General features: G+C 46.9%; 3 protein-coding genes across 6 annotated transcripts; 1 reads left to right on the top strand and 2 right to left on the bottom strand.

The window, feature by feature from the left end:
- Positions 1-5,607: 5,607 nt before the first annotated feature.
- On the bottom strand, positions 5,608-42,014 carry NETO2 (neuropilin and tolloid like 2). The gene is made up of 9 exons (XM_040409900.1): positions 41,683-42,014; positions 19,578-19,634; positions 15,552-15,692; positions 12,361-12,609; positions 11,796-11,840; positions 11,585-11,712; positions 9,301-9,529; positions 8,218-8,331; positions 5,608-6,439 (listed from the first exon to the last, which is right to left on the bottom strand). Exons 1-9 carry the CDS (start codon positions 41,714-41,716, stop codon positions 5,859-5,861), a joined length of 1,578 nt encoding a protein of 525 aa, XP_040265834.1. The 5' UTR covers positions 41,717-42,014; the 3' UTR covers positions 5,608-5,858.
- Positions 42,015-55,490: 13,476 nt separating this feature from the next.
- ITFG1 (integrin alpha FG-GAP repeat containing 1) lies at positions 55,491-155,828 on the bottom strand. The gene is made up of 18 exons (XM_040410499.1): positions 155,585-155,828; positions 152,916-152,991; positions 151,680-151,831; positions 150,823-150,880; positions 150,144-150,218; positions 144,603-144,697; positions 125,585-125,649; positions 121,557-121,641; positions 117,321-117,415; positions 102,744-102,907; positions 91,374-91,515; positions 89,607-89,712; positions 84,192-84,235; positions 80,946-81,024; positions 66,954-67,078; positions 65,263-65,345; positions 60,487-60,604; positions 55,491-57,128 (listed from the first exon to the last, which is right to left on the bottom strand). Exons 1-18 carry the CDS (start codon positions 155,775-155,777, stop codon positions 57,069-57,071), a joined length of 1,815 nt encoding a protein of 604 aa, XP_040266433.1. The 5' UTR covers positions 155,778-155,828; the 3' UTR covers positions 55,491-57,068.
- PHKB (phosphorylase kinase regulatory subunit beta) lies at positions 155,829-286,227 on the top strand. 4 transcript variants are annotated; one of them, XM_040410497.1, is made up of 32 exons: positions 155,842-155,954; positions 158,541-158,697; positions 171,741-171,830; positions 179,396-179,534; positions 187,744-187,843; positions 193,926-194,033; positions 199,312-199,392; positions 216,284-216,399; positions 234,580-234,643; positions 238,744-238,839; positions 240,087-240,284; positions 241,318-241,375; positions 243,709-243,786; positions 245,684-245,842; positions 247,016-247,110; positions 252,130-252,185; positions 254,321-254,414; positions 257,441-257,524; positions 258,073-258,177; positions 262,317-262,399; positions 262,490-262,580; positions 270,835-270,896; positions 271,861-272,020; positions 272,096-272,177; positions 274,026-274,083; positions 276,634-276,724; positions 278,370-278,572; positions 280,801-280,935; positions 281,606-281,735; positions 281,885-281,992; positions 282,176-282,316; positions 285,684-286,226. In XM_040410497.1, the coding sequence occupies exons 2-32, from the start codon at positions 158,643-158,645 to the stop codon at positions 285,819-285,821; spliced, it is 3,258 nt and encodes a 1,085-aa protein (XP_040266431.1). In that variant the 5' UTR covers positions 155,842-155,954; positions 158,541-158,642; the 3' UTR covers positions 285,822-286,226. The 4 variants fall into 4 exon arrangements, with proteins under 4 accessions (XP_040266430.1, XP_040266428.1, XP_040266431.1 ...); XM_040410498.1 differs by lacking the exon at positions 155,842-155,954 and adding an exon at positions 157,126-157,145; XM_040410496.1 differs by lacking the exons at positions 158,541-158,697; positions 276,634-276,724 and adding an exon at positions 275,331-275,421 and having other exon boundaries at positions 155,829-155,954; positions 285,684-286,227.
- The last annotated feature ends 2,131 nt before the right edge of the window (positions 286,228-288,358 follow it).

Below are 288,358 nucleotides of genomic sequence, written 5' to 3'. Positions count from 1 at the left end.
AACTCAATACCGGAAAAGAAAACCGCTAATGTGAAAGTACCCTTAGACTTTATTTAAATATCCCAGGATGATTCTCCCAGCCAAAAATAAGACGGTGGATTACATCTTCACATGTCTCAGCTGGAAAGTAGATGATTTTTTTTGTAAATTACTGCATTCAAAACGGGGGAGCACAGGCCCCGTTCTTATGATCAGCGGGGGCCCTAGTGGTCAGACCCCACCCATCAGACACTTTATTCCCTTTCATTTTGAAACTGCAAATTATACATTTATTTATTTTTAAAGAGGAGCAAGGAATATTTCCAACCCCCTTATATACTCTTCCCAAAACAGAGTTAAATTGCACCATATAAAATACCAGCACCACAGTGCCAAAATAATACCACCATAGTACCAAAACAGTTCCAATCTGTCATACAGTGCGCAAATTGACACACTTTTCTACAGCTGCTCTGGAACCATCACTTGTGGGCACCCGCTGTGTTATAGCTGCCATCCGAGTCTTGCTGCCGGGATAAGAGGTGACTCCAATCTCACCAGTTTAACTCCATGGATGCAATGGTCAGTGCTAAGTGGTTAGGGCGAGAAGGTGTTCTCTCTCATCATCCCCCCTAACTCCTGGTGCAAATGTGGGGTGTCGAGGGGTTCCTATAGCAGACTGGTCCTTACAATGGCCCTTAGGCCTTGCATGTATGAGCCCTCATACGGAGAAACAAAAAAAGTTCTGGCTTTTGATATGAGCAGATGAAAAAAAATAAAATGTCCTACATCCATGTCCCTGCTGACGGCCAATCTTTGTCGGTGACGGGTGACGCTTTCTTTTTTTTAAATATCTGCACCCTGCCTGTAAATAGGGATTCCAAGTCCCGTGTCAAACGAAGCCACATCTTTACCAGGTTAAAGGGTAGTGTCTCTTTAAGGGTAAAATGTAAAAATCTCACATCCTCCTCAGATTTGTCAATGCGCCTTTCAATGAAAAGTTCATTTTCAGAAAATGTTCAGCCATAAAAAAGGCAAAATTGTGCAGAAGAGAAGCTCCTAAATTTTTTGTATTTTTCCCTGGTGCACAGCGGAGGACGGCGGTAATTAAAGGCGAGACGTCTAGCGAATGTTTCAAGTGGGCCAGATGGATCTTGTGTAATGGCGCTTTTAATTGCCACTTACAGCTTTAATGGGAGCAGCGCTGACTTCCACGGTAAGGCACGGCTCTGAGGACGGGGGTAGTGAGTAAACTTCTGTCCACGGCCATCTTGTGTGGGGGGCGCTTTTCCTAATGAAGTACTGGTCCCATTCATGCCATGGACGATTCTTTTAGGAGGTTTAGGGTCTCCCCCCCCCCTCCCAACCCCCAAATCCTTCCACGAGTGTGCAACTAGGGCTGAGGCTGATGGAAGCAAGTACTGATGAATGTCACCTAGATTGTCACCCAGCTGGCCACCTCCCCCAACATTTGTCGACTGGCTGCTAGAGTTCTTCTTTAAACAGCTTTTCCAGTGAATATGTAGATAAAGCTTTAATTATTGGATAGCGAACAATTCTGATATACTTTGCTTACTATATTTAAGATTTCTGCTTGCTGTCAGTGAATGGAAACATTCTCATTTACATCTAGAGGCTGAGACTTCTCTGGTAGTCTGCCACCATTGTGTCCAGTCTAGATATCTCATTATAATCATCTGAAGGGGGGCTTCACTAATTCAAAGCGGAGGATTTTCCCAGCCAGTAGCAGGCCGCGATGGTGGCAAGTCTTCCTAGTGTCAGCCACAATGCTAGGGAGGCTGGTCCCTGTCAGCCTGCTATAGGCTGCTCCCCTGCCCCCAGATGTTTTCATCCACATGGCTGGGAGGTGCAGCGGTGGCTGGGCAGGCATCAGAAGCGACGAGGTAAGCACAATCTATGTGAGGGGGGCATTATAGGGGTTGGATACGGTATGGCCATATGGGATGTATATGTAGGGGTTTATGTGCCGCTAACCTGCAGTACCAGAAAAGTGTATAAAATTTTAAATCTGTGCAAAAAAAATTAATTGCCTGCAGGGAGGATTTTAACCACGTTATGCTGCAGTAAAGTATTAGTATGCGGTGAATAGGGCATTTTCAATAAAAAAAGTTAGGTTTTTATGTAGATTACATTTTTGTCTCTGGTAGCGCTTATGTATCTTTCTGGCCCACCCTCTCCTGCATTCACTGGTGGACGGACATGATTAGTAGCTTCCCTGGTTTCTTCCTCCTTCTCTCAGAGCCGGCATAGTGATCTTGTAGTGAAATGGTCCAGATACCTTTCATTCATTCGTCCCTATAGTTACCGTATTTTTCGCTATATAAGACGCACTCCCCCCCCCCCCCAAAAAAAAAAGTGTAAGCGCTCACTAGTATCCATTAGGTGCGGGCAGCGAAGCGCCACAAGCGCTTTTAATACTCACTCTCCCGATCGTCATTCCTGGGGCCGGCGCTTCACTGTCCTGACCGCGTACAGCGTAAGGACGTAGTGCACGCACTATGACCTGACGCTGCACGCAGTCAGGTGACAGAGCAGGGCAGGCCGGGAAGACGGGGAGAGGATCCGCGGCGCAGGATAGGTAAGAGGAGTTTTTTTTTATTTTAATCTGGTTTGAAGTCTGATGGGGTTCTGACAATGTGGGCTAATCTGAGGTCTGAAGAGGGTCTGGCAAGGTGGGTTAATCTGAGGTCTGAAGGGGGTCTGGCAATGTGGGCTAATCTGAGGTCTGAAGAGGGTCTGGCAATGTGGGCTAATCTGAGGTCTGAAGAGGGTCTGGCAATGTGGGCTAATCTGAGGTCTGAAGGGGGTCTGGCAATGTGGGCTAATCTGAGGTCTGAAGGGGGTCTGGCAATATGGGCTAATCTGAGGTCTGAAGGGGGTCTGGCAATGTGGGCTGATCTGAGGTCTGAAGGGGGTCTGGCAATGTGGGCTGATCTGAGGTCTGAAGGGGGTCTGGCAATGTGGGCTGATCTGAGGTCTGAAGGGGGTATGGCAATGTGGGCTGATCTGAGGTCTGAGGGGGTCTGGCAATGTGGGCTGATCTGAGGTCTGAGGGGGTCTGGCAATGTGGGCTAATCTGAGGTCTGAAGGGGGTCTGGCAATGTGGGCTGATCTGAGGTCTGAAGGGGGTCTGGCAATGTGGGTTAATCTGAGGTCTGAAGGGGGTCTGGCAATGTGGGCTAATCTGAGGTCTGAAGGGGGTCTGGCAATATGGGCTAATCTGAGGTCTGAAGGGGGTCTGGCAATGTGGGCTAATCTGAGGTCTGAAGGGGGTCTGGCAATGTGGGCTGATCTGAGGTCTGAAGGGGGTCTGGCAATGTGGGCTAATCTGAGGTCTGAAGGGGGTCTGGCAATGTGGGCTGATCTGAGGTCTGAGGGGGTCTGGCAATGTGGGCTGATCTGAGGTCTGAGGGGGTCTGGCAATGTGGGCTAATCTGAGGTCTGAAGGGGGTCTGGCAATGTGGGCTAATCTGAGGTCTGAAGGGGGTCTGGCAATGTGGGTTAATCTGAGGTCTGAAGGGGGTCTGGCAATGTGGGTTAATCTGAGGTCTGAAGGGGGTCTGGCAATATGGGCTAATCTGAGGTCTGAAGGGGGTCTGGAAATATGGGCTAATCTGAGGTCTGAAGGGGGTCTGGCAATGTGGGTTAATCTGAGGTCTGAAGGGGGTCTGGCAATATGGGCTAATCTGAGGTCTGAAGGGGGTCTGGCAATATGGGCTAATCTGAGGTCTGAAGGGGGTCTGACAAGGTGGGCTAATCTGAGGTCTGAAGGGGGTCTGGCAATATGGGCTAATCTGAGGTCTGAAGGGGGTCTGACAAGGTGGGCTAATCTGAGGTCTGAAGGGGGTCTGACAAGGTGGACTGATCTGAGGTCTGAAGGGGGTCTGGCAATGTGGGCTAATCTGAGGTCTGAAGGGGGTCTGACAAGGTGGTCTGATCTGAGGTCTGAAGAGGGTCTGACAAGGTGGACTGATCTGAGGTCTGAAGGGGGTCTGACATCTGACATGAAGGGCTGACGTGATGTCCTGATAAGGGTGTCACATGTGATGTCCTGATATGGGAGCCTGATCTGATGTCCTGATATTTATGGGGGTCTGATCTGAGGATTTGATATGAGGTCTGATGAAAAATATTTTTTTCTTATTTTCCACCTCTCAACCCTGCGTCATATTATCGGGTTCGTCTTATAAAGCGAAGAAAAACGGTGGAGAAGGAAATTGCGGGGGCTTTATTTGTGTATCTCTGGGGCTATAGTTGAAGGACTATTTTCTATTTAGGGGAGGATGGGGTTAACAAAAGCTAACTGCAATGCATGCTGGGAGATGCAGGTGCTTGATGAGCTGCTGTCCACCCGCAGAAAGTCCTCTACATAAGTGACTGAAAGTTTTAAATCCATGGGATAGCCTCTTTGAAGGGATTATCCATTAGTATTACATTTATAATATATGGCTAAGGCTACTTTCACATCTGTGTTTTTCTTTTCCGGTATTGAGATCTGGCAGAGGATCTCAATACCAGATAAAAAACGCTTCCATTTTGTCCCCATTCATTGTCAATGGGGACAAAACTGAACTGAAGGGAACAGAGTGCTCCGAAATGCATTCTGTTTCGTTTGGCTGCGTTACCATAGCGGACAGAAAGCCGCTGCTAGCAGTGCGGAGAAAAATGGATCCTGCATGAAACACAATGTAAGTCAGTGGTGCCGGATCCATTTTCTCGGACACAATAAAAAAACGGATCCGACACCCACTGACTTAAAATGGTTTTAATGTCGGATCCGTCATTGCTATTTTTAAAGATAATACAACCGAATCCGTTCATAACGGATGAAGCCGGTTGTATTATCAATAACGGAAGCGTTTTTGCTGATCCCTGACGAATTAGGCAAAAACGCATATGTGAAAGTAGCCTAACAGTGGGTGAAAAATAAAAAAGAAGCCCTACTCATCCTCATCGGTCCCCAGCTGCTGCTTTCCACTTCCTGGTCCCTGCCGGACACACACACCGGAAATGGCGGATACAGTAATGTCTGTTAGGCGGTCCTAGCGGGCAGGGACCAGAGCAGCAGTGTGGAATGGGTGAGGTTGAGATGTCTTTGTTGTTTTTAACTCCCTCTGACCCATATATAAAAAAAATACCGATGAACGGCCACTTTAACTATGAATTTTAGTCCTCCACCTATTATGGCGGTTTTATTTTTGTCAAACAGCTTTACGAAGATAACTTATTGACACAAGATGACAACTTTTTTCCTTTTTTTTTTTTTACTTGAAGGGGGGCAGGGAGCTGCCGTACAAGTCATTTTATTTATGTAGGATGAGCGTTGATTTTCAGAAGTCTTGATTTATTGTCAGCACCTGGAACTTAAAAATGACAAACAATAAAGTTAGAAAACAAGGCAAATGTACTCTCAAGGCTCTTCTCTTTTATTATTTCCAGGTAGCACCATATATGATCCTAGAACATTTGATTCCGAAAGTAACAAATTTCTATTTTGTGTAAAAACGTAAAAGGCAAAAAAACAAACAAAAAAACAGATACAAAGAATCAATTATGACAATACTCATCAGTGTGATCATCCCCTCCCCCACCCATCATGGTGGGTGCAGTTTATGGAAAATCCTATTAACACAGAGAACCGATGCCATGCAAAATGCTCAGTTTTTTTTTTTTCCTTTAAATTCTCGCTCAAAAAATAGAGAGCTTTAATGTACAATTTTGTCTGGATTGTTTGGAGCCTCCTTATTGTTGCCTTTTAGAAAACGCAATGATTATTGCGGATTGTCTCAAAAATATATATATCGCTTTAGTAGAAGGAATCTGAATTTATTATTTTATTTTTTTAATCTGTGAGGCAATTAAAAGTCAATAGACATCGATCCCTGAGCGCAATCTTCTCGGCCACGGACGTAAATTTCGCAAGGGATTTCCTCCATGACGCGGTCTTCTATGCCTTTATCTGCGCAGTCGTGGGACTGCTTGAAAGCATAGGTGCTTTTCTTGAATGTACTGTTAAAGGTTTTCATCGGCTGCGGTTGGGCAAAGTCGTTGCGGAACGGAAGCTCCATAGAGCTTAGGTTGGTCCTGCTCTGTTTGAGGGTGGCAGTTTGGGAGCCACAGTGATGGTCGTGAACACAGCGGGAGGTGGTAGATGAACGCCTCGTCTTTTGGTAGTTTTCCAGTTCTTCTGACAAGTCGGCCAAGTCCGCAGAAATCTCTTTGTCCCTGAGGGAGAAGAGTTCGTAGTGTGGGGGGTCAAACACCTCCTGGAAGCCGGTCTTGTTGAAGGTGGTCTTCCTGGCCATGATTTTCTTTCGAGGCTGCTTAACTTGCACCAGGATGGAAATTATAAGGAGAACCAGGACAATCCCAGAGGTGATGCCAATGATGGTCCCATGGGTCTTGGTGATTTGCTCAAATAGCCCCATTTCTTTCCTTTCTGTAGGAAAACACAATGGAGGACATTTATCAGTCATATTGTAGTAAGCATCAGCTTACAAGATGGCGGTAATGATTGTGTTGTATCTTACAAGAAATAATTGGCATTTGACATACATAATTGAGTACTAATTGGTTATTCCCCTTTAATTTGTCTATTACCTTCTATATTCCTCATAATGTAGCGACTTAGGGATAGTTAGTTAACATATACAAAGCAAATGTTCTGTGTCAGATGACCACCAGACCACATTCCAGAGTGGTTAACTCATAAGACATACGTGCTCCACACTGGATAGTCTTAGATGGAGGGGCTGAAAGGTACAAAGACAAGGAACTTTGCTCCATTGAGAAAATCATCCAGGTAGGATGTTGTAAGTCTCTATCTCTCTCTTGAATTACCATGGAACATCAGACATGTGCTATGTGGTTAGCACAGCGACAGGAGCTCCCCCATTGTGTTGCAGGCTGTGATTATGTAATTTGTCTGTTTTGCCTAATAGAGATTTAATCACACTTAGTAAATATTTTCATCACTTAGCCTGCGTAAGCCTATTTATTCTCAAATCTTTTGAATTCACGTTAAAATAAAGATACACATTGCACCAAATGTTTAGAGGAAAAAGAACACCAGAAATACTGATGACCTGAAACACATTGGCAGAGAGGATCTACAGGTTATTAAATTAAAGGGATTACACAATGTGCTCAATAAAAGACATGGGCAGTACAACTATATGTGTGCTATTAGCTTACATTGTGTCTGTCTGTAATTTTGACTTGGATAACAGTCGGAACACATTGTATCAGTAATCAATACAGAAACCCAGGTCATTCCAAAGGGTTCACTTAATGCAACTGTAACATACATTTTTCTTGTCCCAGAAATGGTGCAATTTATTACATTTTCTAGCATTTTAAAACTCCTCTAGCCCACACCCCTCTTTCTAGACACTTGCAAACTGATGGTGTTGGGCGGGAGTTTGAGCAATTGGTGCCAATATTAAGGCACATTTTGTGCTTTATGTTTCTGCATTTGGTACCTTTGCTCTCAAGGAATGGGAAAACCTGCTTGTTTTTTGTTTTATCTCATGATATAAATATGGCCACTAGGTGGCAGTCGAGAGCTATATATAGATAAGCAAGCCTGCACACAGGGATCATGTATCTTCTGGAGCCTTTCCATGGCGGGCGATATATTTTTCACACTTGTGTATAAAGCTTTAGACAAGGATATTTTTCTTGAGCCTCCTCTGGACATGGCGGGCTCTGACGTACCTTTCGTTTGATCTTTTTAGTAGCATCGAATGTTATTTATGAGCTGAAACATAGAGTGGATGGAAGCCTTAAAGCTGCCCAGAGAGGAGGTAAGGGACGATTGTGCACATTCTTACTAAGATGTTTGCATTAAAGTAGAAAATGGAAATTATAATGGAGAAAAAAACTAATAATTGGACAATTTACTATATGAAGAATGAATATACAGAGTGCTATAAGGCAGGGTCTGCTACTAATGGTTCTGGAACTACAAGTTCCATCATGCCCGAGAGCTGCTGTCTACCTTCTAGACCAGGGGTCAGCAATCTCCGGCACTCCCGCTGTTGGGAAACTACAACTCCAAGCATGATCTATTAATTTCTATGGGAGTGCCCAGAACGGCAAAACAGGTGTGCATGCTGGGGGTTGTAGCTTTACAACAACTGGACTCCTGTTCTAGTGCTGTATCGCAGTCAGTATTATTACATGGATGGACTCCAGTTTGGCGTCAGACACACTTACCTTTGCAGTGATTTTCATCCCAGGGGTAGGCACAGTTCTGAATTCCATTGCAGACTAGGGAGTTATTAATGCACATGTTACTGTGGCAGAAGAACGTGCTGTCCATACAGGGAGCTGTTACAATGAGAAACAGACACGAATTAGATGACTCTTCATCTGGACCACAATTTCTGTCAATGATTTGCATGAAAATGTTCTAAGCAGACGAGTGTAACTATAGGGGGCGCTGTTTTGCTAGTTGCACCAAGTCCCAGAACAGTTTCCTCTGCTGTCTGTGACACTGCAACCAATAGGGGGAACTCACTGATTTATGCCCCTCATCGCTAGATGTATAATCCACATGCAGTGAGCTCCCCCTAGTGGTGGCTACAGGTAACCTAGAATAATTCTTAAAAACAAGGCTGCCAACCTCGCCTTTTATTTTGGACACCTGAGGAAACAATCACACAAGGACCAAACAGTTTTTACAGAGATATGACGTTCCCTTCAAATAAGCCATAGTCCCAAAATGGTCCCCTACATAATTCCACTGAATCACAAATTAGACACATGACCTCATTAGGTCCTCAGGAGCTGGCATCTGACTGCAGCACTATGAGGAAACCTAGAAGCAACAATCCTGTCTTCTCTTAAAGGGGTATTCCCATCCATGTTGAGAACAGCACCCTGTCATGCGGCCAATGTGAGTAGATAGGTGGCTGTGCTCTCTCTATTCACTTCTATGGGAATTCCCCAAAATAGCCGAGTGTACTAGCTTGAGCTCCCATGGTAGTCAATGTAGAGAGCTGCACATGTGCTGCGACCACCTCTCCATTCATGGCGGTCCCAAGATGTGGCCTTGTCCTTGAGATAAGTGATGGTCCCACTTTTGGGCATATCCTGTCGATAGGCTTCTTTGCACTGAACATGGACTGAATACCGCCAACGTATGCACAGTGCAAACCAGTGAAAAACCGGTCCAGAATCACGGATTTCTTTCTGGTGATTGTGTCTGTAAATGTATGGACAGTTGTAGCGATAGATGAATCTGCACAGAATATGGACCTAGAAACAGAATGGTGGGCATCAACTTTAATAACTCACGTTCCACAAAAGACGTAAAGAGCATTCGGAAACGGCTGAGACGACTCCCTTCATCCGCCCACATCCGTACAACCCCGGTCCCGGTTTGCAGCATGACATCGTTGGCCACGGTGCTGCAGAATTTGGCTTTCAAGTTTTCTATGGAGCTGCTTCCATCATACACGGCCACGAAATTCCTCTTGCATTCATTGGAATGTTCCATCTGATAGTCCAGGAACCTGAAGTAAATCTGGATAGAGAGGGTTATATTCAGGGATGATGAGCATTTACAGATCACAGTGGTGCTTCATTCAGGGTTGTGTCTGCCATAGTTTCCCACCAGCCAGGAGCCTCGGGCAATGTAAATGGTAGGCCATAAATATGATTCTCTGTAGGGGAGATTGACATCCCAATATCACAGCAATGCATATCATGTGCAGATGGACACATAGATGGAAATATGTAATAAAATATACAGAATCAGACCACACAGTGCTTTGTTTGTAGTCTGTTACCATGGAGAAATATTGTACATCACCGGAAATATTTGTGAACTGAAACACATTGGTAGGGTGGAATGGTCCAAAATTCCTCCTCAACCTTGTGCTAATGGACACTTACCTACAGCAATGCATATTATGGCTGCAGGAGTCCCTGACAGACCTCTGTCTTAGTCATGTGCAGCTTTTGTGAAGTTGGGTATGCAATGATGGAAGTGCTATATGACTACAGGGCCAGACTACACAATGTTCCATTTGTAGTCTGTTACCATGGAGACATACAGGAGCTGTAGACACAAAATGATGCATATGGGGATCATATGGCTAAATTCACTAGTGCATAATTGTAAATTTTTTTAAATGCTTTACCTAAATATCCGATTGCACCACTGAGTATAATGACTGACCTTTTATCCCTACAAATAAAAACCTATCCCTATACATATACTATATATATATATATACCCCTTTAACTAAGGGCTCATGCACACGGCCATAGTTTTGGTCTACATCCGATACGCATTTTTCTGGGGTTGGATGTGGACCCACTGACTTCAATGGGGCCGCAAAAGATGCGGACAGCACCCAGTGTGCTCTCTGCATCCATAAGGCCTCTTTCACACAAGCGTGTCCGGATAAGGTCCGGATGTGTTGCGGAAAACCCTCGCGAGTAGGTACCCAATTGCAGTCAGTTTTGACTGCGATTGCGTTCCGTTGTTCAGTTTTTATCGCGCGGGTGCAATGTGTTTTGCACGCGCATGATAAAAAACTTACTGTGGTACCCAGACCCGAACTTCTTCACAGAAGTTCAGGTTTGGGTTCAAGGTTGTGTAGATTGTATTATTTCCCCTTATAACATGGTTATAACCTTGGTGATGGATCATGTGATGGACCATGTGATGAGAGTAGTGACATCATCAAAGGTCCCTTTCCTCACAGATGAAGACAGAAGAGATGCGGGCTGCGCGAACAAGTGGATTAAGGCGAGTTAAATTATTATTTATTTATTTTTTAACCCCTCCAGCCCTATTTTACTTAGCATTCTGTATTCAGAATGCTATTATTTTCCTTTATAACCATGTTATAAGGGAAAATAATAAAGATCGGGTCCCCAGCCCGATCGTCTCCTAGCAACCGTGCGTGAAAATCGCACCGCATCCGCACTTGCTTGCGATTTTCACGCAGCCCCATTCACTTCTATGGGGCCTGCGTTGTGCGAAAAAAGCACAAAATAGAGCTTGCTGCGATTTTCACGCAATGCACAAGTGATGCGTGAAAATCACCGCTCATGTGAACAGCCCCATAGAAATGAATGGGTCCGGATTCAGTGCGGGTGCAATGCGTTCACCTCACGCATTGCACCCGCGCGGAAAAATCGCCCATGTGAAAGGGGCCTAAGTCCGTTATGCGACCCGCAAAAAAATAGAACATGTCCTATTCTTGTCTGTCTTGTGGACAAGGATAGGACATTTCTGCAGGAGTAAAAAAAAAATTGGAGGCATGCAATTGTCTGGTATCTGTGTTATGCGGATCCGCGGCCGTTGGCATGAGCCCTAAAGCTGAGAACGTGTCTACTGCAAGTGCCCTGAATGTACACCCTGGAGATTTCAGATTTTTCAGCATCAACTGCCTTCAATGTTTAGCTTGCCCTGCAGGGGGCGCCGTAGAAAACAAAATCACCAAGTATCAGCTAATCAAGGACCCTTGTACCATAAATGTGCAGAAAAGTTGACAAACTTATATTGAGAAGTCCTTGAATTTATGCTTGTGGCTCCTTTACCGTCCTGTACCCCAACGTGACTGACCTTGGCTTTTGGCGTCGCTTTAATGGTCCATATGCAGTCCACAGCCTGACCGGCCTTCAGTTTATCACCTTGTTCTACTTGGCTGGAACGAATTATTCCATCTGGTCCTGACAACTCAAACTGACAATCTGAGAGGACAAAGGAGGGGGCAGTGGTCAACGGGATAGGAGGTGGCTCCAGTAAAAAGAGCGCAGAAGAGGCGACTACTGACCTGGGATTGGATTGAGGATTCCTCCGAGATAGCTGAAGTCTGGATCTGCCGGCAATAGAAATGATGCGTTAATAGTGAACAAAGTTCCTTTAATCCGGAATGACCGGTATATACTCGATAGCATTGCAGATCCTGACTGGCACTTTGCTGGGCACTTAGTGGGTGCATACTCTTCATTAGTTAGGCGGCATGCATGCTTATCAGTACCAGGGATTTGGTGTTTGCTGTCCACAAGTGTTGGATTTAACCTGAAACAAGGCGACCAAGGCTGGCACCCAGATTTCTCCCGCGGACGAAGATAACATTATTGGGTAAGTGCTGCACACAGGCGGACACGAGGCGTTCCTCTTTACCAGTGGTAACCAGGGGCCCCTCATCTGCTCCAGCATAATAGCATTTAAACCTATGAATGTAGGGTCACTTTGCACTGGAATGGATATGAGCTGTGTAACAGCACCCACTAGTGGTGACTTATGGCACCCCGAAAACAGGTACATCTCAAGGTCGCTGCCAAGTGTGCCATGGATCTGCCTTGTTCGCATATTATAAGTCCCCTATTGTATACCTGGTATGAAGGAATACTTTGCTCTGAATCCCAGTCCTTCCAGCTCCTCATCCGAAGTGAATTTAATCCACATGAATCGGCCGGTGGATCGGATTGGTAGCGGACTCCTGATGCCGCAGTATCGGTCGATCAGGGACGAGAAGCCAAACGGACCATCCCTCACCTCTAAGTGATCGAAGCGGCACTCAAAGGACGGCTCTATGTGATAAGGCTCATCGAAGGTCAGCTCGATTCTCTGGCGAGGAGCAGCTGGGGGGGGACACAACGGCACAAGGCTACAATAAGTTATCATATACTTTATAGGCACAAGGGCTGCAGCAGACGTGCCATTATAATGCACCGGACAGCAAGTCTAGTCGTGCAGAAGCAGGGAGTATCCTCACATAACGTGGGGAATTAGTCATTCAGGGGTCTGGGTGATAATTTCTGTTAGAGCTGTACTGACTTAAAGGGGTAGCATATCAGTAGAACAGAGGCCTGACCTCCAGACCTCTACTGATCCGGAGACTGGGGCAGTGCTGGTTTATTGCTTCTTCTCTGCACAGTGGCGCCACCTGCTGTGCAGGGGAACTGCAGCACAGCTTCATTGAAATGGCATTGGCTGCAGGTCCCTGGACAGGTGGTCGGTGCCTCTGAGTAGAAAAAACGTACAAGGGGACCCATCGCAACATCCGCTCTACAGAGCCTTCATTCTCAGTGCCAAGCAGCACCTGAAAGGGGCCTCATTTTTATCTTTTCCATAAACCCCATCCTATCAGAACACAAGTGTCTGATGAGCTGGAGTAGCTAATCCTATCATGTGTGATACTGTCTGCTGAGCTGTGTATCTAATCCTATCATGTGTGATACTGTCTGCTGAGCTGCAGTATCTAATCCTATCATGTGTGATACTGTCTGCTGAGCACTGTATCTAATACTATCATGTGTGATACTGTCTGCTGAGCTGTGTATCTAATCCTATCATGTGTGATACTGTCTGCTGAGCACTGTATCTAATCCTATCATGTGTGATACTGTCTGCTGAGCTGCAGTATCTAATCCTATCGTGTGATACTGTCTGCTGAGCTGCAGTATCTAATCCTATCATGTGTGATACGGTCTGCTGAGCTGCAGTATCTAATCCTATCATGTGTGATACTGTCTGCTGAGCTGCAGTATCTAATCCTATCATGTGTGATACTGTCTGCTGAGCACTGTATCTAATACTATCATGTGTGATACTGTCTGCTGAGCTGCAGTATCTAATCCTATCATGTGTGATACTGTCTGCTGAGCTGCAGTATCTAATCCTATCATGTGTGATACTGTCTGCTGAGCTGCAGTATCTAATCCTATCATGTGTGATACTGTCTGCTGAGCTGCAGTATCTAATCCTATCATGTGTGATACGGTCTGCTGAGCTGCAGTATCTAATCCTATCATGTGTGATACTGTCTGCTGAGCTGCAGTATCTAATCCTATCATGTGTGATACTGTCTGCTGAGCACTGTATCTAATCCTATCATGTGTGATACTGTCTGCTGAGCACTGTATCTAATACTATCATGTGTGATACTGTCTGCTGAGCTGCAGTATCTAATCCTATCATGTGTGATACTGTCTGCTGAGCTGCAGTATCTAATCCTATCATGTGTGATACTGTCTGCTGAGCTGCAGTATCTAATCCTATCATGTGTGATACGGTCTGCTGAGCACTGTATCTAATCCTATCATGTGTGATACTGTCTGCTAAGCACTGTATCTAATCCTATCCTGTGTGATACTGTCTGCTGAGCACTGTATCTAATCCTATCATGTGTGATACTGTCTGCTGAGCACTGTATCTAATACTATCATGTGTGATACTGTCTGCTGAGCTGCAGTATCTAATCCTATCATGTGTGATACTGTCTGCTGAGCTGCAGTATCTAATCCTATCATGTGTGATACTGTCTGCTGAGCTGCAGTATCTAATCCTATCATGTGTGATACTGTCTGCTGAGCTGCAGTATCTAATCCTATCATGTGTGATACTGTCTGCTGAGCACTGTATCTAATCCTATCATGTGTGATACTGTCTGCTGAGCTGCAGTATCTAATCCTATCATGTGTGATACTGTCTGCTGAGCACTGTATCTAATCCTATCATGTGTGATACTGTCTGCTGAGCACTGTATCTAATCCTATCATGTGTGATACTGTCTGCTGAGCTGCAGTATCTAATCCTATCATGTGTGATACTGTCTGCTGAGCACTGTATCTAATCCTATCATGTGTGATACTGTCTGCTGAGCTGCAGTATCTAATCCTATCATGTGTGATACTGTCTGCTGAGCACTGTATCTAATCCTATCATGTGTGATACTGTCTGCTGAGCTGCAGTATCTAATCCTATCATGTGTGATACTGTCTGCTGAGCACTGTATCTAATCCTATCCTGTGTGATACTGTCTGCTGAGCACTGTATCTAATCCTATCATGTGTGATACTGTCTGCTGAGCACTGTATCTAATCATATCCTGTGTGATACTGTCTGCTGAGCTGTGTATCTAATCCTATCATGTGTGATACTGTCTGCTGAGCTGCAGTATCTAATCCTATCATGTGTGATACTGTCTGCTGAGCACTGTATCTAATCCTATCCTGTGTGATACTGTCTGCTGAGCTGTGTATCTAATCCTATCATGTGCGATACTGTCTGCTGAGCTATGTATCTAATCCTATCCTGTGTGATACTGTCTGCTGAGCTGTGTATCTAATCCTATCATGTGCGATACTGTCTGCTGAGCTGCAGTATCTAATCCTATCATGTGTGATACTGTCTGCTGAGCACTGTATCTAATACTATCATGTGTGATACTGTCTGCTGAGCTGCAGTATCTAATCCTATCATGTGTGATACTGTCTGCTGAGCTGCAGTATCTAATCCTATCATGTGTGATACTGTCTGCTCTATCAGAATTTAAACCCACAAAGATTTCCGCATCCCGTCCATTAAATGAGCTGATATTGACTTTACATGTCAGGCAGCATCTGAAAGGGGCCTGATTTTATATTTATCCTTCCTCTACACCATTAGGAGAACACGCTCTTGTCAGGCAGACACACACGGGACCTTTCAGGAGGTTGAAAACTTTGGCATAAATTAGATATTGCAATAAGACATTTGGATCCAGAATGTAACATTCACAGCATCTCTGGGTGGTACAAACCTTCTAAGATGTAGACACATTCCTTGTTAGGAGGGTAGGTGTTTGGAAAATTTGGGGATGCGAAATGCCCACCATTACTGGTTCGTACCCAGGTGCCACACTGGGTCACCGGGATGTGTTTGGCTCCTATGTTTTGTCCATCTGCAATGATTAGAAAAGAAGATCAATATAACACAATTAATACTATACTACTGCGGGGGCAGCCTGCAAGGAAACTCCAGCAAGAGCTGCTACCCGGCGTAGTGAGCAGAAGTCACGCCCGACCCTGGCGCTTATAATGTATTGCAGGGTCGGGATATCTATAATTCAGGGAATTGTTATTTAAGCAATCTCCCAATCTACCAGTGACTATGCAGTATGTGGATCAGCATGGTCTAGATATATACTGTGATACTGTGCTGCATGTGGATCAGCATGGTCTAGATATATACTGTAATACTGTGCTGCTGCATGTGGATCGGCATGTTCTAGGTATATACTGTAATACTGTGCTGCTGCATGTGGATCGGTATGTTCTAGGTATATAAAGTGATACTGTGCTGCATGTGGATCGGTATATACTGTGATACTGTGCTATATGTGGATCGGCATGTTCTAGGCATATACTGTGATACTGTGCTGCTGCATGTGGATCGGTATGTTCTAGGTATATACTGTGATACTGTGCTGCTGCATGTGGATCGGTATATACTGTGATACTGTGCTATATGTGGATCGGCATGTTCTAGGCATATACTGTGATACTGTGCTGCTGCATGTGGATCGGTATGTTCTAGGTATATACTGTGATAATGTGCTGCTGCATGTGGATCGGTATATACTGTGATACTGTGCTATATGTGGATCGGCATGTTCTAGGCATATACTGTGCTCTATGTTGACCAGCATGTTCTAGGTATATACTAGGAAGTATGTGGACTGGCAAAATCTAGGTGTATACTGTGCAGTATGTGGATTGGCATGTTCTAGGTGTATACTGTACAGTATGTGGATCGGTATGTTCTAGGTGTATACTGTGCAGTACATGGATCGGCATTGTCTAGGTCAGGCATGCTCAACCTGCGGCCCTCCAGCTGTTGCAAAACTACAGCTCCCATCATGCCCTGCTGTAGGCTGATAGCTGTAGGCTGTCCGGGAATGCTTGGAGTTGTTTTTCAACAGCTGGAGAGCTGCAGGTTGGGCATCCCTGGTCTAGGTGTATAAAGTGCAGTACAAGGATCGGCATGATCTAGGTGTATACAGTGCAGTACGTGGATCGGCATGGTCTAGGTGTATACTGTGCAGTACGTGGATCGGCATGGTCTAGGTGTATACAGTGCAGTACGTGGATCGGCATGGTCTAGGTGCATACAGTGCAGTACGTGGATCGGCATGGTCTAGGTGTATACTGGGCAGTACGTGGTTCAGCATGGTCTAGGTGTATACAGTGCAGTACGTGGTTCGGCATGGTCTAGGTGTATACAGTGCAGTATGTGGATTGGCATGGTCTAGGTATATACTGTGGAGGGCCGCAGGTTGGGCATCCCTGGTCTAGGTGTATAAAGTGCACTTGGATCGGCATGGTCTAGGTGTATACTGTGCAGTACGTGGATCGACATGGTCTAGGTGTATACTGTGCAGTACGTGGATCGACATGGTCTAGGTGTATACTGTGCAGTACGTGGATCGACATGGTCTAGGTGTATACTGTGCATTACATGGATCGACATGGTCGACTACAGCTCCCATCATGCCCTGCTGTAGGCTGATAGCTGTAGGCTGTCCAGGCATGCTGGGAGTTGTAGTTTTGCAACAGCTGGAGGGCCGCAGGTTGGGCATCCCTGGTCTAGGTGTATAAAGTGCACTTGGATCGGCCTAGTCTAGGTGTATACGGTGCAGTACGTGGATCGGCATGGTCTAGGTGTATACGGTGCAGTACGTGGATTGGCATGGTCTAGGTGTATACTGGGCAGTACGTGGTTCGGCATGGTCTAGGTGTATACAGTGCAGTACGTGGTTCGGCATGGTCTAGGTGTATACAGTGCAGTATGTGGATTGGCATGGTCTAGGTATATACTGTGGAGGGCCGCAGGTTGGGCATCCCTGGTCTAGGTGTATAAAGTGCACTTGGATCGGCATGGTCTAGGTGTATACTGTGCAGTACGTGGATCGACATGGTCTAGGTGTATACTGTGCAGTACGTGGATCGACATGGTCTAGGTGTATACTGTGCAGTACGTGGATCGACATGGTCTAGGTGTATACTGTGCATTACATGGATCGACATGGTCGACTACAGCTCCCATCATGCCCTGCTGTAGGCTGATAGCTGTAGGCTGTCCAGGCATGCTGGGAGTTGTAGTTTTGCAACAGCTGGAGGGCCGCAGGTTGGGCATCCCTGGTCTAGGTGTATAAAGTGCACTTGGATCGGCCTAGTCTAGGTGTATACGGTGCAGTACGTGGATCGGCATGGTCTAGGTGTATACGGTGCAGTACGTGGATTGGCATGGTCTAGCTGTATACTGTGCAGTACGTGGAACAGCATGGTCTAGGTGTATACGGTGCAGTACGTGGATCGTCATGGTCTAGGTGTATACAGTGCAGTACATGGATCGGCATGGTCTAGGTGTATACAGTGCAGTACATGGATCGGCATGGTCTAGGTGTATACAGTGCAGTACGTGGATCGGCATGGTCTAGGTGTATACTGTGCAGTATGTGGATCGGCATGGTCTAGGTGTATACGGTGCAGTATGTGGATCGTCATGGTCTAGGTATATACTGTGCAGTACGTGGATCGGCATGGTCTAGGTGTATACGGTGCAGTACGTGGATCGGCATGGTCTAGGTGTATACGGTGCAGTACGTGGATCGGCATGGTCTAGGTGTATACGGTGTAGTACGTGGATCGGCATGGTCTAGGTGTATACTGTGCAGTATGTGGATCGGCATGGTCTAGGTGTATACTGTGCAGTACATGGATCGGCATGGTCTAGGAGGTGTATACTGTGCAGTACGTGGATCGGCATGGTCTAGGTATATACTGTGCAGTACGTGGATCGGCATGGTCTAGGTGTATACGGTGCAGTACGTGGATCGGCATGGTCTAGGTGTATACGGTGCAGTACGTGGATCGGCATGGTCTAGGTGTATACGGTGCAGTACGTGGATCGGCATGGTCTAGGTGTATACTGTGCAGTACGTGGATCGGCATGGTCTAGGTATATATTGTGCAGTACGTGGATCGGCATGGTCTAGGTATATATTGTGCAGTACGTGGATCGGCATGGTCTAGGTGTATACAGTGCAGTACGTGGATCGGCATGGTCTAGGTATATACTGTGCAGTACGTGGATCGACATGGTCTACCTGGTGTATACGGTGCAGTACGTGGATCGGCATGGTCTAGGTGTATACTGTGCAATACGTGGATCGACATGGTCTAGGTGTATACGGTGCAGTATGTGGATCGTCATGGTCTAGGTGTATACGGTGCAGTATGTGGATCGTCATGGTCTAGGTGTATACAGTGCAGTACATGGATCGGCATGGTCTAGGTGTATACGGTGCAGTACGTGGATCGGCATGGTCTAGGTGTATACGGTGCAGTACGTGGATCGGCATGGTCTAGGTGTATACTGTGCAGTACGTGGATCGGCATGGTCTAGGTGTATACTGTGCAGTACATGGATCGGCATGGTCTAGGTGTATACGGTGCAGTACGCGGATCGGCATGGTCTAGGTGTATACTGTGCAGTACGCGGATCGGCATGGTCTAGGTGTATACTGTGCAGTACGTGGATCGGCATGGTCTAGGTGTATACATATATCTATAATCAGAGGTCATTCACATTCTGCATCGCCCGTCCTCTCGTTCCAGCTCTTTCCGAGTAATCAGGGCTGAACGAGCCCCTATTAGTAAAATCTAATCAGGCCTCACATTGTATGGCACTGGGTGAGTTCACTCGGGAAATGGCGAATCAATTTTGCAAACCAGCGGGCTGTCCAAGAGAGAGCGAGATAGAGAGAGCGGCGCTCCATCCTTACCTTGTGTGCGCTGTGCCACCGCAATCCCCTCCACCACCAGGATGGTAATCAGCAGCACTGTCAGGGGACAAGAGGACGCAGGTAAGTAGTAATCACAGAGGACCTGATGACCCTCCTAACCCATCACTTCAGCAGGAGATGGTCACAGCAATGACACTGTTAAAGGGGCACCCCACAGGGGGGAACAAAAGCTTAACTTGCTGTCAGTGTATAGAAATACTGTATGATAAACCGTCTGGATCGTGTCTGGCTCACGTGGGTGCAGGGCTTGTTACAGTGTATGAGAGCTTTCTTTTATTACAATGTGGATAACACAGGATTATGATTGATTCTCAGTTTTGTTTCCTTTCACTGACAGCAAGCAGGGATGTTGAAGATTTGATACACAACGTCTATTAGCGGGTTGTAGACCTCTTTATAATTTACCACCACATCCTGTAAGTGGATGGCGCGATTATGTCAAATCCATCTGCAAGTGATAGAAATCAGCAAAAAACAAACCAATTACTAATCCCCTGTGATCTGTCCCCCGGGGGGTCCATGAGCATCTACCAGACCCTGATAAATCCCTGTATCTAATTCTATCATATGTGATACTGTCTGCTGGGCCGTGTATCTAATCCTATCATGTGTGATACTGGCTACTGAGTGCTGTATCCAATCCTAACCTGTGATACTGTCTGCTAAGTGTGTATCTAATCCTAACCTGTGATACTGTCTGCTAAGCTGTGTATCTAATCCTATCATGTGTGATACTTCCTGCTGAGCTACTGTATCTAATCCTATCATGTGATACAGGCTGCTGAGTGCTGTATCCAATTCTATCCTGTGTGATACTGTCTGCTGAGCTGTGTATCTAATCCTATCCTGTGTGATACTGTCTGCTGAGCTGTGTATCTAATCCTATCCTGTGTGATACTGTCTGCTGAGCTGTGTATCTAATCCTATCCTGTGTGATACAGTCTGCTGAGCTGTGTATCTAATCCTATCCTGTGTGATACAGTCTGCTGAGCTGTGTATCTAATCCTATCCTGTGTGATACTGTCTGCTGGGCCGTGTATCTAATCCTATCATGTGTGATACTGGCTACTGAGTGCTGTATCCAATCCTATCCTGTGTGATACCAGCTGCTAAACTGCTGTATCTAATCCTATCATGTGCGATACTGTCTGCTGAGCTGTGTATCTAATCCTAACCTGTGATTCTGTCTGCTGAGCCGCTGTATCTAATCCTATCCTGTGTGATACTGCCTGCTGAGCTACTGTATCTAATCCTATCATGTGATACAGGCTGCTGAGCTACTGTATCTAATCCTAACCTGTGATACTGTCTGCTGAGCTGTGTATCTAATCCTAACCTGTGATACTGTCTGCTGAGCTGTGTATCTAATCCTAACCTGTGATACTGTCTGCTGAGCTGTGTATCTAATCCTATCCTGTGTGATACTGTCTGCTGAGCTGTGTATCTAATCCTCTCCTGTGTGATACTGTCTGCTGAGCTGTGTATCTAATCCTCTCCTGTGTGATACTGTCTGCTGAGCTGTATCTAATCCTATCCTGTGTGATACTGTCTGCTGAGCTGTGTATCTAATCCTATCATGTGTGATACTGCCTGCTGAGCTGTGTATCTAATCCTATCCTGTGTGATACTGTCTGCTGAGCTGTGTATCTAATCCTATCCTGTGTGATACTGTCTGCTGAGCTGTGTATCTAATCCTATCCTGTGTGATACAGTCTGCTGAGCTGTGTATCTAATCCTATCCTGTGTGATACAGTCTGCTGAGCTGTGTATCTAATCCTATCCTGTGTGTGACTGTCTGCTGAGCTGTGTATCTAATCCTATCCTGTGTGATACAGTCTGCTGAGCTGTGTATCTAATCCTATCCTGTGTGATACTGCCTGCTGAGCTGTGTATCTAATCCTATCCTGTGTGATACTGTCTGCTGAGCTGTGTATCTAATCCTATCCTGTGTGATACTGTCTGCTGAGCTGTGTATCTAATCCTATCCTGTGTGATACAGTCTGCTGAGCTGTGTATCTAATCCTATCCTGTGTGATACAGTCTGCTGAGCTGTGTATCTAATCCTATCCTGTGTGTGACTGTCTGCTGAGCTGTGTATCTAATCCTATCCTGTGTGATACAGTCTGCTGAGCTGTGTATCTAATCCTATCCTGTGTGATACAGTCTGCTGAGATGTGTATCTAATCCTATCCTGTGTGATACAGTCTGCTGAGCTGTGTATCTAATCCTATCCTGTGTGATACTGTCTGCTGAGCTGTGTATCTAATCCTATCCTGTGTGATACAGTCTGCTGAGCTGTGTATCTAATCCTATTCTGTGTGATACAGTCTGCTGAGCTGTGTATCTAATCCTCTCCTGTGTGATACTGTCTGCTGAGCTGTGTATCTAATCCTATCATGTACAATAGTGCCTGCTGATCTTCGGTATCCAGTGTTATGTGTGATACAGTCTGTTGAGCCCCTGTATCTAATCCTATCCTGTGTGATACTGTCTGCTGAGCTGTGTATCTAATCCTCTCCTGTGTGATACTGTGTGCTGAGCTGTATCTAATCCTATCATGTACAATAGTGCCTGCTGAGCTTTGGTATCCAGTGTTATGTGTGATACAGTCTGCTGATCGTCGGTGTATCTAGTCCTGCCTCGTCATGTTGAGCTGTGGATCTAAGCTTATTGTGCGATACTGTGCCAAGCAGCTGTACCTCATCCTATCATGTGTAATACGGCTGTATCTAAGCCTATCATGTGATACAGTCAGCTGACCTGGAGTATCTAAGCCCTGGAATACTCTTTGATACAATGTATCCCTCTTCTGTATATGGCGCTCCCTTCTCCTATATATTAGAGGCCACGTCCATTCACGATGGGGAGAAATGTTCATTTTACTGATCACTTCTATCAGAATTGAAGCCCACAAAGATTCCCGCGTCCCGTCCATTAAATGAAGTGATATTGACTTGAGATCTTTGCGTCCAGTTGCTTATAGGATTGCAGTAAATTTCCAGGTTTTATGGACTTGATTTCTCCAGGGTCTGAAATAAATCAAGTATAGAGGCTTCAGGCTTGGTCAAGTAAAGATCAGGGAAATTATGGCCAAAGCAATTTCACGCTAAGATCCCGTTCTGGGGGATCGTTAGTTAATTGTAGTGTTTCTTAACTGTTACAGCGTGTCGTTTTAGTGGCGGATGATTTAAACGACGTGGCAGAAAGCAGTGAGCATGTCCCGGACCACCGGCCTCAGGATTCTGTCTTCTAATGTGGTTAATCAGATAGGGCTGGTTTCAGGATTTCGGTATACGTAATAACCGCCCTAGTGTGTAACCTGAAATATTACAAGGAGAGTTTCCCTTTAAAATATGTCCTCCCCCAAAGTGACTGCTTCCCTAAGCCGGCTATACATTATATTAGATAAATGTTGGCTGAATCCGTTGATTTTGGTGGGACCAGTTGACCTTCTCCTGACTGCAGATCTCTGGGGAATTTAAGATCAGCCAGTTGGATTTCAGCATGCCTGATCCTTTTGTTCTCAGGAATCTGGTAGAAACCTTTGTGCCGGATGCATGCATGCTCAGCCGAGCCGAATGTGCATGTTTATAGGAGGTTGGGAGTGATGGCCGTGGGCTGACGGGCATCATGCATATGGAGTCACACCAGCACTGCCAGCTCTTTAAAGGGGTTTCGTCATGAAGAAAACCCCATTCATATGCCTTATCAGTTCAGGTGGTCCCCCATTCAAGACCCCTTCTCCAGAAGTCATAACGGAGAGATGCTCTGTACACGTGGCTTCTCCTGTTCTGGAGGACTCAAGACAACCCCTTTAAATTATCTGTGTTGCTTTGGGCTCCTTCCACGATCTCTTTCAGCCTGTAACACCCACCAGCACATAACTTTGCCTAAAATACTCTGTGCTGCTGGAATAAACCTTGAATAAGGACTACAACAGACTACACAGGGTTGGCTTGTAGTCTGTTGCCACGGAGACACATGACTCTGAATAAGAGCTGTAGATACAAAATATTGTGATACATTTGTTGCCATGGTGAAGAAAGTAGTCAGATCACCGCCATCTATTAAGTCTATCGGTTCAGCACCATCCATCATCTAGATCCATGGTCTCCAACCTGCGGCTGTCCAGCTGCTGTGAAACTACAACTCCCAGCATGCCAGACATCCTTCGCTGTAGCTTCACAACCGCCGGAGAGCCACAGGTTGGAGTCCATTGATTGATATAGAAGGGCGGTGTGTTGCATATTGAAGGCTGAGATTCATGTCGGTCTCCCGCCGGGGGCTGCACAGGGGAGGGTTAATGCTCTGCGCTGAGCTCGTCTCAGACAGGGACTCATTGATTTCTGCCCTGGGTGATTAGGACTTAGTCTTCATTTATTTTATTACACGCCGGGAGCAGGGTAAATGCCAGTCTATTTTTCACAAAAAAAACAAATTTGGAAAGACTATTGTAGAGGCGGTGATGTGCAGGGGAAATGTCACCCGAGTCATTCGGCACTGGATGATGGGAGTGCATTGTGAAATGGATCCGCTGCACAGAGAAGTGATATTATATGGACTGCAGACGCCGTACTGCATCTGTGTACCCAAAAAACACAGGATTTACCCCATACAGAGGAGGCCAAGTCATGGTATGTGTACATGCACTGGTCATGGCAGGGGTAGATGACTGATGGTCACCACATCCCGCTCTGTTTTTATCCCTAAGGGACTGCTGCCAAATACAGCGCTCTCCTATCTCCAGCTGTCCCATAGTGTTTGAATGGAGCAATGGTGTGCATGCCTGAACATCACTCCATTTAAAGGGGCTCATGGGCCCCCTGCTCTCTTGATCAGTCAGGGTACCTTTAGTCAGACCCCCAGTGATTAGTTTTCCCCATCCTGTTGATAGGTGATAGCTTGTTCTAATGGAAATACCTCTTTTAAAAAGAGCAGTCGCCACTAGAGGGAGCTGAGGAGCTAACTGCATATTAACTCACTATGAAATTGGTTGTATCACAGTATGCAGGAAGATCTAGAGCTCCCTCTAGTGGCCACCGTGTTATCTTTTAAATTGCATGGGATTTGGAGCTCTGCTCTAAGAAAGAAGTGCTTTAAATACTATGAAGATATAATGGGAAATTGATCAGTACAGAATCGTGAAACTTTTAGATAAAAAAAATGTTTTCATGGCTAGAGATTCAATTTATGGCTCATCCTGCTTCCGTTTTATGGGGCTTATGGCATGAAATATTACAAGAAGCATGGGCTTATTTTAAATTTCTCCCCCTCCTCTGTATACTGCCCTGATGACTGCTATATCACACAGAATACATATATACCGTTATCTACTCTATAATACAAACCCAAATGCAACCTGCTGTACAGAACTTCTATACAAATGTCATCTACATTCCTAACATCATCTGTGTAATTCTGTAGGGATATAAGAGTGAGGCTGTATCCCTTAACAACCAGACCACTCAGGACCCCCGTACACATGCACTCTGAGCTCAGCCAAGCATGCATGTCTTCTGTATGGGAAGCAAGGCTGCTTATATATCCTGTGCGAATGTTGTAATCCACAGCCTGATCCTTCTTTCCTCTGACATCTGCTGTCGGAAAGGGTTTCTACCTTGTTCCCTTTTGGACCAAAAAAATGGAGGAGCTTCCTGACTGTTTCCAATTGACTAAGATGGAGATGGGGCAATGTCCTGTATGCTATGCTCCCCAGCTGCTGCAGAACATCTGCTGATTGGCTATACAGCTCCATGGCCATCATAATCCTGACCTCAATGATCCCCCCTCGGGTACAGAGCTGACCCCCTCTGTATCTCAACATCTCCCCCTATAAATGAAGCCTCTGTAATTCCACAAGCTGCACAACCTTCCTTCTAATTTGCCACCCGAAGGCTGCGGCATGAGCCGCCCGGGCAGAACTCGCTGCTGCTGGTTATAACTTTTGCATATAATAATTTTAGAAACAATTACTGCAGGTTTAATGGAAATTAATGACACCGCTTTACTTCCAAACGTTTAATTGGATTCAAACTTTCAATCAATGGAAATTAAAAAAGACAATTCAAAGTCCTGATATGAAAAACTGCAATGATAACACCTGACCGAGTAACCAGCGTCAGCTGTACCAACCATATTACTACAGGCTTTTTATGCAGATGGTGAAATACGGTATTAATTATGGTGTCATTTACTCCCGGCTGCCCCTTTTGATGAACCTGCTCTGATTTCACAGTGAATGGTGCCAGGTCTTTACTGATTATGTCTCATGCTCCAATCACACCCAGAGCTGCATTCACAATTCTGCTGGTTCCTATAACCAGAGTGCAGTACATCATCAGCGCCTAGATGGCAATGACACAACATTAAGGCTACTTTCACACTTGTGGCAGAGGAATCCGGCAAAACGCATGCAAACTGATCAGGATACTGATCCGTCTTAAAAATGCATTGCAGGAACGGATCCGTCTGTCCGTTTGTCATACGGAGAAACTGATCCGTTTGGATTTTATTTTTTTTCACATTTTTACCGGTCTGCACATGCGCAGACCGGAAGGACGGATCCGGCACTAATACATTCCTATGGAAAACAATGCCAGATCCGGACTTTCAGGCAAGTCTTCATTTTTTTGGGCCGGAGATAAAACCGTAGCATGCTGCGGTTTTATCTTTTGCCTGATCAGTAAAAAAGACTGAACTGAAGACATCCTGATGCATCCTGACCAGATTTGTTACGACTAGTTGCACAGTAGCATTAGGCCTATTGCACACGACCGTATGGCTTTTCCAGTGTTTTGCGGTTCATTTTTCATGGGTCCGTTGTTCCGTTTTTTGTTTCCGTTTGTGTTCCGTTTTTCCGTTCCGTTTTTCCGTATGGCATATACAGTATACAGTAATTACTTAGATAAAATTGGGCTGGGCATAACATTTTCAATAGATGGTTCAGCAAAAAACGGAACGGAAACGGAAGACATACGGATGCATTTCCGTATGTGTTCCGTTTTTTTTGCGGACCCATTGACTTGAATGGAGTCACGGAACGTGATTTGCGGGCAATAATAGGACATGTTCTATGTTAAAACGGAATGGAAAATGGAAATACGGAAACGGAATGCATACGGAGTACATTCCGTTTTTTTTGCGGAACCATTGAAATGAATGGTTCCGTATACGGACCGTATACGGAACGCAAAAAACGGCCAGTAAACGGGGAAAAAAAACGGCCGTGTGCAGGAGGCCTTACAATCTTCCGGTAGGATGTTCTGGCAGAGGAACAGTCTGCCGGAGTTCAACCTATCCAGCATAGTTGGAAGGGGCCGGAGCACCGCCAGACCCCTTTTGACTATAATGGGACCCAGTAAGGATCTGGCCTGTTTCCGGCATTAGTGCTGGGATTAAGCTGGACAAAAAAAGCTGCTAATGGTGGAAACAGGCCAGATCCCAGCTGGGTCAGATTATAGTCAAGGGGCTACGGTGGGGAAAGGTAGTATCCGGCGGTATGCCTCTGCCGGAAAAGCCTGCCAGAAGATTTTAACGTTAGTGTGAAACTAGCCTTCGCTGCCCATACACATTCAATAGCTATCGAGCTGCTTTTCCTTCCCACCAACCCCTCCACCCCTCCACATGCATACTCAGTCTGGCCAACAGCTATCACACCTAATCCCCCCATAACGCATACATATCGACAGCTGCCCTACCCAATCCCCAATCCACATGCATGCCGACAGTAATCCTCCAAATCTCCAATACACATGAATTCCGACAATTATCCCTCTCAGTTCCCCAAATCGATGTCGCCAGACACATGTATGCCCACAGCTATCCCTCCTAATACCCCCATACACATGCATGCCAATAGCTGTCCATCCTAATCCCCCCATACACCTGCATGCTGACAGCTAATCCTCCTAATGTCCATATACACATGTATGCCCATAGCTATCCTTCCTTATACCCCCATACACATGCATGCTGACAGCTATCATTCCTAATCCCCCCCATACACATTTATTCTGACAGCTATCCCTCCCAATTCCCCCCATACACATGCATGCCAACAGCTATCCTTCCTGATACCCCCATACACATGTATGCCGACAGCTATCCCACCAGATCCCCCCACCATACACATGAATTCTGACAGATATCCTTCTCAGTCCCCCATACACCTGTATGCTGATAGCTATTCCTCCTAATCCCCCATACACATGTATGCCGACAGCTATCCCTCCCAATTCCCTTATACACATGCATGCCAAAAGCTATCCCTCTCAATCCCCCATACACATGCATGCTGACAGCTATCCCCCCTAATCCCCCATATACATGTATACCAACAGCTATCCCTCCTTACACATGCATGCCGATAGCTATCCCTCCTAAACCCCCCCATACACCTGCATGCTGACAGCTATCCCTCCTAATCCCCCCATACACATCTATGCCGACAGCTATCCCTCCCATACACATATATGTCGACAGCTATCCTTCCTGATACCCCCCCATACACATGCATGCCGATAGCTGTCCTTCCTAATCCCCCCCCCATACACCTGAATGCTGACAGCTAATCCTCCCAATGTCCCCATACACATGCATGCCCATAGCTGTCCCTCTTGATCCCCCATACACATGCATGCCGACAGCTATCCCTCCTAATCCCCCCCATACACATGCATGCTGACAGCTATCCCTCCTAATCCCCCCCCATACACATGTATGCCGACAGCTTTGCTTCCCAATCCCCCCCATACACATGCATGCTGACAGCTATCCTTCCTGATACCCCCCATACACATGCATGCTGACAGCTATTCTTCCTGATACCCCCCCCCATACACATGTATGCCGACAGCTATCCTTCCTGATACCCCTATACACATGTATGCCGACAGCTATCCTTCCTGATACCCCCCCATACACATGTATGCTGACAGCTATCCTTCCTGATACCCCCCCCCATACACACGTATGCTGACAGCTATCCTTCCTGATACCCCCCTATACACATGTATGCTGACAGCTATCCTTCCTGATACCCCCCCAAACACACGTATGCTGACAGCTATCCTTCCTGATACCCCCCCCATACACACGTATGCTGACAGCTATCCTTCCTGATACCCCCCTATACACATGTATGCTGACAGCTATCCTTCCTGATACCCCCCCCATACACACGTATGCTGACAGCTATCCTTCCTGATACCCCCCTATACACATGTATGCTGACAGCTATCCTTCCTGATACCCCCCCAAACACACGTATGCTGACAGCTATCCTTCCTGATACCCCCCCCCCCATACACATGTATGCTGACAGCTATCCTTCCTGATACCCCCCCATACACATGTATGCTGACAGCTATCCTTCCTGATACCCCCCCATACACATGTATGCCGACAGCTATCCTTCCTGATACCCCCCCATACACATGTATGCTGACAGCTATCCTTCCTGATACCCCCCCATACACATGCATGCCGATAGCTGTCCTTCCTAATCCCCCCCCCATACACCTGAATGCTGACAGCTAATCCTCCCAATGTCCCCATACACATGCATGCCCATAGCTGTCCCTCTTGATCCCCCATACACATGCATGCCGACAGCTATCCCTCCTAATCCCCCCCATACACATGCATGCTGACAGCTATCCCTCCTAATCCCCCCCCATACACATGTATGCCGACAGCTTTGCTTCCCAATCCCCCCCATACACATGTATGCCGACAGCTATCCTTCCTGATACCCCCCCCCATACACATGTATGCTGACAGCTATCCTTCCTGATACCCCCATACACATGCATGCTGACAGCTATCCTTCCTGATACCCCCATACACATGCATGCTGACAGCTATTCTTCCCAATCCCCCCCATACACATGCATGCTGACAGCTATCCTTCCTGATACCCCCCCCCCATACACATGTATGCCGACAGCTACCCTTCCTGATACCCCCCCATACACACGTATGCTGACAGCTATCCTTCCTGATACCCCTATACACATGTATGCCGACAGCTATCCTTCCTGATACCCCCCCAAACACACGTATGCTGACAGCTATCCTTCCTGATACCCCCCCCATACACATGTATGCTGACAGCTATCCTTCCTGATACCCCCCCATACACATGTATGCTGACAGCTATCCTTCCTGATACCCCCCCATACACATGTATGCCGACAGCTATCCTTCCTGATACCCCCCATACACATGTATGCTGACAGCTATCCTTCCTGATACCCCCCCATACACATGCATGCCGATAGCTGTCCTTCCTAATCCCCCCCCCATACACCTGAATGCTGACAGCTAATCCTCCCAATGTCCCCATACACATGCATGCCCATAGCTGTCCCTCTTGATCCCCCATACACATGCATGCCGACAGCTATCCCTCCTAATCCCCCCCATACACATGCATGCTGACAGCTATCCCTCCTAATCCCCCCCCATACACATGTATGCCGACAGCTTTGCTTCCCAATCCCCCCCATACACATGTATGCCGACAGCTATCCTTCCTGATACCCCCCCCCCATACACATGTATGCTGACAGCTATCCTTCCTGATACCCCCATACACATGCATGCTGACAGCTATCCTTCCTGATACCCCCATACACATGCATGCTGACAGCTATTCTTCCCAATCCCCCCCATACACATGCATGCTGACAGCTATCCTTCCTGATACCCCCCCCCCCCATACACATGTATGCCGACAGCTACCCTTCCTGATACCCCCCCATACACACGTATGCTGACAGCTATCCTTCCTGATACTCTATACACATGTATGCCGACAGCTATCCTTCCTGATACCCCCCCATACACATGTATGCCGACAGCTATCCTTCCTGATACCCCCCCATACACATGTATGCTGACAGCTATCCTTCCTGATACCCCCCCCATACACACGTATGCTGACAGCTATCCTTCCTGATACCCCCCATACACATGCATGCTGACAGCTATCCTTCCTGATACCCCCATACACATGCATGCTGACAGCTATCCTTCCTGATACCCCCATACACATGCATGCTGACAGCTATCCTTCCTGATACCCCCATACACATGCATGCTGACAGCTATTCTTCCCAATCCCCCCCATACACATGCATGCTGACAGCTATCCTTCCTGATACCCCCCCCCATACACATGTATGCCGACAGCTACCCTTCCTGATACCCCCCCATACACACGTATGCCGACAGCTACCCTTCCTGATACCCCCATACACATGTATGCAGACAGCTATCCTTCCTGATACCCCTATACACATGTATGCCGACAGCTATCCTTCCTGATACCCCCCCATACACATGTATGCTGACAGCTATCCTTCCTGATACCCCCCCATACACACGTATGCTGACAGCTATCCTTCCTGATACCCACCTATACACATGTATGCTGACAGCTATCCTTCCTGATACCCCCCCATACACATGTATGCCGACAGCTATCCTTCCTGATACCCCCCATACACATGTATGCTGACAGCTATCCTTCCTGATACCCCCCCATACACATGCATGCCGATAGCTGTCCTTCCTAATCCCCCCCCCATACACCTGAATGCTGACAGCTAATCCTCCCAATGTCCCCATACACATGCATGCCCATAGCTGTCCCTCTTGATCCCCCATACACATGCATGCCGACAGCTATCCCTCCTAATCCCCCCCATACACATGCATGCTGACAGCTATCCCTCCTAATCCCCCCCCATACACATGTATGCCGACAGCTTTGCTTCCCAATCCCCCCCATACACATGTATGCCGACAGCTATCCTTCCTGATACCCCCCCCCCATACACATGTATGCTGACAGCTATCCTTCCTGATACCCCCATACACATGCATGCTGACAGCTATCCTTCCTGATACCCCCATACACATGCATGCTGACAGCTATTCTTCCCAATCCCCCCCATACACATGCATGCTGACAGCTATCCTTCCTGATACCCCCCCCCCCCATACACATGTATGCCGACAGCTACCCTTCCTGATACCCCCCCATACACACGTATGCTGACAGCTATCCTTCCTGATACCCCTATACACATGTATGCCGACAGCTATCCTTCCTGATACCCCCCCATACACATGTATGCCGACAGCTATCCTTCCTGATACCCCCCCATACACATGTATGCTGACAGCTATCCTTCCTGATACCCCCCCCATACACACGTATGCTGACAGCTATCCTTCCTGATACCCCCCATACACATGCATGCTGACAGCTATCCTTCCTGATACCCCCATACACATGCATGCTGACAGCTATCCTTCCTGATACCCCCATACACATGCATGCTGACAGCTATCCTTCCTGATACCCCCATACACATGCATGCTGACAGCTATTCTTCCCAATCCCCCCCATACACATGCATGCTGACAGCTATCCTTCCTGATACCCCCCCCCATACACATGTATGCCGACAGCTACCCTTCCTGATACCCCCCCATACACACGTATGCCGACAGCTACCCTTCCTGATACCCCCATACACATGTATGCTGACAGCTATCCTTCCTGATACCCCTATACACATGTATGCCGACAGCTATCCTTCCTGATACCCCCCCATACACATGTATGCTGACAGCTATCCTTCCTGATACCCCCATACACATGTATGCCGACAGCTATCCTTCCTGATACCCCCATACACACGCATGCTGATAGCTATCCTTCCTGATACCCCCCCATACACACGTATGCTGACAGCTATCCTTCCTGATACCCCCCATACACATGCATGCTGACAGCTATCCTTCCTGATACCCCCCATACACATGCATGCTGACAGCTATCCTTCCTGATACCCCCCCATACACACGTATGCCGACAGCTACCCTTCCTGATACCCCCATACACATGTATGCAGACAGCTATCCTTCCTGATACCCCTATACACATGTATGCCGACAGCTATTCTTCCTGATACCCCCCCATACACATGTATGCTGACAGCTATCCTTCCTGATACCCCCCTATACACATGTATGCTGACAGCTATCCTTCCTGATACCCCCATACACATGTATGCCGACAGCTATCCTTCCTGATACCCCCCTATACACATGTATGCTGACAGCTATCCTTCCTGATACCCCCATACACATGTATGCCGACAGCTATCCTTCCTGATACCCCCATACACATGCATGCTGATAGCTATCCTTCCTGATACCCCCCCATACACACGTATGCTGACAGCTATCCTTCCTGATACCCCCCATACACATGCATGCTGACAGCTATCCTTCCTGATACCCCCCCATACACACGTATGCCGACAGCTACCCTTCCTGATACCCCCATACACATGTATGCAGACAGCTATCCTTCCTGATACCCCTATACACATGTATGCCGACAGCTATCCTTCCTGATACCCCCCCATACACATGTATGCTGACAGCTATCCTTCCTGATACCCCCCTATACACATGTATGCTGACAGCTATCCTTCCTGATACCCCCATACACATGTATGCCGACAGCTATCCTTCCTGATACCCCCATACACATGTATGCCGACAGCTATCCTTCCTGATACCCCCTTACACATGTATGCCGACAGCTATCCTTCCTGATACCCCCATACACATGTATGCAGACAGCTATCCTTCCTGATACCCCCATACACATGTATGCCGACAGCTATCCTTCCTGATACCCCCCCATACACATGTATGCCGACAGCTATCCTTCCTGATACCCCCCCATACACATGTATGCTGACAGCTATCCTTCCTGATACCCCCATACACATGTATGCCGACAGCTATCCTTCCTGATACCCCCATACACACGCATGCTGATAGCTATCCTTCCTGATACCCCCCCATACACACGTATGCTGACAGCTATCCTTCCTGATACCCCCCATACACATGCATGCTGACAGCTATCCTTCCTGATACCCCCCATACACATGCATGCTGACAGCTATCCTTCCTGATACCCCCCCATACACACGTATGCCGACAGCTACCCTTCCTGATACCCCCATACACATGTATGCAGACAGCTATCCTTCCTGATACCCCTATACACATGTATGCCGACAGCTATTCTTCCTGATACCCCCCCATACACATGTATGCTGACAGCTATCCTTCCTGATACCCCCCTATACACATGTATGCTGACAGCTATCCTTCCTGATACCCCCATACACATGTATGCTGACAGCTATCCTTCCTGATACCCCCCTATACACATGTATGCTGACAGCTATCCTTCCTGATACCCCCATACACATGTATGCCGACAGCTATCCTTCCTGATACCCCCCTATACACATGTATGCTGACAGCTATCCTTCCTGATACCCCCCTATACACATGTATGCTGACAGCTATCCTTCCTGATACCCCCATACACATGTATGCTGACAGCTATCCTTCCTGATACCCCCATACACATGTATGCCGACAGCTATCCTTCCTGATACCCCCCTATACACATGTATGCTGACAGCTATCCTTCCTGATACCCCCATACACATGTATGCCGACAGCTATCCTTCCTGATACCCCCATACACATGTATGCCGACAGCTATCCTTCCTGATACCCCCATACACATGTATGCCGACAGCTATCCTTCCTGATACCCCTATACACATGTATGCAGACAGCTATCCTTCCTGATACCCCCATACACATGTATGCCGACAGCTATCCTTCCTGATACCCCCATACACATGTATGCCGACAGCTATCCTTCCTGATACCCCCCTATACACATGTATGCTGACAGCTATCCTTCCTGATACCCCCATACACATGTATGCCGACAGCTATCCTTCCTGATACCCCCATACACATGTATGCCGACAGCTATCCTTCCTGATACCCCCATACACATGTATGCCGACAGCTATCCTTCCTGATACCCCCCTATACACATGTATGCTGACAGCTATCCTTCCTGATACCCCCATACACATGTATGCCGACAGCTATCCTTCCTGATACCCCCATACACATGTATGCCGACAGCTATCCTTCCTGATACCCCCTTACACATGTATGCCGACAGCTATCCTTCCTGATACCCCCATACACATGTATGCCGACAGCTATCCTTCCTGATACCCCCATACACATGTATGCCGACAGCTATCCTTCCTGATACCCCCATACACATGTATGCCGACAGCTATCCTTCCTGATACCCCCTTACACATGTATGCCGACAGCTATCCTTCCTGATACCCCCATACACATGTATGCCGACAGCTATCCTTCCTGATACCCCCATACACATGTATGCAGACCGCTATCCTGTGGTCCTGCTGAAACCGGCTGGTTCAGCTGACCTTAGGGCCCTTTAACACAGGCGAAGAGCAGGTACATTTCTCAGGAACGGACGTGCCTACGATAAAAAAATAATCATAATCTGTCGGCAGCATGTCGTCCTGTGTGAACAGAGGATGTGCTGCTGACAATATGCAGAATGAATGGTGGACTAATGATCGTAAACCAAAAGGAAATGGAGACAGCGCTCCTTCCTCACTGCTAGTTTATGATATTTAATTCGGAGGCATCCGGAAGGAGGGATGCGCCTGCTACACTGTTTTACTAGGAAGTGCAGTGATGTCCATATAAACATTTTTCTGGACTAAAGATCGTAATGGTGATCATTCATCCCCCTTTCACTTAAATGAGCGCCAATCAACCAGTATATCGTTGAAAGGCCCACCAATGGCCTGTACATGGGGACCCTTAGTCTAATGTGGGTGGTCACCTGTTTGACTCTGGAGTGTAATTAAGCAGCGGAATTGTAAGTGCAGCTTTGGATGGGAGTGGAGTATAAAACATGATTATGGGTCGATGTATGTGAGAATTAAACTGTCCTTTATGCAATGTCTTCATCTAATAGTAATAGTGCCATTTTATCGGAATGCTAAGGACGCCTTCACGTGCGGCAGATTTTGTGGCAGAAGATTTTGCAAACCGAAAATCCGTTCCATTCACCTTAATGGGGATTGCAGAAATCCATGTGTTTGCCGCCCCATTCAAATAATTGGAACTGATTTTCAGTCGCAGAATTTTCTGCCTAAACCTGCAGTTTTTTTCTTGCTTTCATTTGCTGTGCAGGTCCCTGTTATCAGCCAGGTGGGAGAGCGGCTGGCGGTAGTAGCAGCTCTGCAGACCGCTCTATGGACCCCCTCTAAGCTGTGCTCACTCCTCTAGTCACTACCACCACCATCAGATTCAGCAGCCGGCCTTATCGCCTGTAACAGGGTACAGATTCGTGAATTCCCTGTGGCTTGCTGAGTGGAGGGGCCTGGATTCACAATGGTTAATTCTGTACCCTGGCATGCCAGGGACAGGAAGTTGGGTCTAGGTGCCCAGACAAAGGCGGCATTCATATCTCTGGATACATTGTAACACTGCATGGGACTGATACACGGACAGGGTTGGGGGTTGGGGGGGGGGGGGGGGCAGACTGTTCATGTACAGGATGTCCATGATGTAAAAGTGGTCATCACTGGGACTTCTGGGCAGTGGCGTACGGAGAGAAGTAAGGGCCCCATAGCAAGGATCAAACCAGGCCCCGCACACAGGACAGAAGGGTTTCTGCCTAAACCCTTTTCAATGACCCTTGGGCCATTTTTCCACTGCATTAATTGCTAAAAGTTGTTCCTTTAAAGAGTAGAGTCCTGACCAAGTTTTCACCCCCAGTAGAAGAGGAGATGGTCCCAACTGGGCTCTCTCTTGCCCTGGGCCCCATAGCAGTCGCATGGTCTGCAGCTACGGTAGTTACGCCCCTGCTTCTGGGCCCTATCTGTCCAACACAGACTTTAGATTGGGGCCCCAACCACTGTTGCATGTATTGCTGATGGCTGCTGCATACATTCTCACCATGGATGTGCATTTTACGAAAACGGGGACCCTTACTAGTCCAGTATTTAGCAGCTACCCCGTATTTAAATGTATGTGAATGGCTGGAATGCCCCCTTAATAAGAGACAGATGTAGGAGAGGAGATCCAAATGGGCTGTTTATGGGTCAGAATATCACCCCCAACATCCCAAGACATGTGCCACTCCCAAGTCCTCTCATTTGTTGGCTAGCTTTGCTGTAATTGCAGCTAATAGGACCCCTATATAGGCTCATTGGGGGCATAGAAAAGGGGATTGGGCTAGCCTGATTTGAGGCCCCTCTTCTAGTGGCCCATCGCCGCTGCCTCTATTATTGGGGAGATGGAGCCATCTATTAGCTTCCATCCCAAACACAGCAAACGAGTTGTAAGCGATGTTCCTAGAAGCCATATACCAGGTAAATCTGATGGCTGCGTGGGCCCCATCACAGAGCTATAGTGCAGCCAGTCCAAGTCCTTCAAGTAGCAGGCATGGTGTGGCAGAAAAGTGTCCGCTCCTCCGCTATATACAGGGGTGTAGGTATAGGGGGTGCCGGGGTTGCAGTCCAGTACTGTAGCTGGCAGACTTTGGATAAGGGCCCTAAGAGCTTCAAGTTCCACCTCTGTCGATCCTCGAGGAGAGATCCTCCCAGTTACAGCTCTGGGGTGCGGGAGGTTATATGTTATATATAGAATTACTGTACATGAAAAGTGTAAAAACACTGCACTACTCATCCTGACTTAGAGCATCCCCTGCTTGTTCAGTGCTTGCTCTTACAATCTGCATTCTGGGAAGTCTTGTTTTTACACCGGCTATTGGGGGATGTCGCTCAGCAAGCTTTCTGACGGTTTCCAATTGCAACCAGCAGAATTTCAATTCAGCTCTGGAGTGAGAAAAACGCGCTATATGCACGTGGACATACAGCCTCAGCCTCATCTACTCCGAAACGCGTTGTCACGTATATGTAAATAAAAAGAATTGTCTCCTACCGCTTGAGGTCGCGTTATTGCGCCGGGAGGTATCAGTGGACCACCAATACTCCACACCCCCCTACTGTCTCTCATCACTCCTCCAGGAGGACTGGCAACTCCACAAGTGAGGAGCGAACGATACCGGCAGCACCGACCATTATTTAAACGGACGCCTACACTAGTGTTGTGCCTATGCTTGTGAGCATAACCATTACCTCTTTCTAAAGCAATTCACTAAGAAACTATTACCCTATGAGCGCCTCTCCCTTTCTTGCCACATATGCTGGAGAGAGGGAAGTTCATACAGCCTGAACTACAGGCTTCCTCATGAAAACACAGGTTAAGGGCTCAAAACACAGATCCGCAAAAAAATGAAAGGGATGACATCCGTGTGACGTCCGTGTTGCACCTGTTTTGTTTGCGAACCATTGTAACAATGCCTGTTCTTGTTCACAAAATGGACAAGAATAGGACCTGTTCTATTTTTTGGTGGAATGGACTTGTCGGCATGCGGATATGGAATGCACACATCATTTCCGTTTTCTTTTTTTGCAGACCCATTGAAATGAACGATTCTGCATACAGGCCGCAAAAAAAAACCCAGAATGGACAAAAAAATCAGTTTGTGTGCATGAGCCCTAAGAAGAAGGAAGAGGAGACGTCTAGGCAGCATCCTGACGGTCTTCCCCTCCACCCAGATCTTTTTGTCTATAGGGAGAGACCTGTCAACCAAGCCGAGCTGGGCAGAAGGAGTTAGTGAGGAGCCGTCTCCATGACTCCTCTCCTACTTACAAAGGGACGTGGTGCTCAGAGATGGACATGCCCTTTAAGACAGCCGCATTAAGAATGGTGTTGCACAGTTTTTATTTGCAAAAATACCATTTTTTTGCAAGCATCTTTTGCAGCTAGTTGCAAGTCAATAAGAAATGATGAAATGCACTACAAACTGCCCATTTTTTTCTGTCATTTTTCTTCACTTGTGTTGTGTTTTTTTGGGCCGTGGCGTATTTTTTTGAAAATGCAGCATGTTCAGTCATTTTATAGGGAAAAATGGCCTAAAAAAAAAAAAAGTGTTATCAAAAAAGCCCTCCTATAAAAGCAAGAATTTCATGGTGTATTTTACAACCCCAAAAACCTGCCAAAAAAAAACAAAAACGTATGAAGGAAGCCTAAAATCTGCAATGATCCGGCTCATTTATCCCAGAGACATAATAAATCCATCCTGGTCTGGCCAGCCAAGAGAATGCTGAAATCTCACGTTTTCGCTGTTGCTCATCCCCTGGATCAAGCAGCGGGGACCATCTGAGAGGGATTACATTTTGGAACTTGAGACTTTCCAGATGCCGCGAAGACGCTCTCGGACTATGCGCATGGGAGCAGATGGACGGCGGAGGAGCGGAGATTTGCACGGCGGCACTTCTCCATTTAGCGCCTAGAGAATTAAAGCTACCTGTGCTTGGATACTGAGGAATTGCATTGCGAGCAACTCCCTAATGCCTTCTAGTCATCCAAATCCTTCCCTTAAAGGGGCATTCCTAGTAACATTCCTTCTCATGGAGGGAAAACCTAACAAACGGGGAGTAAAGAAAAGCATCAACGAGGAATTCAAGTCACCCACATATTTCCCACGATGTTTAAAAGAATAGGGGTGACAGTGACGGCAGCCTGTATTCTGCAAAAGAGGCTGTGAGAGCGAACGGCCATCACAACGGCCGCTCTGCTCTCTCTGTATACAGGCTGCCATAAGCATGAGATCCATTCCCCAGTGCTGCTCTCCAATTTCTTCCTGTAAAGGGATAATTAGGCTTCATGCACACAACCGTATGTACTTTGCAGTCCGCCAAAAAAAACAAAAACGGATGACATCTGTGTGACGTCAGTGTTGCATCCGTTTTTTTTTTTGCGGATCCATTTTAAAAATGTCCCCCAAATGGACAAGAATAGGACATGTTCTATTTTTTGGCGGAACGGACTTGCAGACATACGGATATGGAACGCACATGGAGTCATTTCTATTTTTCTTGCGGCCCCATTGAGATGAATGGTTCCCCATACGGGTTGGAAAGAAAACGGACAAGACAATAGGTTTGTGTGCATGAGCCCTTAGGGTAACAGAAGTACATTCATTGTTCGTCATGAAAACCCCTAATATACAAGAGCAGATCCACCACTGACCAACCTACGGAAGAGCTAGAAAAGTGGCCTCCAACCGGTGCCCCTCCAGAGGTGACAGCTGCTCATGCTGGGAGTTGTAGTATGGAACAGTCCTAGATGACTGGAGTTCTGAGGAATCTATAGGTGGACATATATTTGTGTATAACATGGGGCCAGATGTTCAGCAGATCCTCATAGCTGGAGATTATGAAATGATTCCCCCCTCAGGGGATCTGCAGAGCGTTGTCCTGTACCTGCTGGTTGGGAAAAGACCTACACGAGCCTGCCACTGCCTGAGGCGGAAGCTGACGTGGTCCCTATAGATCCCCATATGTATCTATAGCTGCCTGCGCTCTTCTCTCTCTTGCTCATTGTTGCAAAAGCCATCCAATGACCCACTTATAGACAACCTGTCCAGAATTTGTGCATCTGCTGCCTGGAGGGTGATTTCTGCATCTACAGGTATGGGAATATTTGCATCTCTCATTCTCATCAGCTCCTTCTCAGTGGTTAAGAGAAATCCACTGTCTTTAAGGAGATACTACATCCCCTGTATTCACTGAATTCCTCTTGGAAGCCCCCCAATTTAATGCAAGTTCTCATGTGAGGTGGAAGTCTCCATGTATGATCCTGGTGCACTTATCTGGAAGATGCCCAGACATGATGGTAATTGGATCATCCTAACGACTGGCAGAAGACGAGTTCAGACTGATTGAGTCCAGTTCTAATGGTTGAAGGTTTATAGGAAAGTCATCACGCCTCTCCTCCATGGATTGTATGGTGCAGGTTGGAACCTCAGGGTGCCAGATATATATCCATTGTACCCCCAGTATAGCAGAATCTGTGCAAGCTCCTGCATGGCCTGAATCCTGACTGTGCTTTCTGGAACCTGTAGTTCCACAAAGGTAAAGGGGCATCCGCAGATACAAGAGGGTCACCCCGCAACAATGCCTCTTTATAGAGGGGTGGCATAGTGGTGCACCCTCTTCTTCTTCATTCTCTGTACCTGAAGCAGAGGATGGCTTGCTGGAATAATGTGTGTCTCTTTGATGTCTATAACATGGTGGAGCCACCCCCAAATTCACCGTCCTAGACCTTAAACCACCGAAACATGGAGGATGAATATTTCAGGGGTGACTGGTAACAATGTGTCACAGCTTAGATACTAGAAGTTCTAGGAATATTCCCATAGAATATGGATCTATCAGTACAGAGGACGCTGGGCACAGCCTGGTGTCTCAGAAGACGTCCTTGGATTATAGCTTTAGATCCTCCACAGAGATACCAGCAAAGGTCCACCCAGAGCCAGAAACTCTACACAGCAATGGGCAAAATTACAATTCTGCAAATCTGCTCTCCCAGTTAGAGACTCGAGGATCCTAGCAGAACCCTATCATTTCTATCTGCCACACCATTAGATCTGCAAACCAAGTCCAGCTGGTCAGAAGCCACAATGAGAGTAAGTCACGTCTGAATACTGCCCAATATGACTAATAACTTCTTAAGATGTTGTCAAAAACTGTTGCTTAAGACATGTGCCTTCAGTACCATTCTAGTGACCCGGACATGAGATGCCCACCACCAAGAGGTACCAGAGAAGGTTTCCATGAAATGTATGTAATAAAAATGCAAATATTCTCAGAATAGAATATTGTAATGGATATTATGAGATTAGTATTGGCTATAAAATATAGAAAATATTGAGTCTGATCTACAGCAATTCTAGGCTTCTCCACCAGAGGGCAGTCTAAGACCAAGCAGTCAGCATTGTATTGTAGCTTGTTGACAAGGGGGTAGTAATAGAGGAATATGGAATACACAGGAGTATACAGCAATCCGACCACCCCACCAGGGCATGGGGGTACTGTGTGAGTGCCCAGTGCCAGCCAGTCATGCATCCAGGGCAGAAGTGATGGGCACTGACAAGAACATATCTCTCCAGGGTTAGGTGATACATTGTATACTTATAAAGCATTGTCAGGATCCCCCTCCTTTATTTGGGTGCATTAGAAGGACACCCTGCCCCCCTGCTGGGTCTTACCTTCTAAGATGAAGTAGACTTTTTCCAGGATCATGATGCTGATGAGGATGATGAGGGTTAATCCTGAATACTGATTGAAGCCTGTGAAATGACTGGTCAGAAATCCAGGCTGAGTGATCTTCCCATCACACTCAGGCAGAGGAGAAGGAGGTCAGGGTCTTTATAGGATGGGTGTCAGATGCCAGCCCCCTGGAGTCAGCCTGCTCCCCTGGGCAGGAGGCTGGGGGTCTGCACTGGGCTCCTCTCCCGGAGATCTGCAGCCCTGGCAGCAGCAATACACAAGGCTGCTCAGCAGCTCCCCAATCCATCAGGATCCCCTTCCTTTCCCTTTTCCTTTCCACCCCCCAAAAGTAGCTGTTGTCCAGGGGGTCTCAGCTGTGCCCGGGGGATTGATGCAGGGGCTCCATGCTGCCAGGCAGGAAGGGAGATGGTGGGCAGGAGCTCAGCAGGGTGGGCTCACGGCTCAAATGAAGAGTTGCCAACAATGAGGCTTATTTAGGATGAGGCTGAATGAGGAGCCAGTGCGCATGCGTCCTGCCAACTCGCCATCCCACATAGAGCAGTCCCCTCGCCCTGTGCCTCCTCCAGGGTCCACACCAGAGACCTGCTGCACCTGTGCTGCCTACCTGGCTGCTCTGCCCGGGCCATGGAACATGCATGTGCTATGTAGCAATAGGCTATATCTACAGCAAGGTGCAGCTATAGTGGGGGGCACACAGGAGCTGCAGCCCCCCGAGTACCTGGGAAAGCAGAGCTGTGCAGCTATAGTGGGGGGCACACAGGAGCTGCAGACCCCCGAGTACATGGGGAAGCAGGAGAACTGTGCAGCTATGGGGGGCACACAGGAGCTGCAGACCCCCGAGTACCTGAGAAAGCAGGAGAACTGTGCAGCTATAGTGGGGGGCACACAGGAGCTGCAGACCCCCGAGTACCTGGGGAAGCAGGAGAACTCTGCAGCTATGGGGGGCACACAGGAGCTGCAGACCCCCGAGTACCTGACAAAGCAGGAGAACTGTGCAGCTATAGTGGGGGGCACACAGGAGCTGCAGACCCCCTAGTACCTGAGAAAGCAGGAGAACTCTGCAGCTATGGGGGGCACACAGGAGCTGCAGACCCCCGAGTACCTGACAAAGCAGGAGAACTGTGCAGCTATAGTGGGGGGCACACAGGACTGCAGACCCCTTAGTACCTGGGAAAGCAGGAGAGCTGTGCAGCTGTAGTGGGGGGCACACAGGAGCTGCAGACCCCCGAGTACCTGAGAAAGCAGGAGAACTCTGCAGCTATGGGGGGTACACAGGAGCTGCAGACCCCAGAGTACCTGAGAAAGCAGGAGAACTCTTCAGCTATGGGGGGCACACAGGAGCTGCAGACCCCCGAGTACCTGAGAAAGCAGGAGAACTCTTCAGCTATGGGGGGCACACAGGAGCTGCAGACCCCCGAGTACCTGGGAAAGCAGGAGAACAGTGCAGCTATAGTGGGGGGCACACAGGAGCTGCAGACCCCCGAGTACCTGGGAAAGCAGGAGAACTGTGCAGTTATAGTGGGGGGCACACAGGACTGCAGACCCCTTAGTACCTGGGAAAGCAGGAGAGCTGTGCAGCTATAGTGGGGGGCACACAGGAGCTGCAGACCCCCGAGTACCTGAGAAAGCAGGAGAACTCTGCAGCTATGGGGGGCACACAGGAGCTGCAGACCCCCGAGTACCTGGGAAAGCAGGAGAACTGTGCAGTTATAGTGGGGGGCACACAGGAGCTGCAGACCCCCTAGTACCTGAGAAAGCAGGAGAACTCTGCAGCTATGGGGGGCACACAGGAGCAGCAGACCCCCTAGTACCTGAGAAAGCAGGAGAACTGTGCAGCTATAGTAGGGGGCACACAGGAGCTGCAGACCCCCGAGTACCTGGGAAAGCAGGAGAGCTCTGCAGCTATGGGTGGTACACAGGAGCTGCAGCCCCCCTAGTACCTGAGAAAGCAGGAGAACTGTGCAGCTATAGTGGGGGGCACACAGGAGCTGCAGACCCCCTAGTACCTGAGAAAGCAGGAGAACTCTGCAGCTATAGTGGGGGGCACACAGGAGCTGCAGCCCCCCGAGTACCTGGGAAAGCAGGAGAACTGTGCAGCTATAGTGGGGGGCACACAGGAGCTGCAGACCCCCTAGTACCTGGGAAAGCAGGAGAGCTGTGCAGCTATAGTGGGGGGCACACAGGAGCTGCAGACCCCCTAGTACCTGAGAAAGCAGGAGAACTGTGCAGCTATAGTGGGGGGCACACAGGAGCTGCAGACCCCCTAGTACCTGAGAAAGCAGGAGAACTCTGCAGCTATAGTGGGGGGCACACAGGAGCTGCAGCCCCCCGAGTACCTGGGAAAGCAGGAGAGCTGTGCAGCTTTAGATTAACCCCTTGCTGGCCGCACTGGCTCACTACCTCCGTGGTCGCAGTTCTGCACCCTTCATGGATTTGCTATCCGGGCACACCCGGGGTCCATCAGGAGGGGCCCTGCTCCCATTATCATTGATGGAAGAGGGGAGCAGAGGGCCCCATAGGCGTCCTCCCGAAGACCAGGACGTTAACCCCTTAGTCACCAGGTGAGTGTAGAGCACTGGATGCTGCCGCCTCTCCAGCCCTGCCCATTAACCCCCTCGGCGCTGGGCTACAATACACATTGCATACACCAGGCCACAGAAGATTGCGCCTTCCATCTGGACAGCACAGGATAGGAGGACCATCATGGATGGATGGATATGAGATGGATAGAAATGAAATAGATACGGGATACATAGCAGCCAGAGAGCAAAGCTATCCATCCATCCATCCTTTTCATCCCCTCAGGTTCAGGAGCTGTTCTTTCAGCACTTCCTCCTGTTCACACTGCAGCCTGCCTCTCCCCTGCCTGACATGGCTGATAACAGGGGGCAATAGTCTGCATTACACGGCACAGTGCAGAATCCAGGTAACATGCAGTCTGCCCATGGAGTCCTGTAAACAAGGGGTCCAATTACTGTCCCCTGCTTCTGTTGGAGAGCATCTAAGGAAGTGTACTGCTACTTATAATTACTAGTGGCTTCTGATCCACCATAGACATCGCCATAGAATTATGTTGACAGTCCATGAGGAGCCCCCAGCTAATGACTACTCAGCAGCTACACCGCCAGGGACCCCATTCCTGTCCCTACATAGGGGCCCCTACTGTCTGATCACTGCCGATGCTCACCCTACCATCTACATACATTATATGCCCCCCCATAAAGGGCAAAGTATACAGACATATAGGACATATACATCAGTGTTTGTAGATGGAGCTGTGAAGACACACAATGAAAAGGTGAAGGGAGAATAGGGGGATATGAATGGTGGCCATGTAAATAAGCTACTTCTCATGTGTGAGTTTTCATGTTTCCTTTACAGGGGAAGAAGCCCTCTATTGTGCTGCCCAGTAACAAACCCTAAAGAGGAAGCACTATAATAATGCCCCCTATGTACAATAATAACACTACTATATTACTGCCTCCTATGTACAATAATAACACTACTATAATACTGCTCCTATGTACAAGAATATAACTACTATAATACTGCTCCTATGTACAAGAATATAACTACTATAATACTGCTCCTATGTACAAGAATATAACTACTATAATACTGCTCCTATGTACAAGAATATAACTACTATAATACTGCCTCCTATGTACAAGATTATAACTACTATAATACTGCTCTTATGTACAAGAATATAACCACTATAATACTTCTCCTATGTACAGGAATATAACTACTATAATACTGCTCCTATGTACAAGACTATGACTGATATAATACTGCCCCTATGTACAAGAATATAACTACTATAATACTGCTCCTATATACAAGAATATAACTACTATAATACTGCTCCTATGTACAAGAATATAACTACTATAATACTGCCTCCTATGCACAAGAATATAACTACTATAATACTGCTCCTATGTACAGGAATATAACTACTATAATACTGCTCCTATGTAAAAGAATATAACTACTATAATACTGCCTCCTATGTACAAGAATATAACTACTATAATACTGCTCCTATGTACACGAATATAACTACTATAATACTGCTCCTATGTGCAAGAATATATCTACTATAATACTGCTCCTGTGTAGAAGAATATAACTACTATAATACTGCTCCTATATACAAGAATATAACTACTATAATACTGCCTCCTATGCACAAGAATATAACTACTATAATACTGCATCCTATGTACAAGAATATAACTACTATAATACTGCCTCCTATGTAAAAGAATATAACTACTATAATACTGCCTCCTATGTACAAGAATATAACTACTATAATACTGCCTCCTATGTACAAGAATATAACTACTATAATACTGCTCCTATGTACAAGAATATAACTACTATAATACTGCCTCCTATGTACAAGAATATAACTACTATAATACTGCTCCTATATACAAGAATATAACTACTATAATACTGCCTCCTATGCACAAGAATATAACTACTATAATACTGCATCCTATGTACAAGAATATAACTACTATAATACTGCCTCCTATGTAAAAGAATATAACTACTATAATACTGCCTCCTATGTACAAGAATATAACTACTATAATACTGCCTCCTATGTACAAGAATATAACTACTATAATACTGCTCCTATGTACAAGAATATAACTACTATAATACTGCCTCCTATGTACAAGAATATAACTACTATAATACTGCTCCTATGTACACGAATATAACTACTATAATACTGCCTCCTATGTACAAGAATATAACTACTATAATACTGCCTCCTATGTACAAGAATATAACTACTATAATACTGCCTCCTATGTACAAGAATATAACTACTATAATACTGCTTCTATGTACAAGAATATAACTACTATAATACTGCTCCTATGTACAAGAATATAACTACTATAATACTGCTCCTATGTACAAGAATATAACTACTATAATACTGCTCCTATGTACAAGAATATAACCACTATAATACTGCTCCTATGTACAAGAATATAACTACTATAATACTGCTCCTATGTACAAGAATATAACTACTATAATACTGCCTCCTATGTACAAGAATATAACTACTATAATACTGCCTCCTATGTACAAGAATATAACTACTATAATACTGCTCCTATGTACAAGAATATAACTACTATAATACTGCCTCCTTTATGAATAATTGTCATATAGAGGTTGGAATAGCTGTGAGTAGCTCGGTATGGTCACTTTGTCATGCTGCACGTTGTATTGTGTATGATTTGGGTGATTTCAGGACACTTTGTCTCTTCACATCACATCAATAATGAGACATTTGTATTCCGCACATTATAGGAGTCATGAAGAGTCTGATCTGCGGGAACCTTCCTGGTAAATCCGCTGATGTGTTCACGTATCTGCCCTCTCTCGTTGTCAGTCACACAGCTTAACACCAGTATCTCAGGCTGATCAATTCTAAGCGATCCCTCTAGAATTGTTATTGATGATATGACACCCAATAATCAATAGGCATTCATGTCCGGCCTGACCGCGCTGCCACAAGCGCCCTACATATAAACTGCACCCATCAAACACACGCTTCTCAACAAGAGCCCCCTAGAGGCAGGATCCCTGCAAGACTTTCTCTTTTACTAATATATTGCATCCTAACAATGTTTAATTGTTTTTTCACACAGGACACAGGATCGGTGATAAATGTCTCATTATTGGGATCCCACGATCACTAGATAGGACCCCCCTGACTGCTCCTAGAAGGAGTATTAACGCTGCGGCTGGGTGAAGGATCAACAATCGCTGCACTGAAACTTAAGAACACCTTTAAGGTTTAACTTCAAGTCAAATCAATAATGTTATACATGAGTGCGAGAAAATAATGACTATGTGGCGCTATAATGATCTGTACAGTAAGGTCCTGTAGATAGCGGTCACCAATAGGAATTCTGATGTCATGTACCTGCTGTACATGCTACAAGAGACTGTGGGGCAATGGTGCATTTTGCACTTACTGTACATAGAGGGCAGTATTATAGTAATTATATTCCTGTACATAGGAGCAGTATTATAGTAGTTATATTCTTGTACATAGGAGGCAGTATTATAGTAGTTATATTCTTGTACATAGGAGCAGTATTATAGTAGTTATATTCTTGTACATAGGAGGCAGTATTATAGTAGTTATATTCGTGTACATAGGAGCAGTATTATAGTAGTTATATTCTTGTACATCGGAGGTAGTATTATAGTAGTTATATTCTTGTACATAGGAGCAGTATTATAGTAGTTCTATTCTTGTACATGGGAGCAGTATTATAGTAGTTATATTCTTGTACATAGGAGCAGTATTATAGTAGTTATATTCTTGTACATAGGAGGCAGTATTATAGTAGTTATATTCTTGTACATAGGAGGCAGTATTATAGTAGTTATATTCTTGTACATAGGAGCAGTATTATAGTAGTTATATTCCTGTACATAGGAGCAGTATTATAGTAGTTATATTCTTGTACATAGGAGCAGTATTATAGTAGTTATATTCTTGTACATAGATGCAGTATTATAGTAATTATAGTCTTGTACATAGGAGCAGTAATATAGTAGTTATATTCTTGTACATAGGAGCAGTATTATAATAGTTATATTCTTGTACATAGGAGGCAGTATTATAGTAGTTATATTCTTGTACATAGGAGCAGTATTATAGTAGTTATATTCTTGTACATAGGAGCAGTATTATAGTAGTTATATTCTTGTACATAGGAGCAGTATTATAGTAGTTATATTCTTGCACATAGGAGGCAGTATTATAGTAGTTATATTCTTGCACATAGGAGGCAGTATTATAGTAGTTATATTCTTGCACATAGGAGGTAGTATTGTAGTAGTTATATTATTGTACATAGGAGGCAGCATTATAGTAGTTATATTCATGTACATAGGAGGCAATATTATAGTAGTTATATTCTTGTACATCGGAGGTAGTAGTATAAATATAAGGCTTCATGCATACAACAGTATGTACTTTGCAGTTAACAAAATGTGGATCCACAAAAAACAGATGATGTCCGTATCATTTTTTTTTTTTTGCAGGCCCACCTACCTAAATGGGTCCGTGGACCACAATTTGCAGCCAAGAAGAGGTCATGTGCTATCTTCTGCAAAATGGACACATACACTCACCTAAAGAATTATTAGGAACACCATACTAATACGGTGTTGGACCCCCTTTTGCCTTCAGAACTGCCTTAATTCTACGTGGCATTGATTCCACAAGGTGCTGATAGCATTCTTTAGAAATGTTGGCCCATATTGATAGGATAGCATCTTGCAGTTGATGGAGATTTGAGGGATGCACATCTAGGGCACGAAGCTCGCGTTCCACCACATCCCAAAGATGCTCTATTGGGTTGAGATCTGGTGACTGTGGGGCCATTTTAGTACAGTGAACTCATTGTCATGTTCAAGAAACCAATGTGAAATGATTGGAGCTTTGTGACATGGTGCATTATCCTGCTGGAAGTAGCCATCAGAGGATGGATACATGTTCTCATTCTGTTTACGCCAAATTCGGACTCTACCATTTGAATGTCTCAACAGAAATCGAGACTCATCAGACCAGGCAACATTTTTCCAGTCTTCAACAGTCCAGTTTTGGTGAGCTCGTGCAAATTGTAGCCTCTTTTTCCTATTTGTAGTGGAGGTGAGTGGTACCCGGTGGGGTCTTCTGCTGTTGTAGCCCATCCGCCTCAAGGTTGTGCGTGTTGTGGCTTCACAAATGCTTTGCTGCAGACCTCGGTTGTAACGAGTGGTTATTTCAGTCAACGTTGCTCTTCTATCAGCTTGAATCAGTCGGCCCATTCTCCTCTGACCTCTAGCATCCACAAGGCATTTTTGCCCACAGGACTTCCGCATACTGGATGTTTTTCCCTTTTCACACCATTCTTTGTAAACCCTAGAAATGGTTGTGCGTGAAAATCCCAGTAACTGAGCAGATTGTGAAATACTCAGTCCGGCACGTCTGGCACCAACAACCATGCCACGCTCAAAATTCCTTAAATCACCTTTCTTTCCCATTCTGACATTCAGTTTGGAGTTCAGGAGATTGTCTTGACCAGGAGCACCCCCCTAAATGCATTGAAGGAACTGCCATGTGATTGGTTGACTAGATAATTGCATTAATGAGAAATAGAACAGGTGTTCCTAATAATTCTTTAGGTGAGTGTAGATACGTACAGGACACAGTGTGCTGTCTTCATAGAAATGAATGGGTCCTCATCTGATCTGTAAAAAATTTGTGGACAACAATAAACCCGTGTGCATAAGGCCTAAACTGCCAGCTTCTCTGTGACGCCACCATGTGCTTGGAGGTTAGGGAAGCTCTCATTCAGGAGTATAAGGCTTCTCAGTCTGTGTTTTGCAGAGTCTATCAGGAGATGCCTTAATAATTAACATTCCTGCTCTTCTCAGATGGACCAGTTGAGTTTGATGTGTTTTGGGCAGAGAGATTTAGTGCAGGAGTCCGGGCAGCCAAGACGGCGAGCGCTGAAATGACAACATGGGAGCCGCTTCTCCATGGTTATGAATGAATCCGTATGTCCCAGTTCCGGATGGCTGGGCAGAGCGGCAATGCCAGTGCATTTTTATATCTGATTATTATTTTCTGCTGGATGTGTCCAACTCTCTATGAAATTGACAGAGCTCTTTTATTGTCTGCCAGGATGAGGAATAGCGAGATTGGCAGCGGCCTGTAATTATCTGCAGACCGTTAGTGTGTTCTGGTGATTCTTCTTAGGAACTGATTGCATTGTCGCAGTTCTAAGCCTTGTGGATGCTAATAGGAAATGCCGCCATGGATGTGGAATTTCCCCTACTTTTCCGCAGTACATAAAGGTTTTTGCAAAAATGGAAGTATCCAGCTCAAAGATGGTGAAAAAAATCTTAGCTTTTTTGCGGTATAAAATCTTCGACACACAGGACAAGTTCAGTTACGCGTTTCAGACCATACACAGATACACATGTCATGAGAAAGGACCACTATCTCTGTATGGTTTGAAACGCGTAACTGAACTTGTCCTGTGTGTCGAAGATTTTATACCGCAATAAAGCTACGATTTTTTCACCATCTTTGAGCTGGATACTTCCATTTTTCCAGATTCATTGCAACGCATCCAGGTGCGTCATCTGTGCTCGGTTGGTGGAGGGGAAGGTGAGAGCTGCTGTGTGCTTTAATATGAAGGTTTTTGCAATGGCTTTCTGGTTTGAGGTCTAAATCAAGGATGCTATAACATCGTGGGAACAAAAACAATTTTATAGCGGCTTTATCTGCTGCACACTGACCTTACCCTTAAATACCATTTCGTTTTAGGCCACAGCATGTGTGCATTGTCATGTGCGTGCTGTTATTTACCATCCATATTACTCAATCCCTGACTCACCCAATGGATAAATAATACACATGTAGGTTTTGCGAAAAGGTGACATTGAAAGGGATTGCTGAGAGTTTCTAGATTCTGCGTCTGGTTAAGCACCAGGTTGTGGCCCGCTGCCTGTTTCAGAGTAAAAATATCATTGCTCAGAACGGTCATTGGCAGCCGGTGCCCATTGAAGCGGTGACTGGGTCCAGCGCCTGTGGCTATCGCTTTGGCAGCCGTTTTACGGTATGAAGTCTTCAGATGTCTGTATTTTTCTGGAAGATGGGATTTAGATGGCCGCTGAACCGAGGTTAAGTGTCCATTTTTATTATGTGTTGTTTGCCGATAAATAAACAGCCAGAGCTCACAGGAGAACACGGGTCGCCAGGTCCAGATGCCTCCACCGCGCCATCCTTCACTTCCCTCAGCGCTTTCGTTACCATCAAGCGACTGGTACAGCTCATTCCCTAAGTCCTATATAGATTTCCCTCCCATATTCCTGGGGTGAATTACTGCCCCCGTTTCGAGGTCGTCTTCCGTGCATTGTACTGCGGGCGTTCAGAGATGTAGCGTTTAATTGCCAAAATAAAAGTGACAAATTGTGAAGGGCCATAATGACAACAACCGCTTTCCCTTGACAAGATCGTATTAGAGGAAAATCGCTGTGAATGTGTTCTTTTTTTAAAATTAAAATCGTTCTCATTTTGATCAAGTCGAAAAGGAAGCTGCTGGGACGGAACGTGCGAACTGCGTAGAGACTGACTGACGAAATGTGTGGGTGGGAAAGAGTTCAGGGAGACCTGTAGTGTATGTACAGAACATGCAAGGCATCTACAGCTTGTCTGCGATATATACAGATGTAGCAATCAATCTCCTATTGAACCTTACCTTTTGTATGATATTGAGTAAGGGCACATAACAACTACCAGTAGCCATAATATGGCAGCAGCAGAAATCTGTAGACCCCGATGGTATGCCTTCAGTTTTATATGGAAGACTTTTCTCTTAGATTCATTTGGAATGTACGAAGAAAAAAAAACAATGGTGACATGTTTCACTAGATGGAAAACTACAGAGATTTTCACTAGAAAAATTTAAATGTAGGCATGAAACGCGCTGGTGTGAATGAGGAGTTGGCTGTCCCACAAAATCTGTAAGTAAATTCGTGCATGCAAGCCTCAGCTGAGACAGGTCCTTTATTATAGAAAGTGCAATGTAAAATAATCTGCGATAACTCCCATGGTTTTATTTCCCCTGGAACAGGGTTCTTCTTGGTCCCCAGGTTCCACGCATGGTCTATTGTGGTACAGTCTTTCATCCCACCAGACTGGCTCCTGACTCCTGCCTGGTTGGTATTGAGGATCAGAGCTACTGAATCTGAACTGGCATTCAGCATATACAATTTGGCGGTGTCGGCGGGACTTACCTGAAGGCTGCACAAAAGGCTGCAGTGAATCACATCCTGCTACATCCATTAATCAAGATTTAACCATTTGTAGCTTATTTTCCAGAACATGTTGTACAAGTAAGGCTACTTTCACACTGGCGTTTTGAATTCCGTTTGGGAGATCCGTTTCAGGGATCTCACAACGGGTTCAAAACGGATCAGTTCAGCCCCAATGCATTCTGAATGAATAAGGATCCGTTCAGAATGCATCAGTTTGGCTCCGTTGCGCCTCTATTCCGCGCTGGAGGCGGACACCAAAACGCTGCTTACAGCATTTTGGTGTCCGCCTGACGACGCGGAGCCAAACGGATCCGTCCTGACTTACAATGTAAGTCAATGGGGACGAATCCGTTTTCACTGACACAATATGGTGCAGTTGAAAACTGATCCGTCCCCCATTGACTTTCATTGTAAGTCAGGACGGATCCATTTTGAATAGCCTTAGTTGTGCGCAGCAGCCAATCTGATTGATCCTTTCATTTTCCAAAGGAGCTTTGAATAATGAAATGCGGAATCTGATACAACTAAGCCAGTTTTCCATTGCACTAGTTTTGACAAATCTCTGCCAAAAGCTCTAAAATGATAAGTTTTGTCAGCCTGCAGCCACCACTAGGGGGAGCTTACACTGTGCTAAGGGAAGTAGACACATTGAGCTCATTATTAACATGAAGTTACAGGCAGCCAAAACTTTAACTCCGTCTACGTAGAGGATTTGGAGCTTTGTGGCAGAAAACACAGCGCCATCTGAGATAAAAATATGAAAGGGGTTCTGTAGGACTTTTATATTGATGACCTCAAGTAAATGGGAGCTAAGCTGCATGTAACCAGCCCCGGTCACCCCACAGTGGATGGAGCTGTGTAGTTATGGTGCCATTTTCAACAATATAAAAGTCTCGGAGAACCCCTTAAGCAATCAATCGGCATGGAATGATGTTAAAAGGGTTCTCTGAATCCCCATTGGTTCGAAGGCTCCTTAGAGAATAAGCTGCTCAAATAGGTGCTCCTGCTGGGAACCCGAGCGATCAGCTGTGAATTGTGGGGAAACAAGTGTTCAGGTTCCCTACAGCGCCACCACAGGAAAACCTGAGCATTACACAGTGTCTATTCATATCAATGTGCTGTCTGTGTAATGGGGGACAGGACCTCCAGAGCTAAACGTTTTGTACCAGCTCTCCAGTCTGACCAAGAGATGAGTATCCAAAGCAGAGGACCCCCCCCAGCTGAGCTGCAATGCCACACATAACCCAAGGACAGGTGTGGCGCAGTTTTTGGAAGAAACCTGCTATGTGTTTATAATCCTGGAAAACCCTTTAATGCGAGACATTTGCTGAGGTTCTCTGGTGGTGGTGATGCTGTAGTCTAGCTCTCCACATTCTTGTGCACCCATCAACCTCACATGAACCATTTTAGTACCATGCATGGGCTGTGATCCATACACCTTGTGCGTTACATGTACGGCTGCATGTTCGTCCCTCCTTCCATCATAAACCTTTAGTATTTCCATCACAGCAGGATCAGCCGGAGCATCGTTACTCAGTGATGAGATTTTGGCATACAAGACACAGGAGACCGATTCAGAAACGCCACCTCTTATTTTATTACGGATCAGTCACGTGAACCTGATGTCCAGACGTCATTTTATCAGATTACGGTACAGGAATGTAGTGTGCGGTAGCATCCTCCGTACTGACGGTCTTCTGATCGTTTGTACAGATGACATCATAGGTTTACATACACATTCATTAAAAGAGTTTATCACAATTGCTTCCATGTGCACATCCCCTCTTAGATCAATTCAGATCACTGCCATCCATCAAAATAAGGGCTCCGATACGCAAAAAATGCCATTAACTTTGTGCTGTCTGCATCCGTATGTCCTATTCTTGTCCGTTTTGCAGACAAGTATAGGACAGTTCTACAGAGGGCAGGATGATCCGTTCTGCAAAATGCAGAACGCATTTGTCCGGTATCCGTGTTTTGCAGAGCGCACAAACGGCAACGTGTGCATGAGCCCTAATACTCATATTCCGGGTGGCTCAGAAGTTTACATACATGTGGTTACATTTCCTTTTAATTACCTACCCTGGGTCATACGTTTTGGGTCGCGTTCCACAAGCTGCACAGAACTGGTGTAACTTCTTCAGGTTTGGATCGCACACGCTTCTTCCATTCTGCCCATACATTTTCTATGGGACTGGGGTCAGGGATTTGTGATGACCTCTCCATTACCTTCACGTAGTTGTCCATTTTCACACAACTTTGAAAGTATGCTTGGGGTTGCTGTCCATTTCAAAGACCTATTTTAATTTTCCTCCTGATGTGTTGAGAGGTTGCTTTAAAGGTGATGGACCCCTTCAGGGCTTTTTTATTTTATTTAATTGGTCTTTATTAAAAATGTTAAGCCATTTCTGAGATTCAAGGGTTAAGTCAGTCTGTTTGCTTTGAATCCTGTTATGTGAAGCTCTTATCTTTGATCTCCTGACCTCATAGACATAGTCATTTAATTCATAGTCTTGAGTATTTAGGAGGTCAGGAGATAAGAGCTACACTTGAGCCTTCACAGGATTCAAAGAAAACATGGCGACAGCTTGCAAACAGACTGATCTTTTTAACCCCTAAATCTCAGAAACGGCTGAACATTTTAAATAAAGACCGACTGAAAAAACTAAATTTAGTCCAAAATAAGTAAAATGTAATCATAAAAAAATTGCCCCAAAGGTGTCCACAGCCTTTAATATCTCCACCTAATTGTCCTTCTTCATACTGCCATCTGTGATGTGAATGCAGTCACCCTTCACGGTTGGGAGGATGTTCTTCTCCACCTTCATAATGATGGTCATTATAGCCAAAAAGCTCCATCTTTACTTCATCAGTCCAAAAAGTAAGATCTGTGCCCCGGATTTTTTTCATGGTGGTCCTCCCTTGGTTTCCTCCAGCATCTCCACAAAGTTGTTTGATTTTTTGGAGAAACCTGGCACCTTCAGGAGTGTGGAAATTGTTCCCAAGCATGGACCATACATGTGGAGGTCCACCATTCTTTTATTGAGATCTTGGCTGTTTGCTTGTGATTTGTCAATGAGGTCAAGCAAAGAGGCAAGAAGCCCTTGAAGGTAGGTCTTATAATACTGCCATAGGTGAACCTCCGATTAAGTCACACTAGCCTGTCAGAAGCTTCTACAGCCATGATGTTGTTTTTCTGGAATTTCCCAAGCTATTTGAAGGCACAGTCAACTTGGTGTATGTAAACATCTGAGCCACTGGGAATGTTGCAAAACGGCATGCTGGGAGTTGTAGTTTTGCAATAGCTGGAGAGCTTTAAATAATCACTGACCTACTTGTGGGCTTGTAACAGCAATATAATTAACAGCCGGGAGCGACTTTCCGGAATGTGCAGTATATAGTAATGCAAGACTTGGGTCCTATACAATGGCACGGCGCCCCCCGCCCCCCCATTGCAGTGGGGGGATGGTAGAAGACGTCTGCTCACATATAACATACATAATATTAACATCGATTTGGCAAGTCCTTCATTAAACTAAAGAAAATCAATTAATAATACCCCCGACGCGCCCCCGCATCATCCATGCAATCTGCTATAGTGTATTGGTCAGTAATAGTTATCCAATCAGATTGCAGCAAGGTACCACTTGGAACCTAACCCGAGTTCGGTAAAAGGTTTTTTACAGTAGAAATTAATTTTTGAAGTTATTACACAAAATCTCGTGAGACTTTGCAAAGTAATAACTTCGGCTCATCGGAGCCAATACATTCTAATACTGTACGGAGCTCCCGCTCCGTACAGTATTCCAACAAAGTTTTATGCGAATCGACTTCGGATGTTTCCCAGTGGCAAAAATGACAGCTGAGCTCTGGTTGGTTCCCACTGTTTTGAGGCGCACCGTGCCTCGCGCCTCAGGACTGCTGTCAGTTTCTAGCAAGTTAGTTACATTTGCATGGCTGTGTGTAGGCAACATTCTATAAAATCAAAGCTTTTCTAGCAACTACTAATTATCGTATCCCACATAACACTTTCCCACCTGTTTCCTGCATGAAAAAAAAAAAAAATCCACTTTATTTCCCGTCAATCTTGTGCAACCATCACAGAAAAGTAAGAGGAGTAACCCTCAGAAATAAAGACGCTGGGAGTCGTGCGTAACCGCCAAGCCCGATGCTGCGCCCACGGTAATCCGTCCGGCTCCAGCCCTTATGCAAATGAAGAATAGGAAAGGAAACAAAGTATCTGACCAGTTGCCAGGGGCGACAGCGCCAGTTCTATTAATGAACCCCACCGATCTCGTGATCACAAAATAATCCCCATTCACGTCCAATAAATTATACACCACAGGACATAAGTTTAGCTGGCTTCGGACGCCCCCGCAAATAATCGCACGCTGAAGGCGTGCCAATAAATTAAAACGGAATGCGATATATACAGATATGCCACTTCCACGCCATCCTTCGGGATAAACTGCGGGATCCGAAGAACCGCTGCGAATCACATTGCGTCGAAATGGAAGCGATGAGCCTCTTGTCGCTTCTCCCGGTCGTCCGCTTTCTGAAACACACAGAAGAGGGGGAGGGGCGGTGTTAGACCATAAGATGTCAGAGGTCTCGGAGGAGACCATTAGTGAGTTTCTGCGGAGGCATCATTCTTTATCAGTCGCTAATAGGGTCCAGTGTATGAAGGACATAATTCTGTATTAATGACCCAAAAATGTTCTATTCCTTAAAATCAGACAAGTCATTAACTGCTAACAAGCTCCGGCCATCTAAATATGTAAAATACAAAAAAAAACTCAGCTGCACAGTAGTATCAGGCAGTTCAGATGAATTTAGGGGCATAAAGGGTCATACTCTCCCGTCCAATCAGATCAGGAGGTTCAAGTGCACTGTGGAACTCCAAGTGCAACTGTTCGATATCCCAGGAGCCTAAATAATAAGGGCAATGTGTGATGCCTCAGCGACCAGACTGCTCTGCATGCGCTTGTGTCTCTCCACCCCCGATGTGACCGGACGGAAGAGCAGCCTACAGGGACACTGGTTACAATCAAGTCTGTATTATGTTACATTCCCATGGTGTACACCCTTATACTCCAGAGCTGCATTCATATTAATGCTAGTTGTTATTGGAAACACTGAAAAAAATCTGTCAAAACATAACCTCTACCTCCCAATATTGCTGGAGAGAGCAGGGGATGCTGGGAGATTTCAGCAATGTAATGTATGTACACAGTGACTCCACCAACAGAATAGTGAGTGCAGCTCTGGAGTATTATACAGGATGTAACTCAGGATTAGTACAGGATAAGTAATGTATGTTCACAGTGACTCCACCAGCAGAATAGTGAGTTCAGCTCTGGAGTATAATACAGGATGTAACACAGGATCAGTACAGGATAAGTAATGTTTGTACACTGTGACTGCATCAGCAGAATAGTGAGTGCAGCTCTGGAGTATAATACAGGATGTAACTCAGGATCAGTACAGGATAAGTAATGTTTGTACACAGTGACTGCACCAGCAGAATAGTGAGTGCAGCTCTGGAGTATAATACAGGATAATGTATTACATTTGCTTCAAGGCCTTTACTTCACTTTATATGACAGAAAAAGAACAACTTGCAGAAATCCTCCCTGTGCCCTATTTCCTAGCAGCTTGGTCATATTACTAAAATAGTCTGAGATCAGTCATACCATGTAGGTATTTTGGTCTATGGCCGACCTGCAGTCTCGCTGTTATCTGCCCTACTTTCCGTGATTTACGTGTGGGGCAGCCATAAGATATAGTGACAGAAGCAGAGGACGCAGCGCTATTAGAAGTGTACGAATAGTAAAATAATATAACGCTCTCTACACTTTATGTCAGACTAACAGATTTTCTGCTACAATGGATCGGCGCAGGCTTTCTGTATTACAAATGTTATCAGCAGCTCCTTCCAGGAGCCTCTTCCACCCCTCAGGACCATTATCTGTATTACGGCTTATGAAGGCGGGTAACGCTTGCCACAGCTTCCTATGGACGGCCGACGACCCAGCACGAGGGGGATTTGCAAAAGAAAAATTGCTTTTAGGGCATAAAACTGCAGGAATCCAAAACGTTATTACAAGAGAGACAAGTTATTAACCCTGATGTCACCACATATCTGTATTGTTATTAATGTGGATCGGGACTAGATTCCTTTTATCACATGTACAGACTGGAAGCTGCGGTGCAGACGACTGTCCTTGTGCAGCAGCCCCTTCTCGCTCTGTCACTAATATGTATACACGTCTGTTACTTAAGGAGCTTCTCCGGGTTCTAGGCATCGGTTATGAAGCTAAAAATGTATCTACGGTTCTGTTCACATCTGCGTCATGGTTTCTGTTTATAACAGAAGTGGTGTCAGCTGCATCACATGATGCCAAAGGCCGTCACTGCAGTTTCCATCACGTCCAACACCTCAGCGGACTTCATTACAAGTGAGTGGGGTCCGCCAAGGTGTCTGTGACAGAACCTGCAATAGAGGGCGCTGACAAAGCCTTATCAATGGTGCTAGGCGATCACTGCAGACAGTCATGACCGTGTAGGCAGCGGTTAAGCTGTAACGCGGGTGCATGTGTACCTGTGCCCATGGAGCTGGGGGATACGGCAGGTTTGGATCACACTAACTGCTGTTCATCTACCACTTAACATCCTTGTAAGGCCCTTTAAACAAGCGCAGATCGAATCATTATATTGGTGCTCCTCATGGCCCGTATAGGGGTGTGTAAAAGGACACATACCAGCATTGCGGGGCGTGGAGAAGGACACACACTGCACTGTGGGGGGCGTGGAGAAGGACACACACACGGCACTGTGCGGGGCGTGGAGAAGGACACACACACGGCATTGTGCGGGGCGTGGAGAAGGACACACACACGGCACAATGCAGGGCGTGGAGAAGGACACACACACGGCACAATGCAGGGCGTGGAGAAGGACACACACGCGGCACTGTGCGGGGCGTGGAGAAGGACACACACACGGCACTGTGCGGGGCGTGGAGAAGGACACACACACGGCACTGTGCGGGGCGTGGAGAAGGACACACACACGGCATTGTGCGGGGCGTGGAGAAGGACACACACACGGCACAATGCAGGGCGTGGAGAAGGACACACACACGGCACTGTGCGGGGCGTGGAGAAGGACACACACACGGCACAATGCAGGGCGTGGAGAAGGACACACACGCGGCACTGTGCGGGGCGTGGAGAAGGACACACACACGGCACAATGCAGGGCGTGGAGAAGGACACACACGCGGCATTGTGCGGGGCGTGGAGAAGGACACACACACGGCACTGTGCGGGGCGTGGAGAAGGACACACACACGGCATTGTGCGGGGCGTGGAGAAGGACACACACACGGCACTGTGCGGGGCGTGGAGAAGGACACACACGCGGCACTGTGCGGGGCGTGGAGAAGGACACACACACGGCATTGTGCGGGGCGTGTCTGGGGCTTCAGAGAGTGTAATCTGTGCAGATCTGTTGCCCGTATGTATCATGTTCAAATGTATCATATAAAATGCTTTAGAATGGTTTCCTAAAACAGACATGTTCGGAGAAGTGAGGGGTCCCCTTTAAGAAAAGTAATGTGTGTAAATGATGCTCTGATATGCAGGGACCTCCCAGCACAGGACCGTGGGATCGCATCACAGGATGTGGACAGACCTTGTGATGTTTGCCCAATACTTGTAGGGTGCACTTACATATGTGCTGGGCAGCCTTGTGTGATCTAATAGCACGGGGTGAGCATGGTGCACTACACGTACCCGCATGACTGGGACCTTACAGAAGACATACCTGTATCCATTCACAATACGAAGCATTCACACCCTTCCTAACATGCCATATTTATCATCCCCGTACAATAACCACCAGGGACTTACCTTCTCTTGCCAGTGTAGGATGCCAATTATGGCCAGGATGAAAACGCACACCCCAATGAGGGCGATGGCGGTCAGCAGTACGATGTTACTGGGGGTCAGGTACAGTTTGGCGCTCCAGCTATGGGGGAACAAGACGGAAACAGTAAAGCGTTAAGCACTGGAAACCCTCCTGAGGCGACAGATTGTTACAATGTTACCGTCTCATTGTGCGCGCTGATACATTGTATCTCCTGCAGTGTCACTAAGGACAGGCTCACAAAGCTGCCAGATGTCACACGGCTGGGCACCATGTCGTTTTTGGGGTACACGCTGCACAGCCTGTTGTTCCCTACCTGTCGGGGGTTAATAGCTTTGCCATGCACACAGAATAGACCTATTTTCCAGGATCAGGCTGACATGGTGGAACTACAAGTCTCGTCATACTCTGGAGGCCATTCTATACTTCTGGATAGTCTGAGTAACATGTTCCTTATGTCGGAGATTGTACATCTGGCAGTCAATGCTGGGAGGTGTAGTTCAGAGCGGAGTCCTGTCTCTCCTGAGCTCTTTGTACGATTTAGTCTGCAGACCATATATCTGATCGTCACGCTGTAAATGAAGGGGGAGATAAGGCTCTGTACCTCTCCGCGCTGTGTGATATATCAGGACCCTAAGTGCCTCTCAAGAGCTGCGAGAGCGCAGGAGATGCCGGATCTGATATTAATAGGGAAGATAAATGTCGACTTCCATATCGCACAAAGCGAGAACGGTGACCCCTCCGCTGGCTATGTATATCTCCCTGATCTGTCTTTTGGTTGACGTCAGGATAACGTAGAGATATATATATATATATATGGCTGCACGCACCTTCCGCAGGGATATGTATTTTTGCTGGCTGCGCTGTTTACTTCTACACAGAGAATTAGCATCTCACTCCAGGGACCCCCTCCCCCCATTTAATATCCCAATAAACTCTCCTATTCTGCCCCGGGGCAAAGTAAAATCACATCATTCGAGCGCTGATTGACACCAGCATGGGGCGATTTAATTGACTGCCAAATATCTGGCCTCCAGCAATTAATTTGTGTGGAAACGCCGGCAGGACGACTGACCCACATATCAGCATTCATAGCCGTTGCCGTCACACGTGCCCTGCAGAGACGGAAGCAAAACGGGCTCCTTACTTGGCATTAATTTACCTGTGGGCTGCACGTTAACCCGTTAACGTCTGCAGCTGAATTTCATCTCAGTTGGCACGTGGATGGGTGCACAGGCCAGATGCCCACTAGCGAGAAGGCTATTTATACTCCTCAGATTCAATGAAGAACTCTACTTTTATAGTCTGGGGTCCATCAGGCACATAGTGGTATCATCTACGTCTCGGGGTCTGAAGGGACATCTAGAACCCCTGAAACGCGTTACGTTCCCTGGGGCAGTAATAGAATTGATCATCTCTGACAATAATAAAAGCTTCTGTGCACCCTCGTAGCATGTATGCGGAAATTGGTGCAATGCCCCACAGAGATGCATTACCCTGCCGCCCTATGGCATACATGGGTGCAGTTCAATAATCCGGCCTAATGGTAATAGCAAAACATTGCGGCTAGGAGGGGATTAAGCAGCAGCCATGATCTTGTAGTTTCCATGAGACTTGCTCCGCCATGGTGGAGGACCTCAATAAAAGCCTGTCCATAGCGCAATGAGTCACAGACCGGGAATACTAAACCGGCTGTGATGCACAGTCCAGCAGAGGCAGGGTTAACAGGGCTGCTGTATCTCGCGGCCCGGCAGTTGTTTGACGCATTACTGTAGTCAGAGATTTCACACAACTGCTTATTATCTGGAAGCCGAAAGGTCCGCACAATGACTGGGACCAACCAACATTATTGTGCAGTGATTGCAGAAAAAAGGGGAAGGTGTAATCTTCCGGCCATCTGGTGTTGTGTGTAATCCATATGCGCTCAAGAGACGTCCATGTACAGGGGTGATTTCTACTGTTCTGCTCCAAAGTGGATACTCCAGAGCGTTCACAGCGGCTTGTATGTGAGATTAATCCCCTCCTATGTTATAAACACAGCAAGACCAGCACAGGAGCGAGGCCAGGTGCTGCCATAAGGGTGGCTTCACACTATGTGCAAGAATATGACTAGTATAATACTGCTCCTATGTACAAGACTATAACTACTATAATACTGCCTCCTATGTACAAGAATATAACTACTATATTACTGCTCCTATGTACAAGAATATAACTACTATAATACTGCTCCTATGTACAAGAATATAACTACTATAATACCGCTCCTATGTACAAGAATATAACTACTATAATACTGCCTCCTATGTACAAGAATATAACTACTATAATACCGCTCCTATGTATAAGACTATAACTACTATAATACTGCTCCTATGTACAAGACTATAACTACTATATTACTGCTCCTATGTACAAGAATATAACTACTATAATACTGCCTCCTATGTACAAGAATATAACTACTATAATACTGCCTTCTATGTACAAGAATATAACTACTATAATACTGCTCCTATGTACAGGAATATAACTACTATAATACTGCTCCTATGTACAAGAATATAACTACTATAATACTGCTCCTATGTACAAGAATATAACTACTATAATACTGCCCCTATGTACAAGGATATAACTACTATAATACTGCCTCCTATGTACAAGAATATAACTACTATAATACTGCTGCTATGTACAAGAATATAACTACTATAATACTGCCTCCTATGTACAGGAATATAACTACTATAATACTGCTTCTATGTACAAGAATATAACTACTATAATACTGCTCCTATGTACAAGAATATAACTACTATAATACTGCTCCTATGTACAAGAATATAACTACTATAATACTGCTCCAATGTACAAGAATATAACTACTATAATACTGCTCCTATGTACAAGAATATAACTACTATAATACTGCTGCTATGTACAAGAATATAACTACTATAATACTGCTGCTATGTACAAGAATATAACTACTATAATACTGCTCCTATGTACAAGAATATAACTACTATAATACTGCTCCTATGTACAAGAATATAACTACTATAATACTGCTCCTATGTACAAGAATATAACTACTATAATACTGCTGCTATGTACAAGAATATAACTACTATAATACTGCCCCTATGTACAAGGATATAACTACTATAATACTGCTCCTATGTACAAGAACATAACTACTATAATACTGCTCCTATGTACAAGAATATAACTACTATAATACTGTCTCCTATGTACAAGAATATAACTACTATAATACTGCCTCCCATGTACAAGAATATAACTACTATAATACTGCCTCCTATGTACAAGAATATAAGTACTATAATACTGCTCCTATGTACAAGAATATAACCACTATAATACTGCTCCTATGTACAAGAATATAACTACTATAATACTGCCTCCCATGTACAAGAATATAACTACTATAATACTGCCTCCTATGTACAAGAATATAAGTACTATAATACTGCTCCTATGTACAAGAATATAACCACTATAATACTGCTCCTATGTACAAGAATATAACTACTATAATACTACCTCCTATATACAAGAATATAACTACTATAATACTGCCTCCTATGTACAAGAATATAACTACTATAATACTGCTCCTATGTACAAAAATATAACTACTATAATACTGCTCCTATGTACAAGAATATAACTACTATAATACTGCCTCCTATGTACAAGAATATAACTACTATAATACTGTCTCCCATGTACAAGAATATAACTACTATAATACTGCCTCCCATGTACAAGAATATAACTACTATAATACTGCTCCTATGTACAGGAATATAACTACTATAATACTGCTCCTATGTACAAGAATATAACTACTATAATACTGCCCCCTATGTACAAGAATATAACTACTATAATACTTCTCCTATGTACAAGAATATAACTACTATAATACTGCTCCTATGTACAGGAATATAACTACTATAATACTTCTCCTATGTACAGGAATATAACTACTATAATACTGCTCCTATGTACAAGAATATAACTACTATAATACTGCCTCCTATGTACAAGAATATAACTACTATAATACTTCTCCTATGTACAAGAATATAACTACTATAATACTGCTCCTATGTACAGGAATATAACTACTATAATACTTCTCCTATGTACAGGAATATAACTACTATAATACTGCTCCTATGTACAGGAATATAATCACTATAATACTGCTCCTATGTACAAGATTATAACTACTATGAGTAGAAGAATATATATGCACACAGTGGAGCAGCAGAGAACTATTTGTGCCGTCATACCTGCGGGCAGCTGTATGCATTTCGCCATCTATCTTTATCAGTAATCGCTTATTAATTGCTGTATTAGAAGACGCTGCACATCTGTCTCTTCTCCGATCACACCGCATGCAGAGAGGACGGTTAAATTGTCCTTGGTGTGATAGAGATTTACGGGCTAATTGTAAAAGGTTTGACTTCAGGCTTCCCCTTCTCATTCCCAAAATATCTTGGAGCACACCGGAGAGGAAAATCAATAGATACTTATTAGTGAGACACATTGGGAGAGAGCAGCATCTCCAGGAGGACGGATTAACCCTTCCACAGGGTTCACGCTGCCCCCAAAGTTTCTTCAAGCATAAAACCCAAAACCATCATTGGTGCTGGGAATTCTGGATTATTGGACCTCGGCAGTATACGGTGATTGCTTTATGAATGTAGATGGCCTGGATTTACCTTTTGGGGTTTTCGTGGGGGTACGGGATGACGATGAGCTGGGAGTTGGGGATGATGGCGGTCCACTCCTGCCTCCGCATTTGCTGTAAACAGAAGGAGATGCTGAGTAAGGACACATCAGTATGCACTGACACGAGTGCCAGCCGTTAATAATCTGACGCTCCCGTCCCTCCAAAGAAAAGAAGTTCCTTGATAAATCTTTACTTTAATAGGATTTTTGACTGACTGTTCCAATGATTTATAAGCGGGTGCGCGTCCTGACTAATGGATGACGAGGGGCAGATTTACAGCTCGCGCCAGACGAACAGGAACCGACATGGAACTCAGTCATTCACAAATAGTACATGTCAGGATTTCTCATTCCCCTCTGGTGCCCTGAAAGAGGCCTCAGTAGGATACAGGTGCTGTTATGGCTGCCTGTATAACTGTCACCATATATGGCAGCCCGTATGACTGGTGCTGTTTATGGCAGCCCATATGACTGGTGCTGTTTATGGCAGCCCATATGACTGGTGCTGTTTATGGCAGCCCATATGACTGGTGCTGTTTATGGCAGCCTGTATGGTTGCTGCTGGTTATGGCAGCCCATATGACTGGTGCTGTTTATGGCAGCCCGTATGACTGGTGCTGTTTATGGCAGCCCGAATGACTGGTGCTGGTTATGGCAGCCTGTATGGTTGCTGCTGGTTATGGCAGCCCATATGACTGGTGCTGTTTATGGCAGCCTGTATGGTTGCTGCTGGTTATGGCAGCCTGTATGACTGGTGCTGTTTGTGGCAGCCTGTATGGTTGCTGCTGGTTATGGCAGCCTGTATGACTGGTGCTGTTTGTGGCAGCCTGTATGGTTGCTGCTGGTTATGGCAGCCTGTATGACTGGTGCTGTTTATGGCAGCCTGTATGACTGGTGCTGGTTATGACAGCCTGTATGGTTGCTGCTGGTTATGGCAGCCTGTATGACTGGTGCTGGTTATGGCAGCCTGTATGACTGGTGCGGTTTATGGCAGCCTGTATGACTGGTGCGGTCTATGGCAGCCTGTATGACTGGTGCTGTCTATGGCAGCCTGTATGACTGGTGCTGGTTATGGCAGCCTGTATGGTTGCTGCTGGTTATGGCAGCCTGTATGACTGGTGCTGGTTATGGCAGCCTGTATGACTGGTGCTGGTTATGGCAGCCTGTATGACTGGTGCTGTCTATGGCAGCCTGTATGACTGGTGCTGTCTATGGCAGCCTGTATGACTGGTGCTGTCTATGGCAGCCTGTATGGTTGCTGCTGGTTATGGCAGCCTGCTTTTTTTAATCAACTGCTCAGAGATGCTATCTTGATAGGGGTCCACTGACAGAACACAGGCTGCCAATAACAGTAGACATATGCTGATACCACATGTTACTGCGGTCGCTCGTCCTTATACAGAGCCATCGTTTCTGGGCAGCAGGTCCCTGTTCACACAGCACAGTCTACTGCCCAGAAACGATGATCGAGGTGTCTGCATGAACCATCATTTCCCCCCAAGAATGAGCATTATCCCCATTCATCAGTTGATCGGCAGATAATCAGTTGATTTACATGGGCAGATAATCGGGAACGAGTGTCCGCACTAAATTTAATTCCCGATAATTTTCTAATAGCTCCGTATATCTACAGTGTATATATATGTATACACATACAGTAACATGTATGAGCACCACTGACCTTTTCTCCTGGGGGTCGTGGGATTCCGACGTACAGATGATCCAGGAAGTTGGCGCTGCGCCCTAATCCCAGGACGTTGTACGGCAGCTGAAGTGCCATGTGCGCCGACTGACTCAGCTGCCCGGCTGAAAGACACAATCATCCCCCGTGTTACACATAGATGTATAATAATACAAGCTACACAGTACTCTCCTCACCCTGTATTATACAGCACGGTACACATACACACTGCACAGTACTCTCCTCACCCTGTATTATACAGCACGGTACACATACACACTGCACAGTACAGTCCTCATACCGTATTACACAGCATGGTACACATACACACTGCACAGTACTCTCCTCACCCCATATTACACAGCACGGTACACATACACACTGCACAGTACTCTCCTCACCCCGTATTACACAGCACGGTACACATACACACTGCACAGTACTCTCCTCACCCCATATTACACAGCACGGTACACATACACACTGCACAGTACTCTCCTCACCCCGTATTACACAGCACGGTACACATACACACTGCACAGTACTCTCCTCACCCCGTATTACACAGCACAGTACACATACACACTGCACAGTACTCTCCTCACCCCGTATTACACAGCACAGTACACATACACACTACACTGTACAGTCCTCACCCCGTATTACACAGCACGGTACACATACACACTGCACAGTACTCTCCTCACCCCGTATTACACAGCATGGTACACATACACACTGCACAGTACTCTCCTAACCCCGTATTACACAGCACGGTACACATACTGTACACACTACTCTCCTCACCCCGTATTACACAGCACAGTACACATACACACTACACAGTACTCTCCTCACCCCGTATTACACAGCACGGTACACATACACACTGCACAGTACTCTCCTCACCCGGTCTTACACAGCACAGTACACATACACACTGCACAGTACAGTCCTCATACCGTATTACACAGCACAGTACACATACACACTACACAGTACTCTCCTCACCCCGTATTACACAGCACGGTACACATACACACTGCACAGTACAGTCCTCATACCGTATTACACAGCATGGTACACATACACACTGCACAGTACTCTCCTCACCCCATATTACACAGCACGGTACACATACACACTGCACAGTACTCTCCTCACCCCGTATTACACAGCACAGTACACATACACACTACACTGCACAGTACAGTCCTCACCCCGTATTACACAGCATGGTACACATACACACTGCACAGTACTCTCCTCACCCCGTATTACACAGCATGGTACACATACACACTGCACAGTACTCTCCTCACCCCGTATTACACAGCATGGTACACATACACACTGCACAGTACTCTCCTAACCCCGTATTACACAGCACGGTACACATACACACTGCACAGTACTCTACTCACCCGGTCTTACACAGCACAGTACACATACACACTACACTGCACAGTACAGTCCTCACCCCGTATTACACAGCATGGTACACATACACACTGCACAGTACTCTCCTGACCCCGTATTATACAGCACGGTACACATACACACTGCACAGTACTCTCCTCACCCCGTATTACACAGCACAGTACACATACACACTGCACAGTACAGTCCTCACCCCGTATTACACAGCATGGTACACATACACACTGCACAGTACTCTCCTAACCCCGTATTACACAGCACGGTACACATACACACTGCACAGTACTCTCCTCACCCCGTCTTACACAGCACGGTACACATACACACTGCACAGTACAGTCCTCACCCCGTATTACACAGCACGGTACACATACACACTGCACAGTACTCTCCTCACCCCGTATTACACAGCACAGTACACATACACACTGCACAGTACTCTCCTCACCCCGTATTACACAGCACGGTACACATACACACTGCACAGTACTCTCCTCACCCCGTATTACACAGCACAGTACCATGCTGTGTAATACGGGGTGAGGAGAGTACTGTGCAGTGTGTATGTGTACCATGCTGTGTAATACGGGGTGAGGACTGTACTGTGCAGTGTAGTGTGTATGTGTACTGTGCTGTGTACACAGTACTCTCCTCACCCCGTATTACACAGCATGGTACACATACACACTGCACAGTACTCTCCTCACCCCGTCTTACACAGCACAGTACACATACACACTACACTGCACAGTACAGTACAGTCCTCACCCCGTATTACACAGCACGGTACACATACACACTGCACAGTACTCTCCTCACCCCGTATTATACAGCACGGTACACATACACACTACACAGTACTCTCCTCACCCCGTATTACACAGCACAGTACACATACACACTACTCTCCTCACCCCGTATTACACAGCATGGTACACATACACACTGCACAGTACACTCCTCACCCCATATTACACAGCACAGTACACATACACACTACACAGTACTCTCCTCACCCCGTATTACACAGCACAGTACACATACACACTACACAGTACTCTCCTCACCCCGTATTACACAGCACGGTACACATACACACTGCACAGTACTCTCCTCACCCCGTATTACACAGCACAGTACACATACACACTGCACAGTACTCTCCTCACCCTGTATTATACAGCACGGTACACATACACACTGCACAGTACTGTTCTCACCCCGTATTAAACTGCACAGTACACATACACACTGCACAGTACAGTCCTCATACCGTATTACACAGCATGGTACACATACACACTACACAGTACTCTCCTCACCCCATATTACACAGCATGGTACACATACACACTGCACAGTACTCTCCTCACCCCGTATTACACAGCACAGTACACATACACACTGCACAGTACTCTCCTCACCCCGTATTACACAGCACGGTACACATACACACTGCACAGTACAGTCCTCACCCCGTCTTACACAGCACAGTACACATACACACTACACTGCACAGTACAGTCCTCACCCCGTATTACACAGCATGGTACACATACACACTGCACAGTACAGTCCTCACCCCGTATTACACAGCACGGTACACATACACACTACACTGCACAGTACAGTCCTCACCCCGTATTACACAGCACAGTACTCTCCTGACCCCGTATTATACAGCACGGTACACATACACACTGCACAGTACAGTCCTCACCCCGTATTACACAGCACGGTACACATACACACTGCACAGTACTCTCCTCACCCCGTATTACACAGCACAGTACACATACACACTACACAGTACTCTCCTCACCCCGTATTACACAGCACAGTACACATACACACTACACAGTACTCTCCTCACCCCGTATTACACAGCACGGTACACATACACACTGCACAGTACAGTCCTCACCCCGTATTACACAGCACGGTACACATACACACTGCACAGTACTCTCCTCACCCCATATTACACAGCACAGTACACATACACACTACACAGTACTCTCCTCACCCCGTATTACACAGCACAGTACACATACACACTACACAGTACTCTCCTCACCCCGTATTACACAGCACAGTACACATACACACTGCACAGTACAGTCCTCATACCGTATTACACAGCACAGTACACATACACACTGCACAGTACAGTCCTCATACCGTATTACACAGCACAGTACACATACACACTGCACAGTACTCTCCTCACCCCGTATTACACAGCATGGTAAACATACACACTGCACAGTACTCTCCTCACCCCGTATTACACAGCACGGTACACATACACACTGCACAGTACTCTCCTCACCCCGTATTACACAGCACGGTACACATACACACTACACAGTACTCTCCTCACCCCGTATTACATAGCACGGTACACATACACACTACACAGTACTCTCCTCACCCCGTATTACACAGCACGGTACACATACACACTGCACAGTACTCTCCTCACCCCGTATTACACAGCACGGTACACATACACACTGCACAGTACTCTCCTCACCCCATATTACACAGCATGGTACACATACACACTGCACAGTACTCTCCTCACCCCGTATTACACAGCATGGTACACATACACACTGCACAGTACTGTTCTCACCCCGTATTACACAGCATGGTACACATACACACTGCACAGTACACTCCTCACCCCGTATTACACAGCACGGTACACATACACACTGCACAGTACAGTACAGTCCTCACCCCGTATTACACAGCACAGTACACATACACACTGCACAGTACTCTCCTCACCCCGTATTACACAGCACGGTACACATACACACTGCACAGTACTCTCCTCACCCCATATTACACAGCATGGTACACATACACACTGCACAGTACTCTCCTCACCCCGTATTACACAGCATGGTACACATACACACTGCACAGTACTGTTCTCACCCCGTATTACACAGCATGGTACACATACACACTGCACAGTACTCTCCTCACCCCGTATTACACAGCACAGTACACATACACACTACACAGTACTCTCCTGACCCCGTATTACACAGCACAGTACACATACACACTACACAGTACTCTCCTCACCCCGTATTACACAGCACAGTACACATACACACTACACAGTACTCTCCTCACCCCGTATTACACAGCACAGTACACATACACACTACTCTCCTCACCCCGTATTACACAGCACGGTACACATACACACTGCACAGTACTCTCCTCACCCCGTATTACACAGCACAGTACACATACACACTACACAGTACTCTCCTCACCCCATATTACACAGCACAGTACACATACACACTACTCTCCTCACCCCGTATTACACAGCACGGTACACATACACACTGCACAGTACTCTCCTCACCCCGTATTACACAGCACAGTACACATACACACTACACAGTACTCTCCTCACCCCATATTACACAGCATGGTACACATACACACTGCACAGTACTCTCCTCACCCCGTATTACACAGCACAGTACACATACACACTACACACTACTCTCCTCACCCCGTATTACACAGCACAGTACACATACACACTACACAGTACTCTCCTCACCCCGTATTACACAGCACAGTACACATACACACTACACAGTACTCTCCTCACCCCGTATTACACAGCACAGTACACATACACACTACTCTCCTCACCCCGTATTACACAGCACGGTACACATACACACTGCACAGTACTCTCCTCACCCCGTATTACACAGCACAGTACACATACACACTACACAGTACTCTCCTCACCCCGTATTACACAGCACAGTACACATACACACTACTCTCCTCACCCCGTATTACACAGCACAGTACACATACACACTACACAGTACTCTCCTCACCCCATATTACACAGCACGGTACACATACACACTGCACAGTACTCTCCTCACCCCGTATTACACAGCACGGTACATATACACACTACACAGTACAGTCCTCACCCCGTATTACACAGCACAGTACACATACACACTACACAGTACTCTCCTCACCCCGTATTACACAGCACGGTACACATACACACTACACAGTACTCTCCTCACCCCGTATTACACAGCACAGTACACATACACACTACACAGTACTCTCCTCACCCCGTATTACACAGCACGGTACACATACACACTGCACAGTACACATAGTGGTTGGCAACAATGCTGTAAACACCAGTGTAACACGTGGCTTTTCTTCTCCGTATAACATGGTTATAAGGGAAAATAATAGCATTCTGAATACAGAATGCATAGTACAACAGCGCTGGAGGGGTTAAAAAAAATAAATAAAAAATTTTTAACTCACCTTAATCCACTTGATCGCGCAGCCCGGCTTCCCTTCTGTCTTCTTCTTTGCTGTGTGCAGGAAAAGGACCTGTGGTGACGTCACTCCGGTCATCACATGATCCATCACCATGGTAAAAGATCATGTGATAACCGGAGTGACGTCACCACAGGTCCTTTTCCTGCACACAGCAAAGAAGAAGACAGAAGAGAAGCCGGGCTGCGCGATCAAGTGGATTAAGGTGAGTTAAATTATTTTACTTTTTTTTTTTTTAACCCCTCCAGCGCTATTGTACTATGCATTCTGTATTCAGAATGCTATTATTTTCCCTTATAACCATGTTATAAGGGAAAATAATACAATCTACAGAACACCGATCCCAAGCCCGAACTTCTGTGAAGAAGTTCGGGTTTGGGTACCAAACATGCCGATTTTTCTAACGCTCGTGCAAAACGCATTACAATGTTTTGCACTCGAGCGGAAAAATCGCGCATGTTCCCGCAACGCACCCGCACCTTTTCCCGCAACGCTCGTGTGAAAGCACAGGATCCTAGGAGGCCACCTCTGAAACTTAGATTTCATTCCTTCATCCCCCCCATCATCATCCATAAAATAATTAAAAGGATTGTCCAGAGTTAGAAACAGTGCCACACCTGTCCATCGGTTAGGTCTGGTATTGCAGTGGACAGGTGCGGCACTGTCCTTGAAAGGAAGTAGCCATGCTTTCCTAATCCTGGACAACTCCTTTAACACTTAAAAGGCTGATATCAGAGATCACGCACCCCCCTCTTCCCCCAGTGATCCGGGACATATGTAAAAGGGTAACAAAATCCATCCTATAAAGTGTCAGAAATATGAAACCGCAAGCGTTTTAAGTCCCACATAAGGACGTAGTCCACACACGGGACAGAAAAAATTAAATAAAATCAGCTGCAGGTTTCCCAGCACGTTCCCTGAGAATCTGTGAGTTACACGCTGCGGATTTCATCAGGTGAAAATCTACAGAAGGACCTAACCTGCTGCGGATTTACAGTCCGCCCCGCCATCGGTTGCTGCATCGTGTGATTTGTTACAATTTAATCCACTTTACTGCTATAGATCTGCAGCATTTCTGCTACGGGTGGCCATGGCCTGGCGGGATGTAATCTGCATCCGAAAAAACAGCAGCAAAATTCGCATGTGCACGAGTTATTTGCAGATTTTAATTGCAGAAGGTGATGTCTGCGGTGGAAAAACGGACATGCCGAGGGTGCACAATCCGCACCGTTGGTGCATGAGACCTGCTGAAATCTCCTCCACGTTGCTGGTGCTGTAATGGCCGATAACAGGGACCAGTAGCTCACGTTCAGCTACAGACGCAGGCGGTACCAACGATCACAGGCTATTTAAAGGGGGGAGGGGGCGAGTGGTCTTTTGCAATCACTTTGCAAATGTGCACAGTCTGCACTGGACCTCTAGGATTTCTTCTGCCGGCGTCTGATACGTCAGTCACAGGCTGTACTATATAATGTATCGGATACGGCAGGGCGAGGTGCGAGGCACCGGGAGCCGATCTGCATTTCATTTCTCCACATGTGCAGAGTCAGCGGATTCGTGATTTTCACCCTGGAGAGCAGGAGTTTTACTGGACAAGATGTATGGAGGCGAGGAAGCACTTATTGTTCAGCAGCCGTAAGCGAGAAAGTAACACACAATGAATGAATGTTATAGGGGGCTTTGGGAAGCAATAGAGGGGGGGTCTCCAGACCCAGACCCCCCCCTCCCCACTCTGTCAGGCACAGATTTAAGAGTGACACCGACTCTAAAGCAATGGGACACTGAGTAATACTGCTCCTACAGCCAGTCGTTAGGGGGGCCTAAACTAAACTAGAAGAAGATGATGGCCCCTCCTCAACTAAGGCCTCGTCCACATTTCCGTGAAAAAAAGCGTACGTGTTTAATCCGTTAGGATGTCCATGAAGGATCTGTGGTTGGTCCGTGTGTCCGCTTTTACCACCTGTGTGTCACCCGTAATTCATTAACGTTGCTCAGCTGAAAATGAATTTCCAAAGAATCTCCTATTGGTCTTCAGTGAATAACGGATGCCATCCATGGCGTGCCCGTGAATTTCACTAACCCATTAACTTCTATGGGCGTGCTTGGTCCGCATCACGGATCAAAGTAGTGCGTTTCTCCGTGATTTTTTTCACTGACCCACGGTCAGTAAAAAAAATACTGAAATGTGAACAGACACATTCAAATCAATGGGCACGTGTGCTGTCTGTGGAAAATGCAGACAGCACCCGTCAATGAAAAACGGAAATGTGGATGAGGCCTAAGGAAACTTTACATGAGGCACATGCCTGCACAGCCTTGGCCCAATTTCAAGATAGAGGCCAGAGGGGCAGATGCCAATCCCGTCTATGTAATTATGTTCTTAAAGGAGAACTCCGGAGAAGCTCCATCCACACCAGACCTTGGGGACAACTGGACAATCTGCTTTATCTCCATATGGTTAGCACTGGGCCTATCAGCGTTTGTTAAAACCAGGCATCAACCCAAATAAAGAACCCCTGTGGGTGTTGTGTGGTCGGATCCGGCATGTCCTGGTCGCTGCGGGCACCATCTCCACTCTGCGCTCCATTAGCAGGCGGATCCTGATCCTCTCACATCTTTTAATGGCCGAATTATTAATAAGAGTTAAAAGCCTGCGTTCCCTCCGCATCTTCAGAGGACTACTCAGGACGTGGCGGAGCGCGCCAGCTTTCTCTTTGGAGAGGCACATTTCTGGAAGGCGTCCAGGACTCTCTCTGGTAACGAGGCACTTACAGGATAAAAGATGAAATTAGCCACGCGGGGGGTCCTAACCCTATGTGAGCTCAGCCAGGAGGCAGCCATGTTTAACCATCTGCTTATGATATTAATTTGTCGGGAAGGAGGGGGTAAGGAATGAACGGCCGCAGCGCGTTGGGCTGATCACGCTGCCGGGATACGTGTCAATTAGCGCCTGTTGAAGCAGGGTCTTTGTGACCTTCATCCTAAGCCCAGGGCGCAACGTTAATAACGCAGAGTCTGGCGGCGCTGCGATTCTGTTCTTCTGCACATATGAGATGTCGGTCTGCAGGGAACTTCACAAGTAAAAATGGAAGCCGCCAGCGCCATGTAATTAGTGTCTTCTCCTGCCGAAACCGTTGCGGTGTAAGTGGAGCTCTGGCGTATCGAGATGTAAAATAACGTCTGCCACATCCACATGAGACATTTATAGGCACAGGCTGCAGGCAGCGGGAGCAGAGCCGTCCCTTAGTGCGATATCACTTTATAACACACTGGTCGTCACGTTATTACGCCCTGTCAGATTGGTTTGACTTCTGGGGACGGTATGAATAAGGTTTCTCTGCAAAATCCTGTCTCATCTTGAACGCTATTCACAATTCTGCTGCTCCTGACCTCACACCTCCTGACATTATCCCCCCAGCTGGTTCAGGGTCTGTAAAAAGCATGTTCCTTATGGGTAACTCTCGGCACATCCACCATTATTCCTCCATTCTGGGTCAGAGTCTGTGAAGAGAATGCTCTGCTGTAGTGTACTGCATTAAAAGGAGAGTTACACATGTCCACAATTACCCTGCTGGTTCAGTGTCTGCTATGAGCAGGGGCCTAGCTATAGGGGGTGCAGAGGTAGCAGCCGCTACCGGGCCCAGGAGCCTGAGGGGCCCAAAGACCCTTGCGCCCCATAAGAAGACACCAGTATTATAGAAAGTGCATGCTGGTCAGGTTATAGCTCTGGCTGGAGGGAAGGGCTTTGGTCAAGAATTTGGCATGGGGGGAGGTCTACTGTTTAGCATGAAGGCGATGTGCTTCCCTAGCCACAAAACACTGAGGGAAGGGGGGGGGGGGCCCAAGCTGAACCTTTAGACCAGGGCCCATGAGCCTTTAGCTACACCCCTGGTTTGAGCATGCTCTGCTTTATTGTACGTCGGTAAATGTAGTGTTACAGATGTCCACAATACCCCTGCTGGTTCAGTATCTGGTTTGAGCATGCTCTGCTGTATTGTACGTCTGTAAATGTAGTGTTACAGATGACCACAATACCCCTGCTGGTTCAGTATCTGGTATGAGCATGCTCTGCTTTACTGTACAGCAGTAAATGTAGTATTACAGATGTCCACAATACCCCTGCTGGTTCAGTATCTGGTATGAGCATGCTCTGCTTTACTGTACAGCAGTAAATGTAGTATTACAGATGTCCACAATACCCCTGCTGGTTCAGTATCTGGTATGAGCATGCTCTGCTTTACTGTACAGCAGTAAATGTAGTATTACAGATGTCCACAATACCCCTGCTGGTTCAGTATCTGGTATGAGCATGCTCTGCTTTACTGTACAGCAGTAAATGTAGTATTACAGATGTCCACAATACCCCTGCTGGTTCAGTATCTGGTATGAGCATGCTCTGCTTTACTGTACAGCAGTAAATGTAGTATTACAGATGTCCACAATACCCCTGCTGGTTCAGTATCTGGTTTGAGCATGCTCTGCTTTATTGTACAGCAGTAAATGTACGGTACGGAGATGATCGGCCAGTGCTAGTCTGCAGTGACGGGCAGCCAGTGCCTGTGTGTGGTGAGGAGAGGCCAGCGCCAACGTGCAGGGATGAGCGGAGTGCCAGCGATCGTACGCGGTGATGAGAAGTCACCAGAGCATTGTGTGAGCTCAGGTGACTGTTTTGCTCACGGCAGGTAGGTCCCATGTCTGACAGCAAGTGTGAGAGACAATGTTGTCCGATTCCATGGGCAACCAGCAGAATTTCCAGAGAAGCTCTGGACATGAATGGATTTGATTTGTAAGAAGTCAATAAAAGCGGGGCGCTGCCGGAATATCCTGTATATGACATCACGAGCAGCTGATGTACAGGCCGTGCCATCCTTCAGGGTGCCGCCTCCTCTATGGCACCTAGATATCAGGACTGGAGCGCCAATTACTCCCTACGCCAGCATTCGCCGCTGTAAAGCGCTTACTATTTAATCCTTCTCCGCCTGGAGCAGGACTTCATCTGCAGTAGCTGCAAGATGTCGCTGCCTTTTCCATGCTAATGAGCGCACTGACTGCAGGGCTTCCCTTTACTGCCAGAGAAAAAGCAAAAAGCATCTAAAAATCCCCTTTGAAATAAATAATAAGAGAATAATGGCGGCTTGTATGAGCGGCCGCGACACCGCACTCATCCTACTGGGACAAGTGGCGGCTGCTGTGAAGTTTCCTGCCTTGTTCTGTCAGATCCAGGCCCGACCTGTCAATCTCCATCGTCTTCATCTCCTTCCGCAGAGTCTTGGAGAGCGGAGGAAGATTAAGGCGTGTGCAAGGGGATTAGCTGAAAATTTACAGCAACCGGTGCCTCTAACTCCTTCAATCTCCGGAAACCATGGGGTCAGGCTCCGATCTGTGGGTGACGCCATAACTGCTCTCTGCCAATCTAGAACACAATCTCTTCTGAGAAAGGGGATAAACGTGACGACGGTAAGCTCTGCCACACAACTGGCAAACACGTGACCTCTATGTCCAAGATGCAGCATGCTTTTACAACCTATCATGTTATCCCCTATGCTTTACACTGCAGCACTGTTTGTGGTGTATAAGCACATGCTCAGCAGGAAGGGTGCTGTACCATGTGTCTGGGAAACCGCAGCACTGCAGAACCTTTCTTCTCAGGATTGAGACAAGATAGGAAAACCCCTTTAAGAGCCTCAGCCACCATAGACTGATCTTAATGTTCAGTGTTATGTTAGCACTGTATAGCAGTATCACATATGCTGGCCCCCCATTATTGGCCCAAGGGCCTCCACAAACCTTGTTCTGGCCTTGACATATTATAAAGTGCATTGTGAAAGCAAGTCGGGCACTAAATCGATGTGACTACCACTAAGGCCTCATGCACACGACCGTTGTTGTGTTCCGTTCCGCAAAATGGGGTTCCGTTGTTCCGTGATCCGTTTCCGTGTGTCTGCCTTTATTTTTGGAGGATCACCAGACATAAAGGAAAGTAAAAAAAAAAAAATCGAAGACAGGTTTGCCATGCAAATGATAGGAAAAAAACGGACGCGGACAACAATCTTGTGTGCCTCCGTGTTTTTTAGCGGTCCCATTGACTTGAATGGGTCCGCGAACCGTTTTCAGCGAAAATAATAGGACAGGTTATATTTTTTTGACGGACTGGTGCATTAGCCGAGTTTTCAATGGACCCATTGAAAGTCAATGGATCCGCAGAAAATCACGAAAAACTGAACAACGGACACGGAATAAAACAACGGTCGTGTGCATGAGGCCTAAGGCAGGTGGAGAATGGCTGTACTGCCCCCCTCGCTGTTATAATGGCCGCCTCTTCATGATCAGTTCATCTCGTCCCCATCATTTCGGAAGATGCTTCCAATAATCAATCAGCACAGAGAACATTCTGTATGAAGGGGGGGGGGGGGGGGGGGGGGGGGGGGCTGCGATTACTGTGAGAGACTTCTTATTAGAGAAGACATTTCATCAATTGCTGCATCAAAAATGACAGAAAAGTGGAAGAAACTATTGATATCTGCGGCCCAGTCATTATACCACACTGACAATTATACTCAACCGATACAATGTCACCACCCGGCAACGATTATACTCAACCGATACAATGTCACCACCCGGCAACGATTATACTCAACCGATACAATGTCACCACCCGGCAACAATTATACTCAACCGATACAATGTCACCACCCGGCAATGATTATACTCAACCGATACAATGTCACCACCTGCCAACAATTATACTCAACCGATACAATGTCACCACCCGGCAACAATTATACTCAACCGATACAATGTCACCACCCGGCAACAATTATACTCAACCGATAAAATGTCACCACCCGGTAATGATTATACTCAACCGATACAAAGTCACCACCTGGTAATGATTATACTCAACCGATACAATGTCACCACCCGGTAATGATTATACTCAACCGATACAATGTCACCACCCGGTAATGATTATACTCAACCGATACAAAGTCACCACCTGGTAATGATTATACTCAACCGATACAATGTCACCACCTGCCAACAATTATACTCAACCGATACAATGTCACCACCCGGCAATGATTATACTCAACCGATACAATGTCACCACCTGCCAACAATTATACTCAACCGATACAATGTCACCACCCGGCAAAGATTATACTCAACCGATACAATGTCACCACCCGGCAATGATTATACTCAACCGATACAATGTCACCACCCGGCAATGATTATACTCAACCGATACAATGTCACCACCCGGCAAAAATTGTACTCAACCGATACAATGTCACCACCCGGCAAAGATTATACTCAACCGATACAATGTCATCACGGATTGTATTCAGTCAACTTGAAAAAAAACTATTCCAATGCAAAGGCATTGGGGACATCAGCAATAAAAGAGCAATTTAAAGGGACAGATCCTCCAGAAAGATATGAAGACCTATGGAAATCATTGTTTTTAGCGCAGTTTGGTTAGAGCACAGATATGACTGCATCATCAGAGGCCTAAGCTGCTGGTGCCCCTATACTTTACACTGCAGTTTGGCTCAAGCTATGATCAGCAACCCCAGTTTAGCTGTGTTGAATACAAGGGTCTATTGATGTAGTCTAAACTCCAGCTCTTGTCTCACTAGAGGCTGAGATGATGCTTTACACTGCTGCTTTGCTTGTTCAAGGGGTATTCCGTTTATAGAAAGTTATCCCTTATCCACAGAATAGGGGATAATTATCAGATTGGCGGGGATCCCAGCGCTGAGACCGTCACTGATCACTAGAACGGGGGCCCTGTACCCTACTGAAATGGAAGGAGCGGCTGGTTGGAGAATCAGGTCTATGGCAGCGCCGGAGATAGTGCAGGGGCAGGACAGAACTGCTGGACGTACGGCACACAGGGAGAGACTGTCCAAATGCTGGATTATCAGGCCAGAGGTGGTCTAACAGAACTGTCAGATTATAGCCCTCAGTAATAAATCTGTGACTACCTTCTTGTATCCCTCGGCTCAGTGATGTCAGTTACCTATAATGTGTCTCAGCTCCATCTGCAGGGGGCGCTGTATGAGAGAGGCGCATGACACCTGCCCTGCAATTATAATGTCAGACGGAGGAGGTCGCCTGGAACACAACACCCCCACGTCCCCCAATCTACCCCTGCCACATAAAAGACGAAGCCATGCCTACCTGACGCGTTCTTCAGATATCCATTGGCGTCCACCGTCATGTACATGATGTACGGCCCCGGCTGATTAACCCCAAATGGCTGAAATACAAAGATGAAAATGAATGAGAAAGACTAGCTTCCCACAGCAGCACAGAGAATTTCAGGTGGGGACAGGGGTAATGTCGTGATGTGAAGAGTGGGTAGGTCATAGACTTAGAGTTAGACAGCGGGTCTTCCAGCAGCACAAAGTGTTTCAGGAAAGTTACGTACAGACCTTAATTTGGAAAGGGCTGCATATGACAGCAACAAGGGGGGATGTAGACAAGTGATATAACACAGGCTGAGAGTGACACAGTGAAAGAAGCAGGTCCTCCAACAGCACAGAGTATTTCAGGAAAGCCGTAGAGATGCGGGGCAGAAACCTGTCCACTCGGGTGATGATATTAATCAGGACAGGACGGCATGTGTCAGTGTCATGATGTGAGGAGGACATTGACTTTTAGTTAAATACGGAAGGAGCTGAGTGCTCCAGCAGCACAGAGTATTTCAGGGGAGCAGTAGAGATGTGGAGGCAGTAACCTGTCCACTTGGGTTATGATATTAATCAGGACAGGACGGCAGGGGTCAGTGTCATGATGTGAGGAGGGCATGGAGGCAAAGGGGAAGACATACATTTACAGTTACATCTGGGAAGGAACTGGGTGCTCGAGCAGCACAGAGTATTTCAGGAGAGAAGTATACAGATGGTAATGAGAAAAAAGGCTGCATGTGACAGAGGATGTAGTTGGGGGAACTTGCTTGTGACATAAGACCCTCCCAGCAGCACAGAGTATTTCAAGAGAGGAATGTGTGCACTTTGATCATGGATGCTGAGGCTGCACTACTGAGGCAGTCTAATGGCAACTTCCACTCCTGATATCTGCCAGGTGCAATGAACATCCAAATCACTATCTACATGTAACTTGTATGTACACGTGAGAACACAGCACTGCAGCACATGTTGTCAGAGTCTCTCAGTGGTGCAGCCTCAGGCTTTGGGCCTGTAAAGTCAAGCAATCCCAGCCTAAGGCTCCATTCACACGTCCACAATTCTGTTTCGCAGAACGGAATTGCGGACCCATACATTTCTATGGGGCCGCACGATGTGCTGCCCGGATCCGCAATTCCGTTCCCGAAAAATATAGAACATGTCCTATTCTTGTCCGCAATTGCAGACAAGATTAGGCATTTTCTATCATAGTGCCAGCGCTGTGCGGTCCGCAAAATGCAGAACGCACATTGCCGATGTCCGTGTTTTGCGGATCCGCAAAACACATACAGATGTGTGAATGGACCCTAAGACAAAGACTTTAAAAAGCATTTTTCACATTTATAATACAAGTTGATGTTACGAGCTTGTTCCTTCCAATTGCTCGCCCCAGTGATGAATACAACTCTGCTGCCTGAGAAGCGATGGCGAGAAACACGCTGACAATAGCGGTCCGGACACTCGCATTACTTTTGGTTGTCACCACACAAGCATCAGTCAGTGGTGCAGAAAATGGAGCCGCTGCTCTCCATCCGGGGATGCAGAGGGAGGACGGGATGATGGACAGCAGCCATCTGAAGTGAATTGATCATCTCTGTCGTCAACTTTGCGGCTTTACGCGGATGTAACGCCGTGCCGCTCCAATGCCGGCGTCTGCTCGCCAGCATAACACGCGCTGTGATCGCAGCTCTGTCATTAAAAGGGCGCCGGGAATGTGAGGCGACCTCAGACACCAAAGGTCGCTGCCGCTCCAGACACGACGGCGAAGAATCCAACCACAGTGACTCCCTGGCATGAAGCAGGAATGGCGCTGCCAGCAGGGCAAACCATGGAGCGCAGGATGTAAGGTCAGACATGTGAAAAAGCCAGAGGCACAATACGTGCTAATGCTGCAGTCCCAGGATGACGGCTGTAATCCTTGTATAACGGAGAGCTCAGAGTGAGCGCCCAGCCTCAGCCACAGCAGTCATGACCATGACATTACAGGTCACCCGGATACCCGTCAATAGAGATGAGCAAATTTCCGCTTATGAAATTCGTTCACACTTCGTTTGGTGGTAAAAGGACTCCCCTGCATAATGGGACAGATCCGTTTTGCAGCCCATAGACTTCTATTATGACGGAATGAATAACGGAATGCCTCTAAAGACATTCCGTCATAGAATTGCGTTATGGCCCGTGGTAACGGAATCCATAACGCAATTCACCTTTTACCACCAGACGAAGTGTGAACTAATTTCAACATCTGAAATTCGCTCTTCTCTACCCGTCATGTCTACATGCTCCATCCTTGGGCAGCTGCCTGTGCGACGTATATACATGTGTATACAGTGTCCGTTCCCAGCACAGCTAGATCTGAGAGTGGAAGCTGACATCATCCAAAGAGGCTACCCTGCAGTGAATGGAGTAGAAAGTCCATTCACATGGAGCAGCGTGCGCCCTCTGATATGGTTTTCTTCCAGCAACGCCACTTTTTTTTTTACTCCCTGACAACTGCTACGATGGCGTTTACTCGCAGTTGTCATCCAGCACTGCGGTGCGGTTTCCATAGAAGCAGTGATACAATGTCTGAACTTGCAACATTGTAACAGTCCGGACATCCTGCACCGGCGCCATTATTCTGCATTTTCCAGTGGGAACAGTGGAGGAATTGTTCTTCTCTTTTCGGCTGCAGATAATGAGCGGCGGTCAGGGGGTCATTCTTCTTCCTATTCACTTCTCTGGCATTTATCATGTTGGATTTATCCGTGGAGCATGAAGCCCCCGGTGTCTGAGGAGAAGGGATGGAAACTTCAAAAGAGCGCGGAACGACCTTCCAGAGCGGAGCGGATTAGGGGAGCGGCGCTTTTACGAAAATCAACTGCTCTGAGGCTTTGTAGACAAGACGGCAGTGACATCAGAGCACAATGCCCACACGAGAGCTCGGCAGACAAGGAGCGGTCACCGGGACAGGGTTGCATTTGATGTCTGAGGATGATAGGTAATAGTAGAAGTAGGCTCCCTAGCAGCACAGAGTATTTCAGGAGTGAAATGTCCAGATGTTAGGACAGGGCTGCCAGGGGTTATGTGAGGATGAGAATGGAGATAAAGAAGAGGTCACAGATTACATTGTGAAAGCAGCAGTGTACTGAGCAGCACAGAGTATTTCAGGAGAGGCGTGTGCTGATCTTGCAGGACAGCGTTATGGAATTTCAGCTCTGCATCTTCGGACTTTAGGTTACAATGGCCGGGTCCTTACCTTTACATGTTGTGGGCAGTCATTGGAGCAGATACCACTGAGCACTAAAAGAAGAAGAAGAAGAGAGGGGGTCAGCGTCGCTCACAATGCTGCAGAGCTCTGGTCACATTACTACACACGGCAGGGTCCTGCTTACAGGTGACAGACTGCAGAGCTCAGGTCACATTACTACACACGGCAGGGTCCTGCTTACAGGTGACAGGCTGCAGAGCTCTGGTCACATTACTACACACGGCAGGGTCCTGCTTACAGGTGACAGGCTGCAGAGCTCTGGTCACATTACTACACACGGCAGGGTCCTGCTTACAGGTGACAGACTGCAGAGCTCAGGTCACATTACTACACACGGCAGGGTCCTGCTTACAGGTGACAGGCTGCAGAGCTGTGGTCACATTACTAATCACGGCAGGGTCCTGCTTACAGGTGACAGACAGCAGAGCTCTAGTCACATTACTACACACAGCAGGGTCCTGCTTACAGATGACAGACTGCAGAGCTCAGGTCACATTACTAATCACGGCAGGGTCCTGCTTACAGGTGACAGGCTGCAGAGCTCTGGTCACATTACTACACACGGCAGGGTCCTGCTTACAGGTGACAGACTGCAGAGCTCAGGTCACATTACTACACACGGCAGGGTCCTGCTTACAGGTGACAGGCTGCAGAGCTCTGGTCACATTACTACACACGGCAGGGTCCTGCTTACAGGTGACAGACTGCAGAGCTCAGGTCACATTACTACACACGGCAGGGTCCGAGCTCTGGTCACATTACTACACACGGCAGGGTCCTGCTTACAGGTGACAGACTGCAGAGCTCTGGTCACATTACTACACACGGCAGGGTCCTGCTTACAGGTGACAGACTGCAGAGCTGTGGTCACATTACTACACACAGCAGGGTCCTGCTTACAGGTGACAGGCTGCAGAGCTCTGGTCACATTACTACACACGGCAGGGTCCTGCTTACAAGTGACAGACTGCAGAGCTCTGGTCACATTACTACACACAGCAGGGTCCTGCTTACAGGTGACAGACTGCAGAGCTGTGGTCACATTACTACACACAGCATGGTCCTGCTTACAGGTGACAGGCTGCAGAGCTCTGGTCACATTACTACACACGGCAGGGTCCTGCTTACAGGTGACAGGCTGCAGAGCTCTGGTCACATTACTACACACGGCAGGGTCCTGCTTACAGGTGACAGACAGCAGAGCTCTAGTCACATTACTACACACAGCAGGGTCCTGCTTACAGGTGACAGACAGCAGAGCTCTAGTCACATTACTACACACAGCAGGGTCCTGCTTACAGGTGACAGGCTGCAGAGCTGTGGTCACATTACTACACACAGCAGGGTCCTGCTTACAGGTGACAGGCTGCAGAGCTCTGGTCACATTACTAATCACAGCAGGGTCCTGCTTACAGGTGACAGACTGCAGAGCTCTGGTCACATTACTACACACGGCAGGGTCCTGCTTACAGGTGACAGGCTGCAGAGCTCTGGTCACATTACTACACACGGCAGGGTCCTGCTTATAAGTGACAGGCTGCAGAGCTGTGGTCACATTACTACACACGGCAGGGTCCTGCTTACAGGTGACAGGCTGCAGAGCTGTGGTCACATTACTACACACGGCGGGGTCCTGCTTACAGGTGACAGACTGCAGAGCTCTGGTCACATTACTACACACGGCAGGGTCCTGCTTACAGATGACAGACTGCAGAGCTGTGGTCACATTACTACACACGGCAGGGTCCTGCTTACAGGTGACAGACTGCAGAGCTGTGGTCACATTACTACACACGGCAGGGTCCTGCTTACAGGTGACAGACTGCAGAGCTCTGGTCACATTACTACACACGGCAGGGTCCTGCTTACAGGTGACAGGCTGCAGAGCTCTGGTCACATTACTAATCACGGCAGGGTCCTGCTTACAGGTGACAGACTGCAGAGCTCTGGTCACATTACTACACACAGCAGGGTCCTGCTTACAGGTGACAGGCTGCAGAGCTCTGGTCACATTACTACACACGGCAGGGTCCTGCTTACAGGTGACAGACTGCAGAGCTCTGGTCACATTACTACACACGGCAGGGTCCTGCTTACAGGTGACAGACTGCAGAGCTCAGGTCACATTACTACACACGGCAGGGTCCTGCTTACAGGTGACAGACTGCAGAGCTGTGGTCACATTACTACACACGGCAGGGTCCTGCTTACAGGTGACAGGCTGCAGAGCTCTGGTCACATTACTAATCACGGCAGGGTCCTGCTTACAGGTGACAGGCTGCAGAGCTCTGGTCACATTACTACACACGGCAGGGTCCTGCTTACAAGTGACAGGCTGCAGAGCTCTGGTCACATTACTACACACGGCAGGGTCCTGCTTACAGGTGACAGACTGCAGAGCTCTGGTCACATTACTACACACAGCAGGGTCCTGCTTACAGGTGACAGACTGCAGAGCTCTGGTCACATTACTACACACGGCAGGGTCCTGCTTACAGGTGACAGGCTGCAGAGCTCTAGTCACATTACTACACACGGCAGGGTCCTGCTTACAGGTGACAGACTGCAGAGCTCTGGTCACATTACTACACACAGCAGGGTCCTTGCTTACAGGTGACAGGCTGCAGAGCTCTGGTCACATTACTACACACGGCAGGGTCCTGCTTACAGGTGACAGACTGCAGAGCTCTGGTCACATTACTACACACGGCAGGGTCCTGCTTACAGGTGACAGGCTGCAGAGCTCTGGTCACATTACTACACACGGCAGGGTCCTGCTTACAGGTGACAGACTGCAGAGCTCTGGTCACATTACTACACACGGCAGGGTCCTGCTTACAGGTGACAGACAGCAGAGCTCTAGTCACATTACTACACACAGCAGGGTCCTGCTTACAGGTGACAGGCTGCAGAGCTCTGGTCACATTACTACACACGGCAGGGTCCTGCTTACAAGTGACAGACAGCAGAGCTCTGGTCACATTACTACACACGGCAGGGTCCTGCTTACAGGTGACAGACTGCAGAGCTCTGGTCACATTACTACACACGGCAGGGTCCTGCTTACAGGTGACAGGCTGCAGACTTCTGGTCACATTACTACACACGGCAGGGTCCTGCTTACAGGTGACAGACTGCAGAGCTCTGGTCACATTACTACACACGGCAGGGTCCTGCTTACAGGTGACAGGCTGCAGAGCTGTGGTCACATTACTACACACGGCAGGGTCCTGCTTACAGGTGACAGGCTGCAGAGCTCTGGTCACATTACTACACACGGCAGGGTCCTGCTTACAGGTGACAGACTGCAGAGCTCAGGTCACATTACTACACACGGCAGGGTCCTGCTTACAGGTGACAGGCTGCAGAGCTGTGGTCACATTACTAATCACGGCAGGGTCCTGCTTACAGGTGACAGGCTGCAGAGCTCTGGTCACATTACTACACACAGCAGGGTCCTGCTTACGGATGACAGACTGCAATCGTGCGGACTGTGACACTATACCCCTGGCCAGCTTGTGTCGGCACACCTTTTCTTTGCTGTATCGAATGGCCTGTTCGACTAAGTTATCCTACATCGCATCTCTGCTACCTGTGACTGTCTATAGACCTACTACTTGTCACAGCTGAGGGTTTGATACAATTTTATCAGGGCAGGAGAGAGGTTTGTGCTGCTTGTTAGCTCACAGAAGACTGTGGATACAGCTGTAACAAACCCTCTGCTATGAGAAGCATTAGATCTGTATTGATTTTCAGCCTCCCAACTATTGACAGCAAGCAGAGATCTCGATAACAGCGAGACATAAAGTCTATTATAACACCGCGATGGTTACAGTTATAATCTCCTAAATCCTCCCTTGGGGGTTCCTCTAAAAACTGCACTTTACTTTGGCCGGAGCCATGACCTTCAAAATCCTCCGCACCTCTAATTCCCGATTAATGAGGCGCTGCCATGGTAACGAGCATTAGGAGATAAGAAATATACATTTCCCCTAATTACTGTACAGCGCACCTATTAATGGGTAGGACGCGACGAGCCGCTGAGCGGAGAAATGTTAGAACAATTAGCTAAATTAACACAACGCGGATGTAAGCCCCTCATTCTCACAATGGTCAGTTACATCCCCCTTTTTCTAAAACTGCTCTGTCTGTGTCAGTCGGGCGAGCGGTCGGCCCCGGACCGGGCGAGCATTCTGCTGTATCCATAGGAAATCCCTATACTTAGGGATTTGCAGCCGCTCCCTTGGTAAAACATCCTTCTGAAGTCAGAGCTTTACACGAGCAAACGACCAATTCCATCTCCCTGACCATTTCTCCAAGACCCTTTAATACTCGCAAACATCTGTTCAGGAGCGTATTCATCCTCCTGCCAAGATGAGACGCTGCTGGCACGGGAGGAGAGAGCGCAGCGTGATTAAGAGACGGAGATTCCCCCACAGGACGCAGCACCGCACCCCCCACCCCCATCTACTGTTTAGAAATGTAGAAAAGGATCTTTTGGGTATTTTCTTTTACATTTTTGGTAAACTGAGATGCAAGGAGGAGAGGCAGTCACTGAATCCCGCAATGACTGTAATTAATCCTGTACGCTTTGCTGGACATGCTAAGCTGTCAAGAGAGCGCCTGAGAGATGAGAGAGTGCGACATGCAGGACGCCGAGGAAGAGAGCGCTGGAGGGGGGGAGGAGAAGGGACCCAGGAGCTAATAAAGATGTATGGGAAGAGAGGGGGACGAGTCGTCTATACAGAGGAGGTTATTGCTACTTAATTCCCTGGCGTTTTGTGTTTGTGAGATCCGTTCAGGGATCTCACAAGTGGTCCAGAACGGATCAGTTTTGCCCTAATGCATTCTGAATGGAAAAGGATCCGCTCAGAACGCATCAGTTTGCCTCTGTTCCGCCTCCATTCCGCTCTGGAGGCTGCCTGCAGCGTTTTGGTGTCTGTCTGACGAAACTGAGCCAAACGGATCCGTTCTGACACACAATGTAAGTCAATGGGGACGGATCCGTTTTCTATGACACAATCTGGCACAATAGAAAACGGATCCGTCCTCCATTTGACTTTCAATGGTGTTCAAGACGGATCCGTCTTGGCTATGTTAAAGATAATACAAATGGATCCGTTGTGAACGGATACAGACGTTTGTATTATCTGAACGGATCCATCTGTGCAGATCCGTGACGGATCCGCACCAAACGCGAGTGTGAAAGTATGGCACCAACATATTCTGAAGCGCTGTGTACATTGTAACCACTCACATCGGCCCCTGTCCCCAGGAGCTCACTATCCGACTTGTTCATGAGGCCAATTTCTTTGTAACACAATGACTGGTTGGCATAGAAACAGCTTTTCCCACAATCATCCTCGGCCCCGGAGCAGGGGGTATACGTTACATCACACTCACCTATCACCTTGACAAAATAAGCGTCGGCTTCGAAGTTGTTGATCAGGACGTTGATGGCGCCGTCCTCGGAGGTCCTCCTGCTCAACACAATGATGTCCAGGATGCCCTGAAACGGCACAAGCACTGGTCAACGGGGGAGATCTGCGAGGTACACTGCGCTAGAATAGCGCCTTTTTTGCCGACAGAAAGGAGCACGGTTAGGAAGACTTTAAAGGGGTTGCCTCATCTGAGACAATGGGGGCATATCACTAGGATATACCCCCATTGTCAGATAGGTGCAGGTTCCACCGCTGGGAGCCACACCTATATTGAGAACGGAGCCCGCAAAGTGGTGGCAGGAGGACTCTGGTCCGGCCACCACTAAGCGTGCTCTACATAGGAGTGAATGGAAGCGCATGACCGGCCACCGCTCCCATTCACTTCTATGGTCCTAACGGAGATAGCCGACCCACAGAAAAGAATGTAGGGTGGCTGCACATGCGCAGGGCACCCTCCACAACTTTCGGTGCTCTGTTCTCAATATAGGTATGGGACCCGCAGCTATTAGACAATGGGGGCGTATCCTAGCGATATGCCCCCATTGTCTCAGACACGTGCCATATTAAGGCCGATATTGGTGCATATGTACATGACGATTAGCAACCATCCCACATCATACCCGTCTGGAGGAGAAGTTAGCTACTTCCTGTCTCTACACTTCCCAGAATTCCTGGTCATTTCTCTATACTTCCTGGAATTCCTTGTTGTTTTTGGAGGCATTGTTTAGGGTAAGGAAGGTGTCTACCAATTAGCAACCATCAGAGGGCGAGTACAGGGGTCCAGTGCAAACAAGCGATCACTGCTTCATTCACTTCTATGGGACTGACGGAGCTCTGTGAACTCATGATAGTGGGGGTCCCAGCCAGCGATCGGACCCCCCTGGTGATGAATAACATATTCCTTACCTGTGAGCAGGGGCTAAATGTTCATGAGGCTAACCCTTTAAGGGTCAGGACAACCTGTGACCGAGTGACAGAAGACATCCCCATGAGAGTTAATATGGTGGTCAACAGTTGTAGCCGACCACATGAACCATCTCATGCATTGACATAAAGCAGCCCCTCCCCCCCCCAAATTAATTATAACATATAGAGCAACAATCACCCCGCCAATAAACAGGGCAAACTGTACTTTGGCAGCAGATTAATCTTTGGCTTTTTTTTTTGCTCGTGTTCCCGCATGATCTCCAACATCAAAGTAATGAATCCGCGCAGACGGGCGCGGTAAATAATTTAAAATCGGATTTTATTAAAAGTTACATGGACGGAGCTGGAGGGTCAGAGTCGCCGCTAATAAATTTATGTTATTAATTATTCAGGCGAACCAAGACTTCAAAAATGTATCTACTTAACCCCTTCCGTGCCACCAATTACTTATCCTGGAACTGCGCTGTCTGTCCCGAGCTGTAATGGCGGCCATATTGGATGCCCCCCCCAGCTTTTCTCCGAAAGGATAGGAATAAGTAAAAGCTGTAAAGAATAATCCTATAGAACCCTATAATCCGTAAACCCACCCAAATCTGCCTCTTTTACCCCCGTACATTAGAAGAGTGTAGTGCACCGCGGCAGCGGCTCTACAGATCACGCTTGATGGGGCCCCAGAGTCTCTGCCTAATTTAGTAATTTGCTTTCATTATCTGCTCCGGCTCCTAAAACCTGACACCAGAGGGGAGCCGGCGCGGCGTGCTCAAAGGAAAGTGGCAATCAAAAGAAGTCAAAGCGTTCTCACATCTTCGTAAAAGTCAAAGAAGGTCGCCACCGCCGCGTCCTTTATCTGATTGAGGTCGGGGATCTCCCAGTGGACGTCAAACATCCTGGAGCAGGTGCTGTTCTTACAGGGGACGTTCTCCAGCAGGAAGGCTTGCTGGTTACTAGGAGAGAGAAGAAACCCGTTAGGAGACCATTCACACTGGACAGGCCTCACAGCCTGCCGTAAGCAACTGATCCTGTAGGGGGCGCAGGCAAATGGAAATATAATGAAAAGCTCTGCGACTTCCTAATAGACTTCGTGTTCCAGTTCCTCACCGTTTTCAAGCTCTCCGCTTCCTGTCAGTGAATAAGAACAATCCTGCTGAGGTTGCATAGCTGCACAGACCAAATATCTCTCACTGCTGAGGATTTGCTACAATTGTATCCAATCTGGGAAAACACAGTATCTGACAGCAGCACTCTGGATGGTCTGTTACAATGTATCAGTGCTGGTAAAAAGTATCATGCATGACTATCCAGAATAGACACAACTGTAACAAACCTTCTGCTGTGACAGACAGACCTAATATTTCTCACTGCTGAGGATTTGGTTCAGTTGTATCCGGTCTGGAAAACCCTCTCTCCTGCCCTGTCTTGATAGTTTGTTACAATGTATCAGTGCAGGTAAAATGTGTCATGCGTGTTTTTATCAGAGAGGACTGTCCAGAACAGATCCATCTGTAACAAACCTTCTGCGTTATTGATGATGGATGGAAGTGCTCAAGCTGGGAAAGCTGGGTGACTGCCACATTAACTGCCACCCAGCTTTCTCAAAGACAGATGAGCAGGACTCAAGTTCAAGGGAAAGTCAGTCACATACAAGTGATCCAGGATTATCATTTACATGGATCGGTGGCATTGTGAAGTCGCCATCTTTTGTCGACAATTGTTATGTGTATTTTCTGTAATGGCCACCAGGGGGCACCCTCCTTATACCACAGGTGGATACAGATGACTGCACAAACACAAGATCCTTCCTGTGATTGTGAGACTATTGCCCGACATAAAGCAGTGATACGGCTTGTGTGTGTCTCCATGGTGACAGACTACATACAACCCACATGTAGTCTGATCCTCTTCTACTGTCTGTAGATTAGCAGGAAGACAGTAACAAGTGACTACAGGATCAGACTACATGGGGTACGTATGTAGTCTGTCACCATGGAGACACATAGGTCTGAATTGGAGCTGTAAACAAAACTGTAGGATTTCTTTTTGCAAACCTGCTTACGGTACTTTTTTTACAGCACTGGAGCCATTTCAAAGATGGTTGCCAAAGTCTACACATCCCCTTTAAAATGTTTGCCACCTGCAAGGACACGTTACACATGCGCTTGATGTAAACCACCCCGACGGGACTCATCTGTTACCGTTAATCCGGACAGTGGAGCGGCGCTCTGGCAATTGTCCATCAATCCTCTTCTACTCGGAGGAGTCTCGGGAATTGTTTAAACAAACCGAGCTCCACAAGCGCGGACGCCAATGATATTATGATGGAGTGAACTCGGGGCAACGAGACGGGGAATGAAGAGGATTAACCAGGGCTAAACTGCCAGCGGTGCTCGGCGGGATGAATACGTCGCAATATAACACTCGGGGCACCAGCTGTGATACCGGAGCCGATGTACATTAACTCCATGGGGCACATTCACTAAAGTGTCTGGGCCGTATTCTCTCCTTCATACCCTGGTTCTTTTTGTGTCCACACAATATATTAACATTGTTGTGTTTTGCGAAACCTGCGCCTTTTTCTGATTTTACTACAGATTCTTAAGGAGTAGTGTTGAGCGAACTTGTTTTTTAAGTTCTGCGTCCAAAGTTCGGGTTCTCGAAGAGTCCCGTTAAGGATACGGAATTATGAATCCATAACGGGATTCTTCGAGAACCCGAACTTTGGACGCAGAACTTAAAAAACAGGTTCGCTCAGCAATATTAAGAAGCACTCAGGTACGCCTTTTTTGACGAGAGATTTGACATGTGCGCCGATTTGTCCGTCCTTTTTTGGTGGCTTAAAACTATGATGCTCTGGGGACGGCGCATTTTTTGTCCACATGCATATAATTTTCTGGCGCAATTGAGATTTTTTTTACCGCACTTTTTACAATGCAATCTTTGACCTTTTCCCAACAGCTTTTTGTCCAATAAACGTAAAGTTTTGCTGTCATTTCTTTTGCGGATGGGTAGGGACAGCGACAGGGAACATTTTTCTGATAATATAATTTATTTATTTTTCACAAATTCTGTAGATAACTCAATTACAGATGCCGGAGCGACTGAAGCCACGACCAACGATGTAAAACCAAAATTACATACGTAGCAGAAAAGAGGAAAAATACAGGACGATATATTTCTCCCACACAACCTGGACCACATAGACAGCTGGCAGCGCGCGCCACAATAATAAGATGATGTGCAATAGTCTCACAGCACAATCCCTAAGTACTATCAGGCGTAAAACGCCTGCGCTGTAGACAACGTAGGGCCCATTTACGAACACCTGTGAGCCAAATAATAAATCTAACCCTAAATGCGTGCACATGATGGGGGGGAAAAAAGGGCAGAAAATGACGGAGAAAAAGGCGAGCTTAGTAAATGTGCCCCCATGTCTTATAAGTAAACTTTAGGCTTCTGCTCAGTTTATCCTCCATGCTTTACACTACAACCATACTCTAGGCACAGCTATGACCAGTGACTCCAGCTTAGCGAAGATAGTCTGACATTCACCCTATCAAAGGGGATGTCTGGGAATAATTAAAAATAGCTGTTTTCGTCCATAAACAGTGCCATCCACAGGTTGCGCGTGGTATAGCAGCTCAGGCCCGTTCAATTTAATAGAGCACAGTTGCGATGCCAGACACAACCCGTGGACAGGTTTAGGGTTTTAGGAAGAAAATATTTTTCAAATCCTGAACAATCCCTTCAAAAATGCAGCCCCCCATGCTTTACACTGCACAACTATCTGCCATAAAAGTCAGTGTCTGCAGATGCAATTTCCAGTAAAGCGAGGATGTAATTACTAAAACTAACAAGTGATAAAAAGGAGATTATGCCCCCCCCCCGCAGGGAGGGGCTGTAATAAAAGGGGAGGAGCCTGGGTCTATACCTAAGCAGCACCTGTGATAGACAGCAGTCTGGCAGGCATGAAAGGGTTACTGCTGACGAGTCCTTATTACTTTTATTAAGGTAATATCATTTAATCATGCAGCCAGACACATAAAGCGCCCGTGTTTATTGCAGTCATATCGCAGATTTATCAGCTTCTGAGGGTAATGGATATTACGGCTGGGGAACAAAAGCACTCAGCGCGGCCGAGAAACCCTGCGCCTGCGGGTGCAGATGAGTCAGTGCTTGGCAGTGGAGCACAATGCAGGGAAGATCTATGGGGCGTCCACCCTGCACCCCACCTCGTGGCACCCTACAGCACCTTTAGTTAGCTTCTTTCCCAAAGTTCCCCAGGCAGGGGCTTCATGGACCACAAGAGGCATTAAAGGGGTTGTCCATAGCTGCTGGTTTCCAAAAAAAGATATTACCCCCATCCCCCATGGATGCCCGTATTTCCTACTAGGGCACATAAGTAGGAGCCGTCTTTTATAATTAAGATTTTCACTCTACCAATTTGTTTTCCTTACTCTATAGGAGCCAGTTTTCTTCTAAGCAATGACTTTCAGAGAAAGAACAGTTAATCTGTGCTAGCAGAGCTGCAGTGTAAAGTATGGGGGGGGAAGGCAGCCTTGATGAGACAGGAATCTGAGCCAACCTCAGGCTCTTGGGGTCAGTGATTGCCTCTGAAGACCCCCACATACATTAGACCAGGGACCAGCAACCTCCGGCACTCCTCAAGCTATTGTGAAACTACAATTCCCAGCATGCTCCTTTGCTCAAGAACAGCAAATCAAGCGTGCATGGTGAGAGTTGTAGTTTCTCAACTGCTGGAGGTTGCTGACCCCTGCAATAGACTATGGCTACCCTCTTCGGCAGGGAACTGGCTGACAGTCTAAGGCTACAGGCACACGACCGTATGGATTTTGCGGTCCACAAAAAAAAAAAAAGGATGACATCCGTATGCAATCTGTTTTGTTTTTGCGGATCTATTGTAACAATGCCTAAAACGGACAAGAATAGGACATGTTCTATTTTTTTTGCGAGGCTACGGAACGGACATACTGATGCGGACAGCACGCGGTGTGCTGTCCGCAAAAAATGCGGACCCGCTGAAATGAATGGGTCTGCATCCTATCCGCAAAAAAAACGGAACGGACACGGAAACAAAATGCGTTCGTGTGCATGTAGCCTACTGCGTATGAGGAGCTCCTCTCTGTCTGGCCCCCCATGACGGAGAAGACCCTTGATTGCTCAGCCGCCCATCACAGTGATTAAGAGCGCGCTCTCCCGACCCCCCGCGCACAGCGTGGAACGGAGTCACAAGGATGGGACGACGCTTATCTCCTTAATCAAGAAGATCAATCACTGGAATGAGATCCAGGGATGGAGGAGGAAATGACGAGCCGCTCTGCCTGATCGATCGCCCCGCTCGCTGACAACGACATTTCCCAACTACCTGCTCATAGTGGCTGAATGGAAATGGCGCAGCTTGAAACCACATGGTTTAACCCCATAAGGACAAGGCTACTTTTGGCCTCAATTTTTGAGATTTTATGAAATTATTGGGAATTTTTTACTTTTGTATCAATGCAGCAATGCGCCGGTACGATCAGCGTGGTGTACTAACCTCCTGACAATCTTCTATCAGGGTGAAAAAAGGGTTAAAGATAGGAGCAAACGGGTACAATGTAGAGGGGGGGGGGGGCGCGACGCGGTATAATATTGGACAAATGACACCTGAAAACCTGTACAGACCTAACACTTCTCACAGCTGAGGGGTTGCTACTCTTGATTCCAGTCTAGACAATCCTCCGGACTGATAAGTTTTACCTGCACTGACACATTGTAACAATCTATCAGCACAAGAGAGAGATTTGTGCGGACATGTTTATCTCACAGAGGGTTGTCTAGACTGGATACAACTGTCCAAACCCTCAGCTGTGAGAATAATCAGGGCACCAGGAGCTCTGGGTTGATACATTTTACCTATACTGATACATTGTAGCAAACTATCAGAAAGTATTGTGCTGCTGAAGTGTTTAGCTAATAGAGGACTGTCTATACTGGATACAACTGAAGCAAATCCTCAGCTGTGGGAATAGTCATAGTAATGGGGGGATCTGGGTTAATACATTTTACCTACACTAATAGATTGTAGCAGACTGTCAGGAATGGAGGGATTTATTCTGTTCAGTAGTCTAGACTAAAACATTGTAACAAACCCTCAGCTTTGAAATGAAGATCTCTACCTTGCAGAGCTTTCCCTCACTCATCCTGCAGCACATTGCGCTCTCAGCTCTGCAGACAACAGCCCTTCTGCCTGGATGGACTTGACAAACGGAGGCGTCAGTGATCCCGTAGTGAGGGCAGGGAAGGGTTAATCGAGGGGCGGCGCGGGGCACCTCCGGTGGGAGATAACAAGGAGTAATGACACCGCACTGAGGCATAATTGCATCGTATAAGCAGGTAAATCAATAGAGGAGCCGCAGGGAATTGTGCGCCAAAGCCTCTTCAATTACGCTTACATACTGTCCACCGTATCACCGCATCCCCCTGAGATCAGATACAGTCCTAACTTCTGAGACCACCATGAGCGGTGGGCTCCAGGGGCACAGGACGGGCATCGAGCAGTCTCCTGGCAGGATCCTTAGTTGCATCTGTTCCTAGGAAAGCTGGGTGAAGACCAACATGGCTGCAAATACATTTCCCAGAATTTAGATGGAGACCTGTCCCCGCTCCTGATATTCCTGTTTTAATAGCTTCATGCATTCCCCATGTAATAACGATTCTGGAGCATCTATTCTCATGGCTCTATGTTGTGCCGTTCCTTTATTATTTCTACTAGAAGTTATGAATGAATTGCTAGCAGTCTGCAGTAAGGGTACAGAGGGGGGGTAACCAGTTGGGGGCGTGTCCCTGCACAGTCTGACTCTATCCAATCAGTGCTGCCATTGTCAGACTCTGCAGGGACACCCGCCCCCCTCCCCCACTGGTTACCTCCCCTCTGTACCCTTACTGCAGACTTCTAGCAATTCATTCATAACTTCTAGTAGAAATAATATAGGACTGGCACAACATAGAGCCATGAGAATAGATGCTCCAGAACTGGTATTACATGGGGAATGCATGAAGCTATTAAAACAGGAATATCAGGAGCGGTGAAAGGTCCTCTTTAATTACACCATTGTCATTGTGGAGCCTAGAAAAGCTGGGTGAAGACCAATATGGCCGCCATTACACAAGCAATGCCACCCAGCCTTCCCAGCACTCTGAGTCTCAAGTTACAGGGCTGGTTACTGTCACCAGATCTAGGCAGATTTGTCATTCCGTAGTCCAGGAAAGCTGGGTGACTGCTGTATGGGTGGCCACCCTGCTTTTCCAGGCACAGATGAAACTAAGATAGCTAGGACGGCAGGTAAGTGAAGGATGCCGTCGCTTCTGGAGCGCAATGACGGCATGTTCCGGAGAGTTATGATCTGTCCTTGCTTCTGACCCTGCGGCGCAGCAGGAGGCGCTGAGATTGGCTCCTGCGGAAACGTTTCACCTGAAGCATCCAAAATAAGAGGAGGGGAGCGGGGAAACCGGGGACCGCCGCGACCATGGATTTCCAATTAAAAGCTCTCACTCGGCAGCGCTCACCTCCTCCAGGTTTTCTAATTAAACCAGACAATGAATACTACATCGCCAGAGGTCTGAGCAACGCAGAGTGCGAATCAGCGGTGCCGAACACCGCTGCTCACAGGGGCTCATACAATAAGATGCCTAATACAATAAGAGCCGTCTGTTCTGTTCCTGGGAAAGCTGGGTGACATGGTAAAAAGAAGCCAATGGCTGAAACCAGTAACTGTAGTTATCTGTACAGGTCCATTCAACTACCATTAAAGATCCCACAAGGGCAGTTCTATCTGTCCCTGGGAAAGCCGAGTGCCACCCAGTACCACTGCCATTGCAGCCCTTTCTTTGTACTACCTGCTCCTGGGGAAGGCAGTGGCCCAAGAGAAAATCTAACAACCTGAGAGGGAGGGGGTCCTGCAGGTAGAATGCACACGTGTGTGGCTTCGCTGCACCTCGAATTTTGAGACCCGTGGCGCCATTTGCATACCGCCATAACATTTCACTTCCCGGATGGCGAAGGCTCCTCAATTACAACTTATTAGGCAGCTGCGAGTAATTATGGCGGCACGGTCAGGGAAGTAGGTGCTACTGGAATGTGGCAGTGTTATCTGAGGGTGGGGCGCCAAGACTTCTGCAACATGCCTGTTCTTCCCCGCAGGGTTAGAAAATGATTCTAGTTCATTCTGCCAGAGCCTTGGTAATTGTGAAGTGTTTAATGTGGTTATAGCACCATCTAGTGGTGTTCAGTTGTATTACACTTTGTTTTTCTTGTTACAAAGACTACTGCATTGTGGGTGGTGCACTGCATTGTGGGTGGTGCACTGCATTGTGGGTGGTGCACTGCATTGTGGGCGGTGCACTGCATTGTGGGCGGTGCACTGCATTGTGGGCGGTGCACTGCATTGTGGGCGGTGCACTGCATTGTGGGCGGTGCACTGAATCCTGGGAAAAAGAAGCTTCCAGTCTCCAGGAGACATCAGCAGAGCTGTCCTTTTGCATATCTCCTTCTCAAACTCCACCATCCTTGTAAAAGCACATCTGTTTTACCAATAAACAAGTTAGACTACAGAGACCAGTCCTCTTATATGCTGAATGTCAGACTGCACGGTGTTAACGGGTATGAAGACAGAACAACGCCATCATTCGCTGATTAGAGCACAAAGTAAGAAGCCCCGACACCGGCCTCCTGAGGTCTGCAGCCACTAACTACTGTGGTAGTTGCTCTTCACGGGCTCCTTAGCAGCAGAATACAGACTGGCACCCCGGTGGCATACAGTGATAAGTAAAAATGCCAGCTTGTTGGCCTTCTGCTGAGGAGCAACTGACATTGACTAACATTGGGTGCAACCCACCCGAGACCCCCACATTATAGAGATGAATGATGGGTGCAACCCACCCAAGGGGAAGATTTCACGATACACGGCCACTCGCAAACAAATCCTTCAAGAATGAAAAACACAGATGGGGCTGGAGGAGAAGGTGACGTCTGGTGTCCGGCCAGGAGAAGGCCCCAGGAAGTCACATCCAAAGCTGCACTCAAGGCTCTGCTGGTATCTTGCTGAATGTCATGCTCCATGTCTGGGTCGCCCCCCGTTGACTTAGTGTGTACAGAGCATGACCTACACTACAGTGGTGGGCTGTAAGAAACCTGGGACCCTCAAATTACATACATGGTGGGTACAATCCACCCGGGACCCCCACATTACAGACATGAATGATGGGTACAATCTACCTGGGACCCCCACATTACAGACATGAACGATGGGTACAATCTACCTGGGACCCCCACATTACAGACATGAATGATGGGTACAATCTACCTGGGACCCCCACATTACAGACATGAATGATGGGAACAATCCACCCGGGACCCCCACATTACAGACATGAATGATGGGTACAATCTACCTGGGACCCCCACATTACAGACATGAATGATGGGTACAATCTACCTGGGACCCCCACATTACAGACATGAATGATGGGAACAATCCACCCGGGACCCCCACATTACAGACATGAATGATGGGTATGATCCACTCAGGACCCCCACATTACAGAGATGTACGATGAGTACGGTCCACCCGCCAGCGTCTGTATTCTGCTTTTTGATGCCTCCTATAAACATCAATCAGCCTCTGTGCAGAACGTGACCGCCAAGAAATCTCTGCACGTCCTGAAGGACAGAAACTTCTAAGAACACGAGAAAGCAGCTGAGCGCAGTAAAGCGCCGCTTCTCGCTGCCCGCAATCCTGTTGTAACATTCCCTAAACGCCCTGCTGGCTGCGCAACGGCCCTGGCGTCTGCGATTGGAGATGTGAAGGAGAGAACAGTGGGGACTGGAGATAAAAGCCATAGCCGGGGCTCCTCTTTATAGTCCTAACTAAAGCGCGGCAGCGTCTCCTCGACTGCACGGACGCCGCCTCCTCATATAATGCATTCAGGCCTTGGCTCTGTACAGTACATTGTCTACGTTGCGGCTCCACGGAAGAAAGCTCGCCGGAAATTGGTTATTTGTGTTGATCAGGAGCCCCTGCCCGGCCATGACGCAGGCTACGCGCAAGTGGGTTTTACTTTCCAGCTCCCGCCATCGTAAGTTGCTTACGTGCAGCGGGTAACAATTTTCTCCAAGAGGTTCGGCAAATTTATTTTCCTCGCCGTTGACCGTTCTAGTGCCAAAAACCCACTTGTTCCCGAGCGGTCGCACACAGCCCCCGGAACGCGGTTGGAGGCAACAGGCATAACAAACAATAACTGCTTCATTATATTCCGACACAAATTGTCTGTGACACTTTGATGGAATAATTACGGGGTAGAGACAATGGGCTGGCAGAACCCGATCAGCGGTGCCAGCCAGGAGGAGAGAAGAAATTACAGCTTCTGGGGAAGGCTTTAACATAGACAGCCGCTCACAAACAAATCCTTCAAGAATGAAAAAGACAGATGAGGCTGGGGGAGAAGGGGGCGTCTGGGGTCCAGCCAGGAGAAGGTCCCAGGAAGTGAGATTAGAAGAACAGAACTGGTTTTATGCTCTAGTCACATCCACTGCTGCACTCAAGGCTATGCTGGTATCCTGCTGGCTGTCATGCTCCATGTCTGGGTCGCCCCCACTGGAGCATATAGTATTATGTTGCATTTAGCAGTGGCTACCAGGAAAGGTTTTAGTGCAGCTCTGGATATGACTGGAGCATACGGTCTGATGTTGCATTTAGCAGCGGCAGTCGGGAGAAGTTTTAGTGCAGCTCTGGATGTGACTGGAGCATATGGTATGACGTGGCATTTAGCAGTGGCAGCCAGGAGAAGTTTTAGTGCAGCTATGGATGTGACTGGAGCGTATGGTATGATGCGGCATTTAGCAGTGGCAGCCAGGAGATGTTTAAAGAGCCTCTGTCAGCATGATCAACCCTTTTAAACCTCTGCCTCGTAGGGTTGACCATGCTGATTAAAACAATACCTTTCTTCTGTCTGCATGTTAAACAGCTGCAGAGATAACTGCATTTTTATTTATATGCAGATGAGCAAGTTCAAGCAACAAGGGGCCAGACCGGAGCCCTTGGAGCACCACTTCTGTAACGCCCCTGTGGTCCGCACACTCCCCCCTCACCTTAATTGACAGGGCTGTGTCAAAGCATATCATATACATTGCTTACAGCTTAGCAAGTATGGCATTACTTCCATCTGGCTATTTTGCCATACACATAAGTTTTTCATTTACATCAACTTTTATTACACGTTAAATGAGGGAGAAAATAAATTAAGTGATGAAAAAAATGTACATGTCACTTTTGGTATTTGAACTCGAGACCCTCTATATGGAAGGCAAAACACTTACCTCCAGACTATAGCCCTACCACGTTGAGAAAAGTGGTTTTCTATACTTAGAAAGCTAAAATAGATATTACTGGTTTCTTCACAGGCATATATTGTACACATTGAAACCAAAACCACAGGGGTGTTACAAAAGCAGTGCTCCAAGGACGAAACCATGCCCCCTGGTGCTCGGACTTGCTCATTTGCATATTACTAAAAAGGCAGATATCTTTGTAGCTGTTTAACATACAAGCAAAAGAAAGGTATCATTTTAATAATCATGATCAACCATAGCAGGCAGTATGGGTTAATCATGCTGACACAGGCTTTTTAGGTGCAGCTCTGGACATAACTGGAGTATCAGGCATAATGTAACTATAAATCAATGTCCTAGATGTCTTTTCTTGGTTCTCACATGGACTTCATTCATCATAGACCTATGATCGCTCCCTAGCCACCAGAGTAACTGACTCTACATCCCCCCCCCATCTGCCGTATACTGCTGGTGATCCGGGTTGTTTTCTTGTATGCAGCACCCTTCTGTCCTTTACCCGAAATGTGCAAAACAGAGGTCTTCCAGCACAAAGAGCCAAACTCAAATGCACATTACAAATACACATAGAAACACGTTACAGTAACATCAGAGGAGATATTGATCTGGAGACTGCAGTCCATCCAGCTACCGGTCTCCTGACGACTCATTAGAGGAGCAAACGCTTCCGGCCGTGTCCAAATCCAGACAATCGCCCACAAAGAGAGATCAGCAGGAGGAGGAGGAAGCGGTGCAAGAGAAAGGAAAGCAACAGGGATGCAGTGGCCCTACCTCCCAGATGTATTCCGCAGGATGGCGAGGGCATCTGGGTAACCGTCCATGTTGTAATCCCCGATATGGAGGGTAATGGGCAGAGACGGGAGATGTGTAGAGTCCTGGGGTACAAAAGCCCAACGTGTATTTGCATTGGTAAAATTCAGCAGCACCGGAACCCACTGCAAATGAGAAGAAAACCCAACGTTAGACGGTGATTCTGCAAACAGACTCCATATTGGTTTATGCTCCATGGTAGGCCGACACCTGCAGGATGCCTGAACCTGAGAACATGAACCGCTACATGGGAGACGGAATTTCTAAAATTGTTATTTTTTAATTATGCAATTTTATTCCGATTTTTATTTTAATTTTTTTTAAACCATTTTTATATAATATTAACAAGTTTTTTTAATATTTTTAATTTTATAATTTTATTATACATAGTTATTATTTCATTACTCTTTAGTTTATTTTAGTAATATTTTTTTAATATCTATTATTTTAGATTTTTCTGATTTATTATTATTTTCATAATTTTACCCTAAAATCAGTCAGGCAGCCGTAAATAGAACTCCTCCAGTCACGAGAGCAATTCTATGCTACGGTCTTATGGATGACATTAGTTATACCACTGAAATTTTAGATGTTTTTACATTTTTTTGTCATTTTATATATTTTTTTTGCTGAAACTAAATAATCTCTATCAAAAGGTCAAAAATGCTACTCATCCACAGAGACCACCAGCTGGACTGCCAGGTGTAAATTTACGGTGGGTTATCCTGGGCGGGGTGGGGGTGGGGGGGTCCTTAAATGCCTGTCAATGTAGATTTATGGCATGGGCTTAAAGGGTAAGGCTAGGTCTACACGACGACATTTGTCACGCGACATTTTGTTGCACCAATGTCGTGCGACAATTTTTATAATGGCAGTCTATGGTGTCGCACTGCAACATGCAACATGCTGCGACTGCGACGCAACAGTCACAGAAAAATCCATCTCGAATGGATTTTCTGCGACTGTTGCGTCGCAGTCGCAGCATGTTGCAGTGCGACACCATAGACTGCCATTATAAAAATTGTTGCGCGACATTGGTGCAACAAAATGTCGCGCGACAAATGTGGTCGTGTAGACGTAGCCTTATTCCACAGGAATTCCTTATTTTCAGAAAGGAGGTCTAGTAGCCAGCCTTGTGTAGTGGTCACCATTCGCAACATCCAGGACGGGAGTGAATGGAGGGGTGGGCATGCATGTGCGCAGCTCTCTCCATTCATTTCTATAGGGACGACAAAGGACGCCGAACAAACCTACTTGTTACTCCCATAGAAGTGAATGGAGAGAGCAGCCACCTTACCAGGTGAAATGGGGGGCAGGGCGCCCACGTTCAGGACGGAGGTGAGGGTCGTAGAGGCAAGGTCCACGTCTATCAAACAATTATGGCATAAAATGTAAAAATAAAAATAAATAAAAATTATAATATATATAAATATAGTGTATATAAACCTACAAATTCTCAACCCACGCCCAGAAATTCTGCATATAAGAATGAATATAAATGATCATAGACGGTCATTCATTTAAACAGGACTGAACTGCAATACCAGGCACAGCCACCTGACAAGAGTGGCGCTGTTTCTGGAAAGGGGAGACATCCAGCACCAGTAATTAAAGCAATGGGCTCTTCTATTTAAAAGGTATTTTAGATTCAGCATGATCTCTGCTTGCTGTCATACAAGAGAAACCTTCATTGTGTACTGCCAGGGGACACATATAATAGACATACAAGTGCAGGGCTCGTTACAGTACAGTTATCAGATCTCTGTCATGTGAAGGTCCCCACTGTGTGACAGCAATCAGAGGTCTAGAAAACTAGGACAAAAAGAGCAGACTTAAAAAAAAAAAAATTCTTACTGTTTTCACAAAGAATACGCTTAAGGCCTCATGCACACGACGGTTACGTTTTTTGCAGTCCGTAAATTGCGGATCCGCAAAACACGGAAGACGCCTGTGTGCCTTCCGCAATTTGCGGAACGGAACAGGCGGCCCATTGTAGAAATGCCTATTCTTGTCCGCAAAACGGACAATAATAGGACATGTTATATTTTTTTTGCGGGACCACAGAACGGAGCAACACATCTTTTGCGGCCCTTTTGAAGTGAATGGGTCCAGACACGGCTCGGATGTGGACCAGAACAGCGGTATGGCCTTGTACCATCCCTCTGTTATTCCTTCTGGAAAATATGTGAATAACAGCAGTGGTTGTTACAATTTGCAGGTTGCATTCCTACAGCCGCACTGTCCACTCACTGCTCATTGACGAGGGCAATGGCGACACCCTGTGGTCAATTTATTTGTAAGTTTCTAGGAGGAATACCAGGAGAACACCGCAGCACAGATTGATCAGAAAAGATGCTTGAGAATTGTTATTTCATGGAGAATACAGGTATGTACTATAACTTTAACGTCAGGAGCAGGTGAGGGTCCTCTCCACTGTAGCGCGAATGGACAGGGTGCAGTGCTGACCCCTTCACTGCCATGACCGCTGGGGGTCCTGGAGCTCTGCTGACATCTGTCCACAACAGCTGCAGAATACATTGTCGCTTTATGGGAATAAAGAGATAGAATTGGTGCGTATCTAATGTAAATAACATGACGGAGCCGGCCGTACAACTCTCACTATCCGCACAGAATATAAAACCTGGGGACAAGGACCTGCAGAATGAATACAGGATCAGCTCTATTCAAAGGCAGCGAGACGGCCACTCATCCTCATTGATGATGCCTCCATAACTTTATGCATTATGTGAGCGGTTACACGCCGCGTTCAAGGCCGCAGCTGCTATTGTTATACCCACAGAGTAACAATACACACTTTTGGGGACTACAGTTGTGGTCTAAGGTTACAGGCTGAGCGGCAGCGGCTCGTGTCCCTGAAAGTAATTGTTCCATCAGAAAAAGATGAGACCCGTACACAGAATGACGCCATAATGTTGATAAAGGGAAGACACTTCAGGATAATCCACTTGCAGTGTTCCTATAGTATTGGATGTAGTGGTCATTAGTGTATCACACTTCTGCTCCTTCTCCCTCTCTCACAGCACGCACAGAAAGAGAATAGCTGCACCCGCACCCCCCTCCTCCTTTACTACTGTTTACTGCATTGCTCTAGAAATAATTTTAGGGGTTAAATTCATTTTTCTTCCCTATCTTCCTTGAGCCCTATCTTCCTTGTTCACATAGCTGTATGAGGGCTTATTTTTTGCGGGACAAGTTGTACTTTCTGATGCCACCATTAATTATGGCATAAAATGTAGTGGGAAACGGTGAAAGAATAAAAAAAATAATAATAAATTGGAAAAAACACAATTCCTCCACTGTTTTATGGGTTTTGTTCCCGCAGCGTTCCATTTGCGGCAAAACTGACACATGCCCTTGATTCTCTGGGTCACTACGATTACAACGATATCCCATATGCCTAGGTTTTTTATGTCTAAATAGTGTAAAAATAAATGTAAACTTTGAAAAAAAGGTTTTTTTTTTTACATCACCATTAGGGATGAGCGAATCAACTTCGGATTAAACTTCCGAAGTCGATTCTCATAAAACTTTTTTTCCAATACTGTACGGAGCAGGAGCTCCATACAGTATTAGAATGTATTGGCTCCAATGAGCCGAAGTTATTGCTTCATGAAGTCTCGCGGGTTTGGTTCCAAGGTACTTCATTTTCTTTGCTGAAACTAAATAATCTCTATCAAAAGGTCAAAAATGCTACTCATCCATATAGACCACCATCTGGACTGCCAGGTGTAAATTTACGGTGGGTTATCCTGGGGGGAGTGCCCTTAAATGCCTGTCAATGTAGATTTATGGCATGGGTTTAAAGCAGGCATGCTCAACTTGCGGCCCTCCAGCTGTTGCAAAACTACATCTCCCATCATTCCCTGACAGCCTACAGCCATCATCCTACAGAAGGGTATCGCGGGAGTTGTAGTTTCACAACAGCTGGAGGGCCGCAGGTTGAGCATGCCTGGTTTAAAGGGTTATTCCACAGGATATGGCAGATGTGGGACCTGTGCCTATTTCCAGAAAGGAGGTCTAGTAGCCAGCCTTGTGTAGTGGTCACCATTCTCAACATCCAGGACGGGAGTGAATGGAGGGGTGGGCATGCATGTGCGCAGCTCTCTCCATTCATTTCTATAGGGACGACAAAGGACGCCGAACAAACCTACTTGCTACTCCCATAGAAGTGAATAGAGAGCAGCCACCTTACCAGGTGAAATGGGGGGCAGGGCGCCCACGTTCAGGACGGAGGTGAGGGTCGCAGAGGCGAGGCCCATGTCTATCAAACAATTATGGCATAAAATGTAAAAAAAAAAAATATATATATAAAATGTATATATTTTTTGTAAACTATAAACCTACAAACTCTCAACCCACACCCAGAAATTCTGCAGATAATTAGATTTTTTTTTCTTTTTTGTAATGATTTTAAAGCTTGTATTTGAGCGTACAAAATCCATTTTTTTTAAATTTTATTTTGAACAATCATGGATTTTTAAAATCTATTTATTACTGACTATTGTTCATTTCTTATGTTGGCCTGCCACCTGGGGGTAAAAATAAGAATTGCAGCTTCAATGCCCTCAGCCTCTTCACTGGGGCTGCATTGAAATCAATTACCGGATGCCATTAAGAAGTCCGGAATCAATCACTATAGGTAGAGACATAGATGTATATTAGATGTAGCGCCATGAGAAATGTGGTGTCTAACCTGTGTTTGTCAACCTCCTCCTCCTCCCCTGTGCATGCTGTGAGAGAAGCTGCAGCTGCACCCCCCTCCTCCCTCTCTACTATATACTGCATTACTCTAGAACGCATTTTGGGGCCTCAAGAGATTTATACACTTTTATATAGAATAAGAGGAGAATTAAAGGCTGCTGGAAGAGTAGGAAGACAATGCCAACTAAGAGAGGCTCTTAAAGGGCCTAATAAACCAGGCATGCTGACTGGCAGGGTGGATTAAAACAATACCTTCCTTTTGTCTGTATGTTAAACAGCTGCAGAGATATCTCAGTTTTTTTTTATTCACATGCAAATGAGAGCGTTGGAGCACCGGGTGGCTGGACTCTGTCTATAAAGAACTGCTTTTGTAACGCACAATATATACCTGTGAAGAAATCAGTAATATGTATTAGGCTACTTTCACACTAGTGTTTTAGTTTGCCAATATTGAGATCAGTCATAGGGGCTCAATACCGGAAAAAAACACTTCAGTTTTGTCCCCATTCATTGTTATTGGGGACAAAACTGAACAGAACAGATGTTTAGTTGCGTTCCCAGGCCGGAGAGCAAACCGCAACATGTTGCAGTTTGCTTCCCATCCTGAGATGCAGAGCAAGACGGATACGTCATGACCCCCAATGCAAGTCAATGCGGACGGATCCGTTTTCTCTGTCACAATAGAAAACGGATCCGTCCTACATTGACTTTCAATGGAGTTCATGACGGATCCGTCTTGGCAATGTTAAAGATAATACAACCGGATCCGTTCATAACGGATGCAGACGGTTGTATTATCAGTAACGGAAGCCTTTTTGCTGAACCGTGCCGGATCCAGTAAAAACGCTAGTGTGAAAGTAGCCTTAGCTTTCTAAGTACAGAAAACCACTATTCTCAACATGGTATGGCTATAGTCTGGAGGTAAGTGTTTTGCCTTCTATATAAAGGGTCTCAGGATCAAATCCCAAAAGAGACATGTACATTTTTTTCTTCAGTTAACTTTTTCTCCCTCATTTAAACCATAATAAAATATGAGAAATCATGTGTATGGCAAAATGACCTGATGAAAGTAACGCTATAGTTGCTAGGCTGTAGGAAATGTATATGATATCATGCTATGACAAAGCCCTGTCAATCAATGGTGGGGGGGGGAATGTGCAGAGCACAATGGTGTTAAAAAAGTGGTGCTCAAACGTGCTCATTTGCATATAAATAAAAACACAGATATCTCTGCAACTGTATAACATACATACAAAAGAAACATTGTTTAAATCAGCATGATCAACCCTACCAAGCAGTATGTCTGGTTTAATAGAGTTGATCATGCTGACAGTCTCTTTAACCCCTTTGACGACATCTGCAATACATGTACAGTGGATTTTGGGCCTTCACAGATGGCGACCACTCCATAGCACAGCAAGCGCCATAGCTAGCGGGTGCCTGCTGTTTCATACAGACACCCATGGCTACTGTCCGCTAATGACGATCACTGACATTTAGCCTCTCAGATGCCATGGTCAAATGTGACCAGGGCATCTGAGTAGCCGAAAACCCAGAAGCGCACGTTTCAGGGGCATAAACGCCTCCCCCTGGTGGAGATCGAGGAAGGCATTCCACTGCAGTGATGATCCTGAGCCTGTATTAGCCTTCCAGGCTGAATACTTGTATATTATAATTCAGGCCAGCAGATGGCAGCACTGAAATGTAATATAGCTATTTCTTATAGGATAGTGGAAAAAATTTCAATTCCCTGTACAAATTGCAATCTGATGATTGCATGTTGTGGTGCACTTGGGGACCTAAAAAAAGTTTAAAAAAAAGTTTTACAAATAGAATATCAAAATTCTAATCACAAAATCTAAACAAAAGTACTTACTAGGCCTTTCATCAGTTTTGACATAGGCTAATTATGGTATTACCTTGTAGGGCGGCCCCCACTGATGCCATGGGTGTATTTTTTTTTTTGGTTTGCGCTCACAGCCAGGGAGAAGGAGACGCCCACAGCAGACTGTTACATTGCGAAGTTACAGCTCGTTACAATACAGCGCGCCAAAATATCGGGGGACCACAGCGGACGAACGGTGGGATGGTTTGAAAAAACAAAAAATAAAACACCCATGGCATCAGTGGGGGCCGCCCTACAAGGTAATACCATAATTAGCCTATGTCAAAACTGATGAAAGGTCCTCTTTAAACAATAAAAAAAATAAAAAATAAAAAATCAACATCACGGGCATCACTTCTTGTGAAACTGCCAGTAATACTAAAATATTAAAAAACATCACATATGGTGAATGGCCTAACGGAAGAAAAAATTGTCAATTCGCTGTTTTTTCATCACTTTACCTCCCCAAAAAAATGAATAAAAAGTGATACACACTCCAAAATGGTGTTAACAAAAACTACTGATCGTCCCACATAAATGAGCCCTCACACATCTCCATAAAAAACTATAAAAAAAAGTTATGGGGGTCAGAAAATGACGATGAAAAGAAAAAAAATTATTTTTTCAAAAGCTTTCTTTTTTTTCAGTATTAAAACGCAAGAAAAACTTTTACCGCATAGTGAACGCTATAAAAACAAAACCCATAAAACTATGGCCGAATTGTTTTCCAATTCTATCCCACTTGGATTTTTTTCCCAGCTTCCCACTACAATCTATGCAATATTAAATGGTGTCATAGAAAGTGCAACTTGTCCCACAAAAAAAAAAAAAAAAAGACCTCAAACGGCTATGTGAAATTAAAGATATAAAGTCATGGCTCCGGGAAGGCAGGGAGCGAAAAATGAAAACGCAAAAAAAAAAAACCCAAAGACGCTGCATTGGGAAGGGGTTTAATGGGAATTCCACTTGCGGTATAAACCAATCACTATAGGTAGAGATGTAGATGTGTATTGGATGTAGTGCCATGAGAAATGTAGGGGTCTAACCTGTGTTTATCTCCCTTCCTCTGCCCCTCTCACAGCATTGCACAGAACGAGAGAGAAGCTGCATCCCCCTCCTCCTCCTCTCTCACAGCATGCACAGAATGAGAGAGAAGCTGCATCCCCCTCCTCCTCCTCCCCTCTCACAGCATGCACAGAACGAGAGAGAAGCTGCATCCCCCTCCTCCTCCCCTCTCACAGCATGCACAGAACGAGAGAGAAGCTGCATCCCCCTCCTCCTCCTCCCCTCTCACAGCATGCACAGAACGAGAGAGAAGCTGCATCCCCCTCCTCCCTCACAGCATGCACAGAATGAGAGAGAAGCTGCATCCCCCTCCTCCTCCCCTCTCACAGCATGCACAGAACGAGAGAGAAGCTGCATCCCCCTCCTCCTCCCCTCTCACAGCATTGCACAGAATGAGAGAGAAGCTGCATCCCCCTCCTCCCTCACAGCATGCACAGAATGAGAGAGAAGCTGCATCCCCCTCCTCCTCCTCCCCTCTCACAGCATGCACAGAACGAGAGAGAAGCTGCGTCCCCCTCCTCCTCCTCTCTCACAGCATGCACAGAACGAGAGAGAAGCTGCATCCCCCTCCTCCTCCTCCCCCAGCATGCACAGAATGAGAGAGAAGCTGCATCCCACTCCTCCCCTCTCACAGCATGCACAGAACGAGAGAGAAGCTGCATCCCCCTCCTCCTCCCCTCTCACAGCATGCACAGAACGAGAGAGAAGCTGCGTCCCCCTCCTCCTCCTCTCTCACAGCATGCACAGAACGAGAGAGAAGCTGCATCCCCCTCCTCCTCCTCTCTCACAGCATGCACAGAATGAGAGAGAAGCTGCATCCCCCTCCTCCTCCCCTCTCACAGCATTGCACAGAATGAGAGAGAAGCTGCATCCCCCTCCTCCTCCCCTCTCACAGCATGCACAGAATGAGAGAGAAGCTGCACCCCCCTCCTCCTCCCCTCTCACAGCATGCACAGAATGAGAGAGAAGCTGCATCCCCCTCCTCCTCCCCTCTCACAGCATTGCACAGAACGAGAGAGAAGCTGCATCCCCCTCCTGCTCCCCTCTCACAGCATTGCACAGAATGAGAGAGAAGCTGCATCCCCCTCCTCCTCCCCTCTCACAGCATTGCACAGAATGAGAGAGAAGCTGCATCCCCCTCCTCCTCCCCTCTCACAGCATGCACAGAATGAGAGAGAAGCTGCATCCCCCTCCTCCTCCCCTCTCACAGCATTGCACAGAATGAGAGAAGCTGCATCCCCCTCCTGCTCCCCTCTCACAGCATTGCACAGAACGAGAGAGAAGCTGCATCCCCCTCCTCCTCCCCTCTCACAGCATGCACAGAACGAGAGAGAAGCTGCATCCCCCTCCTCCTCCCCTCTCACAGCATTGCACAGAATGAGAGAGAAGCTGCATCCCCCCCCCCCTCCTCCTCCCCTCTCACAGCATTGCACAGAACTAGAGAGAAGCTGCATCCCCCTCCTGCTCCTCCCCTCTCACAGCATTGCACAGAACTAGAGAGAAGCTGCATCCCCCTCCTGCTCCCCTCTCACAGCATTGCACAGAACGAGAGAGAAGCTGCATCCCCCTCCTCCTCCCCTCTCACAGCATTGCACAGAATGAGAGAGAAGCTGCATCCCCCTCCTCCCAGTCTAATATTTACTGCATTACTCTAGACACAGTTCTGGGAGGATCATGAGGTTTCACAGAAAGCCTGAATGAAGGGAGAGGGGATCTATCGCCTGCTAGAAGATGACAAGATAAGGGTATGTGCTGCAATGCATCATAGTAAAAACAACCAAGTCTGAACCAAAGGTAAGACTAGTAAAAGGTAGAGTTCCCCCTTTAAGGATCCAGTGATGGAGAAGCTAAATATAACCTGGGCTTAAATCTCACATTTTAATAGATGGAAATTCCTTCCTGACCTATTTTATTCCATCTTTAAGTAAGTTTCGATGCAGCAAATACATAGAAGAAGGGCAGCAGGCGCCCGCATCGCCCAACCCGGGCACCGAGCGGATGGAAGGAAGAAAAAAATCCCCAAGAGAATGCAGCGGAGTCCGCCTCTGAAACGGGACTGGAAAGCTGATGGAATTAAGCAGAATCTTAATTGGCAGCATATGTAAATTATCACTCGCTGATCTCGGGCCAAGAAGCTGCAATCATTTCCACACTAATTTCACACTTAAAGTAATGAATATAAAATGAGAAAAGTGGCCCCGGTAATGCTTTCATTTTAAGTAACAGCCGCCGGCCGCCAGCGAGCCGCTTATCAACGCCTCTACTCCCATAGGAGGAGCCTCCATGCAACATCTCAGAGGGATTAGAGAAAGAAAACATTGGCGCCCCTCTGCTGATCCTCCTGGAAACGGATGTATAAGTTGGAAAACGGACACAATCACTGCCCTTGCACAACATCATACTATCAGCACCGATATGAGGAGCGCAGGGACATGACACATTGACAAGTTGTTGATTTAGGGCTTGTGTTTTTTGTCTGCATCCGATCAGCATTTTTTTGCGGGTCGGATGCGTACCCATTGACTTCAATGGGGCCGCAAAAGATGCTGCTGTGTGCATCCGTTCTGTGGCACCTGAAAAAAATGAAACACGTCCTATTCTTGTCCGTTTCATGGACAAGGATAGGACTTTTCTATTATGGGCCGGATGTTCCATTCTGCATTTTCCACCGGTATCCGTGTTTTGCAGACCGCAAAAACGGCTACAGCTGTGTGCATGAACCCGTAGACATACATTTCCAAGGAGAGTAACTGAGGAAAAACACAGCAAAGAATTACTTCGGTTGAATTAAAAAAAAAATCTTAAAGGGGGTCCGACACCCGGGACCCCGCCAATCAGCTGTTTGAAAAGAAGGCCGCGCTCCGTGCATGCGCAGCGTTCCCTTCATTGTTACCTGCTCTCCATCGACATTGCAGCGGTGAGCAGTGTAATTACATTTCAATAGAACGGCTCGTTCCTATACACCTGAATAAAGAATGAAGGGAAGGCTTCTCTCCAACCAGCTAATCGGCAGATTGCTGTCGGACCCCCACAAGATAGGTCATCAATATTAAAATCCTGGAAAACCCCTTTAAAATAGACATGTTAAGTACAGTATATTGGAAGAAGTGCCCTTCCGCAACTACCAGAAAACACTGCAACGAAGAAGCACAAAGATCATTTATATCTGCAGCAGGTAATGAGCGCCGTGTTCTCACCTGTATACGGTACATTTATATCTGCAGCAGGTAATGAGCGCCGTGTTCTCACCTGTATACGGTACATTTATATCTGCAGCAGGTAATGCTTGCTCTGCGTTCTCACCTGTATACGGTACATTTATATCTGCAGCAGGTAATGAGCGCCGTGTTCTCACCTGTATACGGTACATTTATATCTGCAGCAGGTAATGAGCGCCGTGTTCTCACCTGTATACGGTACATTTATATCTGCAGCAGGTAATGAGCGCCGTGTTCTCACCTGTATACGGTACATTTATATCTGCAGCAGGTAATGCTTGCTCTGCGTTCTCACCTGTATACGGTACATTTATATCTGCAGCAGGTAATGAGCGCCGTGTTCTCACCTGTATACGGTACATTTATATCTGCAGCAGGTAATGAGCGCCGTGTTCTCACCTGTATACGGTACATTTATATCTGCAGCAGGTAATGCTTGCTCTGCGTTCTCACCTGTATACGGTACATTTATATCTGCAGCAGGTAATGAGCGCAGTGTTCTCACCTGTATACGGTACACTTATATCTGCAGCAGGTAATGAGCGCAGTGTTCTCACCTGTATACGGTACATTTATATCTGCAGCAGATAATGAGCGCAGTGTTCTCACCTGTATACGGTACATTTATATCTGCAGCAGGTAATGAGCGCCGTGTTCTCACCTGTATACGGTACATTTATATCTGCAGCAGGTAATGAGCGCAGTGTTCTCACCTGTATACGGTACATTTATATCTGCTGCTGGTAATGAGCGCAGTGTTCTCACCTGTATACGGTACATTTATATATGCAGCAGGTAATGAGCGCCATGTTCTCACCTGTATACGGTACATTTATATCTGCAGCAGGTAATGAGCGCCGTGTTCTCACCTGTATACGGTACATTTATATCTGCTGCAGGTAATGAGCACCGTGTTCTCACCTGTATACGGTACATTTATATCTGCAGCAGGTAATGCTTGCTCTGCGTTCTCACCTGTATACGGTACATTTATATCTGCAGCAGGTAATGAGCGCCGTGTTCTCACCTGTATACGGTACATTTATATCTGCAGCAGGTAATGAGCGCCGTGTTCTCACCTGTATACGGTACATTTATATCTGCAGCAGGTAATGAGCGCCGTGTTCTCACCTGTATACGGTACATTTATATATGCAGCAGGTAATGAGCGCCGTGTTCTCACCTGTATACGGTACATTTATATATGCAGCAGGTAATGAGCGCCGTGTTCTCACCTGTATACGGTACATTTATATCTGCAGCAGGTAATGAGCGCCGTGTTCTCACCTGTATACGGTACATTTATATCTGCAGCAGGTAATGAGCGCCGTGTTCTCACCTGTATACGGTACATTTATATCTGCTGCAGGTAATGAGCGCAGTGTTCTCACCTGTATACGGTACATTTATATCTGCAGCAGGTAATGAGCGCCGTGTTCTCACCTGTATACGGTACATTTATATCTGCTGCTGGTAATGAGCGCCGTGTTCTCACCTGTATACGGTACATTTATATCTGCAGCAGGTAATGAGCACTGTGTTCTCACCTGTATACGGTACATTTATATCTGCAGCAGGTAATGAGCACTGTGTTCTCACCTGTATACGGTACATTTATATCTGCAGCAGGTAATGAGCGCAGTGTTCTCACCTGTATACGGTACATTTATATCTGCAGCAGGTAATGAGCGCAGTGTTCTCACCTGTATACGGTACATTTATATCTGCAGCAGGTAATGAGCGCAGTGTTCTCACCTGTATACGGTACACTTATATCTGCAGCAGGTAATGAGCGCAGTGTTCTCACCTGTATACGGTACATTTATATATGCAGCAGGTAATGAGCGCCGTGTTCTCACCTGTATACGGTACATTTATATCTGCTGCATGTAATGAGCGCAGTGTTCTCACCTGTATACGGTACATTTACAGTACAGACCAAAAGTTTGGACACATCTTCTCATTCAAAGAGTTTTCTTTATTTTCATGACTATGAAAATTGTAGATTCACACTGAAGGCATCAAAACTATGAATTAACACATGTGGAATTATATACATAACAAACAAGTGTGAAACAACTGAAAATATGTCATATTCTGGGTTCTTCAAAGTAGCCACCTTTTGCTTTGATTACTGCTTTGCACACTCTTGGCATTCTCTTGATGAGCTTCAAGAGGTAGTGCCCTGAAATGGTTTTCACTTCACAGATGTGCCCTGTCAGGTTTAATAAGTGGGATTTCTTGCCTTATAAATGGGGTTGGGACCATCAGTTGCGTTGAGGAGAAGTCAGATGGATACACAGCTGATAGTCCTACTGAATAGACTGTTAGAATTTGTATTATGGCAAGAAAAAAGCAGCTAAGTAAAGAAAAACGAGTGACCATCATTACTTTAGGAAATGAAGGTCAGTCAGTCAGCCGAAAAATTGGGAAAACTTTGAAAGTAAGGGCTATTTGACCATGAAGGAGAGTGATGGGGTGCTGCGCCAGATGACCTGGCCTCCACAGTCACCGGACCTGAACCCAATCGAGATGGTTTGGGGTGAGCTGGACCGCAGAGTGAAGGCAAAAGGGCCAACAAGTGCTAAGCATCTCTGGGAACTCCATCAAGACTGTTGGAAGACCATTTCAGGGGACTACCTCTTGAAGCTCATCAAGAGAATGCCAAGAGTGTGCAAAGCAGTAATCAAAGCAAAAGGTAGCTACTTTGAAGAACCTAGAATAGGACATATTTTCAGTTGTTTCACACTTGTTTGTTATGTATATAATCCCACATGTGTTAATTCATAGTTTTGATGCCTTCATAGTCATGAAAATAAAGAAAACTCTTTGAATGAGAAGGTGTGTCCAAACTTTTGGTCTGTACTGTATATCTGCTGCAGATAATGAGCGCCGTGTTCTCACCTGTATACGGTACATTTATATCTGCAGCAGGTAATGAGCGCCGTGTTCTCACCTGTATACGGTACATTTATATCTGCTGCAGGTAATGAGCGCCGTGTTCTCACCTGTATACGGTACATTTATATCTGCAGCAGGTAATGCTTGCTCTGCGTTCTCACCTGTATACGGTACATTTATATCTGCAGCAGGTAATGAGCGCCGTGTTCTCACCTGTATACGGTACATTTATATCTGCTGCAGGTAATGAGCGCCGTGTTCTCACCTGTATACGGTACATTTATATATGCAGCAGGTAATGCTTGCTCCGCGTTCTCACCTGTATACGGTACATTTATATCTGCAGCAGGCAATGAGCGCCGTGTTCTCACCTGTATACGGTACATTTATATCTGCAGCAGGTAATGAGCGCCGTGTTCTCACCTGTATACGGTACATTTATATCTGCAGCAGGTAATGCTTGCTCCGCGTTCTCACCTGTATACGGTACATTTATATATGCAGCAGGTAATGCTTGCTCCGCGTTCTCACCTGTATACGGTACATTTATATCTGCAGCAGGTAATGCTTGCTCCGCGTTCTCACCTGTATACGGTACATTTATATCTGCAGCAGGTAATGCTTGCTCCGCGTTCTCACCTGTATACGGTACATTTATATCTGCAGCAGGTAATGCTTGCTCCGCGTTCTCACCTGTATACGGTACATTTATATATGCAGCAGGTAATGCTTGCTCCGCGTTCTCACCTGTGTGGTTCCGTATTTCATGAGATATATGACACTTTCCATGCATTTGTCATCTTCACAGACCGGCAGCAAATGGTCCTGGAGACCGTCTCCATCTACAAGACACAGAGGAGCACTGCCCATTAATACTAGGAGCACAGCGGACAGCTTCTGGTGACATCTCCTCTACATGCAGTAAGACTATGCAGGAGTTATGGCCCCTAAGGACGATCCCTTGAAGGCATGATGTTTGGAGACACTGTCTCTTATACTATGCCATCAGGCACCTTGTATTCCCCACCTTATAATAACCTCTCTCTCTATCCGAGACCTTCCCAAGACGCTTCCTCCCCCTCTATGAAGCCTGCAGACCCCTCATCTCTTGGGCGTCCACCCTGACAGCCCCACACATAATGGTACATAATGATGTCCACTTCATCGTCTCTGAAAGGAGCAGCGACACCGGTGAAAGGAAATCAATGAATAGAGAGGATGAGCAGAGGGACATAAGTGATGGGGCGCCGTATGGAAGAGACGCCACATCACAGAACCATTGAACGCTTCCAGGCTCTACAATGTCAATAATGGAATGCACAGAGTTTCAAGCAGCACAGAGCTTTTCAGCAATGAGCCTCTACAATGCTGCGCCAACACGCCAGGAGACTGAACTGATGAAGCACCCACGTCAGAGAAACCCTCTCCACCACCCTGTGCAAACTGCCCGGCAACACCCAACGTCCACCATTCATCATGATCACGTTCACTGACAGCAAGCAGAGATCCTGAAAACAGCAAAAAATCATCAATGATTGCTTCAGACCTGTAAAAACAATCCCCGCCGTGCAGATGGCGTAAAGAGGGGCACCTACAGTGATATCCAAACCACAGCGCAGGGAATGACATGCATTACCAAGTGCTGTGGCCCCTAATCTTGCACAGCAGGGGCCACGGAGAAAGGCTACGTGTGAATGGCCGATATTAATTTGAGGCTCCGAACTCCTCTATGGGGGTAACCCCCAATGTTCAGAGGAGTTGTACCCACTGAGGGAAGCAATGGTGACATGTCTCCTTTAAAAGCTTCGATCTGAACACAGCCCGAGTCTCATGGAAATAATCGTCTTTTACATGACGCTGTTGCCATAGAAACGGCGTGGCGTGCCGAGTAAGAGTTAACGGCTCAGGCGGCTAAGTGCTGGAAATAAGCCCGGTATCTAGAGGCCCGAACGTCTCCTTTAATCACAGGCGCAGCTATTTACGGCAATTTCATGTCACCGGGTCCAGGGAGGATGAAAGTGGCACGGCTCCCCCGACTCCAAACCGTGGTTCTCTGGTGCCGGTAATGCATCAGTATGTGGAAGAAAACGCACTTCCAGGGAAAAGAGCTTTTCATCAAAGTCGCTGCCAAACAAACATCTGAGGGCGGGGGGGGGGGGGGGGGGGGGGGGGGGGGGGGGGGGTACGGCGAGGAGGAGGCGAGGGACCATCCGGCAATGTTACACACAGAAACGTGATGGTACCAATGTTCCCTAGGTACCAAAAACGTACAGCCGGATCACAGCAGCACAGAGCGTTTCAGGAGCTGTGTGGGAGACAGTAGCGTGTACTAAAGGCAGGCATGTGACGATGACAAGAGAGGTCAAGTACTGAGCCAGATCCAACTTTAGAGTTCACAGCAGCACAGAGTATTTTGGGATATGTACAGAAGCCACGTCTTGAAGGCTGGGCTGCAGGTGAAGAGAGACACGTGGGAGGTCACAGAGGGCTACTTAGTGGCATGAAAAGAGTTTTGCGCAGCACAAAGTATTTCAGGAGAAGTATGTGCTGACTTCGAGGGGGGGGGGGCAGTGACTGGCCACTCTTGTGATGATGTGAAGACAGGGCTGCAAGTGACAGGGGCAATGGAGGCAAGTTCAAGCAGCACAGAGTATTTCAGGACAGGAATGTGTGGCTCAGGTGGGGGCACTGCCCTGTCCTCTCGTGTGACGATATGAGAAACAACATTAAGACAAGTGGGAGGTCGCAGACTGAGAAACACATAGTGTAAGCAGCAGTGTCCTCAGCAGCACAGAGTATTTCAGGAGAAAAGCTTGCCGATCTTGTGAGGGGCTAGTGACACAAGCGCTCATGTGTTGATGTTAGTGAGGACAGGGGAATATGTGACAGGAGAAACTATAGACAGAGTTACACAGTGAGGAGCAGGCTTACCTAGCAGCACAGAGTATTTCAGGAGGGTAGCGTGCAGATCAGCTGTGGGCAGTGACCCGTCCACCCCTGTGATGATGTTACAGAAGCCATGTAACAAGGGCAGTGTCATTATGAAGGGTATGATGGGATAAAGACAGAGAATGGACAAAAATCTGTGGTCTGCGGGGCGCCCGCTCCTGTGGGACTACAACCCCTAGCATGCCCTGCATAGAATATAAACTACAGAACAAAGAGAAATAAACAAACAAACTCAGACAATGGAGTAGAGAAGAAGGCTATCACCCTCTGATACAGTGCAGCTCTGCCCCCCACCTTTTCTCTACAGACCCCCCGATATACATGGGAATCACTGCAGCCAGTGAGTGCAGACAGCAGAGGAGGAGACCGGGGCCACCGCCACTCATTGCACTTTACAGTGACTTTCTGAATGTGCCTGAGTGTGACGAGAAGCAGTGAAATCCGATGACGGCGCCGATATGGCAGACATTGATTTTTTGTTTTCCTCATTCCAGCAGACGGATGGAGAAGGAGTTTATCATCTGCAGCTATAAAGTGCAGGGTGTGCTTAATAACAGCCGCCATCTATCAGCCGGGGCGACCTCCGCTGTGCTCCGCTCACACTTGTCAAGGTTCAGATTAAAATATGAGAAAGTCGCCGTCCGCTCAGGGACTATAAGTTATAAGTCACTGGCTCCATAACAACTGAAGGGCATCAAGATAGAAAGAAGAAAACCCAGGTGTTACAGAGGAGGCGGCAGAGGGCGTAATGATACAGGGCACGATCCCCAATCTACAGCATCTAGCAGTATAAACAAGTACAGACTGTGCAACCCTGTACATACAGTATTATACTCCAGAGCTGCACTCACTATTCTGCTGGTGCAGTCACTGTGTACATACATTACTTATCCTGTACTGATCCTGAGTTACATCCTGTATTATACTCCAGAGCTGCACTCACTATTCTGCTGGTGCAGACACTGTGTACATACATTACATTACTTATCCTGTACTGATCCTGAGTTACATCCTGTATAATACTCCAGAGCTGCACTCACTATTCTGCTGGTGCAGACACTGTGTACATACATTACATTACTTATCCTGTACTGATCCTGAGTTACATCCTGTATTATACTCCAGAGCTGCACTCACTATTCTGCTGGTGCAGTCACTGTGTACATACATTACTTATCCTGTACTGATCCTGAGTTACATCCTGTATTATACTCCAGAGCTGCACTCACTATTCTGCTGGTGGAGTCACTGTGTACATACATTACTTATCCTGTACTAATCCTGAGTTACATCCTGTATTATACTCCAGAGCAGCACTCACTATTCTGCTAGTGCAGTCACTGTGTACATACATTACTTATCCTGTACTGATCCTGAGTTACATCCTGTATTATACTCCAGAGCTGCACTCACTATTCTGCTGGTGCAGTCACTGTGTACATACATTACTTATCCTGTACTGATCCTGAGGTACATCCTGTATCGTCAATCAATCTAAGATGGGCGCGTTTAGGGCCCAATCAGAGTGACTCTTCTACTGCTCCTTCTCTGTGACTCTTGCAAGGTAATTTACATACAGCGCATGCGGCGATTAAACTTATTTTATATACTGCAGCTACTAATATCCCGTGTAAGGAAAGCTGCAGGAAATGCAAGCGGTGGGGGTCAGTCAGAAAGGAAGCACTGAGAGGTTCTCTTTACTGCGGCTCAGGTCTGCAGTGGTAGGCACCGCGCAGGAGCTTTATTTAAGTCATCCCTTTAAGAGGCTGCTTTATATACAAGGAATCCATGTCCGGAATCATTTCTATGGTGAGTGCTAGTTCTTGGGATTGGTGTGGAGGTCACTTACATAGTTCACGTAATGACATGTGAGGGACTGTCCCTTTAAGACCAGGCGATCATACAATGCAGTGACTACCTCCCCCCACAGCTCTCCAGCTCTCCAGCTCTTTGTCCTTCATTTTTAAAATAAACATGAAATAATATATTCTCCAAAACAAACAAACATTCTCAGAACAAACCACCAAGACTCACCAAAATCAGCAAAAACGGACTGTCCGACGATCTTGGCGTTCTTTGGCTTCGAGACGGTGGATGTAGCTCTGGAGAAATTTCCAGCCTTAGGGAAAGACAACAGAAGAAATGAAAGGATCGGAAGATGAGGAACTAAATCACAGACCCCGATCCCTCGATGACCAGAAACCTTGTCTGAATGGTAGCCGAGGTGTGTATTAGGCGGTTCTGCAGCAGCCGAGGTGTGTATTAGGCGGCTCTGCAGCAGCCGAGGTGTGCATTAGGAGGTTCTGCAGCAGCCGAGGTGTGTATTAGGCGGTTATGCAGCAGCCGAGGTGTGTATTAGACGGTTATGCAGCAGCCGAGGTGTGCATTAGGAGGTTCTGCATCAGCCGAGGTGTGCATTAGGAGGTTCTGCAGCAGCCGAGGTGTGCATTAGGAGGTTCTGCAGCAGCCGAGGTGTGCATTAGGAGGTTCTGCAGCAGCCGAGGTGTGCATTAGGAGGTTCTGCAGCAGCCGAGGTGTGCATTAGGAGGTTCTGCAGCAGCCGAGGTGTGCATTAGGAGGTTCTGCAGCAGCCGAGGTGTGCATTAGGAGGTTCTGCAGCAGCCGAGGTGTGCATTAGGAGGTTCTGCAGCAGCCGAGGTGTGCATTAGGAGGTTCTGCAACAGCCGAGGTGTGCATTAGGAGGTTCTGCAGCAGCCGAGGTGTGCATTAGGAGGTTCTGCAGCAGCCGAGGTGTGTATTAGGCGGTTATGCAGCAGCCGAGGTGTGTATTAGACGGTTATGCAGCAGCCGAGGTGTGCATTAGGAGGTTCTGCATCAGCCGAGGTGTGCATTAGGAGGTTCTGCATCAGCCGAGGTGTGCATTAGGAGGTTCTGCAGCAGCCGAGGTGTGCATTAGGAGGTTCTGCAACAGCCGAGGTGTGCATTAGGAGGTTCTGCAGCAGCCGAGGTGTGCATTAGGAGGTTCTGCAGCAGCCGAGGTGTGCATTAGGAGGTTCTGCAGCAGCCGAGGTGTGCATTAGGAGGTTCTGCAGCAGCCGAGGTGTGCATTAGGAGGTTCTGCAGCAGCCGAGGTGTGCATTAGGAGGTTCTGCAGCAGCCGAGGTGTGCATTAGGAGGTTCTGCAGCAGCCGAGGTGTGCATTAGGAGGTTCTGCAGCAGCCGAGGTGTGCATTAGGAGGTTCTGCAACAGCCGAGGTGTGCATTAGGAGGTTCTGCAGCAGCCGAGGTGTGCATTAGGAGGTTCTGCAGCAGCCGAGGTGTGCATTAGGAGGTTCTTCAGCAGCCGAGGTGTGCATTAGGAGGTTCTGCAGAAGCAGAGGTGTGTATTAGGAGGTTCTGCAGAAGCCGAGGTGTGCATTAGGAGGTTCTGCAGCAGCCGAGGTGTGCATTAGGAGGTTCTGCAGCAGCCGAGGTGTGCATTAGGAGGTTCTGCAGCAGCCGAGGTGTGCATTAGGAGGTTCTGCAGCAGCCGAGGTGTGTATTAGGAGGTTCTGCAGCAGCCGAGGTGTGCATTAGGAGGTTCTGCAGCAGCCGAGGTGTGCATTAGGAGGTTCTGCAGCAGCCGAGGTGTGCATTAGGAGGTTCTTCAGCAGCCGAGGTGTGCATTAGGAGGTTCTGCAGCAGCCGAGGTGTGCATTAGGAGGTTCTGCAGCAGCCGAGGTGTGCATTAGGAGGTTCTGCAGCAGCCGAGGTGTGCATTAGGAGGTTCTGCAGAAGCCGAGGTGTGTATTAGGAGGTTCTGCAGCAGCTAAGGTGTATGTTATGAGGTTCTGCAGCAGCTGAGTTTGCATTAGGAGGTTCTGCAGCAGCTGAGCTGTGTATTATGAGGTTCTGCAGCAGCTGAGGTGTGCATTATGAGGTTGTGAAGCAGCTGAGGTGTGTGTATAAGGGAGATTCTACAGAAGCTAAGGTGTATGTTATGAGGTTCTGCAGCAGCTGAGTTTGCAGTAGGAGGTTCTGCAGCAGCTGAGTTTGCAGTAGGAGGTTCTGCAGCAGCTGAGGAGTGCATTATGATATCCTCCAGTAGTTGAGGTGTGTATTATGTTCCGCAGCAGCTGAGGAGTGTATTATGATGTTCTGCAGCAGCTGAGGTGTGTATTATCATGTTCCGCAGCAGCTGAGAATTTCTAATATGACGCGCACACACAGCAGATGTCACCATTAGACATCTCACGCCGTTACAGGGCATCTCCTGTCACTCCCCTCTGGCGCCCTCTAGTGTGCACTGTCATTATAACCTGCTCCGGGCAGCAGGGTGTATACAGTGTATCCTAGGCACTGACACCTGTAGCCCGTCACGCTCTAGACCCCTTTTCAGGTTGTCAGCCGTGCTCTTTGGGTAAGATTAAGGCGTCTTGCAGCAATAAAGCGTTATGTAATCAGGCTCACTCCAGTCTTACACATCTCAATATGTTTCCTTCTACCTCGGCCTGATTAATGCTCTTGCAATCAGGAGAATTCTCCGGGGACGTGGGGAAGATGACTCCGGGGCGATGATTTGTGGGGAACATAAGTGGATCTAAAAGAATAAAATAAAATGGCACCGCAGCTTTAAGAAAAAAAATCCATGTGGTCCTGAGGAAGCGACGCTGGCAGAGGCAGCAGCGGAGCTCCCTGAACAGCTGATGCCGCAGCGGGGCCCCTGTTAACAGGAACATTAGGGCAGACGGATTGCCGTCATTGTCAGTTGCAGAAATCTGCGCGGGTGGAAAGGATGGCGACGATTTACGAATTCTCGTCTAAATCTTAAGAAAAGTGAAAGTGGTAAAAAAATAAAAAAAAAATATATATTTTTATAACACGGAGAAGTGGAACATCGGAACGGAAATTTCCCTGCGTCGCCCTCAGTAGATTATTATATTTTGTAGCAACGGTGAAATAAAATGTCACAGTAAAAAAATTTTATGAGAAATTCAAGTGAGAAGTGAAAACGGTGATAAATTATGTTCTACGGCAGCTGAGGTGAGTAATATGAGGTTCTGCAGCAGCTCAGGTGTGGACTAGGAGGTTCTGCAGCAGCTCAGGTGTGGACTAGAAGGTTCTGCAGCAGCTCAGGTGTGGACTAGAAGGTTCTGCAGCAGCTCAGGTGTGGACTAGGAGGTTCTGCAGCAGCTCAGGTGTGGACTAGGAGGTTCTGCAGCAGCTCAGGTGTGGACTAGGAGGTTCTGCAGCAGCTCAGGTGTGGACTAGGAGGTTCTGCAGCAGCTCAGGTGTGGACTAGGAGGTTCTGCAGCAGCTCAGGTGTGGACTAGGAGGTTCTGCAGCAGCTCAGGTGTGGACTAGAAGGTTCTGCAGGAGCTCAGGTGTGGACTATGAGGATCTGCAGCAGCTCAGGTGTGGACTATGAGGTTCTGCAGCAGCTCAGGTGTGGACTAGAAGGTTCTGCAGGAGCTCAGGTGTGGACTATGAGGATCTGCAGCAGCTCAGGTGTGGACTATGAGGTTCTGCAGCAGCTCAGGTGTGGACTATGAGGTTCTGCAGCAGCTCAGGTGTGGACTATGAGGTTCTGCAGCAGCTCAGGTGTGGACTATGAGGTTCTGCAGCAGCTCAGGTGTGGACTATGAGGTTCTGCAGGAGCTCAGGTGCGGACTAGGAGGTTCTGCAGGAGCTCAGGTGCGCACTATGAGGTTCTGCAGCAGCTCAGGTGCGCACTATGAGGTTCTGCAGCAGCTCAGGTGCGTACTAGGAGGTTCTGCAGCAGCTCAGGTGTGGACTATGAGGTTCTGCAGCAGCTCAGGTGCGCACTATGAGGTTCTGCAGCAGCTCAGGTGAGTAATATGAGGTTCTGCAGCAGCTCAGGTGAGTAATATGAGGTTCTGCAGCAGCTCAGGTGTGGACTATGAGGTTCTGCAGCAGCTCAGGTGTGGACTATGAGGTTCTTCAGCAGCTCAGGTGTGTACTAGGAGGTTCTGCAGCAGCTCAGGTGTGTACTAGGCGGTTCTGCAGCAGCTCAGGTGTGTACTAGGCGGTTCTGCAGCAGCTCAGGTGTGGACTAGGAGGTTCTGCAGCAGCTGAGGTACACATCACTATCCTTTTCTTACCTGATTCTCCCAGGTCTCGAACTGAGCACTTGTTTTGTCGTCTGCCAAAGTTGTAAGGAACAGATCTGGAAGAATAAAGAAAATACAAATTATCTTATCAGTTTTGCATTCTATTTGATCTGCCTGTGTGTCAGTCCTTACTGCAGTCCTGGAATTCTGCTCACGGATTAGGGTAGTCAGGATATTTATACAATGATCATCACTGCACCCGATGCCAGTAACAGGTACTGAAATTTTGCTCTCAGAAGGGCACTCTATATCCGGCTGTATACTTTACAGGGAGATGAGCTGCACTGTACAGCAGAGCTGGGGCTGTGAAGGAGGGGTGGGGTGCTTCGGAGGTCGCTCTTTGGCACAGAACTTAATACATCAATGGGAACATTTTATAAAATCTACAGGAAGAGTTAACTCCGCGTTACCAGCTGACATTTGGAAATGTCAGGCAGAAGCTCACTGGCAGAGTCACGGCGCCTGGACCTGCTCCTGGCGACACAGACAAGAAGCTTCATACCAGGGGCGCAGCAAGATCTGATCACCGGCAGTTCTGCCATTCAGGCGCTTGGGAAAGCTGGATGACAACCCCTCAGATCTGTAATAGTAGGAGCCAAGCAGACAGGGGAGCGCTATAGCGCCTCATATCACCCCCCTCCCCCCAATCAATGGACGGATCATGTTTGGTATCATTGGGGCCCCCCACCCGAAGTAAAAAAAAAACTTCAGTGAAAACACAAGATGTGCCGAGTGACAAACCCAGCTTTACTACATTGTTATGGTGGCAATTAAAACAGGAATGAAATGAACTGGAGGAAGGCGCCCGCTCACTACTGGAGGCACTCTGCACCAGTCAGAACGGACACCTACATATGTAACAGGAATGGGACTCGCCGCAGCGTGAATATTAATGTCGCCTTAATCCTGAGCAATGTTTAATAAGAGGAAGTGAAGATCAGGATTAAGGAAATGGTGTTTGAAGGCGTCAGAAAGCGGAAGATTAATGAGAATCCGGCGTGGAGCGCAGCCGACGAGGCGGAAAACTCCCATCAAAGCGCAAATTATCATATATAATATAAGGGGGGAGAGGTCATCCCAGGATACATCCTGATACATTGTATCATCTTTCTACGTATCAATCTCTTTCTTATATTTGCTCTACTTAAAGGGCAACTCCACCCTTGATGATTAGTTACATGGCTGTGAATCTCACCGGGGGAGGGGAACGATACCACTGAAGCCCAAACCTTGCATACATGGGCAGCAGCAGCAGTGCCCGGGCAGATGCCCCCTGCAGGAGGATTGTTTGCAAGGTTATTGCCCCGGTGATTCCATCTTGATAAAGATGATTCTGTGGGATTTCAGCTCTGGAGTGACAGCTGCAGCAGTGAACGCCCCAATGAAGGGATGCGTGTGTTTAAATTGCTGCTCAGAGCCTCCTACAGGGAGAAGTCAGAAGGTTGGCGGCTGCTTTGCGGAGACGCTTCATACGCAATCCCTCATCCAGCTGCTAAACACGGATACGCCACAGTGTGAGGCCTTATGCGCACGACCGTTGTGTGCATCCGCGTCCGTTCCGTCATTTTTCACAGTTTAGCGGAGGTCCATTCATTTCTATGGAGCTGTGAAAAAAAACTGATAGTCCTCTGTTTTTTCTCTGCGTCCGTGATTCCAGACCGTCCAAAAAATATAACCTGTCCTATTCTTGTCAGTGGAAAACGGAGGACGGAACCATTCAAGTCAATGGGTCCGTCAAAAAAAACGGATGCACAACTGGTAGCCAAATCACTGACAGTGAAAAAACACTGTTGTGTGCATGAGGCCCGAGTCAATCAGCGTCGCTCGTCCGTATAGAGAACCCCCAACCACAGCCAGTTACCAGTCTGAAGCCATCCTCATCTATTCTGCCGGTTTATTACTTATATCTGATTCTGGAAAAGCTGGGTGACAACCAATGCGGATGCCACAAAGGCTGTCACCCAGCTTTCCCACACTCCTATGCAGCGATACTGAAAGAGGATGATGCCCCCGACATGTCCGGTTAAAATAAATACTCAGATTTTCGATGAAATAAGAACTCCAAGGAATCTCTTCTTTGTCGTGCGCCATTCCTCTGTTACTCCTCCTGGAAATGTATTTATAATGTTACAAATGACATTACCAATGCCCAGCAGGATGTGCCCGATTGCAGTCCCATTAACAAGAATGGTAACGCCCATAGATTTACAGAAGGAATAACAGAGGGAAGGTGAAACGCAGAATTCTAGGAAAAGATCCCCCAGAATTTGCATTTTATGGGGAATGCAAATAGTGTAAAGCATTCACGAATTAACCCTTTAATACCTAGTTTTCTGAAATCTCTGAATGGCTAGTTGGGGGGAGGGTGATGCCTTCCGTACAGATTCAAACAATAGCCACCTAGAGGTTTGGGAAAGCTGGGTAGTGTAAGCCCAAGCCTGCAGTAAAGGGTCAGTGGGATCTATACAAGGTGGTAACCAATATGGCTGCCATTACGGCTCTCCTAGTCACCCAGCTTTCCCACCGTCTGATAAGGCCCTGATGACGGGGCAGAGGAGATGTCTGCGCACAACTAGGCTAATCTGTCCTTCAGGAGCCCAGAAAAGCTGTATGACAAATCAACAGGGTGGTGTTACGGTGGTCCTACTGGTAGTCACCCAGCTTTCCCAGTGACAGAGCTGGCGTCTTTAAAGGAGGAATATTTGAAATGAATGGAGACATGTGTCGTCAATTATTCGGACTCCACATCACACGCTAATTTGAGAAGAATAATAGGCGCGTTTGCGGCCCCCTCTAAGCTACGCAAATGCTAACGAGCAGACAGCTGGTGCCGCGCACAAACCGAGCGGCAGTGATTTTATTTTGTTATCGCACTGAATGGAAGAGACATCAAATATGGAAAAGTTCTGATCTGCTCACTTAAATCTGCTGCACCAGCTGGCAAACCACCGCCTGATGACGGAGCCGCCGCCACGTTACAGCCAAGCCGATCGGCCTCCCAGCTGCCTTTCGGCACTTAACAAAATGACAACAAAAATTTGCAGCGGCAGCCACCATGCCGAGGGGTGAGGTGCTAATCCCATCAGCATCAATCAACGTAAAGTGTGAAGTAACCTTGTGTAAATCCATTGCTTCACTTACCCTTTGTCTTAATGGTATACACTCTAGTCACATCCAAAACTGTGAGAGGGAGGAGACTGTGCGCCAGAGAGGGAGGGAGGGAGGAGACTGTGCGCCAGAGAGGGAGGGAGGGAGGAGACTGTGCGCCAGAGAGGGAGGGAGGGAGGAGACTGTGCGCCAGAGAGGGAGGGAGGGAGGAGACTGTGCGCCAGAGAGGGAGGGAGGGAGGAGACTGTGCGCCAGAGAGGGAGGAGACTGTGCGCCAGAGAGGGAGGGAGGGAGGGAGGGAGGAGACTGTGCGCCAGAGAGGGAGGGAGGGAGGGAGGAGACTGTGCGCCAGAGAGGGAGGGAGGGAGGGAGGGAGGAGACTGTGCGCCAGAGAGGGAGGGAGGAGACTGTGCGCCAGAGAGGGAGGGAGGAGACTGTGCGCCAGAGAGGGAGGGAGGAGACTGTGCGCCAGGGAGGGAGGGAGGAGACTGTGCGCCAGGGAGGGAGGGAGGAGACTGTGCGCCAGGGAGGGAGGGAGGAGACTGTGCGCCAGGGAGGGAGGGAGGGAGGGAGGAGACTGTGCGCCAGGGAGGGAGGGAGGAGACTGTGCGCCAGGGAGGGAGGAGACTGTGCGCCAGAGAGGGAGGGAGGGAGGGAGGAGACTGTGCTCCAGAGAGGGAGGGAGGAGACTGTGCTCCAGAGAGTAAGGGAGGGGACTGTGCTCCAGAGAGGGAGGGAGGGAGGAAGGGAGGAGACTGTGCGCCAGAGAGGGAGGGAGGGAGGAGACTGTGCGCCAGGGAGGGAGGAAGGAGACTGTGCTCCAGAGAGGGAGGAAGGAGACTGTGCTCCAGAGAGGGAGGAAGGAGACTGTGCTCCAGAGAGGGAGGAAGGAGACTGTGCTCCAGAGAGGGAGGAAGGAGACTGTGCTCCAGAGAGGGAGGAAGGAGACTGTGCTCCAGAGAGGGAGGAAGGAGACTGTGCTCCAGAGAGGGAGGAAGGAGACTGTGCTCCAGAGAGGGAGGAAGGAGACTGTGCTCCAGAGAGGGAGGAAGGAGACTGTGCTCCTGAGAGGGAGGAAGGAGACTGTGCTCCAGAGAGGGAGGAAGGAGACTGTGCTCCAGAGAGGGAGGAAGGAGACTGTGCTCCAGAGAGGGAGGAAGGAGACTGTGCTCCAGAGAGGGAGGAAGGGAGGGAGGAGACTGTGCTCCAGAGAGGGAGGGAGGGAGGGAGGGAGGGAGGAGACTGTGCTCCAGAGAGGGAGGGAGGGAGGAGACTGTGCTCTAGAGAGGGAGGGAGGAGACTGTGCTCCAGAGAGGGAGGGAGGAGACTGTGCTCCAGAGAGGGAGGGAGGAGACTGTGCTCCAGAGAGGGAGGGAGGAGACTGTGCTCCAGAGAGGGAGGGAGGAGACTGTGCGCCAGAGAGGGAGGGAGGGAGGAGACTGTGATCCAGAGAGGGAGGGAGGGAGGGAGGAGACTGTGATCCAGAGAGGGAGGGAGGGAGGGAGGAGACTGTGATCCAGAGAGGGAGGGAGGGAGGAGACTGTGATCCAGAGAGGGAGGGAGGGAGGAGACTGTGATCCAGAGAGGGAGGGAGGGAGGAGACTGTGCTCCAGAGAGGGAGGGAGGGAGGAGAGAGACTGTGCGCCAGAGAGGGAGGGAGGAAAGAGACTGTGCGCTAGAGAGGGAGGGAGGAAAGAGACTGTGCGCTAGAGAGGGAGGGAGGAAAGAGACTGTGCGCTAGAGAGGGAGGGAGGGAGGAAGGAGACTGTGCGCTAGAGAGGGAGGGAGGGAGGAGACTGCGAGAGCGAGAGAGAAGACTGGACTGTGCGAAATTGTGAGAGAAAGGGAAGAGACCTGTGAGATTGTGAGAGAGGGCAGTAGAGAGAGGGGAGAAGACCGTGTAAGAAAGTGCCTAGGAGCCTATTGATTTGATGCATTTGCACAGTCAAAAAGGAATCATTTCAAGTGTCTGCAAAAAATTTGAAAAATGTTTACTTTCTTCCAAAAACAGCGCCACACCCGTCCACAGGTCATCTGTGGTACTGCACTTCAGACACATGCTGAACTCCAATATCAATTACAGGCCATGGAGAGGCGCTTTTCCTGGAAGATATATTATAAGTACTTTCCTTTTCTGATAAACGTATTTAAATAGGAGGAGTAGATATGCGCCTCTCACGACCATTATAAGTGGAAACCATGATGGCTACTTTGCATACAGATATTGGAGATCCCTCATGGACTACATTGACTTCAAAAGAGTCTAGAGCAGGCATGGGCAACCTGAGGCTCTCCAGCTGTTGCAAAACTACAACTCCCAGCATGCCCAGACTACCTACAGCAGGGCTCGGTGGGAGTTGTAGTTTTACAACAACTGGAGAGCCAGCGGTTGGTTATGCCTGGTCTAGAGGGTTCCTTTTTTTGTTACGGCAGGAACGGCGCTGCTATACTTCCTGCAGAAAAACAGCTGGACTTCCCTCTAAAGCAGTGATGCCCAACCTGCGGCACTTCAGCTGTTGCAAAACTACAACTCCCAGCATCCCTGGACAGCCTACAGCTATTAGGGCATGCTGGGAGTTGTAGTTTTGCAACAGCTGGAGGGATGCAGGTTGAGCATCGCTGCTCTAAAGTCTTGTGTCATTTTCCAATATTCCCACCCATAGGGGGCAGCACTGAGGAACAGCAAGGTAGAAAATGGCTGAATGGGGTTAGAAGGGTTTCTGGAAGGGAAGCAGAATCCCTTTACAAGTTCCACAGACTTTCTAATATACTTTGTGCTACAATTCCTCATCATTTTCTAAAATCTTTGCTTGCTGTCAGTGAATGGGGAGACCCTCATTTCCATTCAGAGGCAGTATCCCTGTACATAGAGAGGCCTGCTCTCTGCTGAAAGGTCGATACAACTGTATCCAGTCTAGAGCTAAACATTCCCCACCCCAGAATGATACATTGCAGCAAATTACCAGAGCGGTGTGTGCTTGCTGGCAGTGAATGGAGAAACCGTTGCTTCCAGAGGCAGTAATCCTGTACACCCAAGTCCTTCTCCCTGCTGAAGACTAGATACAATTGTATCCAGTTTAGACAATGGTCTGTGAGCTCAACATCCCCAACCCCAGAATGATACACTGCAGCAAATTACCAGAGCGGTGTGTGCTTGCTGGCAGTGAATGGAGAAACCATTGCTTCCAGAGGCAGTAATCCTGTACATCCTAGTCCTTCTCCCTGCTGAAGACTAGATACAATTGTATCCAGTTTAGACAATGGTCTGTGAGCTCAACATCCCCCACCCCAGACTGATACATTGTAGCAAACTAGCAGAGAGTGGGGGGGGGGGGGGGCAAGAACTTCACACTGGATACAATTATATTGACTTCATTGTGGAGAGCCATTGAATTTAGGCCATTCATTGACCGCAAGCATGGATCTTGAAATGGGAGAAATCTGTCAAGAAGAGTCAAATAATCTAAAATTATTGCACAAGCAACACAATTTTTTTTTTTTAAAAGGGCAACTTTGTGTTTTTATAGGGCGCACCCAGCACGTATATTTTAAAAGTGGGTGGGGTCTACTGGAATGGGGCGTGGCTCATCAGTGCCTGAAAGATTTACTACACCAGCTTCAGCGCCGTCCTGATGGATTACGTCCCCGCCGCAGCCGATCGCTGGTCACATGTGCATGGTGTGTATGACGGCTGACACCATGTGAAGAGGAACAAGATGTCATCACTTCTGGATGGCAGGGACCGTAATTTGCAGCGACTGGATCAGTGGCACTAAAAAAGGTGAGTGTAGCTTACTTTATATTTCCTGCTCATGCAAAGTAGGTAACTATCCAGCAGGGGGCGACAAGGTGCCCAGGGTCAAGTGACAGCTGTATGCCATCCTGATGCCAGAGGAAAAAAAAATTAAAAGTTTCAAAATAAATTTCATTAAAAGTAGCAAAGAAATGATTCCTGCAGCAGGGATGTCAATGTGAACTTGGGTGGAGTTGCCCTTTAAGTGACATCTACAACAATTAAGTGCCCCAAAAGTCCAGCATGCCGTGCGAGGATATAAGCAGAGGCCGGTCACAGCCGACATAAGCAGGGACAGTACCGGACGGGACAAGATTACCAGATGAGGCAGGTAACATGTAACAGGATTACGAGGACGCAGCGGAGTAATCCCCATTTAACCCCTGCCCCAACGCTTTAATCGATGCTCGACAATTTCTGCTCGACTTCCAGGTTAATTAACCTTTCACAAGTGCATCACGTGCTGCTCCAGTTTTTCGGGAGAATTGCTATTTATAGCGAGCACATTACCCGCTGCTTGCGCTGACTGGTTTGACCTTTCTGGTGAACGTCAAAAGCCCGCGCTGGGAGACGGAGGCCCTGCCGTCCAGCGCTGTGCGCTCCGTCAATAGCTGTTTTGTATGAACAAGCCGCCTTTAGCCCCTGTTACGGATTCCTCGCACATATTCCGGGGAAATCCTCCAGCGAGGCTTCGTGCTCGGGAGCAAATGAAATATAAAAGGCTGATTAACCCATTCAGTGCTGTAGAAAAGGCATCTAGAAGATTTGGTAACACTCTCGAGTACGATGGCGCCGGGATGACAAACTCGATTTTATAGGAAACCATTTACTAGCCGATCGTCAGTGACGCAATGGCTTATGTGCAGCAAGGGCCGGACATTGGGTGGCTACCCCCAACAGGGGGCACTAAAGAGGCAGCTTTCTTCCTTCTAGATGAGAGGCAATTTGTATGCCCTTTTTCCCAGGGCGCATTGCATGGCCTATAAGACTCCATAAAGAATGGCAGTATCCCCCCCTTGACCAGTGGTCTCCAATCTGTGGCTTGGTAGCTGTAGCAAAACTACAACTCCCATTGTGCCCTGGTAGCCGTAGGAATACTGGGATGCAAAAGTGCAGAAGAGCAGCCAGAAGCTCCCAGTCCCCGAGTATCTCATGGTATATTTACAGTTATAAAGGACGCAAAATCCATAAAAGCTTATGTGATGCAAGGGTTGGACAATGGGTAGCTACTGTACCCCCTTGTTTTCCTCAGGGAGCAATGCATGGCCTATAAGACTCGATACTGAAAGACCCCCTAGACCAACCTGTGGCTTTCCAACTATTGGAAAACTACAACACCCATCGTGCATGGATAGCCGCAGGAATAATGGGATGCTACAGTGCAGAGGAGCAGCTAGAAGCTCCCTACCTCAAAGCATGCTATATTTACTACTATAAGTGACATAAATGCCAAAAAAAGGCTTATGTGCTACAAGGGTGGGATGTTTGGTAGGTACTGTACCTCCAAGAGGGGGCAAGCTTTCTTCCTCCTAGATGAGAGCTAATGTCATACCCTTTCTCCCTAGGGAGTAATGCATGGCCAATAAGACTCTAGAAGGAAAGACTGTACAACCCTAGACCAGTGATCTCCAACCTGCGGCTCTCTAGTTGTTGCAAAACTACAACTCCCATCGTGCCCTGATAGCCGACATAATACTGGGATGCTACAGTGCAGAGGAGCAGCCAGAAGCTCCCAACCATCTCATGTGAATGACACAAATGCTTCTGTGCTGCAAGGGTCAGACGTTGGTTAGCTACTCCCAAGAGCGGGCACTAAAGGGGCACCTTTCTTCCTTCTAGATGGGAGGTAATTTTGCATCCTCTTTTTCTTCCCGCTCCTGTCCCCGACCACCTCTGCCCTCGACAACCCTTTAAAATGTCCTTGTGATTGAGAGGCAGTGAAGGAGATGGTGTCGTTTTATAAACATTGCCATCCACATACAAGCGAGGGCACGGCGGGTCCGAACCCTGGCATCCGTCCGCTGGCTCCGCACCACGATAATTGTATTTGTTCCGGGATTAAACCTGTATCATTCCTTCAGAGCAGGCACACAATCTAATCAAACATGGCGATGATGAATTCTCTCCAGGGGGATAATGGTATTACAAGCCCGGGATCAGTCTGTCAAGAGCTCTTCCAGATCTCATATTTATCAGGAGAGACGAGCTGCGGCACAGGATTAAATTCTGCAAGATGATCTGCAAGCCTCCTGCAGTCAGTGACAGGATGGCGGCCGACACCGACTGCGATGCAATGAAAAACGCCCCTGAGAGGCAGGCAAGACAAGAGAAACTATACAGATAACTCAGGATACCTGTGCAAACTAGCCTTATCTGATCGGGTAGTATACTCCAGTCACAGCCAAAGCTACATTCAAAATGGATGCCACTATACTGTTAGAGCTTGCAGAGAATGTACTGTACAGACACTGAACAAGAGGTGGTTTAGGCAAGAACTGTGAGGTCCTGCATCTCCAGCACAACACTAAATGCAGCTTTAGATGTGACTGGAGTAACTGAAGACAACTAAAAGGCAAGTTAAGCAGAGCTACTTAAGATGGTTGCTACCTAGCTTTCCAGAAGGCTGTACTATAATGGGTGAGCTGCGTTCCTTCCTCCATCTGAGCGGGCAGCCATCTTTCCTGTCGGGAGCGGTGAGTCGGCGGGGCATTATTAACATTGCTGAGCGCTCCCCACTACTGCCTCTATCTCCCCCGTTACGCTGCCTGGAGGGGACACCAATGCAGGGGCACCCTGACTAAAGGGCAGGAGAACTTTTGAGAGACAGCGGGCGGCCATCTTGCCCGCAAGTGGCGCTCAACCAGGTGAAAACAGGTAGAGGAGAGCTTTCTGTGAAGCTGTGGAGGAGGTTGGAGACCCCCCTTTCTTGCCCAGGTCCTAATTCAGGTGAAGTGGGGGCCAGAGCCTGGCTGAGTAGCCCTGGTCTCATCTGCTGCTCAGTTACAGCCCCCTCTCCCACTGGGATTTGTCCCGCCATCTTGGGAACCCTGTTTATCCATCATTGCTGGACACTGACCTGTCGGGCTTTATGTCAGGGAAAACCACCGATATAAACCTGAGGCGTCGATTCACCAATCTACAGGTCTCCCATGACAATGCGGGCAGCAGAGCCATTGCCTCACTACATAATGGGAAGGCATTCGAGTGGACTTCATGTGGGAAGTATTAAAGAAAGTGGGGGTCCCCAGGACCTCCTCAAATGGCTACACTTGCTCTATCTGCAGCGGTATTTGTCCAAATCATTCTCATTGGGAAGGGGTACTAGACAGGGGTGCCCACTGTCACCCCTCCTGTTCACTTTGGTAATGGAGCCATTATCTGCGCGTATAGCGGAAAGTGCGAGAATACTTATTGCTGGCCTTTGAGAAAATATCGCTATATGCGGACGACATGTTCATTTACCTGGGAGATGTGGGCCCTTCGCTCGAGGCTCTACTTGATGTGGTCAACGAGTATGGTTCATACTCTGAGCTAAGGGTCAATTGGGGTAAATCGGTACTATACCTGGTGGACGATGTCCATGCACAATCTATGTCCTCCTACTCGTCCCTGCAAATAGTAGATACATTTACATTCCTGGGAGTAGTTCTTCATAAGGATGTCGCCCAGTTCTTTGCACTCAATATGGGTCCAGTGATGATCTATGTCTCACAAAAGCTTAAAGCCTGGGGAAACTTACCCTTGTCCCTCATAGGACGAATCAATGTTTTCAAAATGGTTATCCTCCCTAAGCTCCTCTACCTCTGTAGGGCAGCCCCCGTGGTACTGCCAAAGTCTTATTTTCAAGCACTTGACCACCTTTCTGTGGCGTCGGTCGGTGCCCCGCATTGCAAGGAAGACTCTTCGAGCCCCTTTATGGGATGGGTGGTTTGACTCTCCCCGACATGCATCTATACTATATAGCTACACAATTGAATTACGTGTCCTGGTGGATTAGGGGAGATTCAGACAACCCTGCGGTGGTGCTGGAGGCGGCTCCGATAGGATCATACGAGGCCATGGCGAATTTGGTATATAAAGCAGGCAAATACCCGGTGACACATCTTACTTCCCTTATGGCGGGGGTAATCAACGCATGGAATTATTTGTTGTAGTGATGGGGGATAAGGGACAGAGTGCGATATGGTCACGAGTTTTACCTTTATGGAGAAACCCTAAACTCCCAGAATTATTTTCTTTGCCAGACTTTGAGTTTTGGCTGCAGAGGGGCATTAAATACCTCACCCAATTGTATGAAGAGGGGGCTTTTTAAGACCTTCTCTGCTCTGCAGGCTGAATACAACATACCACGCTCATCCCTCTTTAGGTTTTTCCAATTGAGGCATGCATGTGTATCACAATTGGGGCCAGGCCCTCTGCGGCTAGAATATGGGGACGCGCAGACCCTGGTAAAATGGTTTCCTCCTTCTACGGGACACTAATAACCTACCAATCTTCGCCTATATCCAAGGCTTTTACTAAATGGAAAGGCGATATTATGAGCCTAGACTTGCAACATGGCTTCCTTATGGAGGTCAACAGTTATTTGTGCACGGGACCAGCGGATTCCGGCTAAGTGGAAACACAGAGTATATTTGACTCCTGTACGTCAGGCACGTATGTACCCGGTGTGGTGGAGGCAGAGGGACGTTGATGCACATGATTTGGGAATGTCCGGTTATTGCAGACTTCTGGGGAGAAGTGCACACATATCTTAATTCTAGATTGGGTCTACCTGCAGTTATATCCCCAGAAGTTAGTTTACTGGGCCTTGTCAATGAAATGATTCCTACCAAGTATAATAGAATCCTCTATAGGTTATTACTGTTCTACGCTAGGAAGTCCATCCTGCTAAACTGGAAGCCTGCAAAGTCCTTCCCTACCCCACTGAATTCAACTTATTAATGCAGCATTACCTGTGTACAAATTGACCTTTGACGCCAGGGGTACACCGGATAGGTTTGAAAAGATTTGGGGTCTCTGGTTGAGTGCCAGCTTGGTGTCAGGATAGTCCATAGAAATGACTCAGGTGTCTGTGGGTCGCTGCCCGTGTGAATGTCGGACAGTAGCAGATGAAGACCATTTGTATGCAGGAATGCTAGGGTTATGGGCTGAAATTGGAACTGTATTGATCCAAAATGATATGCCAATGCTACGTAACCCTTTTCTTTGACTGTCGTTTGAAGGTAACTGAATGCAATTGTGTTTTTTTGTTGCGATTTGTATTTTTTTAACCTTGAAAAATAAAGTCTATTGAAACAAAAGATGGTGATCAGGCACAGGTCAGGCAGCAGAGGGTCAGAATCCAGGGCAGAAAACAGATTCAGCATATCTTTGCATGGCACTAGCAATCTAGACACCTTATTGCTCAGGCACCCTCCCAGAGGGGAAGGTGCCTTAAGTTCCCAGTGGCTGGTGTGAATTAGGGTCCACACAAGCTGCTCCTTTAAGAGCTGGCGTGACTGCATGCACACCCTATGGGCAAAGGGGAGATACCTGTGGTGAGAAGCAGGCTGTGGCCAGAAGAGAAGGGAAGCAGTGACTCCGGTGGTTGGGCCTGCTGTTGGGCAGCAGAGGAAGAGCGATGGGTCTGAGCAGCCGGGAAGACAGAAAAAGGGTGAATGGAAATGCGCTTGTGCCCGTTTGGGAGCAACTGCACCAGGAATTCATGTGTTAATGAGCTGGGCTGCAGGGGAAAGGATAATCACAACCGAATCCTGCTCAGATTGAGTAAAGAATTTGCTGAAAGTACCAAATATAGACAGAGTGAAAACAGTCTGTAACCTACTTGATGATGGTTTCCAGGTAACAAGGGTATTATTTTTCTACACTGCAAAGACGAGAAACAAACTAAAAACATGGATTACAGGAGCGACATTGTAAATAATCAGGACTATGTCAGCAAAGTCAATCCAAGGCAGAGCTAAAATTTAAAAGGTGTGTCACGGATCGGCGGGTGTGAACCCACTGTGCCACTGACTGGCTATACTCTGGAGGGGCATGTCTAAGCAACTACCTGGTTCTCACTAGAGCATCAGATGGTGAGGATAGGCTTGAGCCGTTAGGGTAGTTGCCAGGGGCTACTCCAGAGCAATCCTCGAGTCAGTGGCAGCTGGTCCAGGCGGACCAGGAGGTACCAGAGTAGGTACCGGAAGTACAAGCGTAGTCAGGCGGCAGAGACGTTAACAGAAGTAACAGTGCAGGACCTAAGGAAAAGGCAGAGACGTGGTCGCACAGGTACAGGTCAGGCAATCCGGGTCGGCAACAGGAGAGACAAAGCAAGCAGGCAGGGATCAGACGATAAGCAGAGTCCAGGGACGAAGTATAGATCAGGAGCACATGAGAATATCAGGAACCAGCAAACTCAAGGACCTTGACACTGAGGCATCTGGGAAGGGGGCTGTGCCACTCAAATACATGCAGGAGAGCCAGAGTTGGTCAGCGAGTTCACACGACCTAACCCACACAGCCCAGGGAGTGATGCGCTCCTTAGAGCAGTGTAGCACGAAACCAGCCGAACTCATGCTGTGTCCAGTGCTGAGTGGAAACTGTGGAGCGGAATCTTCAAAAGCAATAACACCTACAGAAACAGAGCCCAGGACCGCAGCGGTGAAATGGGAAGCACTGGCCACAGGTCACCGCTGAGCGCGGCACCCGGGACCGCGGCGATAAGCGGGGGAACAGTGCAGCACAGCAGCTGCTGTTACAAGGTGATGAGGATTGGGGTATACGTATAACTTTCCCCTTCCAATTTTTTCAATTAAAAAAGGCAGGCCAATAATTTAAAGGGGCGGTTTTGAGCTGCAAAACACAAACATAATATCTCCAAGAAAGACCTTAGACTTTTACACATACTGTCCACAGCAGCAAGAAAAATGACATTCCAGATGTGGCAGCAAGCCCCCCCGAAAACGTTTCCTAGAAAAAAAGTGTCCTTATAAAACCAATATGGACTGGACAGAGGCTGCCCAACACGAAGAACATGGCACGGGTCCAGTCTTCCAGTCTTCAAATACACTCATGCTTGTCGCATACCACGCAGTATCACAAGCGCCTGCGCCTCATATGGCGTAGGGCCCCCACGCCTGAAAGGGGCCATGGCCACCGCCCCTCAAAGGGGGCAGGGCCACCGCCCCTCAAAGGGGGCAGGGCCACCGCCCCTCAAAGGGGGCAGGGCCACCGCCCCTCAAAGGGGGCAGGGCCACCGCCCCTCAAAGGGGGCAGGGCCACCGCCCCTCAAAGGGGGCAGGGCCACCGCCCCTCAAAGGGGGCAGGGCCACCGCCCCTCAAAGGGGGCAGGGCCACCGCCCCTCAAAGGGGGCAGGGCCCCCGCACCTCAAAGGGGGCAGGGCCCCCACTTTTGAATGGCTGGCTTCCATTTTAAAAAGGAGGAGCATCCGTTTAAAGTGGTTGTCAGTTCTTATTTCTCAGGGAAGCAGTGAGGCTTATAAAAGAAAGAAAACAGCTTAAATCAAAATCTAAAAGGTCCCTCCGTTCCAGCGCTGCGGATCTGTCATGGTTACTTTGGGTCCAATCTGGACAGCCCCCCGGGGGCAGGAACGATGGGACCTTTAGCTTGAGAGTTAAGCCATTTTTCTTCTTTTAAAAGCACGTCTGCTCCCCTGATAAATAAAAATAAAAAAAAACAGACAACCCCTTTAAAAAGTTGGTTCTTCAACTGAAAAAGGTGGAGCTTTCAGTTAAAAGGTGGAGCTTCAATTTAAAGGGGAACACCACAAATATTTTCTAATGGGTTGTCGTCAGAAGTGTGTTGTGTCTGTGCTATATGTTACATGTACGGCGCCTCTGAAGAAGTGCTGCCCCCTTTACTTTTGGAGGGGTTCAAGCCTATCGATCCAGGCTCTAATAAAAGACAAAGCTGAAGGTGAGTTTGGCCTTCCAATCCTGGGATGATGGTGGTGGTAGTGACCCTGCACCAGGGGGCGAGACCTCTCTTCCCTTGTGGCCATGTAGACATGTAAGGTGATGAGCTGAGGCTTGCAGAGCAGACAAGGCAGATCATAGGACAGAAGCGTTAGCGGAGAAATTATGATTTCCTAATCATTTGCCAGAATATACTTTTCTTGGAAAATAAAAAAATAAATGACATCACTAGAAGCGTCCGGGGCCCTGCAGACCATGAAATGGAGTTTCTGGTGCAAGGCGCTAATGCTCTGTTCCTGCACACAAGTAAGCGGACGTCCACAAATCACCTTCCCCCTAGAATCGGGCTCCCCTCCTCGTCCGCCATTGTCACTGATAATCCAGATCAAATAGTTTTGATTTCTGCAAATAAGCTGCATTAACCCGTCAGGAACGGGCGGCGTGCGGCATGAAAACCCGGCGGGGAAATTCTTTCTAATCTGACAACTTGACTTGTTCTGTCGCCGTGGCCAACGGAAAGCGGCAATTTGTGATCAGCAGGTATTTAAAACTCATTATTTTTATGTCTGGCGCTTGGCGGGTGAGCTGGCATTTTATAGGAATAAATATAATAGAACGGAGGATTTAACCCACAGAGGGGGGTGGGGGGGGGGGGGGGGCGCGTCCGTAGACCGCCATCTCCACGCCAATCTCTTAAAGGAGACACAAGGGACTGTGGACTACTGCCGGGATCCATAAATATGCCCTCTGAGGAAACAAGCTGCATTCAGATAGGTAGCCGACATTTCACAAAGATGTATTAGAAGGAAAGGGTTAAATATGACTAACATCACGTATGTAATATGTTTACCTACTCATGTGACATGAAGCAAAACTGCAGCACAGCTGCCAAATGTGTGGGGTCAAATCCACAGTGCCCCCATAACACTGTCAGGCACAAAATGTCCTCCGGTGCCAGACGTACAGGGGCCCCCCCATAGCGGTGCCAGACGTACAGGGCCCCCCCATAACGGTGCCAGACGCACAGGGCCCCCCCCCCCCCATAACGGTGCCAGACGCACAGGGCCCCCCCCCCATAACGGTGCCAGGCGCACAGGGCCCCCCCATAACGGTGCCAGACGCACAGGGCCCCCCCCCCCATAACGGTGCCAGACGCACAGGGCCCCCCCCCCCATAACGGTGCCAGACGCACAGGGCCCCCCCCCCCCCATAACGGTGCCAGACGCACAGGGGCCCCCCCCATAACGGTGCCAGACGCACAGGGGCCCCCCCCATAACGGTGCCAGACGCACAGGGGCCCCCCCCATAACGGTGCCAGACGCACAGGGGCCCCCCCCATAACGGTGCCAGACGCACAGGGGCCCCCCCCATAACGGTGCCAGACGCACAGGGGCCCCCCCATAACGGTGCCAGATGCACAGGGGCCCCCCCATAACGGTGCCAGACGCACAGGGGCCCCCCCATAACGGTGCCAGACGCACAGGGGCCCCCCCATAACGGTGCCAGACGCACAGGGGCCCCCCCATAACGGTGCCAGACGCACAGGGGACCCCCCATAACGGTGCCAGACGCACAGGGACCCCCCATAACGGTGCCAGACGCACAGGGACCCCCCATAACGGTGCCAGACGCACAGGGACCCCCCATAACGGTGCCAGACGCACAGGGACCGCCCATAACGGTGCCAGACGCACAGGGGCCCCCCCATAACGGTGCCAGACGCACAGGGGACCCCCCATAACGGTGCCAGACGCACAGGGGACCCCCCATAACGGTGCCAGACGCACAGGGACCCCCCATAACGGTGCCAGACGCACAGGGACCGCCCATAACGGTGCCAGACGCACAGTAACATTGGGGGCCACACATTCTTGCTTATTTGCTTCCTTCACTCAGTTAAGCCTCTCCCAGAAGCAGGGGTAACATGGTCTGTCTCCCCGAGGACTCGCAGGCACCGAGCAGGAAACGCACGCGCAGCATAAACAGCGGCACGTCCCGGATCGGCTCCAGCGGCCTCGCACACAGGACATTGATTGCGGCTGTAAAATCTAATGCTTGTAATGAAAGTGCCAGCGGGACCGATCCAGATCCTGAAATGTAAATGATTGGAACATGATTCCTATAATTAACTTGTCCTCCCGTTATGTTCCTGTGACACCCGGGCGCACAGGGCGGGCACAGACATGACTTCTCTCACCAGCTGAAGTTCTGGAACTGATGCGAGGTGAATCGGGGGCAGAGGTTTCTGATTTCTAGCGATATAACATGAGATTGGGATATGACAGGATTATAACACCCAGTGTGTAATGGACATGTCCCAGGAGACGGCCGACTAGTCATAAATGGGGCAGTCTAACAGCGGTACTGAGTCATTAAAGGGGTCTTCCTACCCCGTAAAAGGATATCACCAGGTTGTGCCATCACTTTAGGATCGCTAGGGGTCCGACCTCTAATACCTCCACCAATGTCGAGAACGAGGGGTCCACAACGCTGACTTAGCTCTATATTCCCTGCACTGTTTTATCTTGCACAGCCGTGGCCCTGCCACCAACTGTACACAAAACTGCTGCCAGCCCCATTAAAGTGACAGCTGGGACCCCGCTGTACCAGGAAAAAGCTAAATGATTGCAGAGGGTAATCATCAACTTGTGTGGGAGGCCCTATACAATGCGGCCTGTGCATCACATCAAAGTCAGTGAGATAGTGGGTATGGATAGTGTGTGTATATAGGGCGGCGGGTATGGATAGTGTGTGTATATAGGGCGGCGGGTATGGATAGTGTGTGTATATAGGGCGGCGGGTATGGATAGTGTGGGTATATAGGGCGGCGGGTATGGATAGTGTGTGTATATAGGGCGGCGGGTATGGATAGTGTGGGTATATAGGGCGGCGGGTATGGATAGTGTGTGTATATATAAGGCGGCGGGTATGGATAGTGTGTGTATATAAGGCGGCGGGTATGGATAGTGTGTGTATATAAGGCAGCGGGTATGGATAGTGTGTGTATATAAGGCAGCGGGTATGGATAGTGTGTGTATATAAGGCAGCGGGTATGGATAGTGTGTGTATATAAGGCAGCGGGTATGGATAGTGTGTGTATATAAGGCAGCGGGTATGGATAGTGTGTGTATATAAGGCAGCAGGTATGGATAGTGTGTGTATATAAGGCAGCGGGTATGGATAGTGTGTGTATATAGGGCGGCGGGTATGGATAGTGTGTGTATATAGGGCGGCGGGTATGGATAGTGTGTGTATATAGGGCGGCGGGTATGGATAGTGTGTGTATATAGGGCGGCGGGTATGGATAGTGTGGGTATATAGGGCGGCGGGTATGGATAGTGTGTGTATATAGGGCGGCGGGTATGGATAGTGTGGGTATATAGGGCGGCGGGTATGGATAGTGTGTGTATATAAGGCGGCGGGTATGGATAGTGTGTGTATATATAAGGCGGCGGGTATGGATAGTGTGTGTATATAAGGCGGCGGGTATGGATAGTGTGTGTATATAAGGCAGCGGGTATGGATAGTGTGTGTATATAAGGCAGCGGGTATGGATAGTGTGTGTATATAAGGCAGCGGGTATGGATAGTGTGTGTATATAGGTCAGCGGGTATGCATAGTGTGTGTATATAGGTCAGCGGGTATGGATAGTGTGTATATAGGTCAGCGGGTATGGATAGTGTGTATATAGGATAGTGGGTATGGATAGTGGGTATATAGGATACTGGGTATATAGGTCAGTGGGTATGGATAGTGGGTATATAGGATACTGGGTATATAGGTCAGTGGGTATGGATAGTGGATATATAGGGCAGCGGGTATGGATAGTGGGTCTATAGGGCAGCGGGTATGGATAGTGTGTATATAGGATAGTGTGTATATAGTGTAGTGGGTATGGATAGTGTGTCTATAGGATAGTGGGTATGGATAGTGTGTATACAGGGCAGGGGGTATGGATAGTGTGTATATAAGATAGTGTGTATATAGTGTAGTGGGTATGGATAGTGTGTCTATAGGATAGTGGGTATGGATAGTGTGTATACAGGGCAGGGGGTATGGATAGTGTGTATATAGGGCAGCGGGTATGGATAGTGTGTATACAGGGCAGCGGGTATGGATACGGTGTACTGACCACGTTGCAGACAGAGCGCTCCCAGATTCAGGAGGCGTCTTGCAGTAACTTACCAGCAGTGAAGTCTCCGGTGAGGTCTATGAAGGCGTGGGAATGGGGGACAAACATGGAGCGCGTTGTATTCAGACCCCCGGTCATGGTGAGGTTCCTGTAAGAGAAGAAAAAAAATACCTCAATGTAACAATATACTCAATATAATGACATTATCACAATGTACACGCGTCAATTCCAAAGCGCTTTCAAGACCTCTGCTGGCCGTCAGTGAATGGGAACATTCCTATTTATACCCAGAGACTGAAACCATCTCCTGAACCAATACCTGTCACAGCTGAGGGTTTGTTACATTTATATTAAATAGCACCAATGTATGGGACAGGGGCATCAGGGCAAATGAAATATAATGCAATATAATACACTATTTTGTGTTGAGACTTACACCTGTGTCACTATATGGCGCCATTAGGCATGCGGGCGTGCCCCCTGCGCCCCCCTCCTACACATGCTGTGTAACACAAGTAAAGAGCTTTATATATTGACTTATGAAAGTGGCGGAGGCAGAGTTTAATCCGGCCTCACACATTGTCCCTCCTAGATGCTGCACACGTGGGGGCGACTTCAAGAGGCGCCTCATGCTGCAAATGTCCCGTCAGCCTGAGGAACAGCAACGAGAACAGGCAGGACCTGTCAGACAAGCCCAAGCGTCATTCCCCGAGCCTGGAAACAACCAGAAAACGAGAAAAACATGATGGCGAGAGGAATCCGCTATGACAGAGCGGTGACCTATGTGATGGCGGTTAACAGGACTCCATACAAGAGTCTGCTCACACTTCATTAAAAGTGGAGATACTGTCACGGATCAGAGTGGGGGTAACTCTAATCCGTGTGATGTTAAACGCATGGAAGCTGCTCGGCCAGGACAACAGAATAGGGAGCAGGTCACCTCCTAACACATCCCTAAATCTGACCCTGACTCCTAGCTGAATGAGCCAACCCTGATGGTAGGAACACCCACGTCTGTCCTTCTGTGGATCCCATCAGAAACGTGGACCCCTAAGGCTTCTAACTCCAGGCTGCCAGATCCCTAATCCCGCTACACTGGCTAAACCCAGATCCTCCAACCATTGGACAATGGGAAACGAAAGGTGTCCAACTGTACCTGATGGAGGAACTGGCAAACTGGGCAAATAGATCGCATCCTAAGTTCCTCAAGATTTGGTCACCAGGAAGGACTATATAAACAATAATCCACATCATTGCCATCTGTTGACAGAAGAAGTGTATAGGCCCTCTGACAACCCTGACGAATCAGACTCACACACTGAAAGCCATTCGTTCACCGGAGAGGAATTACCTTCCTCTATCATTTCTGCAACTTCCAGAATACTACAATCTAATTACGATATCCTACCATTCCCCGGGGGGCGACCTCAGGTCTGATGTTGACCTGATCAGATCTCTCTTTAGTTTATCAGTTCATCTGTTACCACTTGTTCCTCTTATTACTTGACTGTTACGATAGCAGATTTTTTTCTGAGCCTCAAAAACGCATAGTCCCCGTTTCTTTGCTAGAAGCTGAACCCATCGGGCCGATATGCTACGTCATAACTACAATCTGCAATGTACTGTTACTATTGTGGGGAGTCTCGACATCCTATTTCTACCTATGTATGTGTATGGAAAACCTTCAAGAAAAAGATATTTGATAAAAAAAAAAAAAGTGGAGATACGTCGCTAGGATAGGCCATCACTTTACGATTGCTGAGAGCCCGACCTTTGGGACCTCACCCGATCCTGAAAATCCAGGAGCCCCCATTGCTGAATCTGCCTGCACTGCCACGCCTTTCATCTCTGGGAAAGCTGGGTGACAGCCAATATGTGGACTGCTCTGGCACATGTCACAGGGGATGTCATACAACAGCTGCAGACCCCTGAATGGTAAATTAGTTTACAGTGATGCTTGAAAGAACCATTGCAGAACTGCTGTTCAGGATCCTGGAAAGCTGGGTAGCAACCCCCAATGGGAGCTGTTACTCATATCCCTGCTCTGCTAAGAAATCATAGGGAAGCAAGGGACATAGCAGACAGATTTGCCGTGCAGAAGATAACTGGGTGACAACCTTCAATACAGTTGTCACCCAGCTTTCCTTGACTTCTGAGTGGCAAATGTGCTTTCCGATACGTCCATCTCTTCCCTATCGCTGTCTGACTGGGGAGTCTTGGTGATAAATGAAGGGAACCTGGAATCTGTGGACGCATCACTAGGAAGATCAGTCATTCAGGGCATTTAGAAAGCTGGGTGGCAACTGTGCGAGCTTCAGTACAGAGAATAGTATGTGTCAGGAAGACTTCTCAATGGAAAACTGCTTAATCAGACAATAAGGCAGCAGGACAAGTACATCCAGGCACATTTGCTATTCGGGAGCCTTAGAAAGCTGGGTGACAACCCACTATGAGAGACGTCACTCAGACCCCTGCTCAGTCAGGCAGCAATAGGAAAGCTGAGTGACAACCAGTACGACCAACATTGCAATTGTCAACCAGCTTGCAAATGTGCCTTCATATATGCTTCAGACTTCCTTATTGCTGCAAACAGAGCAGATTTTGCAAGGTGATGAATGAGAGAACTGTGGGATCCACGGACGTATCACTAGGCAGATTTGTCATTCAGGAGCCTTAGAAAGCTGGGTGACAACCCGCTATGAGAGACGTCACTCAGACCCCTGCTCAGTCAAGCAGGGAAGCATATATAAAGGCAGATTTGTCTTTCAGGAGTGACAACCAGTATGACCTACATTGCAGTTGTCACCCAGCTTTCCTTGAGTCCTGAGTGGCGGATTTGCCTTCATGTATGTCCAATGCTTCCTTATTGCTGAGCAGATTTTCCAGGGTGATGAATGAGGGAACTGTGGGATCTGTGGACGTATCACTAGGCAAATTTGCCATTCAGGGCTCTTAGAAAGCTGGGTGACGACAGTGTGAGGTGCGGTATAGAGCAGATTATATTGTCAGGAAGATGAGTGAGTGGGAAAACAGTTTCATTAGACTGCGATAAAGAAGCAGGGCCTGTATGACAAGGCAAATCTGCCCTTCAGGAGTCTTAGAAAGCTGGGTGACGTCTGCGTGGGCTGTAGCGGCCCCTTTAAGACAGAAGCATGTAACACAATGAATACGGAGAGCGCTGGATTTCCATCCTTGAGAGATCTGATTGACTCCTCACAGTCTAATCGCCTGCTCTCGCCGTAACGAGAGGAACAATAGCCCAGGGGAAATATGGAAGACGAGGCGGCGTGTGTAAGCGCAGGGCTGGCGGAGGCTGTATACATTATGTACGAGCTGTCGCAGGGCGCGGTACACGCCTCCTCGCTGGGAAAACACGCCACACGTAAATAGATTTGCTGGAATTTATTAAGGGTGACAAGCGGCTTCTAATATTCCGCTTATCACAACAACAGGCTGAATGCCAGATGGCACGACGAAAAAAACAAGAACATCGGACAAAGACGCATAATTAGGTTCCAGCGCGAAGGTATACTGACAGCGGAACGCGGAGCAAAACCTGCCACAATTACATCCACAACATGATCCGAAGTGTAATCCTGCAACAAGCCAGTCACCTCCATCACAAGGAGACAAGTCACTCTTAAAGGGACCCTTCACTTGTGACTAGTAAAGGGATCTCCGCTATAATGTAAATTAAGTCAGTGGATAATGAGAAGTTCAGTAAATCTCGATTTATCACCATTTTCAAGACCTCTGCATGCTGTCAGTAAACGGATATATATTTGTTTACACCCAGAGGCTGAAAACATGTACAGCCCTAACACTATCCAGTATGGAACATGTAATATGCACTGACACATTGTGACAAGATATCAGGGCAGGAGAAAGTTGTGCTGCTGATGTATTCATCTCCCAGAGGACTGTCTAGACTGGATACAACTGTAGCAAACCCTCAGCTCAGGCCTGTATAGGCTTACTATATCTAGATTTTTCCATTTGCAGGTATCTGTTGGTTGTAATTGAAAACAGTTACAGATCAAATAGAGAACATATCATAAGTCACTGTGTAGATACATTACTGATCCTGTACTATACTCCAGAGCTGCACTCACTATTCTGCTGGTGCAGTCATTGTGTACATTCATTACTTATCCTGCACTGATCCTGAGTTACATCCTTTATTATACTCCAGAGCTGCACTCACTATTCTGCTGGTGCAGTCACTGTGTACATACATTACATTACTTATCCTGTACTGATCCTGAGTTACATCCTGTATTATACTCCAGAGCTGCACTCACTATTCTGCTGGTGAAGACACTGTGTACATACATTACTTATCCTGTACTGATCCTGAGTTACATCCTGTATTATACTCCAGAGCTGCACTCACTATTCTGCTGGTGCAGTCACTGTGTACATACATTACATTACTTATCCTGTACTGATCCTGAGTTACATCCTTTATTATACTCCAGAGCTGCACTCACTATTCTGCTGGTGGAGTCACTGTACATAGATTACAAAATGACTCTACGAGAGTGAAGCTCTGGAGTACAATACAGGATTTAACTCAGAATCAGTCCATGATACGTAATGTGATATATAGATACAGTGACTCCAACAGCATATCAGTGAGTGCAGCTCTGGAGTATAATACAGGATGTAACTCAGGATCAGTACAGGATAAGTAATGTAAGGATCCATTCACACGTCCGCAAAATGGGTCCGCATCCGTTCCGCAATTTTTTGGAACAGATGCGGAGCCATTCATTTTCAATGGGGACGGAATGTGCTGTCCGCATGCGCATTTGCGTATCCGCACTTCCGTTCCGCCCAAAAATAGAACATGTCCTATTCTTGTCCGCAATTGCAGACAAGAAAAGGCATTTTCTATGAGAGTGCCGGCGATGTGCGAAACGCACATTGCCGGTGTCCATGTTTTGCGGATCTGCAAAACACATACGGATGTGTGAATGGACCCTAATGTATTGTACACAGTGACTCCACCAGCAGAATAGTGAGTGCAGCTCTGGAGTATAATACAGGATGTAACTCAGGATCAGTACTGGATAAGTAATGTATGTACACAGGGACTGCATCAGCAGAATAGTGAGTGCAGCTCTGGAGTATAATACAGGATGTAACTCAGGATCAGTACCGGATAAGTAATGTAATGTACACAGTGACTCCACCAGCAGAATAGTGAGTGCAGCTCTGGAGTATAATACAGGATGTAGCTCAGGATCAGTACTGGATAAGTAATGTATTGACACAGTGACTGCACCAGCAGAATAGTGAGTGCAGCTCTGGAGTGTAATGACTGTATGGACATTACGGTGGTTTCCTTCCTTAGATATATAATGTACGGCGCTGTCTTTATCAATCAGTCACGTCTTTCAGTGGGACTCTCATAACTTAGAGGCGATCACATCCATAATGTATAAGTGGGAGACATATCTTTCATTAGATAACCTCAGTGGTGTAGTTAAATCCCAGAGATGGTACATTTCCCTCCTGCATGATGCAGAGGAGCCCAAAAGCTGTGTCAGTCCTCACTGCATTAAGATGTCACTCGCTGTCGGTGCTCTTACCCGCCATATGTGATTAGAGGTGTCTGGCTTCCAGAAGGGACACCAAAGATATCCGGAATCAGGTCTCCATTAAAGCTGCACAAGGGAGACACAAAAATATGAATTTCAGGATGTCAGATAAATGTGAAATGACGCTAAGTCTAAAGAGCAGCCATAGTCCCCATAGAGATGCGTACCTGACCGCTGCTCCATTTATATACAGAAAGGGGGGGCACAGAACCCCTGTCCTCATATTCCATGGAGGTCCCAACAGTCTGACACCCACCAGACATTTATCCCCTAATCCTGTAAATAACCCTTGGGACATCAATATCAGAGTGTGTGTGGGGGGTCTGACTCCTGCCAATCAGCTGCTGGAAGGCGCCATGGCACTTAGGTGAGCACAGCGGCTTTTTCTTAGGCCAGTGAAGTCACGTTTATCAGTCACATGACCAGAGAATAGGACAGAGGTGCAGTACCAAACACAGCCACTACACAATGTATGGCGCTGTGCTTGGTATAGTATGAAGAGATTGCAGCGCTCGCCCCAGCACTTACGACCCCTTAGAACAGCTGATTGGCGGTGGTACAGCCAAACGGACCCCCACTAATCTGATACTGATGACCAATCCTGAGGAAGGGTTAAGGTCCCCGAAAACCCCCCTTCAATAAATTTGGGAGTAAACAGCGAGGCACTTACTCCATGATGTGAGGCTCGTCAGAGTAGGTGCTGTTCAGCTGCAACTTGTTATTGAGACCTGGAAGATACAACATACAAGTGTCACGCATGTAACATGTCAATCTCTCTGGAGGTAATCGACAAAAACAGTGATCATGGGGGGGTTCCTTATCCCATTGAGGAACACCACAGTCAAGTGGCTGACACCAGGGAGCAGTAGCCCGTGTTCTCCAGCACAGCTGATGCAGACACCACGGATTGCTCTCTGCAGACATGTTTTACAACCTCCGCTATCCTGATGCACAGCTGAGCAGATCTGCGGTTCAGGAGGCTGGATGACAACCAACACAGCAGCTGTCAGAGCTCTCACATGGGTTGTCAGCTAGCGACCAGGAAACCGGCCTGATAAACTATGAACCGTGCACTGGATCATGTCTATTAGCAGGATTCACTGAAAGCAAGCAGAGATTGCAATCATCACTTTGTATTTCACTTCCACACTTCTGCTTGCTGTCCATGAGAGGTCAGTAGTGGAAAAGCTGTGTGTTCTCCTCCTGCTCACATCTGAGGGTCTGTTACAGTGTATTCCCTTTAGTAACCTCACATAGCTCTAATCCACACTGAACCCCATCAACAAGTTCAGCAGCTGTGAGAACGGGACTAGGACGGGAAAGGATGTTCCCATTCACTGACAGCAAGCAGATGGGCTAGCTGATAGAGAACTGTGTAGAGTGAATTCATTGAAGAGGAGAAGACGGCACATTCGCCTTGGCCTCAACCCAAGCCTGAGGGGCAGTGAGATGCAATTTACGAGACGCCTTGGCAATTATGATCAGTTAAAGGGGTGCACACGCTACAAGTCATGGAACAGAACTCACTGAGGGTCTGGTTTTTGCCCCAGTAGATAGTCACAGACAGCGGCTGGTCGGTCCCGGCCTGGGCACCGGGTACAGTGGTCAGCAGGACATCCATTTGGGAATCTCCATTGTAATCACCAGGAACCACGCTGGTTATCACCGCGCCTTCACTCCTGGGGGGGAAAGACAAAATCAGTGAAACCAGAGGCACTGCAGTGACAAGTATCACAGGGGAGGCGAGCAATGTCCTACTAGTCTATGCCACCAGACTGGTCACCACTGGGGGGCAGCGTCTATGGAGGTCTTGTGGTTAGTATTCTGGAAAATGTGCATAAAGATGGATGACTGGCACTCACTGGGACCTTCATCTATATTGGAGTGTATGGGGGGCACTGTGCAGATAGCACTAGTACGGGGGGGGGGGGGCACTGTGCAGCCAGCACTAGTACGGGGGGGGGGGGGGGGGCACTGTGCAGCCAGCACTAGTACGGGGGGGGGGGGGGCACTGTGCAGCCAGCACTAGTACGGGGGGGGGGGGGGGCACTGTGCAGCCAGCACTAGTACGGGGGGGGGGGGGGGCACCGTGCAGCCAGCACTAGTACGGGGGGGGGGCACCGTGCAGCCAGCACTAGTACGGGGGGGGGGGCACCGTGCAGCCAGCACTAGTACGGGGGCACCGTGCAGCCAGCACTAGTACGGGGGCACCGTGCAGCCAGCACTAGTACGGGGGCACCGTGCAGCCAGCACTAGTACGGGGGCACCGTGCAGCCAGCACTAGTACGGGGGCACCGTGCAGCCAGCACTAGTACGGGGGCACCGTGCAGCCAGCACTAGTACGGGGGCACCGTGCAGCCAGCACTAGTACGGGGGCACCGTGCAGCCAGCACTAGTACGGGGGCACCGTGCAGCCAGCACTAGTACGGGGGCACCGTGCAGCCAGCACTAGTACGGGGGCACCCTGTAGCCAGCACTAGTACGGGGGCACCCTGTAGCCAGCACTAGTACGGGGGCACCCTGTAGCCAGCACTAGTACGGGGGCACCCTGTAGCCAGCACTAGTACGGGGGCACCCTGTAGCCAGCACTAGTACGGGGGCACCCTGTAGCCAGCATTAGTACGGGGGCACCGTGTAGCCAGCATTAGTACGGGGGCACCGTGTAGCCAGCATTAGTACGGGGGCACCGTGTAGCCAGCATTAGTACGGGGGCACCGTGTAGACAGCAGTCTGCAGCGAGCACTCGGCCTGAACCACACTTACTCCAATGAGAGTCTGACTTTGGGGCTGAAATACGGCGTTGACTTCAGGTCTGCGAAAAAGATTCGTAATTCATTACCTGAAAGGAGAAATGGGAAGAACCAGGTGAGAGGAGCTGCAGTGTAAATCAACTAGATGAGGAAGATTTACTGGGCTGTTCCTCGCAGGCAGCACACACTCACAGGATCACTGTCCTCATACAATATGATGTGACAAGGCAGGAATGTCAAACTGATGATTTTACAGCAGAGGCACGAGGCTCCCCACACCTCACCCCTCAGAGTTGTGGAATATTCATCTCCAATTTAAAGATCTGAGGGCTAAAACTAGTCCAGACGTATTGCTTCTTACAGCTGAGGGTTTGCTACAGTTGTATCCTTTGTAAACTAAACCTCCTAAACTTCTGACTGACAAACCGTAACAAACTATCAGGACAGGAAAGAGATCTGGATTGGATGCAACTGTACTACAAGTCTGAGGCTGAAGGTACACGCTGGGAGTTGTAGTTCTGACCTGTTCTTGCTACAACTTATCCTGTCAGCTGAAACATTGTTGCCAGGTTTTCAGGCAGTGATTGCTGGTTAATGGCGTCACGGATCCTGGCCGGCAGCATATTGTTTGCTAGGAGTTGAAGGCTTCATTCTCTATTCAATCACCCTCCCTAAAGACAAACACTTCTCCACTACACCTGGCGCTGGGCTGAGATTGGCACTGCAGGGTGTGGTGGGCACAGAGACCTGACACAGCTAAAGGAGTGTCTAATAAAGTGCTGCAGGGACAGGGCAGGATGTCCACAAACATGGCGGCCGGTGACAGACACTGACGTTCCCAGCCGTCGCCGGTACAGGTTTACTCCAGGTGATGCAGATGCTCGCAGGACCCAGTAAGTATCTGCAGGTTGTCACCCAGCTTTTTATGACCTGAAATGACAAGCGTGTCCATGGCTGATGTATCATCAGTACTCCAGGAAAGCTGGGTGACCAACAACTTGGCTGCCAATCCGGCTCTTCAGGGCTGTCACCCATCACTCCTAGAGTCCTGGATGGCACATCTTACAATGGGCTCCACACTGCAGCGCCATCTAACTGACACGTTCAGGATTCTGACAACCAAGCGGTAGATGTATTCATCTGAGCTGACACCCAGCTTTCCTGGACACAGATAGAACAGCCTGGAAACTACAACTCATAGCATTGCTTGGCCGCTAGGAGTTATATTTTACCATCACTTTAGATTCACAGATTGCACACACAGCACATAGATGCATAGACAGCATGAAAAAATGAGTAGATGTAAAAGTTCTCACAGCTGCGGGTTTGTTTCAATTGTATCCCGTCAAGACAATCCTCTGCGAGCTGAACACCCCAGCACATTATGTATAAAGGCAAGAAAACGTATCAGTCCTGAGTGCACTGCGTACACTGGATGCAACTGTAGCAAACCTTGAGATGACAGAAGTGTAAAGCCAGTGCTGCTTTCCAGGCTCTGAATGTAACCAGGGTGCTCTCATTCACTGACAGCAAACAGGGGTCTTGACAAGGTAATACACAAGTGCATTAAAAAGTTACAGAACTTGGACATTATCTATGATCAGGCAGCTTAGAGATGACCGTGGGCATCAGGTGGGATCTACATGAGCGGGCACCATGTCTGCTAGACACCTGTCGGATCCAGCAGCTGAACAATCAGACTGGGGTCACAGCCGTCACCACAAAACGCGAGCCTCTCCCACCATAGCGTCCACACATACAGGAGAAGTGACACTGTGCGGGGGCCACACATACAGGAGAAGTGACACTGTGCGGGGGCCACACATACAGGAGAAGTGACACTGTGCAGGGGCCACACATACAGGAGAAGTGACACTGTGCGGGGGCCACACATACAGGAGAAGTGACACTGCGCGGGGGCCACACATACAGGAGAAGTGACACTGTGCAGGGGCCACACATACAGGAGAAGTGACACTGTGCGGGGGCCACACATACAGGAGAAGTGGCACTGTGCGGGGTCCACACATACAGGAGAAGTGACACTGTGCAGGGGCCACACATACAGGAGAAGTGACACTGTGCGTGGGCCACACATACAGGAGAAGTGGCACTGTGCGGGGTCCACACATACAGGAGAAGTGACACTGCGCGGGGGCCACACATACAGGAGAAGTGACACTGTGCGGGGGCCACACATACAGGAGAAGTGGCACTGTGCGGGGTCCACACATACAGGAGAAGTGACACTGCGCGGGGGCCACACATACAGGAGAAGTGACACTGTGCGGGGGCCACACATACAGGAGAAGTGACACTGTGCGGGGTCCACACATACAGGAGAAGTGACACTGTGCGGGGTCCACACATACAGTAGAAGTGACACTGCGCGGGGGCCACACATACAGGAGAAGTGACACTGTGCGGGGTCCACACTTACAGGAGAAGTGACACTGTGCGGGGGCCACACATACAGGAGAAGTGGCACTGTGCGGGGGCCACACATACAGGAGAAGTGACACTGTGCGGGGGCCACACATACAGGAGAAGTGACACTGTGCGGGGGCCACACATACAGGAGAAGTGGCACTGTGCAGGGGCCACACATACAGGAGAAGTGACACATATTAGAGCACTTGCCCCAAGAGCTGACACTCTGAACCCATCCCCGGCCTCTCTCACCCCCTCTGACGATGAATAGATCCGTCTGTTTATCTGCGTTGAAGTCCCCGAAGGCCGCCACCCATCCCCGGGTCTCCGAGCCCAGCACGTCGGCGGTGACATTCCTCAGGGAGGCTCGGAGCGGGGACACAGCGGCAGAGAGCAGGACCAGGAGGAGCGGTAACTGACGTCCAAAGAGCGGCGGCTCCGCCATCCCGGCTGTCAGCGGCGGCGTTGTCTACACAGCACTTCCGGGTTGATGACGTCACTACGCGCCGGCTACGAGGGCCGAGAAGGAACAGAATAGTGGCGCAGCGGTTGGTAATGGCTGAGAAGCTGGCGGACGTGAGCTGGAAGGTGCTGGAGCTCAGGGCTCGGTCCAGGCGCTCAGGTGCGGCCGTGTGATGGTGCCGCATGCGGTGTGATACCCCTGTTCACTGCCCGTCACTGTATGTGTGGGGGGCCCTAGCATGGTGGCCCCTGTGTCCTGTGTCGGGGGGAATGGGCATAGCAAGGGGTCCCTGAGGTGTAGTCCGGTCTATGGCTGCTTGTGTCTTGCTGCTGCAGCTCCATGGGGTGACTTTTCTGTGTTTTTACGCCACAATTTGTTTTCTGTGGTAAATGTCAAAAAATGGTTGTGGTTTTGCCCACAATTTCCATAGTCGTCGCCATAGAAACACATCAATCTGCGCGTTGTCCTGTCTGCGCCACAGTCTATGGCCTCCCCTGGTCATAATACGTCCTCGGTGCCATATAGCCTGCCTATAGGGATAGCGCTGGGATTGTGACCGTTCTGCGCCATATTCCTTCTTCTCGCGGTCTGTGGTTGGCATAGCTTTGATGGCGGATCACTTTTTGCCATTGCCCCCCCCCCCCCCCCCCCCCCCCCCCCCCCCCCCCCGATGTCGCGTTGCATATTCTACCAGGGCCCGCGGTCTCGCGTATCTCTGCCCTTTAGCGCAGCGCGTCCATTACCGTAGAGCACGGCACATTGGGTTGGCAATTCCGTCACACAGAACGGTAAGCTGAGGTGACCCTCAATCTCCCTGGGGAGGGTGGTGGGATTCCACGTGGCTCACATCGCCCCGGGGCGAGCGCGTTCATTGTGCCCACCATGATCTGGAATCCTATCCCAGTCACATCTGTCAGGGGATGTCCTACAGTCACAGTGCGAGTGGCAGGTTTGCTACGTTGCAGATGTAGCAGGGCCGAGTTTGTCGCAGTCATTTTTATTTTTTTCTACAATTATTAAATTGTTTATATTAACCTGCAGTCCTATGTAAAATTGTATCAAACATGACAAACTTAGCTCTGCTACATTGTATCGGAGATGTCGGGTCCGTGTTTCCTCACAGTTATCACCTCCCCTCTTCATGTATGCGGTGACCACATCGTTTCCTAAACTCCATCCCATTCCTGGGTAAACTCAGTGCACACCCGGAGGCTTTACTGACCTCTCATCAACACCTCTGATTGCTGTCAGTAAACAGGAGCATTTCTGTTTATGTCCAAACTCTGAAAACATGTTCTGATACTTCTCACAGCTGAGGATTTGCTACAATTGCGTCCTCGTTTCTCATAGGTAATGACTTACTTTATATAACTATTAAAACCCAAACTGGATCTGTCTTAAAGGAGCACTCCGAGCCAAACCTGATACAGGGTGGTGGGGCATGGCACAGGATATCTCTTTGGTGTTCGAGTCATGCTTCAACCCATAAGGCCTGCATCGGGCATTCGTCAGTTTAATGATTGTGCTGGAGTGCTCCTTTAAGTGACCATCTCCCCATCGGGTGCATTCCTGGCTTTACCCATAGTAGTTATAGTTTTGATAGCGAAGTCACGTCCATCCACAGCCTTATTTAGTGGTCACATGGTCATTACCCCATCATGTTTCACGTGTATGTTAAAGGAGCACTCCGTACAAAGCTGATGCATTGTGTCATGCCTGGTGCAGGGCCTAAGAGGACAGAAGATGATCCAGAAGGAGTAATTCATTGAATGGTCATGCTCTTTCCCACTCTCAACCTTCACTAGGCATAACACAGAGTCTCAGTTTAGCCCTGGGTGCCCCTTTAATCCACTGAACTGACATGTCACATTGATTGTGGGAGTCTAAAACTGTCTGACTTGAGCCTGGGACTGGACAGATCCATTTCTCTTAAGATACGAGATTAAAAAAAACATGGCTACAACCAGCGCCACACCTGTCCACAGGTTGTGTGTGGTATTGCGGTTGAGCTGTAGTCACTTTAGTGGAGCCGAGCTGCAGTACCTGATACAACCTTTCACCAGGTGTGGTGCTGTTTTCGGAAAAAAAGCAGCCCTATTTTCCTTGGACACCCCACTGTACCCAGTAAACTGCCCCACAAGGTGCTGATCAGGAGGCTGGTAAGGTCCGCTCCCGATCCCTCAGTAACTCCTCTTGGCAGGGCAGCAGCAAATGCCCTTGTGAATGGGAGATCACACACACAGGACTCACCCCTGTAATATCTTATTGGGTACAGGCAGGGGTTGCTATTTTCATTCATGTCCGTCCTATGTTCATGGTCCTTTCATATTGAAACGTCTCAGTAAACGCCTCCAGGAAGCAATGGTCTCCAGGCTCTCGAGAAACGACAACTACTAGCAATGCTGAGAGTTGTAGTTTAATCTTAGCCTGAAACCACTGCTGTGGAAAATTGAGGGCGCGTTCCTCCTCGCTTTAGGATGCCCTATGGTGCTGTAGTGCCGCTTATTGGCGGTGAATACCTCAGACTCCTCTTGCCGCCGCCCTTGTGGCAGGAGAGAATGGCGCAGTCTACACACTTTACGGTGTCCTGACGCGAGGCGGGAATCGTCTCGTTGATGCGTCTTCTAATGGTTTTGTCTTTTGTGATCTGTATACTGGGCGTCATTAACACGAGCTTGATGTTTTTGTTTTTCTCCCCTCCTGTCGCCTCTTCTGATCCTCATGTTTGCCAATTCTCTAACGCAGCCGCTAACACCTTAATTTCACTGTGATTGCCCCTAACCACTACTAACCAGTTGCCATCGTGGGTTGAGACGTCTGTGGTTGGTCCCAACGCAGTCGAGTAAAATGGCGCAGCTGGTCGACAGGACTGTACCCATGTCGCCCACGTTCTTGCGATTAGGTGAGTGCTGATAATTCATGTCCTTGCATGTGATACAGTGCGGCTTGTGATACTGCGGTGTAAATGTCCCGGCATCCGGGTGGTTAGTCCTGGTGATTGTCCTTCTCTAGATCTGTTTCCCTAGTTATATCTGTTTATGGTAAAGCTGGATGAGAACCAAAGTGACTTCCATAGGTGATTTTAAGAAATACTGAACAATAAAATCACCTTTAAACACCTTATATGTAGATGTGATCTACTGAAAAGGTAAAGTGACAATGTGTGCTCACAATAGGTATTATACTCCAGAGCTGCACTCACTATTCTGCTGGTGGAGTCACAGTGTACATTACATTACTTATCCTGCACTGATCCTGAGTTACATCCTGTATTATACTCCAGAGCTGCACTCACTATTCTGCTGGTGCAGTCACTGTGTACATACATTACTTATCCTGTACTGATCCTGAGTTACATCCTGTATTATACTCCAGAGCTGCACTCACTATTCTGCTGGTGGAGTCACTGTGTACATACATTACTTATCCTGTACTGATCCTGAGTTACATCCTGTATTATACTCCAGAGCTGCACTCACTATTCTGCTGGTGCAGTCACTGTGTACAGTCGTGGCCGAAAGTTTTGAGAATTACATAAATATTGGAAATTGGAAAAGTTGCTGCTTAAGTTTTTATAATGGCAATTGGCATATACTCCAGAATGTTATGAAGAGTGATCAGATGAATTGCATAGTCCTTCTTTGCCATGAAAATTAACTTAATCCCAAAAAAAACTTTCCACTGCATTTCATTGCTGTCATTAAAGGACCTGCAGAGATAATTTCCATTGTTAACCTGCAAAGAAACGCGTGCAGCTATCATTGCGTTACATAAAAATGGCTTCACAGGCAAGGATATTGTGGCTACTAAGATTGCACCTCAATCAACAATTTATAGGATCATCAAGAACTTCAAGGAAAGAGGTTCAATTCTTGTTAAGAAGGCTTCAGGGCGTCCAAGAAAGTCCAGCAAGCGCCAGGATCGTCTCCTAAAGAGGATTCAGCTGCGGGATCGGAGTGCCACCAGTGCAGCGCTTGCTCAGGAATGGCAGCAGGCAGGCGTGAGCGCATCTGCACGCACAGTGAGGCGAAGACTTTTGGAAGATGGCCTGGTGTCAAGAAGGGCAGCAAAGAAGCCACTTATCTACAAAAAAACATCAGGGACAGATTGATCTTCTGCAGAAAGTATGGTGAATGGACTTGCTGAGGTCTGGGGCAAAGTCATATTCTCCGATGAAGACTCTTTCCGATTGTTTGGGGCATCTGGAAAAAGGCTTGTCCGGAGAAGAAAAGGTGAGCGCTACCATCAGTCCTGTGTCATGCCAACAGTAAAGCATCCTGAGACCATTCATGTGTGGGGTTGCTTCTCATCCAAGGGAGTGGGCTCACTCACAATTTTGCCCAAAAACACAGCCATGAATAAAGAATGGCACCAAAACACCCTCCAACAGCAACTTCTTCCAACAATCCACAACAGTTTGGTGAAGAACAATGCATTTTCCAGCACGATGGAGCACCGCGCCATAAGGCAAAAGTGATAACTAAGTGGCTCGGGGACCAAAAAGTTGACATTTTGGGTCCATGGCCTGGAAACTCCCCAGATCTTAATCCCATTGAGAACTTGTGGTCAATCCTCAAGAGGCGGGTGGACAAACAAAAACCCACTAATTCTGACAAACTCCAAGAAGTGATTATGAAAGAATGGGTTGCTATCAGTCAGGAATTGGCCCAGAAGTTGATTGAGAGCATGCCCAGTCGGATTGCAGAGGTCCTGAAAAAGAAGGGCCAACACTGCAAATACTGACTCTTTGCATAAACGTCATGTAATTGTCAATAAAAGCCTTTGAAACGTATGAAGTGCGTGTAATTATATTTCACTACATCACAGAAACAACTGAAACAAAGATCTAAAAGCAGTTTAGCAGAAAACTTTGTGAAAACTAATATTTGTGTCATTCTCAAAACTTTTGGCCACGACTGTACATACATTACTGATCATGAGTTACGTCCTGTATTATACTCCAGAGCTGCACTCACTATTCTGCTGGTGCAGTCACTGTGTACATACATTACTTATTCTGTACTGATCCTGAGTTACGTCCTGTATTATACTCCAGAGCTGCACTCACTATTCTGCTGGTGGAGTCACTGTGTACATACATTACTTATCCTGTACTGATCCTGTGTTACATCCTGTATTATACTCCAGAGCTGCACTCACTATTCTGCTGGTGCAGTCACTGTGTACATACATTACTTATTCTGTACTGATCCTGAGTTACGTCCTGTATTATACTCCAGAGCTGCACTCACTATTCTGCTGGTGGAGTCACTGTGTACATACATTACTTATCCTGTACTGATCCTGTGTTACATCCTGTATTATACTCCAGAGCTGTACTCCTATTCTGCTGATGGAACCACTGTGTACATACATTGTTAGGGGGGTTGTCTGGAGAAAATCTTGCTGACTGTTTCCAATGCCTTTTGTTGATCCTGTCTGCTGTCAGATGACTCCTCTTACACTGTGGTCTATGGACTTTTCCCCATAGCGCACAGAGGCGGAGGATTTGGCGCGTCCTTTGTAGACATTAGATATGTGTAAGGGCTCAGGAACACAGCCCTAGTTTCAGCGGTTAAGATGAGGACCTATTGTTCTCAATGGGGCCGCAAAAGATGCGGACAGCACAACGTGCGCTGTCCGCGTCCGTATGTCTATTCCGCGGCCCCACAAAAGGATAGGACATTTTGTGCAGAAGGAAAAAAACTGGTGCCCGTCCCACAGCCAATATCTGCGACTTGTGGCCCGGATACGGCCGTGTCCTGTACTGGGATCCCGAGGACGTACTGTCCGGGACGGATTTGTGCTCCAAACTATTTATTACTCAGATTCTGCGCTGAGCCGATACATGAGGCTCGATGGATTCCCTTGTTTTATTTGTACAGCTTGTTACCCCTGCTCTGAGGCGCGGGTGGGGGTCTTCTTGGCCCCCCATGGGGGATGGGTCCTCGGTGTTATTTTCAGCTCTGTGTACATGTGACTCTGCTGGAACAGGGGAAAGATCAGTCTCCTAAATATAGGCCCTGAGCGCAGGGTGATGTGACACTGACCCCCAGCTGGCAAGAGGGGGATGGGCATTCCAAACCTGCTGACCCCTGATGTCCCTGACCCCCCCATAGTCATGTGTCCATTTATATTTATATGACATATTGCTTCTACTGAAGGAATACTTCAGGCAAAACTGATGCATTGTGCCTCACCTAGTGCAGGACCTGAGGGGGTGGAGCATGACACACGGAGTCAGAGAACTTGTCATGCTCCGCCCCTCAGACCCTTTATAGGTACTAGAACTTTTTTTTTTACCTGCAGTATTATGGAAAATACAGATTACCCTTCAGCCCGGCCACATCTGACCAACTCTTCTTGTTACCTTCGTATAGGTAGAACAGTTACACAGACAGCCCATGGAGCTGACTGGACGTGGTGTAATCCTTCCGTTCTCCTGTGGAGGCGCTGTAAGGAAATTAAACGCTTACAGCCAGGTTTCCCCACAGATTACAGCTGATCAGGTCCCAGCGACACTTAGTGATCTGCCTATTGTCCAGGGACCCGTCTTACAAGTAGGGATTGTCCAGAGCCGAGAACCCCTATAAAGGAGCCAGTCGAGGTCTGCTCTGGCCCTAAACACAGGTTCCATGCTTTACATTTTAGGGTTTTCCTGTTGGATTTGCCTGACGTGATTTATAACTAGTTGCTCTCATATAAAAATAAAGGGACGCTTTCTTTTCCTCCATTTAGGCGGCTGCAATCTGTTCCTCTGTTATCAACCTTTTCTGAGTTGGTAGAATGAATGTTGTTCTTCAATGGCAAGAAGTCCCTAATACCCCTCCCCCGTGATCGCTACTGTGTGCTCGGTGTCGTCATTACTGGGTCCATCTAGAAATGTTTACTGTGAAATTCCTGAAATCCAATAATCCAGAAGTTCTGATAATCCAGGACACTTGTATGACACAGGACTGCTACATTGTATATAATCTGCTACATTGTATGACACAGGACTGCTACATTGTATATAATCTGCTACATTGTATGACACAGGACTGCTACATTGTATATAATCTGCTACATTGTATGACACAGGACTGCTACATTGTACACTGCGTGCAGAATTATTAGGCAAATGAGTTTTTTGACCACATCATCCTCTTTATGCATGTTGTCTTACTCCAAGCTGTATAGGCTCGAAAGCCTACTACCAATTAAGCATATTAGGTGATGTGCATCTCTGTAATGAGAAGGGGTGTGGTCTAATGACATCAACACCCTATATCAGGTGTGCATAATTATTAGGCAACTTCCTTTCCTTTGGCAAAATGGGTCAAAAGAAGGACTTGACAGGCTCAGAAAAGTCAAAAATAGTGAGATATCTTGCAGAGGGATGCAGCACTCTTAAAATTGCAAAGCTTCTGAAGCGTGATCATCGAACAATCAAGCGTTTCATTCAAAATAGTCAACAGGGTCGCAAGAAGCGTGTGGAAAAACCAAGGCGCAAAATAACTGCCCATGAACTGAGAAAAGTCAAGCGTGCAGCTGCCAAGATGTCACTTGCCACCAGTTTGGCCATATTTCAGAGCTGCAACATCACTGGAGTGCCCAAAAGCACAAGGTGTGCAATACTCAGAGACATGGCCAAGGTAAGAAAGGCTGAAAGACGACCACCACTGAACAAGACACACAAGCTGAAACGTCAAGACTGGGCCAAGAAATATCTCAAGACTGATTTTTCTAAGGTTTTATGGACTGATGAAATGAGAGTGAGTCTTGATGGGCCCGATGGATGGGCCCGTGGCTGGATTGGTAGAGGGCAGAGAGCTCCAGTCCGACTCAGACGCCAGCAAGGTGGAGGTGGAGTACTGGTTTGGGCTGGTATCATCAAAGATGAGCTTGTGGGGCCTTTTCGGGTTGAGGATGGAGTCAAGCTCAACTCCCAGTCCTACTGCCAGTTTCTGGAAGACACCTTCTTCAAGCAGTGGTACAGGAAGAAGTCTGCATCCTTCAAGAAAAACATGATTTTCATGCAGGACAATGCTCCATCACACGCGTCCAAGTACTCCACAGCGTAGCTGGCAAGAAAGGGTATAAAAGAAGAAAATCTAATGACATGTCCTCCTTGTTCACCTGATCTGAACCCCATTGAGAACCTGTGGTCCATCATCAAATGTGAGATTTACAAGGACGGAAAACAGTACACCTCTCTGAACAGTGTCTGGGAGGCTGTGGTTGCTGCTGCACGCAATGGTGATGGTGAACAGATCAAAACACTGACAGAATCCATGGATGGCAGGCTTTTGAGTGTCCTTGCAAAGAAAGGTGGCTATATTGGTCACTGATTTGTTTTTGTTTTGTTTTTGAATGTCAGAAATGTATATTTGTGAATGTTGAGATGTTATATTGGTTTCACTGGTAAAAATAAATAATTGAAATGGGTATATATTTGTTTTTTGTTAAGTTGCCTAATAATTATGCACAGTAATAGTCACCTGCACACACAGATATCCCCCTAAAATAGCTAAAACTAAAAACAAACTAAAAACTACTTCCAAAAATATTCAGCTTTGATATTAATGAGTTTTTTGGGTTTATTGAGAACATGGTTGTTGTTAAATAATAAAATTAATCCTCAAAAATACAACTTGCCTAATAATTCTGCACTTCCTGTATATAATCTGGTACATTGTATGACACAGGACTGCTACATTATATATAATCTGGTACATTGTATGACACAGGACTGCTACATTGTATATAATCTGTTACATTGTATGACACAGGACTGCTACATTGTATATAATCTGGTACATTGTATGACACAGGACTGCTACATTATATATAATCTGCTACATTGTATGACACAGGACTGCCACATTGTATATAATCTGCTACATTGTATGACACAGGACTGCTACATTGTATATAATCTGCTACATTGTATGACACAGGACTGCTACATTGTATATAATCTGCTACATTGTATGACACAGGACTGCTACATTGTATATAATCTGCTACATTGTATGACACAGGACTGCTACATTGTATATAATCTGGTACATTGTATGACCCAGGACTGCTACATTATATATAATCTGCTACATTGTATGACCCAGGACTGCTACATTATATATAATCTGCTACATTGTATGACACAGGACTGCTACATTGTATATAATCTGGTACATTGTATATAATCTGGTACATTGTATGACACAGGACTGCTACATTATATATAATCTGGTACATTGTATATAATCTGGTACATTGTATGACACAGGACTGCTACATTGTATATAATCTGCTACATTGTATGACACAGGACTGCTACATTGTATATAATCTGCTACATTGTATGACACAGGACTGCTACATTATATATAATCTGCTACATTGTATGACACAGGACTGCCACATTGTATATAATCTGCTACATTGTATGACACAGGACTGCTACATTGTATATAATCTGCTACATTGTATGACACAGGACTGCTACATTATATATAATCTGCTACATTGTATGACACAGGACTGCCACATTGTATATAATCTGCTACATTGTATGACACAGGACTGCTACATTGTATATAATCTGCTACATTGTATGACACAGGACTGCTACATTGTATATAATCTGCTACATTGTATGACACAGGACTGCTACATTGTATATAATCTGCTACATTGTATGACACAGGACTGCTACATTGTATATAATCTGCTACATTGTATGACACAGGACTGCTACATTGTATATAATCTGCTACATTGTATGACACAGGACTGCCACATTGTATATAATCTGCTACATTGTATGACACAGGACTGCTACATTGTATATAATCTGCTACATTGTATGACACAGGACTGCTACATTATATATAATCTGCTACATTGTATGACACAGGACTGCCACATTGTATATAATCTGCTACATTGTATGACACAGGACTGCTACATTGTATATAATCTGCTACATTGTATGACACAGGACTGCTACATTGTATATAATCTGCTACATTGTATGACACAGGACTGCTACATTATATATAATCTGCTACATTGTATGACACAGGGCTGCTACATTTAGAATGGAAGGATTGTCCTTTGCTCTGCCTCCTATTCTTTGGGGTGACATCTCCCCATTATCCTGTGCGCCCCCTGTTGGCAGAATCCATCACTTCCATACCCTTTCTGTGATGAGACTGTCCAAGCATCTTCTTAAAATCACATTATATCCAACAACAAAGCAATTACGTCCGGAGACGCGGACCCCGCCAGCTGCACGGAGGGAAGTGTGAATTATGTGACATTCAATTACACCAGCGACTGTACCGGGTGGATTTTTAATAGCATTAGTGAGCCCTGCCCGTCACCCCCGACTCACCTCAGCTCCAGCTTATTACTTATTCTTATTACAGACACAAAAACATCCGCAAAATCTGTTCTGAATGGATTTGAAATCCCATCAATTTACACTGGAAATAAAGATCTGCCTTCTGACAACATGTCATTATACAATATGTCTTGATAGTGGGCAGGAATATATATATATATATAATATATATTCCCGATACAGAGCTCTAAGTCCTCTGCACAAACATAGATGGAGGTAAACCAATAATTGTCTGCAGAAACCACCAGGGGAGCAAACAATGCATAAATCGTATGCAATCGGCTCCCCCTAGTGGTGGTCAGTTGATTGGCATTTACTAGCAGGCAGAGCCTCTTATCTCATTAAAGGGGTTGTCCGGGTTCAGAGCTGAACCCGGACATACCCTTATTTTCACCCCGGCAGCCCCCCTGATGTTGGCATCGGAGCATCTCCTGCTCCGATGAGCTCCCTTGCCCAGCGCTAAATCGCGCAGGGCACGAACTCTTTTTTGTTTTCAATAACACACTGCCGGGCGGAAAGTTCCTCCCGGCAGTGTGTTCGGTGACGTCACCGGCTCTGATGGGCGTGCTTTAGCGCTGCCCTAGCCGTTTTACTGGCTAGGGCAGTGCTAAATCCTGTCCATCAGTGTCGGTGACGTCACCAGGGTTCCTGGCAGCCCCATGGAGAGCCTGGTACGTCACCGGAACTCCTGAAAATGCATTTGCTCTGCGCGATGTAGCGCAGGGCAAAGGAGAGCATAGGAGCATGAACTGCTCTGATGCTCCAGTCAGGGGGGCTGCCGGGGGGAAAATGGAGGTATGTCCGGGTTCAGCTCTGAACCCGGACAACCGCTTTAAAGATGTCTTCCGCTTCTAGGGACCTGATACTTAAAGGGGTTGTTGAGGATTTGCAAACCATGGCTACCGACCACTTCTTATCCAGATCCTCCGGAAATGGATAAAGGAGGTCCAAGCGTTTTGGTAAAGCAAAACGTCTATCAGGAAAATTCCACTCCTTGGAAAGAGAGGAATCAAAATCCGGGTGGTTGGGGAAACATTTGGGCAACCGATGGGACCACCTGAAGCACAAACTCGAACCGGCCGATGAGGGTGCGGGGTTCTCCACCTGTAAGGTTTCTGTAACCACTGTAATAAGATTTTCCACCATGGAGGACAGGTTGGAAGACTGGTCCTTTCCTCGGAACATGCCTCTTCCAATGAGGACAAGTCAGAGTGAGACTCTCTAGGGGTGGCTGAAAGGCAGAGGAAACGGGGGACACCCTTCTGGGAGAGGACGATCACGATGGGAATGAGCCCCAGGATCCCCAGAGTCGGACTGGTCAGAGGATGGCCTTGCGGACAAATCCAGTATGGCTCTAGCCGACCACACACATGCTGTAGACTGGTGGACACTGAAGAAAGCATTAATGTTCTTCTAACAGACTGCGGTTTCTATGCATTGTATCCTTAGCTTCCAGACTGTCAGATTGGATTGGCACAGCACTGATTTGCTGGTCTCAATCTCACTCTGCAGTTTTAAGCAGAGTTTTGGAGAGTGGAGACCCCCTTTAAATAAAGTGATGGCAGCTCTTCACTTTGAGGGGACGTGGTCCCCGGTACTGATGCCTCATCTGTCAGCAGTGTTTGTCGCTCCACGCTTAATATTCCTCTGTCTCTGTGAGCCATTGCTGTGTTTTAGTGAAGTGCTGGTCATACAGCGCCCCCGCCAGGAGAGGATAATAACTGCGCTGTATTCTCTCTGTGCTTTATGGTTCTTCATGAATGGTTACTGGGGAGGAGGGTAAAGAGTATGGTCCAGGGTGGAAAGACATTACAAAGGAACTCTGCACTGATGGCCTCTGCCATTATGTGTGTACACAGTGACTCAACCAGCAGAATAGTGAGTGCAGCTCTGGAGTATAATACAGGATGTAACTCGGAATCAGTACAAGATAAGTAATGTATGTTCACAGTTACTCCACCAGCAGAATAGTGAGTGCAGCTCTGGAGTATAATACAGGATGTAACTCAGGATCAGTACAGGATAAGTAATGTATGTTCACAGTTACTCCACCAGCAGAATAGTGAGTGCAGCTCTGGAGTATAATACAGGATGTAACTCAGGATCAGTATAGGATAAGTAATGTATGTTCACAGTTACTCCACCAGCAGAATAGTGAGTGCAGCTCTGGAGTATAATACAGGATGTAACTCAGGATCAGTACAGGATAAGTAATGTATGTACACAGTGACTCCACCAGCAGAATAGTGAGTGCAGCTCTGGAGTATAATACAGGATGTAACTCAGGATCAGTACAGGATAAGTAATGTAATGTACACAGTGACTGCACCAGCAGAATAGTGAGTGCAGCTCTGGAGTATAATACAGGATGTAACTCAGGATAAGTACAGGATAAGTAATGTAATGTATGCACACAGTGACTGCACCAGCAGAATAGTGAGTGCAGCTCTGGAGTATAATACAGGATGTAACTCAGGATAAGTAATGTATGTACACAGTAATGCTCATTACGTCTCTGTATAAATTGTACACTTGGGGTTAGAGGTGATCATATAATGTGATATTATTGCTGTAATTGCTCTGCTTGGTTGTGGATTTCAGCTGGTGTTAATATTACATTCCCGCATATTCACTACAACTAGCTGTGACCTGGAGGCGGTGGGTTGTCATTTCTGATGTGTAGCCTGCCAACAGATGGAGAGAGGGGAAGACAATTACTTCTCTTACAGCAGCGCTAAAATCCCTGGATTTCTGAATGCGGCTCTGGGTGTGACTGGAATTCAAAGTTTGACGCAACTTTGCTTTATCTTGCTCTCCAGCTTTTGAATTGTTTTGCTTCATTCACATCCAGAGCTGAATTCTATGGCGGAGATGTAACCTTTGTTGTAGAGACTCCTAACCAGTTGCGGGCAGCAGTCGGGGATAATAATACTTATTTATACAGCGCTTTACAAACTCAGAGGGTTCATGTACAAAACAAGACAACACAACGTAACAGGCTAATATACAACTGAAACACTACGAGTGAGGGCCCTGCTCTCAAGAGCTTACAATCTATGAGCATGTGAGGTTTTGCAGCCTGAGAGCTACCAACAGAACTAGTTGAAGCTGTGAATGCAGCTCTGGATGTCACTGGAGTATAAGATAGTAACAGCAGGTTCTTACACGGTTCCTTCTTTGAAATATAAAGTGACGTTGTGGCATGGAGCTGGGTGGTGGCCGGTTCGTCTTTCCGCAGCCGCTGTTCTCCTGCGCGGCGCGGTGGAGAGTCGCAGGCACCTTCTTTAGTTCCAGGCTTTTTGCCGCCGTCTCCTTTGACTGTCGAGCCCGGCGCGGAGTCGAGCTTGCACTAAGCCGTCAGATGTTTGTTGCTAGGAAGCCGGTCTGCGATTTGTGCAAAAATTAAAAAGGCAATTAAAATATTAATAGAAAGTCTTTAATTCCTTCACAGCTAATGAAGCGACGCATTTTTATTAGGCGAGCGTCTCTGCAAAGGAATATTAATTTACTCCTCGCAGCGAGCACACATTCCCGGTGCAACTGATTCAGAAATATCCTCTACATTATCCGTGTGTCTGCTGCCGGCTAATTGCAATCTACATGTCATAGAGAGAGATTGCAGACACTTGTTTTCTGCATACTTTACTGAGCACTTATACTCCAGTTACATCCAGAGCTGCACCTGCAACACGGTTTATTTTCTCTGAACCCTTTTTATACTCCAGTCACACCCAAGGATATCTTTACCCAATGCTCTCCTGTCTCCTCAATTGCTTGCATTCCCCATGTAATAACAATTCTGGAGCACCTGACTGCGTTGTGCCATTAGTCTATTATTCCTACTAGAAGTTATGAGTGAATTGCTAGCAGTTTGCAATGAAGGTCCAGCTGGGTGTTACCAGTTGGGGGGTTCCCTGCACAGTCTAACACTATCCAATCAGTGCTGCCAGTGTCAGTCTGTGCATAGCCTCCCCCCCCCCATCTAGATCTTCATTCAAACTGGTAGCAATTCATTCATGACTTCTAGTAGGAATAATAGAGGAATGGCACAACCTAGAGTCATAAGAGTAGACGCTCCAGAATTGTTGCTATATTGTTATTAGGGGGTGGGGGTGCAAGACATGGTCTGGAGAGGTGACGGCTCATTTTCAACGCTACATATCCCAGAATGCAATACAACAAAGTATAGAACTGAACCAGCAGGGGGTGTCTGTGAGAGAGAGTGTGTATTTTTTTTTTACTGACTTTTTGGTTGATGACATTGGTGGGTTACAGGAGCTGAAAACGCCTTCTAGTAGCCGCAGGACTGTGGCCCCCTGCGTGCACATGTGTCTCCTTGCTCACAGTATTTCCCATGCTGGCAGGCACTTGCCGTCGCTCGGTCGCCCTATCAATCACTTGTGGGGTCACCCAGATCTCCTACCAGTGACTCACTTTGTCCTCCCTGCTGGTTCAGCTTCTGTACAAAACATACTCCACTGTGCGGCATCTTGGGAGGTGTAGTGTTAACGGCGGAGAAGTTTGAGTGAGGCTACGGTCGGTTCTGACTGACCACGAATAAAATGTCGCTCCAGTCAGGAAAAAAGGAATCCAATTTGAGATCTTACCCCAGGATTAGACTTTACAGGGCTCTTTTCTTCCAGAAGTAGTGCCACACTGGTGTATGGGTGGTGACTGGTAATACACCTTGTTTCTAGCGCACTGAATGCAGCTGCGCTGTAATACCACACACGTCCTGTGGACAGGTGTGGAGCTGTTTCTGGAAGGAAAAAGCCAGGTTTTTCTAATCCTGGACAACCCTTTTATAGGTAAAAGGGGGTGATGAAAAGAAATCGGACAAATGATAGAGAGCAATGCATTGTGGGAGCCCATACGACAGAGCTAAATTGTTAGGTCACGTTTCTGGAGCCCAATCTGTCTGTATCTAAGGACGATCAGCAGAATTCTGATTGCAGCTCTGAATGAGAAAAGAACAACATAATGTAATAAATTGTGACAAAACAGTAGAGAGTTAGGCTTCGTTCACATCTCCGTTCAGCCTTTCCGTGAGCAGGAAAACGGAAAGGACTGATTCAGCATATAACTGAGCCCAACGGAACCTAAGGACCCCATAGGCTATAATGGGGTCCGTTAGGTTTCCGCTCAGACGAACATTTTTGAAGTGGAGACAAAAGTCCTGCAAAAATCCTACTTTTGTCTCTGCTCCAAAAATCTTCTTCTGAGCGGAAACCTAATGGACCCCGTTATAGTCTATGGGGTCCTTAGGTTCCGTTCGGCTCAGTTATGTGCTGAATCCGTCCTTTCCGTTTTCATGCCCCTAAACGGAGCAGGAGAACGGAAAGGCTGAACTGTGATGTGAACGAAGCCTTAGATCTAGATGGCGTGGTTACATGGAGATTGGCGCAGTTAAAACTAGGTCACATGGTTATGTCTAGATTACGTGGTTGCGCTTGGATTACGTGGTAGAGGTATGTCTCATGGAGTCTATTATGATGCATGCACATAATGCCGGGTTCTCTCTTCTCGCTGACTACTTCCTTCTGCTCTCTTTCCAGGCTCCGTTTACGAAGCCCTAAAAAGCAGCGACCTTCCCCGGCCAGACAATGAGACCCTGTGGGACAAACTGGACCGGTTCTACAGAATTGGTGAGTGTTAAAGCGATTGCCCAACCCCCATGTAGGCCCTGAAATGCCTTTATTCTGACATCCGATAATCCAGAAAGTCTGATGACCCAGCACAGGATTGCACTAGAGCAGGGATGGCCAACCTGAGGCTCTCCAGCTGTTGCAAAACTACAACTCCCAACATGCCCAGACTGCCTAGAGCATGGATGTCAAACTCATGGCCCTCCAGCTGTTGCAAAACTACAACTCCCAGCATTCCCTGATAGCTGTAGTATGCCCAGGCATGATGGGAGTTGTAGTTTTGCAACAGCTGGAGGGCCACGAGTTTGACATCCCTGGCCTAGAGCTATCGGCCTACAGCAGGGTGTGGTGGGAGTTGTAGTTTTACAACAGCTGGAGAGCCGCAGGTTGGCCATCCCTGCACTAGAGCGTCTTCTATGGGCCCATTTGGATCATGGTACTGCAAGTCTTTCCCAGTCCCTGCGCAAAATTGCAGTATCGGGTGTGACGCGCTCTGGGGACAATACCAATGGCGCCTTCCTGCAACTTGGGCAAGTTAACTGTACTTTGCTACTATGTAACAGCGGGATATCGATCTGTGGAGTCTCTTTAAGGGCCGCAGCGGCGCGTTGTTAAAGAGTTGTGAGCGAAGGACATTGGTGACTTTGCAGACGGCGATCTGTCAGAGCACATGGCACTTAAGTGCAGCAGCCTGTCATTTTCTCCTGAGCGCTGAAATTGCCTTTCTATCCTTCGGGTCAGTGTGTTCTGCGGTCACATCACTCATCAGTGGTCACATTAAATAAATGCATGATTACTACCCCCATGTAGCTCTGGCTCCCTGCCGAACGCCGCACACAACAAATCATTCCCGCAAATAAAAATGCATCTTGAAGTGTAATTTTCACCTCCCGGTTACTGATGGGATCTGAGGGCAGCGGCGCCGCTCGTGTGCATTGATCTCAGGGACCAGTGTAATGCCGACCAGTATGACTGACAAGGGATTCTGTGGGGACAATTTAAAGGACTGCTCCAGTCTTGGGTAAATATAGCTTAATCATTGTATATTTTAAGGTTCTGCAGCAGCTGAGGTGTGCGCGTCAGCAGGTTCTGCAGCAGCTGAGGTGTGCGCGTCAGCAGGTTCTGCAGCAGCTGAGGTGTGCGCGTCAGCAGGTTCTGCAGCAGCTGAGGTGTGCGCGTCAGCAGGTTCTGCAGCAGCTGAGGTGTGCGCGTCAGCAGGTTCTGCAGCAGCTGAGGTGTGCGCGTCAGCAGGTTCTGCAGCAGCTGAGGTGTGCGCGTCAGCAGGTTCTGCAGCAGCTGAGGTGTGCGCGTCAGCAGGTTCTGCAGCAGCTGAGGTGTGCGCGTCAGCAGGTTCTGCAGCAGCTGAGGTGTGCGCGTCAGCAGGTTCTGCAGCAGCTGAGGTGTGTGCGTCAGCAGGTTCTGCAGCAGCTGAGGTGTGTATCACCGCTTATCTCTGTACAATTGTCAGACCGTGATGTTTATAGAAATGTTCCTTACAGACAGAACCGTGAAACATTCCAGCGTATTACACCGTGATGACACTGACCCCCCCCCCCCCCGTAACGTTATGTCAGGTGACTCTGTATATTATAATAACCAATTAATTGCAATTTACATTTAGTGGGTGAACATACCCTGCGCCCCCCCCCCCCCCCCCCCCCCCCCCCCCCCCTGCGCTGCGGCCATCTCCGGGTAAACACTGCTTTGCTGGCTGTTTAATCACCTGTCGTGTGCTTTGGATGTAATCAGTGCGTATTGTGAGCGGCTCGGGGTTGTGCTTTAGCTCATTTTGACAACTCATTATCCAGAATTATAAACTGCAATTAAGAAGTAATCTGAAGAACGTTCCGTCTCTCTCCGCATTCGCCGTCTGGCCGCCATTTAAATCTTTAATTGACGGTTTAATATAATTGTGTTTATGGGGAAGTGAACGTAGCCTGTACTTCTGCCGGTTCTTAGAGGGACTGGGGGGTCATAGCCACATGTGATGTGACGCTGGACTCTTTGTAAATGTCACGGCCGCAGTGACCAGGCAGCAGTACGGACCGTCTCGTGAAAATACTTTCAGCATTCTCTTAAGTTCTCTGTTCTGCTGTGAGTCTCTGCAGTCTTTGGGGGAAGGGGGGTTACTTAGAGGGCATCTCAGTGAGGGGCCATTTCATAGGCCATTGCCCTGTGGGTGGCGCTTATGGGGCATGCTGGGGTCTGGGGAGGCAGTAAGAGGGCATCATGCTGTGTGTGGAGGCACTACGGGGGGGGGGGGCATCATGCTGTGTGCGGAGGCACTAAGGGGGGGCATCATGCTGTGTGTGGAGGCACTACGGGGGGGGGGGGGCATCATGCTGTGTGCGGAGGCACTAAGGGGGGGCATCATGCTGTGCGCGGAGGCACTAAGGGGGGGGCATCATGCTGTGCGTGGAGGCACTAAGAAGGGGGGGCATCATGCTGTGCGTGGAGGCACTAAGGGGGGGGGGGCATCATGCTGTGCGCGGAGGCACTAAGGGGGGGGCATCATGCTGTGCGCGGAGGCACTAAGGGGGGGCATCGTGCTGTGCGCAGAGGCACTAAGGGGGCATCATGCTGTGCGCGGAGGCACTAAGGGGGCATCATGCTGTGCGCGGAGGCACTAAGGGGGGGGGCATCATGCTGTGCGCGGAGGCACTAAGGCGGAGGCACTAAGGGGGGGCATCATGCTGTGCGCGGAGGCACTAAGGGGGGGCATCATGCTGTGCGCAGAGGCACTAAGGGGGCATCATGCTGTGCGCGGAGGCACTAAGGGGGCATCATGCTGTGCGCGGAGGCACTAAGGGGGGGGCATCATGCTGTGCGCGGAGGCACTAAGGGGGGGCATCATGCTGTGCGCGGAGGCACTAAGGGGGGGCATCATGCTGTGCGCGGAGGCACTAAGGCGGAGGCACTAAGGGGGGGGCATCATGCTGTGCGCGGAGGCACTAAGGGGGGGGCATTATGCTGTGCGCGGAGGCACTAAGGCGGAGGCACTAAGGGGGGGCATCATGCTGTGCGCGGAGGCACTAAGGGAGGGCATCATGCTGTGCGCGGAGGCACTAAGGGGGGGCATATTCCATTCCTTAAATACTCTGGGCTGCTAAGAAGAACCTGCTACTTCCAAAACCTTACTTTCCTGAAATATTTTATGCTGCTAAGAGGAACCAGTCCCTTCTACCGTGTAACTCTGTGAGCTCCCAATTGTCTCCATTGCCCTAGTAACAAAACGTTCACTGTCACCTACAGCCTTGTCCTCACTAACATCAGCACACTCCTCCTGAAATACTCTGTGCTGCCACATACACCCCTTTCCTCACTAACATCAAGAGATGACTATACAGGTTACTGCCTCCCTCCAGATCAGCATAATCCTCTCCTGAAACACTGTGCTTTTCTACAGCCTTGCTTGTTGTGACCTCTCACAGGAACATGCTGAAATGCTCTGTGCTGCTGCGGGATCTATTCATGGGTCAATACCCTCTTTGATTCTATTCATCTCTGCACATCTACTGGATTACTGGCTTCCAGGGGCCCCTCACAACCCACTCTGCTGCTGAGCCTGGATCTAAATACCCTGGACAAGTCAAAGCCTAGCTCGGGCTCTGCTGACATCCTCTGTGGTGCTGTGATTATTCTCATTAACATTTTGAGGAAGCAAAAAGACTGAACTGACTTTTAGAAGGTGCTCAGGCTGTACTATAACTCTATTATGAAGAACATTAAATGGGTTTTCTGAGTGTTTTATACTCTGTTTCGGTCATCATTATCTGACCGGTGGGGGATCGACTCCCGTCACCCCCCAACGATCAGCTGCATGAAGGTGCCGCAGCACTCCTCGCAGCTTGCCCTAGGCAACTGATGTCACTTTCATCGGTCATGTGTTCATTTACTTACATAGTATGGCTCCACCTGGTGTTCATTTACTTACATAGTATGGCTCCACGTGGTGTTCATTTACTTACATAGTATGGCTCCACGTGGTGTTCATTTACTGACATAGTATGGCTCCACCTGGTGTTCATTTGCTGACATAGTATGGCTCCACCTGGTGTTCATTTACTGACATAGTATGGCTCCACCTGGTGTTCATTTGCTGACATAGTATGGCTCCACCTGGTGTTCATTTACTGACATAGTATGGCTCCACCTGGTGTTCATTTACTGACATAGTATGGCTCCACCTGGTGTTTATTTGCTGACATAGTATGGCTCCACCTGGTGTTCATTTACTTACATAGTATGGCTCCACCTGGTGGTCATTTACTTACATAGTATGGCTCCACCTGGTGTTCATTTACTTACATAGTATGGCTCCACCTGGTGTTCATTTGCTGACATAGTATGGCTCCACCTGGTGTTCATTTACTGACATAGTATGGCTCCCCCTGGTGGTCATTTACTTACATAGTATGGCTCCACGTGGTGTTCATTTACTTACATAGTATGGCTCCACGTGGTGTTCATTTACTGACATAGTATGGCTCCACCTAGTGTTCATTTGCTGACATAGTATGGCTCCACCTGGTGTTTATTTACTGACATAGTATGGCTCCACCTGGTGTTCATTTGCTGACATAGTATGGCTTCACCTGGTGTTCATTTACTGACATAGTATGGCTCCACCTGGTGTTCATTTACTGACATAGTATGGCTCCACCTGGTGTTCATTTACTTACATAGTATGGCTCCACCTGGTGTTTATTTGCTGACATAGTATGGCTCCACCTGGTGTTCATTTACTTACATAGTATGGCTCCACCTGGTGGTCATTTACTTACATAGTATGGCTCCACCTGGTGTTCATTTACTTACATAGTATGGCTCCACCTGGTGGTCATTTACTTACATAGTATGGCTCCACCTGGTGGTCATTTACTTATAGTATGGCTCCACCTGGTGGTCATTTACTTACATAGTATGGCTCCACCTGGTGTTCATTTACTTACATAGTATGGCTCCACCTGGTGTTCATTTGCTGACATAGTATGGCTCCACCTGGTGTTCATTTACTGACATAGTATGGCTCCCCCTGGTGGTCATTTACTTACATAGTATGGCTCCACCTGGTGTTAACAGTGTGCAGCAATGTGCTTGTCCACCTAATGAGCTGAGTGCAGGTGGACGCACATGCTCAGTCATACTCCCACTGCCAGGTCTCTGCAGCGTAGCCAATGGAAATAAGGTTCTGCTTGTTAGGAGAGGAGCGAGCATCTGCAGTGAATGGCGGTATAGCTGAGAAGATTCCTTTTGCAGGGGTGATAAAATTGGACTATATTGTCAGCTGCCAGAGGGAGAAATATGGAAGCAAAAAATGATGAAAAAGTTACTTTATAGCTCCACAGATAACTCTAAAACGGCGATTAGCAGCATTTCAGGACTTTTGATGTGAAATGAGTCATGGAGCTCCCCTTTAAGGATGTCATTGTTCTCACCGTCTGAAGACTGAAGGTATCTAGAGACGATGTGACAATGACAAGCCGCTCATTAATGTCTGGAAACGGCACAGAAAGAGCTGTCAGCAGAACTCTTTGATGAGCCGATCGTGTACATGGCGCTCCTTTACTCCTCCTGTCAGAAACCCGATGTCTTAAATCACCCTCTTCTCTTGAGTCAGCTCTAAGGTTTGAAGGACGGGAACTTCAGAAATAATTGCATTCATAAAGTGCATTAATTTGTTAATCAGCCAGATTGGGACAGAACTAATGAAAGGCAGCGAGGTAGGATGGTAATGAGGCTGTAATTACCGTGATTAACTTTTATTTTTATCTGACACTCCACATCCTGTGACTTCTGACACAACATGGCCGACATCTCCCCAAGAGACATTTTATTTACCGTTCCTTTAATTTTTGCATAGTAAGTGGAGGAAATCAAAACTGTTCTGAAAGTTACTTTGTGACTAGACAGGGAAAAAAATCTGAAATTTCTGTGATGTTAAAACAGATCACTGCCTACCTTCCCCGTTACTGGGGGTCAATTGGCGCAGAAATTGCCTGTCCTTGGTGTGCTTGCCGCGCGCTGATGTCCTGCTTATCTTGTGGTGGGCTTCAGCTCATATGTAGCATGCTTATTAGTCTGAGCAGACAGATCTGCAGCACGAGCAGGTAGTAGAATTATACAGTGCAACTAAATTAACCCGGCCTGGTCACACAGGAGCGCGGCCTGGTGGAGATGCGCCGGGCACACAGGAGCGCGGCCTGGTGGAGATGCGCCGGACACACAGGAGCGCGGCCTGGTGGAGATGCGCCGGACACACAGGAGCGCGGCCTGGTGGAGATGCGCCGGACACACAGGAGCGCGGCCTGGTGGAGATGCGCCGGACACACAGGAGCGCGGCCTGGTGGAGATGCGCCGGACACACAGGAGCGCGGCCTGGTGGAGATGCGCCGGACACACAGGAGCGCGGCCTGGTGGAGATGCGCCGGACACACAGGAGCGCGGCCTGGTGGAGATGCGCCGGACACACAGGAGCGCGGCCTGTTACTGTACACTCCTTGAGGCTGCACCATATACTTGGGGGACAGGACAAGGGCATGCTGACACTTGGGGGACAGGACAAGGGCACGCTGACACTTGGGGGACAGGACAAGGGCACGCTGACACTTGGGGGACAGGATAATGACACGCTGACACTTGGGGGACAGGACAAGGGCACGCTGACACTTGGGGGACAGGACAAGGGCACGCTGACACTTGGGGGACAGGACAAGGGCACGCTGACACTTGGGGGACAGGACAGGGACACGCTGACACTTGGGGGACAGGACAAGGACACGCTGACACTTGGGGGACAGGACAAGGACACTTGGGGTTCAGAACGTTAGGAATGTGCGGCCTGTCCTGTGTAATCAGGTGATAATTATGGCTGTATATCCCTTTCAGCCAGTGACCTTTCAGAGCAGGTTTTCGGGCCTTTGTGTCGGTCTGCAGTAGATGTGTCTCTCGTAGAGACGGCGCTTAGAAGACAGAGCGGAATAATTAGTGCTTTCACGGCTCAGTAAGCGGGCACAAGCTCCCATGACTGATGGCTGAGAGTTCTGCTGAGAGAATGTCTGCAGCCTGGTGGAAGCTTCAGTTCGGAGCCGCTCGGGCTGAATACTAATTCCGGGCGCGTCTGCTGGCGATAAATGAGCTGTGATAGCGATGAACTTTATAATACTCTATTAGCACAGGCAGCGGATCATGGAAACACAGAAAGTTTTGCATCTCGTGTGTTAGTGCGGCGCCCTTCTTCTAGTCGCCTTGTAAATTAACCAGCTTTCTTGCCCTCCCTAGTCCTTGAGTCGTCCTCTTCTGCCGAGTTGTTGCGTTCTTATTCATCTTCGGTCACATCTCACTTCAGTGTCACAATATAATATGCCATCTTAATGGGGTTGTCCAGGTTTAGAAAAACATGGCTGCATGCTTCCTTAAACAGCGCCACACGTGTGTGCAGGCTGTGTCTGGTGTTGCAATATCGCGCGCCATATTTGTAAGACATCTATCCCTTTTTATATTTCTTCATCCTGTGATTTGTAAAATGTGTTCATTATTTTTATTTTATTTTTTTCTCTCTCCAGTGAAAATCACAGTTCTGAATTTTCAGAGTCCGACCACTGGCTTGTTTCCCACTGAGACTGTCGGCGACTGTAAGAAGGCCAAGATCCATGACAGTCTGTACTGTGCCGCCAGCTCCTGGGCCTTGGCCCTTGCCTACAGGTAATGCACATCTGGACCAGTACCATGTTGTCTTCCCTGATCCAAGGGTCAGTTCTCTGATGTTTGTAGGAGTCCCCTTTGTACTCCCAGTTTCCACCAGGATCAGCAAGGGGAGAGGGTCCAGTGGGGCCGAAATGAGAAGGGGGCCGATCAGGATTGGTATTGAAACGGGTCCACATTGGTAAGCGGCCACCAGGATCTGTATGAGAAGGATGCCCACCGAGATCAGAAAGGGCAGAGGGGCCACTGGGGCCGAAATGGGAAGGGGGCCGATCAGGATTGGTATTGAAACAGGTCCACATTGGAAAGCGGCCACCAGTATCTGTATGAGAAGGATGCCCACCGGGATCAGAAAGGGCAGGGGGGCCACTGGGGCCGAAATGGGAAGGGGGCCGATCAGGATTGGTATTGAAACAGGTCCACATTGGTAAGCGGCCACCGGGATCAGTATGGGAAAGGGTTCCGCTGGGATCAGGGTAGTAAGTGGGCCGATCAGGATTAGTACAGGAAGGGATCGACAGGATCGGTCTACAAAGAAGAGGGTCCCCTGGATTGGAGGGGGAGCACATGTATCCACAGGAATTAGTCGCAGGTTTTTTATTTTGCTGTTCAGACAATAATTGGGCACAGGATATAATGAATCTACTGCTGGGGACTTACCCTGCAGCCCAGGGCTGAGCTTTTGGTGCATTGTGCTGTAGATCATCTAGGGCTGGATATAGATCTGTACTTACCTCTATGGGAAGGTGACTTCATATTCTTATCCTGTCTGTGGGGACGTTGCGGCCACTATTCCTGCCTCCATGTGACCTCGAAGGAGAAGAGAAACGGCAAAGATTAGAATAGTGAAATACAATGTAATAAAACATGATGATATAAATCTTCTATATCAGTTTATGCTGGAAATTACTGCTGAGGTAAAATTCTGATGTCTAAAGCGAAGCTAAAGGGACTTCACTGTGCAGAGACTGAACAAGCAGGGAATGGAGAGATACTTCATCTCTGAAACCTGCTGAATGACAAATGCAGCTCTGGAGTATTATACAGGATGTAACTCAGGATCAGTACAGGATAAGTAATATAATATATGTTCACAGTGACTCCACAGGCAGAATAGTGAGTGCAGCTCTGGAGTATTATACAGGATGTAACTCAGGATCAGTACAGGATAAGTAATGTATGTACACAGTGACTGCACCAGCAGAATAGTGAGTGCAGCTCTGGAGTATAATACAGGATGTAGCCCAGGATCAGTACAGGATAAGTAATGTAATGTACACAGTGACTCCACCAGCAGAATAGTGTCACGTAGTGATGTGGGAGGGAACACCACACCGACAACAGGGAAAAGGAACTAGGCCTCAAAGCTAGGGAAAGGGAAACTGTCACCACCTATGGATACCCTAATCCTAGCCCTGACTCCTATCCGTATGAACGGACCTTAACGGTAGGATTGGTCATACACTGACCATGGAAACCCTAAATTGCCCTGGAATAGTGTCAGGGCTCGAGACGACCTGTTCCTTCCAATATGAAAGAACAAGCGTCTCCCTGAGGCCTAGTAACAAAAGACAGAGGGGAAACAACAAAATATAAAAGGGAAGTGACACTTAACTTCTGAAGTAAATGGACGAGCAGGGACTCAGAAGAGGACTACACACCAGCTCTTCCAAAACAAAACTGAAGCTATCAACCGCATAGCATGATGGGTGAAACCAGACTAAATAGGGGAGTTGGAATGACCACTAAGCTACACCTGAGATAAGAGGTATGGTCATTACCAGCAACAACACTGAAACAAGTGAAATCGAAGAGGCTGTCAGATCACTTCACGTGCCTCCAGTCTCTTAGATCTTCTGACCCCTGTCACATTAGAGACTGACAAATAGTGAGTGCAGCTCTGGAGTATAATACAGGATGTGTCTCTGGATCAGTGCAGGATAAGTAATGTATGTACACAGTGACTCCACCAGCAGAATAGTGAGTGCAGCTCTGGAGTATAATACAGGATGTGTCTCTGGATCAGTACAGGATAAGTATTGTATGTAACAGTGACTCCACTAGCAGAATAGTGAGTGCAGCTCTGGAGTATAATACAGGATGTAACTCAGGATCAGTACAGGATAAGTAATGTATGTACACAGTGACTGCACCAGCAGAATAGTGAGTGCAGCTCTGGAGTATAATACAGGATGTGTCTCTGGATCAGTACAGGATAAGTAATGTATGTACACTGTGACTCCACCAGCAGAATAGTGAGTGCAGCTCTGGAGTATAATACAGGATGTGTCTCTGGATCAGTGCAGGATAAGTAATGTATTGCTCTTTGCCTTTCAGAGATCTTAGGATAATTTAATCTTTGTGACATTTTTCATGGGTTCCTGTCTCTTCTCATATCCACGATGAACATGAGGCCGGCGTCTCTTCGCTGTGGGATTGCGGTTATTGATCCGGCCGGTTTTGTGCTTCTCTGACGCTTCAGCATTCATTATACCTGATCTGCTGTATTTCTCGCAGTGGATTGGAGTGAGGTGGTGTTCGCAGCGTTCTGCCGCGGGCGCCGTCATCTGTCACATTACAATAATGTGTTATGTCGCCGGTGTCAATATAATGCTCGGCTCTTCTATCAGGACCACTGACATAAGGAATTCTCTCGCCCCTGAGAACACGGGGGAAGGTCATGGAAAGGCGAAACAAGTAATCGGATGAGGAGAACTAGATTGCATGCCTTCAGGACCGATTTAGCGTCTTTTTCAGTTGACAAGTCCCTTTCTATAGGATGCAGATACAGGTAGACAGGTGCCAGAGCATCCACTCTTTGTCGCCCCCTAATGGACCCTTCATGGTGCAGGCTGGATTATAATGCATCAGCCTTTCTTAAAGGGGTATTTCTTTTATAGAAAGCAGTGACAGATTGCTAGGTTACGGCATCACTTTGCGATGGGAAGGGGGGGGGGGGTTCTGACTGCTGGGACCCCCTACTATCCTCTTTTCTTTCTTTTTTTTTCCTGGACAGTAGCGTTCCCGGGCGCCAACTGTGCAGGGAATTCTAACAATGATGCACCCTTCAAATTGGCAGGGTCAATCAGAATTATTTTGTGGCATCTTACACCCCATTGACATCCATTATGGAAAAGTAGCAAGTTCTGCCCCCAAAACCCCAGAAATGAGCTGCCATCCAAGGAGTCTTGTGATTATTTATCCACTCTCTCATTGCCGTGTGTTTTTGTGCAGGATCATCTGGATTTCTGGATGCCAGATTAGAGGAATTTGACTATTTTAAAGGGGTTGTCCATGGTTTAGAACAGTCTTCTAAAAACAGCGCCACGCCTGTCCATTGTTCGTGTCTGGTATTGCCGCTCACATCCCTTGAAGTGACGAGGTCGATTTGCAATACCACTCATAACCTGTGGACAGGTGTGGCGCTGTTTTTGCAGAAAGCTGCCCGGTTTATATCATCTTAGCTCCTATAACTATAGCGCTGAATCCTGTTGGTGAATTATCAGAAGTTTTGTATTCTTGATTAACAGAAGTTTACTTAACCAGTTTTTTTTTTTATACATTTTTATGCAATGTTGAGCACATTAAGCCAATCTATTTTTTAGTCTACATTTCACAGCGGATGATTACTACTTTTTTTACGCCTATAATTTGCGGCTTGTCTTTACATTTAATTTCCTTGCGCTTAGATATACCTACCTGAAACGATGAGTACGTATCCCGCACGGCAGCCGTTACGATGCGGCCGCATATTGATACATTGTAATCTAAGGCTTGGAATTGTTTCTATTGTGTCAAGCGCTTTCAGTGTGATCCGCGACAGAGCGACGTTCTGCGACTGCCCGGCAATTACCGCCTTTACCGCTAATGTGTGTCTATTACCACATTACGGCCAATTCTTCTTTTGTGTGCGGCACAGTGCTCCAGGGATTAAAATAATGGCCTCCTAGGAAAATCTAAAATGGCGATACAAAGAGGATTGAGAGCTGAAGCCGCCATCTCCTATGACATCCGTATAGGTGGAGGTAATAACTGGTGCTCACTGCTCACGTAGAAATGTCTTCGTTGTCCTCAATGACGTCTATATAGACATATATCTGTTGAGTTGGGGAGCTCCGTGGTCTCCCAGTCATGTACTGGTCCGCAGTGTTTATCGGGTTAAGGGCTCATGCACACGGCCATAGTTTTGGTGCGCATTCGATCCGAGTTTTGCAGAGCAAAAGATGCGTCCGCATGTGTTGTCCGATCTGTGGATTTGCAAGTCCATTTTGCAGACAAGGATAGGACATTTCTGCAGGAGTGGAAAAAAAATGGCGGCATAAATTCACAGTATCCTTGTTTTGCGGATCCGCAATTTGCTGACCGCAGAACACTTGCGGCCTTGTGCATGAGCCCTCATGGCGATGGATCGCGGCTGTTTTATGCAGCTTCTTTGCTTTGCAATTCAATGTCCAAAGCCGTTGTGCGAAACTGGTGCTGAATAACTTGTTACATTGTGTTGTCAGATATAGCTGTAAACGTTCCGGAGCAAATAACGTTCTAGATCAGCATCTTCCTTTGTGTACAGCTCTCCGACATTTCCCACCGTCCTATACAGTGTCGTAATGACCACGTCTGTTGGCCTTCATTGTCTGAAGCCCATTGTCTTGCTGTTGAAGAGTCATAGGGATTCGTAGGGCCTAGAGCCAAACAGAGGAATGAGTTACCGCGCATGTGGTTTTTGGGGTCGGGCAGAAGGAGGCAGAGGGTTAAGTGTGTGCCACCTGCTAAGTATAGCAACAGACAAGTTCAATGACTATGGGTATTCGCGGACCGTAAGTCAGATCCCCAGCCACAAGGCAGCGTACTTGAGAAGAGCAGATAATCTGCATCATGTGTGGTGCAAAATATGAAAATGGGTATTTGTAAGATTATTCCAGCTTCATATGCAAACACATACCTGTAGAATTCCTTTAAATTGGTCTCATCCCCCAAAATTTGACAATACATGCAATATATATTGTTCTGTCCATAGACTAGCAAGCACAGGTGGACATAAAACAACTGTATGAGTCACGAGTCTCCGACTTTTCTGTTATCCTTTATACCATGTACGGTCGTGGCCAAAAGTTTTGAGAATTAGATAAATATTGGAAACTGGAAAAGTTGCTGCTTAAGTTTTTATAATAGCAATTTGCATATACTCCAGAATGTTATGAAGAGTGATCAGATGAATTGCATAGTCCTTCTTTGCCATGAAAATTAACTTAATCCCAAAAAAACCTTTCCACTGCATTTCATTGCTGTCATTAAAGGACCTGCTGAGATCATTTCAGTAATCGTCTTGTTAACTCAGGTGAGAATGTTGACGAGCACAAAGCTGGAGATCATTATGTCAGGCTGATTGGGTTAAAATGGCAGACTTGACATGTTAAAAGGAGGGTGATGCTTGAAATCATTGTTCTTCCATTGTGTGAGCACATCTGCACGCACAGTGAGGCGAAGACTTTTGGAAGATGGCCGGGTGTCAAGAAGGGCAGCAAAAAAGCCACTTCTCTCCAAAAAAAACATCAGGGACAGATTGATCTTCTGCAGAAAGTATGGTGAATGGACTGCTGAGGACTGGGGCAAAGTCATATTCTCCGATGAAGCCTCTTTCCGATTGTTTGGGGCATCTGGAAAAAGGCTTGTCCGGAGAAGAAAAGGTGAGCGCTACCATCAGTCCTGTGTCATGCCAACAGTAAAGCATCCTGAGACCGTTCATGTGTGGGGTTGCTTCTCATCCAAGGGAGTGGGCTCACTCACAATTTTGCCCAAAAACACAGCCATGAATAAAGAATGGCACCAGAACACCCTCCAACAGCAACTTCTTCCAACAATCCAACAACAGTTTGGTGAAGAACAATGCATTTTCCAGCACGATGGAGCACCGTGCCATAAGGCAAAAGTGATAACTAAGTGGCTCGGGGACCAAAACGTTGACATTTTGGGTCCATGGCCTGGAAACTCCCCAGATCTTAATCCCATTGAGAACTTGTGGTCAATCCTCAAGAGGCGAGTGGACAAACAAAAACCCACTAATTCTGACAAACTCCAAGAAGTGATTATGAAAGAATGGGTTGCTATCAGTCAGGAATCGGCCCAGAAGTTGATTGAGAGCATGCCCAGTCGGATTGCAGAAGTCCTGAAAAAGAAGGGCCAACACTGCAAATACTGACTCTTTGCATAAATGTCATGTAATTGTGGATAAAAGCCTTTGATACATATGAAGTGCGTGTAATTATATTTCACTACATCACAGAAACAACTGAAACAAAGATCTAAAAGCAGTTTAGCAGCAAACTTTGTGAAAACTAATATCTGTGTCATTCTCAAAACTTTTGGCCACGACTGTAGACAGACTCTGCTTACGATATGTTCATGATCAGAATGGATCTTTTCTGAGAGGTGGAACTTGTTTTTGATGTGGAATGGGGTTGTATTTTCAGAGTTGCAATCGCTCTTTGCTTATTTCAGGAACCTCCTGCAGCGAGCGCCCTGTAGAAATCCAAAGTCTAAGTAACTTGCTGGGGAAGAAGTGGATATGGGAGCGATGGTGGAAATTCTGTATTCCATTGGCTCTTTATTGCGGGAATGGAGTGAGGAGGGGTGGGGGCTCATGTCCCCCCCCCCATCCCCCAGCTTAAAGAGACGCTTGCGTTTAGCTCACGGACTCTTGCAGGTGCTCCAGCTTATGATGTGCTGTGGAGGAGCGAACAGCGGCTGCTGATGAATTATTTACAGCGTATTGACAGACTCTATAATACATTGAGATGATAATCGCTCTTCCCTTGCACAAATCTTGCGGCTGCAGGAATGTCGCTTTTCTTCCGCCACAGAGCGGCTAATTAGATTGCATTGTATAGTGAATATATATTTCCCATCCTCCTGCATAGATTTCTCCCCTTGAAGACTGGGGATGAACGTGCCCCGCAGTGGCCGCTCTCGTACTCGTCCTGTTTTGCCCTCTGTCTCAGCGGGACGACTGCAGTCTTCACACTGGCTCCATAGGCCGAGAGGCGAAGTAATCATTGCCACAATAAGCAGAGGAGAGCTTATCAAGAGGTTCTGCAGGAGAGCGCAGAGAGGAAGCGTAAAGATTAGGTAAAACGACATCTTCTGTTATCATTCGGCGCAGTGCCTGACAGAATTAAACATTTGCTACAGGCAGGAGGTAAAACTGCTATACAGTGCGTCCTGGGAAAGCTGGTGGAGTCACTGTGTACATACAATATATTACATATCCTATGTTATACTCCAGAGCTGCACTCACTATTCTGCGTGTGCAGTCACTGTGTACATTCATTACTTATCCTGTACTGATCCTGAGTTACATCCTGTATTCTACTCCAGAGCTGCACTCACTATTCTGCTGGTGCAGTCACTGTGTACATACATTACTTATCCTGTACTGATCCTGAGTTACATCCTATGTTATACTCCAGAGCTGCACTCACTATTCTGGTGCAGTCACTGTGTACATTCATTACTTATCCTGTACTGATCCTGAGTTACATCCTTTATTATACTCCAGAGCTGCACTCACTATTCTGCTGGTGGAGTCACTGTGTACATACATTACTTATCCTGTACTGATCCCGAGTTACATCCTGTATTATACTCCAGAGCTGTGCTCACTATTCTGCTGGTGCAGTCACTGTGTACATACATTACATTACTTATCCTGTACTGATCCTGAGTTACATCCTGTATTCTACTCCAGAGCTGCACTCACTATTCTGCTGGTGCAGTCACTGTGTACATACATTACTTATCCTGTATTCTACTCCAGAGCTGCACTCACTATTCTGCTGGTGGAGACACTGTGTACATACATTACTTATCCTGTACTGATCCTGAGGTACATCCTGTATTATACCCCAGGATAAGTAATGTATGTACACAGTGACTCCACCAGCAGAATAGTGAGTGCAGCTCTGGAGTATCACTACATACTGATGCAGCACTTTGATATGTTAGGTAAACCCTCACACGTCGCTGTGTCCTTGGTGTTAGCAGTTTGTTCCTGATAGGGTTTATATCAGTATTTACAGTAATGGACACACTCCAGCTGGTTTTATGCTCGCAGCACTGCGCCATTGTTCTTCCTTCCTCTCTATCTTATCGGTTTGGATCACTTTATAATTTTTATATGGTTTTGCTTCTGTTTGCTTTTTATCTCCGCATTCAGGCGCGTAGCTGATGATAAAGGACGGACACATGAGCTGGAGCACTCCGCCATCAAATGCATGAGAGGAATTCTGTACTGCTACATGCGGCAGGCAGATAAGGTAAGCGATGGCGCCAACCAGCCCGGAGAATCGGAGCCTGACGTCTTTCCAGTTTTATCTGTTTCTTAGAGATCTGAATAACATCCAGTATTGCAGCTGTTATAGCGGTCACCCAGCTTTCCCAGAGTCCTGAATGGCAGGCGTTCTGTATCCAGTATATGGCATATTTATTATACTCACTTATATGGCACTGACATATTCCACAGCGCTGTACAGACCTTGGCATCGCCTGCTATCCCCAGGGGAGCTCACAATGTAGGGTCCCTATCAGTATGTCGTTGATGTGTGGGAGGAAACCGGAGTACACGCAAACACAGGGAGAACATACAAACTCCATGCGGTTGTATTCAAACCCAGGACCCTAGTGCTGCAGGGCACCAGTGCTAACCACTGAGCCACCATGCTGCCCGTGGTTGATGTATTATAATATAAGGGGGCAATCCAGTGTAAGAGAAAGCAAATGATATGAAGTGTAATTCACCCCAAAACCTGAGTCTGGCACCGCAGGAAATACGGAGAGGTTACCTGTACCTAGTTAGGTGACTAATAACATAGTCGTCCAATATAAAATCAATGCGCTGGAATCCAATGAGTCGCCCGTCCTCCATGCAGAGGATTGGAGTTTGCAAACCTCTAAACGCAGAGTGAATTTCCTGCGCCCTATGAGCTGGCTGCATTCCATGCCCGGGAGCCATTTCCGTAATGTATTTCCCTTTTGTTCAGGTTTTTTTTTTTGTTCTCGCGCAGCATGCCCCATTAATCACCAGCAGCGGCGCAGAGCGGCCTTCCGAGGGCAGCGCAAATAAAAGCTGCAAAAAGGCAAACCGCTCCTGCGCACCCCCCCCCTATTAACCCCTTACCGCCTGGCTGTCGGAGGACTGCGCACTCGCCTGGTTAGGCTGATGCTTGGAGTTGTTGTGATTTAGCAGTTCCTTCGTTTTTTTTTCTGTTCCCGGAGAAGCTGGGTTCCATCATCACAGTTCCTACTGGAGTATATCCTTTTGAAGTAATCAGGTTTTACACATAGTTAAAGGTAAAATAGGCAATTGCTTAAAGGCTATGTACACTTGTGGAGGCAATTTTTTATGATTGCGTTTTTACTAATTTTTGTCTAAAAATAATTTTTTCAATTGGCCATTATTAAAAAATATTGAGCTGTTCTGTCACAAAGGCTTAGGCTACTTTCAGCATGCGTTTTTTTCAGGTCCGCGCGATTATTCACTACTTCCTCTTCTCTCAAAGATCTTCCAGTTATGCAGCACTAGTAGCATGCCGTATACTCCAAATATTCCTCTTTCCAATACAGCTCCTGTAGGAAAAGCGCACCAATAGTGTAGCACAGTATATGCTTCTCACCTGCACCTTTCCCTATTATACTCACGGGGGCAGGTGGAAATCGGGCACCTCAGACACAGTAAACACCACAAATAGATGTTCCTATTCCTTAGTAGTTCTGTATAACATAAAAGCTCCAATAGTGAAGAGCCGCTATTCAGTAGATACTCTTAAATGTAGGTGGGCACAAGCGATTATAACAAATAGCAGCCTATTGCTCCTGCCCAACCTGGGTTTCGCTCCAAAGCTTCATCAGGGGCGTAACCTAAAATCCCAATCCTTAAATGTGGATAGGAGGTCCTTAAAACCACCTGTCCACATTTAAGGATTGGGATTTTAGGTTACGCCCCTGATGAAGCTTTGGAGCGAAACCCGGGTTGGGCAGGAGCAATAGGCTGCTATTTGTTATAATCGCTTGTGTCCACCTACATTTGTGAGTATTATTAAAAAAGGTTTTATCTACTGAATAGCGGTTTTCACTATTGGAGCAGCCTGCGGATTTTCTTTCTTTTCCGTCATCTGAGGTGTAGATGGAGTCCTTATCTCTGCTCTCCGACATAATAAACACTCATTATAGCTCAGTTCTTATCTTACTGATAACAATGTGGCTTAAATAAGGGTTTATGACCTCTTAGTAGTTTAGAGATGAGGGTTATTAGATGATCGGCACAAAGTGAAAGTACCAGTCACACAGTTAGAAAAACAGTTAAGGCTACTTTCACACTAACGTTTTTTTGCGGATCCGTCGTGGATCTGCAAATAAATGCTTCCGTTACAATAATACCACCGCATGCATCCGTCATGAACGGATCCGTCCCCATTGACTTACATTGTGTGCCAGGACGAATCCGTTCATGGCGGATGCATGCGGTGGTATTATTGTAACGGAGGCATTTTTTGCAGATCCATGACGGACCTTAGTGTGACGCTGATGACGTCTTCTCTTTCGGTGACGTCATCGGCGCAGGCGCACTGAGGGAGTGCTGAGGAGGCGAGCGTCCTTCTCTCAGAGCGCCTGCGCCGAATGAAGACAGGCGCGGGATTTGAAATGCTGACAGGGCCAGCCGGAGGAGGAGAGCGCTCGCTGGCCCTGTCAATCAACAGGAGGAGGGGGCGTTTTTTTGTGGCGGCTACCAGCAAGTAGACGCCCTACTTGCTGGTAGTGAAGTGATTTGCATATTTTAAAAGATCGATTTTTTATGAAACGAAGCCACAGACCAAGGTAAGAGCCCTATAGAGGGGATAGTCGTTCAATAAGGATTTTAACAAGCCCAAAAATGAAAAATGTGTTTTGGGGGTGACAGAAGCCCTTTAACCTCTTAAGGACACATGACGTACCGGTACGTCATGTGTTGTTCCGATCACTGCCGCCCGGCCGGCAGTGATCGGAACAAGGTGCCTGCTCAAATCATTGAGCAGGCACCTAGGCTAAATGCGCGGGGGGGTCAATTCAGACCTGCGGTTTGATGCGCTTTTTGCAGTTTCTGATCCCCGCGGTCCCTGACCGCGAGGATCAGAAACTTTATAATGTCCAAAATATATCTGTATCCCCCCCCCTGCACCCGTGAGTGATTTTAGCCCGGTGGGAGGTGCAGGGGGAGGGGTGCGGGATGCGGGCGGTGCGGCAGGCGATCGCGATCCCCCGCCCGCCTCCCCTTGAATGATCGTTGGTGTTTAGTGGGTATACCAGGGTGCCAGCACATTGCTGGCACCCTGGTATAAACGGCTGACATCTGCGATGCGATGTCAGCCGTTTAACCCTTTCCATACAGCGGTCCGTAATGGAAAAGGTTAACAGCGCAGGGAGCTTCCTCCCTCTCCCATCGGGGGGCTGCTGTGCCTTTGCAGCCGCCCGATGGGAGAGGGAGAGAGCCCCCCTCAGCCCTGTGCTTACCCTTCCCCGTCTGCGCAGTTCTGACCAGTACTGAGCAGACGGGGAAGGTTCCCATGGCAACAGGACGCCTCTCAGGCGTCCTGCTGTCCATGGTGCTGAACAGATCTGTGCTAAAAGGCATAGATTTGTTCAGACAAGTGTAAAATACAGTACAGTACAATATATATTGTTCTGTACTGTATTATACAGACATCAGACCCACTGGATCTTCAAGAACCAAGTGGGTCTGGGTCAAAAAAAAAAGTGAAAAAAAAGTAAAAATCCAAAAACACATTTATCACTGATTTTAAAATGAAAAAAATAAAATTCCCTACACATGTTTGGTATCGCCGCGTCCGTAACGAGCTGATCTATAAAACGGTCATGTTACTTTACCCGAACGGTGAACGCCATAAAAATAAAAAATTAAAAACTATGATGAAATTGAAATTTTGCCCACCTTACTTCCCAAAAAAAGGTAATAAAAGTGATCAAAAAAGTCGCATGTACGCCAAAATTGTAACAATCAAACCGTCATCTCATCCCACAAAAATCATACCCTACCCAAGATAATCGCCCCAAAACTGAAAAAACTATGGCTCTTAGACTATGGAAACACTAAAACATGTTTTTTTTTGTTTCAAAAATGAAATCCTTGTGTAAAACTTACATAAATTAAAAAAAAGTATACATATTAGGTATCGCCGCGTCCGTATCGACCGGCTCTATAAAAATATCACATGATCTAACCCCTCAGATGACCACCGTAAAAAATTAAAAATAAAAACGGTGTAAAAAAAGCAATTTTTTTGTCATCTTACGTCACAAAAAGTGTAATAGCATGCGATCAAAAAGTCATATGCACCCCAAAATAGTGCCAATCAAACCGTCATCTCATCCCGCAAAAAATGAGACCCTACTTAAGATAATCGCCCAAAAACTGAAAAAACTATGGCTCTTAGACTATGGAGACACTAAAACATTTTTTTTGTTTTAAAAATGAAATCATTGTGTAAAACTTACATAAATAAAAATAATTGTATACATATTAGGTATCGCCGCGTCCGTGACAACCTGCTCTATAAAATTACCACATGATCTAACCTGTCAGATGAATGTTGTAAATAACAAAAAAAAAAAGTGCCAAAAAAGCTATTTCTTGTTACCTTGCCGCACAAAAAGTGTAATATAGAGCAACCAAAAATCATATGTACCCTAAACTAGTACCAACAAAACTTCCACCCTATCCCGTAGTTTCTAAAATGGGGTCACTTTTTTGGAGTTTCTACTCTAGGGGTGCATCAGGGGGGGCTTCAAATGGGACATGGTGTCAAAAAAACCAGTCCAGCAAAATCTGCCTTCCAAAAACCATATGGCATTCCTTTCCTTCTGCACCCTGCCGTGTGCCTGTACAGCTGTTTACGACCACATATGGGGTGTTTCTGTAAACTACAGAATCAGGGCCATAAATAATGAGTTTTGTTTGGCTGTTAACCCTTGCTTTGTAACTGAAAAAAAAAATATTAAAATGGAAAATCTGTCAAAAAAGTGAAATTTTGAAATTGTATCTCTATTTTCCATTAAATCTTGTGCAACACCTAAAGGGTTAACAAAGTTTGTAAAATCAGTTTTGAATACCTTGAGGGGTGTAGTTTCTTAGATGGGGTCACTTTTATGGAGTTTCTACTCTAGGGGTGCATCAGGGGGGCTTCAAATGGGACATGGTGCCAAAAAAACAGTCCAGCAAAATCTGCCTTCCAAAAACCAAACAGCGCACCTTTCACTCTACGCCCCGCTGTGTGGCCGTACAGTAGTTTACGGCCACATATTGGGTGTTTCTGTAAACGGCAGAGTCAGGGCAATAAAGATACAGTCTTGTTTGGCTGTTAACACTTGCTTTGTTAGTGGAAAAAATAGGTTAAAATGAAAAATTTGACAAAAAAATGAAATTCTCAAATTTCCTCCCCATTTGCCAATAACTCTTGTGCAACACCTAAAGGGTTAACAACGTATGCAAAATCAGTTTTGAATACCTTGAGGGGTGTAGTTTCTTAGATGAGGTCATTTTTGGGTGGTTTCTATTATGTAAGCCTCGCAAAGTCACTTGAGACCTGAACTGGTCCCTAAAAATTTAGTTTTTGTAAATTTCTGAAAAATTTCAAGATTTGCTTCTAAACTTCTAAGCCTTATAACATCCCCAAAAAATAAAATATCATTCCCAAACAAATTCAAACATGAAGTAGACATATGGGGAATGTAAAGTCATCACAATTTTTGGGGGTATTACTATGTATTACAGAAGTAGAGAAACTGAAACTTTGAAATTTGCTAATTTTTCAAATTTTTGGTTAAATAAGGTATTTTTTGGTGCAAAAAATAAAAAAAAATTGACTTCATTTTACCAGTGTCATGAAGTAAAATATGTGATGAAAAAACAATCTCAGAACGGCCTGGATAAGTCAAAGCGTTTTAAAGTTATCAGCACTTAAAGGGACTTTGGTCAGATTTGCAAAAAATGGCCTGGTCCTAAGGTGTAAAAAGGCTGTGTCCTTAAGGGGTTAATTCAACTTTTGCCGGCGGGTTTATTTTAGGACAGTTGCTATACATGTTAGTGCATTATACAAGGTTTGCGCCAGTTTTGTTTTTTAGACAATTAGTATCTTGTTATACATATCTGATGTTTGGCTGCACATAAATGTATTTCTTATGTAATTCGCGATCTTTGTGCACTACTTTCCTGTACTTTTTTGGGTGATTGCTCCCAATTTGTGGTTTTTGTACCTAATTTATGACGTTCATTAGTTTTAATATCACTTTTATGACATTTGCTATAGGTTATTATTCCTTTGTGACATGCAGCATCTTGTCTTCTAGGTTGAGCAGTTTAAGCAGGACCCCAGCCCACAGAAATGTCTCCATTCCATCTTCCACTTGGACACGGGGGACGAGATCTTGTCCTACGAGAATTATGGCCACATCCAGGTACGAGGCATTTTGCTGTTTTGCGAGCGACATCTGACGGGGTTATGTCTACTTTACTCCTAGCATTTATCTGTGTCCGGGACACTAAACCAGATGTCAGCGGCTTATAATAGTGCTGGAGTGTTATAAGGGGAGCAGCCACATATATGGATATAAATGTCACCAGAGATACATGATGTAAAGCAGTGATCATGGGGGGCATAGAGTCACTCATCTGACTGCAGAACGCTACAGTCAGCTTTTCCCAAGTCTGAAATGGCTGATAATAAGGACCAGCATATAGGTAGAGGGATTCTCCTGGCCTTAGATGGGAATGTGTGTCCCCCTGACCCAAACCAGTCCCGTGCGTGTTAGGGTGGAAGCCTTCATAGGTCATACTGATTGTATAATGAACCGTTATCAAAATTTAAACAAAACATGGCAGCACACTGTTATACATGCAAACAATAGAACTAGGGATTAGAGATTAGTCTGGATTACAGTGGTACTATACCTACTATACATGAAAAACAGAAGCTCTTCATGCACATTTTTGATCAAACATGTTGGGGCCATCTACCAACGTCAAGGTGGCTTCTACAGATGGGTACATAACTCTAACAGTACTTTCTCTCTTGGGCCTAACCTAAGCCTACAATGTTCAGGGCGGTGTAGGAACCGGCTATATAACAGTGTTCTGCCATGTTTTTTTTGCTCTTTATATGTTAGCTTTATGGATGTGCACCTGTGACTTTGGATGTGATGGTCTAAATTATTTTGCAGTTATGAAAACTGTTAGGTACCCATCTGCCGAAACCACCTTGACGTTGGTAAATGTGTGCGAAGAGCTTCCATTTTTCATGTATAGTACCACTGTAATCCAGAATAATCCCAATTTCCTAGTTATATTGTTTGCATGTATAACAGTATGCTGCCATATTTTGTTTCCTGTTTGTATGTTCTCTTCATGGATGTACACATGTGACTTTTGATGTGCTAGTCTAGATTTTCTTGCCGTTATGAAATTTATGTAATCCAATTTATGTTTAGTTCTTCATTATTTTTTTAAGATGTCTACTTGATGTCAATGAATGGGAACTTTTATGTTCACATTCAGATGCCAAAAACCCATAATGACTTCTCATAGTGGAAGTTATCCAGTCCACCTGATCCTCTGTAAGCTAAACAGAGTGGACTGATACATTTCATGTGCACTGATACATTGTGACAATCTATCAGGACACGAGAGAGATTTGTGCGGCTGATATGTTCTGCTCACAGAGAATTGTCTAGACTGGATACAACTGAAAAACCCTCGGCTGTGAGAAGGTTCTCAGCCCTTAGATATATTTCAAAATGACAGCAAGCAAAAACATTGAAAGACAAATTGTGGCACTCTGGAGAGCTGTTCATTTTGCATCCATTAAAGGCTATGGACACCTTTGCACTGAAGTTTTTGTATAGTTCATTTTCTTCCTTATTGCAAAATTAAGCAATTTAGTAAATATTCTTCATTAAAAATGTCCTATAATTTTGCTTCTGCAGAGTATGTGTAAATCCTTCACCTAGCTGCTGAATTTGCTAAACATCTTTTAGAATTCTCTCCTGGCTTATGATGGTTTTATCTACTCCTCCCTCCCTTCTTCCAGTGTTAGCAGCAGGGAGGGGGGGTGGGGGGGGGGAGGGGGTTTGTACAGATCAATGTAGAGATGGAAGCGTCCAAGTCTGCAGGGGGAAAGAGGGGGAATCACATAGACTGTGTATGAGTGCAGTGAGAGAAGAGAGAGCCCAGGGCAGACTCTGCAGGGAGGGGGAGAATCACATAGGTTGTGTATGTTGGGGATTTCTTGAGAGACGGGCGGGTCGCGTCCTTGGAGGACCTCCGGGCATCACAATTGGCTTTGAGTTGGACCCCCTTGCATTACTCTCATTTTTCATTTATAGGCCAAAAGTACCTCGCTAAAGCTAATAGAAATTTTATTCCCTCATGGTTCGATACTCTGGTAGCCTCGCACAAACCGGTGAGGAAGGTCATCTTGTTAATTTACAACAAACTGTTGCTGGAGGGTGTTCCTAGTAGACCGTCCTTCATTGGGAGGTGGGAGCAAGATTTAGGTATTACTTTATCAGATGAATCTGTCTCTTCACTACTGAGGAATTCTCACGGGTTCTCCAGATGCATCAGAATCCAGGAGAATTCCTTTAAACTGCTGACAAGATGGTACCGCACTCCAGAGGTGCTACATAGGATGGACCCTCTCACTTCCCCAGCCTGCTGGAGATGTCACGAAGAGGTTGGCACTGTCTCACATATATGGTGGTCGTGTCGGGGGGTCTCCCAGTTCTGGACCTCGCTTAGTGGGATACTACAGCAAATTTGTCCTTCGGCCCCTCCACTTTCTCCGACTCTGGTTCTTCTCAATGTACCATCAAAGGATTTCCCCTTGCATAAGTATTCTCTACTAGCTCATATGTTAACGGCTGCCAAACTTTTAATCCCTCTACATTGGCTCTCGACACATACTCCTTCAATTGAGGAATGGACCCAAAAGGTTCACGAGATCTGTAGGTTCGAAGAACTTACCAGTTGGGAGTCCCTCTCGCACGACAAATTTAATGATATGTGGAGACCGTGGTTGAGTTGGTTGGAAACAGAGTCGGGGAACTTGTGTCTTTCTACTGGGGTCTCTGTAAACTTTCCCCCTCCTTAGTAACTACCCATTTGTGCTATTCACTCTTTTTTATATATCATGCTTGCTCAATTTAACAATGGTCATGTCTCACTCTACATCAACATACCTTTCTACTGTTCCTAGCCTGCATCACCTAGGTCTTGTGGACTAGGGTGGTTGTGCCTCAGAGGTACCTGACCCTCCTTACACGACACACATACTACTCTTGGTAGGTCCGCCTGACTAGCTTAGCTAGCTTATCTTTATTCATTGCTTGAACATTTATGATAATGTACTTATATTCATTTCATTGTACTGCATATGCCTCCTCGATTGTTGGGCTGTTGCCCGCATTGTTATTGTCTTTTTTACCATGCTTGCCGTGATAAATAAAGATTTGTTAAAAAAAAAAAAAAAAAACATAGGTTGTGTATGAGAGTGGAGAGAAAGAAGAGAAAACCCATGGCAGACTCTGCAGAGGGAGAGAGGGGGAATCACACATAGTCTGTGTGTAAGTGTAGTGAGAGAAGGGAGAACCCCTCTGCAGGAGAAGGGAGGGGGGAATCACTCACTCCTTAGTATCACTGGCTCTTAATACAAGTGAGGGATGAGCAAAATGCAGGATAACCAACACTGGAGTCTTTTCAGTAGTTTTTATTATTACCAGAATAGAACTACTTGTTTCTGGGGCGGAATACTCCTGGTCAAGTGAGAGGAGATCCTTCATGAGCTGTATGAGAAATCAGCCCAGGAATTAAGTTCTGCTGATCCATGAGTGCTAGTGAAGACTGCATCATCCTGGTAACACAGACCCCCACATCCTGCATGTACTGGTAGAAGGGACATGTCCATGTGATGAGGCTGAAAACTAGGTGCAGAGGATTGTAGCCTGAAGCTTAGCAACATTTTAGAACCCAAGTTAACCACTAACATGAGCAGAGTGTTTTCCCTGTCGGAGGTGTCTATAGCCGTTACTTACAGGAGACTGGTGGAGCCATTTAATACTCTTCGTTATGTCCAGTGACCTATATTATGCTGTTTTCACACCTAAACTCTGGAATATTTCCGGATTATCAGGTCCAGAGATTTACTGCAGTTGGCCTTTCACACATGTAGCTATTCCCCCGGAGGTGTCCAATGTCGGGTGCGTTCTTGCTACAGAGGAAATATAAATACGAAATACGGAACTAAATACGTTCGTGGATGTGTAGCCTTAGTACTAGGGCTCTAGGGAGAAAAAGTCCAGGACAGATATTGCGGATGTTTGCTCTCACGCATAAAGCCCCGCCAGGTAAACTCCAGAAAATGTCTGGATTTCACTGTAAGTGTGAATGGGGTTTTAGACTACGCTACGTTGAGAGTCTGTCTCCTGCGCAGTCGCTCCCTACGGGCTGTTTGCTAACACTATACAGCGGCTTGTTGTCCTGCCCACACACACACACATGTTAACTACACACAACAGCCGGAGGTGATATGACCAGAGCCGTAGCTGCACCATTTATCCTCCCCAGCAGGAAACGTTTCCATTATCAGCAGTGACAACGCTCCGCATCGTCCCCAGGTACCCGGCCCATTGTCAAAGCCATTATTCAAATTGCTCCGGCATCTTTCTCGCCAATAATGCTGTTGTATAGATAAATGAAAGGCGGCTCAGGAGAATCTGGGATGTAATTAACTGGAGACTGAATCCTGATTTCTAGGCAGAAGTTACATAATCAGAGAACAGTCTCCTCCTCTGTGTCCTCAACATTTGTGTTGCCATAAAAACCATTTGTGATAAAAGTAATTGGAGGGGCTTTATAGTGTAGAACTGTCATGCATGGCGTGGCAGGGCCCCGGCAGTTGTCTGCGCAGTGTAGCTGGACTCCAGGGATTGCCTGCGCAGAGTAGCTGGACCTCTGGGATTGCCTGCGCAGAGTAGCTGGACTCCAGGGATTGCCTGCGCAGAGTAGCTGGACTCCAGGGATTGCCTGCGCAGAGTAGCTGGACTCCAGGGATTGCCTGCGCAGAGTAGCTGGACTCCAGGGATTGCCTGCGCAGAGTAGCTGGACTCCAGGGATTGCCTGCGCAGAGTAGCTGGACTCCAGGGATTGCCTGCGCAGAGTAGCTGGACCTCTGGGATTGCCTGCGCAGAGTAGCTGGACCTCTGGGATTGCCTGCGCAGAGTAGCTGGACCTCTGGCATTGCCTGCGCAGAGTTGCTGGACCCCTGGGGTTGCCTGCGCAGCGTGGCTGGACCCCTGGGGTTGCCTGCGCAGCGTGGCTGGACCCCTGGGGTTGCCTGCGCAGCGTGGCTGGACCCCTGGGGTTGCCTGCGCAGCGTGGCTGGACCCCGGGGGTTGCCTGCGCAGCGTGGCTGGACCCCGGGGGTTGCCTGCGCAGCGTGGCTGGACCCCGGGGGTTGCCTGCGCCGCGTGGCTGGACCCCGGGGGTTGCCTGCGCCGTGTAGGTAGACAAGGAGGCCGTCTGCGCAGCATGTGTATGTATCATACCTAGTGGATCCCTTTAAGTGCACACATTTCTGTTATGCAAAAAGTTGGTAAAATGCTAATAAGTACTGGATACAGACCGCGTCACTTAGAGATGTTCCCCTCATTGTAACGTATGACCTATGACCTTCTCTTGCAGATAAATGCAGTGTCCCTCTTCCTCCTGTACCTGGTGGAGATGATATCATCCGGCCTGCAGATCATTTACAACACAGACGAGGTACCCAGCTCCGAACAATTCATTATCCTTCATCAATAGTTTTTAATAAATTTTTTTCCCTCATCACTATATTTCTCCATGAAACTGAAACGCATCGAACGCCAGTGCAGCTGTAAGTTACTAGATAGAAGGGAGATGAGTCTGCAGGAGGGACATCGCTTTCAGTATCCTAATGATGGGGCACGGGTCTATTCAAGTGGGAGACCATATACTACAGGTGTGGTCAAACTACAACTCCCAGCATGCCCTGGCAGCCAACTGGTGCAAAGAATAATTACGTTTTTACAAGTATTTTGCTTTTCATTACCTGTTGTATTTTAAAGGGACTGTGGGAGCTGTAAACGTGGCTTTAGGTGTGATTGGAGAATAAGTTCTAATGTAGCCTAAAGGGTGGTCTCATTTTATAAAGTGATGATATATCAATGGGGGGCCCCCAGCATTTCCTAGACTCAAGGGGCCACTGTGCTGCATCTCCTTCACCGTTTTTTACTTGCAGAGTCGACCTATTCAAGTGAATGAGGCCTGCTGCAGCTCCCTTAGGGTGGGGGGAGGGTGCAGCTCTAAACCACCATGTCCGTGCCTTCATTCTCAGGATAGGGGGCCCAGTGGCCTATCCTAGCATTTTATAATATGCAAAAATCTTCCTGGCATCCGCTTCATCTTGCCTCTCCGTGCCTGTGCCGGATAAGGTCCCCGGCACCCTCCAGCTCCCAGTAGAAGATAGTACTGGGCATGCGCGGGATTTCGCCGCGTCGGGAGGAAAAAAAGCCGCCCAGTGCAGTGAATACTAATGAGCTGGGCGGCACTAGGAGACGGCAGTCGGGGCGCGGCTGGGCACAGAACTGAATGAGGGACAGCCCCTTGGGCACAAAGTAAGGTAATTTGCATATTGATAAAAACACTTTTTATAAGTAACGGAAAGGCAGCGAGGGGTGATAATAAGACCAATGGAAGAATATATGTCACGTTATATGCTCTAACGGCCGGTCAGTGTCCCTTTAATGCAGTCTTACTGCCAGAGGAGCTGCGTTTAGCACCTCTATTGATACTGACTTTCCTGTCAGGTGTTTTTATAGATTTTTTTTTTTTTTGTTTTTATGGTATTTTTTCTGCACTTGCTTTCCTCCACATTTCCGGCTGCGATGTTCGGTTACCCGAGTGCCCAGCTTCATTGTTGTCTTTTTTTTTTGCATATTTAGCCCATAAATGATTAAACTGTTTTCCTTTGCTCCCCTCCTCGTCCCGGCTGCGCCCGCTCCTGCTAATTTATCTCTGAGTTATTTGAATGGGTAATTAACTTACAAAACGCGTCCGTCCCAAGTGGCGGCAGGAAGCTTTGTCTTGTATTATCAATATTACATGCAGGTTATCCTGGGCGGCCACGTGACGCCACGCTCAGTCTTCACATCAGCTCTTAAACAGACGCTGGCGCGTTTCAGGGTTTTTGGGTTTTGTTTTTTTTAACTTTCAGACGTGATGCTCTACACGGGAAATGTAACTCATCTCCATGGTGACGCGGAATAAAGACTATAAAGGCTAATTAATTTTTAAAGCTTAGAAGAAATCCTCTGATATTACAGCAGAGCCGTCCTCTGGTGGATGTAGAGCAGGAGATGCGTCGCTTTGTGCCCTCCGCGATGGATGGCTAACGCAATGTAAAGAGCCAGCTCACCGCTGAGTCCAGTGTTAGGCCTCTGTCACCCGTCAGTGTTTGGTCAGTGATTTCCATCAGTGATTGTGAGCCAAAACCAGGAATGAAACCTGCACAGAGATAAGTATAAAGGAAAGATCTGCACCTGCTCTGTGTTTCTGACCCACACCTGGTTTTGGTTCAAAATCACTGACAAAAGACTGACTGTGTGACTGCGACCTTACGGTGCGTCTCTCCAGCTCCAGGGCAGCGCTCGGCAGATTGCTCCATATCAGTAACAGCATTCTTCTGCAGCATTCATCGCAGCTATGACCAAGGAAAGACTGTACTGTTCAAAACGTGTAAGCGCCTGCTGGGACTTCTTGTACTTCAAATGTTTTTAATCAAGATGGAATAAAATTAGAATTTTTATGAAGACGACTTTTTCTATAGTGATGGCTGGCACCAAACGTGAGACCTCCCCTTGTGTCAGGGCGTTAAAACGTCTGCTTGTCCGTTTCTTCAAGGGGTTTTCCAGGAACACAGTATGGAGTACCTATCGTCGGGATATATCCGTCCGGTCCTCCGCGCTGGCTCACGCATATCCATATTCCGGTTCCGGAACTATTTACATCCCATGCTACATGGTGAAATGCGCCACTGCAGCCAATAACTGCTGAATCTTCTCTTTACGGCCGTGGGCCTTTCAGAAAGAGACCTCGTTCCCGGAGAACCCCTTTAAGGTGAATTGGACTGAGCTGCAATACCACATACAACCTGTTATTCTAATCCATCCTTAACTCGTAAGCCGGATCACCCGATTTCCTCATAAAGATGTGTTTAAAAATCTGGGTGAACACGTCTGATTCCTTTATGGGGGGGGGGCAGTGAAAATTTGTTGACTTGACATCAATCGCTGTACAAGAGGATTTATTACAGATAAAGCTAGACTTGTTCATGGCTTACAGGACGAGCCGCTCCTGCCTGTTCTCCGGCAGCACATTTATCAAAGTCGCAGCGTGGCGTTTGTGAATGTTCCTGCGGTGCGCTAAACAGCTGCTGTAACCCTGGTGGGGGCTGCGCCGCCTCATACATCAGCGGCACTTGGCCTCGTGCCTCATCCTGCAGGAGACCTGGTTACCCCTCGTCCTTGCACATGTTCCTCAGTTATTGGTTCTCCACAGGCTGTGGCCCCGGGCTCTCCTATATTATAGGACCTACTCCTAATACTCGGGCACATTCGGCTCGCAGTCAGATATCAGTCGTAGTGCTCCGGTTCTGTGCACTTCCACCTGAAATGTTCCTGCAGACCCCTAATGACCTTCATTACAAAACCCAGCTGGGGCTTCATCTTGCTGCAAAGTTACACTCCCCGATTCCTGCTCTCTTTTGTGTGTCAGACGTTGTCACCCAGCTTTCCCAGGCTGCTGAAAGGCAAATCTGCCCACATATTGCAACCATTCTCAGGATCTCTGCTTGCTGTCAACAAATTAGAAAGTTTCTGTTGTTATCTAGAGACTGAAAACCCATACAGCTGTAATACCATGGGTATAGAAGCTGCTCAGGGGCCCCAACAACTCGGGGGGGGGGGGGGCTTTTCCACTGAGATCTAACGTGCATTTAGTGCTCGCTGTGGATGTTGGAAGAAGTGAATAGTTTTCCTATAGAGTCACATGGTTTCCCCTGCGGTGCGTTATCTTCTATTAGCAGCCTTCATTTTTCTTCATTCCTTTGCAGAGAAGAGTGAATGGCCTCGTCTCATCAGCAGGACTTCCTCACCTGTGAGGGGCCGTCCCGCTGCAAAGAAGCTACCCCTGCCTCTAGCTTGACAGGGCCAGACATCACTATATAATTTATATGCTTAATGGATTGTTCCCGTGACCCAACTCTTTAGACAAATTTCATGCTTTGATGTCACTTAGTAGATTATCCCCATACTGTGACATCACTGTGTGCATTACTACTGTAATATGACATCACTGTGTATTATCCCTATACTGTCTGCATTATCCCACTTTTGTGACATCACTGTGTACATTCTCCCTATTATACTGTGACCCCCTTATGTGTATTATCCCTGTGCTGTGACATCACTCTGTGCATCTTCACAGTATTGTGACATTACTGTGCACACTAACCCTGTGACATTACTGTGTGCTTTCTTCTGGTATTGTGACATCACCGCATTAGAACGATAGAAAGATGACGTCTCTACTCTCCTGACATGCCTGTTTTAATAGCTTCATGCATTGCCCATGTAATAACAGTTCTGGAGCATCTTATCTTATGGCTCTATGTTGTGTCGTACCTTTATTATCTCTACTTAGAAGTGATGAATGAATTTCTAGCAGCCTGCAGTAAGGGTACAGAGGGGTGTGAACCTGCACTGACTCTATCCAATCAGTGCTGCCATGTTCACACTGTGCAGGTACACGCCCCCCACTGGTTACCGCCCCTCTGTACCCTTACTGCAGGCTGCTAGCAATTCATTCATAACTTCTAGGAGAAATAAGAAAGGACTGGCACAACATGCAGACTTAAGAATAAAAGCTCCAGCCTTGTTATTACATGGGGAATGGATGAAACTATTAAGGCAGGCATGTCAGGAGCGGGGACAGGACCTCTTTAAGCTTTTCATGTTCTAAACTTGATGCTGGAGGTGGTCGTGGTGAAGTGAAGCCCATTCCAAGTTTGGCTCTGGGGCCCTGCGATTACTTAAATCTCTTTTAGGTTTCACAGTTTAGGATTTGCTACAATTGTACCTAATCTAGGCAATCCAACACATTTTGCTTTCACTGATAAGTTACGGCAAGCTATCAGACCCACTGCATTGTAGCAGACCCTCAGCTCTGAGAATCTTTTAGATTGCTACAGCTATATGGCAGTGGGTGTAGTATGAGCATTCACAGGTAATGGACTTCTAGGTACTGTCTCCTCATTGTACATAGTAGCTGGCATCATACCCACCTACCATCATTGCTCTGGCTGCAGTGAATGATTGCCCTTTTATACAACCTGCAGAATCTTGGAAAAATCTGTTACTTTCTATTATATTAGGTTTGTGTTGGAAAGGCTGGGCTATTTTATGCACTTGCCCACATTAGCTGCTTGTTACCATTTAAACGGGTCGTCTCACTTCAGCTAGTGGCATTCATCATGTAGAGAAAGTGAATACCAGGCACTTACTAATGTATTGTCATTGTCCATATTGCCTCCTTTGCTGGCTGGATTCATTCTTCCATCACATTACACACTGCTTTTATCCAGGGTTTATGACCATCCTGCAATTCAGCAGCAGTGGTCGTGCTTGCACGCTATGGGAAAAAGCAGCGGCCTCTCCAGTGGCCATGGCCGTGGGAGTGCACATAGTCCGGTGCTTTTTCCTACAGGGAGTGCAGAATTATTAGGCAAGTTGTATTTTTGAGGATTCATTTTATTATTGAACAACAACCATGTTCTCAATGAACCCAAAAAACTCATTAATATCAAAGCTGAATATTTTTGGAAGTAGTTTTTAGTTTGTTTTTAGTTTTACTATTTTAGGGGGATATCTGTGTGTGCAGGTGACTATTACTGTGCATAATTATTAGGCAACTTAACAAAAAACAAATATATACCCATTTCAATTATTTATTTTTACCAGTGAAACCAATATAACATCTCAACATTCACAAATATACATTTCTGACATTCAAAAACAAAACAAAAACAAATCAGTGACCAATATAGCCACCTTTCTTTGCAAGGACACTCTAAAGCCTGCCATCCATGGATTCTGTCAGTGTTTTGATCTGTTCACCATCAACATTGCGTGCAGCAGCAACCACAGCCTCCCAGACACTGTTCAGAGAGGTGTACTGTTTTCCCTCCTTGTAAATCTCACATTTGATGATGGACCACAGGTTCTCAATGGGGTTCAGATCAGGTGAACAAGGAGGCCATGTCATTAGATTTTCTTCTTTTATACCCTTTCTTGCCAGCCACGCTGTGGAGTACTTGGACGCGTGTGATGGAGCATTGTCCTGCATGAAAATCATGTTTTTCTTGAAGGATGCAGACTTCTTCCTGTACCACTGCTTGAAGAAGGTGTCTTCCAGAAACTGGCAGTAGGACTGGGAGTTGAGCTTGACTCCATCCTCAACCCAAAAAGGCCCCACAAGCTCATCTTTGATGATACCAGCCCAAACCAGTACTCCACCTCCACCTTGCTGGCGTCTGAGTCGGACTGGAGCTCTCTGCCCTTTACCAATCCAGCCACGGGCCCATCCATCTGGCCCATCAAGACTCACTCTCATTTCATCAGTCCATAAAACCTTAGAAAAATCAGTCTTGAGATATTTCTTGGCCCAGTCTTGACGTTTCAGCTTGTGTGTCTTGTTCAGTGGTGGTCGTCTTTCAGCCTTTCTTACCTTGGCCATGTCTCTGAGTATTGCACACCTTGTGCTTTTGGGAACTCCAGTGATGTTGCAGCTCTGAAATATGGCCAAACTGGTGGCAAGTGGCATCTTGGCAGCTGCACGCTTGACTTTTCTCAGTTCATGGGCAGTTATTTTGCGCCTTGGTTTTTCCACACGCTTCTTGCGACCCTGTTGACTATTTTGAATGAAACGCTTGATTGTTCGATGATCACGCTTCAGAAGCTTTGCAATTTTAAGAGTGCTGCATCCCTCTGCAAGATATCTCACTATTTTTGACTTTTCTGAGCCTGTCAAGTCCTTCTTTTGACCCATTTTGCCAAAGGAAAGGAAGTTGCCTAATAATTATGCACACCTGATATAGGGTGTTGATGTCATTAGACCACACCCCTTCTCATTACAGAGATGCACATCACCTAATATGCTTAATTGGTAGTAGGCTTTCGAGCCTATACAGCTTGGAGTAAGACAACATGCATAAAGAGGATGATGTGGTCAAAATACTCATTTGCCTAATAATTCTGCACGCAGTGTAGAGTATGCAAGCACGACCACCTCTGCTGGACTGCAGGATGGTCATAAACCCTGGATACAAGCAGTGTGTAATATGATAGAAGAAATGAATCCAGCCAGCAAAGGATGCAACATGGATAATAACAGTACATTAGTAAGTGGCTTGTATTTACTTTGTCTACATGATAAATGCCACTTGCTGAAGTGAGAAGACCTTTAATAAACATGGCCTTCAAAACGTCAGAAAGTTGTTGTTTTTTAAAGTAAAACCAACCCTTTGAGACTGGTGGGAAATGAGGACACATTCAGTGTCTCTTGTGAATAAGCATAAATCCACGTCTGGTCATGGAGCGTTTGCTGGAAACGTGATGGAGAAACGTCATGGACACGGCTGGACAAATAAGGAACTGACGGCGCAAAGGCCTCGGAGACTGGTTGCAGTAATAGATGGAAATTAAGGGAACTTTCTGGGCAAGAATGATACACTGGGTCATGTCTAGTGCATGGCCTGAGGGGGGGATCATGACACTGGGATTCCCTCTTTGTTGTGGTTTCAATCCCTGGCTTTGACTTTCATTGTATGATGGTGACCGTTATGTCCAGCTAGGCACTGGCTGACAACTCTGTATACCGTCATATACTCTACTGCTGGAGATGACCCAAGACCACTGCTAACCAGTCATCTCTACTTCTCCGTGTTTGCACTGGCGACATGCTGCATGCAGCTGCACAATGTGCGGTCCGCAGCCTCTCCTGGGCCTTAGACCTGCATCTATGGAATGATGCCTATAACACAGCATCCTATGTGATGTCTGAGCAAGGAATGATGGGACTTGTAGATAGAAGCTGGATTATTCACACATGTGGCGGGTGTTATCATTTATCTGTTTTTGTTTCCTTGAAATGTCACAATGTTATCAAATATATTGTGATTTTTAACCCCCTCCCTTTACCGATGAAGATCTGGCTGCTATGGGCAGCTCCTCCACTATTTTTCTCACTCTCTTTGGCATACATTCTTATATTGTTTCGGTTGATCTGTAACCTTTTTTTCTGAGGGGAGAATTCCTGTTTGTATTATTTTTTTCTATTGAGTAGCAATTACAATATCATTTTCCGTCTGGGTTTCTGTTCTTGTTCAGGAGATGTATTTCCTCGGTGTTGCCGGCAGACAGGCTATTACGGGAAAATTGGCCCCGGCTTTCTTCACCTTATCATTCACAAACAACTGCATCTCCGTCGTCTTGCGAAATCCACATCCTGACGGAGAGACTTGGAGTGAGCTGATTATGTACAGAGCGCGCTCTGCTCACCGGAGAGAAGGCGGCTTTGACTTGTAAACTATTTTTTTTTTTCACTGTGATGCTCGCCCTCTGAAGCCCTGCATTAATGTAATGGCATTCTGTACCCATCCTCCATATTGCTCCCGCTGAGGTTTTTATTTGACGGTGGCCTCTCTTATTGGAGTTAATGAGTCTTTCAATATTTACATTACATTTAAGTCTCTATAGTCGCTCCAAGACGAACACCGGTGTCTGCTCTGACAGCCGCGTCCTTGTCTGCTCTAGCGGCATTGACTGTAGAAACAGCACCTTCCATTTAGGATTTATTCTTGTAATTTACTTTTTTCAAGAAAAGTGAAATGTTGATTAAATATCCTTTTACTGATCCTGTATGATACTCCAGTGCTGCATTTACTATTCTTCAGTCGCTGTGTACATACAGTCTGGTCCATAAATATTGTGACATTGACACAATTCTAACATTTTTGGCTCTATACACCACCACAATGGATTTGAAATGAAACGAACAAGATGTGCTTTAACTGCAGATTTTCAGCTTTAATTTGAGGGTATTTACATCCAAATCAGGTGAACGGTGTAGGAATTACAACAGTTTGTATATGTGCTTCCCACTTGTTAAGGGACCAAAAGTAATGGGACAATTGGCTTCTCGGCTGTTCCATAGCCAGGTGTCTGTTATTCCCTCATTATCCCAATTACAATGAGTAGATTACAGGTCCAGAGTTAATTTCAAGTCTGCTATTTGCATTTGGAATTTGTTGCTGTCAACTCTTAAGATGAGATCCAAAGAGCTGTCACTATCAGTGAAGCAAGCCATCATTAGGCTGAAAAAACAGAACAAACCCATCAGAGAGATAGAAAAAACATTAGGCCTGGCCAAAACAACTGTTTGGAACATTCTTAAAAAGAAGAAACGCATCGATGAGCTCAGCAACACCAAAAGACCCGGAAGACCACGGAAAACAACTGTGGTGGATGACCGAAGAATTCTTTCCCTGGTGAAGAAACACCCTTCACAACAGTTGGCCAGATCAAGAACACTCTCCAGGAGGTAGGTGTATGTGTGTCAAAGTCAACAATCAAGAGAAGACTTCACAAGAGTGAATACAGAGGGTTCACCACAAGATGTAAACCATTGGTGAGCCTCAAAAACAGGAAGGTCAGATTAGAGTTTGCCAAACGACATCTAAAAAAGCCTTCACAGTTCTGGAACAACATCCTATGGACAGATGAGACCAAGATCAACTTGTACCAGAGTGATGGGAAGAGAAGAGTATGGAGAAGGAAAGGAACTGCTCATGATCCTAAGCATACCACCTCATCAGTGAGGCATGGTGGTGGTAGTGTCATGGCGTGGGCATGTATGGCTGCCAATGGAACTGGTTCTCTTGTATTTATTGATGATGTGACTGCTGAAAAAAGCAGCAGGATGAATTCTGAAGTGTTTCGGGCAATATTATCTGCCCATATTCAGCCAAATGCTTCAGAACTCATTGGACAGCGCTTCACAGTGCATATGGACAATGACCCAAAGCATACTGCAAAAGCAACCAAAGAGTTTTTAAGAGGGAAATAAGTGCAATGTTATGCAATGGCCAAGTCAATCACTGGACCTGAATCCTATTGAGCATGCATTTCACTTGCTGAAGACAAAACTGAAGGGAAAATGCCCCAAGAACAAGCAGGAACTGAAGACAGTTGCAGTAGAGGCCTGGCAGAGCATCACCAGGGATGAAACCCAGCGTCTGGTGATGTCTATGCGTTCCAGACTTCAGGCTGCAATTGACTGCAAAGGATTTGCAACCAAGTATTAAAAAGTGAAAGTTGATTTATTATTCTTATTCTGTCCCATTACTTTTGGTCCCTTAACAAGTGGGAGGCACATATGCAAACTGTTGTAATTCCTGCACCGTTCACCTGATTTGGATGTAAATACCCTCAAATTAAAGCTGACAGTCTGCAGGTAAAGCACATCTTGTTAGTTTCATTTCAAATCCATTGTGGTGGTGTATAGAGCCAAAAATGTTAGAATTGTGTTGATGTCCCAATAATTATGGACCTGACTGAACTTTACATCACTTATCCTGTACTGATCCTGAGTTACATCCTGTATTATACTCCAGAGCTGTACTCACTATTCTGCTGGTGGAGTCACTGTGTACATACATTACTTATCCTGTACTGATCCTGCATTACATCCCCTTTTGAATCCAGAGGGGGAAAAAGCAGGCTGGTTTGAGAGCTGCATTTATACAAGCAGGCGAATAACGCGAGTTTGTGAGCGTTCACGTGTTTGATTTTCAAGTGTGTGTCTGTATTAAGTGTGTGACTTTAGATTACGTGACTTGAGATTTAGGGACTTTAGGAGGGGACTGCAGTAAGTTAGATTCTTATCACTGCACTATATTGTATTTTTCTCTTTTCTTGCGTAATCCCCATTTAGTATGTGTTCCATTATTGACCGCGCAGTCCGGTGCCCATCTTGTCTAATGTCTGCAGTCCTGGAACAGCCGTTTGAGGTGCATATCTTTGTTCAAAATGTGAGCAAATTGCCCGTTTGGAATCGCACATCGAGTATATAAACAGGCGAATTTTAACACTGAAAAGCTTTGACAATTTGGAAAAGAGTTTGCTGCTCACTGAGCTGGCACTCTATGGGGTAGATGTGGGGGAGGGTGGTAGCGAGGAGGCTCAGGAAAGTGAGGGAGCTAGCTGGGTAACAGAAAGCGGGGTAGAGGGAAGAGTGCCAGGGAGGCTAGCCCTGATCTGACACACCCCAACAAGCTTGCACGGTTGGCAGATGAGGGGGATGTCAGTTCGGGGAGAACACTGCTGCAGCTGGACCCTTCCTCTGCCAGTCAGGGGAATGTCAGCTCCAGTAAGCAGGGGACCAGGAGAGCAGGTAGTGTTTTCCGAAATACTACCTGTACCACGAGCCACACAAGAAAGGCAGCGGGAGATTAACAAGTGGCTCAAGAACTGGTGTAGGAAGGAGGGGTTTGGGTTCCTGGAGAACTGGGCCGACTTCTCTATCGGCTACAGGCTCTATCGTAGGGACGGGCTGCACCTCAATGGGGAAGGGGCAGCTGTGCTGGGGGAGAAGATGGCTAGAAGGTTGGAGGAGTGTTTAAACTAGGGACTGGGGGGGAGGGAAATTACATTATAGGAGGGGAAGATAGTGCAGATAGAGACCGGGGGCAAGGTAGTGGGACTGGGGGAGGAATGGAAGGAGGGACAAGAACAGTTCAAAAGGAAAGGTGTAGGGTAAAAAATATACATAAACCTCTCAAATGTATGTATACTAATGCCAGAAGCCTGACTAATAATACTGGGGAACTGGAATTAGTGATGTGTGAGGAGGACTATGACATAGTGGGAATAACTGAGACATGGCTGGATGATAGCTATGACAGTGGGAATAACTGAGACATGGCTGGATGATAGCTATGACAGTGGGAATAACTGAGACATGGCTGGATGATAGCTATGACATAGTGGGAATAACTGAGACATGGCTGGATGATAGCTATGACATAGTGGGAATAACTGAGACACGGCTGGATGATAGCTATGACATAGTGGGAATAACTGAGACATGGCTGGATGATGGCTATGACATAGTGGGAATAACTGAGACATGGCTGGATGATAGCTATGACAGTGGGAATAACTGAGACATGGCTGGATGATAGCTATGACAGTGGGAATAACTGAGACATGGCTGGATGATGGCTATGACAGTGGGAATAACTGAGACATGGCTGGATGATAGCTATGACAGTGGGAATAACTGAGACACGGCTGGATGATAGCTATGACAGTGGGAATAACTGAGACATGGCTGGATGATAGCTATGACAGTGGGAATAACTGAGACATGGCTGGATGATAGCTATGACAGTGGGAATAACTGAGACATGGCTGGATGATAGCTATGACATAGTGGGAATAACTGAGACATGGCTGGATGATAGCTATGACAGTGGGAATAACTGAGACATGGCTGGATGATAGCTATGACAGTGGGAATATCTGAGACCTGGCTGGATGATAGCTATGACATAGTGGGAATAACTGAGACATGGCTGGATGATAGCTATGACAGTGGGAATAACTGAGACATGGCTGGATGATAGCTATGACAGTGGGAATAACTGAGACATGACTGGATGATAGCTATGACAGTGGGAATAACTGAGACATGGCTGGATGATAGCTATGACAGTGGGAATAACTGAGACATGGCTGGATGATAGCTATGACATAGTGGGAATAACTGAGACATGGCTGGATGATAGCTATGACAGTGGGAATAACTGAGACACGGCTGGATGATAGCTATGACAGTGGGAATAACTGAGACATGGCTGGATGATAGCTATGACAGTGGGAATAACTGAGACATGACTGGATGATAGCTATGACAGTGGGAATAACTGAGACATGGCTGGATGATAGCTATGACATAGTGGGAATAACTGAGACATGGCTGGATGATAGCTATGACAGTGGGAATAACTGAGACACGGCTGGATGATAGCTATGACAGTGGGAATAACTGAGACATGGCTGGATGATAGCTATGACAGTGGGAATAACTGAGACATGACTGGATGATAGCTATGACAGTGGGAATATCTGAGACATGGCTGGATGATAGCTATGACAGTGGGAATAACTGAGACATGGCTGGATGATAGCTATGACATAGTGGGAATATCTGAGACATGGCTGGATGATGGCTATGACATAGTGGGAATAACTGAGACACGGCTGGATGATGGCTATGACTGGGCAGTTAATGTACAAGGTTACAGTCTGTTTAGAAAGGATAGTCAAAACCGGAGAGGGGGAGGGGTCGGCCTTTATGTAAAGTCCTGTCTAAAGCCCACAGTCCGTGAATATATAAGTGAGGGACATGAACATGTGGAGTCTCTGTGGATAGAGATACATGGAGGCTAAAACAACAATAAATTACTAATAGGAGTTTACTATAAACCACCTAATATACCAGAGTCCACAGAAAATCTACTACTGAACGAGATAGACGAGGCGGCAGATCATAATGAGGTGGTTATTATGGGGGACTTCATCTACCCAGATATAGACTGGGAAACTGAAACTTGTATATCTCATAAAGGAAACAGGTTCTTGGCAATAACCAAAGACAATTACCTCTCCCAACTGGTTCAGGACCCGACTAGAGGGACGGCCATACTGGACTCAGTATTAACCAATAGACCTGACAGAACAACAGATGTGCAGGTTGGGGGACACCTGGGAAATAGTGACCATAAAGTAATAACCTTCCAATTATCATTCAAAAGAGCGTTTCTTCAGGGAGCAACAAAAATACCAAACTTCAAAAAAGCTACATTTAGCCAACTAAGAGAGGCCATAGGCCTAACTAACTGGGACAAAGTCCTCAAAAATAAAAATACAGCCACAAAATGGGATATTTTTAAAAGCATCCTAAACTCTAATTGTGACAGGTGCATACCGTATGGGAATAAAAGGTTAATGAACAAAAACAAACCAATGTGGATAAATAGAACTGTAAAGAAAGCAATAAATGAAGAAAGCATTTAAATCACTAAAACAGGAGCGGAGCGAGGAAGCACTGAAAAACTATAAGGAAAAAAATAGAATATGTAAAAAATAAATAAAATCAGCCAAACTAGAGACCGAGAGATAAATTTCTAAAGAGAGCAAAACTAACCCTAAAATGTTCTTCAATTATATAATTGGTAAAAAGTATAAATCTGAAGGTGTCGGCCCTTTACAGAGTGATGAGGGGGAAGGGGGGTTGCAGAGGGCGACGACGAGAAAGCAAAGCTTTCAAATATTTTTTTCGCCACTGCATTCACTGAAGAAAATAAACTGTCAGATGAAATGCAGAATGTAAAAGTAAATTCCCCATTAAATGTGCCCTGTCTGACCCAGGAAGAAGTACAGCGGCATCTTAAAAAGATTAAAATAGACAAATCGCTAGGACCAGATGGCATATCCGTATCCTAAGATAATTAAATAATGTCATAGCCAGACCATTATTTCTGATATTTAAGGACTCTATACTGACAGGGAATGTCCCACAGGATTGGCGCATAGCAACTGGGGTGCCAATATTCAAAAAGGGTCCAAAAACAGACCCCAGAAACTCTAGACCAGTAAGTTTAACATCGTGGGTAAACTGTTTTAAGGTTTTCTAAGAGATGCTATCTTGGAGTACCTCCAATGTCTTATATCTGGACTTCTCCAAAGCATTTGACACTGTACCACATAAAAGGTTAGTATATAAAATGAGAATGCTCGGACTGGGAAAAAACGTCTGTATGTGGGTAAGTAACTGGCTCAGTGATAAAAAACAGAGGGTGGTTATTAACGGTACACACTCAGATTGGGTCACTGTCACTAGTGGGGTACCTCAGGGGTCAGTATTGGGCCCTATTCTCTTCAATATATTTATTAATGATCTTGTAGAAGGCTTGCATAGTAAAATATAATTTTTTGCAGATTACACTAAACTGTGTAAAGTAATTAACACTGAAGAGGACAGTATACTGTATATATACTACAGAGGACAGTATACTGTATATATACTACAGAGGACAGTATACTGTGTGTGTGTATATATATATATATACTACAGAGGACAGTATACTGTATATATATACTACAGAGGACAGTATACTGTATATATACTACAGAGGACAGTATACTGTATATATACTACAGAGGACAGTATACTGTATATATACTACAGAGGACAGTATACTGTCTATATATACTACAGAAGACAGTATACTGTCTATATATACTACAGAAGACAGTATACTGTATATATACTACAGAGGACAGTATACTGCTACAGATGGATCTGGATAGATTGGGGGCTTGGGCAGATAAGTGGCAGATGAGGTTTAACACTGATAAATGTAAGGTTATGCACATGGGAAGGAATAATGCAAGTCACCCGTACATACTAAATGGTAAAACACTCGGTAACACTGACATGGAAAAGGACCTAGGAATTTTAGTGAACAGCAAACTAAGCTGTAGAAACAAGTGTCAGGCAGCTGCTGCCAGGGCCAATAAGATAATGGGTTGATTCAAAGGGGCATAGATGCCCGTGATGAGAACATAGTCCTGCCACTTTACAAATCACCAGTCAGACCCCACATGGAGTACTGTGTACAGTTCTGGGCTCCTGTGAACAAGGCAGACATAGCAGAGCTGGAGAAGGTCCAGAGGAGGGCAACTAAAGTAATACCTGGAATGAGGCAACTACAGTACCCTGAAAGATTATCAACATTAGAAAAAAGACGACTGAGGGGAGATCTAATTACTATGTATAAATATATCAGGGGTCAGTACAGAGATCACTCCCATCATCTATTTATCCCCAGGACTGTGATGAGGGGACATCCTCTGCGTCTGGAGGAAAGAAGGTTTGTACACAAACATAGAAGAGGATTCTTTACGGTAAGAGCAGTGAGACTATGGAGCTCTCTGCCTGAGGAGGTGGTGATGGGGAGTACAATAAAGGAATTCAAGAGAGGCCTGGATGTATTTCTGGAGCGTAATAATATTACAGGCTATAGCTACTAGAGAGGGGTCGTTGATCCAGGGAGTTATTCTGATTTGAGTCGGGAAGGAATTTTTCCCCTTTAGTGGGGAAAATTGGCTTCTACCTCACAGGGTTTTTTTTTTGTTTGTTTTTTGCCTTCCTCTGGATCAACTTGCAGGAGAACAGGCCGAACTGGATGAACAAATGTCTTATTTCGGCCTTATGTACTATGTTACTTATCCTGTATTATACTCCAGAGCTGCACTCACTATACTGCTTGTGGAGTCACTGTGTACATACATTACGTATCCTGTACTGATCCTGAGTCACAATCTGTATTATACTCCAGAGCTGCCCTTGTAAACAGCCCTAATCTTGTTCTTTGAGCACCTGTAAGTAGAGAGTCCCCAGTCTACCATATCCGGGGCAGGGAACTGGTCGGCGCTGTGTGATGCTTTCCTTGCAGTGGTGACTTCCTGTCGGCTGAGTTCGGGGTCCCTGCTGCACCCCTCGCCCTCTCAGCTAAGAGACCTGTATAAAGGGTTTTCCCATAGTGCGTGCTGCTGCAGTTGTTTGGGGCAGTGAGAAGCTCATGAAGCAGAGCCGTGGTTGTCACCGTAACGCTGTTGCTGTAGTTTTCCCTGTAAACTTCTCCGTCTTGTGCTCTCAGTTTTTCAGTCTTGAATGTCTCCTAGTTTCACAGCTGAAGCTGTCGGGTCAGTGTGACAGATCTCCCAGCTACAGTGTAACTAATTGATGCTGTTTAGTTAGTGCCGTGTCTGGTCCAGATCAGGAGGATGCATATGTCTCCATTACTGATGGCACCCTGCGATTGTTAGAGGGTCTTCATGTGGGGGGTGATGGATTCTGCGGGTTGTGTTTTTAGTTTTTACTGTACTCCCGTTGCTTGTGTTTGCCTGCATGTCCAGCGCAGTCTCCATTGCTCTGAGGTCCCAGCCCACCTGAGCTGTCACTTTTTGGTCACAGCCTGTCCCTGGCCCATCCGCTCCATCTCCACTGATCTCGGCCCATATCTCCTATGACCTTTTGGTCCTGATCCATCTGCCCACTGCTTTTTGTGTCTTCTCTGTGGTCGGTCTGTCTCTCTGTGTTTCCCATCTGCTCCTTCATCCTTTGCTCTAAGCCATCTGGTTCTGGCCCATTTGCCCCATTGGATTTTGTTTTGTTTTGTTCTCCCCATTACGTTGTCTGTTCCTATTGTTGTCAGGATGTCACCTGTCCCTCTGTATTTCCCATCTGGCCTACGTCTGCTTGGCTCTTGCCCATTTGCCACCTTGCTCTGGGCCAGCACCATTACCATTAGTCACTACTTCTCCTTGGCCTCATTGTCTCTCAGCTCTTTCCATTTTCACGTCTCGAATGGTTTCATCGCCCCCTCTGATCCTTCTCCCCTCACACACCAATTGTCCTCATTTTCATCACCCTCTTCCTCTCGTTCCAGGTGTCCTTCATCCAGAACCTGGTATTCTGCGTGGAGCGAGCCTACCGGGTCCCAGACTTTGGGATCTGGGAGAGAGGCAGCAAATACAACAACGGCAGCACAGAATTACATTCAAGGTATGTGCGCGCGGCGCGTTTCATTATTTCCTCACACTGATGAGCTAATTAAGTCGCAGCCCCATTTGATTTGCCTATTATTCCTTATGGCGAGCTTTATGGACGTTCTGTATAAATAGATTGGATTAGCAAAACTGTGTAATGAGGAGATGACGAGCCAGCGGCTCCTCCGGCTTAGGGGAACAATGTTTCTGCTTTATTTCATTTGTGTTCAGCTTTATTATTGTGTCTGAGACTCGGCGTCGCTCTCATCGGCCGGACTGCTCACAGCACTTATGTCTAAGGACAGGAATTAAAGGGGAAGCTGCTTATACTGACCCCGGTCCGGAGGTTTAGACCTAGTTGTTCAGCCCTATGAAGGTTTTGTCATCTGCCTCACAGCTCCAAATGGCAGATGATATATTAGATGGGGTCCGACCACCGAGACCTCCGTAGAATGAAAAGGTTAGTCCTCACCAGCACAGTCTCACTATACCTCCTATAGCGTATTATAGTATAGCTATAAATATGCTCGGCCACCGTACATAAAACTCCTACCCACTGCAAAGTCTCTACCTCTAAACAAAATAATGTGTCTGCTCCGATGCTGACGTCCCAGTGCAAGGAGGCATTGTCTGTGATGATGAGTATGTGCAAGTCCTTCGCCTAGCTGGTGGTGCAGCTGAATCTGATATAAATCCAGCAGAGCTCTGTTCTGGTTTCTGACATCTATCTGTGCTCTATCTCCCTTATCTATCCCTTATCTCCCTTATTATCGTTGCACACACGATCAGAGAGTGGGAAAGCATCCAAGGAGGGTAGATCGTGTTGGCTGTAGATAGGAAGGAAGGCAGTCTGCAGACAGCAGCATCCTAGGCACACAGATCCAGGACATATATCTGGATGAGGAACACACCATATGAGAAATGTCTGAACCTAGGAGCAGTCTGCTTTCTTCTCTCACTGTTAGGACAGATCGCACAGTCTTTAGAGGACTGCACACACACGCTCTGTAGGAGGAAGGCAGCAGCATTCTGGACACACTGATCCAGCATGTATAACTGGGAGGAATATGGTCACATTAGAAAAGTCTGAAACTAGGAGCAGTCTGCTCTTTTCTCTGACAGATCACGCAGGCTTTAGATAGAGAGGAATGCACGCACACACAGGAGATTATTTATGACAAAATATACACCAGTTTTTGGCATATATTTGGTGCAGATTTTGTCACAAAGGATGATTTGAGGCAAAATCTGTGACTCCTTCCCCTTCCACGCTAATTATGCAAGTTCTAAAAAAGAGGGCGGGCTGGCAGGTCTGTCTCATTTATCATATTCTTTGCCAGTTTTTGGCATAAAAAAATTCTTAAATATACACCAGCAAGGGGAGCCTCTACATAACTTCGGCACATCCACCGTCAGCGTAGGGGTATTAAGACCAGCGATTTAGACGATTTAATATATGACCCCAACAGTCTGTAGGAGGAAGGCAGCAGTATCCTGGACACACAGATCTAGTATGTATAACTGGGAGGGACAAAATCACATTAGAAAAGTCTGAAACTAGGAGCAGTCTGATCTCTTCTCTCAGTGTCAGAGCAGCAGGGAGGGGGAGGAGGTTGTACATGGCAGACAGGGTAGCGGAAAAGCATTTATTACATAGGCTTTACATAGGGAGTAATGCATACACACAGCAGTCTGTAGGGGAAGGCACCAGCATCCTGGACACACAGATCCAGCATGTATTACTGGGAGGAACACGATCGCATGAGACAAGTCTGAAACCAGGGGCAGGCTGGAAACTGAATATCAGGGATTCTAAAAAAGAAGGAATGAAAATTGCAAAATTAAACTTAGTGGTTACCTTGGGTTATAAAAATAGCACATGCATATGTAAGCATCATGCTGTGTCAAAGGTGTCCATATCCATTTATTTAAGGTAACAGCTAATGTATGTAAGAATCATCATTTTGTGGCCTATACGTCTATGGTCGGCCAGAATTATGTGACTGAAGTCACTGCTTAGCCCTGCCCTCTGCTGGGTGACACATTGTAACAAACGAGGGTTAAGCAGCTCGCTGTGATTTACAACCCATTATGTTTTTCTCCTTCATCTCTATGAAGTAAATGGAACTGTCCATCATTGTTGATGGCCGCCCTGTGATGAAAGTACATTCGTCTCGCAGATATTAAGCATCATAATTAAGCAATGAAGGCTGATGAAACTTGAGCTTGGAGCGAGGCAGATGAGTTAATCATCTCGTTGCCTCCACATCTCATGTATTAGGATGTCAGCGCTGATAGATGTACACGTAACCAGTCGCATTACCGCCGTCGTAACTCATTCCGCTCACACCTCACTCAACGCAGAGCCGTCCGGTCTCTCTCGCTGGGAAATTTACCCCGTGGATCCTTCAGTACAAAACGGAAATGCAGCAGAGCCGAGTTCGACATTCAACACGATAGGTTAGATGTGTTTTTACAAAGAACTGCAGGTTGAAGTTAATTCGACGATAACTTGAAGGAGTTTTATTGCAGTAAATATTAGGTAAAGATTCTTTGCTGTCCACGAATAAAACCTAATACTTCTCATAGCTGCAAGTTTGCCTAAATCTATAGTATTGCCAGCGAATAAATACTACTGTTCAGATCCCACATTGTTTTCATAGCAGTGCCAAATAAATACCACCATGTAGCACCCATATTTCTTTTTTAGCACTGCGAGCCGGAGACCATACATATGAATACAGAACAGTGAGATCCAGTGGCACCCTCTCTGCTTAAAATTGCTCACTTTCCTTATTGTTCTCCATCCGGCCCAAACCACCATGACGGCTTCTTCCAGCCACAACTTGTCTCTGAAGAATATGCAGCATGGATATCTTTTAGCTTCTTTCTTTTCCATTACCTTCCCGCCTCTGCACAAATTCACCATAGTAATAGGGTCACCTCTTGGTGCCCCCAAATACTAATAGGGCCTCACACAATATTAGCGCCCCCTTTAGTGCTCCCTACACAGTAGTGTCTTCCTTTGTGCTACTGTGCCATACTAATGACTCCTTTGTGCTTCTGTAAAGTAGTAACGTCCCCTTTTGACTGCACACAGTACTGTCCCCATTTGTTCCCCCCCAATTTAGTAGTTATAGCATTTGTGCATGCCCTTTCCTTTGCAGTAAAAAAATACAAAACTTGAAGGGATGGTCTATTTAGTGCCAACTTAACCTCTTCTGGTAAATCAGGTAACGCAAAAAAAAAAAACACTCTATTCAGTGCATGTCTTTCCAGTGCTGTGGCTCTCTTCCTGGCCACTTCGGTCCTGTGAATGCTGTGGCCAATCACTGGCTTCAGTGGTCACATGTACTTGAACGGTACCACGCTGTGACATTATTGTGCTCCCTGTGCCGGGACGCTGATGTCTGTGCTCCCGACCTCTCCTAGACCAAACTCCTAAATCAGAGTGGCGGAGCTGCTCCTCAGTAGTCGACTGGATTTGCGTCTTAAGGACGCAGATACAATTGAAAGCTCCCCTCGCCTGACAATTTGGGGCACGTTACTACTGATGATATTTCTCAAACTTTCAGATCTGTGATCTAGACATTCCTGTGAGGCCTAAACATCCTGGACTAATGCTGATACATTGTAGCAAACATCATGACAAAAGCGAGATTGTGTTTAGCTCACAGTGGATTGCCTAGACTGGATGCAACTGTAACAAACCCTCAGTCAGTTTCCCGCTCTGTGAGTGCAGACATAGGCACGACAGGACAGTTTGAGCTCCAGCAAATGCCCACGTTCTGCAGCAATAGGATTATCTTGTATCTACAGGAATGTCAGACCCAAAGCCAATTATTTTCCAGCAAGCAAATTGGCTTAGTGCAGAGGATACGGCTGTGCCGGGGCTTTACTGCACCAAAGCCGTATCCGGCAATTAAGTCAAGAGACTTCGGTCGGAGGTCGGTCTGTGCAATCATATTACAATATCAGTCTGCAAATCGCATTGTAGGAAATTAAATGGACTGAGCTTGTTTTACCCTGATCTTGAGTTACGTCACGTCTCATACTCCAGTCATGTCCAAAGCTGCAGCGAACATTCTGTACATACAAAGGGCTGATTTCCTGATTCCCTCAGCAACCTGCTCCTCTCTGCTGGTTCAGCGTCTGTACAGAGTATGCTGTTGCATTGCAAAAGTTGTTAAAGGGGTATTCCATTGGGTTGGCGATAAATGCTAGGAAGCTGGGGGTCTGACTGCTGGGGCTCCCGCTGATTTCTGCCACTGTTTTCCTCAATGCCATAGAACTTCAATGGAGAGGCAGTGAACGACCTCGACCCCCGCCCCAACCTCCCCCCCGGCCCATTCAAACTCCTCCTAGCCATGGCTGGCATTAACGGGGGTCTTGGGTCCCCATTCTGTCAATCAGTGGGGTCCCTGCACTTGGGCCCTACCCATCTAGCATTTAGTAACTATCCGGTGGGTAGGTCATAGATGCCCCTTTTTAAGAAGGAGAACCTTCCCAGTTTTCTGCTGCTTTGCATGTGACTGGAGTAGAAGACGTCACAGCAGATGCATACATAGCCGCCTTGTTATTTCCTGGTATCTGATCCGGTTGGGAATCGTGTGATGGGAAACGTCTTCTCTCCCGGGATGAATTTTAATTTTTCACGTGAACAGCTTGGAGACGTGGCTGTGAAGTGCGGAGGGCGCTGCTCTCGGGGCTCATGATGTATCTGTCTGTGGTTGAGCTGCCGGTCGTACAGCCTCGGCTGCCATGTAATGAGACTGAATGACTTGTAATAGTGACTTTATGGCGGAGTTGTATCTGTTTTCTGATTACAACAGAACATCTCATCGCCATCACCGCGAGCCGCACATAATACATTTAAATGTCAGCTCTGCTTCATTAGCCGCAGACTTCGTTTGCCGGGAGTCTTAGATGAGGTTTTAATGTCTCGACGTGAAGCAGGGAAACTTTTATAAAAAAATAAAAAGAAAGAAACCTCTTCTTAGTAGACGGCAGGTCCAGACGCTCACTCTTAAAGGGATCACTTACTAACCGCATCCACTACCTGGAAATAACAAAGCAGCTATGCGCACTTTTCCCTTCTCGGTACGGATATTTGCTAACAACTTGTCTTCTGCTCTAGTCACATACAAAGCTGCAATAAACATTGCATGTTGCTGTACAATACATTTTCAGAGGGTTATTTCCTGCCTGGAACATTTATCACCTACCCACCCAGGTAATAAATGCTAGATAGGTGGGGTCCTAGTGAAGGGACCCACATTGATTGCCAGAGTGAGGCACCCAGGACCCCCGTTACCACCAGTCACCCAGAAATCAAACGCACAAAAATGTTTCAACCTGCATAGAAATTGGCCTCAGTCTCTTTCTGATGCTCTGTATTTAGAATGGGGATTGATGGAGGGGTGGGGTTTATTGAAATGGGAGGGGCTTACCTTGTGGGAGGAGTTTCCTGTCTTCTTAGCTGGCTAGGGGGCAGCAAATATGTCTCCCAGACTAGGGGGCCCACTGTCATTTTATGCTGTGTGTGTGTGTGTGTGTGTGTGTATATATATATATATATATATATATATATATATATATATATATATATATATATAATATTTTTATTTTATTTTTTTTCATTATACATGGCCATATGGAAAAGAAATGAGGGAAATTCTAGTGATAGTTGCACATACTGTTATTATGTCTCACACGTGTAGTGTCCCTTTAAGGGTACGTACTGTGCCTTTTTAAGTGTATGTTGTATTGTCGCTGCCTGTGCACTGTAGATGGATGCTTATGAATCTCATTTTCAGGAGGGCTTTAAAAAGTATATGGACACCTTTTCGGGCAATTATTTTTATTATTGCAATTTACTCATTTTGGGCTAAAAATCATTTCTTCAATTGCTTTTTATTAAAAATGGTCAGCCGTTTCTGAGATTCAAGAGTTAAAACTGTTCCAGTCTGTGTTCTTTGAGTCCCCTTGGCTCATGTGCGGCTCTTATCTCTGATCTCCTGACCTCCTAGACACTCATTATAGCTCAGTTCATATTTAAAGAGGACCTTTCATTACAATAAAAAATCTAAACTAAGCATACAGACATGGAGAGCGGCGCCCGAGGATCTCCCTGCACTTACTGTTATCCCTGGGCGCCGCTCCGTTCTCCCGGTATAGGCTCCGGTATCTTCAGATTTTCGGCTCAACTGGGTGGAGCCTGCCAGGAGAAAAAAACTCTCAGGCTGTGAGCTGAGCGCTGCGATTGGCCAGCGCTACAGCCTGGGAGAAGGAGACGCCGGCAGGCTCCACCCAGTTGAGCCGAACATATGAAGATACCGGAGGCTATACCGGGAGAACGGAGCGGCGCCCAGGGATAACAGTAAGTGCAGGGAGATCCCCGGGCGCCGCTCTCCATGTCTGTATACTTAGTTTAGATTTTTTTTATTGTAATGAAAGGTCCTCTTTAAGCATTCGGCCTAAATAAGTGTTTATGAGGTCAGGAGATCAGAGATAAGAGCCGCACATGAGCCAAGGGGACTCAAAGAACACCGACTGGAACCGCTTGCAAACAGACTGACTTTTAACTCTTGAATCTCAGAAACCGCTGAACATTTTTAATAAAGAGCAATTGAACAAATGATTTTTAGCCCAAAATGAGTCAAATTAAATCAATAAAAAAATGGCCTGTACCGGTGTCCGTAGCCTTTAACTAGGTTCTGACGTTTGCATGTGACTGCCAGATGCCAATGACTTGGTTTCATGTTTATATGCTTGACCCTGAACTACATTCAGAGGGTGCCTGTGCACAAGCTTGCCGGCAGTTTCCATTAACAACCAGCAGCATTTTGACTCGATTTTTCCTAGAATTGGGGGATGGGAGGGAGTTTCGTGCAGTACAGTAAGTGACCTGTGTTCTATCGGTGACATACCCTTCTTCTTAGTGTCCCCTTCATATCCTTGTAGTCAGGATGTAGGACATGAAGGTGTAAATAGGATGTGACATGGCGCAGTAAGCGGTTTCTTATAATCATCTGGCGGATCAATTAATATTCGCCGCTTTCCCCGCTACTTCCAGATCCATTAATACTGCAGCACACCGTTACGTGAAGCGCTGGACCTGTAGCATGCGTCGGCGTCTATTTGGATCTGCAGGAAATATGGGGCCTGTTCTCTTTTATTTTCTTAAGCCAGAAGCTGAACAATGAGCCGCCTGGAGATAATGAATAGGACACGGGGAAAGGCTGACGCTGCAGTCCCAGGTAAACGGAAAATATTGTTACCGCTGTCATTTATATTAATGGAGCCGCCGCACCTATGAAAGCAAAACCGGATAAAGTAATGGGCTGTCCGCTCCGGGGCTGGCGGCTGTGATTACTCTTCCTGGTGTCGACCGCGTCACGTGCAGATACCACTCACATCTTAGTCTTAACCGTGGTCCACGGATACGCTCCTGTGGGATGCCTCAGTTTTTCGGAGGTGGCTGATAATATGGCTGACACTGGCACCTCCTGCCTAATGAGGAAACAACTCCTCAGATAGGAAGAATTCATCCTATGCTCCGACAGCAGTTCTCAGACCAACGACTGCCCGGCCCCCGTGAGATGGGTGGTGGACCTCATAGGGTCCACAACTTTCTAATGAAGATGGCTGCTCTGGTGCCTAATCCTGTGGGAACAATCCCCTGGTGATGGCCTGCTGTAATGTCATCCATATTGGCTGTTATCCAGCTCTCCTGAAGGAGGTTAAATGGAAATTGAACGCAAGGATCTACATTTAGCAGAGGGGATGATGCTTTGTGAGTTGTGTGTTGTTGGTTTCTTGTGGTTCATATCTGTGGTTTTATACTGGTTGTAGTAGGTTAGTTGTTGTGGGGTTTGTTCTAACGATCAGTTGATGTGGTTTTTGCCCATGGCTGTTAGGGTACTTTCACACTTGCGTTGTTTGATTCCGGCAGGCAGTTCCGTTGCCTGAACTGCTTGCCTGATCAGGCAAACTGTATGCAAACGCATGTCATTTTTTTCTGACTGATCAGGCATTTTTCAGACTGATCAGGATCCTGATCAGTCAGAAAAATGCATTGCAATACCGGATCCGTTTTTCCGGTGTCATCAGGCAAAAACGGATCCAGTATTTATTTTTTTCTCATTTTTAAAGGTCTGCGCATGCACAGACCGGAAGGACGAGTCCGGCATTCCGGTATTTTGAAGGCACTCATACATTCCTATGGAAAATCCGGCATTTAGGCAAGTCTTCAGTTTTTTTTCCGCCGGAGATAAAACCGTAGCATGCTACGGTTTTCTCTTTTGCCTGATTAGTCAAAATGACTGAACTGAAGACATCCTGATTCATCCTGAACGGAATACTCTATATTCAGAATGCATGGGGATATAACTGATCAGTTCTTTTCCGGTATAGAGCCCCTGTGACGGAACTCAGTGCTGGAAAAGAAAAACGCTGGTGTGAAAGTACCCTTAGTGGTTGTCATGATTGCTAGGGTTCCTGTGGTTGGTTACTGGTTGTGGATCTTGGCAGTGGTTGGTTACTGGTTGCGGAACTCAGCAGTGGTTGGTTACTGGTTGTGCATCTTGGCGGTGGTTGATTACTGGTTGCTGCTCTTGGCTTTGATTGGGTACTGGTTCCCAGTCTTGGCAGTGGTTGGGTACTGGTTCCCAGTCTTGGCTGTGGTTGGGTACTGGTTCCCAGTCTTGGCTGTGGTTGGGTACTGGTTCCCAGTCTTGGCTGTGGTTGGGTACTGGTTCCCAGTCTTGGCTGTGGTTGGGTACTGGTTGCCAGTCTTGGCTGTGGTTGGGTACTGGTTGCCAGTCTTGGCTGTGGTTGGGTACTGGTTGCCAGTCTTGGCTGTGGTTGGGTACTGGTTGCCAGTCTTGGCTGTGGTTGGGTACTGGTTGCCAGTCTTGGCTGTGGTTGGGTACTGGTTGCCAGTCTTGGCTGTGGTTGGGTACTGGTTGCCAGTCTTGGCTGTGGTTGGGTACTGGTTGCCAGTCTTGGCTGTGGTTGGGTACTGGTTGCCAGTCTTGGCTGTGGTTGGGTACTGGTTGCCAGTTTTGGCTGTGGTTTGTTGCTGCTTGTGAATCTTAGTTGTGGCTGGTTTTGTGGTTGGCCGTGGATCATGGACAGTTACGGGTTGTGGTTTTGGTCTGGTAATTGGTGGTGGTTGATAGCGGTTGGCTTATGTTTGTGGTTGGTTGTGGCTGTTTTTTGTTGTGGACTTTGGCTTATCGGTTGCTGTTTGTGCATTGTTGCTGGTTGGTCGTTATTCCTTACTCTCTAGTGACCGGTAGTTTGAGGTCTTTAGCTATTCCTATGTTACTAGATATACTCGTCCCCTCCCGTCTCTCACCTCCCGCACATTGCTGAGAGTCTGTTGTATCTACAAGTCGTTCTGCGCAACACACAAAATCTGCCAAGCAGAATATTAATCCGCCCCAGTCTGTCAAGAAGCCACATAACGGGCCTCTTCTCATCACCATTCCAGCGACGCCAGAGGATTATTTATTAAAATTAAAACCCACTGTTGACACATTAATGATTTATCGTCTTATAACCGTTCGCTGCCGCCGCACTGTGCAGGATGAATTCCTTATATCTGCGCTCATACACCTACCGTCCTGCCGGCTCCTGATTGGCTGCGGATGTGGATGGAATTTTTAAGCCTCTGGTTCAGGCTGTCGCCGAGTATTGATGCGTCTAAGCACCGCGCTTGGGAAATAATGGCGATATTTAGGGAAGAAATACGGCGGATGTGTTCTCACATGGCTAGAAAAGAGGAATTGTAAGATCATAGCTGGAGATGAGGTTTAGAAAGTGATGGATGCATGGGGAATATTATCCTGCTGCAACCTGTCAGATGCTCTAAAATAGACGTCCCCCGTCCCCCCCCCGGGTCCCAGGTACCAGCAGAGATGTAAGGGAAGAAGGTGAAAGATAGGAAAAGCTGGATACAGGGAACCGCAGACAACTCCACACTGCTCTCTCCACAGTCTCCCTTGTACCTGATCCTAGGAAAGCTGGGTGACTGCCAATATGGCCGCCATTACAAGGTTTATCTCTGACTTGTGAATGGCAAATCCTCCCAGCTACAGTCTGATATATCACTGCTCAGTTATAGGTAGAGTTGCCATTCAGGGCCGGGGACAGTTGCGCGATGAGACCATTTCCGCAGTAGTATATAGCACTGTTCTGTACCGCTAGGTGTTCATTGTATGCACTATTATGAGGCACTACCATGTGTTCATCGGATGGCACTATTATGTATTAACTAGGGTTGGGCAATATCAAAATACTCCCACGATAACAATATTAAGAAATTTTTTACGCAATACCAACCTATTTAGAAGAAAAAACCTCTTGGGACCACAAGAAGACATTGTACTCTATGGGGCCGTGGGCCACAAGGAGACCACTTATAGCCCCTATACCAGTGGTGGCGAACCTATGGCACGGGTGCCAGAGCCGGCACTCAGAGCCCTCTCTGTGGGCACCCGCACCCTGGAAAAAGTCTATGGTGTACCAATATGCCTTAGACTTTTCCTGCCATTCATCAGCGCAGGGCGCACTGTTTACGCACAGGCAGATATTATAGGTAAATAATAAAGTACATGGAAGATATATTATACTGGACTGTAGTTTGCAGGTTAAATTGCTGTGTTGGCACTTTGCCATAAATAAGTGGGTTTTGGGTCGCAGTTTGGGCACTCTGTCTCTGAAAGGTTCGCCATCGCTGCCCTATACAGTATAAAGCCTCCATGTTGTCCCCATACAGTATACAGTAAAATGTCTCTGTGATGACCCCATACATTATAGTAATGTCTCCCTGTGGTCCCACTGGCCCACACCATGTAATGAGGCCTGGGCACAAGGATTTATAAATGAATGGGTTCGCATGCCATCTGCAAAAGATGCGGATCAGATGCGGACCAAAAATGCAGTTGTGTGCATGAGGCCTTAAAGACATATCTGGGAGGATATTACATACAGGGTCACACAACGCCACATACTCTCCATTCAGACCAGACCGCCATGATTATTTCTTCTAGCTGCATCTCGTCTCTGCAGAGTCTGACACACAGACATCTTAGATTCCTCACTTATCCATCATCCTCCTCCTGGTGCAGTCATCCTGCTGCTCCCCGAATGCTGTGCCTGCTATGGTGTCCAATGCCCACAAACACTATACTGCAGAGATAGTAGTGCAACACATATCGACCCCCCCCCAATAGCTTAGACTGCCCTCAATAGTAATAGTGCCCCCTACAGTACCCCTAATAGCAACCCCAATAATGGTAATGCCCTCCATATTGTGCCCAACACGAAATGCCCCCACTGTACCTCCAGTATTAATAATGCCCCCATAGGACATTAAAGCCTCTGTATAGTGTCCCCTGTTATAGAATGAGCTCACCCCATAGTATAATGCCCCCATATATAATGCTCTCTCTCCATAGTATAATGCCCCACATATAATGCTATCCCCCTCTAGAATAATGTCCCCCAATATATAATGCTCTCCCCCTCTAGTATAATGCTCCCCCACATATAATGCTCCCCCACTCTAGTATAATAACCCTGCCCCCCAGAATAATTCCCCACATATATAATGTAGCCATATGTAACGCTCTCTCCCTCCGGTATTTCCCCCAGTATTGCCATGGATATATTTATAAATAAACCACAATATACTCGCCTGTGTCTGTTATTGGACGCTAAGAAAAGGATGAAAGTGTATAAATCTGCAGGAATAAGTGTCTCTTTCACTATCCAGAAGGATGGAGGTGTGTGATCCCTCGGTCTGTCGCAGACTACAGCCATCTACTGCACTAATACACCGTCGTACATGATTAGGACGAGTTTTCAGTCCTTGGATATGTTTAGAATATTTCCATTCACTGACGGCAAGCAACAGCAATTAAGCACTTTTTTGTGTGTGTGGTTTGGGTGATTTTAACATGTTGACCTGTACAAGCCGTGTAACCTAAATGTACATGACAGAATTGTGGAAACTGGTTGTAGAGACGCTTCACTATTTTACCTGGAGCCTGAGGTCCCGTATTATAACCGCCATCTAATGATGCCAGTCCTGCCGGTCCCTAATCTGGTGCCACCCCGCAGAATCCATGGTGACAGTGCTCCAGCTGTCCTCCTGCCACCGCTCCATCAATAACCGTACGTCCCGCGTTACATTTCTCACATTTGAACACTTCATCTGCGCAGCCATCTGTACAGCGAAATCCTGAAATATCGCAAACTTAAAAATTAAAATTATAATTGGAATTACAGCGATTTCTGGGCCACATGCGGTACACCCCTGCATCCCTGTGAAGATGGCCGCCCGGGGTCGACCGCAGTGAATACAACCTGAAATGGTTGTGCAATGAGAAGTTCTGCATCTTTCTAATAGCCTCTGTGTTTTAGTTCTTCACCCTTTTTAAGACCTCTGCTGGCTGTCAGTCAATGTGACCATTCTCGTTATCATCCCAAAATGAAAGAAACAGTTGAGGCCTGCTACTTCTCAGACCTGAGGCTTTGTTACAATTGTAACCAGACGGTCCTCTGTTAGCTCTAAATGCATCAACAGCCAAAATCTGTATCCAAATCTGTTACAATGTGTCAGTGCAGGTAAAATGTATCAGTCAGGAGTCAGTGCTGTTCAGCTCACTTACAACTGCAACAGACCTGCTGCTTTGAGAAGTCTCAGGTTTGTGTAGGTTTTTAGCATCTGGATACAAGTAGACTTATTTCCACTCTCTGACAGCAAGCATATGTATTCCCTCTGCAATGAATTGAGACTTGTTGGCCTGTACAGACCAAGTACTTATCACAGCTCACAATTTGTTACAGTTGTATCCAGAGTAGACAACCTTCTAGGGGCTGGATTGCTTTCTAGCTGCACTGATACATTTTTGCAAACTCACAACAGAGGTGTGTGTGTGTGGTTGTCAGCATTATCAATATCTCTGCTTGCTGTCAGTAAAAGGGAACATTCATTGTAGAGGCCTAGGTCTTCCCTCAGTAAACTATTTATCTTGGGTGCAGATTGTTTATACCGCATGCAGTTGTAACAAACCTTCAGCTGTGATTGAGTATTGGATCTGCATTGGTCTTCAGCCTCTAGATGTAAAGAAGAATGTTTTTTATTCACTACCGGCAAGCAGAGATCTTTGAAATGGCAAAGACATGATGCATAAATTGTACTAGAAAGTTGCAGACCTTCTCATTATCCAGCGATTAAGCTTTCTTTACACGAGATGTAATGTATTGCGCCATTGTGGACCGGTCGCTGCCGCAGCCGAGGAGGAGCCCTTCTATTTGGCGAGTTGTCAGGAGATCTTGGCTCACTTGTCAGACAGCTGCATTATAGGCTTCATACAAATTACACACTTGCTAACAGGAGCACTTCATTCTGCACCGCCATCATCTCCTGAGACCCAGCAAGAAAGTATCAGGCGGACAAAATATCACTTCAACCTGACCGTGACACAACGCAACGCCTGGCGCCGGATCATCCTCTCACAGCGAAACCAAATGTCTCAGCTGAATGTCAGAGACCTAAGTGCCCCGGAGGAGACGGCACAACATCAGCCCATCACGTCTGAGCATCCATGTTATATAGTGATATGGAGCATGCTGGTATAACCTGGGCATCTCCTGTATATAATTATATATGTACAGCTGGTATAAGTTATACATCTTCTTGTATATAGTGATACGGAGCATGCTGGTATAACCTGGGTATCTCCTGTATATAATTATATATGTACAGCTGGTATAAGTTATACATCTCCTGTATATAGTGATATGGAGCATGCTGGTATAACCTGGGCATCTCCTGTATATAATTATATATGTACAGCTGGTATAAGTTATACATCTTCTTGTATATAGTGATATGGAGCATGCTGGTATAACCTGGGTATCTCCTGTATATAATTATATATGTACAGCTGGTATAAGTTACACATCTTCTTGTATATAGTGATATGGAGCATGCTGGTATAACCTGGGTATCTCCTGTATATAATTATATATGTACAGCTGGTATAGGTTATACATCTTCTTGTATATAGTGATATGGACCAGGCTGGTATAACCTGGGCATCTCCTGTATATAATTATATATGTACAGCTGGTATAAGTTTTATACATCTTCTTGTATATAGTGATACGGAGCATGCTGGTATAACCTGGGTATCTCCTGTGTATAATTATATATGTACAGCTGGTATAAGTTATACATCTTCTTGTATATAGTGATATGGAGCATGCTGGTATAACCCGGGCATCTCCTGTATATAATTATATATGTACAGCTGGTATAACCCGGGCATCTCCTGTATATAATTATATATGTACAGCTGGTATAAGTTATACATCTTCTTGTATATAGTGATATGGACCATGCTGGTATAACCTGGGCATCTCCTGTATATAATTATATATGTACAGCTGGTATAAGTTATACATCTTCTTGTATATAGTGATATGGAGCATGCTGGTATAACCTGGGTATCTCCTGTATATAATTATATATGTACAGCTGGTATAAGTTACACATCTTCTTGTATATAGTGATATGGAGCATGCTGGTATAACCTGGGTATCTCCTGTATATAATTATATATGTACAGCTGGTATAAGTTATACATCTTCTTGTATATAGAGATATGGACCATGCTGGTATAACCTGGGCATCTCCTGTATATAATTATATATGTACAGCTGGTATAAGTTATACATCTTCTTGCATATAGTGATATGCAACATGCTGGTATAACCTGGGCATCGCCTGTATATAATTATATATGTACAGCTGGTATAACCTGGGTATCTCCTGTATATTATTATATATGTACAGCTGGTATAAGTTATACATCTTCTTGTATATAGTGATATGGACCATGCTGGTATAACCTGGGCATCTCCTATATATAATTATATATGTACAGCTGGTATAAGTTATACATCTTCTTGTATACAGTGATATGGACCATGCTGGTATAACCTGGGCATCTCCTGTATATAATTATATATGTACAGCTGGTATAAGTTATACATCTTCTTGTATATAGTGATATGGAGCATGCTGGTATAACCTGGGCATCTCCTCTATATAATTATATATGTACAGCTGGTATACGTTATACATCTTCTTGTATATAGAGATATGGACCATGCTGGTATAACCTGGGTATCTCCTGTATATAATATATAGGTACAGCTGGTATAAGTTATACATCTTCTTGTATATAGTGATATGGAGCATGCTGGTATAACCTGGGCATCTCCTGTATATAATTATATATGTACAGCTGGTATAAGTTATACATCTTCCTGTATATAGTGATATGGAGCATGCTGGTATAACCTGGGCATCTCCTGTATATAATTATATATGTACAGCTGGTGTAAGGTATACATCTTCTTGTATATAGTGATATGGAGCATGCTGGTATAACCTGGGCATCTCCTGTATATAATTATATATGTACAGCTGGTATAAGTTATACATCTTCCTGTATATAGTGATATGGAGCATGCTGGTATAACCTGGGCATCTCCTGTATATAATTATATATGTACAGCTGGTATAAGTTATACATCTTCTTGTATATAGTGATATGGAGCATGCTGGTATAACCTGGGCATCTCCTGTGTATAATTATATATGTACAGCTGGTATAAGTTATACATCTTCTTGTATATAGTGATATGGAGCATGCTGGTATAACCTGGGCATCTCCTGTGTATAATTATATATGTACAGCTGGTATAAGTTATACATCTTCTTGTATATAGAGATATGGACCATGCTGGTATAACCTGGGCATCTCCTATATATAATTATATATGTACAGCTGGTATAAGTTATACATCTTCTTGTATACAGTGATATGGACCATGCTGGTATAACCTGGGCATCTCCTGTATATAATTATATATGTACAGCTGGTATAAGTTATACATCTTCTTGTATATAGTGATATGGAGCATGCTGGTATAACCTGGGCATCTCCTCTATATAATTATATATGTACAGCTGGTATACGTTATACATCTTCTTGCATATAGTGATATGCAACATGCTGGTATAACCTGGGCATCGCCTGTATATAATTATATATGTACAGCTGGTATAACCTGGGTATCTCCTGTATATTATTATATATGTACAGCTGGTATAAGTTATACATCTTCTTGTATATAGTGATATGGAGCATGCTGGTATAACCTGGGTATCTCCTGTATATAATTATATATGTACAGCTGGTATAAGTTATACATCTTCTTGTATATAGTGATATGGACCATGCTGGTATAACCTGGGTATCTCCTGTATATAATTATATATGTACAGCTGGTATAAGTTATACATCTTCTTGTATATAGTGATATGGACCATGCTGGTATAACCTGGGCATCGCCTGTATATAATTATATATGTACAGCTGGTATAAGTTATACATCTTCCTGTATATAGTGATATGGAGCATGCTGGTATAACCTGGGCATCTCCTGTATATAATTATATATGTACAGCTGGTATAGGTTATACATCTTCTTGTATATAGTGATATGGACCATGCTGGTATAACCTGGGCATCTCCTATATATAATTATATATGTACAGCTGGTATAAGTTATACATCTTCTTGTATACAGTGATATGGACCATGCTGGTATAACCTGGGCATCTCCTGTATATAATTATATATGTACAGCTGGTATAAGTTATACATCTTCTTGTATATAGTGATATGGAGCATGCTGGTATAACCTGGGCATCTCCTCTATATAATTATATATGTACAGCTGGTATACGTTATACATCTTCTTGTATATAGAGATATGGACCATGCTGGTATAACCTGGGTATCTCCTGTATATAATATATAGGTACAGCTGGTATAAGTTATACATCTTCTTGTATATAGTGATATGGAGCATGCTGGTATAACCTGGGCATCTCCTGTATATAATTATATATGTACAGCTGGTATAAGTTATACATCTTCCTGTATATAGTGATATGGAGCATGCTGGTATAACCTGGGCATCTCCTGTATATAATTATATATGTACAGCTGGTATAAGTTATACATCTTCCTGTATATAGTGATATGGAGCATGCTGGTATAACCTGGGCATCTCCTGTATATAATTATATATGTACAGCTGGTATAAGTTATACATCTTCTTGTATATAGTGATATGGAGCATGCTGGTATAACCTGGGCATCTCCTGTGTATAATTATATATGTACAGCTGGTATAAGTTATACATCTTCTTGTATATAGTGATATGGAGCATGCTGGTATAACCTGGGCATCTCCTGTGTATAATTATATATGTACAGCTGGTATAAGTTATACATCTTCTTGTATATAGAGATATGGAGCATGCTGGTATAACCTGGGCATCTCCTGTATATAATTATATATGTACAGCTGGTATAAGTTATACATCTTCTTGTATATAGTGATATGGAGCATGCTGGTATAACCTGGGCATCTCCTCTATATAATTATATATGTACAGCTGGTATACGTTATACATCTTCTTGTATATAGAGATATGGACCATGCTGGTATAACCTGGGTATCTCCTGTATATAATTATATATGTACAGCTGGTATAAGTTATACATCTTCTTGTATATAGTGATATGGATCATGCTGGTATAACCTGGGCATCTCCTGTATATAATTATATATGTACAGCTGGTATAAGTTATACATCTTCTTGTATATAGTGATATGGATCATGCTGGTATAACCTGGGCATCTCCTGTATATAATTATATATGTACAGCTGGTATAAGTTATACATCTTCTTGTATATAGTGATATGGAGCATGCTGGTATAACCTGGGTATCTTCTGGCATATAATCCTGTATGTACAGCTGGTATAACCCGGGCATGATCAGGTAATAGCACTTTGCCCGCTCCTCTGTTTGGTCTCTGATATTCCATGCGGTGCGCACATTGATCTCTCGGCGGTTGCCGCGGGGTGAAGTGACTATTGACCGCTTGCTGTAATTTCCTATTAATAAGAGTCCCCTTAGCCGCGGTGGTGTTTCTTGGTGGATTATACATTTCTGCCTGAGTGACCCGTATTGACCGCTCTCCCCTCCTGCCAGCTTTACCCTTCTCTATTAACGTGCTCTCTGTTCTTCGCAGCTCGGTCGGATTGGCTAAAGCCGCTCTAGAAGCCATCGATGGATTCAACCTCTTTGGAAATCAGGTAACTTTATACGTGTACTCGTCCTATTCCTCTGACCGATCCTATGGGCAGCAGATGACCCCGGCCTTATCTATAGTCTGCAGACACAGATTCTCTGTCCTCCGTGCACCAGAACGCTCCCCTGGTCCTTTGGGAAATTTAGCTCTGTTTATCCTAACTTTTGGGGTTTATGAACAGAATGCTAGGGTTGCAGTGAAGACTGACATACGGTGGCAGAGCAGTAGAAGTAGGGGAGCCAGTGGGGGGGGGGGGGGGGTTAACTATGCAAAGAATTGGCCTTAATTTTAAAATGTTGATCCATCAGTGCATACCTCTCCTTAAATTCTCTGTGCTGCTGGATCAAGATCTGGGCCTGTGACCTCCCACCTCCTTATATTCTCACTCTGTCATCATCACATAACTGGATAAATCACTGCCTCCCACAAGATTGGCATACGCCACTCCTGAAATACTCTGTGCTGCTGAGGGCCCTTTGACATCTCGTAGGTCTCTGTCTACCTCCTCAGATCTGGACGATATACCAACAATCCATGTCTAGCTTCTAAACGAGATGCGCTGATCTCTGAAAAAATACTCTGTGCTGCTTTGAACACGTGGTAATTTGCGGCCCCCAGAAAGCACAGCGCTAAAAAACTAAATGTTCTGTGCTGCTGTGAGCCTTGTGGTGCCCGGGTCATAGGCTCGTGCAGCTTATAGATGCATCGCTGTTGCTTGCCTCTTCCTTATAATACGGTTTTAATGATCCTGTGCGCCCTCCTGGTGGCGGTTTATTTTTCCAGCCCATTTCATGTTCTCCTCCGCGCGCAGGTAGAGCAGCATTTGCTTCAATTAGGAAACCTGCAAGGCTCTTTGATTTCCGAGATGAAGCTGAGCCGGCGCGGCCCTATACGGCGCAGTGTGGATTTATTCCTGAGGTTTTGGATGGTCCCAGCAGTCCCAGGAACCGCATTCAAACACTGGCCCTTTGAAGTCCATCTGCAGGAGACGGCAGTTCTAACATAGGGATTCAAATTTAAGCTTTGAAACCAGCCCGGCGCATTACATTCAGCGCAGCGCGCTCTCACGAGGGGAGACTGCCGATTGTGCCACAATTGCTTCCTTAGAATCTGCAAAAAATACAAAGTCCTCCTTCATCTGTTCAGTTTTGATGGACTCCGCTCCTCCCGCCATGCATTTGTGTAAGATGCTGATATTCTGCTACGTGGGGTGGCGGCCTGTGGCTGTATTATTCCCCCCCCCCCCCCCCCCCTTTATAAAACGGTCACATGATGGTGGAGATGGATAAAAAAAGCAAAAAAATACACAATATTGTAATTTTTTTTACTCAATATCAAATAATCAGACCATGTAACAAAATGTACAATGAGGTAATCCCATCCGCAAATGTATGGCATATCGATGTCTGATAGTTACGGCTTCCACCTCTGGGACCCGCTCCCATCTCAAGAACAGGGCCCCTCTAGGAGCAGCTCATGGCGCGCGTGCAGCCTCCTCTCCATTACCTGATTGGGAAATAGGCGTGGGTCCCAGAGGTGGGACCTGCACTTATCAGACATTTACGGTTTTTCTTCCAAACTCCCCACCACCACAGGGACTATAATCACCGCCATCATCCTATAGTCCAGAAGCCCCCTGCAGTGCTGGATTAGCGGATCTGCCAGGAGATCACAGCCGCCACCTCCTCTACAAGCGGCTTAGTGGCAGATCTGGGATAAGTGTGGATGAAGGTAGTAGGGGAATGTATGGTGTAATCTATAGATGGCATGCACTCAGTCCAATCTGCCGATTAACCCTTTGCTGCTACAGTATTAAAGGGGTTGTAAACTGTGGACAGTTCATGGCAGCAGGGCACTAGTATGGAAAACCGCGGGCACCAGGTCCATGAGATGCACACAACACGACAGCAGATGTCTTGCAATGAACTAATCTTGCGATTTAGACAAATCTAGCTGTAAATCTAGGCCAGATTAGAACCTATGGAAAATGGCTGCTCCAGCAGAATATTACTCCCAGCTCCTCTTAACCTTGCCGCGTTATAAGTGACTAGATCACATCTTTTGAGAGCTTCTGTAGATCATTTAAGCTGAAGTTGCAGTTGTATTGCACAGGAGAAGCAGGAGGCCGTGCCATGTGCAGCAGCATGTTACAGGCAGTGTGTGAATTCTAGCTCAGGGGTCAGCGACCTTCAGCACTCCAGCTGTTGTAAAACTACAATCCCCAGCATGCTCCATTCATTTCTATGAGAGTTCTTAGAAAAGCAGAGCAAGTATGCATGCTGGGAGTTGTAGTTTCACAACAGCTGGAGTCCCGGAGGTTGCCTACCCCTGTTCTAGCTCCTGAAGGGAGGGGCAGAGATAATCGGCCGGGATGGCAGCTGTCTCCCACTATGGATCCCGATACGTCCTGCACCGCCATCTTGATTTGTTTAGATCACACCTGCATCTCTCTGACTCCAGTATACAGATGCATCTCAATAAATCAGAATTTCATTGAAAAATGTATTTTATTTTAGTAATTCAATTTAAAAAGCAAAACTTGTATATTCTACAGATTCAATACACACAGAGCGTTTATTTCTTTTAATGTTGATGATTATGGCTTACAGCTAATGATGACTAGCGATGAAGGAAGCGAGCTTCACATACTAGATCCGCTCAAAACTGCGGTTTAATACTGTACGGAGATCCATCTGCGTACGGCATTAAAATGTATGGCCTCCAATGAGGCGAAGTAAGTTATTCCTGAAGTTTCGCGAGACTTCAGTGAACAACTTTGGTATTTGATTTTTAAACTGAAAAAACATTTTAAAACTTGGATCCAAACTCTGTTTTGGTTCCGACTGGTATCTCAGAAAATTAGAGTATTATATAAGACCAATAAAAAAATAATAATAATTTTTAATACAGAAATGTTGGACTTCTGAAAAGTAGGGAGCGGTGAATGCAGCACTCCCTGTACTGGCTCTGTACTCGCCGCTCCCTGGTCTTCTCCTGCAGGTGCTGCATGCTGAGCTGGGACCTGTGCACAACCTTGAGGACTGTGACCTCACGCTGTACAAAGTCAGAGCACAGCATGGCAGGAAGACCAGGAGGAGCACTGGCACTCAGGAGTGGCAGTTTTCGGAACAGGAGAGGTGAGTTTTTTTAAAATGTTTTTGTGTTGATTAAAGGGGTTGTCAGGGTTCAGAGCTGGACCTGGATATAACCCCTTCATCACAGAATCAGCATGAACGAGTGTACCATCTGAACATTGGCTTTTTCTTTTCTTTATAGGACGAAAAATACGGTATGTCCAGTATATGCACTGAATACATGGCCAGGGCTGCATGAATTACTGCATTAATGTGGCATGGAGGTGATCAGCCTGTGGCACTGCTGAGGCGTCATGGAAGCCCTGGTTGCTTTCATAGCGGCCTTCAGCTCTTCTGCATTGTAGGGTCTTTTGTGGCTTGCCCTCCTTGTGGGAGGTAACATTGACTGTCTTCTGGACAACTGTTGGGTCAGCAGTCTTCCCCATGATTGTGTAGCCTACTGAACCAGACTGAGGGGCCATTTTAAAGGCTTAGTAAACCTTTGCAGGTCTTTTGTGCTGATTACTGTGTGACACACAGAGTTGACAATATTGAACTTTTTCACAACATTTTAACTTTCTGAGATCCTGACTTTTGGGTTTTCATTAGCTGTAGGCCATAATCATCATCATTAAAAGAAATAAACACTTGAAATAAATCCCTCTGTGTAATGAATCTGTAGAATATGTGACTTTCACTTTTTGAAATGAATTACTGAAATTAACTTTTCAATGATATTCTAATTTATTGAGACTCGCCTGTATGATGTATCATTAAACTGAAACAATGTATCAGTACCAAGTCTCTTCTCCGCTCCGCACCCTCCGCAATCTGCTGCTGTGTGACCTCTCCACTTGGCAGGAACCTTTGCCCGTAACTTTCGCGTTAACATGTTTAATTTGTCAGCAGGAATGAACTGAATCTTCGTATTGATCCCAACGGTGACTGGAAGCGACCGCTGCCGACATTTACTAATTGACTTGTGCTCGAGCCGCCTCTTCCATTGATTGCTGTTTTCTCGTGTCTGCAGGGCTGCTCCTGGTCCGTCATATTTGTGGATCTGGACGCGCATAACCGGAACAGACAGACGCTGTGCTCCCTGCTGCCCAGAGAGTCGCGCTCTCATGTAAGTGCCTCTGATTGGACGAGACGGGAAAGTAATACGCTCATCATGTAAAGGTCGTCCTGGTTACAGACGTTTTCCAGCGAATAAAGCACAATTAACATATCATGACATTTTCTAATAGACTTTGGGTTTCAATTCTTCACCAGTTTCAAGATCTCTGCTTGCTGTCCGGGAATAGGATTATTCTCATTTTAAGGCATTCACACTACCGTATTTTCGGTCTGAGTTGCATTTTTCACAGATCATTTGAGGACCCATTCGTTCCCACTGGACCAAAAAAAAATGCGGACAGCAGACTGATTTCATCCATGTGCTGACCGAGCCGCAAATTATAGACTGTCCTACTCTTGTCCGTTTTGCAGACAAGAATAGGCGTGGGAACCATGAAAAGCGCCGGATGCACACGGACCGTAAAACCGATATGGTCTTGTGAATGCCTCCTCGGGGCTCATGCACGCGACCATATGTATTTTGCTGTCCGCAAAAATACAGATGACGTCCGTATGCATTCCATATTTTGCGGAACGGAACAGCTGGCCCCTAATTGAACAATTAAGCAGTCCTATCCCTGTCCGTAATGCGGACATGATATTCTTTTGTGGAACAGACATACGGAAACGGAATGCACACAAAGTAACTTCTGTTTTTTTGCGGACCCATTGAAATGAATAGTTCCTAATCCGGAGGCAAAAACCTGTAGTTATCACAGCTGAGAGTTTGTTACAATTGTATTGAGTCTGGACAGTCCTCAGTAAGTTAAACAGCCTGATTGATACATTTTACCTGCACTGATACACTGTAACAACCTATATAGTGATAGGAGGGACATTTGTGCTGCTGCTGATTGGAGCTCGCAGAGGATTTCGATACAGTTGCAGCTGACCCTCGTCTATGAAACATATTAGTTATGTGAAGATTCACTGACAACATGCAGAGATCTTGAAAGCAATGGGAAAGTTTTGTGAAGGTTTTATTATAAGATTATGAATAGAACCTAAACGGTACAGCAGTTTTATGTTGGCTGGTTAAAGGGCTGTGCCACCTGGGCCACCCCCTCTATAAATGAGCACCAGCCACAGGTCCGCCAGCTCATCTCTAGTGGCCGCTGCAGGCGACATGTGGTATTACACAGCGCTCTTTCAGATGATTGTGTAAAACATAGTGGAGCCAAGTCCTCCAGAGCGGAAGCTGCTGTAATGGTGGCGCCATATGTCCTAATAGGAGCACATTCTCCTTTTCCTCCTCAGAACACGGACGCCGCCCTCCTCACCTGCATCAGTTACCCAGCGTTCGCTGTGGACGATGACGCCTTATTTCATCAGGCCATGGACAAGATTGTTCGCAAGCTGAAAGGAAAATATGGATTTAAGCGTTTTCTTAGGGACGGTTACCGGACATCCCTGGAAGATGAAAACCGTCGCTACTACAAGCCCGCTGAGATCAAGGTATCAGAAGTGACTGTGCCCTGCTCCACAGGTAGGGGGAGCCATCGAGGACAGTGAAATCATTGATCTCTGTGGTGTGCCCATGTCTGGCCCACATTGGTCCAAGTGCCAGCTGAGGATAGGGGTCATGGACCTCCATGATGAGAGTACTTCTTGCCTGATGTGCACCCTCAGACTATTTAAGTAGAAAATTCGTTTACAGGGTAATCCCATCTTTCCTTGACTTATTCTCCATTCCCATCCAGAGCTGCTTTCAATATTCTGCTGTTTGCTATTGTAAACCGGGTTTTTCTTTAGTGTATCGCCAAACAGTTCATATTGTAATTTTTGCTCCCACAATGCACTTCATTCTGGAAATGCAGCAGTTTTGAATGCAGCTTTAGGTGGGACTGGAGTAGAAAACATCACATCACTAAAAATCAGTGCAGGGTCAGTAAAGAGAAGGGTTTTACAAACATTTTGTTAATTTGCAGTAGAAGTAAAACCCTCCACATGACTACTGTACCTCCTTTAAAGAACAAAACAGTGCCACCCGTGTCCACAGGCCATGTGTGGTATTGCAGCGCATTCACATGAATGGGTCTGTGTTGCTCCGCTTTTCCTGTGACTGTGCCTTTTCAGCACAGGATTTTCTTTAAAAAAAAATTCTAACAATTAAAATCCACAGAGACGTTTATGGGGTGAAGGGACCAGTCCTTCATTGCGCTGCTTAATTTCACAGCTAGCTACAAGTTTACACAGGAAGGCGGGTGATGGCGGCGGCCGTCTCCCATACACGCCATTCAATGGATATTACAATCACAATGCTCTATTTCAGGGATGGCCAACCTGCGGCTCTCCAGCTGTTGAAAAACTACAACTACCACCATGCCCTGCTGTAGGCTGATAGCTGTAGGCAGTCTGGGCATGCTGGGAGTTGTAGTTTTGCAACCGCTGGACAGCCTCAGGTTGGCCACCCGTGCTCTATTTACTAGCACATTGAGCTACATCGGTCTCCGCTGCCCCGTCCTTACTTATTCTCCTTTATTTCTAGCTGTTTGATGGCATTGAGTGCGAATTTCCGGTGTTCTTCGTCTACATGATCATCGATGGTAAGTCTACATATATTAGTCCTTCATCCCTGACCCCCTCCATCCGAGGGGCAGTACGGTCGGATTGTAATTAAATAAGATCCAAATTCTGTATTCACATCTGATCAATTGTAGCAATTATTATCTATATTATTTAATATAGTAAACACTCAGAATTTAAAGGGGAACTCCATCTTGGCATCATCTTTTGATGGAGCTTTCTGAAACCTTCCAACCCCCTCCCTCCGACATTCCTGTTTTACCTGATGGCTCTTTTCTTCGTCCTCTATGAGAATGGTGTGGGTGGAGTTGTTGTCACCAGTTCTCCTGCAGTGCCCCCACAGGGGAAATAAAATATTACACAGTTCCTATAGAAGTCAATGGAACATATGCACATGTCGGTTCCTCCAAAGCAAACCATTCAGTAATTTCTGAGGGTTGTGAATAGGGGATCACAGTCTACTCATTTTAAATGGATTTTAAGGTCAGTTGTGGGTACGGCCGATAAGCAGCACCAGTATGGTACCTGTGTGAAAGGGTCAGGGTGTCTGGGGTTCATGACCCCCAACGTCTCTCGCTTCTCGGGAAAAATTAACCAGCATGAAGCCGGCGGTCCCTGCGGGGAGCTTGCTGGTTGAGCTTGTTTGCAGGTCTTCATTTAGTTACAGCAGAGAGTGATTGATTAGGAGACCATAATATCCCGCTCCATCTGTCTCACCCTGAAGTGAATGTGTAAAAAGCATCCCCGACGCCACCCCCCCTCCCCCAAAAAACACCCACATCCTGCTCCACGCACCTTCACAAACATCTCATTAATACTTTCAGATTAATGGCCCAGTATAGGATAGTGGTAAATGCAGCAGAGCGGAGTGTGTGAAGGGTTATTCATCATATAATAAACAGGTGTTCAAGATCTCTGCTTGCTGTGCCTGGTCATGCGATTGACACACAGGAACTCAGGTCAGTATAAGAACGAGCCCTGCACCTGTGTGCACTTCACCTGGCCAAGATAGATTTTAGACTTCTGGAAGTAAATGATAACTGTTTCCCGCCAGCAAGCAGAGATATTGCAAAATGCTAGGAACTGATGCACACAGAGTATTGCAGGATGCTGTAACTTTTCATTCTCTAATAACTGAGCTTCATTTAATTCCCCCCCCCCCCCCGTAAGTTGACAAAAGCGGACAGAGTCGTTTAGCGCCACAGATCTCGCCGCTCGTGGTTACATCTGTTGCCAGGTTTAGTTGAGCTGAAATCATTAACTAAAAATAATAAAAATGAATAAACATGATGAGGTTACCATATGCTCGGCACACGCTTCTCACACAGATTGTATCACACGCGTGTTCTCTGCATCTGCTGCGCTTTAAATGTCCCATAAGAATGGAGCAGCAAACATGGCGGGAGGGAAGATGGGTGTATTCCTGCACACGCTTAAAGGGGTTTCCGAGATGTTCATACTTATGGCCTATGCTCAGTATGAGATCGGTGAGGGTTTGACTCCCGGCACCCTCTGCAATCTGCTCTGGTGAGCACCTTGGCCTCCTCACCGCTTACCAAGCACAGCGCCGGCCGTTAGATAGCGGCTCAGCCCCCCTCACATGAATAAGATAGAGAGGCGCCCAGACCATATGACTGATGGAAGAGGCCGCAGCACTCACGGGGCCCCACAGCCTCTTCATCCAGCAGATTAGTGGGGGTGCCAGGGGTTGGTGTCTTGCCAATCCGCGGACAGGCCATCAATACCAAAATCCCGGAGAACCCCTTTAAAGGAGGTTTCTGGACATTTATATTGATGGTGTGTCCTTAGGACTTCGGTGGTGGTCTGACTCCTGGTACACCCATAGACCAGCTGATTGCAGAGCATGGGAGGTGGTTACAGCACTGTACACGTTGCAGCGGCTCTGCGCTTTCTTCATTCACTTGTATGGGACTGAGCTGCTGTAACCAGGCACCGCCACTACACAGTCTACGTGGCTGACCCTGCTTCTGGTGCATTGAACCTAGGGGATAGATTATTGATTAAAATCGAGAAAACCCCTTTAATTGTTCAGCATCTGTTTCAGTTTTTCACCAGAGATCTCTGCTTGCAGTCAGGGAATAGAAATGGGTTTATCCAGCTAACACAAGTTCATGGCTTGTTACAAGAAAAAGATACATTGTAACAAGCCCGCAGCTGTGTCCAGAGGAGGGGTAAAAGTGCTGGGACAGGATGCCGCTGACTGTTATCGTTGTCGGCCATATTGGCTCCCATGGAGGAGATGCTCTGTCACCCGGTCACCTCAGGGCGTGAAGGAGGATGTAGCTGACTTCTTATGTCTCGGAGTCTGATGACTGATTTCTTCTGATTTCAGGAGTCTTCAGAGGAAACGCAAAACAAGTGAAGGAGTTTGAATCTCTCCTGGAGCCGCTGCTTTTCGTTGCATTTGACGGTAGGTGACTTCAGTCTATGTAAGTGCCATATGGAGGTCAGACTGTGGTTACTGCGTCTTACATCCAAGATTCTCTAGGGAGGAAATCTCCAAGTAGTATCAGGCTCCATTCACACGTCCGCAAATGGGTCCACATCCGTTCCGCAATTTTGCGGAACGGGTGCGGACCCATTCATTTTCTATGGGGACGGAATGGATGCGGACAGCACACAGTGTGCTGTCCACATCCGCATTTGCGGAGCGCGGCCCCGATCTTCAGGTCCGCAGCTCCGCAAAAGATAGAACATGTCCTATTCTTGTCCGCAGCTTGCGGACAAGAAAAGGCATTTCTATAGGGGTGCCGGGCGGGTGTGTTGCGGATCCGCAATTTGCGGGTCCGCAACACACCACGGACGTGTGAATGGAGCCTTAAAGGGGGTATGTTTGGAGTCTAGGGACCTGGTGGAGCTCCCTGCTCATAAACCCTCACTGATGTCACTGCCGTCAGAATTACCCTTTAAATTGTCAAATCTTGGTTCTTTTCTCCATTCACATCCAAAGCTGCTTATTATATTTTTGATGGTTGCCCTAGAAAAAGGACAGCAGTTCAGCTTCATCCCTCCATAACGGATCTCTGTCAGCCCAGCTCGCTTCATAGGGGAAAAATCTAAAAAATAATGTTGCAGCTTTGGAGGTGAACAGAGAAGAAAACGTAGAAACTCAAGACAAATAAAGCAAAGCGTTCACAGTGTTATGGCTCATGCACATGGCCGTTGCTGTATTTGCGATCTGTTAAACACGGATAACGGCGGTCTATTCCACATTTTTCGGAACGGAACGTCCTGCCGTCTATAGAACTGTCCTATCCTTGTCTGTAAAATGGACACGAATAGGGCATTTTCTATTCTTTGTGGCGCCGTGGGACGGACATACGTATGCAGAGAACACGGATGGCTGTGCTTTCCGCATCTTTTGTGGCCCCATTGAAGTAAATAGGTCCGCATCCGACCCCCAAAAAATGCAGATCGGATCCGGACCCAAATGTGTACAGTCAGTGATTATATAGATAGCTATATAATATGCACGCCCGCGGTCACAGTGGCACTGCTGCGCAGCTTCGTCTCTTGCACTGGACCCACACGTCCTTCTGCCGGTTTTGTTCTATGGCTGTGAACATTACAGAATCTGAGACTGAAATGTTCCGATTATTCTTTTTTTTGCGTCTTTTGTTAGAATAAATGGCTCAGATTGAGGCGATTACAGATAGAAGAGGTGCGGGCGGCATGAAAGAGCCGAGGCATCATCTTTCAGGCATCTGTGAATGGCATTAACAAGAGGGCGCTCCCTGGCACCTCTCTGAGAACACAGCATTCGCTCCATTATCTACAGCGGAGACGAGCGGTGCCCTGGCACAGTGTCAGCCATCGGAGACCAGGACTATACATGTGAGCCGGGCCAGTGCGGCTCACGATTCATTCCCTGGATGGCAACGTCACAGCCTCGTGCACTGTGCCAGGAGGTGTTGTAGAGGTCACTTGTCCAGCCCATTCCATCTATGGCGCAATCGAACCAGATACGTCGTTTTCCACGGTCGCTGGCGGCAGCCGATTATAAACATGGCATTATGAGTGAATAAAAAATGAAATCTCCCCCTCTGGCATTGTACGTTCTGCCCGGAGGATCTCTTTTCATGTACTATACCGCTCTAGCACACATTAACCCTTCATCTATCACAGTGAATGAATACCGCTGTATGTTGATAGACTGGGGACTTCTATTTGGGTGGGGTCAGTGGAAAACGCCCGGCACCTGTCATCATTTGACTGTGCCCTGCACGCTGGGGGGGTTGTAGTTACTCATTGGCTGACGAGCACTGCTATACCAGGTGATGAGCCCGTTACCCGTGTTTCTCCCGCAGGGTGCCCCATCATCCCGGAGTATTTCCACGTCCCCGCGGACTTTGTGGAAGGTGAGAAGCTGAACCCCAATAGTCAGAAGAGGTTTCCCAGTAACTGCGGACGGGACGGCAAGCTCTTCCTCTGGGGACAGGCGCTGCTGATCATCTCCAAGCTCCTGGGTAAGTCTCCTAGTTCATTAACACTCCTGTAATCCGGTACCAGATCATCAGAAGGTCCCACGAGTGTGCTGAGCTCCCGGGTGTGCTGAGGAGGTTAAATCAGGTGGTAGTCCCTGCCCCTCCATTCAAAGCTTATGGGGAAGATGAACACCGCCAAGTACAATGCATCTGTTTTTTTAAACTCTACATTGCGCTGTCCCTCTGTTACTCCTCCTGAAAAAGCATGGCTAAATTAGAAACTGGGCATTACTGTACCACTCTAGGGCATGTGCCTAAATCCTTTGATACTGTCCCCTCAGTCACCTATTTGAATAGAGATAGCAACACCTACTTATCAGTCTCTTCATACATTTCCAGGAGGAATAAAAGAGGAATCGTATGATACAGATTTGTCAGAAAAAGTCCCCCAGAATTGCTATTTTATTGGGAATACAAATTCAATCTGAATATTTTCTGAAACAGATCAGGCACGTCATCTGCTCTTCCTGAGGCGCCTGGTTTATGAATAGAATGCAAGAGCTGCAGTTAAGTCTGACACGGCAGTGTGTAGTAATGTAGCTACCAATGTGACAGGCCAAGGATAGTACCTAGTATCAGCGGAGGGAGTAGTGTTGCTCTGAGCCTGTGGGCTGATCGGGTACCCGCAGAGCGCTTTCACCATGCCCGTGTCATAGCTTGTGTAGCGGCAGGACTGCTCCCCGGCCGCTGCGCTCAGTAATGCGTTTTGCTCACTCATCCTGTCACTTCTCCGGTCCCCGTCACCGGGGGAGTTGTTTAGCAAACAGTTCATCGTTTCATCGCTACTTTGCGGGAAAACTGCCGAGATTTATGTCTCCGCCTGAGACTACCCTTCTCTCCGGCAGAACGTGAGATATGGCCGCCAGCCCCACGACACCCAGCGCCATTCTTCATCATTTCTACACACTGCAATATTTCCCAGACGCTGTGATCACCTAGTGGTGCTGCTGCCCTCGTGTCGCCACAGCGGGTACAGCCTCCCAGCATCTGTCTAATTATATCTGAGCACTTGATGCTACAGGCCCGAAGCCTGAGGCTGCACCACTGGGAGATTCTGATGAGGCGTGGGAGACCTTGTGTGGATCTGAATTACTGTCCACGCCTATAGGATGGAGATGTGGATGACGGGAACCATGCTTTTGTTTTTCCTTGTAGTGGAGGAATTAATCAGCCCTAAAGACATTGACCCCTTGCATCGCTACGTCCATCGAAGCGACCAGAGGAACATCAGCATGAGGTACTCCAACCAGGTAAGTGGCCCTAATCGCATATCCTGGAGGACAGGGGTTTGCATGGGAAGATGGTTTACTCCCTGTACATCGTGTTCATTCACTGACAGCTAACAAGGATCTTGTAAATTGTAAGAAATTGAAAGTGATGCAAAGGATAACTGATTGGTTGCTATGGGCAACTGAGCCATTTTTTAGCACCATTTTGAGCACTATTTTTGGTAAGTCTCCCCCGTAGTATCAGAACGCTGCCGACCCCTGCCTTGAGGAACGTCGGGGTCCGTGTGATAACGGTGCACATATCCAGTGCTTGTTGAGATGGTTTCCGTGTGTTTGCAGATCTGCTGTTCATGTAACCGTCTCTGTCGGCGCAGCAGTTTGACGCCCCCGGTCTCGCGCGGCGGGGTCACAGCTTCTTGTGATTTTACATTTGAGATAATTTAATCGGCAGTAAATTGTAGCTATAGCGGAGCCACTCGCCTGTGCCCCCAGCGCCTGCTTCCTGCGACGCGTAGTGGTCGTGACTCCCTGCGAGCAGCTGCTGTGCGGTTATACAGGAGGTCATTGTGAAGAGTCCCTGGAAAGTAGCACCCGCTGAGCGCCCAGTGATCCCTGGTGTGGGTGACGCTTCGCTCCTGTGTTACAGCAGATGGAGGGACCCCTGTGACACTACAGGAGGTCCTGCTGCTCTGTCCATCCCCATTCTTTACACTGCTGCTCTACTCCAGTAGGGCACAACTTTGATCAGTCACCCCAGCTGAGCTGCATGGTCTTTTGGGATCTCAGGTAGTGTGAAATACATCCAGTATCTCTGAGGTTCAGGCCGCTACTTTGTCTCTCCCCCATGCTTTGCACTGAAGTTTTGCTTGTTGCGATTTGCTGCTGTGTAAATACAAGCTCATTAGGATTTCCATTATATTAAGGCTACTTTCACACTCAAGTTTTGTGCGGATCTGTCATGGACCGATCCGTTCAGATAATACTACCGCATGCATCCGTTCAGAACGGATCCGTTTGTATTATCTTTAACATAGCCAAGACGGATGGACGGATCCGTTTTCTATTGTGCCAGATTGGCTCAGTTTCATCAGACGGACACCAAAACGCTGCAAGCGGAACGGTGACTGATCGGAGGCAAACTGATGCATTCTGAGCGGATCCTTTTCCATTCAGAATGCATTAGGGGAAAACTGATCCGTTTTGGACGCTTGTTGTGAGAGCCCTGAACGGATCTCACAAACGGAAAGCCAAAACGCCAGTGTGAAAGTAGCCTTACAGCTGTGTGCGATCATAACTACAAAGTGAGAGGGATTATCCACACCTACTGCACCTAGAATGAGGGGAGGAGCATGAATAAGGAGGAGGGGCCAGTAAAAGGGGAGGGGCCTGTTGCATTTCTCCTATTTTGTCTGGATATTCATTTTTTTCTGTGTGTATGAAGTGCATCCAGCAGAGGAGCCGAACAGACGCCACAAAGTCCCTGAGAATAAGTGGACTGGGAAATGACAGCGCGGCGGCTGATAGCACTTCATCAGGTGCAGCCGCCCATGAAATTCCAATACAGAGACCAGAGCTGCGAATTCATTCTCTGTGACAAAGTCTCATCCTGGAGTCAGATCATTATCCTGCCTGTGATAGAGGAGCCTGACCCCAGACCCAAGAAGTAATGAGAGGAGCTGGACCCCAGGCCCAAGAAGTAATGAAAGAGGAGCCGGACCCCAGACCCAAGAAGTAATGAGAGGAGCCGGACCCCAGGCCCAAGAAGTAATGAGAGAGGAGCCGGACCCCAGGCCCAAGAAGTAATGAGAGAGGAGCCGGACCCCAGACCCAAGAAGTAATGAGAGGAGCCGGACCCCAGACCCAAGAAGTAATGAGAGGAGCTGGACCCCAGGCCCAAGAAGTAATGAGAGGAGCCGGACCCCAGGCCCAAGAAGTAATGAGAGGAGCCGGACCCCAGGCCCAAGAAGTAATGAGAGGAGCCGGACCCCAGGCCCAAGAAGTAATGAGAGGAGCCGGACCCCAGGCCCAAGAAGTAATGAGAGGAGCTGGACCCCAGGCCCAAGAAGTAATGAGAGGAGCCGGACCCCAGGCCCAAGAAGTAATGAGAGGAGCTGGACCCCAGGCCCAAGAAGTAATGAGAGGAGCCGGACCCCAGGCCCAAGAAGTAATGAGAGGAGCCGGACCCCAGGCCCAAGAAGTAATGAGAGGAGCCGGACCCCAGGCCCAAGAAGTAATGAGAGGAGCTGGACCCCAGGCCCAAGAAGTAATGAGAGGAGCCGGACCCCAGGCCCAAGAAGTAATGAGAGGAGCCGGACCCCAGGCCCAAGAAGTAATGAGAGGAGCCGGACCCCAGGCCCAAGAAGTAATGAGAGGAGCCGGACCCCAGGCCCAAGAAGTAATGAGAGGAGCCGGACCCCAGGCCCAAGAAGTAATGAGAGGAGCCGGACCCCAGGCCCAAGAAGTAATGAGAGGAGCCGGACCCCAGGCCCAAGAAGTAATGAGAGGAGCCGGACCCCAGGCCCAAGAAGTAATGAGAGGAGCCGGACCCCAGGCCCAAGAAGTAATGAGAGGAGCCGGACCCCAGGCCCAAGAAGTAATGAGAGGAGCCGGACCCCAGGCCCAAGAAGTAATGAGAGGAGCCGGACCCCAGGCCCAAGAAGTAATGAGAGGAGCCGGACCCCAGGCCCAAGAAGTAATGAGAGGAGCCGGACCCCAGGCCCAAGAAGTAATGAGAGGACCCCACACCCAAGGAGTAACGAGAGGGGAGCCGGACCCGAGGAGTAACGAGAGGGGAGCCGGACCCGAGGAGTAACGAGAGGGGAGCCGGACCCGAGGAGTAACGAGAGGGGAGCCGGACCCGAGGAGTAACGAGAGGGGAGCCGGACCCGAGGAGTAACGAGAGGGGAGCCGGACCCGAGGAGTAACGAGAGGGGAGCCGGACCCGAGGAGTAACGAGAGGGGAGCCGGACCCGAGGAGTAACGAGAGGGGAGCCGGACCCGAGGAGTAACGAGAGGGGAGCCGGACCCGAGGAGTAACGAGAGGGGAGCCGGACCCGAGGAGTAACGAGAGGGGAGCCGGACCCGAGGAGTAACGAGAGGGGAGCCGGACCCGAGGAGTAACGAGAGGGGAGCCGGACCCGAGGAGTAACGAGAGGGGAGCCGGACCCGAGGAGTAACGAGAGGGGAGCCGGACCCGAGGAGTAACGAGAGGGGAGCCGGACCCGAGGAGTAACGAGAGGGGAGCCGGACCCGAGGAGTAACGAGAGGGGAGCCGGACCCGAGGAGTAACGAGAGGGGAGCCGGACCCGAGGAGTAACGAGAGGGGAGCCGGACCCGAGGAGTAACGAGAGGGGAGCCGGACCCGAGGAGTAACGAGAGGGGAGCCGGACCCGAGGAGTAAAAATAATAAATAAAGGGAGCCAGAGCCAAGAATGTATAAGACAGTGGTCAGTGGTCTGGAAGAGTAATAGAGGGCCAGGACCACAAACCCAGAAAGTAACAGTATAATAAGAGAGGCACAGGAAGTAAAGTAGCCCATGGACCTGTTTGGCTTCCAGTCATTCCTACCACTTTATTGTATATATCTTCCGTCAGTGAGGAGAGGGGAATAGGCTGTGGCCCCTCCAGACCCTCTGGCGGTTTGTCACCTGCGGTAACAGAGGCATTTTGAAACCCAGCATGCTCATTCCTTATTATAGACCCCAGACCCAGAGTGAAATATGGATGATAAAGCAGGGATTTGGGGATGCTTTTATTTTTGAAGAATACCAGTCTGTGACACCGTCTGCACGATGACTGTAGAGAGGACGTCCTGCGCCGTTCATGTCCCACTAATCGCTCCCCCGGCTCTCTCCATTGCTCTCCTTCTTCGCCAGTTATTAGACAGCGACATATTATCCCCAATAAAACAAATACATTTTCTATATTTTTTGGTATATGTTCATGCTGCAGAATCTGAACTAATGCAGTGAATCCTGCACCCCCGCCACCCCCCTCCCTTAAGGCAGCTGCTCGGCCCCCAGGAGCCCCAGCGCTGTCTAGGAGATTAATGGTTCTTGGTGTAAAGAAATGCATTAGCAGTGAAATAGTCTGAACCAGTGCGCCCGCTTTATTTAATTAAGGACGTCGTGACTGGAACGCCACTCGCCGTCCAGCCATCTTACAACTGCCTCTGCTGTAGATCCTCTCCACATTATTCGCAGGGCTCATACATCAGTAATAGAAGTGATCACTCTTCAGTGTTGGGACTGAATCTAATATGTACACACTGCCGGCGAGGGGGCAGAAAATCATATGTAAAGCGGACGCCATGCAAGCAACCATACTGTAGGGGTGAAGAAAAGTGAATTTATAGGGAGCACTGACATCACTGGGGACCACTGTAAGCAATAATACATTTAAAGGGAACTTGTTCTAAGCACAAACCCCTCCCCATATCAAGACTCCACACACTTTTTGTGCGCTGTATCCTCATTTTAATAGTAAACTTGAACCAGTATGAAAAAGTAGAGATGCAGTGTAAAGCATGGTGGAGGGTGAGCAAGCAGGTACTCCAGTAAATAATGCAGTCATGCTACAACACATCACTATGCTTGGATACAGGCGTGAATGTTCTAAGGAAACCATCAACAAGCTGCTGTTAATATAGCTCTTATCCTTTATTCTGTCCCTCTTGTGCATGATGGTGTCCTGCTGGGACTGCGGGTCAAACATTCAGATGGCCCTAATGCTGACATATTTTACATATGAATGTTTATGACCAGTCCCAACTGCGGAATTAATGAGCCAGGCTAACAGCGTCCTAGTGACCAATACCCAGTGATATAACTATATGGTTATTATTTACATGCTGTGGTCAAAATATATAGGCGTTAATGAGACTGAGCTGTCCTAAGTATGTATGGAAACCATAGAAGCAGCAGCTAGCCTGCTTTTTGATAGTTTCCAGGCAGCAACAATGCTGCACCAATGTGGAACTTGCTTCATGAATCAGTACTTGCTCCTGTATTTACTCATGCCGTTGCCTAATTTCTTTTTCAGGGGCCCCTGGACAATGACACAATGATACACGTGGCGCTAATAGCAGAGAGCCAGCGGTAAGACCTCCCTCCGTCTAAATGTGATATATCGTTATACAGCTTCTATAGGATATTCCATAAATCGTCTGTATATGACCATGTGCAGTAAAGCAAGAAGTTGTCTTAGGAAATTGTCTGGGAGGATTTTTATCTTCTTGTTGCTAAGAAACCTGTTAAAAAATCTCCTCTGAAGTCACCGCTGTGATCCCGATCTGTGATGTTTCACGCCTGAAAATGAATTCAGTAAAAGGTGTTTATAACGTTTTACTGTCACAAATATAATTCTCAACCATATCCAAGAGCAAAATTTTTGTTTGGGCATATAAATGTGACAGTCCTGATGTACAAGAATATAACTAGTATAATACTGCCTCCTATGTACAAGAATGTAACTACTATAATACTGCCTCCTATGTACAAGAATATAACTACTATAATACTGCCTCCTATGTACAAGAATGTAACTACTATAATACTGCCTCCTATGTACAAGAATATAACTACTATAATACTGCTCCTATGTACAAGAATATAACTACTATAATACTGCCTCCTATGTACAAGAATATAACTACTATAATACTGCCTCCTATGTACAAGAATATAACTGCTATAATACTGCTCCTATGTACAAGAATATAACTAGTATAATACTGCTCCTATGTACAAGAATATAACTACTATAATACTGCTCCTATGTACAAGAATATATCTACTATAATACTGCTTCCTATGTACAAGAATATAACTACTATAATACTGCTCCTATGTACAAGAATATAACTACTATAATACTGCCTCCTATGTACAAGAATGGAACTACTATAATACTGCTCCTATGTACAAGAATATAACTACTATAATACTGCTCCTATGTACAAGAATATAACTAGTATAATACTGCCTCCTATGTACAAGAATGTAACTACTATAATACTGCCTCCTATGTACAAGAATATAACTACTATAATACTGCTCCTATATACAGGAATATAACTACTATAATACTGCTCCTATGTATAAGAATATAACTACTATAATACTGCTACTATGTACAAGAATATAACTACTATAATACTGCTCCTATGTACAAGAATATAACTGCTATAATACTGCTCCTATGTACAAGAATATAACTACTATAATGCTGCTTCCTATGTACAAGAATATAACTACTATAATACTGCTCCTATGTACAAGAATATAACTACTATAATACTGCTCCTATGTACAAGAATATAACTACTATAATACTGCTCCTATGTACAAGAATATAACTGCTATAATACTGCTCTTATGTACAAGAATATAACTACTATAATACTGCTATGTACAAGAATATAACTACTATAATACTGCTCCTATGTACAAGAATATAACTGCTATAATACTGCCTCCTATGTACAAGAATATAACTACTATAATACTGCTCCTCTGTACAAGAATATAACTACTATAATGCTGCTCCTATGTACAAGAATATAACTGCTATAATACTGCTCCTATGTACAAGAATATAACTGCTATAATACTGCTCCTATGTACAAGAATATAACTGCTATAATACTGCTCCTATGTACTGCTATAATACTGCTGCTATGTACAAGAATATAACTACTATAATACTGCCTCCTATGTACAAGAATATAACTACTATAATACTGCTCCTATGTACAGTAATATAACTACTATAATACTGCCTCCTATGTACAAGAATATAACTACTATAATACTGCTCCTATGTACAAGAATATAACTGCTATAATACTGCTCCTATGTACAAGAATATAACTGCTATAATACTGCTCCTATGTACAAGAATATAACTGCTATAATACTGCCTCCTATGTACAAGAATATAACTACTATAATACTGCCTCCTATGTACAAGAATATAACTACTATAATACTGCCTCCTATGTACAAGAATATAACTACTATAATACTGCCTCCTATGTACAAGAATATAACTACTATAATACTGCTCCTATGTACAAGAATATAACTACTATAATACTGCCTCCTATGTACAAGAATATAACTACTGTAATACTGCCTCCTATGTACAAGAATATAACTACTATAATACTGCTCCTATGTACAGGAATATAATATACTGCACCCTGTAATGACTTCTTCTCTTTTGCTCTCAGGTTACAGGTGTTTTTGAACACTTACGGTATTCAGACTCAGACCCCACAACAGGTGGAGCCCATTCAGATTTGGCCGCAGCAGGAGCTGGTGAAGGTGAGTTACTTAGCGGCTGTCACGTTGTGTCACTGACCTCTGCACTGGCGAGGATGGCGTGTGGCTCTCCCGGGGCGGTCACTTACAGTCAGACCGCACTGATCTGCGCTCGTTATCCTGACATCGCCGAGTCTTAATGTTATTAGTGGTGAGTCATTGTTATATCATGGAGATGTAATTTGTCTCGGGAAGTCTATGAATGGTGGAGACTCAGTTATTGTAAGTCACAGTGAATCAGGCGGCGGGGTGGGGGCAAAGGTACGGCGCGGGCACCTCTGCCATGGATTATCGGAAGTAGTATCAGTGTTTACCCTTGATTACTGCACAGAGGAGGCTGGGTGCAGTCATTAATACAAGCAGTGCCAGTCACAGCTCAGCCTCGTGCCAGCTCCAAGGCTTGGCCCTTCTGCTTGCCTGCTGGTGCCAGGCAAGCTGGCTGTCTACAAGATGAGGACGCCTTCCATGGAGGAAGCAGCGAGATCCATGATGATGAGATTCAGCACTGCAGCGCACGATGCCACCGAGGTCACTCGTACAACTGGCTATGCTGATAATCCTGCCATATGCCCGAACTAAGGATGACGCTTCCTGCTCTGAAGGTCAAGTGCTGGGGTGCTGCTTGGCGCAGTTCTCAGGATGACCACAGAGACCAGTTATAAGTGCCCCGCCGAGTGTGATACGAATGTCTGCCATACTGAAGAGCGCTGCCCCTGAAATAAAAAATGTGCCCTGAGGTTGCATTGGTCAGAGCAGTCTGTAAAAATCCACTGTTTTTAGTTATCTGTCTCTGGGAAAGCTGGGTGAGAACCAAGATGGCTGCCATTACAGCTCTGATTTCCAGCTTTCCAACACTTCTAAATGGCTGAGACTCCTATATCACTTCCCACAATGCATTGATGAGAGGCGTGAGGCTCTGACAACCTCCCTCCCGATAGTATGTAATGGCTGCACTGGTGAAACCAGGAAACCGCAAGTAGATTAGACTGGCATCACCTAGTAATGTCTGACTGGTTGGCAGCCGTGGGCGCTGCCTCTCATCCGATGCCAGTCTGGACATGTGCTTTGGGTCAGAAAAACAGGAAGTCGAATCATTACCCAAGCTGACAACATAATTGCCGCACTGCCATCCTCAAGGCCTGGGGTCAGTTCGCACTTGGCGCCGCTTATTTCCTGCCCTCGTCCTGTATGTCAGTGTCTATATCGTGCAACAGATGCTTCAACATCATCCAGTTGTCATTCATTATCTGGACAGAGATTGTACGAGATTATTTCCCACAGACAGCGCCACTCTTTTCCAGTGGCTGTGTTTGGCATTGCAGCTCAGCCCCATTCATTTGGATACAACCTGTGGACAATGGTTTTGGATTATTGACCGCCGAGAGGAGCAGCATGGAAATCCGTAAGATGTGTAGTGGGTGTACAGAGCGCTCACTGTCAGCGCCATTGTTGTATCCAACCCTGCGACTCTTCTCTCCTCCACCCCATGATCCATTATTACCTCTGCCTGGGAATAGTAAACACATTTGCAATTCCGTTTTCTTCGTCCACGCGGCGGCCATTTATCACCAGGAAGCGTCTGTCTTCAGGAGCGGAGCTGTTAATGGCGGCTGCTTTTAATCTGCTGCAAATAAAGAGCCTGTGAAAACTGGACGCCTGCAAATGAGAAGCCGATCCTTCCAGCGGCCGCTTAATGAGGCACTTATACCATTCTCTCTGTGCCAAAAATGGCGTAATTTATACGGAAACGTACGGCGTCAGCCACAATGTATCGGTGCAGGTGAAATGTATCCGTCTGGAGCATTGTCCGTCCTGGATACAATTAGATCAATCAGTTGTGAGAGGTATGGGGTCTGTAGAGGTTTATAGTCTCTGGATGTAAGCATGTTTCCATTCACAGAAAGCAGTCAGAGATCTTGAAATTGGGAGGAATTAGAAAGCTGCCCAAAGTGATTGATGAGTACCTGTCATCAGTTTTGACCATGATAAACTGCTGACAACACTAGTGAGCACTGGGTAAAGCAGGACAAAGGTACCTTTTGTGGAGCTTTTCTCATCAGGAGTAATGTGCATATGAACTTTTATTCTGCCAGGTTCTGCTCCTGCAAGTGTCCAGGAGGCGGAGCTTCGCTATGAATTGCTCACTGTATAATCCAACCAGAAGACAACTACAGCTGTCACTTAAAGGGGAGGGGCTGTGGAGCAGTCTAAAGCAGAGCACTTAACATTGAAGATCCGCCTCCTGGACACTTGCCGGAGCAGAACCTGGTCAAATAAAGCATCTTATTCACACTACTCCTGATATGAAAAGCTCCACAAAATGTATGTTTGTCTTGCTCTCCCCAGTCTCTACCTAGTGCTGTCAGCAGTTTAGCAAACTGTCAAAACTGCTGACTGATTCTTTTTAAACTTTATTTATCTACTTTTTTTTTTTTTTTACATAAAACTTGGGAAACAACATTTTATTTCACCATGGGGGTCAGTAGATGCTTCACTTTGATTTCTAGGGATTGGCTCTTGTGTCACGGGATAATCTGTCGGGTTATGGATTAGCTGTCCGTATGCAGATTACTAAATATTTCTGTTCCGCGATTACAATGTATCCAGATGGGAGATTAGCGCTTTTTATAAGATACTTTGTTTCTTTTTATCTCTGTATTAAACTTTGACACTAAGTACTGGCGCCCACTCCTGTGGTTTATATGGTCTGCAACTGTGGTGACACTACAACTCCCAGCAAGACGAAGGGTGTCAGAGCATGCTGGGAGTTGTAGTTTAACCACAACTAGAAGGTCACAGCTTGCAGACCACTGATTCCTATGATATGTTTGTGCTGTAATTTGCAGGGCAGTCTATTGCTCCCTGTTATCAGCCCTCTGAGGCTGACGGTAATAGGTACAGAGACCTCCCCGCCCCCACGGTCTGTACTTTGCCAATTATATCAGCGTCTCGACTTTTAAAGCTGCTACACCATTATAACCTATTGATATGGTCACTGGTCCTTTAACATATCTTGTGGTTATTTACAGGCCTATCTTCAGCTCGGGGTCCATGAGAAGTTGGGTTTGTCAGGAAGACCAGACAGACCCATCGGGTGCCTCGGGACATCGAAGGTCAGGAGCGTCATAGGTCTCGTGTCCGTGCTCTGTGGTATCACGTGTTGCTTCTCTCCCATCAGACTCAAACCCCAAGAGCTCACAATCTAATCTTTTATGCTGGCAAGGAGGAAATAATCTTACTCTCTCTATTTAAAGAGTGTTTCCATTCATGAAGCTACTTGCAGCCAGCAATCTGGTGTCTCTGAGATGAGTCCTATCTAGGTTTGACCTCATGTAGCAGAGCCGAGTTATCCTTGAGGTTTTCGCTGAAGGTAACCTATTGCTTTATGCAAAAGGGGGGTTGGGGGAGTTCTCTCCCCTGCCAAATACTCTCTTTGGGTCACCCCACTATATTATGCTGTGGATTGCCAATTAAAGGTGCTTCTCCCTTGGACCCTTAATCACAAGAGAATTCTAAACTCCTTCAGCTCTGCTACATCTGTATAGGATACAGTAGCCATTTTGCACCCCCAGTGCTCTGTTTGGGTACAGACATGCTTCTGGCGCACTCCACCTGTGTCTTAAAGAGCCCATTCATGTATTTGTCACATTTTTGTCGGCAGATTTATCGTATCCTGGGGAAGACGGTCGTCTGTTACCCCATCGTGTTTGACCTGAGCGACTTCTACATGTCCCAGGACGTCATGCTGCTCATTGATGACATTCAGGTAAGACCCGTGTGCACAAATCGTACTCCGTGTGTCCGCTCATTCTCCATAATCTCAGAAATTCCAATAATCCAGCACTCAGTGCTAAAATAAATTAGCATGCAGCAAAAATTGACCTGTGCTCTGCCAGTCAGGGCATTTGCGGGGGGAGGGGGGGGGGGGTACAGATTTTATGTTTTATACTCCAGTTCCTGCCAAAGCTGTGCCTGACAGCTAATTGTTCCAACCACCTGCAACTTCAGAGGATGCCCTGTTGTCATTTCTGCATCACGTGACCTTAGTGCAGTGTGACATGTGTTGGCCATGGTACTGATGGACTCCATTGGGCAATCTGCAGAATTCAAAATGCATGCAGCTTTGGATGTGACTAGAGTATAGGGCAAGCTATAGAGGCTGCAGGACGTCACTAATCTAATTCTCTTTCAATTTATGAATCTTCAGTAAACTGGACGGATAATTTCCTGAATCTTCTTCCCTGACACCTGGGCTCTGCTATATCCCAGGACCTGCCAGCCGGACTTGTAAATCAGTCAGGGATTTCTAGGGCAGAGGAATCATTTACTGGGACTATCACTCCCATTATTCACTGTAACAAGGCATAACTCGGCCAGGATCATTAATTGTCGGCTTCTTATGGTCTTCTAATTGTTATAACGATTCAGCGGCCGTGGATAATGAGCAGCAGATTCTGCCCACCTGGGTCCTAGTGCTGTCTGTTTCTGGGAAAGCTGAGTGAAAACTTACATAACTTAGTTCTTACATGTGTTGCACCCAGCTTTCCTAGGGTCCTGACTAGGGATGAGTGAATCGACTTCAGATGAAACATCCGAAGACTATTCGCATAATACTTCGTTTCAATACTGTACGGAGCGAGCGCTCCGTACAGTCTTAGGCCTCATGCACACGACCGTTGTGTGCACCCGTGGCCGTTGTGCCGTTTTCCGTTTTTTTTCGCGGACCCATTGACTTTCAATGGGTCCGTGGAAAAATCGGAAAATGCACCGTTTTGCAGCCGCATCCGTGATCCGTGTTTCCTGGCCGTGAAAAAAATATGACCTGTCCTATTTTTTTCACGGCCAACGGTTCACGGACCCATTCAAGTCAATGGGTCCGTGAAAGAACACGGATGCACACAAGATTGGCATCCGTGTCCGTGATCCGTGGCCGTAGGTTAGTTTTTATACAGACGGATCCGAAGATCCGTCTGCATAAAGCTTTTTCAAAGCTGAGTTTTCACTTCGTGAAAACTCAGAACCGACAGTATATTCTAACACAGAAGCGTTCCCATGGTGATGGGGACGCTTCTAGTTAGAATACACTACAAACTGTGTACAAGACTGCCCCCTGCTGCCTGGCAGCACCCGATCTCTTACAGGGGGCCGTGATCAGCACAATTAACCCCTTCAGGTGCGGCACCTGAAAGGGTTAATTGTACTATCATATCCCCCTGTAAGAGATCAGGGCTGCCAGGCAGCAGGGGGCAGACCCCCCCCCCTCCCCAGTTTGAATATCATTGGTGGCCAGTGCGGCACCCCCCCCCTCCCTCTATTGTAATAATTCGTTGGTGGCACAGTGTGCGCCCCCCCCCCCTTCCTCCCTCTATTGTAATAAATCGTTGGTGGCACAGTGTGCGCCCCCCATTGCCCCCCCCCCCCCCCCCTCTATAGCATTAACAACGTTGGTGGCCAGTGTGCAGCCTCCCATCTCCCCCCCCCCTCCCCCCCATCATCATTGGTGGCAGCGGAGTTCTGATCGGAGTCCCAGTTTAATCGCTGGGGCTCCGATCGGTAACCATGGCAACCAGGACGCTACTACAGTCCTCGTTGCCATGGTTACTTAGCAATAGTACAATAGTAGAAGATTAATACTTACCTGCTGCTGCGATGTTCGTGTCCGGCCGGGAGCTCCACCTACTGGTAAGTGACAGTGACAGGTCTGTGCGGCGCATTGCTAAATGAACCGTCACTTACCAGTAGGAGGAGCTCCCGGCCGGACACGAACATCACAGCTCCCAGGTAAGTATGAATCTTGTACTATTGCTAGTAACCCGCTGCCACCAATGATCGGGGGGGGGGGGGGGGGGCGCAAGATGGGAGGCCGCACACTGGCCACCAATGTTGTTAATGCTATAGAGGGAGGGGGGCCAATGATTGCCACCAACGATTTATTACAATAGAGGGAGGAAGGGGGCGGGGGGGGGGGGGCCACACTGTGCCACCAACGAATTATTACAATAGAGGGAGGAAGGGGGGGGGGCGCACACTGTGCCACCAACGATTTATTACAATGGAGGAAGGGGGGGGGGCCGCACTGGCCACCAATGATATTCAAACTGGGGAGGGGGGGGGGGGGGGTCTGCCCCCTGCTGCCTGGCAGCCCTGATCTCTTACAGGGGGATATGATAGTACAATTAACCCCTTCAGGTGCGGCACCTGAGGGGTTAATTGTGCTGATCACGGCCCCCTGTAAGAGATCGGATGCTGCTAGGCAGCAGGGGGCAGTCATGTACACAGTTTGTAGTATATTCTAACTAGAAGCGTCCCCATCACCATGGGAACGCCTCTGTGTTAGAATATACTGTCGGAAATGAGGTTTCACGATCTAACTCATATCCGACAGTATATTCTAACATAGAGGCGTTCCCATGGTGATGGGGACGCTTCAAGTTAAAATATACCATCGGATTGGAGAAAACTCCGATCTGATGGTATAAAAGGGACTCCGGACTTTACATTGAAAGTCAATGGGGACGGATCCGTTTGAAATGGCACCATATTGTGTCAACGTCAAACGGATCCGTCCCCATTGACTTGCATTGTAATTCAGGACGGATCCGTTTGGCTCCGCACGGCCAGGCGGACACCAAAATGACTTTTTTTTCATGACCGTGGATCCGCCAAAAATCAAGGAAGACCCACGGACGAAAAAACGGTCACGGATCACGGACCTACGGACCCTGTTTTTGCGGACCGTGAAAAAAAACGTTCGTGTGCATGAGGCCTTAGAATGTATTGGTTCCAATGAGCCAAAGTTATTACTTCGCGAAGTCTCGCGAGACTTCAGGTAATAACTTCAGAAATTATTTTCTACTGTAAAAAAACATTTCCCGAACTCTGGTTCGGTTCCAAGTAGAAATAGATTTCTGAGGTTGTTATTGATTTCTGAAGTAATAACTTTGGCTCATCAGAGCCAATACATTCTAACGCCCTTATGCACACGACCGTTGTGTGTTTTGCGGTCCGCAAAACACGGATGGGGTCCGTGTGCGTTGCGCAATTTTGCGGAACGGCACAGACAGCCTTTAATATAACTGCTTATTCTTGTCCGCAAAGCGCAGACAAGAATAGGACAGGTTATATTTTTTTTACGGACCACGGAACGGAGCAACAGATGCGGACAGTAGACGGAGTGCTGTCCGCATCTTTTGCGGCCCCATTGAAGTGAATGGGTCCGCACCCGTGCCGCCAAAACTGCGGCTTTGATGCGGACCAAAACAACGGCCGTGTGCATGAGGCCTAATACTGTACGGAGCGCTCGCTCGGCACAGTATTGAAACGAAGTATTATGCAAATCGACTTCGGATGTTTCATCCGAAGTTGATTCGCGCATCCCTAGTCCTGAGAAGCAGATTTGGACACTCGCCTTCCCTACTGCTGCAGAATGAGGCAGATCTGTCACTCAGGAAAGCCTCCCAGCAGTGGGGATGTATAACTGGGTATGCTGGGCGGTATGTCACATGTCAGCTGAGACATCACTTGTGTTTCTGCAGGTCTCTATGTGATCCTCCCCCACCCGAATAATTCCGCACTTATTGCAAATTGACGAGTTTAGGGAAATGTAGCCAAAAACGATTTCAATTACTGGGATTATTAAAGTAAATGCGACTCTGTGCAAACCCACCAGGGCAGAAAAATTGCAAAAATGTGTTTAACCCTCTCCATGCCAGGGGATAGGATCTTGAAGGAGAAACCCCAGCAGAGTGCCCCCACACATATACCTCTTCCGGCTCCTCAGTCCTTAGCACTTGATATGTAGATGATGGATTCTCCTGCTGTATACTCTGCTGGCGGAGCCTTGGAATCTGCACCAGAAGTGATGGGAGAGATTGCTGCTACCTGTGGTCCTTGTCTCTTTCGCAGAACGCGCTGCAGTTCATCCGGCAGTACTGGAAGATGAAGGGGCGCCCCCTGTTCCTGGTGCTGATTCGAGAGGACAACATCCGGTACAGCAGGAGTTAATAAGAATTAGGATTTTTACACTGACACCCTGCAGCCTCCATAACTCTGCCCCCTGTCTACTCTCTAATCCTCAGGGGGAGCCGGTTTAACCCCATCCTTGACATGCTCGCCTCCTTTAAGAATGGAAACGTGGCAGGTGTCAACGTTCACGTGGACAGACTGCAGGTAAGTGACAGCTTGTGTCTCATCCACTCTCTATTGGGGTGCAAATAATGGAGGACATGTGCCCCCTTCCCTAACTCCTCATATAGGCCGTGTTTAAACTTAGTCCCCTAGTGGTCAGCTTTGGGACTGCAGCTACAAAGAGCTCATCTGTGAGGACCCGTATGTTGTATTCAAATATTATATCTGGTACTGGGAAATCTGGGTGACATCCAATATGACCACCATTACACCCCCACTAAGCTTACCCAATGTATGGGAGCATGACTTTTGGATAGCCAGAATTTATGTGCAGACTGTAACAAAAAGTGGTCAATGACACATTCTGCTCTGCTACATCTCCAGTTCCAAATACCCGCTGCATCGGTTTGATGCCATGACCTAACCTTGCTGTGCGGTGAAATCGCTAATGATACGTCTTCACTGCTTGTTGGCAGTTGGTTTCTACAGATGTAGCAGAGCCGAATTTTCCACGAGCTTTTACTTGTATGCCCAGGTATTAAGGTAATGCAGAAGGTTTATGTGCAGCCCTATGTTAACCCACAGATGGCATGACGAGCTCTGCTACATCTGTGGTTGCAGGGAGGGGGCGCAGCACAGTCCTCGACGTCTGAATAATTGACCAGATTGTGTTTCTCGGCTTTACAGTCGTTGTGCTTTTAGCTCTTTTTACTTATTCATAGAACCTGTGAATTGCTCCAAACCTTCAGATTTACTTTAATCTCACATAAGTGACAAGTCGATGGCGGCAATTCCTCCTCCTCCTCCTCACCGCCGCTGCTCCCTGCCTGTTAAAAACATAAAATAAAAGCAAAAAAAAAAAAATTTTTCATTTTTATTTTGTTTTATATGTTTATTTTCTGTTGCAAAAAAAACCTATTGAAAATATAGTATTTATATTTCTGACATGTCACCCAGCTTTCTGGATAGATATATTTGGTTGTGGGAATGGAGGGTGTGTCATTGTTAGCCATTCAGGAACCTGGGAAAGCTGGGGAACAGCTCGCAAGGGAGCCGTAGTTGTAGCTATCCATGTGTTTGGGGTTGTCACTCAGCTTTTCCAAGTTCCTGGAAAAAGCTATTTGGTTATGGGAGTGGACAGTGCATCACCGCTAGGCAGATTGACCATTCAGGACCTTGGAAAAGCTGTGGAAGTCCCAATGTAAGTTGTAAGCTATATTTTATAGTTATACATATGTTATACATGTTTTGGGGTTGTCACCCAGCTTTTCCAGGTTCCTGAATAGATATGTCTGGTTGTGGGAGTGAAGGATGGATCATCACTAGCCTTTCAGGAACCTGGTAAAGCTGAGGAGCACCCAAGGAAGCTGTACTGGTTTCTAGGTTGTCACCCAGCTTTCCCAGAAGATCTAACCAAGAAAATGCCTCTCTGTAGGGGGCGCTGCGCTCTGTTTCATGTTGTTGTTTTTTTAACCCTCACCTCGTGTAAACGCATGAAGTTGAATTTCCCAAAAAGAAGAGAGCTGCTCCCGTCTGGAGGTTTTGGGTTGTTTCCTCCCGCTCTACCACTTTACTTAATGACGGAGCTTTAGAGAAAACAATTAAAATAATAGAACACTTTTAAAGTTCTGCTCGTTGGCGGCCAATTCTGTGATTTACCTCCCCGGGCTCTGAACTTTTGCCAATTAATTCAGATTTCGCCTCTTTACAGGAAAGGTTCCAAAAAAGCTTTATGTTCCCAGCGCCATAAACTAAAGACGGCAACGGGGGAGGGAGAGCCAAAGCAACAAATAGCAGATGACTCGCCTGCATCCCTCACTGCGCCCCCAGTTTTCACTTACGCCCATGACAGCACCCTTGAGAGACCGCCTCCATCTAGGACAGGAACTTTTGTGGAGAGCTCATAAGGAGGGGCTCTGCCCCTATACCACCAGTTTCTGTTTCCTGTCCTATGGAAAGGACGTCTATGTGGAGAGCTCTTAAGGAGGGGCTCTGCCCCTATACCACCAGTTTCTGTTTCCTGTCCTATGGATAGGACGTCTATGTGGAGAGCTCATAAGGAGGGGCTCTGCCCCTATACCACCAGTTTCTGTTTCCTGTCCTATGGATAGGACGTCTATGTGGAGAGCTCATAAGGAGGGGCTCTGCCCCTATACCACCAGTTTCTGTTTCCTGTCCTATGGATAGGATGTCTATGTGGAGAGCTCTTAAGGAGGGGCTCTGCCCCTATACCACCAGTTTCTGTTTCCTGTCCTATGGAAAGGACGTCTATGTGGAGAGCTCTTAAGGAGGGGCTCTGCCCCTATACCACCAGTTCCTGTTTCCTGTCCTATGGATAGGATGTCTATGTGGAGAGCTCTTAAGGAGGGGCTCTGCCCCTATACCACCAGTTTCTGTTTCCTGTCCTATGGATAGGACGTCTATGTGGAGAGCTAGGATCAGGCTGCAGGAGCCCCCGAGGTACAACATTTATAGGCGTTACCTGGTGCGGCATAAGACTCCACTAGGAGCCGCCTGCTAAGTCTTGGGCCAATCCTTCTGGGTCCTGGATGTGTTCTGTCGGGCCGGTGTTCCTGGGCAGTCCCAGCATAACCGGGAGGTGATGCTGGCACGCTGGATCCTCCTGGCAGTGTTCAGGAGGTCCAGGGCCTTTTCTCTGCCTTCCTCCCGGCCTGGAGCAACTTACAGAGGCAGGGGGCGGGCTTACAGTTTTCTCGGCGTGCTCTGCGCGCGAACCGGAAGTTGCAGGAAGCTACTTCCGGTATTTGGAACGCATGTGGCTACAGGGAAAGGGGAGGAAGTAAGGGGAGGGACATTCCCTGCTGCAAGGGCCGCCAGCAGGGACCCAACCTAGGGTATTTAAACCCTTCAGCGCGCGGTTAGAAGGAACCCAGCCAGCCGGCAAGCATCTGTGGATCAACTTATGGAAAACTCTCCATCCCTGTCTGGTACCATGGAGGAAGAGGGTAGTCAGCCCGCTGATGTCCAGGAGGGTCATGACGCCAGACAGGTATTCCTGGTGGGGTTAGGGGGGTCAATCCCCACCTTTTTATTTCTTCCTTCAATGTCTAATAGGGGCTTATTCTCTTATTTTATTTTAGAATATCAGAGAGGGCCCTAGGAAAGCTGCCACTAAATGTAAAGGATGAGTGCTGTATGCAAGAAAAAACTCACAATGCTATGTCAGCATTGTGTGAACAAGGTGGTAGAGGAGGAATCCCCATCACTACTTCAGAGTATCAAAGATATTGTCAAACCTGAAGTGTCCGATTCAATGAAAATGTTTAAAAAGTGCCTCCCTTCCTCAGCCTCGGGCAAGCAGGGTCACTCTAATATAGTATCCGTTTCGGAGTCTTTGGACGAGAATGAGCAAGAAGAAATCCTAGAAGAATCAAACTCTTCCTCAGATGAAGAAACCACGGGTAGACCTTTATTTTCCCCTGAGGATACGGATTCTCTGCTCAAGGCTCTTAGAGCCACTATTGAAGGTGGATGAATCTAGGGAACAAAAATCTATTCAAGATAAAATGTTTGGGGCACAAAAGATCAAGAGTCTTTCCAAACGAAAATATAAATTCAGAAAGAGTGGAAAAAAACCTGACCAGAAGTTTTTTATCCCTAGAAATGTTAAAGGAAATATCCTTTTGATGAAGGAGAGTCCTCCTGCTGGGATAGGCCTCCTAAATCGCCAAGATTTCTAAAAGGTCTGCTTTGCCTTTTGAGGACCTCAGTGTCTTGAAAGATCCGATGGATAGACGGGCAGAAGTATACCTTAAAGTATGGGAGGCCTCTACTCAGGCATTTAAACCAAATATTGCCACTACCTCTACTGCCAGGTCTTTAAAGTTATGGCTTACAAGAGTTGGAGTCCCATATCCAGAATAAAACCTCCAGAGACCAGGTGCTAGGGTTGTTTGCTACCATCTTTAAAGCGGTGGAACTAATTTTGGATGCTTCTGTGGATGCATTAAGATTAAATGCCAGGTCAGCAGCTCTATCTAATTCTGCTAGGAGGGCCATTTGGCTTAAGGGGTGGTCTGGTGACACGGGTTCAAAAAATAAGCTTTGCTCTATTCCGTACCAGGGAGATTTCCTTTTTGGGTCGGTTTTGGACGACCTTTTAGAAAAGGCCTCTGACAACAAAAAAGGCTTTCCTGTTTCCAGACCCCCTAAAAGACCAAAAAATATTTTTTTGCAGAAACAGAAAAATTTTCAATAGAACAGACAAAAAGCAGAATAATTGGAAAGAAAACAGAGGTAGAAAGGATAAGGGATTCCTCTTTAATACCCAGTCCACTCAAGGCCCAAGGCTGGTCAACAGTGACAGTTACTGTCCCGTGGGGGGGGGGGGGGGGGGGAAGACTTTCTCTTTTTTCTCGGGCTTGGGAAAAAATCTCGGCAAGCCTTTGGATTATTGGTATTATAAAAGACTGGTTTCTTCCAGAGTTTATCTCTTCCCCACCAGAAAGATTCAAAATTACATATCTGGTTCCAAATTCTGTAAGAGACTTTGCACTAAGACAAGAAGTTTTTTCCCCTTTTAAAGAAAAAGGTTCTTGTTCCTGTTCCAGACTCCGAGAAGAGGAAGGGTTCTTATTGGTCCCAATGATTATTAATCTGAGAGACTTAAATCAGTACCTAAAATACAAACAATTCAGACTGGAATCCCTACAGTCTGCAATAAAACATCTCTTCAAAGACTGTGTCATGGCCACCATAGACATAAAGGATGCCTGTTATCACATCCCAATTCATGCAGATTTTCAAAAATATCTCAGAGTGGCAGTGTCTATGGAAGGCCAAGTTCACCATTTACAATACAGAGCACTTCCGTTTGGCTCTTTACAAAACTGATGGCAGAGGTTATGGCCACATAACAGAGACATTCTGGTTATTCATTATTTGGACGATCTTCTAGTGGTGTCAGAATCCGAAGACCTTCTAACCTCTCATCTTCTAGAAGTAATAGAAATTCTAGCAAAGCTAGGGTGGCAGATAACCTGGGAAAAGTCAAACCTGACCCCTTCCCAAGGGTGTGTGTTTCTAGGACTGATTCTGGATTCTGTGAAGCTACGTTGCACAAGCGCAAGATATCCCAAATAAGAGAGAACCTGCGGTCCCTGGTAGCGTCAAAAAATCTAACTATCAGGCAAGGGATGGCAGTATTAGGCAGAATGACCTCCATGATACCTGCTGGGCCCTGTTTCCCTCCAGGGCGCTTCAATGGCAGATTCTAAAAGAGTGGCAGGGGTCATTGTCCCCGTTGAATGCCCCACTTCCTCCCACCCCTCAGGTGATACAATCCTTAACCCGGTGGCTGGAACCTTCAAATCTGACTCAGGGCCTCCCTTGGGATCTACAGGAGCAAATAACCATCACCACGGATGCCAGTCCGACCATGTGGGGGCCTATTGTCAGTGGGGGGTTCGGCAGAGTCAGGATTCCCAGAATATGAGGCAGCTGAGAGCGGTTCTGTTGGCCTTAAGAGAATTCATACCCAAAATACAAGGAAAGGGAGTAAAAATCTTCTCAGACAGCGTCACAGTGGTATCCTACCTAAACAGGCCAGGAGGGACAAGGTCAGAAAATGGTATGTCCTTAGCTGCAGGCATTTTTTTCTCTAATTGTTCCTTAAGTTCCTTTCATCAAGGCTGTAGAGGGAACAGAAGACAAGGTGGCGAATCATCTAAGCAGAAACCATTTGGATCGGGGAGAATGGTGTTTAAACCAAGAAGTCTTCAGTTAGATAGTTCAGCTGTGCGGCCAACCTTTAAGTTGACCTTTTTGCAACCAGACAGAACAAAAAATGAAACCTATTATTTTCTCTAAATCCGAAAAATTTTCCGTCAGGGATAGACTCCTTCTCCCTTCCGTGGCCGGATCAGCTTCTGTATGCCTTTCCTCCTCTAAGACTTCTTCCGAGGGTATTACAGAAGCTGAGGCAGGAACAGATGAGGCTCATTCTAATCGCCCCTTTCTGGCCAAGGAGAACGTGGTTGACTTGGTTGAGGGAGCTATCTCTTGCAGATCCCTGGATTCTTCTGGACAGGCAGGATCTGTTGTTTCAGGGTCCTGTCTTCCATCCGGAAGGGAGAAACCTTCATCTAACAGCCTGGTATTTGAAGGGGAAATTCTAGAGCGTAGGAGTCTTTCTAAGGAAGTTGTATCTACCCTTTTATTATGTAGGAAAGAAGTAACCTCTACTATCAGAGTATGGAAGACCTTCTTAAATTTTTATAAAGTCCCGGTAGATCCCTTGAGTTCTCCTCCTATGTCCAAAATTTTGGATTTTTTTACAAAAGGGTCTTGAAAAGAACCTAAGACTTAGTACCCTTAAAGTTCAAGTTTCTGCCCTTAGTGCTTTCTTTGATTTCCCTATTGCCAATCATCCGTGGATTAGGAGGTTCTTTAAAGCGGTTAGTAGGATTAAGCCTGTGATCAGATCTTCCTTTCCCCCGTGGGATCTTAATCTAGTTTTGTCTAGAATTATGGAGCCTCCTTTCGAACCTCTGCAGGATTCAGGATTTATCTATTAAAACTTTCTTTCAAAACTGCTTTTGTGGTGGCCGTCACCTCTGCCAGGCATGTGGGTGAGATTTCTGCCTTTTCAGCCTCTCCTCCTTAGGGTCCATTCACACGTCCGTGAATGTGTCCGCACCCGTTCCTCAATTCTGTGGAACGGGTGGGGACCCATTCATTCTTTATGGGGACGGAATGGATGCGGAGAGCACACTGTGCTATCCGCATTCCCGGAGCGCGGCCCCGATCTTCCGGTCCGCGGCTCCAGAAAAAATAGAGCATGTCCTATTCTTGTCCGCAATTGCAGACAAGAATAGGCAGTTCTATGGTGGTGACGGCCGGGTGTATTGCGGATCCGCAATGCACTACGGACGTGTGGATAGACCCTTATACGAACATCCTGGAGGACAGAGTGCTCATTAAATCAGATCCTTCTTTTCTACCTAAAGTGGTCTCCCTGTTTCATAGGACCCAAGACATTGTTCTTCCATCCTTGTGTCAATCCCCAAAGAACGAGAAAGAGAGGAGGCTCCATTATCTAGACATTAAAAGATGCCTGTCTGAATATCTGAAAGTCATTGGTCAATGGAGGAAATCCTCTAGACTTTGTACATATCTGAAAGTCACTGGTCAATGGAGGAAATCCTCTAGACTTTGTACAGTGGAAGAAACAAAGGTAATAAAGTTTCTTCTAGAACTCTATCCAGATGGATAGCGGGGGGGGCTATCGCTTTAGCCTATTCCTCAGCGGGGAAAACTCCCCCTTTGGGATTTGGTGCTCACTCAACCAGAGCCATGTCTGCTTCTTGTGCCGACAGGACTGATGCATCTCTAGGACAGATCTGTAGGGCTGCCACCTGGAAGTCTCCATGTACTTTGTTTCTTCACTACAGGTTAGATTTAGACTCTAAGGACCGTGTACCTTTCAGCAGGAAGGTCTTGCAGGCAGTGGTCCTACCCCCCTAAGCTAGTTACTATTCTAGATCTTCTCTCAAGGGTGCCGTCATGGGCGTAAGGGAAATTCAGGATTACCCTTAGAGAGAGTTTGTGTTAGATGTGTTTTAGGACAAGTTCTCGCAATTAACCGGTGGTATAGGGGCAGAGCCCCTCCTTAAGAGCTCTCCACGAAGTTTCCTGTCCTGGATGGAGGCGGTCTCTCAAGGGTGCTGTCATGGGCTCATGGAAAAACGATCACTGGCAAGTGTAATCCTGAATTTCATATCTGAGTTCAGATCTCATCATTTACTCCAGTCACAACCAGAGCTGCATTCACATTATAATTCTTATAAGCAACAGGACCTCACATTATGCTGCATCCATCACCCAGAATGCAGTGCAGACGAGTGCAGTGATATATGGGATGCCAGCTAAGCCAATAAAGATCATTGCAAATGCTTGTACTCCAGTCACATCCAAATCTGTTTCTATCTATCTCCCGGGCCCTGAGATGTAGTTTTTATTTGTCCATTCTGCCAGAAAACATCACATCTCCCACAATGCACTGCACCACTGAGCATGAGGTAAGCTTTCATTTTGTTGGGTTCCGCATGGCAGTTAACAGAACGTTGAATGCAGCTTTGGATGTGACTAGAGTATAACACATTTTTATAGGATACTTAACTATTAATGTATTTTAATGCACTACCTGCAAAGTATGATAGCTTGTCTTCTTAAAAAACCCCTCGAAGGGTCAGGACCTCTGCCCAGATCTGGATCAGATGCTGCTTGTTGCCGGATCGGGGTTCTCCTTCTGCTTACTGACTGTTTCTTCCTACAGACTCTTATATCTGGAGCAATGGTCGAGCAGCTGGACTTCTTAAGGATCAGTGAGTCAGACATGTAAGTAACCACCCCATCCACATCCCCTACTGCTGTACAGCAAATACTGCCCAGCTATGCCAGGAGTCACCCCTTAACAGGATTCTTAAAGGGACACTACACACAATATGAAAACAGCTTATCTGCCCTGGTGTAAATTTCTTAAAGGGGTTGTCTCATCTTAGACGTTGGTGACCTATTGCTAGGATATGCCACCATTGTCAGATAGGTGCCGGTCCCACCTCTGTGATCAGCACCTATCTCCAGAATGGGACCCCAAAGTGAGTGAGAAGCGGCTGCACATGCACGGCCGACCTCCGATTATATGGGACTGCTGAAAATAGACGAGCGCTGGCTTGGTTATTTCTGGCAGTTCCATAGCGGTGAATGGAGTGGTCACCGCTCTTGTACGGTGCGCTCACCATTCAATTCAGTGGAATGTCCGAAAATAGCCAGGCCAGTGCTTTGCAGTCCCATAGAAATGGAGGGCAGCCGTGCATGTGTGGTGCATTCTCCTTTACATTTGGGGGCCCATTCTCGAGGTGGGAACAGCACCTGGTGGCATATCCTAGTTATATGCCATTGAAGTCTGAGATGACACAACTCCTTAAAGGTCCATTCGGACGTCTGTAAGTGTTTTGCGGACCGCACATGGCCGGCCCTTTGATAGAAATGCCTATTCTTGTCCGGGGACAAGAATATGACCTGCTCTATTTTTTTTTTTTGCGGGCCGCGGAACAGAACTACGGATACGGACAGCACACGGTGTGCTGTCCGCTCTTTTGCGGCCCCATTGAATTGAATGGGTCCATACCAGTTTCGCAAAATTGCGGAACAGATGCAGAGCCAGAAATACGGGCGTGTGAATGGACCCTTACATTAATGCAGTAGGAGCTTAGCGGCTACCATATCATTTTAGTGCTGCTTATCTCGAAGCCCATCAGATCTCTCGGGGCCCCTGACTGTGTAGTCATTCATTTCCCAGAATTCCAGAGTTCCACAGCTTCGAGGAGCTTGAAGTCCCCAAACACTCAAAGGTCAACAGACAGTCCAGTATCCCGGTCGCCGACCAGGAGAAACAGCCTGAGATCATTGTGGCGGACTGGAGACACCGCCCCACCTACGAGATCCTGCAGAAGCTGAGTGTGAGTCCCTGAGCCGCTTATCTCCACCACCGCTTAGATTTGATAGATGATGACCCCCTTCATCTACCCTATTAGGACTGCACCTGCCTCGCCTCTCAGGCTATCCTGCTCAGCATCCTGATGAAGAGGGAAGGGCCACATTTCATCACAAAGGATGGTGAGTGACGATCAACTATCACCCAGTGTCCCTAAACCTGCATCTGTCTCTGGGAAAGCTGTGTGACCTCCTGTGCTGCTTCCCATAGGGCTGTCACCCATTCTCATAGCTCCTTAGATGCCTCACTCTATTTTTCTGCCGAGATAGCGTTATGGAGTGGTAATAACAGCCATAATGTTTACCACTCGGCTTTCCCAGGCACCTGAATGGCAGATCTACTTAGACACTCTCTCCTATTTCGCTGGATGATAACCATTGTCTAACTAGGCAGCCAAAATCGGTTGGCATCCAGCTTTTCCAGGGTCCTGAATGGCAGATCCACAAAGTTGCACAGCAGAATGGGAGGAAGATGTCTGGATAGGTTTAGCATTCAGGAGTCTGGGAGAGCTGGGTGGCAACCAATATGGCTTCTATGGGGGCTGCCACTCAGCTTTCCTAGGTTCCTGAATGGCAGATCTACTTTCTTAGGTCATGGGTCACTGATTCACCACGAAGCTGTAATTGGTTGTCGCCCAACTTTCCCAGACACTGATAGGAGTAAGAAAATGATCCTGTCCCTTTAATATAGTCTGCTCTTCCCCTCTGCAGTATGGTGTTCCCCTGGAGCTTAAGGGTTAATACTTCAATTACATGGATCAGGGGACGCCCGCTTCCACCTGGATTTTAATTTTTTTATTTTACGTTTTCAACTTCAGAGCAATTAAATTCAGAGAAACCGCGAGCTTCCTGCGAGCTCAATTAATTCTAACGAGTCCGAGGCGCTAATTAAGAGGTGGACGCTGAGGGCTGTGCGCTTATCTCGCGGATTCCTGTTCAGGGACGATCGGAACCCGGGGAATTATAAGTTAATGAGAAGGCGCTTGGGACGGGCTGCGGATCTTACCCTCCCCCGCACATGCATCCTTCATGTCCCTAAGGTAGTTAACACTTCCAGGGATGGACAGAATCTAAACCCATCCTCCAATACTAATAATAATCTCCCATCAACCCCACCTCTAGGACACTGAAAGGGTTAAAGGGTCAGTCCTATGTACACTGTAATGTTCTGCTACTTTCTCATACACTTGGTATCAGTTTGTCACTAATTTCAAGAGCTCTGCTTGCTGTCTTTATAATCTAGAGCAGGGATGGCCAACCTGAGGCTCTCCAGCTGATGCAAAACTACAACTCCCAGCATGCCCGAACTGCCTACAACAGAGCTTGGTGGAAGTTGTAGTTTTACAGCAGCTGGAGAGCCGCAGGTTTGGCCATTCCTGATCTAGAGGCCCATGTAGACCTGACACTCCTCAGAGCTGAGGGTTTGTTACAGCTGAATCCTGTGTGAGATGAGCACACACCGGCAGCGTCCTGCACTGATGCATTGTAACAGCCAAGAGCTGGAGGGTTTCTCTGGACTGGATAGAGTCTATAGAGCAGACCATCAGCTGAGAGCAGCGTTAGGTAGGGAGAGATTTTCTCCCTGTTCACTGACAGCAAGCAGAAAAGAGTAAGGAATTCTACACAAACTCTACTGAAAAGCTAAATCTTGTTTGCATAAAGCTGGAGTGCCCCTTAAGTCCCAGAAGGTAGAATACCTGGTAGAATCGGGGTCGCCCTCCCCCGATGATCTGCGTTGCTCATCCCCTGATATGAAGCAGAACATTCCTGGTTCTTTGAACTGTGCTGCGTGTAAATGGCGTGTAATAAATATTCCGGCGCAGCGAGTCGTTGGGCCCCAGAGGCGCCTGATAATTAAACATTCTCTGTGCGGGGGGGCGCGCCGCACTCCTCTGTGAACCCCGTTACACTGCATGGTATTAGCCGTCTCCGGCTGTAATGAAGACTGAATTTCTATTTATTCTCCGACAGGTACAGTGTCTGACTTCATGGAGCGGATCTATAGGAAGGCGGGCAGCAACAAACTCTGGTGAGTCCGGCGTCACCGTATAATGTCACCAGTACCTTCAGAGCTGGAATCTTCATGTGATCATATGGCGTTACCTTGTCAGGATAATGCTTATACTCTGGTCACATCCAGAGCAGCGGCTGTTACTATAGACTATTCAGTCAGACACAGGATCTAAGCACTTAGCTCCAGCTGTGTAACTGTCACCATAATTGGTGCAGCTCTGGTGGTGACTGGAGTATTGTAAACAGAGAGGAATGCAAAGCTACTCACCATTCCATGCAATAAAAAGTAGGAAAGCCTTTTCTGAGAACATGTATTATAGGCCTAGTGATCAGTGCAAGTAACTTCCCTGCCCCCATCATACACTCTACTAGATTCTGCTATAGAGCATCCTAACCCTGGAGAGTCCTGGACTCTACCGTCCCTGCATGGTGCATCACATTGTAACCGTCCTCTAATACAACAGTGGGTGGAGGGCAGTGCCCAGGGGGACTTGCTGATCTATGGCGGGTCACCTCATTGCGGTTTTCAGGGTGCTAAATGGTGCACTCATATTGGGGGGTGGTAGCTCTCCTGGGTGCTGAATGGTGCACTCATATTGGGGGGTGGTAGCTCTCCAGGGTGCTGAATGGTGAACTCATATTGGGGGGTGGTAGCTCTCCAGGGTGCTGAATGGTGCAGCGATATAGGTGAGCACTCTCCAGGGTGCTGAATGGTGCACTCATATTGGGGGGAGCTCTCCATACTAATTGATGTTTTTGTAGAGGGCAGATTTTAAGATCTGTGCTTGCTGTCAATGAACGAGAACCTCCCTTCCATCTGTCATGGTTTCAGGGTTTTCCATGTAACTGTGCTGCAGTGTGAGCTGTACATTATCAGGAAAGTGCCTGCTCCCCAAAAGCAAACAGATATCTAGAAAATACTGAAGAATGAAAGCCCAGGGGAGCGCTGTGAATGCTTAGACCTTGTACTGTTCTATGGATACATCATTTCTGTAATCGCATCCATCGCCCTGATCATTCACACAAGAGCGGTGCATGCAGATGCAGCAGACTCTGGTGCATTACAGCAAACCAGCTAGAGCTGTGTCTGTCAGCATTGTGTTGATTAGATTAGCATCACATTTGTAATTGCAGCTTTGGCTGTGACTGGAGTAGGAGACATGAAATAACTGGATCAGTACAAGATAAAGTAATGCAGACCCCCTCTCACCACCCCCACCCTCAGTCCACCCCACTGTGACTGATATGTGTTGTCACACACAGGTTTGTGGTCCGTTACACCGCTGCCTTCATGCACATGGCAGCCTCGTCTATAGCGCCACATATCACCTCTATTCTGGTACACGGGAAGCAGGTAAAAAGCCGCTTGCTTTGTCGGCTTTTACTGGAGCGCCCATTGATTGCTTTGCACTTGGCATGATGAGAAAAAAAAATCTGCACGTTTGGAATAACAGCATGAACTAACCCGTCACATCTTATGATGCGGCTGGAAAGGAGAATGTACATCACATGTAGCAGAGCTGGATTTGTCTTTTTATCATTTTGCATCAGCAGCTGCAATGTAAATCCACCCATAGCCTGGTAGCCCCATTGCTTGTGCACTTTGACGTCCTCGCCGTGCAGTAAATCTGCTGCTTCCCGGCCCAGGCAGTCACTTTACGGCTATTAATGGCGCTGCAGCCGGGAACGCGTTTACCTTTACTTAGCGGCAGCCCATTAACCAGCCGCAGCGTAGACCAAGCTAAAAGCTCCATTATCAGCTATTAGTGGCTCCTGACACACACACGACAACCGCACTATCTTCATTGTCTGCATTACCTCCAGATGATCCTGTGATACATTATATTTTATACTCCAGTTACATCCAGAGCTGCATCTATATTTCTACATATTTCCTAATGGCGCAGAGACCTCCCTTATCCTTGCTGCATCATTATCTCTGCAGCACAGACGGGGTTCACTCGGAGACGCGCATTGCGGAAGTTCAGACCGGTTCTTTATTGTCTGGTTGTCGACGCTCATTTATTCCTATCAGTAGCAAGCATATTTGTAAATGCAGCTCTCCGGGTGACTGGAGTATAAGACACAATGTAACAAGATAATTACAGTAGAATTACTCAGCATTATATCTAGAAGTAACTGCAGCTCTAGATGTGACTGGAGTATAAGATAATGCAACAAGGTAAGTGCAGTAGAAACATTCAGCGTTCTATCCAGATGGAGGTGTGGCATTCTTAGACTTGTAGTACCACAGCTGCCCCATCTCCTCGTGCAGTGGGATAAATATGTGCCCCCCTTAGCATCATGTCAGCTCGTTACCGTCCTCCTCTCCACAAATCTTCAGTAATTGCCTTCTGTATCTCATTAGTTTGATGAATTATTTAATATGATCTGTAGAAGGGCAGGACAGATTATCTGCTGTTCTCTGCAGACAGGGATTTAAAGGGGCACTCTACCAGTGTGTGTTCTCGCAGCATCTCAGGAGCCAGTGATAGGTGCCCTTTAAGATGCTACTGTGCATGTGTGACATCCTGTGGAATGGCACTGCTCTGTTTTCTGCTTCCAGGTCTGTTGTGCGCCTCGCTGCCAGTCTTTTAGGTAAAATAGTGGACAGCCTCGCCCCGTCTATAACTAATGCATTAGTTCAGGGCAAGCAGGTGAGTATTCCAACTCCCATCATATCACTAGAGACATTCAGTATATCCAGAAAACAGCGCCACACCTGGCCATGGGTAATGTCTGGTATTGCAGCTTATTTCCATTAAACTGAGTGGGGTGGCAGTTCTGCAATACCACATCCATCCTGTGGACAGGTGTGGCACTCTTTTTGGTAAAAAGCCGTCATGCTTTTGTGGGCTCCAGATTTTTGATGGTCATGTTAATATCTATAATAATTCTACGGATCGCTGTGTGTATATATTTTTATATAATAACTAAATATATATACACACACATATATGTATAGTATAGACTGGTAGAACACTAGGCTGAATCACAGGACACGCTGTAAATGGGGGGACCCCTGTGTATAGTGCAGTCGACTGGAGCAGTGTTTCCATGACCCCCATCCATGCAAGGCCACCTCTCCCCACCCAGTCTCCTCGGCTTGCAGAATGGGGTTCAGGGGACAGAAGGTGGTCCCAGAATTGGTACTCCAACCTTTCAGAAATTATGACATATCCTGGGGGTCTCTTAAATCAGTGTTCCTCATCCCCAGTCCTCAGGGCCCATCTGCCGGTCATGTTTTCGGGATTTCCATAGTATTGAGCAGGTGACATAATTCGTTCCAATACATCAGGACTTGGGCTTCTTTCAGACGAGCGCGTCCTGTGCGAGAATCAGTGTGTGAGCGTTATTTCCCATGTCGCAGGAATGCACAGCATTCTAATAATTTATAATGCTGTGTGTCTCTGCATGACCTTACTGCTACAGAATCCCACTGAAATAATGCTGGGGTATAATTCTGTAGACGTAAGGTCATGCAGTGAGACACAGCATTATAAATCCGTATAATGCTGTGCGCTCCTGCAAAACCAGCAGTGTCCATAGTGGAAAATAACACTGACACGGAGAGCGATTCCTGCACAGGACACGCTCGTCTGAAAGGGGCCTTACCACATGTATTCATTCTGTGGGATATTCTCAAACTGTGACCGGCGGGTGGGCCCTGAGTACTAGGCGGGGGGGCCCCGAGGACTAGAGTTGGGGAACACAGTCTTATGTCATGACCCAGCTCATCCCCATTGGAAACATCTCATACGACCTGTAGGAAACATAGTGTTTAGACCCTCAACAGCCACACACCATCCCACAGTGCTCCCCTTCATACACTAAACAAAAAGTTTATCAGCATCTCTTGAAGATCTGCTTGCTGTCAGCGAATGGAGACATTCTTGACTGAATAATACTTCTCAGAGTTGAGAGTTTGTGACAATCCTCTGTGAGCTACACTCACTCGTCAGCAGCACAAACCTCTCTCCCTGCCCTGATACTTTGCTGCAATGTATCAGTCTGGAGTCCAGGATGTTTAGGTCACAGAGGATTATCTAGACTGGATACAACTGTAGCAAATCCTCCACTGTGATAAGTATTGGAGCTATGCAGGTTTTCAATCTTTGAAGTGTTCATATTCAATGACAGCAAGCAGACTTTTTGACCACAAAACACATTAGGAAGTTGCAGAGATGACAGAGCACCCCTCAGGGCTGAGCGGCCGTTCTGTGCTTGGCAGCATGTGCACCGCTGACCACAGCTGAGCCTCGTGCTGTGCCCGCCATCTCCATGGTCACTGTGTGTTCTTAGGTCACTCTTGGTGTTTTTGGCCACGAGGAAGCCGTCATCTCCAACCCGCTGTCACCCGGGGTGATAAAGGATATCATCTACAGCAAGTGCATCCCGTACGATGAGCGGGAGGCCGTCCTGCAGCAAGAACTGGTCATCCACATCGGCTGGATCATCTCCAACACTCCGCAGCTCTTCAGCGGCATGTTAAAGATGCGTGTCGGGTGAGTAACGGAAATGGGTAAGTTGCCCCCAAATGTGCCCATCCCTGTTTTTTTTAAATATAGTTTTTTATTTTCTCCCAATCCAAAGAGTAACAATTTGACATTATCATATCATTACGGACATATCCCTGTTTTACCTGGTATCAGGCAGACCTAATCCAGACTTCTGTAGACTTCTTTTAATTTATCACCTTTTTTAAGAACTCTGCTTGCAGTCAGTGAACTGGAACATTCACTGTCCAGGAGCCGAAAACCCCTATAGAACTTATTCTTAACACTGCTGAGCATTCGTTACAAATGTATCCTCCGAGGGATTCACACAGCTGCAGCATAAGGGTCCATTCACACGTCCGTAGAATGGGTCCACATCCGTTCTGCAAATTGCGGAATGGGTGCGGACCTATTCATTCTCGGTGTGCTGCCGCATCCGCTTTTCCGGAGCGCGGCTCAGGAAAAGAATAGAACATTTCCTATTCTTGTCCGCAATTGCAGACAAGAATAGGCAGTATGGGGGTGCCGGCTGGGTGTATTGCGGATCCGCAATACACTGCGGACGTGTAAATGGACCTTAAATCTTGCTCCTGTCCTGACTGTTTGCAGCAATAGATCTGACCTGCCCTGATACATCAGTCTGGAGCCAGAGGATTGGATTCAACTGTAACAAACTCCTGCTGTGAAAAGCATTAGATCTGTAGAAGTTTTCAGCCTCTGGCTGGAAATAGGAATGTTCTTATTCACTGACAGCAAGCAGAGAACATAGCTTATTAAAAAGGTGCAGAAGAATTATTTTCATTAATCACCGTGGGTAATAATCCCAAAAAATTAAAAGTTAAAAAAAGGGGCATCCGGATTCTCCTCAGCCTCCCACCCCCACGTCAGTGTTACACTCCCCAGTGCCACAGATGCTCTAGGGGGCGCTCTACCTGTGGAGTTGTATTATAAGCAATTGCCGTAATGAGAGGGAACAGTGCAGGTAATCCGGCTCTCTGCCTGTAGGGCCCTATTCACACTGCTGATTCTTCAGGACCCAGCGGGCCAAGATCAATCACTCATCCATTCCTTTCTGCTTGGCTGTTCTTGTCGAAATAGAACAAGCACTTGCCAGAACCATTACCGTGAAGACCTGCGCTAACCGGCTGCGCCCGTCACATGAGGGGAGGGGGATCAGTCTTTAAACCTATTGTAATGCAACCTCCTGTACTACAAGTCACAGCAGAAAGTGGAGCGTTGAGATCCAATATCAAGCCGATTGCTTGCATGCTAGGAGTTGTAGTTTACTGCCCTGGGCAAAGCCATCCAGTGTAGACCCCCCAACCTAAATTTGGACTGAAGTTTGACTATTTTCTTGGATGTGGCCCCGTCTGCATTGAACTCAATAGGGAGAACCCTTGCAGCTTCATAGTCATGGTAACCACATAGTCGCGGGGTAACCACATAGTCACACCTGCATGATATTTCAGTTTTCGGTAAGTAAATGTTACAGAATTTTCCAGTATATGTTCTGTATCAGTTCCTCATGGTGCCCAAGATCTCTGCTTGCTGTCATACAATAAAACCTTTATTGTTTACACCCAGGGATCACTGGTCATGTCTGTGACGAGCTGCGTGACTATCACATGACCGGTTTGTATCCCATTGGGAATAAACCATAAAGGTGCCTGTTGCATGACTGCAAGCAGAGATATTGTGAAGCATGAGGAATTGATACAGGAAGCATATTGGAAGATTTCAGAACTGTCTACTATACATAGCCAAGGTCTGCAGCGCGCCGTCCACCTTGACTCTCGTGTCTTTGCTGCGATCGCGCAGAGCGCTCGACTCCTCTGTGATTAGCAAAACTTCTATTGATTTTTGGGCTCATTAGCTCATCTGTTGACAGCCTTCCTGCTAAGAATGGCGCCCCCCATAGACAGCGCGTCCGTACCGCAGGAGGTGAAACTGAGCCCAATGTGGACAGACTTCTGCTGCCTAGTAACGCAGTAATAGACCCACTGCTGTTGTGATGCTTCACATTGGATGTTACCCAGCTTTCCTATAGTCCTGAAAAGAAAGTTTTTTCCCTTAAATTAGACATGTAGAATCAGAATTTTTACACGATTTTGAGTTAAGCGGCCACCACACATCTACAGCACCGCTTATCATCTAGGAAATCTAACTGGTAAAAATCTATCTTGTCAGTTTATTTATTCTATTGATTACCCAGTTGTTTTTTGTTTTTTTTATTACAGATGGATAATTCACGCCATGAGATACGAACTTAAGATCCGCAGCGGGGAGCGGGAGGAGCAGGACATCTACCAGCTGTCACCCAGCGAGATTAAGCAGCTTCTCCTCTGTATTCTGCAGCCGCAGCAGTCCGGGAGGTAGGAAGCGTCACCTCCAGGCCTGACTACCTCACGGCTGCGCAACTCTACCTGATCAGCACTTTCCATCTAGACGTCTTACACACTAGTCCCAACCAAAGCTGCATTTACAATCTTCATTTGCAGTCAGGTCGGCCAAGATTGTTTATAAATGTTGGCAGTAACATAAGTCATTGCCAGGCACATCTGGCGCCACTTATCTTCAGGTGCCTTTCTCCATTCATATTAGGTTATTTGTGGGAATTAGGCTCCATTCACACGTCCGCAAGTGGGTCCGCAATTTTGCGGAACGGGTGCGGACCCATTCATTTTCTATGGGGACGGAATGGATGCGGACAGCACACAGTGTGCTGTCCGCATTTGCAGAGCGCGGCCCCGATCTTAAGGTCCGCAGCTCCACAAAAGATAGAACATGTCCTATTCTTGTCCGCAGCTCGCGGACAAGAATAGGCATTTCTATAGGGGTGCCGGGCGGGAGTGTTGCGGATCCGCAACACACCACGGACGTGTGAATGGAGCCTTAGTATGTTGGGGTTAGGAATATCTGATTGAAAGGGGATGTCTGAGAAGCCACTGGTCCAAATTGCTGACAGTTTCCATTTAAATACTATTACTGCTTCCAAGCATGTGTAGTTCATGTCAGTGACCGGACCCCTTCATGTCCGTACAGGTGCTGGCTGAACCGCAGACAGATAGACGGCTCTCTCAACAGAAATCCGGCTGGGTTCTATGACAGGGCGTGGCAAATCCTGGAGCGGACGCCCTGCGGTATCATGGTGGCCGGAAAGTTCCTCCCTCAGGTATAAACACTATAGACGCCATTCTGATTTTATGCCCCCGTGCTGATCCTGGAAATGACCGATGAGAGTTGTGATCTGCAACTATAATCGCAGGACAGAGCCGTCCTCTACATCCCTATCAGATTTAACCCTTGGTCCACTTCCCACAGCAACCCACCCTGTCCGACATGACGATGTACGAGATGAACTTCTCCCTTCTGGTGGAGGACATGCTGCAGAACATCTCGCAGCCTGAGTACCGGCAGATCATTGTGGAGGTAAGCAGTGTATCACTCTTGTCCTTTGTAGCAGTTTACACAATGCAGTTTTTGTGTGCACAGCCTGATGCACTGAGCAGTCCGTACAATATGGGAAAATAATCGAGGAGGGGGGGGGGTTCAAAACTAAATGCACCCCCATTGCTCAATCTTCGCCCTGACCTCTCGCCTGTATTTCTTCAGCTGCTGGTGATCGTCTCCGTGATCCTGGAGAGAAACCCGGAGTTTGAATTTCAAGAGAAAGTTGATTTGGACAAACTGGTGAAAGAGGCATTTAATGATTTCCAGCGAGACCAGAGTCAAACGCAGGGAGCAGAGAAGAAGGTAAGGCAGGGCCCGGCTGAAGGTCACCGTCTCCTCACAAGACGCCTGATCGTAATCTCCACAAACACAGCCGAGCGCAACCAATTACCTCCAGCCGGTCACCGGAGCAGCGCAAGCCTCATATCAGATGATTCCTGCAGGAGGATGGAGGGAGGTAGATAGGAGTGGAGAGGTGTGCAATATGTGGCGGTGTATATAAAGTAGAAGGAGGGAACATGAAATGTAGAAGTGAAGTGGACCGTATACAGGGGAGGGGCGTATATAATGTAGAAGTGAAGTGGACCGTATATAATGTAGAAGTGAAGTGGACCGTATACAGGGGAGGGGCGTATATAATGTAGAAGTGAAGTGGACCGTATACAGGGGAGGGGCGTATATAATGTAGAAGTGAAGTGGACCATATACAGGGGAGGGGCGTATATAATGTAGAAGTGAAGTGGACCGTATACAGGGGAGGGGCGTATATAATGTAGAAGTGGACCGTATACAGGGGAGGGGCGTATATAATGTAGAAGTGGACCGTATACAGGGGAGGGGCGTATATAATGTAGAAGTGAAGTGGACCGTATACAGGGGAGGGGCGTATATAATGTAGAAGTGGACCGTATACAGGGGAGGGGCGTATATAATGTAGAAGTGGACCGTATACAGGGGAGGGGCGTATATAATGTAGAAGTGAAGTGGACCGTATACAGGGGAGGGGCGTATATAATGTAGAAGTGAAGTGGACCGTATACAGGGGAGGGGCGTATATAATGTAGAAGTGGACCGTATACAGGGGAGGGGCGTATATAATGTAGAAGTGGACCGTATACAGGGGAGGGGCGTATATAATGTAGAAGTGAAGTGGACCGTATACAGGGGAGGGGCGTATATAATGTAGAAGTGGACCGTATACAGGGGAGGGGCGTATATAATGTAGAAGTGGACCGTATACAGGGGAGGGGCGTATATAATGTAGAAGTGAAGTGGACCGTATACAGGGGAGGGGCGTATATAATGTAGAAGTGAAGTGGACCGTATACAGGGGAGGGGCGTATATAATGTAGAAGTGAAGTGGACCGTATACAGGGGAGGGGCGTATATAATGTAGAAGTGAAGTGGACCGTATACAGGGGAGGGGCGTATATAATGTAGAAGTGGACCGTATACAGGGGAGGGGCGTATATAATGTAGAAGTGAAGTGGACCGTATACAGGGGAGGGGCGTATATAATGTAGAAGTGAAGTGGACCGTATACAGGGGAGGGGCGTATATAATGTAGAAGTGAAGTGGACCGTATACAGGGGAGGGGCGTATATAATGTAGAAGTGAAGTGGACCATATACAGGGGAGGGGCGTATATAATGTAGAAGTGAAGTGGACCGTATACAGGGGAGGGGCGTATATAATGTAGAAGTGGACCGTATACAGGGGAGGGGCGTATATAATGTAGAAGTGGACCGTATACAGGGGAGGGGCGTATATAATGTAGAAGTGGACCGTATACAGGGGAGGGGCGTATATAATGTAGAAGTGGACCGTATACAGGGGAGGGGCGTATATAATGTAGAAGTGAAGTGGACCGTATACAGGGGAGGGGCGTATATAATGTAGAAGTGAAGTGGACCGTATACAGGGGAGGGGCGTATATAATGTAGAAGTGAAGTGGACCGTATACAGGGGAGGGGCGTATATAATGTAGAAGTGGACCGTATACAGGGGAGGGGCGTATATAATGTAGAAGTGAAGTGGACCGTATACAGGGGAGGGGCGTATATAATGTAGAAGTGAAGTGGACCGTATACAGGGGAGGGGCGTATATAATGTAGAAGTGAAGTGGACCGTATACAGGGGAGGGGCGTATATAATGTAGAAGTGAAGTGGACCGTATACAGGGGAGGGGCGTATATAATGTAGAAGTGAAGTGGACCGTATACAGGGGAGGGGCGTATATAATGTAGAAGTGAAGTGGACCGTATACAGGGGAGGGGCGTATATAATGTAGAAGTGGACCGTATACAGGGGAGGGGCGTATATAATGTAGAAGTGGACCGTATACAGGGGAGGGGCGTATATAATGTAGAAGTGGACCGTATACAGGGGAGGGGCGTATATAATGTAGAAGTGAAGTGGACCGTATACAGGGGAGGGGCGTATATAATGTAGAAGTGAAGTGGACCGTATACAGGGGAGGGGCGTATATATTATGTAGAAGTGAAGTGGACCGTATACAGGGGAGGGGCGTATATAATGTAGAAGTGAAGAGGGGCCGTGTACCAGAGATGCGCTCATATAATGAGGATGTATATATTGTAGAAGGGGGGTGTATATAATGTGGAAGTGAAGAGGCGCCGCACACAGGGGAGGGGTGTATATATTGTAGAACTGAAGAGGCGCCACATACGGCGTATTATGTTAACAAGGTGTGATCACAGTATAAAAAGAGAGTTTGACAGCCTTTTTAATTTTCAAGTTATCTGCTTGCTGTCAGTGAATAGACATTCTTGTCCACTTTGAGGCAGTAAACCTGGACTCGGCTGAGCAGAGGATACTGTGGTCTCCAGTCTAGACAATGCTTTACGAGCTAAATTCTGCGCTCCAGGCTTGTTCTCAGCTGAGAGCAGGACTAGCTATATACAGGTGTACTGCCTCTGAATGTAGAACAACCTGTTCTCATTCACTGACAGCAAACAGCGAAGTTACATTGTAAGTTATTGAAATGAACTATTAGAAACTTGTGACCGTTTTCATTTATGCAGAGATGACACATTATATAGAACATCTTTGCTCTTCGTTTGACTTTAGAATATACTTTGTGTATCGGCTCCTTGACATTTTCAGATCTCTGCTTGCTGTGACTGAATGAGAACATTCTTATTCACATCTGAGGCTCTGTTTCAGTAGTATACAGTTTAGACAATCCTCTGAACTAAACACATAAGCCACATCAAAATATCTCTCCTGCCCTGGTTTCTACATCTTGCCTGCAACTGATACATTGTAACAAACTATCAGGACAGTAGCGAGATTTGTGCTGCTGATGTTTTTTGTCCAGAGGATTGTCTAGACTGGATACAATTGTACCAAACCCACAGCTGTGAGAAGTATTAGGTCTGTACAGGGAGGGGCTTTAACAATGTTCGTATTCAGAGACAGCAGCAGAGATCTTGAAAATGGTGATGAATTGACATACAAAGTATATTGGAAAGTTGCAGAACGCTTTATGTACCCATAGGTCACCTCTAGCCCAGATTTCCTTCTTCATTAATGAATAACATTTTCTAAGGTCTCTTGAGTTAGGAGCACGTCGCCATCCTGTGCCCCCTCACACACCAGGGCAGATAAGTGACCCCCACAGTAATCCTCCTCTCTGCTCTCTCTCCAGGATGACATGTCCGCCTTCTACAACACGCCCCCACTGGGCAGGAGAGGGACCTGCAGCTACCTTACTAAATCAGTCATGAACCTCCTGCTCGAAGCTGAAGTCAGGCCGAGCACCGACGACCCGTGCAGCATCAGCTAAAGAGTGTCAGCGGCGAGCGTGGCCCCTGCGCTCATACCTGACTCGTCGCGCCCTGTGCCAGCGCAGCAGGATTCTTACGCTAAGCTTGGCTTCTGTCATGCTCTAATGCCCAGGATAGTTCCAGTTGCCTTTGCAAAGCATAGCATAGCGGCAGACATCGCAGGATCTGCTCAGAGAGTGTAAATTAATGAAAAGTTGTGCAACTTTCTTATAGACTTGGTGATTCACTTCCTCTGCTTGTTGACGATGAGTTGAAAGAGAACCAGTATATGCCTAATCTTCTCACAGCTGAGGGTTTGTTTTCTGTCTAGACAATCCCCTGCAAGCAAAAAAAAAAGTCTGGATTCCAGATTGATATCAGGTGCAAGGCTTGTATGTGTATCTCACAGATTGGGGGGGGGTCTAGACTAGATACAAAGGTAGCAAACCATCAGCTGTGAAAAGCATCAGGTTCATACAGGTTTACAACCTGTGGATGAGAATGTTTCCAGTAACTGACAGCCAGCAGAGATCTTAAAAATAGCACGGAATTGAAAAAAAAAGTGTAGTAGGAAGTTGTAGAACTTGTCATTGTCCATTAATTAAGCTTCATTGACAGGAAACCCTTCCTTCAAGGACTTAAAGGGGATGTTGCTCCTCTTATAACGCTCCAGCAATTTTGTAAGCCTATGACCTTACAGATGGTGTCTGGGGTCAGAAGGGTTGTGTCATCTTGGGCTACTTTCACGCTCGCGTTTTGGCTTTCCGTGTGAGATCTGTTCAGGGCTCTCACAAGCTTCCAGAGCGGATCAGTTTTACCCTAATGCATTCTGAATGGAGAAGGATCCGCTCACAATGCCTCCGCTCTGGAGGCTGCCTGCAGCGTTTTTATGTCCATCCTGGTATGCGGAGCGAGACGGATCCGTCCTGACACACAATGTAAGTCAATGGGGATGGATCCGTTTTCTCTGGCACAATAGAAAACTGATCCGTCTCCCATTGACTTTCAATGGAGTTCATGACGGATCCATCTTGGCTACGTTACAGATAATACAACCGGATCCGTTCATGACGGATGTATGTGTATTATTGTAACGGAAGGGTTTTTGCAGATCCATGACGGATCCGCCAAAAACACTAATGTGAAAGTAGTCTTAGATGGCATGAGTCAGATAATTGGAAAGTGAAGACCAGCCCACCGCGCAGGCCGAGCGCTACTATTGGAACTCCCATAGAAATGAATGGTAAGCTGAGCGCATGCGCAGCTGCTCGCCTCTCACTTCGGAGGGGTCCCACCTCTGGGACCTGCACCTCTCTGCTTATGTCTAAGATGAGACAACCCCCTTTAAGAAATGTACCCTAGGACAGCTGCTATGTACAGTAATGTGGCTGCACTGGATATCTATGTGGGTGTGCTTTATATCACATAGTAGAATCCATGTAATAACAGTATATTTTTTTTCTCACTCGCTTTTTATGTTGGTTTGTTTTTTAGGTCTAGAAAGCTATAAATAACGGTTTCCAAAAAGAGATATAGGTTTATCTGAGTTTTATACTCTAGTCACATCCAAAGCTGCAAAGGCAATTCTGCTGCATTTTATTGCCAGAGACCAGTGCATTGTGGGAGCTCAGGTGGTAGTCACATAGTCAGAGCTGAGTAGCATTGATAAGATTTTTAATGTAGCTTTGGAGGTGAATGGAGGAGAAGACAGATTACTCCAATAAGCTTAGTTACTCTGCCATGATGTGTTTGAAGGCTTGGGGTGTCTCTTTATAAAGAAAGTTTTACACTCCGGCCGCTGTTCATGAAGGAGATCTCGCGGCCATAAGTAACGTTCCCCGTACTCTCTGCTCACGTCTGCAGCCAATTAATGTCTTTGAGGGAATAATTAAAGGAGAGATTTACATTTCATGCCGGCGTATTTCCTGCTTTAATACTAGTAGCTTTTCCGGGGGCGAGATTTATAATCTAATGCATTTACTGTAATTCTTGATCCAAGGAAGCCATTCTGAGTATTTTTGTTTTATGATCTAAATAAAATCCCTCGAATAAATGCAGAGTCAGCTGCAACGAGATGTGGTCAATTTAGGGTGGCCAGGTCCCTGGTTCTAGGCCGGACAGTCCGGCGCGGGGCCTGGATGGACTTGGGGATGTCCTTCTTTATGGTAGCGCACAACCTGACCGACCCCCCCCAGCTCACCGGATGTGAGGCGTGGCCTAGCAGAGTTGCATTGTCCCAAACTCGGACCCCATTCATCTCACGGTATATCTGTATAGTGGTCACAGGGCTGATTTTCTGGTATAGAACTCCAAAAACCAAGCCTAGACATAAATGAGCAAACACTGGTGGTCTTCAGCCGATGCTGGGGGGGAGCTTAGGAGTTTCCTGTAGACAAATGTATGATTGAGTTCAGTAGCTCCATTCACACGTCCGTATAATGGGTCCCCATCCGTTCTGCAAATTGCGGACCCATTCATTCTCTATGGGGACAGAATGGATGCGTGTGCTCTCCGCATTTCCGGAGCACGCTTCCGGTCAGCGGCTCCGGAAAAAAAT

This window comes from Bufo bufo, chromosome 10 (genome assembly GCF_905171765.1).
Source record: "Bufo bufo chromosome 10, aBufBuf1.1, whole genome shotgun sequence".
Classification (NCBI taxonomy): Eukaryota; Metazoa; Chordata; class Amphibia; order Anura; family Bufonidae; genus Bufo; species Bufo bufo.
The sequence above is the reverse complement of the archived record's forward strand: the minus strand, read 5'-3'. Positions and strand labels throughout refer to the sequence as shown.

Coding starts and splice junctions, on each gene's coding strand:
- NETO2 (XM_040409900.1), bottom strand. CDS start 41,716: ATGATCCTGGAAAAAGTCTACTTCATCTTAGAAG. Junction 19,635..41,682: donor AGTCTACTTCATCTTAGAAG/GTAAGACCCAGC, acceptor GTCCCCTGACAG/TGCTGCTGATTACCATCCTG. Junction 9,530..11,584: donor AAGCGACGCCAAAAGCCAAG/GTCAGTCACGTT, acceptor CTCTCTATCCAG/ATTTACTTCAGGTTCCTGGA.
- ITFG1 (XM_040410499.1), bottom strand. CDS start 155,777: ATGGCGGAGCCGCCGCTCTTTGGACGTCAGTTACCGCTCCTCCTGGTC. Junction 152,992..155,584: donor TCTATTCATCGTCAGAGGGG/GTGAGAGAGGCC, acceptor TTCTCCTTTCAG/GTAATGAATTACGAATCTTT. Junction 121,642..125,584: donor TCGAGACCTGGGAGAATCAG/GTAAGAAAAGGA, acceptor TCTTTCCCTAAG/GCTGGAAATTTCTCCAGAGC.
- PHKB (XM_040410496.1), top strand. CDS start 155,888: ATGGCTGAGAAGCTGGCGGACGTGAGCTGGAAGGTGCTGGAGCTCAGG. Junction 179,535..187,743: donor GCCTTGGCCCTTGCCTACAG/GTAATGCACATC, acceptor CTCCGCATTCAG/GCGCGTAGCTGATGATAAAG. Junction 187,844..193,925: donor ACATGCGGCAGGCAGATAAG/GTAAGCGATGGC, acceptor CTTGTCTTCTAG/GTTGAGCAGTTTAAGCAGGA.